This window comes from Calliphora vicina, chromosome 1 (assembly GCF_958450345.1).
Source record: "Calliphora vicina chromosome 1, idCalVici1.1, whole genome shotgun sequence".
Lineage (NCBI taxonomy): Eukaryota > Metazoa > Arthropoda > Insecta > Diptera > Calliphoridae > Calliphora > Calliphora vicina.
The window spans coordinates 114592358-114880715 of record NC_088780.1 but is presented as its reverse complement, the minus strand read 5'-3'; the positions used below and the strand labels follow the sequence as shown (position 1 = coordinate 114880715).

Here is a 288358-nt window from a genome sequence, read left to right as displayed (position 1 = left end):
CTTCTAGTAAGGACTCTTCTAGCTGAACTAATGTGTTACTTTTTATATGATGTACTCTCCTAGCTAATTCCTGGCAAAGATTCTCAATTACATTAAAGTCTGGAATCTGTGCAGGTGGTTCTATATGTTTGGAACTATTATGGATCAACCTTAGCTAAGCAACACCTGATGTGTGCATGGGATCATTGTCTTGATAGAAGGCAAAGTTGTTTGCGATACCAACTTTTTAGCACATTGCTTTATATTTTGTTTCAAAATGGTGCAAAATTGTGAGGAAATCAAATCTGTCCATGTTGCCTTCAAAAAAATACAAACTGGGTACTCCAACACTCGACATCCAGCCCCATTGAAAATTCACGCGATGATTATTTCTGTATATTTTGTTAGAGTAAAGTAAAAATGCAATGCATATAGACTGATGCAATACCATTTGCACAAGATTGTGAATTGGGCTAAAATGTATTAGTAAATACTTTTTATGAAACTCAACAACAACAGACTTTGTGACACTACATAGTTAATATCCATGAACATTATAAGATTTAGTGGTATAACTTGCCGCTCTTTATTCATTTATTCAAATCTGAAATAGTTTTTTTTCGAAAATTCCATTAAAATTACTATACAACTTTAAATTTAAAGCGTTAAGAAAACATCAAGTACTTACTTATATAAATAGCAACCAATTCTTTAGTCTAGTACAACCAATTAACTTTATTATTTATATCATTTCATTTAGCACTGATAATGCCGACATTAACTAAACATTTGTATAAAATAATTTTTTAAATACAACCATTAAACTGTTGTTTGGCGAATTAATAAGTCTTCGGACTTTTTTCGTTCTACATTTTACTTTTACACAAACATACAATTGCAAATTGTTCTTTAAACCATTCTTTTTTATATATTTCAGACATGAAACACGTAGAAAAAAACGTAAAGCAACGTATAATAAAAAAATGAGATTTACAATTCCATTAAAACTTTTAATTATATCAATCTACCTGGGCTTAAAACAAATTTAAATTGAGGCATTAATTTTTTTATATATTCTCTTATTTTATTATTTTTTTCTTGTTGCCATTGCGTCAGATGGTTTGTTATTGTTGTAATTTGAATTCAACCAAAAACTATGATGTTGATGGGTGTGTATTAGGGTGACCTTGATTTTGCACTTTTGAGATTCCTAATTAAATGTTAAAAAAAATCATTTAAAAATTGTTTTTCATTTATCCGTAGATATTTTAGTATAAAATGTAAACATTTTCAATTTGATACCCAAACAATATCATAAGATCTCAAATCCCAAAATTAACATTTGCAAAATTTTTTTCATCCTAAATTTAAAAAAAAATTATTCGATTCTAAGAAATGTTAAATGAGGATTAAAAATTAAAACAGTTGTACCTGTTTTGTGTTAGCGTGGAGACCGGGTATCATCATTTTTCTAAAGGTTTTTGCGTAAATAAAAAAAAAACGTCCTTTTCTTTTGGAAAATTTTCACTCCTTGTGGTGGTTCAACGCACCTAAAGAAGCGGATTTTGAGCACATTTGTCTGTAGATGAAAAACGGTTGAATATTTTTCAAATCTTCACCAGTCGATTCTGCATCAAAAATTAATACAATTGATGTTTTTTGAATCCCTAAAAATAGTTTAAAAAAACACAACAGGGGGCGCAAATCACATAAAAATAATAAAAAAAAGAATTCTAGTTTTTAAACATGCACGACAAAAAGTCTTATCAAAACGGTACCAATATTTCCTTTCTACCACAACCCGTTAAAAAATTATAATTTTCTAACTCACAAAAAACATACTAAAAAACGTTAGAAGCTAAAGTTTTTTCAGTTAATTTTAACTGACATTAACCCAGGTATGCCATACAACAGTCTTCATAGTTTTCCAAAATAGCTTTATTCTGACAGATTATATTACAAAACTGAATACAACTGTCCCATATGAAAATAGTTAAGCTCTCATAAATATTTTAGTTATATAGATATCGAACCCATGTTCAGAACAAATACTTGTTTTATGTAAGCCTAACTCCGACCAAAATTTTTGTGATCGGTCCATATCATAGCTGTTAAGTAATGATTATTAATCATAATAATTAGTACTTATATTACTTTTTTTCGAAAGGTGATGTAATGATTAAATTACCATTATATTCAATTTTGCACGATTACTATTTGATTACGATTACAAATAATCTAAAAATAATAAAGATTACTAACCATTACGAGAAAATAATCAAAAGTATTCAAAAAATAATTCGACTATGATTACTAACAGTAGTCGGCTTATTTTTGATTATTCTATCGTAATCGCAAGTAATGTTGATTTCTGTTAGATTATTTGTGATCGTAATCAATTAGTAACCATTAATTGTTTTAGAGAGAGTTATATAATCAATTAAATTATTTTTAAAATGTAATCGTTATCCATAATTAGCAACTATCCTCCATAATCATAACGAAATTCAACACATGCCACCTAAATTAGTCATAGCTAACAGCACCTGCTGTTGGGTTAGAAAAAATTTAGGAATGTTACCAAACCAAAAAATATACTATGGATCAAATGGTCCCTTAACCTATGATTCATAATTTTCCATTTTTTTCAGTCCTGTTTCAATTTGTTTTTTAAATTTAAAAAAAACAAGTAAGAAAGTATTGTCGGTCAAGCCCGACCATATAATACCCTACACTAAGTAAAGGAGCAAAAACATTTTTCTTTTAAAATTTCAATAATTTATATTTTTGATTGATTTTCGGAAGTGGGCCTTATATGGGAGCTATGACCAATTATGGACCGATCACCATGAAATTAGGTCGTGTGATTTATGTCTATAATTTTGTGTGTATACCAACATTTTTAAGAGACTTATGCACGTTAAAGTGATTTTCGGAAGCGGGTCTATATGGGAGCTATGACTAATTATGAACCGATCGTAACAAAATTTGGTGACATGAATTTTGTATCTATGAAACTTATTTGTAGCGAAATTTGTGTAGATACCTACATAAATTAAACATTTATGACCGAAATAATACCCTACACCAAGTAAATGAGTAAAAATATTTTTCTTTTAAAATATCAATAATTTATATTCGTGAGTGATTTTCGGAAGTGGGCCTTATATGGGAGCTATGACCAATTATGGACCGATCACCATATTACAAAATTAGGTCGTGTGATTTATGTCTATATGAAAGTTATTTATGTTGAATTTTGTGTATATATCAAAATTTTTAAGTGATTTAACCACGTAAAGTGATTTTCGGAAGCGGGTCTATATGGGAGCTATGACTAATTATGGACCGATCGTAACAAAATTTGGTGACATGAATTTTGTATATATGAAACTTATTTGGAGTGAAATTTGTGTAGATACCTACATAAATTAAACATTTATGACCGATAAAGTCCAATTTTCACCCAGTTTCAATAGGATTCGTCCTTGCGCCGAAAAAATAAAATGGGCTTAACGTAACAGCAGGGTTAAAGGAAAACTGTTTATAACCAACTTCTCTGTGTAGGGTATCATATGGTCGGGATTGACCGAATATACTGTCATACTTGTTTGGTATTGAAAATGGGCAATATCAGTCCATGATTTCTCCTAGCCCCCATACAAATGTCACCCGCAATACTGTTCGAGCAGTCATAAATATGTTATCAATCCTGATAGAATTTTTCACAGACTCTGTAATGCACACAGTACTCTGCAATGATAGTGTAAAGTATTGCGAAAATCGGGCAACATTTGTCCCTAGTCTCCATACAAGATTCCCCTCAGGAAATGTCTTGAACATTCATAATTGTTTTATAATAATTAATATCTTGATGAAATAGGACATAAACGAGTTTTATATGAACCTAAATTTATCTACCTCGTCTTGTGAAATCTGTCTACCTCTTTTTGTATATAAGAAAAATATTTTATTCCCAATAAATAATTTATATATGCGGCATTTTATGTCAAGTGAACCAACTTTTGAAATCGATGAAATGGGATAAAATTTGCACCAAGGTTAGTACTATTGGATAGTAATTCAGACACAATTTTTCAACAAGATCGGTCGAGAACTCTCCGAGTTAGAGGGGGCAAAGTTTGAAATTTTGGTCAAGCAGGTATTTTTTCTTATCCATGTAACTTATTACCTATTGTTCTTAGCAAAATATGTCCCAAATAGTTTAGATAGCTCTTTCTTCAATCTTTCGAAAAAGAAATTAAAAATTTTTTAATAATTTTTTCCGAAATCAAAAAAACTTTTTTGACTTTTTTTTAAAATAGGCCTTTTTTTCTTAAAATAAAGCTTAGATATTTTCCTTGAACACCTATTTGGTCGCTTAGTGGGATATCTATCAAAATAAATATTTTGTAACTCAATACATACAATTTTTGAAACTTTGTTGACTTTTTTTTTTCAAAATGGACCCTTTTTTATTTTTTTTTAGCTTAAACAAAAGCTTAGATATTTTCCTTGAAGACCCTTTTCGTCGCTTAGTAGGATGCGAGTGGGATATCTATCAAAATAAATATTTATTAACTCAAGACTTACAATTCTTGACTTTTTTGCAAATTCGAATTTTTTTTTAAATGGGCCCTTTTTTAAATTTTTTTTAGTCAAAATAAAGCTTAGGTTCCTTTAAGATATTGTTAGTCCCTTAGTGGGATGCGAGTGCTATATCTATCAAAATAAATAAATTTTTTGTAACTCAAGACATACAATTTTTGACCTTTTTTTGCAAAATCGATTTTTTTTCCAATATGGGCCATTTTTTTAAGTTACATGGATAAGAAAAAACACCTGCTTGACCAAAATGTCAAACTTTGACCCCCTCTAACTCGGAGAGTTCTCGACAGATCTTGTTAAAAATTGTGTCTGAATTACTATCCAATAGAACTAAATTTCATCCCGATCGGAAGACATCGATTTCAAAAGCTGGTTCACTTGACATGAAATGCCCCATATGTATAATGATATTTACTTAAATTTCAACATAACTCATTTAAAGTTTTAACAAGTTAATCACTCTATCAAACTCTGTACAGTTCGGACCATAACTCATTCAAGTCCCCATAGAAGGTCAAAACTACATATTGATACAGCTAATACAAGATTCCACATAGCCGAATATAAACTCATAATTGTTAATCTTAATTTTATTTACATTTAATTTTTTTGGAAAATATTGCTACTTTGACCCAAAACACAAATGCGTATCCGCTAAACGTTATCTGATTTTGCAAAATTTTTCAGTATCTGGTGTTTAGATAATGGATCCAATAGTTGCTAAGTAGGGACAACCCTAGTATATTTTCAGCAAAAGAGAAAAATGCTATATAATATGTTTTGTGAATTAAAATGTTTGTTGTTGTGGATTCTTTTTTATTTTTAACCTGGATAACACACTCTCTCAAAGAAGGGACATACAAACTGCCATTCATGGTATCCATAAAGCAGATTTGAAGTTATATTTTTCATAGGTGTTTTATTTATGTGTGTTTGTATATTCAGAAACAAAAACGATTTCAAAAGGAAATTCATACAAGAGTTTTTATAGCACCTAAAAAACGTGTGTTTTATTTGGCTGAAATTTTTAATGTTAATTTTTTTCTGTATCTTGTATCATGTACAAGATACAAATGCCATATAGAAACCCATACAAGTTAGATGCAATACAGTGCTGAAGACATTAGATTTTTAAGCAAGAAATATTAAATACCTCCATTGACGTGCGTTTACATTCAGCTAATTTTTTTACCGCAAGCTTGATTTCGAACACGGTACAGGAAACGGGAACTGATACGAATACAAACTTTCCTGTATTATGGGAACATATTTTGCTTAAATATAAACTTCTTAATAAGTAATCCATTTAAGCATTTCCATTTTACTTTGCCGTTGGCACCTCAACTTCATTTAAGCTTTTTGTAACCCTAAACATTTACCCATCACTGTGTAACTCCTCAACATAAGAAACAATTTATAAGAAGTAAACATAACATTTTCCATAATATTATATTTTAGTATTCCACAGGCATCAGAAACTGATTGGCGTATACATATTTTCAAACTGACAAATTATTACATACATTTTTATATGAATTTATGTGCATAAATGGATGTTTAAGAATACTGAGTACTGAATCAGTATGAATATGTGTGTATGTCTGTGCGTAGGTTAGAGAGTGTTGATGATTCAACAAGATTTTTGTTGTTTTCATTTTTGCTTCAGTGATTGCAATTCTAAGATACTTTTTCTTTTTTCATCTATTTTGTTTCAACTCCTTTAAAGTCAAACATTTGTTTTAGTTCTGAGCAAGGATTCTGAGGAGTATTCAGGACCTGTGTGTGTGTGTGTGTGTATGCATTTATATTCATGTATGTTTTTAAGAATGTGTGAGTTGAATTGAGTGAATGTCGCAAAATAACAATGTTCAAAAAACAATACAAACAAGTATGAACAAAAAGTGTAAAGAATATTCATAAAGCATGTGAATGAGTAAACATAAAAAGTTGATAATATATATACTGAGAAAAAAGAAAAAAAAAATAATGATAAAAATGTGTTTTATTAAGGAGCACAGTGTAATACATGACAAAAATAAATCGAATAATAGCTACTTTTCTAAATAACATTCTATGTCAGACTTCTAATCCTATCAATTCTTTTGCAGCTTGGTACAAAGATCTTGTCCATTAAATAAATTTTATGAGGACTTAAATTTTAATAAGGATAATATTCGAACCAATTCTCTGTTGAGAGTAGATGATTTAATTTGGAATAATCTACTTTCGTTAAGCCAAAGACGTTTGCTTCATTTAGAGCAAGTTTTTCCGGTATTTGACTTCTAAGAAACGCATCAGTTTCAAGAGTAGGGTGATAAAAATCATCTGGAGTCAATAGAGTATTGATGGGTTCTATGTTAAATTCACTAGGTTGATCAACAAACACTAAATTATTTATTTAAAAATTAAAAATCTGTAATGTTACTACGAACTTTTTCAATGTTGAGTTTATTTCATATATTAAAATATGTACTTGACGCAGGAGAAATGTACGAACATATTATGTACATTAGACCGTACTTAAAAAAAAAATTCCCCATACATCCCATAATATAAAGTAGTTCTGCAAGGCAGTTACAAAAATTTCTTTTTATTTATTTTTTTTGTCTAACGTATGGGTCGCCTTTTTAAATTTTTCGTTATATCTTTAGCATTTACAGTCGGATCTTAAAAAATGATATATCAATGTTGCGAATTTCTTAATAGGCTGAAATCTAAATATTTTTTTTACTCAATTCAATGAATTTTGTAATTAAAGCTCGGTTTAATTTTTTTCTGTGTATGAATATTAGGGTGGGTCGTTATAGCAATCGATATTGTGTCATCGATTTTTCGATAGCTTTTGGCATGAGGAAAAAAAATACGACATATCAAAAAAAACTAGGCTCCCAAAAGTTTTGAATTTTTCTGAAATTTGTGCGCTCCAAATTGATTTCTTTTAAATGTCGTAGTGGAAATTTTTTTCCCTCATGCCAAAATCGATGGCACAACATCGAAAAATGTTTGTCCATACAAATCGGCCACCCTAATGAATATAGTTTAACACTATACCTACGTACATGTGTAGTTTTTTTTCTTTTCTTTCTTGTTAACTCTGCAATGCAACAAGAGCCATTGTCGCGACAACAATTCGACAGCTTATAAAAATGTCTTCTACATGGAATTCGTTTTTGCTTTCTATGCAAAGACAATAACAAAATTCTAAAAATAAAGAAAACGAAGAGGAAACAATAAAAACGCAACAGCTCTGAGAGTTTATACTTACTTATGCTACAATATAACAAACAAAATCGTGTACAAATGTATTTATACACATTCATACGATTCTTGATTATTTTCAAGAGCTGTTTCATTTTTTGAGTTCCTTTTCACAACTAAATAATCACACACAACTAAAACTCTAAAACTAAAACATTCACACCCATGCGTACGTAATAACATTAATGGAATTTTCTTTATTTTCCTCAAAGGTGGGCACGTATTTTCTGAAGCTTTAAAAAACAAGCACTTACTTCATTTTTTCATTTCATCATAAACATTTGTTGTTGCTTTTCATGTTTTTTTTTCCAGCTAGCACTCATACATACACAGACGTGCAGAAAAACTGTATGTATCCTTAAAATTAATTACCAACATTCACATAGGAAACGTGCCTATAATGCTTTATTTTGACACAATATTATCACAGTAGATGATACACAACGACAAGAACAACATACACACACAGCAATCCAAGAAGTTTTTCTTTCATTTGCCGCAGCTGAAGGATACAAAATATTTAATATTCTCTCTAGTAACATTAAAAACTATACAAAGTATGTAAGCATAAACTGACTAACTGACATTCACAACAAGTACGTTTTCCTTTATTTATTATTTTTGTACACACCGCCAACAAGATGGAGGATACATTAGTTTGATAACTCCGTTTGTAACATATCGAAATAAAGTATATATAATCTGGGTCCTTATAAATTATATATATTATATCATTATAAAACGATCTAGCTATGGCCGGCTATGGCCGTCTAGAAAATATCATGAAATTTTGGACATATTTTTCATTTGATAAAACGACAAATTTCTTCTCGGAATAGGGCTCTATGGCACACAAGTGCATATAAAATAGCAGTATCTACACAAAATTCAGCAAAAATAATTTTCGTTAAGAATTAGTGAGCTGAATTCCGAATAATTGATAAATTCACTGAAATTTATTGTTGGGGGATAAGCTAGTTCCTATGCGCATTGCACTGGTTACTTAGGCCAGATCATCAGAAAACATTTTCCCAAAAGGCTTTAGAAAAACTAAAGATATTAAACAAATAAAACACTAGATTTTCATCTAATAAAAAATTAACAAACTTATTTCGCTTGAATCAGTCAATAAAGTTATCTTCTTAGAATCACTTATCACGCAAAAAACTCTTTGAAATATTGTCATCATTTTAAAATTACACATAAATAGTTCTAACATCTACGAAAATAGCCGTACCAAATTCTGTGGGTATCGGTCTATAATTGATCACAGCTCTCATATATGGACCACTTTCGGAAAACACAATAATAAAGTATCTTATAACACTATGCGACAAATAGTAGGGACAGTGATCGGCGGGGGTTCTGTCCAATGGTAAATGTTAGATCGGTAAAAAAAAGTTATACGTGTCCCGGCGTTTCGCTGGGTCAGGTCTAGGAATCGAGATATATCGATTTTAAATTAGTATATATATTATAGGAAAAATTGTAATTCTTTTGCCTTTTTCATGCATTTTGACCATCTAAATGTCCGAATATTGCAAAGTTATGTTCAGTAAAGTTGTTAAGCTCAATTTAATTAAAATCATATACATAGATCAACGCAAAATATCTTATGACAATCATCCCTAAATAGTAGGGTATTCAATTAATCGGGTTTCTGGTTTAATCGGTTAACCGAGCAAATAATTAATCGGGGTTTAGATTTATTCGGTTAATAATCGGTTAATTTAAAATTATTCGATTAACCGAATAATATTTATTTTAAATTTAAATTCAAAATACAACAACGAATTTTGTGTACAAAAACATAAAAACAAACAAAACATAACAATTCAACCAAAAAATAATAGCAAATATGGTATTTGAGATCCGTTTTGTATAAACATTCGATTTTTTTTAGGATTTTAGTAAGATCTTCTGAAATAATCTTTTAAAAAAAGAATATAATTTATTTTTTTTCCTTTTAAACGTTTTTTTTTTCTTTAGATTTAATAAAACTTGACTTGGAAAACACTCTCTCGCTGATTGTAGATGTTGGAGAAATCGAAAGCATGATAAAAAATATCCAATATCTCAGTTTTTTTTAGTTTTTTTTAAGCATATCAAATCTTTCGTTGTACCATTGGTGTCCTTTTTGGATTGTTTTAGATATTGTATACTTTTGATAGTTTCGTTTAGTTTTGTTAAGTTCTGTAAATTAAATATGTAAGTCAGTTGTTATTCTCACTAAAAATTTGTCTTATGTGTTCGAAAAAATATATATATATGTATGTAATTTTAATTTGAAATTTGTATTTGAATTGAAATTCTATTTCAATAAATACAAAATATGTATGTTAAAGTGCAAAGAAAAAAGGAATTTCGGTTAATCGGTTAATCGACACAAATTAATCGGTTTATTTGTTATTTGAAAATCGGCAATTTTAAATTATTCGAACAGTTAACCGTCCAAAATTAATCGGTTAACCGATTAACGGTTAATCGATTGAATACCCTACTAAATAGGTCATAGATCCCAATATTGACAGAAGCTAATAGATGTATCCAAAACAGGTTGAATTTAGATTAAAATATATGAAAATGTTTTGCGCTAAAACTTGACTTCGAAGAACATGAAATTTTTCTCACATCTATATCTCGGAAACCAATTGGAATTTCATTTTCTTGTATTCGGCACAATTATAGTAGAAAAAATCTAAAACAAACTAAATCGAAAAAAGGCCATCTAGTGCCTAAAAATTGATAAAATACCGAAAAATTTTAAATTTGTTTATATTTGTTCACCATTTTTGGCCCATTAAGTAAAGTAGTCTTCATAAAAAATATTCCTTATAATATAGTTCATAATTCATTATAATACTGAAAATGGTTTATTCACATTTTTCAGCTGTATTTTACATAAAAATTTTAGGCACTAGATGAATTTTTTTGATTTCTGCTAAAACAGAAATTGTAATTGAAAATATAAAACTATCCAAATCGGGTGTACCAGATATGCATATGCTTTTATAAAAAATGCAGAACAATCGATGGCCATATGCTATTGGTGGTGAGTATATAAGATTCGGCACAGCCGGATATAGTAATCTTACTTGCTTATACTTGTGTATAGGCAGATGAAGAGGAAAATTCTTTCTTATAATTTTTGCATTCAAGACCAGGTGTTGGAATCTAATAAAGTTTTATTTGATTAGCCTAGTCAGTTAGTGTACATTGTATTTATTAATTGTTAATTAGTTATATTAGAAAGAACAGGATTTGAATTAACTATATTTTAGAAATATTTTTACGAAATATATACATATATGAAATCAACATAACTCGTTATAAGCACATGACCTTTGGACACATATTTATTTTTTATGTGGATCGTAGTTTGTCATATATTACATAATTGAAATTTGTGTGGCGACATTTACATGTTGATTTAAAGTCGTGGGTTTTTTGTTTTAATTTGAAAAACCCTACGAAAATCCCCTTGCATTTATACGATGCCTTTATTTAAACCATGTTATCATAATCGTTATCTTCATCATCAACAACCAATCAGAAAAAAGCTCAAAGCAGAATATCTAAAAAATCATTGTGTTTGACGTTACAATTTGCCAGTACAAAAACAATCTTGGCCTTAAGTCATGACTTAAAGTCATAATGTAAATGATCCCTATGTCGGAGATTAAAAATAAGTACATAGTTTGAAAAATGTAATGTTAATTAGGAGAAAAAAATATATTTGTTATTCAAATGAGTAATATTTTTTCAATTTAGAATAAAAAGTTATTCGATCAATAATTGTCGAATAATCGAATATTTGAATAAATATATTTTCAAATTAAAATTAAAAAAAAATATTTTTTATAAACAAAAATTTGGAGAAAAATGTCTCAAAGAAACAAAACGACTAGAAAATGTTATTATAAACCATGACACAACAATATAAGGTAGGGGAGAGGGGGGCACGTTTGAACAGGGGCACCTTTGAACAATGTTAATAAAATCGCAGTTAATTTTTTCCTACCCTTAACCGAGTTTTTCACATGGCAACCTTGTTTTCTAGCAACGTCAACAACTTTCGCTAGTTTTTTCAGTCGTCTACCGAATGTAGTTGGGCGACGATGTTTTTGCAGTAAATTTTTTTAATTTTTTTATTTTTTTGCAATAGTGTTTTCTTTCGTGAAATAAATTTATTGTTTTTATTTTTAAATGTTAATGTTTATGGTTTTTCGTCATAAATAAATCGAATTTATTATATATAAAGAAAATAGAACTGTTTATGGTATTTTTGTACATAAACGCTACAAGATCAAAATTGCCGTTCAAATCTGCCCCGTATGGGGGACATTTGAACATAATGACTTCATCCATTAAACAAATAAAAAAATATATAAATCGAACTAAAAATAATTTACTTGTAGACTTAAACTAAATCTAATTTCTATACATATTAGTTAAATTATATAAAAAGTCAATAATTCAAAAACATAAGTTTTTATATGGCTTGAAAGCAAAAAGTGTTCTAAGGTGCCGCTCTCTCCCCTACACTCAGTAGAAAATAAATTCTCAATTATACAATTCTTGTCAATGTGGGTTATGTGTCTCAGTTCTATGGATACTACAATGGTATATATTTTGAAGATACCCATAGTACGTAATACACGTTCTACAACAAGAGGTCATCTACTGGTGGGCGATTGAACAGTGGATAGTAAAACACACTACAATGATATTTCGTTCTTTAGTTGATTTTGAATACCTTATTTTTTAATTCGCAGATAAAGAAATTTAAATTTTATTCTCTGGACGTAGTGAATACATTTGTCCAATTCACGACGTAGTTGTATGTTGTATGATACAACTATTGTAGTTGTGAACACAAATTTCGCCAAGTCATAAGTTTACCTTGTCAAGCATGTCAAATTCCAAAAGAGAATGATCAAAACAAACATTCAAAAGGCTATTAATATTAAAACTAAAAATGCAAGCGAACAATATCAAGCTAATGTCTGCATTGTGTGAAAAATTAAAACAATTGATAAATACATTCATATGTATTTAAAAAAAATAGTTTTTCATAAATTAAATAAAATATTATGATTTCAGTGTTATCGTTTGATTGTCCTTTTAAACTAAAATTAGCTAATTTTTTTGTTTATTTATAGATATGAACTTTTGCTAACACTTAAAATTTCATACAAAAAATTCCAAAAACATATGTAAAAACGTTGTAGGTGTTGTACAAAACATTTATATAGAAAGTATCAACAACATTTGTACAACTGTTGTAAATTCATAATTTGTATTTTCTATAGTAAATTTAAAGATAAATTAATGTTTGTACCGATATCTTAAAATTTATTTAGAAAACTTATCGATAGCATAATTTTTATCTAATCGAATGGAGAACAAATTATACCAGATCATAGAAAACATAATGTGGTACGTTTTTCAAAACATAACTAAATTATAAATAAAGTTTTTGCAAAAATGTTGTTAAACTATCCAATGAGTGTTACGGAGTCATTTTATATCCTATCATGTTTTTTTCTAAAATCTCTTACGTTTCGCAATTTGGGAGATTATTTCCAAAACCATTCAAAGTTTCTTAGTTGTGACACTCATGAGCGTATGTTGAATTTTCAACACTCATGCGTTGAGGTGTACTTAAATTCTTTTAAACATTAATTTTAATTTTTAAGCTATGGTACTCAGGAGCGTATGATGATTTTTTAACAAACATACGTTTAGGTTTACACAACAACATTTACGTTTTAAACTCAAATTTTAAACAAAAACTATTTACTTCTTTTAACTAATTTAAATGCTCTACTCACTACTGTGTTAGTATTTGTAAAGATTTATTTACAATAATTGGATTCACAAAAATTAAATAACTTAATTTTAGTCGTTATCCTGGATTAAGCTCAAATTAGCTTGTAGTTTTGGACAGTAATTAAAATATTTAAAGAGGTTCTCCTAATTTATTTATTTTTTTGCTTTTTCACTCACAAATCCTGTTGTAAACTTGTAAAAATCTTAATCCACTTAAAATAAAGTAAACGTATAATTAACAATTTTAAGTATATAAAATAATAGTACCTTTAAATAATAAAAACAAAACCCTTTAATAAATTAATTCCCTTCTTGTTTTTCTAATCCAAAGATTGAATCTTTTCAAAAATGTATAAACACAAACTACGCACGTGTAAATATAAACATTACAACTGTATTTACCAACCCAAACAGTGAAAGCCAAAAGGAAAGCAGATTAAGTAAATCATTGGGAAGGAATGCTTCTCCACCACATACTTTTATATTATAACATATATATGGGAGATTTCATGTCAGGTGTACCAACTTCTGAAATCTATGTCCTCCAATGGGATGAAATTTTACACCAAGGTTAGTCGTATTGCATAGTAATTCAGACACAATTTTTCAACAAGATCGGTCAAGATTTTATTTAGATAGCTTTTTTTCTAATCTTTCGAAAAATACAAAATTTTTTAGTCTTTGATATTTTTACAAATAAATCTAGCGTGTCTGTAATTCTCGTTCACTCTATAGTTTTGTTTGTATAATATCTTTAGTTTTTCTAAAACCTTTTGGGAAAAGGTTTCCTGATGATCTGGCCTGAGCAATCATTGAAATGTGCATAGCAACTAGCTTATCCCCCAACAACAAATTTTATAATTTATAAAATTGGGAATTTGTCAAATAAATCTTACTATAAAAAATTTAATTATTTTTTTCCAAAATCAAAAACATTTTTGACTTTTTTTCAAATCGACTTCTTAAAAGAAAGCTTAGGTCTTTTTGTTTTGGTCTCTTAATGGGATGCGAATGGGATATCTATCAAACTAAATATGTGTAAGACAAAATTAGCAAAATCAAAAACGTTGTTGACTTTTTTTTCAAAGTGGAACCTTTTTTCACTGAAAGAAAGCTTAGGTCTTACTCCATAAGAGCAAAATAATCATCATCATAATAAATGTTTTGTAATTAAAGAGTCAAGACATAACATTTTTGGAGAAATAATTGAACGATTCTTACCAAATTTAATAAGATTATCTTTAAAATTGCGACCTGTAGTTTGATTACATGGTTTACATGGACGGGCGAAAATTTCTCAATCGACTCATAAAGTGAACCTGAGCATATTGGTATATTGGGTGTTAGGAAAATATTTGTATGCACGTTACAAATATCAGCACTAATCCAATATTCCCTCTCCAGTATGGTGGTGTAATTTATAAAAATGCAACAAAAAATAACCTTGAGGTATGAAATATTCTTTACAAACTTATCTCATACCTACAAAATTTCATAAAAATCAAAAGTACTTGATTTAAATTTAATCTTGAAAACGGATTTATTTAATTAGTTTTAATTTGGTAGTTGCGGTTGCCATACAATTTACAATTTAGAATATAATTTTTAACTTTTTCTATATCTGCTTATTTTTAAAAAAGCTTTATATAATTTAGAAACATAATTTTTTTATTGCCATCTAACAAATCTAACAAATTGTAAGTGATTTTACACAACATTTATACAAAGCTGCAGAAAATTATATTAGAATTCCATCCCATGTAAGTACATTTTTAGATTAGCAAATAAAAATATATAAAAAGGTAAAAGCAGTTTAACTAAAAAGTCATTATTTAAAAAATGTATTTAAACATACCTGTGTCTACATATGTATACTTGTTTGTAACCGTATTCACTTAAACACATATTCATGTACTAAATGTGCCAAAAATAGGAACTTGCTCGATTATATGTAAGTAAAAAGTATTTAAAAATACCTCACCTGCTTCAGCAAAGAAGAGGTATCAAGAAATATATTTTCATAAAAAATTGTTTGTTTTTCTAAAAGTTAAACGATCTCTACAATACCTTTAATATGCTGGAATATTTATAAGTATGTATGTGAGTACATATTTATACTCATACACCTATAATGTTATTCTAAATTAAAGTGATTTCCGGCTTCAAAAAAAATTACCCAAAAAATAAAGAACGATTAGAAAATTAACTCTGACGTATGTGTTTATATACACATGTATATTAGGGCGGCCTCAAAATAAAGTTATGGAACTAAAAAACTAATTTATTATAGTATGTAAATATTTGATGAGCAAAGTATAAAAGAATCCTTTTTAAGATTTTTATAATTCTTTCATATTTTCGGCAAAGGAAACGTATTAGATTTTCACATCATCTTCTTTGATAGACTCATGCAATGTCGGATTTAACTGGTCTTATATACTCTGTATTTCCCGATTCGATTAGCTTTGCATTTTCTGTTACTATAAAATATCTATGGTATAATTACACACATTTCTAAAGGATAGTTTAGCTATGAGTTTTAATTATGTTAATGAGTATTTAATGAGTCAATTATGGGCCGATATTTATAAAATTTGGTACGGCGTTTTCCAAACATAATCAAATTTTTATCGATGTTCAACCCGATAGCGGTATTTATAAGCAAATTATTCGTATTTAAGTGATTTGGGAAACAAAATTTCGTTTTGCGAATTCTGTTTGAATCAACTATTTGCTTGCTGAATTTTGTATGGCTACTGGTATTTTCTATGCATTTATATACCACAGAAATTTGTATTTGGACTGGATGTAATAATGGGTCGATTATTGCCATTTTCAACACAAAAAGTGTGGAATGTATATTAGAGTGGGTCAATTTGTATGGAGCCAAAAAAATGCAACAAGCGGTTATCAAAATCGTAATCTACGATGAATTCTAAGAATGTTTGTCGAAGAAACCATGGGTCTAAAATCAAAACCGAGCATCACATTTTTAACGCGAAAATTTTCCTTTCGTATTTTATATTTTAGTTGTGTATTTTATATTTATGTTAGGGTTTTTCGAAAGGAAAGAAAGTCAAAAAAGATGAATCTTTGCAAATGGAGAAGATTAACAATAAATTTTGTAGGATGGCTACAAAATCTCATGTTGTGGTTGTTCGAGAACCTAAAACCGATCTTTTGGATCACAGTGGGGGAAATGAAAAATAAAAAAGGTGCAAATAAATTTGTAAGTTCCAAACCGATTATCCGATTTTAATAAAATTTCCAATGACTTTCAACATTAAGGTGGGCGGAGTCTTAAGAACCCAAATTGGGGTGTCTTGTCCGGTTTCAAAGATTTGTATATATATAAAATCTACTAGAAGAGAACTACAAAAAAACATTACTATAATTACATTTTATCTTTTATAGTTTACGAGATATTCACCATTGAAAATTTAAATTTTATGTTTTTTACTTACCTTGGTCTGTATTCGCATCTCTCCCGATTTTTTTCAAATATATATTTGTTAATTAACAACAAATTGATTAGTATTATAAGAAAAGAATTATTTCAAAATCTATACCAAGTCAAAAGTTTTTTTTTCGAAAAAATTACTTATATTAATCTTTAGTTATACAGAAAATAAAAACAAGATAGATAATGCGTCAACAAATGCTATAGAAGAAAAATAATTACAATATTTGTATAACTGCGTGGTCAAGAGCCTTCCGAAGTAGGCCTATTTTTTATGTAAATTTAAAATTTATGCAACACCTCCTCTAAAGTTGTGCGAAAATATCAACCGATTTCGCAACCGATTTCGCACCGATTTCAAACGACAAACTTAATATACCCCCATTTTTGTGTTGGTGGATATGAAAGTTAAAACTGTTTGTGTAAAAAGTTGCAAGTGTTTTAACTGAAATCATGATACCACAATATAAGGTACAGTCGGTAGAAAATAAATTCTCAATTATACAATTCTTGTAAAGTCAAACAAAAGAAAATATGAAAAAAATCAAAATCGAAGTTTGACGTATGTGCGTAAATATTGAAAACTCTCCCTAGTGATTCTACCTTCTGCAATTATTGTATCATGAGTGAAATGAAATTACTTTCGAAAACTTCAAAAAATATTTGAAACAAAATCATTTTCGAAAAACTGAAAAATTCTATAGCAATTGTAAAAAGGAACATTAACTTTCAAAATATTGAACAATCAACAAATAATTTTGATTGAGAATTTTTCCGCATAGTGTCACATTTAGCAAAATTATAAATAAATTGTGCAAAAAAAAAAATACATATGTTCGAATATTTTTGAATTTGCACAAAAATGTCTAATACAGAATTAAAGGCGCTTTGCGAAGACCAATAAAATTGCATATTTTTCCTTAGACCGAAATATGAAAAATTTGTAAGAACCTTAAAAAATAAAATTCTTGTTGTTTTATTCAGCCCACCAAATACTGACGACACGGCAAATCTTTTTAGAAATGATCTCCTCAAATTTATTTTAATTGGGAATATCAATACCTTTTAATTTACTCAATACAAAAATTACCACCCTAATGTATAAGCATGTTGGCGTGTGCCCTTATATGTTGAAACTTTATATTTTTTTATTTAAACATATTTGTGCAGATAGAAAAACTCATAAATTCCTTTTTTATTTTCTCTCACATTGAAAACAAGAAAGTAAAATTTACAACTTTACAACGTTATTTTATGTGTAGAAAAAAGGGTTTAATGTTGTGTTGAAATTTTCGAAAGTACAGAAACCTGATTTTGGTTGTTGGTTTTACTTTTATTGTTTTCTTGGCTTTTTCTAATGCTGCCATTTTGTAGAGAGCTGTTGTTGATATGTTTGACTTTAAGGTCATAACATTATAAAATACGATTTTTAGCTTAATTTTTTTCTGTTGCTACATATTTATGCCATAATCGTAAAGATACAGTGGGAAGGAAATTTATAAAATTTAAAAGACCAATCTTTTTTATAAGTAAATGTTCTTGAGATGTAGTCGATTTTGTGAAAAATGTAGAACAAAATTATATTTCACTAATATTACGACTATGTGATTTTTGCAAGGTTGGCAACCGAAACGAATAACGGTATCGGTAACGGTATCGATATTAATTTTATTATTATTTCGGTATCGGTAACGGTAATTAAATTATAACGGTATCGGTATGCCGGTATAAAACTAATATATCGGTATTTATACCGGTATTAAAATTAAATTCATCAAACCTAACAGAAAGGTTAAAAAAAACGAAATATATGTACATAATTCAATTTTTTTATTTAATAATTCCATTAAAAAAATAGACATTAATGCCCTCTTAATGTTTAGGAACACAAAAGTAATTACAAATATTTAATATTTAAATTAGAAAATATTTTGTTAATTAGTATTTATTTAATACCAATCGAGATAAAAATACAAGCATCTTCTGATTGTATTACAAAAAAAAGGTATTTTCAAAATAAAGAGTGAGTCAGAAAAACCATATACTTGTATTAAGTTAAATAAAACTTAAACCGTTCAATTTAAAAATTCTCAAAAATACGTAAATTTATTCAACTATTGTACAAATTCATTACATATTAATATATTGGCATATTACTCGGTATTTATAAATTTATCCACTTTTTCCGGAAATCCTCCCATTAAAGATTTTATAGTTGCTTCCGTTACCTTTTTGATGATGTGGTCCACTTACGATTAAAATCGGACATATCCTGTGATATCTTTCCTGTGTTCTTTTATTGTGTTTTACAAGAGCCCAATACTTTTCCACAGGCCGAAGTTCTGGACAGTTGGGTAGATTTACCTCTCGTGGTACAAAATTGACATTATTGATTTAATATCACTCAAGGGAAGGAACTCTGTGCTATTTTATGAAAGGTAAAAGCCGTTTTGGTAGATACTCCATAATCTATATGTGTTTCTGTGTTTATCACGAATAATTGACTTCTTTTGCCACAACTGCAAATGGCTTGCCACACAAGAAACTTCTTGTGGAATTTTGTGTGTTTTTTTGTCCGGTATTGTTCTTGAACAGTGCTTCGTTCATCAGCCACATAAAAATCATGACCCGGAAGTTGTGAAAAACATAAGTTTCATCACCAGGTGTATTTTTGAATAAAATTTGAGCTCAAGTTTTTCGTTCGTTCTTTTGCTTTTTTACCGCATTGCGATCTGGAACTTTCTAAACCTTATACAACTTCAACCCAGCATTTATTTTGGCTCTGCGCACAAAAGAATCAGAGCATTTAACTTTACTGATAGAAGTTTTTTTTTTAGAAGCTTTTCTGATAGAAGTGTTCGGTGCTCTTCGAAAGAGTTGTTCGAATTCTTTTGTTTTACCAATATCTGTTAAGACTTTTCTTTCTTCCTGATCGAGGTTTTCTTTCAATGTTCAAGTCTTCCTTACACATTTAATGGCTTTTTAACCTTCAACCTTCAAATCTGTTGCTATTTTTAGAAAATCCATATTGGATTTTATTTTTAAAAGTTTCAATTATTTTCTCACTCTTTAATACTGTTATCGGATATCGCATAGATGAATATTTCGGAATTACCAAAATAAACTTGGAATTTTAAAATTAAGAACATTAAATTTAAATATTTAAATATAAAAATTAAGTAAGCATTGTTAATACTGTTATAAAAAAAACACTGAAAATATTTTGACAGTATCAAATGAGTCTCGGATGTATCATACATAATAATTTTACCATCCCTTGCGTCAAGGTTCAAATACTATTTTCTACTGCGTATGTAATTTTAAAAATGTTTGCAAAATTTAATTATACTGCCGGTATGATATTGGTATTGAAACTGGTATGACAAAAAAAAAAATTTGAAATGATGTTACGTCATTTTGCTGTTTATGTGACTATATATTAATAATATACCTATTTGCGTTATAAATCAAAAAGGGGCACATCTTCCAACATTGATTAACTTGAAAACACAGTTATCAATTTTGTTACATTACCAACTTATGTTTTCGTTTATAGATCATGTATCCTCCCTCAAAGATGGACAGTGTAATTTTACAGATGATCGGAGACAGGCGTGATTAAATATTGTTTTTAAATTTCCGATAATATTTTCTTGTAAGTATGTTTTGGCATACTTTTTTATTTTTTATGATTAAAAAAATATATAGGTTGGAGGTTGAACATCAAGAATAGTGAATAAACAGTGACAATAATTGTTTTGATAAATTAATTACAAATGATAAAAAAATTATATTAATGCACAAACTCCTCCTGGGGCTCATAAGCCAATTGCCAGATGTGGGATGGTTTCGCTCGGTATTTTTCAATTAATCATCCAGGAATGTCCCGGTCAGCTATAAGTTATTTAATGAATTCAAATATAAAAACAATCAAATATGGTTGTATTTTAATATTTTTTTTTTATTTTCGACTATTCTGTCCCAGTATCGTCATTTTCGCCATATAAAAGTCAATAATAAATAAAGAAATATTTCTAAAAATTCTATTCCGTAAAAATTAAAAAAAAGTATTTCGGCGGGTGCTGGCGCTTACAATTTTTTTACAAAGACATTCCCCAGAAGTTTCTTTAAATGATGTATATAGTCATTGGACGGGGTTCGACAGTTTTTTTCTTTTGGCAAGCTATATAACATTCTTAGAAAAAACAAGTAAGAGAGCTATATTCGGCTGTGCCGAATTTTATATACCCTTCACCAAAATATACTTTAAAATAAAAATTTTAAATATTTTTAGGTAAACAAAATTAAATTTTATTTCCAGTTGTTTTTTCGAATTTGTTTTTTAAAATTTTTTTTTAATTTAAACAAATTTTTTTTGTTAATATTTAGTGAAAAAAAATTTTGGTGAAAAAAAAAATTCGGGTTAAAAAATATTTTTTCCGATTTTGACCCATTGTAGGTCCAACTTACTATAGTCTTATATACGTCCTTGCACAGGTCTTTGAAATATCTATCATTAGATATCCATATTGTCTATATTAATGATTTAGTAATTCAGATATGGGTCAAAAATAGGTAAAAAATCGAGGTTGCCCTGGTTTTTTCCTTATATCGCAGCCATTTGTGGACCGGAAGAATTTCGGAGATATTGATGTATCATTCGTGAATGTAAGTTATTTGGGGGCTTCAGAAACTTTATTTCAACACACAGACGGACAGACGGACATGGCTATATCGACTTCGCTATCTATAACGATTTAGAATATATATACTTTGTGGGGTCGCAAATGAAAAATGTAGAAATTACAAACGGAATGACAAACTTATATATACCCTTGCCACTCATGGTGAAGGGTATAAAAATAACAGTATATTTGAGTCCCAAGTTGAAAGGACTATAACAGGAAAATGCAGAGGCCCATAAATATAAGATATACACTTAATAAAAGCCTATATATGTGTATCTATGTTTTGAAGTATGAATTTCTATATGGTAAAACAATTGAGATATATCTAATTTAGTAAAGCAGTAAAATATTAAAAAAAATTTACGAAAATATGATTCAAAATTTGTTTAACTTCTGGCGCTTCTGTCGAGAAAATGAAATGTCCAGTTGAAAACCCCTTTGTATTGGAGGAGAGCAGATTGTCAGCTTCCGAAAAAACTTAGTTTTTCCAAATTCTGAAGATACCGATTTTCATAATTTTGTCCACCTAGATTTTGATTTGGAACCACAGTGAAACGCAAGCGTTTATAACCAATAACTATTATAACTTCAAGTATGATTGTTACAGAAGTCATAATACGTCGCTGTCTATAAATGCGACCTCCATTCCTTTATTTGTTATTGACAAATTTATTCGAATTAAGGAATTTAAGAGATATTTGGTCCTCAATTTTACACCTAATTGTGTAAGTGTTATGAAATTTATCGTAAACCACAGTTAAGCAGCTATAAATGTATTTAAAGGATAGAGCGGGTCAAACAAAAAAAAAAAACAAGTTCAATGATGTTTCCCCGAAGGTAGAGATCAGTTCCAGTTCCAACACTTTATGTACAAGGTAGAAAATTGAATAACAATAAAATATGGCAATTTAATAACATACTACAATTATAAATCTTATCAAAATATGGTGCATAATTATTTACCACAATGATGTAAATAATTAGTTTTACTGATCACAAGCAATGAGTATTTGAACTAATTTACTATATGAAAAATATTATTTTCAAATGCATAAATCATTAATTTTTTCCGTATTTCGAAAAAACTTGGGAATGCAAGAGATATTATAAATTTGGAAAATTTATAACAACAAATTTGTTAATGAAAAGTCATGGAGTTTTAGAAAATTGAATAACTATATAAAAAAACAATTCCAAGTAAATTCTTTTGAAAGCAATGATATTTTAAGCAATATACTATAAAATTGTTCACTATTTCTGTGGCCACTGTGCTCTGGACAACATTTTTTTCTTCTTTGAATGCACATCAATTCACATTAAGTACGTTTTTCTATTGGTTTACTTGCTATACGTTAAGCATTTCCTTTCTGGAAAATTTATATACTTTTATGTTTTATATTTTGTTTAAAACTTATCAACCAGAAAAAAACTAAAAATGTTTGTCTCAAACTAAATAAATGCTAAAATATTTATAAAAATGGAAGCAAAAGTAGAAAATACACATATAAAGTTGTAGTGGTGAAAAAATATTATATCTAAGCCTAGAACCAACAAATCTTAACATAGATAAATATATAGAAACATAAAGATTTGTAAATCAAAAAATATGTATCCGTTTATTTATGCGTGTATAAATGGATGTATGTACATTAGGGTGGCCCCAAAATTTAAGTTGCGGATGTTCCCACCTAAAATGAAAATTTGATTCATTCTAAGACTACGTTTTGAATTTTTTTCGTCCTGGGGTCAATATTTGGCGAGCTGGATCAAAGGATAAAAAGGTCCTTTTTTGAGGTTTTTTACATTTTTTCCATATTTCTTCCAAAGGAAGTATATGTAAATTTGGTATCATATGAAAGGTCTTTGAGAGACGCATTCAATTGGTTAAAAGAAATTTAAAAAAAAAAATTTTAATTAAAAAATTTTAAAAATTTTCGACAAAATTTTATTTTTTTTTAATTTTTTCATAGAATTTATTCAAATACATAGATGAAATTTCTTGATCATAAACATCATGCAATTTCACCGAAATGGTTTTTCTCGATTTTTAAAATTCAGTCCAGTTCAATGTTTATTCAAATTTGTTTAAACCCAATTTCATCCCTATCTGACAATCTCTGTATACTCAATTCATAGTATATGTAATGGGCATCAAAATAACTCAAATTTTATAAGCTTTCCATCGATGTATAATTTCGTATACTTTGTTTTTGTTACACTACGAATATTTAAATTTAAGCTAAAATATTTACTATACATCGCGCTATAATGATTATTTTAATGTTATTCCTTTGGAATGTTGTTGTTAATTTTAAGTAACATGTGAAAAACTGCTTATTACATATATTTTTACATTGTTTAGTATATTGTTTGCTAAATGAGAAATATTAATTAACAGTTAAAACTTAAAAATATAAATTCATAGAAAATATTTTAATATTAACATAATTTTTTCATATATATTTATTTACAAATTCGTTTACATGAGTTTATTCTATTAGCAATATAAGAAGGTCGATTTTTTTCGATTACTGATAGCATGGATTGACTGACAAAATGTACAAATCGTTCTGTATTTTGTGAATGACATAGAAAATCTGAAATTAGTAATATATTATTAAAATATCACGATTTTATACATAATAGCTTAACCAAAGATAAAATAATTTTCTAGTAAAAAGTTTAATTTTATTATCGCGATTTTTATGAGAATTTATAATGTTTTACCTGGAATATCTATAATGTTGCTTGAGTCGTTGTATTTCATTAATTGTTCTGTTGAGTAAAATTGAATGCAAGGGGGCTCTGAGAAGGCTACCTCTTTCCAATCTATTAAATCCGTGTAGGAATGACAATTAAAATTGAGTGTTGGAATTGTGAATTGACGAAGTATATAATAAATAATAAGTATATAATAAATATGTTAAATGTCACAAATATGTAAATTTATAATACTTATAGTTGTACTTAAAAGAGTACATCTATCAACGTTTTATTAAATTTGTTTATCAAATTTGCTTATTATCTGTATTAAGATAGATTGCAATTTAAATAAACGCAAAAAAAAAAAAAAATATGTAGTATGAAAACTATTTTTGTTATAAAAATGATTTGTTATTACATTTATTATCTCCCAACCTACACAATCATGTCTGATATGCCCTTTGAATTTTTCTTTAATAAAATTAAAATAAATAAAATTGGTATTGTTGACAACAGTGTTCTAAAATGTGCTATGTTGCAATGTATTATTTCCAATCAAAATGTAAAATTTTATTTTTTTGGTTGTTATGCCCTTTTGATTTTAAGGTGACAATATATAAGATTTTTTGTAAAAATTAAAAAAAAAAGAGAAAAAATTTTCTCTTAAAATTTTACTAGTTGTCAATGATTTTATACAAATTCTTCATTACTTTAAAAATAAACGACAAAAAACAACAACATTCAAAAGCAAATTATTATTATTATTATGGAATAATGTTTTAGCTTAAATTTAAATATTCGTAGTGTAACAAAAGAAAAGTATACGAATTTATACATCGATGGAAAGCTTATAAAATTTGAGTTATTTTGATGCCCATTACATATACTATGAATTGAGAACAGAGATTGTCAGATAGGGATGAAATTAGGTTTAAACAAATTTGAATAAACATTGAACTGGATTGAATTTTAAAAAACGAGAAAAACCATTTCGGTGAAATTACATGATGTTTATGATCAAGAAATTTCATCTATGTATTTGAATAAATTCTATGAAAAAATTAAAAAAAACTAAAATTTTGTCGAACATTTTTAAAATTTTTTAATTAAAATTTTTTTTTTTTAAATTTCTTTTAACCAATTGAATGCGTCTCTCAAAGACCTTTCATATGATACCAAATTTACATATACTTCCTTTGGAAGAAATATGGAAAAAATGTAAAAAACCTCAAAAAAGGACCTTTTTATCCTTTGATCCAGCTCGCCAAATATTGACCCCAGGACGAAAAAATTTCAAAACGTAGTCTTAGAATGAATCAAATTTTCATTTTAGGCGGGAACATCGATACCTTATTTTTTCTCCATACAAACGGGGCCACCCTAATGTACATATAAATACATTTCTGTGAATATACATAAAAACCAATTTCATGTAGTTTATACTTTTTTATATCTTATTGATAGCCATGATATTTTCTCTTACATTTTACCATTTTATGTATAGATAATAAATCGAAATCTGACTTAACTTGTAGTATGTGAACACTTTCTTTTTAAATATTTCAAATAAAAACACATGCGATTTTATGACATATACCAACCAACCTATACTATAAACAAGTAAGAAAGTATGGTCGGTCAAGCCCGACCATATAATACCCAATACAAAGTAAATGAGCAAAAACATTTTTCTATTAAAATATCAATAATTTATATCGTGAGATATTTTCGGAAGTGGGCCTTATATGGGAGCTATGACCAATTATTGACCGATCACCATGAAATTAGGTCGTGTGATTTATGTCTATATGAAAGTTATTTATGTTGAATTTTGTGTGCAAACCAACATTTTTAAGAGATTTATGCAAGTTAAAGTGATTTTTGGAAGCGGGTCTATATGGGAGCTATGAGTAATTATGGACCGATCGTAACAAAATGAAGTGACATAAATTTTGTATATACAAAACTTATTTGGAGCGAATTGATACATGTATAAATTAAACATTTATGACCGATAAATTACAATTTCGGGAGGACATTCGTATGGCGGCTAGGTGAAATAATGAACTGATTTTAGCTAGTTTCAATAGGCTTTGTCCTTGGTCCAATAAAATTATGTGTACCAAATTTAATCGAAATATCTTCAAAATTGCGACCTGTACTTTGCGCACAAGATTTACATGGACAGACAACCAGCCAGCTAGACGGACATAGTTTAGTCGACTCAGAAAGTGATTCTAAGTCGATCGGTATACTTTAAGGTGGCTGCTAGACTAATATTTTTTGAAATTACAAACATCTGCACAAATGCAGATGTAGTGTAGGGTATAAAAAGAATTATGATTTTTATGTCCTCTGTCTCCTAGAAAAATAAATAAAAGAGTACAAAAATTGTGAATATAAAATGGTTGAATTTTTATTATCAAAAAAATAAAAAAAAAATATTTAAAAAATTTCAACAAATAATTGGGTGATTATAAGAAAAGTTTAGGAATTTTGGTATTTGTTTTGCAATAAACAACACATATCTGAATAAGAATGGAAAGTAATCCATATTTAACATTTTTCATTTACATATAATGATGCATATAATAATATTTAATGTGTCCTTGGACGTAAGTAGAGGATTATCTTTAGTAAGCAAACAACACATCACAAACCATATGAATGAAATATACAATAGCAAGAAATCTTTCTTTATTTACTATCCAAAAATATAACAAATTTTAAAATATTTTTCATAGACACATTTATACATACTTACATATCGTCACCTCAAATGCAAAACAACGTATCATCAAAAAATTCAAAATTGATTTTATTATTGATTACGTTTCATTACATCATATTACATATGTGTACAAAATTTTATACTTTTACTATCAAAACCAAAATTGAAACTAAAGTATCATCAAGTATTTGATTTTCTTCAACAAAATAACGCATACACTTTGAGTAATTAATTAATAAATCGTTTTTACCTTATTTTAGGTAGTATCCTAATTTTTTTTTTAATAAATTTGTTGTAATTGAATATTTTTTGCAGTCTTAATGAAAATTTAATGAACAATCTTTTTAGTTTAAAAAAGTAGTTGTTAGTAATTTAAATAAAAAAAACATAATAAAATTAAGAATGTATATATAAACTGTTTTTATTTAAAATAAAAAAAAATATTTTTATTTAAGTTTTTATTTTGTCATAAAAATTTATATTGATGATACGTTTTTTTGTTTCATAAAATAACAATTCAAAAAACGTAAGCCACATATCTTAAAGTGTGCTTTGAAAAAATTAATTTTTTTTCATAAAATATATTGCTAGAGTCATTGTAATTCAGATTTGAAAATTTTGTTTCAATATCTCAAGTAGTTTTCATTTTGTATCGTTTTTTGCTCCTCCTATAAACATATGAAATGTGATGTTACGTTATTTAGCATTTTAGGTGACGATATGTATATAATTACATAAAATAAGCTTCAATTTAAAATCTTCCCCTGTTAAAGTATCCCAGCAAAAACTTTACTTACTTAGTAAGCCAGCAAGTAACATTGGAGCCAAGGCATAACTACTTATTATTTGACTGAAACACTACTTATCTTTGTTCGAGATTTTTAAAAAATTCATGGGTCAAGCTTACAAATATACTTACAATCAGTTAAGAAATAAGTAGTAAATTCACAACAAGAATACGTAGCTAAAAAAAAAACACAAAAAATATTGCCTTGTGTGGGAATCGAACAGTCTCATTATTTGCTTGTGTTTGATAGTCAAGCTGCTAACTCACTGCTTCATGTACGAGTTATTTTATTGTAAGTTAACAATAGTTTTAACATCAACATATAAATGAATATGATATGAACAAAAAAATTAATGGCTTTGACAGGTTGCGAACCTCTAACCTCCCGTTTTCCAGTCAAACACACTAGATAGCTGTGCTGGGTAACCACCACTCCTTACAAAAGAATGCATGAAATAACTAGTTGTCATTACAAAAATTCTCAACATTTTTGCTGGGATATAACAAATGTATACGAAAACAATACTCTATGTATAAACAATTTTATAGACAACCAGTTGATTTAGAAATTCATGGTCACATATAAACCTTAAGTAGGATTTTTTATGTTAAGAAGAACTAAAGAAAAAACGCTAAGAAAATGATACTGGTAAGGATGTGAAGTCTCAATAGAAAGATGCATAACAATGTCTGACATTTGGTTTCATTAGCTCTTTTATAGCAACTACAACTATTTGGAACCGTTTTTCATTGTAACGCTATGTGTCCATTAGCAGGACATTATACTGAGGATTATATAGTAATTGAGAATTTGAAAACTCATCCAGTACATCGGAGATTTCAGCTACGAAATTCTTTCTGAACGAAATAATTAATGAAAATACAAAAATGTACATATCGCACTGAATTAGCTCAAAATTTTTGAAATTTCACTTTTAGCAAGAAATCAACTAAAAACATCAATATCTATCTACTGTAAAAATTTCAACGTTAGTTTCTATGCGAATTTATACACTACATCGGTTATGGTCCAGGAATGCCGGAACTCATTTAATGTGATGCACAGTGGGAGAAAACCCTAATTTAGTGGAACTAAATTCGTATCTTTTAAACGCTTGGCCAAATTAATTTCATTTATATGGAAATATTACAGGCAAGGAGGTAAGCTAATAAAGTAATGCGAAATGGGTACTGCTACTTCAGTAGAATCAGCGGTAGTGGCTGCTAAACTACACTACCTCGGAAGAAATTCTATACTAGTTTCAATTGTAAGAAATTATTTTAATATATCTTTCAAAAAATTTAAATTATATAAGTAATTTTATTTATAGCAAGTAACTATTTAAATCTATAGATTTTGGACATTTACCCTATTGCCGGCATAGGTCGAAATATTCATATGAAATTAAACTTTTTATATTTTTATTAATAAGATTATTTTTAAAAACGAATAACAATTACACTGTGCAACAAACAAAATCGGAATGGAGGAAATCGAGAAATATTTGGACCCGCTGTTATCAAAAAACTGGAGTCTGATGAATCACTAGGAAGTAATGGATCCAACAAAAGATGCATAACAATTTTCGATAACGCTTACACTTTTTAATAGCTTACAGAAGAAGTTCTGGACAATGTGGATATAACACTGCGTTAAAACAAATATATTAATATTGACATAAAACGCTTTGCAAATGTTATATTTTTAATCTAAATAAAGCACTACCATATTTAAAAGGACTCATAATTTTATGTCAAATTTGGTATATTGGCATTTGTTATTAGCAACTTGTAAGTAGTTAGAATTACATAAATTTCATTTTTATATAACGTAATTACCAATAGCAATTCCTATATACAATCTTAAAAAAATAAGGAACAATTTAGTACGAGATTTTACATCGTCCAAACGATAATAATTTCTTAAAAAAATTATATAAATTCACCTCGCACTTTTTCGCAGCTAAATTTTTCACCATATGTAGTCTATAATATAGCCTTGATACTGGTATAAAAACTAGGACTGCATCTCACAGCATTAGTAACTGGCAACCTTCCGAAAATTCAAAAAGTAAAAAAAAAAAATTCTATAAGAATGTGGCCATTGGATATCACAAATAGCGGAAAATATATTTTTATTTTTCTGATTTACCAAGCCTCATATTCCATCTACATAAAAAAAAGTAAAAATACAACTTAAAGAAAACCTTGTACTATCCAGCTTAACAACAACTTTGAAACCAATTCTTCATAAAAAAATTTCTGAAAAATTTTTTATTTTTAAATAGTTGTCAAAACCAAACCATTGAAGTTATTAATAAATGTTAAATATTTTTAAGTACAGCAACAACTACAGATTGAAACTACATAACAATAAATCAAATATGCGAAAGTTTTTTTTTATTTTGCGCCACTAAATTGTTGATTTCTCCCACAGTGTGATGGTGAGATATTTGACAGTCGTAATGGTATGGGCGCATGGCATTGAAACATCACATGGCATGCAACCTTGCTAGGGGACTTCTGTTTTCTCATAATGACTACTACCTCGTATATTATCATCAGGCCCTAGAATATCTACACAGATAAAACAGATTCGTGTTGACAACCGATCAGTCAGTCAAGTAGATTATGATAATTGAATATATGTATGTCACATTAATTACACGGTGGGGCGTGGGTTACAGGTCTTGCTGAGTACACTACAAATTGTCTCTAAAAATTTCAGAAACATCCTCAAATTCAGAAGTTATTCTGAAAAAACCTTTTTCAGTGATGTTCGTCGACTTATCGACCTGTAGCTTAGTCAGTTTTTGTCCGACTTTAAATTTTTTAACGGGTTTGGAAAGGAAACTAATTACGCTTTAAAATGACGTGCATTTTTTGTTACATTTTTAAGTTATAAGTATTGTTTTTGTTAAGAATATCTAAAAGAAAAACAAAACTTATCAACTTTTTTGATTTTAGTCGCTTTTCATTGCTTATTTTTATATGAAAGTTTATAAAAATTTATACACACATATATAGAAAATTTAGTGCTTAACAAAACATGGTTTTAATTCTTCAAATCGATTGAAAATTCTAAAAGTTATTCAACTTTTAATTAACACCATTTTTAGTATTTTCTCCCCCAGCGCATATAAATAAAAATAAACAAAAAACTGTAGAAAAAAAAAATATTTGTAAAATTTTGAATTTACAAGTTAAATTTTTTCCAACTTTTTTCAAAAAAGTTTAATAAATTTTGCAAATATAAACCGATTTTAACAAGTAATATGTCATTTTTCCCCATATAAAGTTGTCTTTAAAACACTGTGCAAAAAAGAATAGGTTTTCATAGAAAAAAATTAAATTAACTATTGTTGAATGTGAAAAATTACGAAGAAAATAAAAAATAAAGCGAAACTTTTTATAAAATCTTATGCAATTTTTTTGATATACATTTTGTGCATACATTTAATTCTTTGTCTATCCATAATTGTTTATAATTTTGAAATCGGTCTAAAAATGTGTGAGTTAGAGGTACTAAAGTACTACGACCTACCCTAAAACAGTTTTTTCCAAATATCTCAAAATTTTGATGGTGTTTCAAAATCTTTGGAAACGGTTTTAGGTCGCTTTTCAAGTTCTGACAAAAAGTGTCATTTTGTAGCAGAGTGTTATTCTATTGCTGAATAAATGGTACAACTAACTAATAATAAAATATGAACCTGAATATGAAGTGGTAAGAACTGAAACTATTAGAATGATCAATTCATTTTATTTTCCATTTAAATGCCAAACAAATGTTTTCCTTCTTATTTAAAATGCACGAAAACTCGAAAAACATATATCGAATATCTGGTGAACTGTATTAGAGAAAGTCGTCAAAATTTTACAATGGTACGTAGTTGGCTGAAAATGTGCAGGATTGTATTATTTATTATCGAACATTTGGAGAACAATAATTGTGAAAGTCTCTAAGATTAGTACCTGTGTACCTGTGTTTAGCAAAAAATGTGCGAGATCGGAACAGAGAGTGCAGGACCCACATTACAAAGAAAATTGTAATTTCGAGAGTCTTAAGCTTTGTCTAAATCACTTTCTTATATGTTTGGCTGAAATTGGACGGGATTGGCTTAGTGGGAATGACTTCTTTCATATAAAGAAAATAGTTATAATTGAATATCTGGAGAATTATAATAGTTAAAGTAATCCTTCAAATAAGTTACATATAAATATTAGAATATCAAGTGAATATAATTGTGAGAGTCTTTAAATTTTTTGTGAATTACGTTGATGCCAGTGTCCTGTTATGCCAAAACTTAAGTAGCTCGGAAGAAGGGACGTACCATTTTCAATACAAATTAAATATTTATTATCGAATATTTGGATAATTGCAATTTCAATACTTTGCATTATTTTGGTACCATATTGCAAATGGGTGGTATGACATCATGTTAAATAAACAGTAATTTTAGAATATCTAAACAACTGTTGTAGCTAGAGTCTCCTAAATAGCTTTCGTATCATTGTAAAGGGTTTGACTTAAAATAGGCTCGATCGAAAATTGTCCACTGTAAAAACATACGAAATTATAGCGAAGCGAAGGTCTTAAAAAAAATATCAAGATTTTTTAAAATCGCTGGATATTTTTTATACTTTCAACGACATGGTATGCAATTAATCACAAACCAGAATTTATTTATTTTTTTATTTTTTATTTCACTACGACAGGTCATGCTAGTACTTATATAAATCATAATACACGAAATATAAAAGGGACCTTTTACAGATCTCTTGATGCAGCTTAAAACATGGATTTGACATTGTTAGCAGCTTATTCACCGATTATTTTTATGTTAATTTTGTAATCTTATTTACCATATAGCTAACATCAAATCGGGGAGAAAATTTCAAATAAATTTTAAAAACGGAAAATACCATTTCGGTGAGTTTAGATGATAATGTATTAATTTAAAAAATATAAAATTTTTGCCAAAAAAATACTAAACTTTGAATATTTTTAGACTTGGACGAGAATTTAGATACCTTTAAAAACCTTAAAAAAATAACTTTTTATCATGTGCTCCAGCTCAGCAAATAAATACCAACGCAGGACAAACATTCTGAGTAATTTGAACATCGACACCGTAATTTTCCTCCATACAAACGGAGCAATACGATTGTATCCTTGCGTATTTTTTTAACTTTTTTATTAGTTTTTTGAATCTGCATTAAAATATTTAAATCTTACAACTAAAATTAAAACTAATTGCTCTCTACCAATAGCATTGTTGAAAAATGTGCCTCATCTCAGCAAAGTGGCAGATCGGCATTACGAAGCCATAATTGCGTGTGTGAAAAGTCTATCAAGAGGGTATATCGAGTGACATTGTAATTTTATAGTATATTTATCACGGACAAATATACTTATCATGGACTTGAAAAATCTGTGTGTCTCCAGCATACTTTTTTAAGTTTTTTCACCATTTTCTGAGTTTGGAAACGTTTTTGCACATTTTTTTTATAATAAAGTATAAAAAAGTTATTTAACCCTTATGTCTATGACAGGGTACCCGGGTAACTTTATGCAATTTTCTATGTATGCAGAATTCATATGCTTGTAACTTTCTGAGAACTCATAAATTTTGTTTATATTTATTTTTTATAATGAACACTTTAGTGTCTCGACTTGGTAGGGAGTGGTAAATCATTTTACATTTTACACCCTTAACAAGGTGACAAGGTACCCGGGTAACACCAGCAAATTATATGAAAAATATTACTCATACGCCCACAACACAATATTGAATAGTCTTTCTACTTGCTGAGTTTATTTCAGTACTGTGTATATAAATGGGGGATTCCCCATATAATGTGCAATAATATGAAACTTCATATGTTCTATCACCCTGTTAAAGGTGTTTTTCGACACACCTACCAGAAAAATAGTAACACTTCCCAGCAGATGAAAAATCTAAATTAAACAAAAGAAATTTAAAAAAAATATTGTTTTCCATGTTGCAACGAATTTAACAGTTAATGTATTTTGAATATAAATATAACATTCGTATGTATAGTAGTTACTTATGTATGAAAGAAAAAACGTTTCAATAAAAACGCATAAACAAGATTAGTTCAGACATTATTTGAGTAAATCAACAAACAAGCACGAAATTATTTAAAATATGTATGTTTATGAGTTTTTCTTTCCATAAACATTTTGCTTCTTTTAAGATGCCATCAGCATTTTAGGCGACGAATTCTCTTTTCGTTATTTTTACACAAATAGATACAGGCATAAATACATATTTAAATAACCAGTATGCATGTTAACAAACATTTTATAACTACATGGAAAAAACTGATTTGTCGTTACAACAAAATTCGTCACCAATCACTTAATTCAGTTGGAATAACTGAATTTGAAACTGGTTCCAATTCTTATTATATAAACTATTTTAGTAACTTTCTAATAAATTTAGCTCCTCTTACTTTACAAAACTACTACACAGGGAATATGTCAGAGCACGGATGACAACTGTATAAGTAACGGGGGCCTAAAAACTTAAGTCTATTGTCAAAAGCCTAACTCACGAAAATTTATTGCCAAGAATCTGCAAAGGATTTTTAACAGATATATTGTGAATATTTCGAAACACTTATAATATTTTACTTTTATTGGGATACGTCATCATCAAGGATATTCATTGAATATTTCGGTAACGATTGACTGGATAACGACCGTAAGCTAATATGTAAATTAAAATAAAAAATATTGTTATTATATCTCCAATACTCTTCCAGTAGATATTATTGATGGTCACATCTTCTCAAAACCAACAATTGCGTTTTATTTCGGATATTTTTTTCAAAAGTTATCATCAACAACGGTTCAACAAAAAGCGACACGGCTGCAAAAAGCATTTGTATGATATTTATTAATCAAATTTGAAGATTTTTTAAATTTTTTCTATTATTATAAACATTTTGCGAACAAATAATTTTTTACATTTATATCGCTCATTTGCTGCAACGTGGCACAGTGGCACAGTGGAGCGATTTGAGTTTTTTCGTTGCAAAAATCATAACTTTTGAGCCCTTTGAGATAATTAAGTAATTTAAAAGGCATATGATAGATAATTCATCAACCTCTGAAATGAGTGTATGAAAAGGGTTCTATGCCTTTTAGGTGACTACTTATGGGTTAGCAAATTTGAAATTTGTGGAAAAATCTATTTTATGGGAAGTAAAATAAAATATTTTATTTTTGTCTGATTTAAAATTATTCCAGAAAAGATTTAATTTTTAATTTTTTTTATAATATTCCAGAACAGATTTAAAAAAAATTTAATTTATTTTTAATTTTTTTGTAAAATATTGCTCACATACCGTAAAAAATGATATATCTACTGAGTTTTTACGGTTATATGTATATCATAATTTGCTCAAAAATACATGCAACACATTTTTGGAACCAGGTCTTTCTAAAAAAAAGCTTGGATATTTTGCATTCAGACCTATTTGGTGGTTTAGTGGGATGCGAGTGGGGTATATTTCAAAATAAATGTTTTGTAACTCAAAACATGCAATTTTTAATTTTTTTTTTAAATCGAACTTTTTTTCCAAAATGGGCCCTTTTTTAATTTTTTTTTTTTGCTCAAAAGAAAGCTTGGGTCTATTCCTTTAAGAGCTTTTTGGTCTCGTAGTAGGATGCGAGTGGAATATCTATCCAAATAAATATTTTGTAAGTCAATAATTTTTCAATTATCAAATTGTTTATTGAAATCGAATTTATATATTTTCTATTTATGTCACGTACGATATTAAATTGTAGTTATTATTAAATCATCCAAAGATTGTTTTTACTTAAATATGACGGATTCTAAAAAAAAAATATTTGGTTTAGTGTAAGAAATTAAAAGAAAACATAACGCATATCACGATTCGCATATATCTACATGTACCTCAAAATTACTTCCGTTTTATATCACGATATACCCTTATTTCGCTCGATATTTTGGAGAAAAATGTTTCGAATGAACTTATTATTTTTTTTTGTGAACAAATGTTACATGGAATTGCCCTGCAATATTTTCCCGTTCACTTTATTATCACTGTGTTATGTTTAGTTTGTTTTTAATGTAGAAAATCTCTTGAATTTATAAATTTATGATAATTGATGTTAAATATTAGTTATTAAGTTTTGTTATTGTGATCGTTTTCAAACCAACCATTTTGGTGTGTGCATTTTTATACCCTACACCACCATAGTTGGGAGGGTATTATGCGTTTGTGCAGATGTTTGTAACGCCCAAAAATATTAGTCTAACACCCACCTTAAAGTATACCGGTCGACTCAGTATTACCTTCCGAGTCGATTAATCGCTGTACGTCCGTCCGTCTGGCTGGTTGGCTGTCCATGTAAAACTTGTACAGCTCTCAATTTTGAAGATATTTCGATAAAATTTGGCAGATATTTCGATAAAATTCTAACAACGAAGTCTATTGAATCTGACAGAAATCGGTCCATTATTTCACCTAGGCCCCATACAAATGTCCCTACGAAATTGGACTTTATCCGTCATAAATGGTTTAATCATATAGGTATCTACACAAATTTCGCTCCAAATAAGTTTTATATATATGGAAATCATGTCACCTAATTTTATGATGATCAGTCCATAATTAGTCATAGCTCCTATATAAGGCCCGCTGCCGAAAATCACTTTAACAACCATAAATTTCTTAAAAATGTTGGTAGCCAAATAAAATTCAACACAAACAATTTTGATATAGACATAAATAATGTGACCTATTTTGATGGTGATCAGTCCATAATTAGTCATAGCTCTCATATAAAGCCCGCTTCCGAAAATCGCTTTAGCGAGCATAAATCTCTTAAAAATGTTGGTATACACATAAAATTCAAGACAAATAACTTCCATATAGACATAAATCCCACGACCTAATTTCATGGTAATTGGTCCATAATTGGCCATAGCTCCCATATAAGGCCCATCACTCACGAATACAAATTATTGAAATTTTGAAAGAAAAATGATTTTGCTCATTTACTTAGTGTAGGGTATTATATAGTCCGGCTTGACCGACCATACTTTCTTACTTGTTTAATACGTGAAAAACTTAATATATAAACAATTTCTCAAAGCTTCAAATTGTAAAAAAAACACATTTATTCATATATACTCCCCTAAAGTTTGACTTGTTCAATACATTCATAATTAAATATCTCTACGAATAGTGTGCTGGCTACACACATAGGAAAAAGCATTAAATAATTCTTCCTTCGTTTATAGTAATATATCTTCTCTTGTTATGAAAATATACTCCTCGAAAGTTTGACACAAAGATTAATTTCAAGACATTCTTAATTAAATTTCACTACGAAATGTTTGCTGGGTAACCACATACATAAAAGCATAAAATCATGTTGCTTTATTTTTGTTTACAGTCAAAGTTATGTGTATTTATGTGTCTCATTTTTTCCAGCTTTTTATAAATCTGTGATATTGTAATGTTTGTATTACTCAAGTGCACAATTCAAGTGCACATTTCTATGCAAACAACACATTAGTGGTATTCAAAATCTTGTGCATTTGTATTGCAAATTTATGCAATGGTCTATTTCTGTATATTTTGTTAGTGTAATGTAAAAATGCATTGCATATACAATGATGCAAGACCATTTGCACAAGATTGTGAACTCCGCTATTAAATACAACACTATGAATTGCAAATGCTTGAGTATTTATGTTGATAAATATGTACGTATATGTGCGCACTCACTCAGAAGTACATACAAGTGCAAGCATATACACTAAAAATATTAAAATCAAAAGAATTTATTTTTATTTTTTTAATATAAAAAGAAATAAAAATGTAAAATGTATGTATTTATGTATATAAAAAAAAGTAAATAACCTTAAGGCATATGTAACTGAAGAAACTACATATTGTAAATGTCTTCAGTTTTTTTCTTCAAGATTTAAAGAGGCAAAAACTGTTGACACATAATGCTACATATACTGTTAGGGCGATAAATGAACACATTAATCAGGTACATATACACATGCTCATTCATCAGTTTTCGTTATTTTTACAGTAAATTAAGAATTATATAAAGTTTAAATAATTATTTTATAAAATATTTTAATACAATACTTAAGTTGGACACAATTGTATTTGCTGTAATAATTTACTTAATGATTTATGGTAAAATACAAGAACTGTAATACAAGAACTTTCTTTGAAGATCTGTTATTAGCTATGTCAATTTCGTTTGCATGAAAAACTTTCACAGAAGTACCTAAAAAATATGGCGTTTTACTTTAATTATTTTTTAATTTGTTCTTAGAACAAAAAAAGTATGTGCATATATTATGGGCCTTTATAAAATTCTAAGACGATCTACCTATATCCGCCTGTTTGCCTGTCTGTAAGGGAATGCAATTTTAAAGTTTTTAATATTCTTTGTTGATCAGCAATATGTTTAGAATCGGTACATGGTACATTCTTGCATCCCGCATACAAAGTTCATTCCCGAATATGGCTCTATGGTACATACATATAGGCACTTAGAATACCAATATCTATACAAAACAAGTAAGAAAGTATGGTCGTTCAAGCCCGACCATATATTATCCTACACTAAGTAAAACAGCAAAAACATTTTTCTTTTAAAATTTCAATAATTTATATTTTTGAGTGATTTTCGGTAGTGGGCCTTCTATGGGAGCTATGACAAATTACGGACTGATCACCATAAAATTGGGTGGTGTGATTTATGTCTATATGAAAGTTAACTATGTTGAATTTTGTGTGTATACCAACAAGCGATTTATGCACGTTAAAGTGATTTTCGGAAGCGGGTATAAAAAGAAAAGTGAGGGGGAGGGCAAATATTTTGCAACTACTTGCATCGAAGCAAATAATTTTCTTTTTTCTAGAAACATACTAAAATTTTTTATAATTGATTTTACCGAATCATGATACATACCTTAATTTTGCAAGTTTTATAACGATAGCGAATATCAAAGATATACACAATTGCTTACCCAAAATTTGTTTATAGCGGAGCCCCAAGAAAACGCCAAACAAACGAAGAAATGCTATTTGGATATGGATATAAATTCAAATTTTTTGGAAAATTGTTGTTGAGTTAGAGGGGGGGTTATAAGAAAAGTGAGGGGGGTTAATGTTAACTTTTTAAAATTGTATTTGTGGAAAGTGCTATGAGAATATAGATTGAACACACAGAAAAAATTATTACTATTTTTTCTCCAAACAAAACTTTTTTTGGTTTTAAATTGTATTTCATAAACAATTTTATTTGATTCAATAAACATTTTTCATTGTTTTTCCTATTTTCAAAAATAGTTCATAAAACAATTAAAAAAATAAATTTTGACAACAAAAAAGAAAATAACTAGAAATTACAAATTTTGTAAAATGAAAATAAAATATCGGTTTTCTCATATTGTCAACATATTTTGTGATTCTTCAAAGATTTTAGGAGTTTTAGTCGTTTTTCTGGAGGTAAGTTGTGTAAATTATTGTTGCAATATAAACTACATTATAATTTTATTTAAAGACATGGCCGTTCCAACATAACAAACCGGAATCTCTGGCAGAAATTCGACAACCAAAAGCAACTGGGACACAATGTGAGTATTTTTTTATTAATTAATTGAATTTTATCCAAATTTCTAATAAAAACTTTCGCAATTTCCAGATGGACTAATGTTAGGAATCTGCGAATGATATATTTTTGTAACATGATAAATGTATTGTAAGAAATTATGTGTCATTAAAAAAACATGTCATTTATAAATAATTGTTGTTTTTTTTTGTTTAAAGAAAGAAACCAAAATAAAAATAATTTTTTTATGGAAAAAAAATTTAAAACCAAACATTTTGTTCATTGTTTTTATAAAATTAATTGTTTGAAATTTTAATTATTTTGAAATAATCTCTTTCAATAATAGTACAAATAATTTAATAAAGAAAAAAAATTTTTTTGTTCAATAAATAAATTACGATTTGTTGTGTTTGATTTTACAATTTTTGTGATAGGTCCTATTTCAGTGAAAAATTTGTTTGGTTTTATAAATTTTGTGATTGAATACGAATTCTAATTTTTTCTGTGCATTTTTAAGAAAATGTTTGGTGAGTTGGTATGGGGGGTTTTTAAATGCTTATTTTACTAACATGGGTCTCTACACAAAGTTTTATAATGCTAGATCACTTGGAAATAATTTTTGCCGCAATTTTGGCTTTTGGTCACATAGAGCAATCGTTAAAAATTTTATATGAAAAACTTTGTTCGTACCATTATAGATATTCTGATAGCAATAACAATCAAATGCATTAAGCTTATAATATAAAATACACCAGAACCATTTTCTAGTAATAGAAACTATAAAACCAACCAATTCGGCTGAACTTCATAAATATGTTATAGAAAATACACAACAAACCGTGCCCGTATTATATTCGAATATTACATTTTTTGTTTTATTTATATTGGAAATTATAGACATTTTTGGTATGTATTTTTGGAATACGTGTTTAATATTTGAATATTTTAGCCTTAAAGTGATTAAATATATATAAAATACAATGTATTAAATATCATTTCGAGGAACAAGATACAGAGCCTGGTAAATGCTACAAAAAAATGTAAATGTGTTTGCAACATGATTGCGATTAAGGCGAAACGGAAGTTTCAAACTGATTTGAGTTTGAGATGCATATATTTATTAACCAGTTTATGCATAGTTAATTTCGTTGCCAATTATAATAATAATACATATAACACTGTAAGACAAAAAATACCTGATAAATAATACTATATCTCTTGTAGGTGTTAACGATTATAACAAGAATCTGTTTGTGAAATTAGCCAAACACGTATAAAATCTTGATTTACGGATAAAAAACCTTAATGCTTATAAGCCAGTAACTTAAATGAATAAAAACTGATTTAAGTTTCTCAGAGGACTTAGAAAGAAGAAACCTACGCCTTAGGAATGGTACGTATGATATTTAAGTAACCTTGAGAAATCAAATTTTTTAAATTTGAAATTTTTTAGGAAAAAAAAAACTTATGTTGGGTCGTTGTAAAGAGCGGAGTCGAATTAAATCAACTCTCCGAATCCCCATAATAACTTAAAAACTATGATCTATATTTCAATATATCCGCTATAGTCTAAATTATATTGCTATCTAAAATTGAGATAATTGACACATAATTGGCATATTGATACGTAGAATGTGAAAACAAAAGCTGTCAGTATCGAACACAACGACTGAAGAGGTGTCACGAGATAGAAGATAACCTAGTTTTATATTTGTCTCACCACTTGGGTTTTTAATAACTGAGATAGTTATTTTACGGAAGAGTTTCCGACATATGCATATTAATCTACGGTTTTGCAGACAAAAATCAGGGAATTATTTTTAAAATAAAATTCAAATGATTTTATTTTTTTTCAAATAAAATATAAAAATCATCATACGATTTTTATTTTTGAAATAAATTTTAGACTAAGTGTCACAATACACCATCCGGTATAATTTGAAATCAACAAAAAAATCAGCTGCCACCTAATATGCACATGGGCATTTCCTACGATTAGTCGACCTGGATCGAAAACTAAAATGTTGATAATCATCGTGTTTTATTGAAGATATAATTTGGTACATATAATTTTTTAGGACCAAAAACTATTGAAACTGGCTGAAATTGGTCTATTATTTCACCTAGCCCCCATACAAATGTCCTCCCGAAATTGGTCACAAACGTTTAATTTATGTGGGTATCTACACAAGTTTCGCTCCAAATAAATTTTATATATACCGAATTATGATTATTATGATCGGTCCATAATTAGTAATTGCTCCCATATAAGACCCGCTTCAGTAAATCACTTTTACGTTCATAAATCTCATAAAAATGTTGGTATACACATAAAAATCAACATAAATAACTTGCATATAGACATAAACTACGACCAAATTTCATGGTGATCGGTCAATAATTGGTCATAGCTCCCATATAAGGCCCACCTCAAAAATTACTCACGAATATAAATTATTGAATTTTTAAAAGAAAAATGTTACTTAATGTAGGGTATTACATGGTCGGGCTTGACCGACGATGATTTCTTAGTTGTTTGTTAAGGAAATTTGAAGATATTTATGGGAAAATGCATGGTGATAATAATAAAAAAAACATATGGAAAAATCGTACGTTTGCGACCCGTACGTTCGTGATCGGTACATACGCCAATTAAACAAAAACCAATAGAGATATTTTATTGTGTAAATACCGGATATAGACCTACATTAATACACTTTTAAAATGGTTTAATCGCTTTTAAATATTTCGTTCCATTTCGCAGATTTTTACACTTCACTACTGTCAGCCAAAGTAGACTTCTATTTTGCATACATTCGTTACCACATGTTTATAACTATCATTATGAAAACTTAAACTCGATGAAATCCATCTTTTGCACTAAACATAGAGCTACCAAAATGCTATCGAATCGCATAAAAAAATCCTAGGAAAAGTTTTGTTTTCTATACTCTTTGGACATCGAAAGCGTACGAACGTACGTTCGTGACCCCAGGAAATGCCCATATGCGTCTTTGGACATTGCTTGTAAAGAAGTGGCCACTTAAAATCCGGACGGATTAAAACGAGCATAACTTTTAAATGAAACAACGTATGTTAACATTGTATACATGAAATTAAAGGTAATTTATTAAGCTTTAAAAAAAATATAACTGCAGGTTTATATGTTTTTATTACGAATACATTTTCTGGCCTTTCTTTTTATGCTCCTATTAATAGCTGCACAACTTTACTTCCCACTTCTACCTTTATTCCACTTTGTTCTCATCAAAATCTGGTTATTTACTGTACCTGCACTCTTTTCCAATTTAAGTTTAACAATTCTCCAATATATCTCGATTGGACGAAGCTTTGGACAATTTGTTTAATTGATGTGTTTTGCTATAACATCAATATTATTCTTATTATACCACTTCATAGTTGTATTTGAGTAATGACAACTTGTCATTGAGTAACGACAACTTGACTAAAACTTTGTATCAGATGTGTGATGTCTTATAAATGACAACAATCTCTTTTGCAAACTATCTTTTTATTTATAATTCTGAAAATTCTTTAAAAAAATTTCTGAAAATCTTGACTCTTCTAACAGCAGCTGCGGATTGCCTGCCAAATTAATATTTTTGTTCAATTTTACGTATTCATATTTAAAGACCCCACAACCTCCAGCTGCCGTGATGTAAAATTTCTGGCCTGATATCTGCCAAAAATCAGATTTTGGGTTTCTTTTAACACGACAAAGTAGGATTTTCTAGATATTTGTGCACAATTTTATAACTAGCTTCTTTTTCCATTGTGTCTACACTTTTTATAACTAAACATAATGACTTGCAATTCATTGTAGAAAAGCGGTAGATTTGTTGTTAAAAACATATGTAAATCTTTTTCCATTTTGATAACTGGGAGCTTTGTTATGATTACTACAGTGCGTACGGATTTTAAGTGGCCACTTCTTTAATGACCGATATTTAAAATTTCTTTCTTTTTTTCAAATCTATGGTAATTGTATACACTAATCTCTTGTATCTGTATATTTAACGATAGCCACAGTCTAACTTGATAGATTTAATAACATAATTGTACCATTTAAATCTAATAATATTACGAGCAAGCATTATCCTATTTTAAAAAAAATTAACAATGACCAAATACTTTGTTTTTATGTTTTCATATTTTTAAACATACTTGCAAACACACACACATACATTGCTATGTTGTTTTTTTTAGGACAATTACAGAAATCGAGATAATTAGTAAAATAATTTTCAACTGACATTTAGTAAAATAATTTTAATAATAACTTTTAAAAGCTTTTTTGAACCGAAGCCAAAATATCAACCCAAAAAAACTGACCATCAGTTCCAAAAACAAGCAGTCATACTCGTGTGCAACACAAACAAACTGCCAACAAACCAATGAATACAACTCTTATGAGACTAATTAGACAACACTTCTAGTTGCTTGGACTAAGTAGAAAATAAAAGTATAGAAAATATGGAATATCCAGTAACAATAATAAGAAAAACAAATTATAACAGTTAAATTTAAAACCACAAATTAAACCCGAAATATATTTATGTATAAAAACCTCTGATGTTAAATTAAAATAAATATATTGTATTAAATTATCTTTAGTAATATTAAACACCGATATTCGTTTATTACATTTCCATGGAAAATAAGTTTTATAAAGTTTGTTAATTTTGAAAAATTTATTTGTAAATAACTAAGTAATTAAATATCTTGAAAATTTAAGAAAACTCAAAACTATACTAGGCAATACATTATTGTTTAATATTTTAAAGCCAATTTTAACTTTTTGATGCAAAAGTACCCAACTTTAAAATCAAGGTGGTCGACGTTGGTGCTTCATTGTGCATTCATTATGTATGAAGAGCTATTTTATTACATTTTAGTTTAAAAAGTGTACAAATTTGTTGCTGTTAAAAGTATCTTCTTCAAAACAAAACAACAACAAAAAATAGTTAATAACTTTATTTAAAACTTTTTCCTTTGCTGGTGGTTATTTCGTTTATTTTAGAAATGTTATTTTTTTTTATGTTTAAGTTGTTGTGCACTTGCTTCAGCAGACGCTAAAAAGACAGTCAGACCGCCGGCTTGTTTCCGGCTGTAAAGCACCCGCAATTTCCTGTTGTTTTCCAAACGAATTTCATTTTCTTAAAACTCTAAACTAAAGTTGGGCAAAAAACAAACAAAAAAAAACTCGCAACAACCCTCTAAAAAAATATAATAAAATAAAGACAACTAACCATCTACTTACTACCTTGATGAAAAAATAAAATAAAAATAATACAGTGAGCTTTGTTATTTTCGAAAACAGTTTATAAAGTTTTTCTTCTTACGAAAAAAAAAACGAATAGTTTAAGTTTGATTTACATTTTAAAGTTTTTGTTGGTTTCGTTTTTTTTTTGCTTAATAAGAGAAAGGCTAAAAAATATAATAAGCTAAATTTTAAATAAAGTGTTTACGAAAAGTTTGAGGCATATATCGTGCTCAACACTTTTGCCTTAAAGTTTAAATAGAAAGAGTTAAGACAACTGGTTAAGTTATTTCGTTTTGGAATTTAGACTAAATTTTGACAACTTTTCTTCTTACGTACATATGTAAATAGTTATTAACTCAATCTAAAGTTCTAAATCTCATTAAATTGAAATTGCTGAGTAAAATAGTTAAAACTTTATAGATTTCCCTATTGTGTTTTCAGTAAGCATATAAAAAACTTATTTCACATATCGATAGACCTTACCAAGAACATGTTTGTTCAATATTATAGTTATGATCATTTAAAAGATAAACAAATTATAATAGGCTTTGAAAATTAAAAGTTTTATTTAATTAAGTTGATGTTTGTACTAAAAGTTTTTAACTTACATATTCCACAGCACATAAATTAGAATTTAGTAATTTTGCTGTGAATCGAACCCAGGCAGCAAATACCATATCATGCTTAATGATAAAACACGCTAATAAATCCATTAGGGTATTCAATTAATCGGGTTTCTGGTTTAATCGGTTAACCCGGCAATTCCCAGTGTCACCTACAGGTGACAAAGATTAAAGGTAGCTTTAAACATAGAAAAAGATATCGCCGATAAATATTGGTATTATTTATATACAGACAAGATCCTGTTTTATATCTGATTTTATTTTGGAAACGCTAGAATTTTATTAACTAGGGGATTTTTAAAAATCTTTAAGCAGTGTTTTTGATTTTAACATACTGGTGTGTGTCTTATGATAAATAAGTTGTTATAAAAATGCCAAACGGGTAAGTATCACAATAATTTTTTTTAATAAATACTGCTAGATATTCAGGCTAACAATGTGAGCAAGTATTTTTAGAAAATTATTTTTTTTCTGCCCAGTGTCACCTATAGGTGACCCAGCTATAAAATCGAAACTAGCTATATTTTTTTTTATTTTAAACTTATTGATAGTGTAAACTAGACGTATTTTTACTATTTTTAATAACAACAAATTATTTCTCCCTTTGGCGAGGGTATGGGAATTGCCGGATTAATTTTAAATTATTCGATTAACCGAATAATTTCTATTTAAATGTTAAACTGAAACTAGATCACGAATTTTGTGTACTTATTGAAGTATTTTATTAATAAAATGGACAAAAACATAAAAAGTAAACAAAACATAACAATTCAACCAAAAGGTAAATAATTTTCTTTAGTTCTAATAAAACTCGACTTGGAAAAAACTCTCTCGCTGATTGTAGATGTTGGAGAAATCGAATGTAAGACATGATAAAGAATATCCAATTTGTCAGTTATTTTTTTTAGTTTTTTCTAAGCATATAAAATACTCCTTTTACTTTTAGATTTTAAACACTTTTAATAATTTCCATAATTTCTGATAAAAACTCGTTTCAGTAGTGTCTCCAGTTTCGTCTGTTATCATGTTCTTATCCGACAATTACATGTAAATTAAATATATCAGTTATTATACTCACAAAAAACATATTTCTTGAATGTTCGAAAAAATATGTAATTTTAATTTGACATTTGTATTTGAATTCAAATGGAAAATTAAAAACAAAAAAATATGTTAAAGTGCAAAAAAAAATGTCGGTTAATCGGTTACACACCGACACAAATTAATCGGTTTATTCGTTATTTGAAAATCGGCAAATTTGAATTATTCGAATAGTTAACCGACTAAAATTAATCGGTTAACCGATTGAATACCCTATTATCCATACATGAAGTAGAATTCAATAAATGTTATTATTTCAGCCAAAGACCCAACGTTTGCACACCAATCCTCCCAGAAAATGGAGTGTAATAGAGGAGAAGGCGCTAAATGAATTGTTGATGGCGCATAGAGATTAGTGTTTATAAAAAATCGGTTTTCAAATCATACCAAATGTTTGATGTACTGTGTTCATAATGCATATAAGAAAATGCACCAAAAGATGAAATTTATTAATTTTAGTCCTAAATTTTAAAAACCGGTTAACCGAGTGATATAAACCGAAAATCAACATTTTAAATTAACCGATTCGCAAAAAACCGAGACTTTGAAGAAACACTAATAGCTATAATTCTGGCACTTCTTAACTTAGGACACCTTGTGAATCCACTTAATATATGTGTTTAGCTCAGAAATTGGTGGTTGGAATGCTGGAGAGAAAATCACCTTGATCCGTAAATAAAATAAATGTAGGTATTTATTTTATTTACTCGAAATAAAACCCCAATAGGAAAAGATTGAAATAAAGAAACAAAAGGAATTAGGGTTTTGAATAAATTCAATATTTTTTATTGTTGCAGAAAAAAATTACCTCCTTTCAAGACTGGCGGAAGAACAAGAAGAAAATTAATTTTTTTTTAGAAGAAAACCGTATGCAGCCTTATGACATTTAGGCCAACTTGACATTTGGTTTTAGGTGTTAATAAACATTTAGCTATAAATAGCTATGTTTATAGCTATTTATCTGTTTGCTATGCAGCTTTGGTATACAATATACAAAAAAAAGTAGATTGTACTTATAGGGTTAATAACTGAAATGTTATCTGTTGGCGTAAACAATATGTATATTAATTCGGCTATCATTACGTGAAATTGAAACATTATTTTGAATTGCATTAAACTTTATATTAGCTTGAAAAAAATTAGCTTTTAGTTTAGTAGTTGTTTATATCTCGACCAAAATTTAATTTTTGCATTCAGAGAACCCCAATCCATATAAAACGCTACATTTGAGAATTTTGTATTGTAACTCAATAATTTTTTAATTTATTTTTATTTACTTACGTGGCTTTGAAAGCAATAAAATAGAATTGCATAGTGTAATTAATAAATACTTTAACATACAATGTAGATCCTAAAAAGTTCTATGAATTCGTATCATTAAGATTTATCTTAATAATTTTTCTCAAAAAGTTGAATTTTATGTTTATGTGTGTAACCTAACCAATGATGAATCATGTTGCAATAAACAGAGAGGAAACTAAAATGTTCGTGCATCTTACCTTAACTGTTCCAAATATGTTTATACACATTTTAACACTTTTAAAGATTGATGTTAAAAAGTTCTGATTCAATTGAAAATAAATTTTGATTACTCTTTATTTTTTTTTTTAAATGTTGGTCTTAATTTTTTTACTACTCATTAAAATGTACAAGTATGAAAACAAAAATAACTTTATTAATATACACATTTTTAACCTTCAACTTTAAAAATAATATATACTTATATATATTTAACTGTAAAAATCATTCAATCCATTAATAGTTATCTGCAAATATGTATTTATTTGTGTACTAATATATAGTTACAGTTTTTCGTATCTCAGAATTCTTTGCCTCTTCAAAATAATCATAATCCAATGTTGACATTGAAATATTTATTTGGTAGATAAAACAAAAACAACAAGCTACATTCACCATGTTTTTTTTTTTAAAAAATTGCACTGAAAAATGCACATATTCATTCAAACACTCAGACAAATATAAAAAATATAAATTTTGTGCAAAAACGAATCTTACAGTTTCATTGTTAGGAGCACTTTCAAAATAGAACGTTGTATTTTTGGCACAACGAAAAAATCCAAAGCAGAAAAAACTATACGAAACAATAAAAAAAAAAACACTTTTTAATATTATTTGTGGGGTTTTAAGTGTGTTTTTTTTGTTTGTCGATGTTATTGTTGCTATTGCCAGTTTTATTTGCTGTATATGGTCAGATTAAATGGAAACGAGCATTACAGAAAAATTGTTTAAATGAAATATGTGTATAGTTCGTACATATAATGCAATTATACTACAGCTTTGAGTCCTCTTTTAATGAAACTCTGAGTACATCGAACACCTAATCATCAGCTATGTTCGAAGTTCGCTTTTCTTTGCCACATCCTTTTTCTATTCAGCAGTCGCTATTGCATATATTTGTATATTTATTTGTTTATATATATTTTTGCTAGACGTGATTGATTGCAGCTTAAATGTTTTCAAGTGATAAATTATAGTCTGACAGCATAAATATAAATCACAGATTAGCTCGTTGCTTCATTTTTTTTTTATAAAAAAACAAAACCAAAAAAGCATTAGAAAACCAAAAATACAATATTCCTTTTAAAAACAACAATAAACCACTTAAACAAAAATTGTTATGCTACAATACATTTTGTTACAAATTTTAAATTAAGAAAATTCAATTTTTATGACTTGAAAAACAGAAAAGACTGATTGCATATACTGATTTGTAGTTCAGCTGGATTCAAAAATGTTGTTGCTATTGCCTTTCCAGCACAAAATGTCCTAAAATAATATTACTGTGTAGCTGCGCCGAACGCCTAAGCGCTTTCAGAATCAAATGTAGCTAATTTCTTTCTACACCATTTTTCATTGAAATTGAGAACATTATACATGATATTTAGAGAATTCCAAATGAAATTGAGAATTTCATTTTAAATTGAGAAAATTCCAAATGAAATTGAGAATTTCCATTTCAAATTGAGAAAATTCCAATTGAAATTGAGAATTTCCATTTTAAATTGAGAAAATTCTAAATGAAATTGAGAAATTCCATTTCAAATTGAGAAAATTCCAAATGAAATTGAGAAATTCCAGTTCAAATTGAGAAAATTCCAAATTAAATTGAGAATTTCCATTTCAAATTGAGAAAATTCCAATTGAAATTGAAAATTTCCATTTCAAATTGAGAAAATTCCAATTGAAATTGAGAATTTCCGTTTGAAATTGAGAAATTTCCAAATGAAATTGGGAAAATTCTAATTGAAATTAAGAACATTCCAAATGAAATTGAGAAAATTTTATTTTACTCTACATAAATAAATATAATATAAATTAAACAAAACACATATGTACACAGTCTTATTGCCCAACAGGCATATCTTGCAATTCCAAAGTGCTTTGGTGGAATGATGTTGTATGTTGTATAGCTTTACTTCAAAGGCATCTTTGACTTCACAATATTTTTGATTTTGGACCAAATTATTTCAATAGGGTTAAGCATTGGCGAATAGGGACTCAATGGTAAAAGTGTTGCTGGAGAGTTGTCGAAAATTTCACATAAACGATTGTGGCAAGGAGCATTGTCACATACCAAAACGAGTTCAGATAACTGATTACCCACCTCTTGCTATCAACAATTTTGACCCATTCGTTATATTTTGACCCATTTGAATAATGCCTGCGGTACCAATTGCACCTATCAGGTGGATGTCGAGGCCACGGGAAGTAGGTATCAAAAGAACTGTTCGGGATCCAACACAAGACCAACCATGTTTTCTACGACAAAATAAAGTGAAATTGGTCGCTCTACCCAGACCACCACATCTTTCCACATCTGATATAATCGTTAATTTTGTTCTTTTTAGTTGAAAATAATTTATATAATATTTCTCAATTTTATTTAGAATTTTCCCAATTTCATTTGGAATTTTCCCAATTTCATTTGGAATTTTCTCAATTTCAATTGGAATTTTCCCAATTTCATTTGTAATTTTCTAAATTTCAATTTGAATTTCTCAATTTCATTTGGAATTTTCTCAATTTAAAACTGAATATCTCAATTTCATTTGGAATTTTCTCAATTTCAAATGGAAATTCTCAATTTCATTTGGAATTTTCTCAATCTGAAATGGAAATTCTCAATTTCATTTGGAATTTTCTCAATTTAAAATGGAAATTCTCAATTTCATTTGGAATTTTCTCAATTTCAATTTGAAATTCTCAATTTCATTTGGAATTTTCTCAATTTCAATGAAAAATGGTGTAGTGGACTAACTAATTTAAAAAGTTGTTTCCAAGTACTATTCATATTTCGATTGTAGTTACTGATGCATATATCGTCACATAAATTGCAAAATAATGTAACATCACTTTTAATAAGTTTTCTGGAGAAGAAAAAAATATGTTAAATCGTAATTAGTTTTTTGTAGATAAACAAATTTAAACCTCTATTATTTTCGATAAATATGAATATCCTTAAAAGGTGTAATGTTAGGCACATTATAAATCCTTTAAGAATATAAAATTTCAATTTAATTCATTCTTAATTACCGAATTTTTCTACTGTGGCTTGAGTTGAGTGAAACAAATTCTGTTATTTCAACCATAATTCTTATTTGCCAACTGACTATCTGATGCTCGAACCGGAAAAATCTAGGTATATAATAGAATAATTAAATTAGCAACAAATTTGGCCAACGTAATGAATCTTAATATTGTAACTTTAAAAAGAAAACTTATAAACAAATTCCCGAAAATGTCCAAAAAATTTTCCCGCATAAGAATCCTAGTTCGTATTCAACCGTATACAGGACATACCTATATTCTGGTCCACTATCAATTCAGCCAAATACGTGAAAGAATTTACATGATTTGAATAGCGTTATACCATGATTTTTGCTTGAGATCCAATGTTGCCCATAATTATGCTAAGTGACCCCCACTGAAATGTTCCCGCAAAAAGTTTCGTAGAATATTTTAATCCTTAAATGTTCCGTTTAATCAATTCTCCATTTCTAGAAAAACTAAGCATGCAATTGGGATACGATTTGCCAAGACATTTCTGGCAGTAGTAATAAATGTAAAAACTAAACTTTAGCTTGGCTTTAAATATTCTAAAAGGTTTTCATATTTTATTAAAAACTTAATGTTTGCAAATTAAATCACTTTTAGTAGCATCAACTAGACCCCCTAGGAAATACGTATTTCATAAAATTGAGAAAAAAAATTGTGTATATAAGAATGTGGAAAAAAATTAACAAAAATTTAACATTTATAAAGAAAACCCCTCGCATACCAAATGTTAGGTAAATATAAAAAAATCAACTTTCGTTTAAAACACTTAACACAAATAAGTGTTAAGTATTTTTAACAATTTTCCGCAACGCTGGCTGCTTACAACAACTTACAGCAGCATTGCAATGCCGCAGTTCTGGTATGACGGTTGACAAACGCTCGAGTATGAAAATTCCTCTAAACAACACTGAATGCTACCACTCACTGTGAGTGCCACTGCCACATTGACTAGTAATACAAATGTACACAACCAAACAATGACACATACGAATATTAACATTGCATTTAATGACAATTCACCTGAAACATTCACACACCATGCATACATATACGCACTCACACTAACATATTTAACATGAATGTGTATGAGACAAAACCACTCAAACACACATAAATATAACCATATATGAATTAATATTATCCCGACACTAGAGCACACATACACACAGAGTTATACTCATATATATATTAGAGTGACAATCAGTTGTATGGAATAAAATTTTTGTTAAAATTTTGAAGAGTGCCGGGTGGAATATTGTGACACTAGGCCTAAATGTTAAGTGCTGAAAATTTGAGCCAAATCGGGCAACGATTTCTGGACGCGCATCGAGGTCAAAGTTCAGATATATGCAAAATTTTACTGTTAATATGGAATAAATAGGTGAAACTCGTTAACTTTCTGCATTGTTTTCTAGAAATGTGTAGATTTATTTATATTAATGAATATTACATTAAAAAATTTTTTTTGGAAATTAACCCTGTATCTCCTTTGGTTCAAAATGACCCAAAAACTGTATTATCGCCGAAATTAAAGAAAAATGCAAATTTTTCAGTTTTTGAAAAAATTTTGCTACTAAGTAAATATTTTTGCAATTGAATGCAAAAGAATCGAAATGTGTACGTAATTATCGTTGTAACGAGATATAAATGACAAAATTTGATTAAAAAATTTTAAAGTTATTACAAATTCGCCAGACCATTAACGTGTTTCAGGCCACTTGAACAAAAAATTTAGGAAAAAAATTAAGATATTTCGAGCAAAATTAAAATAAAAGCTCATTTTTACTTAAAATATGTCCATATTTACTTGTATATGAGTTTTTGTCTTCGTAGGATTACGTTAACCTATTCGCAGGTAAGGCCAAAAAAAATAATTTTTTTTAACGGCTGTTTCAAAACTCCATTTTCAAATTTTTAAAAATTTTGTTAAACAAATTTCAGATTTTTTCGATCATCACATTGGGGTTTATTGAGATCAAAATAGGGAATAAAAATATGAAAAAATTATGTAAATACCTCTTACAGTTTTTCCGTACCTGCGATTTAAATTTTGCGTTTTTCAAGAAAAAATAATTTTTTGTCCATATTTAGGCGAATGAGTCCAATTTCCTTACTGTTATAAATTTTAAGTAAAACCTATTCATAATATTATAGTCCTTGTAATTTTAAATATGTTCTGAAAGTTTTACTAAAATCGGAAAACGATAACCTTTAAATCGTGAAGGTCAAAAGTCAAATTTTTCAATATTTGGAATTTCTAATGAAAAGATAGCGAAATGTTATATATTTTTGGGCCGATTTTAATGCAACTTAAGGAAAATATAACATAAAGTCCAGAATTTAAAATAACAGCACAAAAATGGAAATTAACCCTTAGCAGCACTTGGGGTTCAAATTACCCTCAACTTTTAAAATCACGAAAAACACAACCATTTTGACCCCAAGTCCTCTTAAAGGATAAAATCCATTTTTGCACTGTTGTTGTAAATGCTAGACACCAATATATATTTTCCTCAAGTTTCATGAAAATCGGCCCAAAAATATATAACATTTCGCTATCTCTCCATGAAAAATTCCAAATATTGAAAAATTTGACCTTTGACCTTCACGATTCAAAGGTTATCGTTTTCCGATTTTAGTAAAACTTTCAGAACATATTTAAAATTACAAGGACTATAATATTATGAATAGGTTTTACTTAAAATTTATAACAGTAAGGAAATTGGACTCATTCGCCTAAATATGGACAAAAAATTATTTTTTCTTGAAAAACGCAAAATTTAAATCGCAGGTACGGAAAAACTGTAAGAGGTATTTACATAATTTTTTCATATTTTTATTCCCTATTTTGATCTCAATAAACCCCAATGTGATGATCGAAAAAATCTGAAATTTGTTTAACAAAATTTTTAAAAATTTGAAAATGGAGTTTTGAAACAGCCGTTAAAAAAAATTATTTTTTTTGGCCTTACCTGCGAATAGGTTAACGATATCCTACGAAGACAAAAACTCATATACAAGTAAATATGGACATATTTTAAGTAAAAATGAGCTTTTATTTTAATTTTGCTCGAAATATCTTAATTTTTTTCCTAAATTTTTTGTTCAATTGGCCTGAAACACGTTAATGGTCTGGCGAATTTGTAATAACTTTGAAATTTTTTAATCAAATTTTGTCATTTATATCTCATTACAACGATAATTACGTACATATTTCGATTCTTTTACATTCAATTGCAAAAGTATTTATTTAGTAGCAAAATTTTTTAAAAAACTGAAAAATTTGCATTTTTCTCTAATTTTGGCGATAATACAGTTTTTGGGTAATTTTGAACCAAAGGAGATACAGGGCTAATTTCCAAAAATTTTTTTTTAATGTAATATTCATTAATATAAATAAATCTACACATTTCTAGAAAACAATGCAGAAAGTTAACGAGTTTCACCTATTTATTCCATATTAACAGTAAAATTTTGCATATATCTGAACTTTGACCTCGATGCGCGTCCAGAAATCGTTGCCCGATTTGGCTCAAATTTTCAGCACTTAACATTTAGGCCTAGTGTCACAATATTCCACCCGGCACTCTTCAAAATCTAAAAAAAAAAAATCGGCTGTCACTCTAATATATATACACATACGTATGTATATTTAAGTTTTAATACATAAACATACTCGTACAGAAATTTATACCCCTGTTCCGTACCTCCGAAAATTCTATATAAATTTTTGGCAACAAAATTAACGAACTTTAACGTTTTCCAGAGTGTTTTCCGTTAAAGACATCCTGCATAAGACACTCAAGCGACATTTATTTATTGCCTGGATTTGTAAATGTTTGAATCACACACACACATAGGTATAAAAACATGTACAATATAGAAAATGACAACCTGTGAGAAGACATTTATAGAGAATGTTTCCTTCATTCTTTCGATTTGTTTGTACGACTGTATGTACGTACATACAGATATGGGCAAAAACACAATTTTATTTTTATTGAGTAAATTATTTTATGATTTTTTATCTAAGCGTTTTGTATAATTTAATAAAATTATAAATTAATTGCATCTAGGTGAAAAAATACGATACTTTTAAGAAATTATATTAAATTTCTTGCATTCTAAAAGTTTTAATCACGATATACACGATTTTAGAAGAGATGAACGAATTTAAAACGTATTTTTGAATTTGGCTGAGACTTGTTAGTCCGCTGCACAGAGGGTTGAAATGTACCAAAAGTGGCGATTAATTCAAAAGCTAAACTTATCTGTCACAGTCACGTTTGGGGGTTAAAGTGCACTAAATTCTACATCACTAACTGCTAAAGGTACAGTTGTGAGTAAATTACTTTATTGGCAGTGAGCGGTCAAAGACAAATAAATTTTACAAATTTTGCGAGCTGTGGTTAAAATTGAAAATTGTAATATTTCGAGAGCTGATTCTGCTTTAGTGACCGAATTTTACAGTTGTTGCTATAAAATTTTAGAAATGATAATAAAAGATTGGTTGCTTCAATCGAAATTCTTCTTTATCCACTGATTTTCTGTTACTAGAACCGAAAAATTCTATTTGTACAACCGAATCATTCGATTGGCAACAAATTCGGTTGCTATTACGAATCTGTTTTCTCTGTGTATTTTTTGTTAAGTCTATTAAAAGTAGAAAGATTAAAATGGAACCATCAACCTCAGGAATTTGAAAACATAAATAAATATTTTTTGTTTAGATAAATGTTTTGCAAATATTTTTAAATTTTTTTTTTTAGAATGCTCCATTATTGGGGTTTTTTCGATAAATAGATTGAGTTTAAAAAGTTCAGGGCGAGATCGGCTAAATTTCATTTAATGCTCTTAAAATATGACATTTCAGCTTATATATCCCAAAAACAAACCCGCACTATTGTTTTTGGGATATAAGCTCTCGAAATATTACAATTTTAAATTTTAACCACAGCTCCCAAAATTTGTAAAAATTATTTGACTTTGACCGCTCACTGCCAATAAAGTAATTTACTCACAACTGTACCTTTAGCAGTTATTGATGTAGAATTTAGTGCACTTTAACACATTACCAAACATGACTGTGACAGATAAAGTTCAACTTTTGAATTAATCGCCACTTATTGAGGTTTTTTACTTATTTAAGTTATAGTGAAAGAACACCTGTTGCTAAAAAAAATATATGATGGAACAAAACATGTTAAAAAATTTTTTCTTCCATTTTTTTTAAAGTTGAATTTTTATGTATTTATGATTATTCATTACTAAAAAATTATATTATTCTCTTTTGCGACTTTTTTTAAAAATATTTTTAAATTTATAAAATTTTGTGAAAAACAACAAATAGATTTTAAATTAAATTTATACTAATGTAAATACATACAATAAATTTATTATTTGAATTTTTTAATACAATATTAAGCTTGCTTTAATTTCCAATTTTATTCATTAATTTTTCGCTTTCCATTCCAAAGTTACAGCATGAATTCTGAGCTAAGGTATTTTTTTCCAAAAAACCAATAATGCGCTTAAGGGGTTAAACATTTTTTTTTACATTTTTTTTCTAAAATTATGTGTTTTTATGAGTTTATGATTATTCATTACTAAAAAATTATAATACTTTCTTTTGCGACTTTTATGAAAAAATTTGTACTTTTATAATATTTTTTGTAAAACAAAAATTGGATTTTAAATTACATTTGTTTTAATATATGCTTTAATTTCCAATTTTATTCATTAATTTATCACATTCCATTCCAAAGTTACAACATAAATTGTGTAAGGTCTTATTTTCCATAAAATTATTTTCAACCACTTAACGGGTTTAAAAAAAAATTAACTTTTTTTTCTAAAATACTATGTTTTTATGTGCTTATAATAACTCATCAATAAAAAACATATAATATTTTAAAACTAGGGCTTCTATGAATTAATCGCCACTTTAGGCACTTGAACCCACCGTGCGCTGTTGGGAATGGATTAAGCAACGCACGACAATGGCATTTATGGCCTTGTTCAAGTTAGCTCATTCCACGACCTAAGAAAGCATACCTGAATGCTAACGGGCGTTTCCACAGGTTGCCGATAAATGATACGCCATGACATACGCGGATAGTCAGCGGTTCCGAGTAAAGAGTCTAGGAGGGTTTTCGGGCTGGACTCCTAACAATTTCTGAGTGTCTACGATACTTGGAACCGCAAGGCGAGTGATTGGAGCCTAGAAATAACCAATAGCCAACCACTACTAGCAACTGTCCATCATGTATAAACGAAATAAAAGTTTTAAGCCAGTCCGCCTGGAGGACATGCTGGCAGCCCCAGTTCCAGGAGCGGATGCAGAAGCCCAATCAGCTACTCATCTAAAACCAACTGATTACTGAAAACTCAAGAAATTAAGAGGCCTTATGCTGCTTATAGGAACCAAAGGAATTAATTAATAATTAATATATATAATAATGTATATAAAAGCTTACTATTGTATTCAGCTTTGAAAACTTTCATAAAGGAGCTTCGATGTGCCGCAGAAAAATCTGTGGGATAAATGTATCTCGATTTCCGCTTACATTTAAATAATTATTAAACTCTATCACTTTAGTACAAGATTCGGCATTGCCGAATATAATATAAACTCTTACTTGTATTTTTTTTTTTATTTTATTTAATTATTTTTTTTTTAAATTACAATATAATTTAAATAAATATATTAAATTATGTTGATTTTTATATGTTTGTGAAAACCATTTGCAAGATTAACATGCAAAAATTATGAATGTTCGTGAGTTCGAGTTGTTGCTCAGCCAAAAAAAAAAAATGTTCTACGTACATAAATTGCTTACAAAATACGTGATTTCTGAATAAGTTCAGAAACTGGGACATCGTCTTTTCGTCAATTTCTCATTATTTCTAAGCTTATTATATAAGTAAAAAACTTTGCTGGAAATTAAGGTCGGTTTCATAGATTTTAAAAGAAAAGTGTTGTGCCCATATGTAGTATGTTGTAATATAAAATGTAATTCATATGCATGCACACATGTGTGCAATATACAGTGTGTCGGAGTTAAAAAGCCTGTGGCAGATAGTGCACAATGCACATAATCATAGAAGGCACTATATATTCTTAACCTATGAAGAAATTAATCCATATTAAGATTTTCGACTAAGAGCTCCGAAAAGTCCTTCATTTCCAAGCCGGCATGCAATCGTTATTATTTTTTGCCGAAGCTAAAGAAACTTCCAGAGCCAACAATGAGTAACTTCTAGCTTAAGTTGATCAGATGTTTTTTTTATTTACTTTCAATTGTTGTTCAATCATCACCACTGTGCAACATAAATACACACAAGTAAAAAGAAAACAAGACTTACAAACACCAGCACATGATATAAGTTTACCGTTTCTTACTCACCAAAAAATAAATACATACGTACGTATGTATGTATGCATGTGTGTTTGCAGTTATATTGTTGTATTTGTGGTGACAGGAGTAGCAGTGTCTTAACTTAGCTTGAAAACAAAAGAAGGAAATCTAGTGAAAAGAAGTAGTAGGAAAATTCATATACGGCAATGGCAGAACTTGCCAAATCCATACTTATTTACACTGAAAAGAAAAAAAGATAAAATATGTAACATGATAAATATTAAATTAATATGTTTTAGTTTACTTAGTACAGATTAGCTGGAATATAAAATGAGTACTCTTTTTGATGAGCCAGTTGAACTTACATCAGCTTTAATTTACAACACTTAAGGTAGTGTCACACATGACAAATATTTGACGAAAAAGACGTAACCACTAAATAAAAGACATTTGAGTTCTTTTATTTATTTCAAAAACTTATTTTACATAGAATGATTCAAAACAAAAAATTTAGTTTTGTTTTATTTGATGCTGTTTGATCTTACAAAACACTTGAAAGAGTAAATACGTCAAACAAATTTGTGCTAAAAAAAGTGGTTTCGCATTTTTGAGCAAATATTTGTCATGTGTGACCCTACCTTTAGATGTCATATACTTAGAACCGATTTGAATTCAGCATTTTTAGTCACTACAATGGTAACATAGTTGATAAATGGAGACGTCTACTTATAAACAATGTTTATTGTTCATTGTTGCACTGCACTAGTGGTACTTGACCATGCTGGAAATTGTTACAAGAATATTGACAGTGAGTTATCGAACAAGTCATAATATCGTAAAGAGTGCTTGAGTTAATAATACACCGTATTACCAGATCGTTTTTATAGTATTTGATATAAGCGTATGTATTAAGCGAGTGATTATTTAAACTGCTGTTGTGTAAATTAGAATAAATAAATTCCTATTAAAATTTTTAAACTACATTGCTATTTTTTCAGTTTATTTAAGGAAAATCTACCACCATTTTTTTTAAGTAAAAACGTAACAATTGGTATCAGGAGTGGGATTAGCAAAACAAGAAGCAGTCATGTAGTTTAAGGAGCTGAAAGTGCAACAACTCTAGAGAAAATTGGGTGGAGCTATGAACAGCAGGAATTGAAGAAGATGTTCATAGATGAATTCAAGAGGTTCATAGATGAATTCATAGATGAATTCAAGTAATGGAGGTCTGTAATCGTGCAAACAATAAGGAATGCAAATAAAATAGCAAGAAACCATCGGAATTCGGGAACAAACAACAAGAAACTTCTAGCTGAAGTTGAAAAATAATTTCAGAAACTTCAAGAGTCAACAAAAATAAACTGTTATTTCCAGAAAATTCTAAAGCTACAGAAGAAAAACTCAAAGAAATTTGTGTGGTTGTAAACAGCAGAATGGATTCCATTGACAAAAACGTGTCAGACTTTGAGAGCTGCCTAGAAATACAAGCTATCGGAATTAGCGTGACGTGTTGTAATACAAGTCGATACAAAACTGTACAACTTAGAGAATGATGTCGATAAAATGCAACAGTCTAATGCGTTGACTATTTCGGAACAGCTGTTAGACAGTATGTTTAAAATCTAAGTATTCTGTTAGAGATAGAACGAGCATTTGCTTTACAGAAGACGAGTTCCCACTTGAAAGTAAGTGTATGTTTTGCTCTGATTAAATTATAACTTTTGTTCTCAATTCCAGTTTATCACTAGTTTTCTTACTACTCCTAAGAAAACGAAAAAATGTTTTTTTTATTTAGAGCTTCGAAATGAAGCACATTTTTTACCGGGATTATAAATTCGAATTTGAGTCCGAAAAAGATATTTTGAAAGGTCCCTAAACAGAAGGGCACAGGACTAGCGACTCAGTATGATACGGACATGTTATAGTTCTAATACTTTATTAAAGTTAATATAATATGTACAGAGTGATTCATTTAGATTTATTTTTAATTTTAAATAAAACACTTATATACAATAGGATGTCGATATCTTCATGTTAAAGGTCCAATTTTTTATCACACTTTCCAGCATTGCTACACTAATTACTATTTTTGACTTCATGGGATTATTACTGGTCACCAAAATGTTTCCTCAATAAAGCCATTTAAAATTATTTATCACAGAATGCTAATTTTCGTTATAAAGCTGAATAATTAGTTGCAGTGTGAGTCTTTCCGTATTGTATTCTCAAACAATACTTGAATAAATAAGATGACTAAATTAATCACACATGTGGATCTTAATATTAATAGCTATTATAGTCCGAATAAAATATCAGCACAGCTCAATTTTAAAATAGCACCTATCTCCGATAGAAAAATGAATACAACAAATTTAATCTTGATCGCATCAGTTCGCAATATGAGTTGTGTTTCACATCTTTGACTTACGAAATTAGGGATTTAGTTTCTATTTTTGTAAAGTAGTATGTAGTTATAATTCTGTCATAGTTCTGTATTGTCTACCTTATGTAGGGTCATACAAAAACTTTACTATGAAAATTTCGGTCTGTACATTCTTGCGAATGATAAATATAAACACATGCACTCCCAGCTCTATTTACAGATATACACACAAACACTTTTACAAATACATTCAGAAATAGTAGTATTGTATATAACGTAGCAACGACAGGATGCTACTGTGTGAATCGTCACTAAATGTCACCAAGTAAAAGATACTTTTATAAGAAATAGGTGGAATATATTATCAACATTTTGGTGGCAATGTTAGTTAAACAACAACAACAGCTCCAACAAAACAAATAGAGAGAAACAAATAAAAAGAAAACTAGAAAGATTGCTATATTCGGCTGTGCCGAATCTTATGCACCCTTCACCAAGTCTAATTTAAAATACATACTAAAAACTATTTTTGGTGAAAAAAAATCTTGGTGGAAATGAAAATAGTAAAAAAATTAACAACAAATTGAGGTAGTGATCGTTTTTTTCTCGATTTTAAATATCAACCTATCCAGGATATATATACTTTATGGGGTTGCAAATGCAAAATGTTAAAATTACAAACGGATTGACAAACGTATGTATACACTTGCCACTCATGGTAAGGAGTATAAAAACAGCAACAACAATTCAAAAGAATTTTTCTTTTAAAAAAAATTTGTTTAGTATAAGCTGCTATACAAAATTTAGAAGGAAAAATTTGCAGAATAAAGGTATTTTTTCTATCCAACATATGGTAGAGAAACAAAACGCCAAAGAAAAACAAGTTAGATATTATGGTCGGTCAAGTCCGACCATATAATACCCGACACTAAGTAAATGAGCAAAAACATTTTTGTTTTAAAATTTAAATAATTTATATTCGTGAGTGATTTTCGGAAGAGGGCCTTATATGGGAGCTATGACCAATTATGGACCGATCACCATGAAATTAGGTCATGTGATTTATGTCTGTATGAAAGTTATTTATGTTGAATTGTTTGTGTATACCAACATTTTTAAGAGATTTATGCTCGCTAATGTGATTATCGGGAGCTATGACTAATATCGGGCATCGTTTAATCGACTCAGAAAGTGATTCTGAGTCGATCTGTATACTTTAAGGCGGGTGCTAGACTAATATTTTTGGACGTTACAAACATCTGCACAAATCCAATATACCCTCCCCACTATGGTGGTGTAGGGTATAAAAACACACAAATATACTACTCATCACACATAAAAGAAACTTTAACAAAACATGTAAGAAAGTATGGTCGGTCAAGCCCGACTTATTATATAGTCAGGCTACACTGAGTAAATGAACAAAAAACAACCAATGGATAGTAACATTTTTAAAAGATTTATGCTCGTTAACGCGATTTTAGGAAGTGGGCTTTAAATGGGAGCTATGACGACCGATCTTCATAAAATTAGCTTATTTGGAGCGAAATCGGTGCAGGTACCTTTATAATCGGTCCTTTTAAATAAAGGAAAGATTTCAGCGAGTTTCAATAAGCATCGTTTCTGAGATAAGAAAAAAGTAGATGTACAATTTTATCGTCAGCCAGACGAACGGACGGACAGACATAGTTCAATCTACTCAGAGAGTGATGCTGAGTCAATACGTTAAGGGCTAATATTTTTGGGCGTTACAAACATAATACCCTCCACACTATTGTGGTGTAGGGTATATAAAACATTCTGAGGATTGAACCTGATAAACTAGAGCAATGTATGAATATTGTGATAGACAAGCTTTTGTAAGTGTTTATTTGGTTTATTTGATCCCTTTGGTTAATTTCTGTTACTAGTCGACTAGAACTGCATCGTAATTAATGATTTGTGCAATAAATTGTAATTTATTTCACAGTTTTATTAATTTAAGGAAATAACGTTGGTAAGACATTCGCTTGTGGAGCAAGGCTGTAAATCGTTGAAAAATTTATTTTCTTTATTAAATATTGAAAATAAGGACTTCAGGAAGTTATTTACAAAATTGTAACTTTGTGGAGGACCTGCAAGGTACCGAAAGAGACCTGCAAGGATCCGAAAGGGACCTGGTACCATTGGAACAGCATCAGCCAAAAGATAAAAAAACTCGTAGATTTTTATTGAAATTTTATTAATATATTGATTAGTTTTGTTAATTTTATAAAATTTTCTATTACAAGTCTATTTTATGGTACTTTACGAAACATTATCTTCTGTTATTACAACATAAATAAACACCACAATCAGAACATGAAATAATTCACCGTTATTCTGGATAAGAGAGTTTGCCAATAGGCAAAAAAAAAAATATATTATTCCAAAGATGATAGTGTACTTCAAAGTACTTTTGGGCAAAAATGGTCAAAATATGTTTTGTTTTAATTTTTTATGCTTACTATTGCTATGGTACTTATAATCTTTCTTTTTGGATAATTAAAATACGAAATTTTGAGCAGTATTTGTAAATAATATTTCTAAGCTGATTTAACGTTATCTTGTCTGCGAGCAGTACACAAAGTTTTCGATTTAAAGTTCTAAAATAAAAACTGGCCCCAGAAGAAAAAATTAATTTTTTTCACAACATCAATACATAGCTTGCCCATTAGGCTGCATAAATTGTATTCCTAGTCCATCTTCCGTCACGTTTCATTACTAAAACCTCTTAAAATAACTCGGGGAATATTTCATCATACATTTTACTTGAAATAAAATAATTGCCAAACTCTGTATCTCTAATTTCGTCCAAATTCTTACAAATTTAAAAGGATTGTGACTGTGGGTTTATCTTCTCAATATTATTGAAGTGGACAGTAATCCTTTTAGCTACGGCAGAGTTATATTCGTATTAGATAGTAAATCAGGTACAATTTTTCAAAAGTTGATATCAAAAACTTTTTTCAAAATTAATTCCACCTTGTTGCAAATTTCATCTCGATCGGAAGACATCGATTTCAAAAGTTGACACACTCACCTTAAATGCAAACGGACGTATCTACGCTTTTCTTTTTTTTATACGAGAAGCAAAAAACGTCGTAAAATCGATAATAATAAAGTATTCTTGGCAATTTTTTGCGTTTGAATTTATTTAATAAAGTTGTAATTTTTGAAGACAGGGCTGTAAAAATTTGAGTTTGATAAAAAGAACCATAATCAATCAAAAACTTGATTTTAAATTTTTGTGTAGTTACATTCGTTTGTATTTAAGCTGACGATATATTGTTACCGCAAGTAGATAGTTATATTTACTATGCAATAAGAGCAATTTTGAGAGGAATTCGAAATTTTTAACGTAATGCTAGATTTAAAAAACCTCTCGATGGAACCATAACCTTAATAATTTATATTAGTATAAAGTAATTTCATATCACAACATCAGAAGACAATCCCAGTTGCAATTCCTCTGGCAAAACTCTTCTTAATTTTTAGATTATAGGTCGTATTTTTCTCAGGTTCCCTTCGAAACTTTCAAGATCTCATTTGTAAAAATTATACCTTAAAATCGTATTAAAAAGCAAATTATTTACGCGGAATTATATGGATGCAAACAAATGACTAAATAGTTAAATATAACTAATTTATTTAAAAAAGTTTATTTATTATCTACATATATAAGAAGTGTTAACTTAGTAGTTGGTTTAGTTATTTTAAGACACTTCTTACTGATCTCAGTCCTTATAGTTTCTTGATACTAAATGCGGCAACAGAATATTTGAAAAGAAGGTGGTAACTGTCAAACGCCTCATTCACCAACTGTGTTTGTATGTATGTATGTCTATTTGTACTTGTTTTTGTAAATGTGTGTATGTGTGTATATTGTAGCCATATCTATTGTTGTTGTTGCTACTGTTTTTATATGTTTGCAATGTGCCGTTGGTAATATTGTTGTGAAAGTAATGATTCCGTTAAGGGGAAATACGTTTTACGCGGAAACTGCATTGACAGTCAGAAAATTTCCGGTGATCCCGCATGATTTAAAATGCGGTAACTAAATTTGATACTATACACAGAGTCGTACATTTTATTTTCTTTAGTTAAGGCTTCAATGTTTATGTGTTTGTAATATAAACTCACATATAAACAGATAAAGTGTGAATATTTTGTTGAAAACTGTTGAAGCAAAATTTTCTTAGTTTTCTTAGTATAGAAATAAAGTTTTCCAGTTTTTTGCTGTGGTTAGTTTTCTTTCCATTATACTTTGGTAAAAAAAGTCTTAATATTTAAGGCATTTTAACCACGACAATCAACACTACTGACACTTTTGAGTTTTTAGCTTTATTTCTATCGTATTCATGGTTTTTTTTGTATTGTATTCTTCGCTTGGGTTTTCAACTTGGTCTTGGTCGTTTCAGTAGTTTCTTTCGACTTGTGTTGAAATTTTGTGAATTTTAAAATAGATTTGTGGTTTCTTTTCTTGATTTGTTTGATAGTTTTTAATATGTGTTCTTTTCGGATGCGTGCTCAAGCATATATATACAAAACATAGGTACATTAGAGTGTTCCGAAAAAATTTAATTGAAAATTTTGACCCTCCGCCCCACTAGAATTGTACTTTGGCTTGTAGAAACACGTTTTGTAAAATATTGGGAAAAAATAATTTGTTTCAGTTTCTGAAAAAAATTTTATATATTTTTTGGCCATACAATGTTGAAGCACTCTAATGTACATGTGTACAAGTATAATTGAGTGTGTTTGCATATTCAAACACATTCCTTTTTTGTGGTAATTTGACTGATACTCTTATTTAAACTTTCCTCTTGGAATATTTATCTGGTATTCATTGGTTTTATAAGTATCTTACGTGTGAGTTATACAATAAAGAAATCTTTATAGTTTATATTTTTTTTAACCACATGCATTAATAATGCTTAACAAAGAGACTTCAATTAATTATGCCCGTCATAAAAAATTAAATTTAATACTGCATATTTATCAGGTTGTTATTTTTTTATTTTAATTTTTTGTGTTTTTATTTAACAAGCGTTTAATGTCACCGTTATGGGCTGGAGAAAGGCTGAGAATAATTAATATGAATTATAGACTTTCGTTTTATACAGCTAAAGAAAATATTTAAACGTTTCCTTTAATCAGCTTTTGATGTGCTATTTTACATATAATTAATATGAAAAGGCATATGGGCAATAGGGATATAACTAATTCTGGCGAAATTTTTGGCATACCACTACGTGATGGCCAATGTTGTATAGGTAATGAAAATCACCTTTTTAGGTCATTTGGAATCAAAAACATCACGCACCAACACTAATTTCTGAAATGCACCAAATTTTTATTTTCTCTGAAAAATTATATAAATAATTTCATATTTTTTTTGCAAGTGTTAGGGATACTTCGCTTATTTAAAAATTGTCTTTTGAAGTATGTCCGCAGTTATTATTAAAATAAAATATATTTGGGGTATTCACACGGTCTACTATTTGGTCATAATGTCCTAATATATTTTGATAGTTTATTCAAATTTTTGTTGTGTTTCAAACAAAAAAGTTCTAAATTAATAAGTCTATTTGAACTATGTTTATTGTTTTGTCATAAAATAATATTTTTTTTGGTTTAAAACACAGCAACAACTATTATAGTACACTAGGACATTGAAGTGAATACCCCAATTGTGTGTATTTCAAAATAATTGAAAATATTTAATAAAAAACTTTATTGTGTTTGGTGCTTGAACTTTTTTAACAACCGCGAAAAAAATAATACCGTGGATTTTCATACTTTTTAACGCTCTATTCGACTATGATATGCCAATTTGCATATTTGCAAAAAAATATCAATAGTTATACCCCTAATCGGCAAGTTTAAATGAATCAAACTTGAAATTTTTAATTGTAATATTGTATTTTATTTATAAACAAAATGTATTTTGATGGTCATTCATACAAGAATGATTACCAAATTCAACACTAGTCAGATAATTTAATATTACACAAACAAATTTTAATTTTTTAAATGTTAACAATGTTAATTACTTAAATGTTAACAAGATGGTTCGATTGATATCTATATTTTTGACCATTCAATTTAAATACAAATTAATTTTGGGTAATTTCACTTTGAATGGAATTTTTCACAACTTCTCACCGAAAAGGAGATAATTTTCAAGAATCAGGACAATTTGTAACGAGCGTCACGTAACGTGCGTCACAAATTGTTCTCGGAATTTTATGAAAATGAGAAATGTTTATTCATGCAAATAAGTTATATTAGAATTCTGTTTCATTCATCTTTCATTTAGGAATAAAATTTTGTGTGCTTTATTATGCAAAAGTCGCTAAAATTACATTTAGCGACCATTTTTTGGAACGTGCGTCACAATAATTTGCGATCAATTATTTCGCAAGAAATGGCAATTAAAAGGTAATATCTTATGCCATTTGGAATTGCACTTAAATCTCACTATAACGTATGTTGGACGTATTTTATTTGAAAAACCAAAAAATGTTCATATTTAAATATGAAAATGTGTACGAATGAAACGTTCGTCACGCAGGATTTGCCCATATGGGGTGCAAACAAAATTCTTCTAAAAAATTTTTGAAACTTGGAACGAGTTCTCATTTGTAATACGAAATTTTAAGTTCCTTAAAATGTTTAAATTATCTATGGTTTGGTTTCTAACTAGGTTCAATGCTAAAATTTTATATAACAATGGCGTAAAATCGCTCAAATTCAATTGTATATAACTTTTAAACCGCTTATTAATTTTTTACAATATTTGCGTCATAGTAATGGTAATGTACACTAGTATTTGCTTACAAATCCTTTTCCCTTAAACATAAGCAAAAAACATTGTGCTTAACCAAAGTACACACAGTTACTAATATATACGTACGATCGACTTTTTGGGCCTTTTTTAAAAAATCTATATATATAAAAATACAAGGCCTGACTTATTCATTCACTCACTCGTGATTGATGAGTCAGTGAATGAGTGAGTGAGTAAATGAATGAGTTAGGCCTTGTATTTTTAAATATATAGATTTTTTAAAAAAGTCCCAAAAAAGTCGATCTTACGTGTACATTAGTAACTGTGTATACATCTCAAAAAATATAGGCCAGCGCTTTCAAAAAGAAATGGCACGTGTTTAAAAATTGATAGAGCCGCCCCTGGAGCATTTGTAGTAACTTAAACTCAAATACTCCTTGTTTACTTCCACGTCAGATTTTATCCCGATCGAACTAGACGTTTAGAAATGCCAGATTTATTTCCAAAAAATTTTGATTCAGCCCCACTGTGAACTGCTAGATTTGATCAATATCGGGTTATATTTTACCATAGCCGCCGTATTAATCGGAAGAACTCAGATTAAATACCTATCTTTTTTTCGTGTTCTTTGCTGAAATTCCTGATATTAAATAATCATTTACTTCTATACATATTCAACAAAAATAAATGATACTCTACCAGCAATATTGACAAGTTCTAAATTTTTGCACATATAGGATAAGTAGAAAAAAATAAGAATTTTTCAAGTTTTATGAAGTTTTAGTCGCCTCCTTTAAATTATCCAGGCTGCAAGTATCAACGTATTATTGTACATGAAAACGGGTTATATTGTTAATTGTTAGAAATGCTCCATAATTTATGCTACCAAACCTTAAATACCATATTATGGTCCCCACTATGCCTTCCTACTTGTTGTTAAACTTAGTTTAATACTTTGTATGTATCAGTTTCAATTCATTCTTTTGAAAATTTAGGGTTTCAGATAAAGATATATTTCTCTTTGTGTTCCAGCTCAGAACATTATATTAGTTTTGACTGCTTAGGAATGCTTTGATTAAATAGGTTTTACCTGTAAATGATGAAAACAAAACAAAAGAGCAACAAAGATAAGAGGGAATTTTTCAAAAACTTTGATTATATTGTGTTTGTAATTTCATAACACTTCTAGCGGAGGCCTTCATAAAGGCCTTATTTTGTAGACTCAATTTTACACGGAGTATCATTGGTAGTTAATGCCATGCATACTCACTTCAATTAGAGGGTTGATAGAAGTCCTACTTGAGAAGGTATATTAGAAGACCTGTGAAGAGACCTGCAGAGTAATGCCTCATAGAATCTCTGTTTAAAATCTTTTATTAAAGGGCCTGAGGTCGGTTAAACCCTACACTGAGTAAACGAAGAAAAAAATTGTTCTTTTAAATTTTCAATAATTTATTTTCGTGAATGATTTTCGGAAGTTGGCCTTATATGAGAGCTATGACTAATAATGATCGATCGGTATGAAATTAGGTCGTGTCATTTATGTCTATATGAAACTTATTTTTGTTGAATTTTATGAGGATACCAACATTTATGCTCGTTAATGTGATTTTCGGAATCGGGCCTTCTTGGAGCTATGACTAATTACTTATGCCTATATAATAAGGTAAAATAATGGACCGATTTCAGCAAGTTTCAATAGGCTTCGTCCTTATACTGGAACAAATGTATGTAACAAACTTGAATTCAATTGTTTTTTCAACGAAATTTACACTAAATATAAGTCAAGGATTGATTTTAACTGTATTAACACTGCAAGGTTTGAATTAATTCACGTTTCCTTTTCATTGGAAAATACTATTAAAATCTAATGTAATACGAGTGTTCAAGGGTTGAAGTTTGAATTCCAGCAAAAATGCTTATTGGAGTTAGTAATATTTTTTCATTTGCAAATACTATCCTTAAGCAATTTAGCTGGAATTCAATTTGAAAACATGTGTAATTCTAGCTTTGAGTACAGTATCAAGCAATTGAATTATAGTTGTATTATACTTTGTATCAATAGCATTCTACAGTAAAAAGGAAACATAAATTTAAGGTACATGTTCTTTGTTTGAAAAACAATATTTAATTTTTAAAAATATTTTTCAAGTTTAAAACAGAATTAAACTTTGGGTATATTGAGAAATATTCTGACAAAAAATTTATAAGGAAATATTTTAGAATTTAGATATTTTAGCTTGGACAAACGCTCTGGGTATAACCCCTTTTCAGGGATGGAAAAGTATATATGCTCGTACTTTTATTGGCTATTCATTTTATAGTTTCAAACAATTTTCTGTGTTTTATGTAACAGGGCTAATTTACACATAAAGAAAGATTTTATATCAAAAAGTTATACGGAAATACGAAATTAATTTGTTTGTTAAGAATTAGTCTGCTGAATTCCCAATTATTGATAAATTCACTGATTTTATGCTACAGCTATAGAATTTTCTATAGAAAAACTTGTGCGTAACAGCAATTTCTTTTTAAAACATTCTATACATATATAACACCCTGCGTATAAGAGTGTTTTCTATAAAAAATCTAGTGTATAACTGTATATTCTATAGAAAATCTTGTGTAAGATTATATTCTATTAAAATCTTCAGTATTTACATTAGAAAATCCACAGTTTTTTTCAAGAAAATATTATACTGAATATTATATGAAAATATCGAGTCATAGCAGCAAAAAAGACGTAAGCGCCAAAAAGAAAATTTTACAGGGGAAGGTTTTTTTAAATATCCTTGGTTGAAGTCTTGGTATTACCGTGAAATTGAGTATGTATGCACTGTAACTTCTTAACTTTACATTGTAAGCGCCACTCCATTGTACTTACGTCTAAATTGTTTTTGCTGTAAAATCATAACGGTACATTATACAGCGATGGTATTTTGTGAAATGATGCTAATGATCGAGAACTATCGATGTTTATCAAAAAACGAAAATTGATAATCATGTCGCTTTCGTCTTTTTGGCATTTATGGCTTGATATGTAAATTTAAAATTTCAATACTATGATGTTGAGGTATTTTAATACTATACTGATATCGAAAAAATTTAACTTTCCATTTCTTTCTCTATTTATGCAATACATTGTGTTGAAATAAGAAAAATGGGTTATGGAGGGAGGATTGATGGCACACAGAGGGATGGCTTCATACACTTTTTTTTCAAAAATTATAAGGAGTGGTCGTAGAGCGCTGAAATTTGGCACCGAGAATTATATGGACCAAACTAAGAAAAAACTAAAATTTTACCAAAATCGACCACGCCCACTCGCCATACAATCTAAATAGATTTTTTCGAACATCGTTTGATCTTAAATCGTGCCAATAGCAGGAGTATAAGTCAGGACCGTCTAAATTAAATTTTTTTTCGTCAGAGAAAATTACTTTTTTCAACTCATCTGTCCATTTCATATATTTTCTTGCGAATTTTAGACGGTTTTCTTTATGGTGCTTTTTAGCATTGGTTTACATTTCGGCTTTTTCCATTTTATGTTTTCATCGTTTCGTAAAATGTGTGCAACGTGTTTGGAAGTCACTGGAAGATTCAATTTATTCTTTATTTGTGTGGAATTCAATTTGTTGCTGGTTGTTTCTTGTTTTATTAGATTAAGTTGTCTTCTTGTTAGTTTTGTATTTCCCTTTGTAGGTTTGCGAACACCATAATTTTGACCTTTCTTCAAGAAATTTCGCACCACACTTTCCGAACGATCGATTTTACGTCCAATTTTTCTATTGGAACATCCTTGGTTGTGAAAAAATTTAATTTGAATCTTTTCTTGATCGGACAAAAAAGTTCCCTTGGACATCTTTAAAAGTGATGAAATTTATTGACTCAAATAGAAAAAGTTGCAGTAAATTGAGATGTTACTATTAGAAACGTACCTTTGCTTTAAAAAAAAACTAAAATTGATAATATTTTATTTTTGGTAACTTTTCTAAAAACAAATTACACGTGTGCGTTTATGCGAATCTTCCACTTAAAATAGCACCGAGAACATTTGATCGCATAATTAAGGCAAACAACAAGAATAATAAAAAAAACTTGTTTACTTTCAAAAAGTACCGTTAAGTTGTCTCTTATTAAAAAAGTTAAATTTTGCTTTTGGATGAGAACAACAGAGATATAACAAAAATACAGAAAAAAATGAAGTGCGTATATAGGAATATGCACCAGTGTATGTGGGCCATTATTGTTATCCACACTTTTATTCTTAAGAGATCAAAGAATAACATTTTTTTTTTTTGAATAATAAAATAAACTTTTATAAAAATTTTAAATGTTTTCTTCTTATTTGAGCAATGAATTACATTATATTTCCTAAAAATTAGAAATAACTCTATATCCGTTATTAGTATTATTGCTTCATTATGTCACAATTGTTAGTGCTTTTGTCAGAAAACCCTGACTTGAAAACTACATTAATTATTATGATAAAAATTTGTCATAATATAAATTAACATAAACAAAAACAAGTAAGAAAGTATGGTCGGTCAATAGGCTTCGTACTTGGGACGAAAAAATTAAAAGTACCTAATTTTATCGAAATATCTTCAAAATTGCGACCTGTACTTTGAACAGAAGATTCAAAGTACACCCAGACAGACGAAATGACGGACGGACATTGTTTATTCGACTCAGAAAGTGATTCTAAGTCGATCGGTACTCCTTAAGGTGGGTGTTAGACTAATATTTTTGGGCTTTATAAACATCTGCACACATCCAATATACCGACCCCACTATGGCGTTGTAGGGAGAAAAGTATTGCCGAAGCTTTGACATTTATCTCCTTTAAAATATTTTGGCAACAAATTAAAAACTAAAAAAACCCGAAAAAGCCTAATTTTGATGCTATATAATATGCTATATAATTTTTCTAACTTAAATAAGATTAAAGTATGGTAGTACTAATAAATGTCAAAAAATATCGATAGTTTTGCATAAAACTGGTGTTCAACCAAAACAAAAACTACCCAATAAAAAAATTTTTGCTGGATACTGTAAAAAAATACAGAACTACAATAGGGTCCAAAAAAACTTATTAACTTATTTTTGTATTTACTATTTAAATAGAAAGTTAAAAACTGGCTTTTGGAGACTTAAATTTAAGACCAGCTTTTCTTTAGATTGTCCTTTTACAAAATAGCTGTACAAAAATTTACATCTTCCCCCATTACTGCTTTTATCATGCACACAACATTTGCAGATTCGTTTTGATAAACCCAAAAGCGCAATACAGGACAAAAATACAAGCTTAAAAAAAAACACAAAAAGTTAAGAAAACCACCTCGAGCAATTTAACTAATTTATACCGGTGGTAGTCGTAGTTGTGTACCGTTGTCAACTATTACAACGAATAAACGACCTGACGTCTTTGTAATTACCAGCAAGTAAAACCAGGCATACGAAAATAAAAACATTCAAACAAAAAATAAATAATAAAAACAAAACAAAACGAAATGAAAAGTAACATAAAAATGCTATAAAAAACTACACAAATGAAGGAAAATGATATGAACGTGACAACCGCAAAGCATCTACCGTACAACAACTAACGCAAATACTAATAAAACAAAGGATACAAAAATTGTACGAGTATAAAAATATCCAAACAAAAGTTTCTTCTATTTTGGGGACAACGAATAAGTATGTATTGTGCACATCTACATATTTACAACACAAATAGCCAGCAGATGAAAAAGGTTATAGGTCAGATCTCATAATATAACAACAACAAAAATACAAACTACTCATACAAATATATAAAGAGTCTTAAAAATCAGATGGGTAAACATTGTTAAAACTCCAGACAGATACAAACAAAAATTATGACATGAAAGTTTCTGTGTTGTTTGAATATGTTCGAGGAAAGGTAAGTTAATTTTATACAAATTTGACAAAATGAGGGTAATCACTATTTTTCTTAAAAAAAACATGAAAGCATTATTACTCAAATAAATATTTTTTTTAAAGGAAAATCCTACATTGTTTTCATCAAATATTTTAATAATGTGAACGTACTTTATCTGTGGGAAAGAGATTTTTTGCTGTTACACGAAATCAACATAGATTTATACAAGAATCCTTTCATTTACCATTTATTCTTTTATTATACCCTACACCACCATAGTGGGGAGAGTATTATGCATTTGTGCAGATATTTGTAATGCCCAAAAATAGTAATCTAACACCCACCTTAAAGTATACAGATCGACTCAGAATCACTTTCTCATTTAATTTTTAAGATATTTCGTTAAAATTTGGTACATGCAATTATTTCGAAGCCTATTGAAATTAGCTGAAATCGGTTCATTACTTCACCTAGCCCCCATACAAATGTCCTCCCGAAATTGGACATTATCCGTGATAAATGTTTAGTTCGTATATGTACCTACACACATTTCGCTCCATATAATTTTTATATATACGGAAATCATGTCACCTAAATCTATAAATAAAATAGACATGGCACAGTAAAGAGCAAAATCAGTTTCCAATCTCCAGTATGATTCAACGAATCAACACAAAGGAGTAAGAAAGAAAAACACAAAAAACATACATAGCTGATATTGTCAACCAAAGGTTGACTACAGCAACAAGCACACTAATAAATAATAAATTTGTAATAATAAGAATACACATATGTATAAAATAAAAATAACTGAAATTTCGTCATAAATAATATAAATTTGAATTTGGCTTCCCATATTCTAATTCCTAATAATAGTAATTTAAATATATGATATTTACAATAGACCTAGACAATAAAGATTGTTGGTGACACTCTTGGCAGGGTAGAAAATACATTCCAGGTTGCCAATTGCCTAAAATTTTAATATTCAGTGATATTCTTAGAATTATTACAAATAATATATAATAAAAAAATTAACTTTATTAAATGAACTTATTAAAAAATTTACTTCCAAATTATATTATTTTGCTCATTTACTTAGTGTAGGGTATTATGTGGTCGGGTTTGACCGACCATACTTTCTTACTTGTTTCTCATTATCTATGTTGTCGGCTCTGACTGACGGCTAGATATTTTACGACTACAACAACAATGAACGCCACTGCCTTTCGATCTTTCTTTAGTCCAATGACTTTCATTATTTATTAAGCTCCTTTTAAAAAAATGAGCAATAAATTGTTTGTGAATTTCAGCACACACTTGCACGTACTTCAACCAATACGAAACATTAAGATGAAGAAATGCAAGATGAAGACTAAGCTGATAAAAGAATTTATTGTACCCTATACGAAATATTTATAAACAGGACAACCAAAAAATATACAATATCACATTTTTTTGCCGTGCTGGAATAAACAATTGAGATAGTTATTTATCCATTTCATAAAATTTTAAAAATAAGGCATAGCTTTGATAGTGCATATTTTAGCATATCTATATATTTATGGCTTATTTTTGCATATTCTCTTTTTTCATTATTTTGTTTTCTTAACATATTGCTTACATTGTAATTTTCCGTTTCTGTATATTACTATTTTGTTAAGGTCCAATGATACCACAGTGCAACAGTGGAAAAAACACACGGTCAGTGTAGTTTCGACTCTACTGCCAAAGGGTAGTAAAACCTTATACCCAGTTTGGGGATTTCGGTGACCAATTTTTTTATGGGCCTCCAAAAATTCTGATATTCAGTAGGGCCTCAAAAAAAGGTGTCGTCATTTTTTGGCCAACAGCAAATTCAGACTTGGTGATATCAATTAACTATATATGGCAATAATATAGCTAAGTGTTCACCAAACAAATTTTGTATAATTTTTTTTGGGAAAAAATAGCTCTTTCATGTTTTTTAAATATAGGAAGAAAATTTGTTTTCACCTTTTTTAGAATTACATTCTTTCAGGGACTCCTAATGTTTCACTAACAATATTTAGCAAAGTTGTAGCTACTGTAAAGCTAATCAACTCTTGTGAACATATCAATGCAATCTGAATATGTCTATGCACAATAGTACATAAAGATTACTTTCAAATATAAATATTTTCCTGTTTTACTATTTTTTGACGCTAACACAAAGATTTTTTGTTCAAATAGTATGTCCACACTTCTATGTTGTTTTATATCATTTACTTGGCTGAGGTGTTTTCGAGTTGATTTACAGTTGTTCAGCTTCGTACGCGAAATGGGAATCAGTCTCAAATCCGAATTAGCTGATATTTAGATAGTCCTTGAGAAGGTCTACAAAAAAATAAGCTTATAAGGTTATCTCTTTTAGTTCAAGAGATATTTACGTTTAGTTTTTTTTTAATTTTGCTCATTCTTTTTTTCGTTATTCACGTATTTTTTATTATAGAAACAAATTTCTTCAATTTGTATATGATCTGGAAAAAAACTTAATGCAAAGGCGTGTTAGGTAAAATAAGGCTCACTTAAGCTGCCAATCTAAACTTGGCCAATTTGGAAACAAACTTTTGAGTAAAAAATTCTAAAAACGCAAACCCAAAAAAGGTCAATGTTTGTATAGCACTATATACTGTTTAAATACCTACAAAGCTCTTTTAATATGAAAGTTATTTATCATGAATTTTGTATGTTTACCAACATTTTTAAGAGATTTATGCACTTTAAAGTTATTTTCGGAAGCGATTCTTATATATGGCTATGACTAATCATCGACCGATTATTATAAAATTTAGTGACATGAATTTTGTATATACAAAACTTATTTGGAGCGAAATTGGTGTGTATACATTTATAAATTAAACATTTATGACTGATAAAATCCAATTGCCCGATTTCAGCCAATTTCAACAGGCTTTGTCCTTGGACAGAACAAATTATATTCGCCAAATATCTTCTTAATTGCACTGTACCGATTAAGCTGGAAATTAAAAAAAATAAAAAATTTTTGACTTTTTTTCAAAATGGGCCATTTTTTTCTCTCAAAAGAAAGCTGAGATATTATACTTGAAGACCTATTTGGTCGCTTAGTAAGATGTGAGTGCGCTATTAATCAAAATAAATGTTTGGTTTTTTTCGCAAATAATTTTGTTTCACGAAAATCAGCTGATTTTATATTTGATACTCCAAAATATTTTGTGTTCACATTATAGAAAACAAAAATTTGTAGAAAATAATCAAATATTTGACCAATCTGAACGTATCTTAATACGTACATATAAATTCTTCCGGAAGTAAGTTAAGCAATAACAAAGAAGATGAAACAAATTAATACAAACGTAAGAAAATTTCAATAGTTTCAAACGATAGAACACCCATACAATAGATAAGAAGAAAAATGCGTGTAAAAATAGTTAGACGTGATAGAACAAGTACAAACGAAATATTTAATACATCAAACAAATAATGTTCAAAGATTTGAAGCGTAGCTTTTAATTCACCTCCATTTCATGTTACTTATGTGGGAGTTAACGTTTAATGCCAGTTGGGTAAATAAAGAAGAGCAAGACAAAAAAAAAACAAACTTCTATCGTCCAGTGTTAATATTTGGAGCAGGATGACATACAGACGTTCGGTTGCTAAACCCACCTGTTTTAATTAAACCTACGTGATGTCAAATGTTGAGAATTTTGTTGAAAAGACAAGTCATAGTTATACGTGTTGACAGTAGTTTTAAGCTTTTTGTTTCTTTTTATTTTTTGCTACTTTTCTTATGTAGTTTGTTTTCTTCCTCTTCCATGACACAAAAGCTCAATTGTCATTATGTTCTAATTGAAAACATTCTTAAATGGCAAAGACGTGTTAATGAGTGAAGATAAAAAGTAAAATTTCTAAGAAAAACAAACAGTTTTCCTTTGCTAGAAATTAAAGACGAACAAATATTTCGTTTACTTTTAAAATGGACCAAAAGGGTTAATATATACGCAGACTGGAAAACAAAACTTGTTTATGGAGACAATATTTCAGTCATTTCTCAGAATTCACAGCATTGCTGAGTATATGGGCAAATACACTTTTCTTTTAAAATCCATGAAACAAACTTTAATTATTTGTTAAGTGTTTGACGCTACTAGCAACAAACCTGAAAAATTTCAGAATCCAAGGTCTAGTTATAGTTTTCTAAAGTTAAACATTTTTGTTTTAGAGTTGTATAAATTAATTGCTCAGCAGATATTGAGAATCAATATTGTTATATGCGTTATTACTCAATCACCATCCAGTAAGAAGTTATAAGGTGCTAATTTTTTTTTTATTTTTTGCCCTGTTTATGTGTGCCTATTAACTAAGTTTGACGCCAACTAAAAAAAAACTGACGTTCCCTCATTAACATTAGTGTATGATCGCTTTAAAGGCAGCAGAAAGAATTAGGGTGTTTTGTTTTTAAAATACACATATAAATAATTATGAGTGAAATACCTTCAAACAAACCTTGTTTGAAACCAAATTTATATTTTGATTTGGTTTTTTTTTTTATTATATTTATTGATTTTAAATTTAAATTTTCTTACTTTAATATACTACAAATCAAGTACATACTACATCAAGTATATTTATAACATTTTGAAAATATTTTCTACATAACAAAATTTTTATTGATTTTTAATTGTAGTTTTTATTAATATGTGTTTATACTGCGTTAAAAATAAATAGTGTTTGAATATTTGCTCAAAACCAATTATTTGTTTTGACTTCGTGAATTTTGTCATAGGTTCTATTTCCGTAAAATATCTATTTGACTTTATAAATTTTGTGTTTGAATACGAAATTTTTTCTGTGCAGTTATAGACTGTATAGACTGGTTAATTGCTTGAATTGAGTTGTTTCATATATCAAATTTCAAACTGCGATAACTTCACGCCAATGGATGTATTTTACACGCTGAATTACTTTGATTTTCATATAAAAATCTTATTTTTTGTAACTTTCATTAAACTTAACTTCAGTTAATATTTTGCAGGTTAAGTACTTATTTTCAATTACAAAACAAATTTAGTTTTTCACATAATTTCCATATTTACGAGTATCTACTAAATTTATACTACAGCAAATATTTAATTATTAAACTTATTTTTATTTGGAAATTTCGACTGTAATTCCAATTCTCTTAAGTAAGTCGGACGTAAAGTGACATTTAAAAACTACTCGTTACAGAAAGCTCGAGATAAAAAAAACCTAACAAAACTATAAAAATCTAAATACTTATAGTTATGAGAGTGTATGTCTGTAACATGCAACACACAATTACCCAGCAGTTAAGTATGTGCTTTTTGTAGTGCAGAGAGAAGACAATTAGTTATTTTGCCCACCAGAAGCAATTATTGGAGAGTTGTCGGAGGAATGTTTGTTTACCAGCAATCGTTTATTGGACTGTCTATGAGATGTCTTTTTAACTGAATATTTGAGGTCAATTAGCACCCGTACAATTTTAAATAACTAGTTATGTAGTTGATCAAGTAACCAGTTAGGTAGCTATTAAAGTAGATGATGCAATGTAACCGATATGTGAATCTAATGCGTTGAATACTTTGGACCAGCTATTGACCCCCTGCTTAGGACATGCGCGTGTTTAAATAACTAGTCACGTAGCTATTGAATTAACTAGTTCCCAACCTAAATGATGAGTAAAATCACTAGTTCGGGACTTTATTCTAGAACTGCTGGGTTTATAACATGCAACACACAATTAATAACAAAACAAATGTATATATATGTGTTGCTAGTATTACTGAACATTTGTAGAGGAGAAACTTTTGATTGTATGTATGTATGTACACGAATTATAAGCATTTCGGTAAAATAATAATGTAAAAACGAAAATACAAAACGAAACTAAAGTCCTTTTCATAATTATGAACCCGAATCATAATTGTTGGTATTTACTGCTGACAGAGAACAAAATAGAAAAAAATGAGCTGAGAACAAAAAAAAAAACTACACGAACAACAAAAAACTCAACATTGAGTTTGTATTTCCCTTTGCGTTGTTTTTGTTGAAAGAATTGTATGTTCCATTTAGAGACAAACAAATAAACAAAACATACAAAAACAAAATATTTCAAAACTAAAACTGAAATCAACAACAACACAAATAAACATAAATAGAAGCACAACTATAAACAAGTGGAAACACTACTATACATTTGTACGCAAACACTTATACATACAATACGAGGTTGATCTGAAAGAAATTTTCTACCCGAAATCTCCGAAACCGGTAGATTTTTGTTAAAAGTGTGTTACTAAAAAAGATTTCATTGAAATTCTAAGCTTAATTGCTAGTGTATCATTGTACACTGCAAATACTCATGGAAATACTCAAATTAAACACAACCACGTTAATATGATTATAATGTTATTTTAACGGTTAAAATCATACAGTTATCAGTCTGGAAGTGTCACCGCCACATATATGGTTGCTACTTCTACTGGATAAGTTCAGAAATTCATTGCTAATTTTTGTCCAAAAATTCAATTTTCAACTTTCGCTTTAAGAAAAATAAATTTCACGGCTCTATTCCTAACACTTCGACGACATAAATTCCAAAAACTATTGCAAGTTGGCCACTCTTTTTCTATATAATCAACTGTAAAGGTTAACATTTTTTAAATGAAGTTTTCAAGCTGAAAATATTAAAAAAATTGCAGTAGGGAAAAAGTAATTTTTTTTTTAACTAAAATTTTACCAAAATGGATTACAATAAGGGAGGTGTGTGCTTAAAAAAAAATAAAATATTTTACTATATCGCTGGCTCAACATGCAAAGGCTCTAAGTCCACTTTTTTAGAAATTGAGATTTTAATGCAGTAATGTACAATAAGTAAAAATACATTGTTTACAAAGAAAAAAATTGGAGTTATCTCGCTTTTTGTTGTTGTTTTGTAGTGATGAGCAAAAGCGCTTAGTCCAATTTATCACAAGAAAAAGCTCTAAGGCCCTATAAAAAGTACAGTTTAACCATTTCTGTCAAATTGTTCAATGACATGTATTAAAACAAGTAAGAAAAAATGGTCGGTCAAATTATTTTTCTTTTAAAATTTCAATATTTTATTTTCGGCAGAGGCTCTTTGGGAGCTACACAGATATTGTTGCCAATCGAATAATTCGGTTGCACACATAGAATTTTTCAGTTCTAACAACAGAAAGTCAGTTAATAAAGAAGAATTTCAGTTGAGGGAAACAAACTTTAGGTACCCCTTCCAAAATATTGTAGCCACAACTGTAAAATTCGGTCATTAAGACAGAATCATTCGATTGGCAACAAATTCGGTTGCTATCACGAATCTGTTTTCTCTGTGTATGACTGATTATGGGCCGATCGTCATGAATGTTATTTGCGTTGAATTGTATGTGTATACTAACATTTTTAAGAGATTTATGCTCGTTAAAGTGATTTTTGGGCCTTACATGGGAGCTATGACTTATTAAAGACCGTTCGGCATGAAATTAGGCGACATGATTTCCATAGTATAAAGTATTTTGGGAGGACATTTGTAGCTAGAGGTAATAATATACCAATTTCAGCCATTTTCATTAGGCTTGTATGTACCACATACACTAATCGACTCATAAAGTGATTCTGAGTCTATCGGTATAATTTAAGGATGTTAGACTAATATTTTTGGGCGTTACAAACATCTACACAAACGCATTATAGCTATGTATATTCTTCTGTGCCGAATTTTATACACCCTTCACCAAATTGTACTTTAAAATACAATGTGAAATCAACCATTACAGATTTAACATTTTAAATTTTTTACAGATTTTTTTTTGCCAGGGAATTGAAATATCATCGTATAACTAAAAAAATATATATGGGGCATTTCATGTCAAGTGAACCAACTTTTGAAATCGATGTCTTCCGATCGGGATGAAATTTGCACCAAGGTTAGCTCTATTGGATAGTAACTCAGACACAATTTTTCAACAACATCGGTCGAGAACTCTCTGAGTTATAGGGGGTAAAATTTTGACAATTTGGTCAAACAGGGGTTTTTTCTTATCCATGTAACTTATTACCTATTGTTCTTAGCAAAATGTGTCCCAAATAGTATAGATAGCTATTTCTTCGATCTTTCGAAAAAAAATATTTAAAAAAAAAAATAAAAAATTTTTAATATTTTTTTTCCGAAATCAAAAACTTTTTTGACTTTTTTTTAAAATACGTACTTTTTTTTTTTTTTTTTCTTAAAATAAAGTTTAGATATTTTCCTTGAACACCTACTTGGTCGCTTAGTGGGATGCGAGTGGGATATCTATCAAAATAAATATTTTGTAACTCAAAACATAAAATTTTTGACTTTTTTTGCAAAATCAAAAACTTTGTTGACTTTTTTTTTCAAAATGGACCCTTTTTTAATTTTTTTTTTAGGTCAAACAAAAGCTTAGATATTATCCTTGAAGACCCTTTTGGTCGCTTAGTGGGATGCGAGTGGGATATCTATCAAAATAAATATTTTTGAACTCAAGACTTACAATTTTTGACTTTTTTTTTTGCAAATACTATTTTTTTTCCAAATGGAGTCAAAAGAAAGCTTAGGTCCATTCCTTTAAGATATTTTTAGTCCCTTAGTGGGATGCGAGTGGGATATCTATCAAAATAAATATTTTGTAACGCAAGACATACAATTTTTTAATTTTTTTTTGCAAAATCAAAAATTTTTTCCAATATGGGCCCTTTTTTAATTTTTTTTTTTTTGCTCAAAAGAAAGCCTAGGTCCATTCCTTTAAGATATTTTTAGTCCCTTAGTGGGATGCGAGTGGGATATCTATCAAAATAAATGTTTTAACACAAAAATTGTATGTCTTGAGTTACAAAACATTTATTTTGATATATATCCCACTCGCATCCCACTAAGCGATCAAAACCATCTTAAAGGAATAGGCCTAAGCTTTCTTTATAGCAAAAAAAAAAAATTACAAAAAGGGCCCATTTTAAAAAAAAGTCAAAAAAGTTTTTGATTTTGCCAAAAAATCAAAAATTGTATATCTTGAGTTACAAAATATTTATTTTGATAGATATCCCACTCGTATCCCACTAAGGGACCTAAAATATCTTAAAGGAATGGACCTAAGCTTTCTTTTGACTAAAAAAAATTTTTTAAAAAAGGGCCCATTTTGAAAAAAATTCGAATTTGCAAAAAAAAGTCAATAATTGAATGTCTTGAGTTACAACATTTTTATTTTAATAGATATCCTACTCACATCTTCCTAAGTGACAAAATAGGTCTTAAAGGAAAAGACCTAAGCTTTCTTTTGAGCAAAAAAAAATTTTTAAAAAAAAGTCCCATATTGGAAAAAAATTTCGATTTTGCAAAAAAAATTAAAAAATTGTTACAAAATATTTATTTTGATAGATATCCCACTCGCATCCCACTAAGGGACTAAAAATATCTTAAAGGAATGGACCTAGGCTTTCTTTTGAGCAAAAAAAAAAATTAAAAAAGGGCCCATATTGGAAAAAAATTTTGATTTTGCAAAAAAAAATTAAAAAATTGTATGTCTTGCGTTACAAAATATTTATTTTGATAGATATCCCACTCGCATCCCACTAAGGGACTAAAAATATCTTAAAGGAATGGACCTAAGCTTTCTTTTGACTACAAAAAAAATTTTAAAAAAAGGGCCCATTTGGAAAAAAAATCGTATTTGCAAAAAAAAAAAGTCAAAAATTGTAAGTCTTGAGTTAAAAAATATTTATTTTGATAGATATCCCACTCGCATCCCACTAAGCGACCAAAAGGGTCTTCAAGGATAATATCTAAGCTTTTGTTTGACCTAAAAAAAAAGATTAAAAAAGGGTCCATTTTGAAAAAAAAAAGTCAACAAAATTTTTGATTTTGCAAAAAAAGTCAAAAATTTGATGTTTTGAGTTACAAAATATTTATTTTGATAGATATCCCACTCGCATCCCACTAAGCGACCAAGTAGGTGTTCAAGGAAAATATCTAAACTTTATTTTAAGAAAAAAAAAAAAAAAATATTAAAAATTTTTTATTTTTTTTTTTAAATATTTTTTTTCGAAAGATCGAAGAAATAGCTATCTATACTATTTGGGACACATTTTGCTAAGAACAATAGGTAATAAGTTACATGGATAAGAAAAAACCCCTGTTTGACCAAATTGTCAAAATTTTACCCCCTATAACTCAGAGAGTTCTCGACCGATGTTGTTGAAAAATTGTGTCTGAGTTACTATCCAATAGAGCTAACCTTGGTGCAAATTTCATCCCGATCGGAAGACATCGATTTCAAAAGTTGGTTCACTTGACATGAAATGCCCCATATACATATATAGCATATTTCATGTCTACTGAACTAACTTTTGAAATCGATGTCTTCCGATTCGGGATGCAATAAGTTTAGTCCTATTGAATAGTAATTCAGACACAACTTTTCAAAAAGATTGTTCTTAGCAAAACTTGTCCCATATATCTTAGTTTAGATTTATTTAATCTTTCGAGAAAAAAAAATAAATAAAAAATAACAATTCTCTACTTTTTTTTCAAAATCAAAAACTTTGATGACTTTTTGTTTAAAATGGACAATTTTTTGTAATTTTTTTTGCTTAAAAGAAAGCTTATGTATATTCCTTTAAGAGGTTTTGGTCGCTAAGTGGGATATACATATATCAAAATAAGTATTTTGTAACTCAAGTTATAAAATTTTTAATTTTTTTTTTTGCAAAATCTAAAACTTTTTTGACCCTTTTTCTCAAAAGTAAGCTTAGATCTTTTCCTTGGAGAGCTTTTTAGTCGCTTAGTGGAATGCGAGTTGCATACCTATCAAAACAAATGTTTTGTAACTCAAGACATACAATTTTATAGAACTCTAGGGATGATCCATCTCAAAATGTTCATCTGCCGGATTTGTCGACTCTGACTGACCACAGTTTCCGTAGTTTCCACAAAAGTCTACATATTGCACATAACTTTTAAATACAATGCTCAACATTTAATTTGATTTTATTTGAAAGACAAATGTACGTCTGTAAAAATTTTATGAATATATGACATTTTTTAAAAAGTTCCTACGACAATTCTTGGGTTCTAAAATTCTTTAAATAAGTGTTGTTGAATGAACCCCATTCTATATTTGTAAAAGTATTAGCTTAGGATTTATACACCAAAATTACTATTTTGGTTCGTAAATAATTTGCTTAATAATTTGTATCAAAAAATTGTCTTTTGAGATTAACTGTAGTAACAAAAGCAGGCCCGGATCCAGTGGGGAAAGAGAAATCCCCCAAAAACTGAAAAATTTTAATAAAAAAATAGAAAAAAAGGAAAATGAAAAAACTAAACAAGTTTTTAACAGACAAAAAGTGAAAGTATTTTTCAGCCTATCGTCGTTTAAAACTGAAACTAAATTCAAATATACATACGCACAGATACACACATTTACAAACACATGTAGATAGCGTTCAAATTGACATAGTTTTCAGATTTTTGTAGAAATGAAAAAAAAGAAAAGCAATGAAATAAAATAAAAACAACATACAAATCTAAACATCTAAATCAAAGAGAATTTAGTTCTTTAAAAGAGTAACTCATATTATTTAAAACTACAAGAGCAACATACATAAAAGTTAAACTGTTATACGGGAGTAAGAGGAAAATGGATTTTCGAATGTGAAATAATTTCGAATAACGCCACATTATGGAAGCTCACAAGAGAGTATTTATTAACAAAATGTATATACAGCATTTTTTATAAAAATTCTCTCAAACACGAATTTTATATTTTCTCTCATTTTTAGGTGTGTTATGTTCGTTTTTAAATACTGTCCTTTCAGTGTGGTGCCATACGACTTTTATTTTCTTCTTCTACAATTAAACAGTTTGTTTTATAACAATTACTGTGTGGAAAACGAAGTTTTATCTTCGAATTGTATATGCATGATGGCTAAATAAGATTTTATGTGAGATTTTATTTTTTTATTTTGTTGCTGTTGTTGTTGTACTTTTTTGGAGGTGCAATTCGTAAACAACAGATTCAGTTTGCAAACATTTAGTAGATGCGTTTTGCTGGTCGGTTAAAACGGTCCAATAGTAAAGCACGACGACCACGTAAATGTGTCGTAAATGTACCAAACCGCTAATAAACACATACAAAAAAAATTTACTTAAAAAACGAATTTGCTAACTGAGTTAAATGAAAAAGTGTCACTAGTTAAAAAAACATTTTGTAGTTTCATAAAAAAAATAAGTGCAAAGAATTAAATATTACTTTTCAAAAAAAAATACAAAAATTTTTTAATACTAATAATAAAAGAAAAAAAATGTGTTTAAAAAAAACACACATAAATAGATATTGTTGCTTTAAGATAATATGCACATACAAATTACACAAATACCTATAAATTTATAATAGGAATATACTACATATGTATGTGAAAGTGCTTTTAACAGTGTTTTGTGTTCTTGTGCATATAAATCCTTTTTGGCATTCACAGCGGGTGAACACATCTTTAATTTTCTTCTTGGTATGTTTTCAAGTTTCCACTTCTTTTATGTTGTATTTTGTATACATGCAACATGAAAACTGTAACATACATCCATAGTCACATATAACTAAAATATATAAGCTTCTGTCTCGTATATTTTTTATATATAAAAAGTAATTAAAATAACCTTTATTTAGAATGTGAATACGTATTTGTGTGTTGTTCTAATTTACTAAAGGAACACATGGTACATTATGACCAGATGCAGACAGAGACTTGTAAATAATTTTAGAAGTAAAGAATTGCAATTTCGAGAAATTATTCAGATCACTAACGGATTAGTTTAATTTTTTGCGATAAATTATTTCAGATCACTAACGGATTAATTTAATTTTTTGCGATAAATTATTAATACAAATCAAACCCCCACCTATTATTTCATCATTTTAGAAATTATTAAATGTGGTTTAAACCGGGAACTGTTTTGTTTTGCGAATAAAGAAATTATCATTTTCTTTTCTGAAATAAAAAACTCTAAATAACCAGTGACTCCGAATAACATGTGTAATTTCCCATCGGGAAATTTTGAGCACTCGTTTTTCAGAGTGTATGTTTCCTTTTGAATACAGATTTTACTGATTTTAATTGGAAATTTTGTAATAATATAAGATTGGTCCCAAAAAATATGAAATAACTCCCAACAGAAGTGAAATAGTTCGGAAGCAATGCTTGCAAAAGTTATATTTCTTGCATTGACGGCCTACTGCCGAACCCAAAAATTTTCCCCTCTACACGCAGAGAAAAAATATAGTTGTGTATATTTCTATAACCATTTCAATACTGTTACAATTTTTTTAACAATATTATAGTCACAGTAACTATTTACATGATTGTGGTAACCATAATATGGTTAATTTACGATTCACATGATTGTATCAACAATATATATGGTTGTAGTAAACAAGTATATGTTTGTGACAACCATATTTACGATGAATAATTTTATCTTGTTCTCAGATTATGATATCCATAAGCCGAGAGCAACATAATAAGGTAAGTCCTTCATCATATAAATTGTTGCCGCAAACATATACTTGTTTACAGTAACCATATATATTGTTGTGAATCGTAAATTAACCATATGATGCTTTTTGGAAAGATTTATTTTTCTGCATAAATGCAGTAAAAGAAAGACAATACCAGAAATCTCTACTGAGCGGATAAAAACTTTGAGCTCGGCCGAAAACCGGCAATACAATAAATGCTTTCTTGACTGTACCACTTGACTAAGTGAAGCCGGTTTTTGAAACACAGGAAACCATTGAGCAATGCAATAATTTGTTGCTGAGAGAAACCGCTAAAGAAACCGCCTAAAGGCCGGCAATTTAATATTTGTTTTATTGTGTGAAGCTGTAGATAAAATAACTTCCTATATACATGAAATAACCTCCAAAAAATGAAAAAAAACCGAAAACAAAATTAAATTTTTTTTCATTTGTGACCAATTTCAGAATGAAATAATTATGAAATATGTCCGAAATCACTTTGGGATCATAATGAAATAAGTCCCAATTTGTATGATTAAACAAAATCGCTAACGTACCGCCGATTTTACAACTTCAATTTAATTATAGAAATTATACTAAACATAGAAAACGTCCAAAAGTGGACGTTTGGATCTTGGAATTTAAGTAAAAGACAAAATTTTTTATTATGTAGATATATGATATTGGTTTATTGTCTATAATAAAAAAAGTTTAGATTTTTAAAATGCAATTAAAAAAATTTCCCCTCTATGGTGGTAGGGTATAAAAAATTTAATGAAATAGTCATATTTTCTGAAACTTTTGTGACGAATTTGACGACTTGTTTTCTTTATTTTGATATTTTTTTCCAAAAAAGCCTTACAGTCGCTGATTACGCATTTTCGAAAATATGTATATTGACTTTTAAATGTTGTTTGTGGTATTTATAGATGACAATTCTGAGTATTTATATTTGTCAACAACTTATGTGTTATAATAAAATTTCGTCCTCTAAACAAAAATTTTATTAGATTTGCAAATAATACAAATGATTTTATTGATTTGATTTTTTTAAAACCATTTATGAATGTTTTATTTTCATATGTATTGGGTATGTATTAATAAATACAAATAAGGCAAACGATAAAGAAAATTGAAAACATTTAACAATCAAATATTTTGAACAAGAAATATATTTTTCAAAATGATTTCTTGACAAATATTTCAAAATGTAAAACATTAATGTCGTCTGCAAATTCCTTTAAAACCATACAAAAAGTATTGAAAAAAATATTCAAGATAATTTTGTTAAGGCGATTGTTATCCAAAAACGTATATTTTAAATACACTGTCGAACCAATTGAGACTTTTTACTTGGATTCGGATTATTATAAGAATTCTCTCAGACATTAACTTACAACATTTTTTTCAGTTAGTATAATGCTCCGTTCGATCGAAACATTAAAACTTCGACCCAAAACATTTAGACCAGCTGAACTATAAGTTTCGTCTACAAAAACGATCAACTCACCATGCCCTTTCAGAATTATAGAGTCGCTGTTCTGTTCCAATAATGCTGTTGGACAGTATTATTTTTAATTGAGAAAAAATTAAGTTTGTTATTATTAACCTGGAATTCCTTTTGGAAATTGTGATATTGGGATAATATGGAATTGATTACTTTGGATCAAGCGGAAAATCCATTTTAAAATGTTTTTGAAGTTTTGACAGACATTTATTTTAAAATAATTTTTTTATTTCATAAAAATATTTTCAGAAAAAAGAGCTATTTTATAACCCAGAATTATTTATAACATGTATTTTTCTCATAAAGAAATAAATAAAAACGGCCAACAAAAATCAAAATACAAATGGGACCACTTTAGTATACGTATGTGAAATTTTTAAAGTTACTAAGATTAATTATTACTCATACGCATGGTATAAATAAATTTTGGTTAAAGTGGAGTATTTGAGATAAGAAATCGTTGTTTTTTCACTGTTTTATAAATTTGTTTAAAATAATTCATTAAAATAAATTATTTTAAGGATTTCATTACTTTAATATATTCCAAAGTTTGTTCCATAATAAATCTAGGAATTTATCCAGAAAAAATGGAATATTTAACTTAGTGCTCTAACTTAATGAAATCCTTAAAATAATTTATTTCTTTTTCTAAAATCATTTTCAAATTAAATTTGTGCTTACTATATTGTAGGTCCAGAAGTTATTATATTATTTGTAGGCCATATAATTTCCAACATTAACTTTAAGTTACATTTTAAGTTAATTTTTGCAAACTAATAACCAGTTGCGAGGTTTATTCTGATGATCTGACATTTCATTATTTTATACTTCCCGTAATATAATGCACGTCCCATTATTTGCGATAGTATACTAACTAATTATTGCACAATTCATGTTAACATCTATTTTTGGTTCATATTAGGCTTCTCATCCATTTGAATTTTTTTAATTTGATTAAAAAACATAAACTTAGCCATAATTTTATGAATGTCACCGAATTACATTTAAATCTGATCACAAATTCACCTGGCACTGTGTTCAAAAGTTTATAACTACTCACAACTAATGGAAAAATTTCAACAAAATATATAGCTATATTATAAAATACATAGTATATAAATTAGGCTGGGTCGATTTCCATGGACGATCATAAAGTAAAAAATCGTATAGAGAAACACAATCTACGGAAAATTCTAAGAAATTTTCCCCAATAAACGATAGGTATAAAAGCAAATCCTATCTTGCGCATAATAATTTTGTTACCAATAAAAAATGTGTGTTTTTTTTTAATTTTAGTCTCCATTTATGCAATATTCAACCAATAAGAAAATATAGAATAACCAAATAAATTAAAACCGCGATATTTTAAAAACAAGTAAAAGAGCTATATTCGGCTGTGCCGAATCTTATATACCCTTCACCAAATTATACTTCAAAATACAAATTTTAAATATTTTTAGGTAAACAAAATTTTTTTTTTTTTTTTTCGAATTGTTGTTTTAATTTTTTTTTTAAATTTTAAAAAAAATTTTTTTAAATTTAAAAAAAAATTTTTTTGTTTTTAAATTTTTTTTTTTGGTGAAAAAAATAAATTCGGATTAAAAACTATTTTCCCAATTTTGACCCATTGTAGGCCCAACTTACTATGGTTTTATATACGTCGTTGCAAAGGTCTTTGAAATATCTATCATTAGATATCCATATTGTCTATATTAATGACTTAGTAATCCAGAGATAGGTCAAAAATCGAGGTTGTCCAGGTTTTTTCCTCATCTCAGCGATTTGTGGACTGATTTTAAATAGGACATTTCTGGAAAGCATGCCTGACAGAATTATTGAAGATTTGGATCCCAAAGATATTGGGTCTTCATCTGATATCTGAGCTTTCTGTTGAGAACAAAAAATATTAAAAAGAGGGCCTATTTCAAAAACAAGTCAACAAAGTTTTTGATTTTGCACAAAAAGGCAAAAATTCCATGTTTTGAGTTACAAAATACTTTTTGATAGATATCGAACTCGCATCCCACTAAGGACCCAATAGGTCCTCAAGGAAAATATCTAAGCTTTATTTTAAGAAAAAAGGTCTCATTTTGGAAAAAAAGTCAAAAAAGTTTTTGATTTCAGAAAAAAAATATTAAACATTTTTTATTTTTTTTTAAATTTTTTTTTTCGAAAGATTGAAGAAATACCTATCTAAACTATTTGGGACACATTGCTAAGAACAATAGGTAATAAGTTACATGGATGAGAAAAATCACATGTTTGGCCAAAATGTCAAATTTTGACCCCCTCTAACTCCGAGAGTTCTTGACCGATCTTGTCATCCGATCATCCCGATCGGAGGACATCGATTTTAAAAGTTATTTCACTTGACGTGAAATCTCCATATATTAAATATAATCTAATTAAATCAAAAAAGTTACATACAAACTATTGTCTTAAATATTTTGAAATTTAATTTTAATAAACAAAAAGTTATGTTACCCCTTCTGTACATAAATATATAGGTATATAAATATTTTTTTACTGTATAAGAAAATTTATTAAAAAAAACTTTTTACTCTTTCTTTCACTCAAACTAAAGAAGTTTTATGTAATTTCTTAAAACTAAAACTTGCTTAATATTTTGGTGCATTTAAGAAACAACAACAAGGACAAGAATCATTAAAAAAAAAACATAAAACTTTGTTTATGAAACATATTATCAACAAAATATTTGTATGAACTTTAATAAGAAAAAAATTACATAATAATTTGTTATAAAATATTCTGTTGCTTAAAGTCCTTAGGAGAAATAGTTGTAAAAGAAGAAAATAAACTTAATACTTTAACACTGTCCATTAGATTAAACGTGCTTTATGGCCTTATGGCAATTTGATTTTATTCTTATTCTTTCTTCCCAAAATATTTTGTAGCTAAAACTATGGTTACCGATTTTTGCAGGAAACATGTCGTTAAAAGCCATTTTACTTAGGGCCAACAATGTTACATTCAAAAGTATCAATACAACTGCTAATGCGAGAGTATGGAAAGAAGAGAGTTAGTTTTAAGGTATTTTTTAACATGTAATGCTGAAGCTATAAATGCTATTTTTAGAACAGAATTAGAATTTGTGTCGGGACAAAAAACAAATGTTAGTGACATAAATTTAAGGATGGTTGTTAGTAAAAGGGAGAAAAGGAGTTTAAAATATAATAGCCTATAACTACAATATTTCTGTTTGTTATTTTGATCATCATAATTGAATTATTCCATCAGGATATAAACCATTTTTTGATTAAAGATTTCGCGATGAAAATTAGCCTCATGCTAATTTTCATTAGCTCTCCTAAACATATTATACATGTTTAACGACTAAAATATATTGCATTTGAAATAAACAACTCATGGAATATATGATGGCCATTTTTTTATCAAGATATGTTAAATCACCCGCGGATTCAGCCAAAGAATATTTCATCCTTCAAGATAATTGAACTTATGATAGGATCAAAATAAAGTTTATTGAAATTAAATTTGTATTCGATTTTATTTTATGTTTACATGTATTTCATTCAAAACTATATATAGATTTTTCGAGATATTTGCATTTTTAAGTCTAAAAGCCATGTTTTTAGCAGTTTTACTTAAAGATAGTGGAGTTTAACTGAAAGTAAGTACAGATACTAGACAAGTTTTTATAAATATTTTGTATTGAAATTGGAAAAATATTGAAGATTTTAAAAACTATTATATAATATACGTCAAATATCTGGAAGATAATCTCCAAGTTCTCAAAGTAAATCTGTTTAAAACCAATACTTTTGTGAAAACATAAAAGTGTAGAAATTTCGAAAACCGACGGAAACTTTTAAAATGTTTGCAAAGTTGTGATAAGCGTGATAAAATTAGGAGGAACTCTTTTCGACTAATCTTAAGAATTATGAAATAAAACTTAAATTGAATTTCTTTTTGCGTTTTGAAAAATTTTACAAATTTATCAATAATTTGATCAGCGCCAATTTGTATCTCAATATATGAAAGTTTTGTTATGTTTTTTTGAAGAAGCTTGAGTATATCAAACACATTTAAAATATATTAAGAATAACGAATTTTTAAAACCTTAAATTCCGAGACCTACAATGAAATTTATGCCAGAATACAATAAAATTACTCGCAGTTTTGTATGGTGTGATTTTTCTGAAATCATGGCTTTACAAATGGAATTTTCAACGTCTCACAAATTTATTTGCACTATCAAAAATGCATATCGGCTTCTTCTCTTTTATTTAACAATGCTAACTTAAGTTATTTAATTATATTTGAAGCTTTATACAAATCCAAATCGCTTTTTTGCAAAATTACACTAAAAAATTACCAAAAAATAATCCAGCAATGATCAGCCAACTTTCAGGGGTTCCACTTGCCCTGACATCGTTTACCTTTTTTGCAATGTCTAAGTACAGGCGCTTCGCGTGATTATAGCTAAAAGTCCAAATAAGAATGTACAAATTTAATTAAGAAGACAAGTTTTTTACTATGATGATAAGATGTTTTCGATAGTCCAGCTTCCAGTTTTTTTCAAAATGTGTTTCTGTGAGCCTATGTATATTGACATTGAGGGTGTTGATGGTGAACTAAATATTTATTCATTTTCTTCTTTGTCGTTCTAAATCGTATGAAGATTACTATGCGATTTGCGGGATATATGTTTGGAAAAAAATATGGCTTATTTTTAGAAACATGTTTGCCTTATCCAATTGCATTGTAAAGACAAATATACGAAAAACCACTGAATTAGCATTACAAAAAAATATATTTTAGTGCTAAAATGCATCAGTTCAATCAGCGGAATTACATAGAATCTAACTTGTATTTTACTAACACAATAAACTTGTACACGTCTAAAGACATTTTAAAGATAATTTTTTACCATACATTTATTTCGCATAGAATAATAAAGCGTTTCAAAATAAAAAAAATACCTTTAATGTTTTATTTAACAACAATAGGTTCATACAGCATCGATCAAAAACTATAGGCAAAATTCGCGTTATATCTTTTTTTAATTTCAAAAAGAGTTCAGATTTTATTAAATTTAAATTTTCAGTATTAAATTTAAATTTAATGGTAATTTATTATTTTCTTTTTCATACAAAACCAGTTTTATCTAATGTGTTTTGTAGCTAGCTTATTGATGAATTTTCTTATTTTTTAAGTTGAAACTTTTTATATCATGTATTTTTGTTTTAAGAAATATGTTAATAAGTAGTATAGAATTAATTTTTGTACAGTATGTTTTGACCTACACTGTATGTAAGTTTCATTATAATTTCCATTTTTCAAGTTGTCCTTGCCATCTACTTGGTATTTAAAAGCATTAAACCATTTTAGTTACAAATACACATATTCAAAATTATACTAATTAGACACACACTTTATGTTATTTGTCATATTTTTGTTTTGTATTTCATTTTAATTATTTAAGTTGTTGCTTCTTAATGATGTACGTTTTCATAATTGTTAAAGACTAAGATCACATGTACATCACAAATCAAAAAACGCTTCAAAAAAAAGATGAAAGGGGGAAGCAAACTTATTGAAATATTTAGATTCCAAACAGCTTTGCTATTAAAATGTTTTAAAAACAACTAATCTTACACACAGTCACACATATGTGTATGTGCATATACATACATATTTGTGTAATTTCAATGTATAAGTTATGGAAATCACACAAAAATATGTAAATATTTTCATAATTTTTGACACCTGACATTTACATAAAAGAAGTGCGACCGAAAAAAATTTGTCTTACGTTTGTTGTAATAAAGTTTAAACTAATAAGATTTCTTATTATTACACCGTACTGCAAAAAGACCGGATATACGTATGATATACGTATGAAACCATAAATTCAATGGAGAAAAACTGCGTTTTCAGTTTTTCATTTCGTGATCATCTGTCATTTTTAAAGGACTTCAAAGTTTCAAAGAAGTACATTTTTCAAAAAATATTTAAAGACTTAACAACTCATTCATAAAAATTCTGCAACATACTTTTTTATGAATTTCTATGTTAGGTAAATTCTCTGCGTGTTGTTAAGTTTTTGCTAATTAATTTGCCACATAAAAAAACATAAGGGAGTCATATTATATGTTAATATATAGAGGATTTTGTCAACTTTTCAAAAATGTTTATAACTGTTGACAATTAAAAAATTTGTGGAATACTTTTTTTGAAAAATATGACAAAAAAAATTTTTTATTGAATTTTTGCATAGATACAAATATTTCAAATAGAAATTAACAGCCATATGCATAAAAATTTACGAAAGGTTTATAAACCAATTATAGGAAAATTTTCATAAAGTTGTATTAATAAACGATTAATAGCTAAAATACCTTTGATAAACAATTTTTAAATGTACAAATTTTAAGATATGTTCGACCCTACTTATACCTACTTTAAGGAATTCTTTTTACTTTTTATCTTAAAAAAGAGGAATTTAAAGATAAATTTGGAATAATCGACGATACTATTGCAATAGCTAAACTCAATTTTTACTCCGCTGGCGAATAAGTTCCATTTTAATAGTATATGATTTTGTTTGATATTCCTCCGGCAGTGAACTACATGAGGTTCACAAGTGAGTTTATTTGGCATTTTTGTCATTTACTTTTAACCTGGAACGCCATATAGTAATAAAATGTGTAAACGTTGTGGAAGAAGGTCCCCACAATCTAATATACACACTCCGGAATTAAAACTATGTGCTTACACATAGAAATTCATTAAATTTTGTTAAAATTTAACAAAATATAAATAAAAATAAATTAATAAAACAAATTATAAAACAGTGATGTTTATTTTATCACAAGATATTCGTCATTCGAATACTTTTAATAATAATTGAAATAAACTATATAAAAATGTTTGTACATTAATACATTTTAGCTTAATATAAATTTACTAGAATCAAATATATATTTTTTTATATAAAAATTAGTTGTTAACTTCAAAAATGTATTATTACTAAAAACAATCAATGAAAAAAAGAAAATTAACGAATATTTTATCATAATTGAAAGCAACACTAACAACGAAAAAGGGGAAATAAATTAGAAGTATTGCGAGCTTAGACAAAAATCAGTACATTAGTTATTGTGCCTCTAACAATCGTTTATTAATACAATACTTTTATAAATGGTTTTTAAAGCTAAAGTATTTGTTAACAAAATTGTGTTTTAAATCTACAATAAGGTTTTTTTATGCATATGGCTGTAAATTTTTATTTATGAATAGTTTTTGATGAAATTTCACGGTTATGTAGATCTTTCTATTGGAAATGGAAAAAGGAAAATAAATTTTGAAATTTATTATCAGCAATGCCGCAATACCCAAAAAAGTGTTGAAAAATCCCAAAAATGGTCATTTTTAGTTCTTTGGCTATAATATCCATGCCAGGTCGGGGTTATCGGAACCCTTTACAAAATAATTAAAAACATGTTGAGCCATCTAAAATTGGTTACTATATTTTGATATCGAATATGCGCTTTGAGAATTTTTGCCCTACAATTTAATTTTTTTAAATATGTGTTTTTTGAATGGATCTGGTCCACTCGATATCAACCATTTTAAAATATTTGATGATAAGTAAGCTTTTCAAAAATTATAAATTCCTTATACGATCTCTTAGAATTTTATTGCGATAACTTAAAAAGAACAAAAGTACTTTTTTCTCCAAAAATTAGCAAAAAAAATCGCCATTTTAAAATTTTGGAATAAAAATAATGGACTTAGAGCTAGTTTCTTACTTGTCAGTTAAACACGCTGTTATATTAATCCTGAAACATATTTTGCCGGAATTTAACCAATGATTGTGTTTCTCACTAGTGGATTAATTTTGTTAGCATTGCCATACTTTTCAGTCAAATCACATGTTTATTCTTCAAATTTTTTCATATAAATATGGTAATACCATACATTTTATAAGAAAAAGCAACCGCGTTACATAACTTTTTTTGTAAATTTGAACTTTCTAAAAGAAAAAGCGACATAAATGTATATAAAATGTATATTAAAAATTATATTGATGTTAATAAAGCAAATAAAAACAAAGAGCTGCTGTGCTGAATTGTTTATTTTATTTTCCATCTGTTTGTGCTTTGGCATTTTATACTTAGGTTTAACTCACCAATGATGCTCAGTTAAACCTAGATTATATAGCATATAAACAATAAGTGAGAAACACAATTTTTAGTTTAATTTAGGTTTAAGCGAAGAATGTAGATTATCTCTATCCCAGAAACTAGCTCTTAGTCATTATTTTTAAACAATTCTTTTTATATTTAACACATACTTGTGTTGTTAGTCCAATAAATGAAAATTTGAGAAAATCAGGAAATATTTGAATACCTTGTTATCAAAAAACTAGGGTGAAAATTTTTAAAATTTTATTTTCAAATGCGAATATTGCCTAAGCTGTTAGAGATAATTGATTGCTACTACAAGATTTTTTGTAGTGCTCTATGAGGACATTCTATATATTCTATATCGGAACACAAATAAGGAAATAGGATCGTTTTAAAAATGTAACATACCCGAGGTGTCCTACTTTGGGGACCTCTGGCCGCACTTCTGGTGGGCCCATGAGGTCCACGTTCAAAACATAAACTCGCCAATACTTTTTCTTTATGCATGTAGAATTTCATTCAAATCGGATTTACCGTTTAGAAGTTACATATTTATTTCCCTCTATTTATAACCTACACCACTATAGTGGGGAGGGTATAATGCGTTTGTGCAGATGTTTGTAACACCAAAAAATATTAGTCTAACACCCACCTCAAATTATACCGATAGACTTAGAATCACTTTCTGAGTCGATTAAACAATGTCCGTCCGTTCGTCCATCTGTCCATGTAAACCTTGTGCGCAACGTACAGGTCGCAATTTTAAAGATATTTCTATTGAATTCGGTACATGTAATTTTTTCGGCCCAAGGACCAAGCCTATTGAAACTGGCTAAAATCGGTACATTATTTCACATAGCCCCCATACAAATGTCCACACGAAGTTGGACTTCATCGGTCATAAACGTTTAATTTATATAGGTATCTCCACAAATTTCGCTCCAAAAAAGTTTTATGTATTCGAAATTCGTTTCACCAAATTTTGTTACGATCAGTCCATAATTAGTCATAGCTCCCATATAGACCCGCTTCCAAAAATCACTTTAAAGTGCATAAATCTCTTAAAATTGTTGTTTTACACACAAAATTCACCATAAATAACTTTAATGTAGACATAAATCACATGACCTAATTTCATTGTGATCGGTCCATAATTGGTCATAGCTCCCATATAAGGCCCACTTCCTCAAATCACTCACGAATATAAATTATTGAAATTTTAAAAGAAAAATGTTTTTGCTCATTTACTTGGTGTAGGGTATTATATGGTCGGGCTTGACCGACCATACTATCTTACTTGTTTTTTTTTCTATACCACTGTGCGTCGGCAAATTGAAATTTATTTATTGCAAAAACAGTGGTCGAGAACAATTATAACAAATGAAAGCCGGGTGAAGAGAGAAAAGTCTGGATAAATGAAAGAGATTATCGCTGAAATATGCTGGACATTATATGATAATGAAGTGGAATTGCCTAGAGCTAAAAATGTAATTAATGAATACTTCCTATCCAAATTGGATATCGAAGGTAAAATAATAGAGATATTAGTGATTTTCAGTTAAATTTGAACTATTTTTTTTCATGCTAATTTTTTGGGGTACTTTAAAATAAAATTCTTAATAAATGCGAAATTAACCCTAGGCTCTCTTTTGTTGTGTCTTATTTCTGACTTTCTGGTTGCATTTTCCGTTTTGGTGCATTCAGAGATTAATAGTAAAATTTCACGAATAATATTTTTGCGGAACATTTTAACCCCTTAATGCATGTGATAAAAAAAACACCTTTAACAGGGTGACAGGGCCCCGGGTACCAACATACAGAGCCCACGAAGTTACATATAATTGCGCAATATATACAAATGCTCCATATTATGAAATGTAAAACAAATTTTAAGTTTAGCATCAATTCAATAAATGGGGATTTCCATTTATATACACAGTACTCAAATAAATTCAGCAAGTAGAAAGACTGCTCAGTATTGTGTTGTGAGCGTATGAGTAATATTTCCATATAATTTGTATGTGGCTCCCGGGTGCCCTGTGACTTTGTTAAGGGTGTAAAATGTAAAATGATTTACCACTCCCTCCCAAGTCAAGACACAAAAGTGTCCATTATAAAAAATAAATATAACAAAAAGTTATGAGTTCTCAGAAAGTTTCAGGCGCTTTGGAATTCTGCATACAGAGAAAATGACAATTGAATTTCAAAAAGTTACCCGGGTACCCTATCACACACATAAGGATTAAATCCCAGTTTTAATTGTGTTTTTTGCTCCTTTTTAAAAGAAGGACAAAAGAGACCATTGAGGATTTAGAGGGTTAACATATTCTACAAAAATGTTCTCCGTAATATTTTACATAAATTAGCTGAACACATTTTATACCTAAAATGTAATGATCACATAGTTTCTTATGCCTATTAACAATAACAATGTGCCATAGTTAGGAAACTTAAACCCCCCTCAAATGAAATTCAGATGTAAACTTTCAAAAAACCGATACACTTGTCACTTTTTTTTTGTCTCCTCTTTCAAAATTTATTGGTCGGACATTGTAATTTTGGAAAAAATGATTTTGTTGTATAGTGTTATTTATTAAATTGTTTGATTTAGCACGACATTGCTGGCAGTAGTGACAAATTTAAAATCTAAAACGATACAAATTTCATTTGTGTGTGAACGTACGAACTATTTTTTTCGTGCGCACTTCTTAATACTACATACATTTTTACAATAATAATACAAACAACAGCACTTTAAAATATTGTTACAACTATTTATTTATTATGTTCACAATATTTGTATGTATGTGTGTTTGTTCAATATGTGTATTTAAATAGTTATGATACAAATACTTATAAGGATTAGGAGTGTGTGTGCACAAACATAAATAATCCTTAAACAGTATTGTTTTAGTTTACAATGTTTTTGAAATTTTAATTAGTTTAACAGCACAATCAAAAATTTTATAACAATAATAACAACACTAACAAATTCATACACACATAAATACTAATGTAAACTAAATTTAAATGTTTACGCTTGTGAAGGTATACACGTACGTGTGACTAATAAGGTGCCCGTCAAAATTATAAGGTTCGTACTGCTGTATAACAACTTGTTGCACAGATAAGAATCCTTTCATATTATTTGACAACTGTTATTTGTATTTATAAACCAAAATATAAAAAAATGTGCATTTTTAAGTATGTACCTTTATTTTGTTCAATTGAGAATTTGTATTAATTGTTTTATAAATGCTATTAGGCATATAATTTGTATAATGTTTTTAGGTTATATCCCGCTAATCATTAAACATTTTAATTCTGAGCTGTTCTTCCCGTCACACAGTGGGGAACTGAAAAAAAGTGTAAATAAATCTGTAAAATGTCTCAAGGCTATATAGAAGGACTAGTCGGGTGAAAGTTTTGAAGGGGGTACGGAAATGTTTGGTCTCGATCCGAAAGATTTGTAGATTTCTATATACATATATACTAGGAGACATCTACTATATCGCTATAACTCTTGAAGTTTACGAGATATTTGCATTTGAAAATTAATTTTTCAAAATTTGTTTAACCATTTTAGTATGTTTCGCTAATAGCGGATCCAAATCTATCCCTAATCTTTCCCAACACCACCATAGTGGGGAGGGTATATTGGGTTATTTCTAATGTTTATAACTTACAAAAATATTGTCCTAACACCCACCTTAAGGTATACCAATGTGCTCAGTATCACTTTCTGATTTTAATATGAATTGTTAGGGTATCTTGGTGAATATTAAATATTATTCACGATTTACTTCCAAAATGTTTTGAGAACACTTGCAATTTTGCACCACATGAACGATGAGATGTAAATTTTGCTATATCAGTTTATAAATATCAAATCAAATGAGATTAATGGATCCTTATCTGAACAAAGTTCGAGGAACAAGTATTTTAGTAAATATTACCAATCCATACTATTTGTATTTTTGGATAAACAGAACGAAAAGTATGTAGACCTTACCTTATCCTTTTGACGGGCACCATTCTACCACATACGTATAAATTTAATTGCTTATTAAATATTCAGACAGGCAGGCGCACACATCACTCACACGTTACATGTCTCAGAAATACTTGTGTGTTTTTTGCTTTGCTACTTTTTCTATAAAACTTTTTGATATTTTCTTATTAATTCCAAGTTTGTCTTATTATTTAACAAGACAATTATTACCAGGTTTATTTTGCTAGTGATTACAACAGTGATTTAAATAAATGGTATACAAAAAAGTAAATTGTATAGAGATTATATAGGTCAATTGACACTAATTTCACGCAGTTATTGCATACTATTTAGTAGATGCATATTCATGAAAAGTAATATTGCATTAAATGGAAAAAAAGTAGATTGTGATGTATTTCAATTGTTTGTCATTCTGAAAAACCAGTAACCGTAAAAAAGCTTATTTGTAGTACTAGATAAAGAGAATAAACGAACCATTGTAAGCAATTGTTTACAATTGTGATCGTTTATTCCCTTACACTACTGCTTCTAAGAGCCAGTTTTTGACTTCGTATTTAAATATGAATTATATTTAAGTTCTATTTAAATACGAAAATGAGTTTCTCAGTGCTTTTTTAAATGATACTTAAATGGCCAACGTTGGCCATTTAAATTCTATTTAAGTTTCATAAACTACCATATGTTTTTGACAGCTGACTTTTGTTGTTTGGTTTTTTTTCACTCTATTGTAGTAAAAAAAAAAAAAAACAACAGCGTCTTGCAAAAACTACAATTCCGATGCGGGGCAATTGGAGCTTCTTTTGTGCATTTTCCTACCAATAATTTTATTGTTTAATAAACTTTTATTTCTTATTGGGCAAAATGTATCAATTTTTGTTTTGGTTGAACAGCTGTTTTAAGCAAAACTATCGATAAATTTTTGATATTTAGTAGTGCTACCATACTTTTATCTTATTTAAATAAGACAAATTATGTAGCACTGAAAAACTCAAACTGTATTTAAATACAACTTAATTTTAAGTTAAAATTAACTAAATACGTATTTAAATAACAAGTCAAAAACTGGGCATAAGAAGCTACATTTCATTAGTATTTCGTGGAAAAGCTCAATTTTTTAGAGGAATAAATTTGTAAACAATCTCCGCTATGTATTCTATGATTCTAACACGAAATAAAAGACTAGCGAAAAAACAATATCCCTGAAGGATTTTGTAAAGTAAAGTTTTGAACTTTTTTATGAGAAAATTAAAAAAAATTGTTATTTGATAAGAGTTCAATTTATCGTTATACTGATGTCTAAACAGTGGTAAAAAATAAGGAAATCATTAAAATTGGTTGACACTTAAAATATCCAATTAAACGTTTGATTGAAATTAATCAAAATAAGTCTAAAATCAACTTAATATGTTGACAGATAAGAATCAGCTGGTTTATAGCAATAAAAAACATTTAAAGGCAAATGTCAACTTGAAAAGAGGGAAAATACATACATATGTCACACTCGTATATATTTATTTCGCTCTGCTAACCACAACTATTGAAAAATATTTGAAGAACGTGAAAACAACCATACATTCAAAATGTAGCATTTGTAGCACTGAAATAAATAGGTTTAAAAATTTTCATAAAATTTTACCACGATTACGTAGCCCATAGTTGTTATATTCGGCTAAACCGAATCATGTAATTTTCTAAGGGTACCACGGACAAATGCTGCCCGATTTCCGCCATACTTTACAGTATAAATTCAGAATACTTTTAACTAGTTTGTACAAAAGTTTCTAAGAATTGCCGAACAATCAATATTTTATAATTCTCAAACAGTATTCCGGGGACATTTGTATGGGCGTCAGGTGAAATCATCGACCGATATTGGTCAAATAATCCTTATGCACAGAGAGTATTTGTGCAAAATTTTAGCCAGCGAGATCCTTTCGTTTAGGTCATATATTGTCTTTAATTGACAGACAGGCGGATGGACATAGCTATATCGTTTTAGAATGTAAATGCATTTTGAATTCATTTGCTAAAATTTCCATTCATAGTCAAAAAAATTTTTTAATTATGTATATAAATTGATGACACAAATTCTCTGATGATACGATGTCTATGAGATAAAATTAAATTCTGGTATGTGCTAGATATTGACGATATCTACTACATTCAAAGAACCGTAGAATGAGTTTCTAAGTAATATTTGATAGTTCCAGTAATTAAATTCATCATATCAGCAATATATTGGTTTTATTGAACCTCCTAGTCTTCAAATCGAAACAGCTTCTACTAGGCTGAAATAACGACACCAATATTTCTTAAAATTCAAATATTGAACATATAGAATTCTCTCACGATCAATACATTAAAATGGATCACGATCCATATTCGATTAATAGTAATTAATACTACATTTTTGCTTTAAATATTAATAAAATAATTTTTTTTAAAAAACCATTAAAAAAGAGTACTGCTATATGTATAAGAACGCTAAGCGGACACTGCTTTACATAATTTTCATTAACAAAAACATTCATTTTAAAACAAATATTTAAAGTATTATTGTAACAGAAATTTAATTATAAATATGTTTTAAGTGTTTGCTTAATATTATTTTACATTTATTTATATGAACAATTACAATATCTGTGTATTTTAAGTTTCATTTCATTTGTTTACATTTGAATAATACAAGCATATGTTTCAAACATATGGGCAATTCCACGACATTGACAACCACGATTGAAAAATCAAAAACCTTTAAAGGTTTTTGTCAAGATGTATTGAATAGGACTAAAATGTTACTATGTGAAAGTATTTAGAGCTTATTACAACATTTTAAGGGCAAAAGTAATAATTTAAACCGACTATATTTAATTCTTTAATTTAATTGGTATGTTTAGTCTAAGATTGCTCTGTTTACTGAAACCGATTATATATCCTCTATTTATTTGTTTAAGTTTTTGTATACATATATTTGCAGAATATATATTATACTATAAGTCATGAACTATATTAAATTTGATTTATTATAAAATCATCCAAAGATGGTTTTTATTTAAATATTATGCATTGTAAAGGAAAAATATTTGATTTAGTGTAAGAAATTAAATGAAAACCTAACGCCTCTCACGGTTCGCAAATTTTCCCATATTTCTACAAATACAAATGTCACGTACGATGACATGGAATTGCTTATATGTTTCTATCTTGATATTTTATAAATTAAGGCAGAAACAAATATCATGTTCTCTATCTACGAACTGTCGCACAGTGCTTTGTTTTCATATAGGCAATGAACAAAAATAGAAGGAGTTATTGCAGACGAATAAAAATTAGTAGAATATTACCTTTTGGTTAGATTAAGAAAAAATATAATTCTTGAAAAAATCCGTGCAAGGACACGGGTACCTCCTACATATCCTGAACATATAATTTTGAATAAAATTCACAGTTATACTCCTAACATCTTAAAATTAAGTTATAATCATTTTAATAAAGTTATTGTTGTCTGTGAAAATTTGTATCGCAATCGCAGCAAGGATTCGGGTGGCTGCCATACATCCTTTTCCTTAAAAAACCTATAAACCTGTATAAAATTATTAATTTTGAGAAATTATTGTTCTCTTATAATACAGATGCCAAATTATGAAAATTTTATCGGAAGGATATTCATAATTCCAAGACATCAAGATAGAAATATCCTGTATAACATCTAATTTTTTTTAAAAATTTCGTAAAAATCGTTTCTTATTTTGGAACCAATTTGGTTATAATCATTTTAATAAAGTTATTGTTGTTTGTGAAAATTTTTATTACAATCGCAGCAAGGATTCGGGTGGCTGCCATACATCCTTTTCCTTAAAAAACCTATAAACCTGAATAAAATTATTAATTTTCAGAAATTATTGTTCTCTTATAATATTAGATTAATTTAGTTATTAACATTTCAATTCTATCAAGGATTTACATAACTGCCATATATCTTTTAAAAAAAAAAAATACTGAAAATATTGTATATATTTTCTAAATTCGGAAGGATGGATGGACGGACATTTTCAAATGGTTCAGCTGTAATACTATAAACTGGATGTTGTTCTTAATATCAGCAGAAGCTCATATTACTATCCCAACCTAAGGATATGTAGGTTATATTCAATTATTGAGTTACTTACATTTACGGTAAAAATGTATTATTTATGGGTGCCATCAAAAACTAATTTTTTTTTAAAGTTCTAGTCAAAACGGACAAATAATGATTTCACATTATAATAAATAAGAGATAGGCATTAGATAAAATTAAAGAAAAATTAAAATTTTTTAACATGTTTTTTCAAAATTAAATCAAACTTTAGAATTTTTTTTGATTTCAGCAAAAAAACATACAACATCAAGAACCAAATAAAGACCTATTAATACACTTTATGCCATTAATCTACTTTTGTTAAATAACGCAATATTTTTTAGATATTTAAAAGAAAAAACGGTATTATGTTATAAATAACAAAAAATCTGGAGCTATTTCCCCAAACCATCAAATTGAAAATTTACGAAATGGTAATTTATACATTTAAACAAAAACAAAATTTTAATAGTTTTCATACGAATGGATAACTAATGATTACATTTTCTTATAGATAATACTTAAGGCTATTCTATAGTAAAACATAATCAAAATAGATTAACATATATTTTACTAATATTCCAACAAAGTTTTAGAATTTCAGGCTTACAATAAAAAAAATGTTAATTACTAAAAATTGCGCAGATTAAACTGTTAAACCTTTTTTGACAAAAACACTAATTTTCCATAATTCCACATTCATGTTCTTTCATTTGCAGCCAAGTTTATATCTTTTAAAATGAACTTTTAACAATGATTTTAGTTAACCATAAAAAAAAATATATTTTTCTCCATAAAATTTATGTTGAAAATGTACTAACTTTAGCCACCTCTAGTGACGACAAAAAGAGATATTTATAAAAAAAGTCTTTTTTACACGAATGAGTTAATTAGTTGTCTATTGAAAAATATAAATTTCATTAACATCAAAGACATGATCTTGTTTTTGATTTTTGTCCATTGAACAAAGCACTGTGTCGCTTTTGACATTTTCTTGCTCTCTTGTAACAAGTTTTTAAAAGTAAACCAGCGTAATTTTGTACAAATTATTACAAATTATCAGGTACGCTAACAGGTCTATTTAAAAATTGTTTAATCTTTAGGCTTCAAAATTCTACTGAAAAAATTTAAAATATTAAGACTTATGTGTCAAACAAATGGAAAATGCTACTTAATGTATATATGTAATTAAATTAAGATTAAAGTCATTTAATTTGAACCATCAAATATATTAATCAAATAATTTTAAAACACAACACAATCGGTAATCTCATTTTCCCAATGAAACATTTAAAATTCAATTAAAAAGTGTCACTTGTTTAAAAAACAAAACAAAACAAAAAAACACATCTCAAATTTAAAAAAAGAGCGCCATATATTTACTGATTTTTTCACAGCCCCCAAATAAAGTGTAATTTAATCATTTATTTTAAATCTTTCAAGTTCGTGTGTATTTTATTTTTTTTTATTTCCTTAAAAAATTACACCATAAAATTACCTTGAAAAATGTATCATTCTTTATAAAACAGCACTACAACAAGATTAACAACAGCACGAAATAAACAAGAGTAGGAAAGAGGAAAACTTCAAACATTTTTCATAAATATTTTAACAAATTATATTACTTAAGCAAGTATTATATATATTATTTTCCTCTTTTACAATTTTCTTCATCATCAGTCGAGTCGTGGAAACGATAATAAACGTATTTTGTTGTATCTAAAGCTAAAATCCCCTAAAAGAATAAAATTTTATAACTTTAGCACCTTCAATATGTCAACATAATTTCTATATGGAAAAGCAGCAGTGACGAAAAAAATAAAATACAAATGATTTTCTCTTTTTTTTACAACTTACATTTATTCATGGATAGAAATTCAAGGCAAAGGAAACAGGACGAATGGAAAAAAATACGCAACCAAAGAACGTACATACATACAAGGAACGGGAAGAAAAAAAGTGATAAAACTTTCAAGTGACAGACACAAATCAAATTAATTTATGTAAATTTTTGCAACATGCAAACGAACAACATTTACTGATGGTGAACAAAAAAATATATAAAACGAATAAACAAAAAAAAAAAAAACAACTTGGAAAAAATGGTAATAAAAACCAAGATTTAAAAAAAGTTACTCTGTCTATGTTTAAACGAAAGCAACATGAAAGTGATGAAGAGAATATTGTTTGGTTAATGTTTACATTTGCACAATGGGCTACAAGTACAATAGTTGCAAGACTACAATACTATATATTAGTTAATACTTGTCAAACATTTCATTTTTCGACTTCATTGTCTAAACAGAAATTGCATTTTACAGTATTTAACTTGTTCACAGTATTAAAAACTATTTGCTTGTTGATTACACAAGGCAACAAAAGCTAAAGAATTTTAAACCTCTACACTATTTTGATCAATTGTGGTTCCAGTACAACAAATATGGTCCGAATTTTAAATTCTATGGAGAGTTTTTTTTAAAAAAAATGTTTTAGTAAAATTATAAATTTTTTAAGACGTTTCTCCACATAATTAATAATAACTCAAAAAGTGTTAGTCCGATATTATTAAAATAAACTCCGAAAAGGAGATTTACATAACCTTTAATCCATTTATATATCGCGTTTCAATAATAAAAAATATCACGCCTTTTATCAAAATTGCACAGATTACACAGATATGAATCAGCTGGTTCCAGTAATATGGCAATAGAAAACAAACAAAAGAAAATTTCAAAATTGTTGTGGTTTGGAAAGAGAGTCAAATATATATCACACTCATTGCATATTGAAAATTGTATTTTTTCCTTCGCTCTGCAAACCACAACAATTGGAATGTGGTTGTAGAGTGTCAAAATAACCACACGTTTCTTATCTGTAATAATATGTGCAAAATTGTATGGCACTAAATGAAAGAGTCACATTGTGATCTAAGTAAAGGTAGAACATTTATATAAAAAGTTTTACAAAATTTGGCAAAGACAGAGGTAATTGTAATAGGCTATGATATTATTCTAACTAGACAACATATAAATTTATACATGAACATAATTGAAGCAAAAAAAAAACTAATTTCCTGAAGATCGGCCACAATTAGTTATGCCTTTCATATAATACCGTTAAGATTCGACCATAGTTGGCAGTAGTTTTTATAAGGGCATCTTACGAAAATGACTTTAACTTTATTGTACGTGTTAGTTTTTGGGAGACGCTATTTCAATAACTGTATAAAGCTAATGGCGTTTTCTTTTCTGACATAAAATGTTGCCAACCTATTTTGTACCATTTATTAAAAGTTACCCATACCCTCATAATGTTTTACATTTTTAACGATTATAATAGAACAAAAACCATTACCATTTATGTAATTTTCTTTTATGTACGTTCCAAATGTTGTAAAACTATACATTTTGCTGTTTAAAAAGTGCTGCATTTCTAACCCTTTGATAAAATTGAGGGTGAAACGTGTAGCATATATTCGGTGTTTTAGGGCAACATTATTTTAAAAGAACACGTTATGCCCTTACCAAACTACATTTATTTTAGAAAAAATACAGAAAAGGGTTAAGGCAGAATAAAGGTATCATTTATGTCAGAAAAGAAAACGCCATTAGTTCTCTTTTAAATATTTCCTTCCCCATGGTACATATTGCTGTCGTCATTGTTATTATTGTTTGCTGTTACCGTTTAGCTTATCTGTTGAACAGGTGGAAATAAATAAAAATTTTCGTGAGTATTTATAACAAAAAATCCTCAGGGATATACAAATGACAAATTTTTACTTTATATCTCTCCATGATTTTGTTTCAATGGAACTTTATTTCCACTTGCCATTGAAACTGAAGAAAACATAACTTAATGACAGGCAATTCTGATACCAGCAACCAAACCAAGTTGTGATGTTGATGACAACACCAGCAGCAGCAGCAAAACCATCAAAAAATAGGAAAAGCAACAGCAACACTTCAAGTACAAAATCAGGTATCATAAATTTACTAAATATGCATTTGATTTTTTCTAAACAAAAAGCAGGAGTGGGTTTAAGTCTGAAATTAAATTTTTTAAAAAAAAATCAACAAAATAAACAAGAGAAACGGTAATAAAACTGGTAACATCATTTAGGGATATTAAAACCGGAAAACGGAAATAAACTTTAAACAAGACATTTGTTTATATTAGAGAATTATGAGATTTAAATACACACATAAACTTACATTAATATTTGTGTGTTTGTGAAATATTTAATTTATTTATTAATTGCGAAAACCGATTTTAACTATTGTTTTATGTTTTACATTTTGTATAATTTTGTACATTTATTTTTTAATAGTTTTAAGATTTATGACAGGATATTAGACAGTTTACTCAAATCGTTAAAACTGATTAAGAAAATTTATGAGGCAGAATGATTGACAGATTTAAGACACAAAATAAAGTTTAAATAAATATGTGCGTATATAGATAGAACTGTTTCAACAGTTGTATTTCTAATAGTTAATATTTGCGTGTGCAGCTTCAATACAATGTTGTTAAATATTCCAAGGCGTTAAGACTGGTTATAGTTTTAACACTATATGAAAGGGACAACATATTGTGACAGGTCAAAGGAACTTGTTCTATTTTGGATATGAATTATTAGGAGTATAAATTAAAAATGCGAGATTTTTACAAATATTTAGCTAACGTTCTACATCGATCGAAGCAAATAGAAGACGGGCATGGCAAGAACTAGACCATTAGGCGTTTGAGGCAAATCTTTCCAACCATTTAATTCTAAATAGTTTTCTAGCCTTGCCGTTATGGAATATGTTCGCTTCAAATGAATCTGTTGTATTCGGTACAGGTTCCTATAATAGTCTGACCAGATTTCATCAGCTCATAATAGGACCCTTTTAGTCCTTTTTTGCTAGCCTGGGAGATCTTTGTTTTCTGTTTGAAAATCACCACTTCTGAACCGCACAAACCATCTCTCGAACGTTGAAACTGATGGAACACATTCACCATAAGCTCCGGTGTAAATATGTATATGCATCACTATTGTAATGACTAATGTTGTATTTCGATGGCTTAATTTAGAAAGGTCATATCTCAACTTTTAGTTACTTTACAGGAGAAGGAAACAACGCAATAATATCAGAAAGTGAAATTGAGAAAAAAGCAACTACAAATTTGTAATATATCAAAAAATATTGTTAGTAAAGTTGTTTGTTTTAATATAAACCAAAAAATATGCATTCAACTTTAAATGAGTTAGGGGTTTTTCTTCCAAATGATTTTTTAAATGAGATAGGACTTTTTTATAATTACTGTAAATCTGTTATTCGTCAACATAGGCTACTGAATTTTTTCAGTATGTCTTTTTTCAGTATGTAAAAAACCTGATTTTTAAAAATCAGTAAAAAAAAGGTCGCGAAACTAGCTTTCTATATTAAGCCATCGATTTATAAGATTTTTGTTTTGTAATATTTGGATCATCCATAAATAAAATGAACGAATATTTTTTTGAGGATATATAAGAATGAAAAATGTAAAAAATTTCAATATCTACCATAGTACCTGCGATTTACCATTGTACCTGCGATTCATGTTTTGCGGATATTTTTGGAATATTTTGAAAAATAAGTCCAATTTCTATTTAGAATATTGTAGCCCAAATAACTTTAAATAACCCCGAATATATGTATTAAAGTCCAACATTCAGATTAATAGTGAACAATCGAATGTAACCCTTAAAGTACTAACGTAGTGTTACTTCCCATAGATTAAAAATACATGAATTAAATGCAATATTTTAGCTCAATATGCTCAACAATTTTATAGTCTTTAAATTGTACTCTATCTATTATGAGTTTAATATACAATTTCATTCATGATAAAAAATCATTTCAAGGCTGTAGCAAAAAATTCTTAGATACAGGAAAAAACAGTGAAATGAAGTTTTTCTTTTCAGGTTAAACAACTTGTTAACATTTTATTTCATTTACTTCTTTTACATGCGAATCAAAATAAAATTTAGGTAACCCGGTTTTACAATTCATACAAAATGTAAAATCTACAAAATACTCACATACATTAGAGTGTCCCTTAGCATTAAATGTTTGAAATATTGAAACGCTACCCGCTTAGGCCAAAAAAAATATATTATTTCAAAGATGGAAGTCAACATATGTTTTGTTTTGATTTTGTAAGCATATTATTGTTATGGAATTTATAAGTACCGTTGGTCGACAAAGGGTTAAGTAATTACTTTTGCAATTTAATTTAAAATATTCGAAATGTGTACGTCATTGTCGTCCTAATGAGATATAAAAGACAAAAATTGGTTAAAAAATGTTAATGTTATTAAAAATTCGCAAGGCCACTAGAACAAGAAATGTAGGAACAAAATTAACATACTTATATTGAGAAATGTTAAAATGAAAGCTCAGTTTTACTTAAAATATATCAATATTTACTTGTATATGAGTTTTTTTATTAGTAGGAAACCGCTAACCTATTCGCTGATATGACCAAAAAAAATAATTTTTTTAACGGCAGTTTCAAAACTCCATTTTCAAATTTTTAAAAATTTTGTTGAACAAATTTTAAAAGTTTTTGATCTTCACTTGGGGATTTATTGACAACATAATAGGGAATAAAAATGTAAAAAACGTATGACAAAACCTCCTATAGTTTTTGCAATTTTCGAGAAAAACCAATTTTTTTACTGTTATTAATTTTAAGTTAATTTTAATCTGTTCAGAATATTATAGTCCAGGTAGTTTTAAATATAGTCTGAAAGTTTTCCTAAAATCAGAAAGCGATAACCCTTAAATCGTGAATGTCAAATTGTTCAATATTTGCAATTTCTAATGGAAAGATAGCGAAATTTTATATATTTTTTTTGCCGATTTTGATGAAACTTAAGAAAAATATAACATGAAGTCTAGTATTTACAATAACAGCACAAAAATGGAAATTAACCCTTAAGAGCAAATAGAAAGATAAAATTTCATATTTAACTATAGTTTTATATATATAAAAAAATAGAAGGTACCCGTTTCAAAATTCCCAAAAAAAAAACGTTTGGCTTATAAGGGGCACTCTAATATACATGTAATAAAAAAATGGGAAAAGAACTGTATTCAGTGAAATCTTTTGTGTATTTGTACAAGTTCTTTATACAAAGAAAGCAAAAAAACGCATTCAATATAAATGTTACTTTTTTACTTTCGTCCTTAATGTTTAGGAAAAAGATAAGAAGCCAAGAAAAATGAAGGTTTGAAAAGAAATGTTTTGTATTCAACATAAAAAAAAATTCAACGTAATGTTGATTTTGCATGTTGGGACAAACAACAAAAAACTAAAAGCAAACCTCTTCGAATAGGAATACAAATTCTTAAGTAACTAAAAACTAAAAATAATGGCTGCTAAAATCAGAGAAATATTTAAAAAAAATAACGGCAAAGAAACAAACAAACATCAAATAAATAGTCTGAGATTGTATTGGCAAATAAAAATGGGGTCACAAAATATTCTTTTAAGCAAAACAGCTTTAAGGTACGTTAAGAGTAAATTTTCGAACTCAATTTGTTGCAGTGATTGTGCAAAATAAATGTTTTAAAAAATCAAATGTTTTTTAAGATTTTTACGAGTTTAAGACTTAAAGGTTTAAAACAACTTATTTGAGAAAATAGTCAATGTAAGTGTAAAGCTGGGAATATTTATGTGTTAAGTTAAGGACTCAAATTAATTAGAATTCACTTGCAATAAATACTGTTTAAAACTCTTGTCATAGATCCCTAATTTGACTGGTATGTGTCAATAATTTGTCATATTAAGTTTAAGATTTATTTAAATTAATTTATTAAAATTCCCATTTGTAGCATTGCTATTCCAAACCAGACATTTGTGCTAATAAAATTTGTCTAAATATTTCGTAATTTCTGTTAATTAAGTAGCTCTTATTTATAACATTATTAAATTACATTAAAAAGAATTTAAAAACCAATTTAATTAATTTATATCAGCCTACGAAAAATGTCTTCTCGTTAGATTTCAATAGACCTTTTCTCTATTTTTTTTTAATAAAAACAAAATAAAACAGAATAAGGGAAATATTTATTTAGTGAAAGAAAATTAGGTTGTCCTTAAAAGTTTTTTTTCGCTCTCTTGAGTATTTTTATAAATGCGAAATGAAATATTATGAAAAAATATTTACAGTAATTTTAAGGATTTCGTCTTCATTTTTTGTTGGTCTTAGCATGTATGCTTCAGAGTATGAAAAAACTTTCCACGCATTTATCTTACATTCTTGTATAGATGGATGCGGCCAAAATAAACAGACAAACAAAATTGATTGATGGCTGCTTTGCTGACCGAGTTTTTTTTAACCTACTCTACTCGTTTAAGATTTTTCGTGTGTTGTCTAGTTGGTTTCCATTTTCTGATGGCTTTAAGACTTTTTTTGATTAATTTTTTTTCTTACAAACGTAGGTATGTACGATGACAGTAAGATAAGTACATTTAAAACTGTAGAAAATTAACTTGTTTTAGAATTGGTTACTACAAATTATTCCACCTTAAATTATACAAATCTGCTCAGGATCACTTTCTGAGTCTATTATTATCCTGAGGACTATCCTATTAAATGCTAAGCTCATTGAATTTGGATCCATTATTTCTCCTAGGCCCCATACAACTGATATATCTTAAAATAGTTAAGCTCTCACAAATAATTTTTATATAAGCAGACCTTGCACTTTTATTACGATCGCATCATAATTAGTCATAGGTCCCATATAATGCCCACTTACTGAAAAAGAACACTAAGTAGCATTCCAAAACACGCCATTAAACAAAAATCAACCAAGATATGAATGTGTTTGCAAATTTTTGTGGCAACATGTTTTTCTACAAATGCTTGCATGTTAATTAAAAAAAAAACTCATAGCCGACAGTACTTTGTTTTAGTACTATGCTTTAGTCTTTAAACTGCCGTAACTCAGTCATTTTCCAACTGATTTCTACAAATATTATTCTGTTTAAAATAAATAACAATTTTAAAATTAGTTTCAAAATATGTCGAGAAAAACAAAATGTACTTCCGTACTCTATGTACTGCTACAAAATAGATTTGATACATGAAGAATGCCTGCATAATTATTTGGTCTTTATGTTCCATTCAGAAGGTACTATATTTTAAAAAAATAATAAGTTCTTTCGAAACACTGTTGTCCAAAATATCGAGCGAAATAAGGTTCATATATAAATATGCGAAAATTTGAGAATCGTGGCAGACGTTATGTTTTTTTTCTTTAATTTCTTACACTAAACAGAATATTTTTCCTTTAAAATCCGCCATATTTAAATAAAAACAATCTTTGGATGATTTCATAAAAAATAAATTTTAATATCGTACGTGACATAACGTACGTAACAGATTTTTCTCTTATAGTAAAAAAATATATATTCTGTAAATATGTATATGTATTAGGGTGGGTTAATTTTTTGGTCAAGCAAAAACCTATAGCAAAAACCTAATCTACGAACAATTTTAAGAAGTGAAATAAAATTTCAATAATTTATTTTCATGAATGATTTTAGGTTTAATAGGTCCATATTTTGAAATGACTTTTCGATTACCCTGCCACATAACAACCATATGTACGTATGAAAATGGTCTGGCTTATAATAATGTAGTTGTGGTTGTTTGGTTTATTCGTCTTGTTGATTTCTTTATTGTTTTTATTATACAATATAAATATTATTGTCTTGACTTTTTGACAGTTAACGTAGGTAAGTAACTTTGTATGTGTTATAAATACACAAACATACAAACTCCTATAATAACATTATTATTACATATATTTTTTCTTATTATTCTTGTTATCAACAAGGCCATAATTTCATTTGTTTGTGAGCGTCTCTCTCTAGCTCTGTAGGCCTCTGTTGTTGTCGTTGATGTCTATTCTATGTAAACATTTGTCATATTACACGTGCGTATCTTATTTTGGCACTTCATAAAGGATTTTTAATATTTTTCTTTTGTTTGTTTGTTATTCGACTAGATTTCTGGCGCACTGTTTGTTTTATGTGTTTTTTTTCTCTTTTGTTTTAAATGTCACATCAACAGGCTGAGCTTTTAGTTTTTTATTCTTTGTGAGTAACAATGTTAAATTTTATGATAAGATTTCGTTTTTGGTGAATTTTCTTTCATATACACAAATGTGTTAAAAATTTTGATTCTAAACGAAATCAAATATTTGTTTGATAAAAAATTTTAAGAGCATTTGTTATGTAGATTAAGCTATAAGCTGATATTTATCATAGACCTAAATAAAATTACTTGATTTCTGTTGTGAGTTACAGAAACACTAACAAGAACAAAACACTAAACTAAAAATGTATTACAAATGAGGATATTTTGTAAATCCAAAGACTTTTATAATATACTTCAGTATATTGGCCAGTAGTTATAAAAAAACAATTTTTTATTTTTGACAATGCGGAAAACAGTTGGATATAATAACTTAAAAACTACGAAAATTTAGCCAAGTAAATATGCATTAAATATTTATTAATAAAACTGTACTGATGGCTTTGAAGTCATAGCAAGACACTTTAATATGAACTACTACTAGTTTAAATAACAATATATTTCTCTATAACATCATACTGATGGCTTTGAAATCATAGTAAGATAGCTTAATATGAACGAATTCTTATGTATATTTAGCTAGAAATAAGGACGGAGATCGAATTTGTTGTTAATCTGATTAAAATGAGTGACAAGAAATGAGTGCGTACTAAAATTAATAAATATTTTCAACAAAATCCAACTTGGTCCTATAAAAAGTTGACCAAATAATCAAACTGATTCCAATGTTATAAAACATTATAGGGAGAACTTGTCCGTTGATATAAAACGTGGGTCATGTAGAAGGAATGGTCCACATGATGATTCTAAAGCCAATAAATAGTAAACATTTTCAAAAGAGCTTCCAGTCTGGTTAGCTCACTACTCGGACTATTGGGTACGAAAAGTTAAAGCAAAAACATTTTTCTTTTAAAATGTCAATAATTTATATTCGTGAGTGATTTTGGGAAGTGGACCGATTATAGGTGAAATAATGGACCAATTTCTGCCAGTTTCAATAGGCTTGGTCCTTGGGGCGAAAAAAATTATATGTACCAAATTTTATTGAAATATCTTCAAAATTGCGACCTGTACTCTGCGCACAAGGTTTACATTGACAGCCAGCCAACCAGCCAGACGGACGCACATCGCTTAATCAACTCAGAAAGTGATTCTAAGTCGATCTGTATACTTTAAGGTGGGTGTTAGACCAATATTTTTGGGCGTTACAAGCATCTGCACAAACGCATTATACCCTCCCCACTATGGTGGTGTAGGGTATAAAAACATACAAGGCTCAAAAAGTTCCTGACAGGCAAAAGATTGAGCATGGAAATTGAAGTCAAATTTTATAAAAAAAAATATATCTGCTGCATAATTGATGACGTATGTTCTGGACAATTTTTCGCAGCTTACAGGTCAATATTTTTATGTTGCTGATGCTCGAGGGAACGTTGTAGAAAAGTTTAGGACCCAAAAGCAGACCATTTTCAGAAAAAAAAAATTTTAGTATGGCAATGCAGTTGCGGCAAATGAAGCCAAACATTTGCTCTATAAATACCGAAATTTACATCAAGGAATGCTTACAAACGAGGATTCTTCCATTCATAAGACTTCTTAATGTGTCCACTTATTTTTGGCCTGACCACTATCGTAAACAAGGACTTGGGTGGTACAAGAACAATAATGTGTTACTTGTATCAAAAGAGGCAAATCCGCCAAACAGTCTGGAGCTAAGGCCAGTGGAGAGCTATTGGTATCTTGTTAAAAGAGCACAAAAAAATTTCCAAAAGTGTGATAGATTTTAAACGGAGGTGGACTAGCTGTTCGAACAAAGTGACAGAAAGCTCAATAAAAACCTTAATGGAAGGGTTTCCGGAAAAGGTTCATAAATTCATCACTATTGATTAGAACTATCAAAATAATATTTTTTGTAAATTGTAATACTAATTACTGTTACCGCCAAGCTACCGTTATGGAAATAACTGCAAATACTATTGCCGCTAAAATACCTTTACTATTATTCTATAAAGTATATGAATTTTAAAAATAAAAATTTTTAGTTTCAATAACTCTACAAAATTTTAAATATAAAAAAATACCACCTTTACATTACATTTAATTTTTGGAAACTTTATTAATCATTTAATTCAGGACAGTTATCATTAAAACACCTTTCGGAAATAACAGCAATTGCCGTTACCGAAATAATCCAAATTACCTTTTAAACGTATTCAAATGGTAGCCAATATTGTAAGTTGCTTTTTGGGAAATTCTTGAAATTAACCATTAGAGAAGAACAAACATGCATTTACTTTAGAACTGATGAAAATCTGATTCTTTAAAAATTACTTAAATTTTCTGGGAATTTCTTAAGCTAAGCAAAAGGTCAAGTATGTAAAAATTTACGTGAGTTTTTTTTTTCTATTCCATAATGAGTTTTTATAATTTTCTGTTGCATGGAAACATTTTTTCAACTTGTTCTCGCTTATACTCCCCTGATTGCAGTTAATTTCTAGGAATTTGTACATTTATATAAAAGTTAAACAAGTAAGAAAGTATAGTCGGTCTATCCTGACCAGATATCGATCATGGTTTCTCATGAGTATTTTTCGGAAATGGGTCTCCTATGTGAGCAATAACCAATATATGAAACTTATTTGTATTGAATTTTTTGTAGATACCAAAATTTTTATATGAGAGCTATGATCAATTATGGATTGATCCGCAACCAAATTTTAAATGTGATTTCTTTTGATACTATAAATGTTCTATTTCGGGAGGACATTTTTATGTGTGTTTGGTGTAATAATAAACCGATTTCTAGCAATAAGTACCAAATTTATCGAAATATCTCTCAAATTCCGACCGTTAATATAATAAGTGATAATTTAAACATCAGTTCTAACGCAATATACCCTCTCCACTATGGTGGCGTAGGGTATAAAAACAATGCAAATTTCGCAATATTTTTTTATATAAGTATTTGCCACTAATGTTTGAAGTAATTAATAAAACAGTAAATACTGGGGAATTTCTTGCATAAACCCTTTAACAGTAAATAAAACATCCTTGGACTTTATTTCCATGTAATCGTCGAAGTCATTATTAATAAAATAAACATATATAAATTCCATAAATTCAAGTGGAAAACCTTGAAAAAGTTAAAACAAACATTTTATTATTAAAACCGTGATGTGTACCTGTATTTAAGCTTTATTTTTTTACTGTAACATAAATTCAGAAAATGTTTCATGTGACTGGCGTACACAAGTTGGTTTTTTTTTAAATTTTTTTGTCAAGATGCAACGTTGCAAATTATGTCACCGTGGAAACACAACTACCACTACTACCACCGTAGAAACAACATATTTACATATACGACAGCATACCTTGCCAGCATTTGGAAGTTATATTTTCGATATATACACTAAATTGTTTCTACTTTGTATCGCAAAAATGTTACTCAGCATACAGCAAACATTTTACAATAACAAGTTACATTAAAATCAACTTTTTAACACCAAAACATGTCTTTATTTGACAGTTTAAATTTTAGAAGAAAGAAGAAGAACATGGCAATGCTCAGTAAATTTATGAATTTTAAAGTCATCGGTTGTCTTACATAAAAACTGTGTGTGTTGAACTAAATATAATTCATAAAATGTTAAATTTAAATTATATTTATAATTGAAATGTTTTTTTTTTAAACTGTGCCAGTAAATAAAGTTTTTTTTTCAAAGGTTTCGTGATTTTTTTAAAAAAAAAGGTAAATTAATTAGTGAAAGTTATTTTATAGAATTTTCTATATTCTCAATTTTAATTAATGGTTTATTAAGTTTTGTTATTTATTTTTTTTATATATTTGATGCAAGAAGCAGAATTGGAGATATGATCTTCTCTTTAGACACTTTGACACTTTTTAGATAATAATTTGACAATAAGATGAATCGAAATAGTTTCGTCTTGTATCTCATATGTGTGGAACGTTTTGTCCCGCACGTAGCCAATATATTGATAAGAAAAAGACATCATATTCGACTAGTTTCAACTTCAAGATGCTAGGTTTGGGAGACTCTTTCGATAGAAATTGTTGGCAGGGTAACTGCACACCTTTAAATTCAAGTGAATGTTTGTGTAATTTTTTGTGTTTAGAATCTATGTACCTTTGAGAATACAAAGACGAATTTAAGATCTACACACTTGTAATATCAGGCAAATATACATACAGAGAATAAAGATAAACGATTTTTATGCCACGTTGACTATGAATGTCGCTGTTATGTATAATAATTTTTCTCTTGCGTTTAGGTTTTTTTTTTCTGTTCGTTTGTATTTTTTTTTTTATTTTTTGCAGTGGCAGCTGCAGTAGTAGTTTCTTTTTTATTCTTGTCTTTGCTGCCATTCTACACATTTTTTACGTTTGCTGTATCACAGCAAATGTTTATGAATGAGTATAACTTTTACACACATCTATCTGCGCTAAGAAATGCACAGTGGGTGCTAAGAGAGACTGATTTGCAAGAGGAGGACCACATCGAGAAAATGTTATTTATACTTGAGAAAGTAGAGAGATATACCCCAGTATTCCAAACTTTATGACAATGAAATATTGATACCGTTTTGCTAAGCTTAAAATTTATTTTCATCGTGCATATTTAAAAAATCTAAAATAATTTATTTTATTCATTTTATGAGATTTGCGCCCCCTGTTGTGGGTTTTTCAACTATTTTAAGAATGCAAAAAACATTAATTGTATTAATATTTGATGCTGAATGGACTGGTGAAATCATATTTGCAATATCTTCAACCGTTTTTGTGTTGAACCACCACAAGGAGTGAACATTTTCCAAAAAAAGGACGCCATTATTTTTATTTACGCAAAAACCTTCAGAAAAATGATGATACCCACAAATCAAATTTTTTAAATTAACTCTAATGTACATGTTGTTGATTAAATATTTTAAATACCATAAACGGAAGAGCGGAAACTAGAAAAAAACTCAAACAAAAAAATTACTCAAAATAATCACACATAAGAGTGTTGTTTTTGTTCTCACATAGTTTTTTCTACTAATACATTCTCACCACTTAGGTTTCTGACAACTGAGTTTGACAGCAGAGTTTCTACTCTATGTCTATTCTCTATGATCATAAATTCCATAAGACATCATATACAAATTAACCTTGGGTCTCAAAGTTTTGAAGATATGCTTACTCTTTAGTGTCATTTGGACATTTCCATTTTTCTGGGTCAGGTAAGAATCAACCAAGAGTACCTTTCATTCTTCTAATGATACTTTTTGAATTTACTGTTAATACACATGATCCTGAAGCAGTTAGAATCCACGAAAGGATCTTAATGTTACTTTTTCTTTGTTCTTATGGTACTTTTTCAGTTTTCTTCGAAGTAGCAAATACTCATATAGTAAAAGCCCTTAAAATCGTTAGACCAATATTGGGCAACCAATTATATTGTATACTTCTTTTAAAATGCCAGCCAGCTAAAGTCATTCGAGACCACTTATTTTAATTTCTTTTGCGGTAATCAATATAATTTGAAACCTTTTGCTCATCGAATTTGTTCCACTGTAAACTTTTTGCATAGTACGGTAAAACAACATGTAGCTACAGCTTAAAAACAAGTCAGTCTACAAAGTACTAACAATTTTTAACGTATGCACACATTCATACATACACACGCAAATATTTATGGTGAAAATATACCCAGCAGTTTTACAAATAGTCAATGCATACATTTAGATGGTAATTTTCACTAATGTCTAATAACTTAGCTGATTCGAATTTATATATTTTTGGGTAAAGAGCACATTTGTAATCTTAAGTCAATTGGTTACTTTTTTCATACCAGCTAAGCTAGTGTATCTAGATTGTAGTCACTTTAAACTTTTTTTGACTGCAATTCAGCAAGTAGCCATTTTACACACCAGAAGTAATATATTTCAGAGTATATTATTGCTAACTGAACCTTTCTAAATTGAAGTGTAGTCTGTTAAAATTATTTATTTTCACCTAGCTTAAGTAATCAGACAATTATTCACTACAAAGTATGTATTGCTAGGTGTATTGTAATTTTGATGTCCCTGAATTTAAATTTAATTTGTAGCAGGTATCTAGTTGGGTTGAGTACCGTACCATTTCTTATTATATTTCAGAAAATTCCAATTTAATTTCAGAAATTTCCAATTATATTTCACAATTTTCTAATTGAATTTCAGAACTTTCCAATTATATTTTAAAATTTTCTAATTGAATTGAATTTCCAATTTTATTTCAGAAATTTCTAATTGTATTTCAGAAACTTCCATTTGTATTTCAGAATTTTCCAATTATATTTCACAAATTTCCGTTTGTATTTCAGATTTTTTAATTTATACTTAAAAACTTTACAATTGTACTTAAAAACATTACAATTGTATTTCAGAATTTTACAATTGTATTTTAGAAATTTCCATTTGTATTTGGGAAAATTCTAATAGCAATACAAATGGCAATTTCTGAAATACAAACAGAAATTTCTGAAACATAAACATAAAATGGTGTAGAATGTACCCTTTGAACTGACTATTGGGGGTCAAGTAGCTTCCAACTAGGACATGTACTTGTCATAAAGCCAGATTCTATGTAACTATGACTACCTTGGAACCCCTTTCAGACAGTCTTTTTGTAATATACATACGTACTAGGGTGATCGATTCTTCGACATTTTTTAGAAACCGGTTTTCGGTTTCTTCGAAAAATTGCAATTTAATATAAACCGGTTTCGTTTTCGGTTTTTTTATAATAACCGGTTAACCGGTTTTTTGGAAAAATATTAAAACGCCTAGTAATAAGTAGAAAAAAGTTTTATTTATTAAAATAATAGTGATTAAAACCATTTTAATTACTTCTTTTATCCTTCACAAGGTCTTCGGTTCAAACCTGACCCATTTTGAATTTAACATTTAATTTTTTCTAAAAGTTAGTGGTGGATATTTTTGATATTTTATGAATTTTATTTCATTTCAAATGTTTAAAAAAAAACAAATTGACAAAAAAAATATCTATAAACTTGTTTGGACTTTAGTTACATTTTTTCAGAGCTTTGGTAGCACTACAATATTTTGTAGCTCTAATATATAACTGTCTCTTTTCATCATACTTTAGGTCTTCGGGTAAAATGTTAGCCATTTTGAAATTAAAATTGAATTTTTTCTAAAAATGAGTGGTTGATATTTTTGATATTTTATGACTTTAATTTAATTTCAAATGTCAACAACTACGTTAGGTTTTTTTTAAAAAAAAAATCTATTTTCTATTTGTGTAAAATTTGACCCGAAGATTATTAACGTCAGTAAATTTGTAGGCCTTATGAAGGTCAAATAATCTCTTAGGAATAAGTAAATCACAGTTTAAATGCTTTGGAGTATATCGATTTTTTTTTGTTTTTATAAAACTAGACATTGAAAATTATCTTTTACTTGGTGTATTTGTAGGACATATAGAAAACAAAGCATTGAGTAAGTTTTCAGGCTTTCCATATCACTTGTGAGATTTTCTATATATAAAAAGTCTTCTAAAATAATTGAAGTATTTGTCTTAATTTTTTTTTTGGGACTTTGAATATTTTTTAAAGTTTTTAATACACTAAAACTCATAAAAACACACTTTTAGAAAAAACCGGCTATTCGAGGAGAAAACCCCGTTTTTATCGATATTCGAAATGTGAGCTTTTCAAAAAAAAACGAAACCGACTTTAGCAAAAAAAAACCGGTTATTAAAAACCGGGCCGATCACCCTAATACGTACGTTACATTGATCTTTGACTTCCACATGGTAAAATAACTAGTCACAGAGGTAATTCTGTAACCAGAGTTTACCCAAAATTATCACCCGAAACTGCTGGGTCATAGACGGTCACATATACAACTTACATTCATAAGGATTATTCTTACTTTTATATACAACTATAGTGCATTTTAATTAGACCAGCCCTTACAAAATTGATTTGCTTGGGATGGATCTTATTTTGTTCATTATTAACAAAAACTAACTGATGCAAACACTTTCTGAGAACTCATAACTATTTTTATATTTATTTTTTATAATGGACTCTGTCTCGAATTGGGAGGGAGTGGTAAATCACTTTATATTTTACACCCTTAATGGGCAAAAATTACAAGGAGTGGTCGGAGAGCATTGAAATTTGGCACCGATAATTATATGGACTAAATATAGAAAAAACTAAATTTTATCAAAATCGTCCACGCCCACTGCCCATACAATCCAAATCGATTTTTTCGCATAAAATTTTTTCTATCCAAGTAAATGTCTAGAAATTTGGTACATACATTTTCTGAAACAAAAAAAGAACGCATGCTAAGTTTTACAAAAATCGGCCATGCTCCCCGCATACCGCCCAGGCAATTAAAATCGATTTTTTCGCATAAAAGTTTTTTTATCCAAGCAAAACTGTAGACATTTTTACATTTTCTGAAACAAAAAAAGAATGCACGCCGAGTTTCAATAACATCGGTCACGCCCACCTCATATGATACCCATACATAGATAAGAAATTTTTTGGTATTTGGTTTATCATTTGACAAAAAATTTTAAGTTTTCATACTGTTTCGAAAATTTATGAGAACTGTTTTTTTTTAATCGAAACAATACATTCCCACCTTTGGGGCTACATTATTTTTTTTCCATGGAAAGTCAAAAATAAAATAATTTTTAGAGGCTTATAGATTTATTTTTAACGGTTTTAGATATCCTCATATTTTTACTTAAATTTTTTAAAAATAAAATAAAATTTTCCTAAAACTATAAGTGCATATTTCAACATTTCTCTACAAAACTGCATCATTTGATTTTTGAATTTGAGTGGTCAAAAAATATGGTTTTTGAAACCAAAATCCTTCTGGGCATCATACCCGGGTAATACAATACAAATTATATAAAAAATATTACTTATACGCACACAACACAATATTGAGTAGTCTTTCTAATTGTTGAATTTATTTCAGTATGGAAGAAGGGGTATCATTCGCCATAGGGGCACATCTGCCAACGCCGAATAACTTAAAAACCGAGTGATCGATTTTGTTACATTATCAAGTTATGTTTTCGTTTATCGATTAGTTATCATCCTTGAAAATTGTAAAGTTTAATTTTACATATGATGTGAGGCAGACGCTATTAATGGTTTTTCAACAAGCTTTGAACATATTTCAGCGTGTGAATTTTTTGTGATAGAATGTCAATAATAGTGAACAATAAGTGACAATAGTTATTTCGAGCATGTAATTTGAAGTACGAAAAAAATGTTAACCTCATACACCCCCTGGCAGCAAAATATGTTTATATGTTTATATTTTTTGATTTTTTTCTTTTATTTTACAAATGACAAATATGTCCCACCCCTTTGGTGTTTTTTCCCCATGGGTGGGGTGGTTTCGCCGTTTTTGGTCAGTCTAGAAATGTTAAAAAATATGTATATGAAGATGAGATAGGCAAGATTGAAATGATCAAAACAAGAAAAAAATTAAGAATATGTATTGTGGTTTTAATTTGAGATCGCCTTAAAAAAAGTGGCGTATAGTCCCCCTTCTACCCTACTGAATATATAAATGGGAATCCCCATTTATTGAATTGCCGATAGGCTAAACTAAAACATTTTTCTTGCATTTCATAAAATGGAGCATTTGCGTATATTTTGCAATAATATGAAACATCATTTGTTCTGTGTATGGTACCCGGGAACCCTGTTACCCTGTTAAAAGTCTTTTTTTGTCACGCACTTAACGGTTAAATAGAAACATTTTTATAAAAATCAAAATAAGTACTATTGTTTACCAGATTTCACAGCTTTCAAAAGATTTCCGACACGGGTTCTCATTACTCGATTGGATTAAAATTTTGCATCAGTTAGTTTTAGCTTCTAAAGAACAAAATAAATTCCATCAAAAGCAACTCCATTTTTAAGCGCAGCTCTAATAAATATATGTATATGTGAAGTTTATGAATGTTAGTAATAAAGTGCATTTGTTTAAGTTAATGTGTGTCTGTGTGTGGATGTGTGAAAATGTATATGTGAAAGTGTATGTTTTCTGGTATGAACATGTGTGTGTGTGTATGTCATGAGTTATTGACTTTTTGTGGCTGCCAGAGTATATTAAAGTTTCTGCTTTTCCTTATTCTGCCAGTTACCTTTTTTATGATCACTGAGTTAAGAAAAAACAAAAAATTGTGAAAAATGAAATCTATAAATGTACGTATGTACTCGTACTTGCATAAAAGGTTTTAATGCTTCAAAAAAAATAAAAAAAGAATTGCTTTCTATAAAGTTATTGATTGGTAGTGGTTTTTTAAAGGCATAATAAATTAAACTTTAGTTATTTTTTTCTCTGGTTTTGGTAAGACGCAAACATATTTTACTTGTTATGTGTATGTAGAAGTATTTCCAAAGGTACGAGCATAGACATACAAGTTAAAAAATGTTGGATTTTCTTTGGGGAAACACCTGCATTTATTCATAACGGACTAAAGTTGTTTATGTGAGTAAAAAGTACAAGTTTTTTGTATGTATGTACTTTAAAACTTTGTCATTTCCAAATTTGTTTATTAATTTAGCCAAGTTTGTTACATTTGCAAAAGAAAATGTAACAAAAATCAGAGACCGAAAATAACGGGTTCACTTTCATTTCAATGGTAAATTTTCATTCGCAGCCATTTAACTATTTTTTGTGACATATCGCTATGAAAGTGATTTATTCGAGAACATTTTAGGTTTGAGGTTGAGAGAAACAGAAATGAAACAAACACAAACAATCTGGACTTGTGACTTTTATTTGCGAACATGAAAAATAAATCGCAAAAATGCATTTTATGCAAATCAACGCTCAAATATATAAAATTTATCAAAAGATTAATAACTTTTAAAAAATTCTCATTTTTAGATTTTATGCGATTACTTTTAATAATTATCTATTCCCCTTTTTAATTTTAAACAAATTTTAATACAAAAATGTTATATTTAAATTAAGAAACCAATGTTAGCAAACTTTAACAGATAGAAGTCACAAAACATATCGAGCAAAAAATAATCAGATGGCTTTTTAATGTCACCTGTAATAAATTCGCTTTGTTTTACCGTATGCAGTAATACTTTTTAATTGACTTTTTGGTCAGAACTAAATGAGAGTTCATCAAACTGTAAAATTTAGAAGCTCAGTTTAAAATTAAAAGAAGTTCAAAATCTATATAAAAGAACTTATATTGCAACAACGAGCGACATAAAAACAAGATTTTAATTACTTGGAAAAATTTTCAAAAATATCAAATTAAATCTTTTATTCAATGCAATTTTAACAGTTAGTCCATGTTTCTTCTTTAATAAAAAATAATTTAAGGAAAAAAATACAATTAACTATTATTATTATATAAAATATCTATTAATATTATAATAATATACATCCTTTCTTTTGTTTTGATAAAAATAATAATTTAATATACCTCAATTCTTAAATTGACAGAAAAGACTAAAAACCGGTTATTCGAACCGGTTTTTGATAGAAAAAACCGAAAACCGGTTTTTAAAAATTAAGCTTTTTCGAATTATTCGAAAACCGGTTTTTAGAATATGTCGAATATATGACAACTCTATTACTATCTATATCATTTAGAAAAAGAGGTGTCTACCGGAATTATTTGCATGTTGTTGCACTTTTTTGTACTTCTAATCAGTTAAAATACTCAATGAAACTCAATGAAACTAAATTGTGAGTATTTTTTTTTTAAACCAAAAAATGGTTGTACAGTTGAGTTGAAATGTGGAAACATTTTATCAGGAAATAATTCGTATCTTGTAATAATTTGCATTATGTATTATGTTGTTGAGAGAATAATCTTTCAAGTTAGCTTTTAAAAATATGTCAGATTTTATCAGAATCGAATCATTTAACTTTATTAGCTGCTTTTCTGATAGAAGTATTCGGTGGTCTTCGAAAGAGTTGATCGACTTCTCTTGCCTTACCAGTATGGCTTAAAACAGTGACGATCAAATCGTTTGCTATTTTTTGAAAGTCCATATTGGAATTTTTTGAAAAGTTTTAATTATTTTTTCACTTACTGTTATTTTGGTGACTATTTTGACCGAACTAACAGTTGTAACAAATGATTTAGTAAATATATAATATCTGACATATTTTTAAAAGCTAACGTTACATTTTTCTTTACTCACTCTTTAATTACTCTGTAATAATTCAAAGTATATAACTGAAAATTAATTCCAGACAACTGGAATGCAATGGCCAAGGGCGTCGTTAACAATCTTTATTGCCAAGGTCTAAATATCATACATTTTACATACTACTTCATTTAGCTTTTATACAATAAAATGTATGTATATAAAATCATACTTAAAATTTTTATTTTATACAAAATACACCAATAGCGTCTGAATTTGGGATGACAGCCAAACCGGTTAGTGTTTGGGGACTCATCTGTTTAAATGAATGGTATTTTTTACAAGATTTTTATGTTGTTGATATTGATTTATCTGATTGCTGTAAAGAAAACTAATAACAACATCCATATACAAAATTTGCATAATGAATAATGTCAAAAAACCGAATATTATGACTATTCTCAACCGGTAATTATGTGATCTTTGGATTTTTTTGATTTTTAAACAAACTTAAACGGTGAATAAAATCGAAAGTTTTTAGAAATTTAAAAGTTCTAAAATAGAAATGTTTACCGAATATTATCAAAATCCGAAGACCCGAGGAACTTATGTTTTTCCGGGGTATAAATGTACCAGTTTGATTCATCCTTACCTCTTAAATATATCAATTTCCCAAAAATTCCAACTCATAAAAATGTTTCGTTTCCTACTGTAAATGGAAAAAATCGCATTAGAATGCAACAACTTATGTACCACTAAACGTTTGTTTGTACACATACCACTGCTGCAAATAAACAGAGCCATGTAAAACATACCGCACCATTGTATTGATACGGACAAACAATAAATGGCATAAACAGTTTATAATACACATTTCTTCCTTTTTTTTGTTTGCTATTTTGCAGTTTGGGTTTCCATTGTTTGTAGATATTTTAGGAAAAAGGATTGTTTTGTACTTTAATCAACAAACACAACGCAAACTGAGGAAAAAAATGAATTTTAAAAATGGGGCTTACATGTTAAACGAGCTTTGTGTAGAAAATCTCCTAAAAATGAATAGAATGAATATGGTATTTTAAAAACATATCGCTTAACAGACAGCTATTGGGTGTAAGACTTAAAAATGCGAGAATTTTTAAAATGTTCAGCTTTTATTTTGAAACATTTGTACATAATAAAATTATTCAAAGTATTAATCTTTTCCATCTTTCTGGCAGTATATGTATGGATTCCGTGCCATCCGAACTCATTTTCGGATACTCTGTTCTAAAGAGCAGCGAATCCCAGAGAGAGCGATCTGCATCGATCGAAACAAATAGTAGTCGGATGACGTATGGTCTGGATTATAAATACTTTTTAACAGGTATTGCAAAATTTGACCGAGCGTTGTCATGATGGGATATAATCATATCTGGCCGCATATTCTATCATATTTAAGTAGCTCATAATAGAAATGTCCTTTTGCTCCCACCAAATTAATTTAGAATTACCTTAGCACCATGGATATTTGGCTTTGGTGTCGATTCGGCTGGTTGAACGGGCTTCACATACAATCTCTTATGCTTTGAGTTATCGTAATTGATCCATTTTTCATAGCATGTAATAATTCGGTGCAAAAATTATTTCCAAAGTCTATTGGCTTCAATTCGTATGGTACCCAATTTCGCTGCTTGTAGATGAATCCTGCTGCTCGATAATATTTTTATATTGTAGCTTGAATAGTTCCCAATGATTTTTAAAGCTCTTGTTGAGTTTGACAACAATCTTCATGGAGTTATGCCTCCAATTCTTGGTCTTCAAACTTGTTTGGCCACTTTTAAACCGCACAAACCATTTCTCGCACCATTTACTGTATGATCCTCTATATCTGGAAAGAAAAATATGCTGCTTTTTATTTTTCACAAAGTAAATATTTGTTATGAAATATCTGGTGAACTATAATTGTGAAAGCCGCAAAACTTCATGGAATTTACCTCAGTGCCATTGTGTCATCATGACTCAAAATGTGCTGAATCTGATAAAAGGGCGTGGCACCACGCATTCCAAGTAAATATTTATATGCGAATATATGCAGAACTATACTTGTGACAGTCTACAAACTTTATATGAACCCATTTCATAAAGTCTTATCAAAAATGAGATGGATCGGTACAGGGGATGTGGCTTCTTCCATACAGAGTAAATAGTTATTTTCGAATATCTGGAGAACTATAATTATGGATGTTTTCAAATTTCGGGTGAATATCGGTCTTATTATTTAACATAGTTTTGGTGAAAATAGGCAGTATTTTATTAGTGATCGTGGCACCTATCTTATAAAGTAAATCAACTTTCATATATAGCGTCGGACAAAACTAAAGCACGGACTCCCCCGATCTGACTTCGCACCTTCATCATATAACAAAGTTGTAGCAGATATCTATAAGTACAGTGTCATGCTATGCCCTTGAAAAAAATAAATTTAAGGCAAATATTATAATCATGAATTCATCCTAAGACCAGGGGATATACAATGTTTCATGTTTTTTTATTTGGAGCGACAACAAGGGAGCAAGCCACATACAATTGATCGTGTGAAAAACATGAATTTTCCAAATGTAAACCAGCAGTAGTCAACGATTGGCTTTGTGCTTTGTTAATGATTACAGTAAAGGCAAGACAAAACGGGAACTGGAGCCGCTTGAATTCAAATGGTAGGTCGTTGGAAATCATTAGTATGCGTGGAATCAGTACGTCTTCGCCTTTGATTCTACCACCAATGAATATTCATTTGCATTTGGCAGAAGTTCGGCGGGAACGAAATCTCATTTGTGGCGGTATCAATTGAAATTTTTCCATTTCCAGAAGGGTCTTGCAGCTAATGCGCACGCATGTTAGTCGATGGCAAGATTTTTTCGAGTCGGTTCCAAAAGTATGAAGATTTCAAGCTTTGTTCAAATCATCTGCGGGCATTGATCGAGGAATAACGAACAAGAAGAATCAGAGTGCCTCCCATCGGTTGGTTGTGTCCTCGAAAATCAAGCAGGGTCCGGTTGAGCGCTTCGAGAAATTTATTATGTGCCATTGTTAGTGTTTATAAACCGGTTAACCGGTTAACCGAAAAACCGGTTTTTCTTCGAAATCTCGGTTTTTTGCGAACCGGTTAATTTAAAATGTTGATTTTCGGTTAACCGGTTTATCCGGTTTTTATCACTCGGTTAACCGGTTTTTAAACTTAAGGTCTAAAATTAGGAAATCTCATGGTTTTGTGCATTTTTTATATTCATTGTACACTAGAGTGCTCCAAGATTGTATGGACGAAAAAAACTTTCTAGGTACAGGCCGTCCCCCCCTCTAGAATTGTTCTATGTATTGTAGAAACACATTGTGTAAAATATTAGGATGATAGGATAACGTTAACTGGTGGCGCAACGACGCTGAAGTTTTGAGGTGCATTTACAATGGGAAAATATGCAATTTTTTCAGTTTTTGTAAAAATTTTGCCATTAAATAATGACTTTTACAATTTAATTTAAAAGAATCGAAATGTGTACGTAATTGTCGTTATAATAAGATATAAAAGACAAAAATTGGTGAAAAAATGTTAAAGTTATTAAAAAATCGCCAGGCCAATAACGTGTCTCAGGCCACTAGAACAAGAAATTTATGAACAAAATTAACATATTTTGAGAAATATTGAAATAAAAGCTTATTTCTACTTAAAATATATCCATATTTACTTGTATATGAGTTTTTTTCCTCGTAGGATACCGTTAACCTATTCGCAGGTATGAGCAAAAAAATTAAATTTTTTTAACGGCAGTTTCAAAACTCCAATTTCAAATTTTTAAAAATTTTGTTAAACAAATTTCAGAATTTTTTGATCATCACATGGGGATTTATTGACAACATAATAGGGAATAAAAATGTGAAAAAGGTATGTCAATACCTCCTATAGTTTTTCCGTACCTGCGATATAAATTTTGCGATTTTCGAGAAAAACAAATTTTTTGGCCATATTTTGGGGAATGACCAGACTTTCCTTACTGTAATGATTTTTAAGTAAAAGCTATTCAGAATAATATAGTCCAGGTAATTTTAAATATAGTCTGAAAGTTTTACTAAAATCGGAAAACTTTAACCCTTAAATCGTGAAGGTCAAAGGTCAATTTTTTCAATATTTGGAATTTCTCATGGAAAGATAGCGAAATATTATATATTTTTGGGCCGATTTTGATGAAACTTAATAAAAATATAAAATGAAGTCTAGTATTCACAATAAAAGTACAAAAATGGGAATTAACCCTTAATAGCACTTGGGGTCCAAATGACCCTCAACTTTTAAAATCACGAAAAACACATTAATTTTGACCGCAAGAACTATTAAGGGTTAATTTCCATTTTTGTACTGTTATTGTGAATACTAGACTTCATTTTATATTTTTCTTAAGTTTCATCAAAATCGGCCCAAAAATATATAATATTTCGCTATCTTTCCATGAGAAATTCCAAATATTGAAAAAATTGACCTTTGACCTTCACGATTTAAGGGTTAAAGTTTTCCGATTTTAGTAAAACTTTCAGACTATATTTAAAATTACCTGGACTATATTATTCTGAATAGCTTTTACTTAAAAATCATTACAGTAAGGAAAGTCTGGTCATTCCCCAAAATATGGCCAAAAAATTTGTTTTTCTCGAAAATCTCAAAATTTATATCGCAGGTACGGAAAAACTATAGGAGGTATTGACATACCTTTTTCACATTTTTATTCCCTATTATGTTGTCAATAAATCCCCATGTGATGATCAAAAAATTCTGAAATTTGTTTAACAAAATTTTTAAAAATTTGAAATTGGAGTTTTGAAACTGCCGTTAAAAAAATTTAATTTTTTTGCTCATACCTGCGAATAGGTTAACGGTATCCTACGAGGAAAAAAACTCATATACAAGTAAATATGGATATATTTTAAGTAGAAATAAGCTTTTATTTCAATATTTCTCAAAATATGTTAATTTTGTTCATAAATTTCTTGTTCTAGTGGCCTGAGACACGTTAATGGCCTGGCGATTTTTTAATAACTTTAACATTTTTTCACCAATTTTTGTCTTTTATATCTTATTATAACGACAATTACGTACACATTTCGAGTCTTTTAAATTAAATTGTAAAAGTCATTATTTAATGGCAAAATTTTTACAAAAACTGAAAAAATTGCATATTTTCCCCTTGTAAATGCACCTCAAAACTTCAGCGTCGTTGCGCCACCAGTTAACGTTATCCTATCATCCTAATATTTTACACAATGTGTTTCTACAATACATAGAACAATTCTAGAGGGGGGGACGGTCAAAATTCGCAATTTTATTTTTTTGGAGCACTCTATTGTACACACATTATTGGTCTGATTTGAAACCTAAACTGCTGATTTACAATACAAACCTATTTAGATTAATATTTTTATAAATTACAATGATTCAAAATAGTAGAGAATGATGAGTTTATTAAAACCTTTTTCAGAATAAATTGCACATAATGAAACTATTAAAAATTAAATTCCGCATAATTCTAGAAGTTAAGCTAAATCTTAATAATGATTCATTATAAACTTAGTGATGATTTTACCAAACGTTAATTTGAATTTGATGTGCATACCTTCCTTCAATCAATTCGTTAGCTTAGTGTACGAAGTCCTTTTCAGAAATATTACAGAAGAGACAAAAAAATGTTCTAAAATCCGTGATTTTAAATATTTATGAAATCTGATATGATATGATTCATAATGGCAAATAAGCACAGCTAAGAAGAAGTGCGTCTGCATCTTATAGGTCCTTTTTTGTGATTTGTAATATTTTCTGTTTCATATCAGAAAGTCGAGGTGATAATAAATTTCAAAATTGTCGAATATTTAATTAAAAAATTAATTTACATTTTTTGGTTGAAATTTAATGAATAAACCAATAATTAAAACAACTATTATATAGTTAGTAACATATTTATACTCAATTTCATTTGACTGAGATAATAATTTTGAAATTTTTACAAAATAAAATGGACTTAGCACTTTAGTATAATCATAGTTATTTAATATTAACCATTTCTGACTACAAAAAACTAAAAATTTTAAAGCCGCATGTACTTTATTGAACATTTTATGTTATCTACACATATATGACGGTTAACCGGTTTAACCGGTTTTTTCGATGTCGGTTAACCGAAAAACCGGTTTTCTTAAAAATGCCAATTTTCGGTTAACCGACAAACCGGTTTTGTAAAAAGTCGGTTTTTTATAAACACTAGCCATTGTGCATTCATCCGGCCATGCTGGAGTTTTTGCTGATTTTGCAAGTTGGTGATTCTGTCTGGTTCAAATTTAATGGGAGTTTAAGTGCGCATTACATCCACCGTCCAATAACGTCTTTGCAATTCCCGATAATGCCACTGCGAGTGCAATTCATTAGCAGTATAGTGTAAAAATTAGATTTTGCACACGCCAGAAAAAAATCTGACTTTACAGTGTTAGCCGCTAGGCTATTCTGAAGATTCCCTGGAAATTTCATCAAAATCGCTCCACCTGTTTTAGAGTCCATACGGCATATACATACACACAACCATATTTAAGACGCACATTCTTATATTTTTATGATGTTGCGCTGAAATTGGGCATGATCGGCTTAGTGGGAATGACTCCTCTCATATAAGGAAAATATTTAAAATTGAATATCTGGAGAATTATATTAATAAAGCTGGAAATAAGTTAGTTTATTATCATTGTACATAAAATATATAAAATTGGTTGGAATAAGAAGAGTGAAGTTATGTATCTCCTATACCAAGTATATAGGTTTTTTAGAATATCAAGTGAACTGTAATTGTGAGATTCGTTAGATGTTCCCTCCCATCCAAAGATAATATTCATTATCGAATGTTTTGGGAACTACTAGAAATAGAGTTTTCATACTTCGCCAGTATCCGTTGTTTGCCTTAAAGTGAGGGTTAATGAATATCTGGTTATCTGAAATAGTGTGATTCTCAGTAATGTGTATGTGTTATATTGGTACCATTGTGCGTATTGCAAATAGGTGATATCAGATCATACAAAGTAAATTGTAATTGTAGGTAGTTTGACTATAAATAGGCTGGATCGAAACTAGCCCATTATAAAAACATACGAAATTATAACAGATCGAAAGTCTTAAGAAAAATATAAAGAAAGATACTTTCAATGGCAAAATCATGATAAACAATTAAAAACTTACACAAATTAATTTTTTATAAAATTCTTTATTTTATTGTGAAGCGAAGTGCATAGGGTTAAGCCAGTAATTATATAATAATATCAAAAGATATACTGAAATTAAATTTCATTGTTATAATACTGAGGATGTACTTTTATTTTAGAATGCATTTGTAGTTTCTAAAATCTTTACTATCTTTGGAATTGGAGAAGCGAATTTCGTCCAATATGTTTTGACCAATACTGCACATTCATTACACAATTATAATACTCTTTTCCCAATTCCTTTACCAAAACATAGTAAAACTGAATAAAATTTTGAAATAAAAGTTACTGAGGGGTGGTGAAGGAGATTCATTTGAATGGGAGTTGTTTGGAATTTTATAAACCATGACATAGCGAATTTTTTTGTTTGTTGTTATTTTGTTGTCGCTGCTGTTCCGTTGTTGTTCTTTTTGTTGGATATTTGTTTTGCCAGATAAGAGAAAGAGATCATTGGGCGAGTGTATATTAGTGCATGTTTGTTTGTGTGGGATGGTGTATGTGCCTGGATATGTAAGCGTTTTATGAGACGACGCCTTGCATTCATGTGCAACGAAATAAACTAATTGCTTTACATTGTTTTTGTGTTACAACTCTGTTGCTGTCGTTGTTGTTACATGTTGTTGTGTTTTGTATGCTGTTATCGGATTTGGTTTGTTATTGGATTTTTCCCAGTTGTTTTACTATTTTCTATTTATAAAACAGACTTTTCTATAAGTACGTGCCTGTCCATACTGATATTTACATCAGTTGTCAGACAGTTCCAGCACAGGTTTCTATATGTATTTGTTTTGTTGTTTGGTTTATATCTATGTATATATTTATACATTGCTGACATTTCACTAAAAATGTTTGCCTTTTAATGAGACTGGTGAACAAAGAATTGCGAGTCCAAGAATTCCTGTTATTGTTATCCAGACAATTCTTTGTTTGAACATGTCTGTACTATTTCTTTATTCCTTACTATTGACAATCTAAACAATGGGGTGTGTTGCAAAAAGAAAACATCGAATGATAGTAATTATATTTAAAAATGTAGAAACAAAACATTATGTATGAGAAAATACTCTAATTTTAATTTAATATTATACCTTGTGTATACACAGAAAAAACTATTTCTTAAAACTAAAAAAAAAAAATTTCTGAGTACTTGAATACTTGATTCAATTATGAAATAATTGAAATCAGTTCAATATGTGATAAATGTTTGAATTGAAATATAGTTTTTTCTGTGTACAACAATTCGGGGTTTTTATCATAGCCCTTATGAAATATTTGAGGATTACAGAACCAAAGGCTACAGCCCCTTTATTAGTTTCTGTAACAAATAACTAAATCCTGTATCTCTTACACATACAAAAAATACTACAAATCAATTGACATATTAATTACCATATTCGTCAATATACAATTAATTTTTTAATTTAAAAGGCACCATCAACCGAATTTGTAAATATACCAAATAATTGTTTTATTAATATATTTAAAAGAAATATTAATAAAATTCATTAAAATAAACATAAGTTTATACAATAAGATTAATTTTTAAACACTTTATGATTCAGTTTGACATTGCGAAAAATGATTTTCTGTTAGGAATTCTTAACTTTTGAACCAATTCTATTGTAGTGTTACATAACAATACTATGAGCAAAAAACTTCTTTTCAACTTTGGTCTAAATTCATCAACCAGCATATGCATCGATTGTAGAAGATATTCCAGTTCATAATTTTTCCATTATTGTACTGGAATCCCTTCTATAATAGATGCAAATGTTGATGAATTTAGACCAAAGTTGAAAATAAGTTTTTTTGCTCATAGTAATATTTTAGTTACATATTCAAATTACCGTGTAAAACGTTATATTTTGTAAAAGAAAGCAATTTTTGAATGAAACAAGTGTATGTTTATATTTTTATTTAATTTTTGTTTTCTTGGCATATTTATTTTTCGTATACATATTTCCATTAAATTTTAACAACGGAAATTGGTGTCTAACAGAAATTGTTGATATGGAAATTAAAAAAAAAACATATTAAAAAAACAAATTATTGAAGATTTAAATCATATAAATGTTTAAAATGTCTCATATTTATTATATTTTATGTTTTGTTACTCAGAATTTTAGAATTAAATCAATAGAAGATTTTTGCTGTTTTTTGGACAAAAAGTTTGGGATTTTCGCTAATTTTTTTTGGAATTGCGGGATTCCCTTTGACCTTTTGATAAGTTTTTTTTACATTTTGGTATTTGAATAACCAACTTAAAAAACATTGAAAATTTCATTGAGTTTTGTTAATAAATAAAGATTTTATTAAATATTACATATTTATTGAGTTTCTAAAACTTAAATTTGTATCAAAATTTTTATAGGATTGCAAATATTAGGAAAAATGGAAAAATTTGATCCACATTTATTCCGAACAATTTTTTTTTGGTTAGATAAGTTAATTTTTGGTCTAAGTTAAGTCAGGATCTCAATTATATTCTAAAATATGCCACTTTTAAAACTCATTAAATATCTCAAACTGAAATTAAAATAAAGTTATATGAGCTATTATGTAGGATAGCTCCTTTTATGATTAAAAGTTTAGCTTTAATAAACTGGTTTTTATATTTTGTGTCGGCAAATCAAACGCCAAGCCAACGTTTACCACAAAAATTATACTATTTCACAAATCTATTGTACCATTTAAAATACGACCAATTCAAACTAATTATTACACATCTTCAAAGTTAACAAAATAAATCGCTTTACCCTGTCAATTTTGTTTCCGTTTTAGGAACAAAAAATATTTCCTTTTTATTCTTGTGGCTGATAATTTTTATTTTCCTATCTATACGTTAAAAAATAAAATGGTTTTATTTTCATTATCATACTAACACATTAATTCATAAAATCAAGCATTTATACAAATACACAAACACAGATACATAAATTCAACACAAAAAGAATAAAATAACAAACCCAAATTGTTTGGTTGGTTTTTGCGGTTGCATATCGTGTTTTTGTGTGTGAGTGAGACGGTGAGTGTGCTCTTAAATATTTCGTTATATAAGGATGTATTGTTCCCCAAAGTACTATGTTCTTTATAGTTTTGATATGAATAGTTTCCGGCACATTCATATTTGAACATGTTTCAATACTACAGAAACAGACACAAATACACACATGTATGCACACCCACAAATGTATAAAATAATAAAAATATACTTGGAATGTGTAAGAACATCAGTAGCTACAACAAACACAACCAACATAATCAGCATGACATAGTCATGTAGCACCTTAAAATACGCATTTTCTCAACATAATAATACATACGCACACACATACATATGTAAGTACGAACACATACAAACTTACATGAAAGGAACATGTTGGAAAAAAAGCCACAACAAATGACAAATTCAAAAATACCCAAGCACACACAGACTCATATATTTTAACCATCATATACATATATGAGGAAAATCAAAAAAAAATTGGAGAATCATTAAAACTGATTTCTGATGGCTTGTATTTCTTTTGTGTTTCGAAATGAAAAAACTCAGTGACGCTTGTCGGTAGACCATAGAATAAAATCCTATGAGTGCGAATTTTTACATTGCTAATCTTTCGCCTCATAAAGTTGTAATGTTAACAATTTCGAAATATGCTTTCAAACTTGCAAAGAGGTTTTCTGATTAATTTGATATCTGTGCTTACAGTATCTAACTTATTATTACTTCAAACATAAATTAGAGTCACTAGACGTTTGACACTATTATAGCATATAAATAAGAGCCGCACTACTTTTTGGCGGAATATTATATGGTAGTATACAAATGAAACCAAAAATAACATAACGCTCATTACTTAAATAAAATTTTGACGACAGCATTTAAATTATAAAACACACATCCATAGCATCCATTCTGATAGTCTTCAGAAGTAGAACAACATGTGAAGTGAATGAAAAAAAATTAGATGAAATAAAATAAAATCCCGTTCAGAAGGACAGACAAAAGTATTGACCGGAATGTTATGTAAAATAGCCAGTATATTCTTCTGATAGAGCCTAATAAATTTTATTGATAGCTACCATGGAATCTATCCTCTAGCCATTTTTTGTTTGAGACCCAATAATCTAGGACAGTATCACAAATGTTATTTTAATCTCTCCAGCTCATCAATATCTTCTTACAAAAGTCATACAAAAGTCCTATGTGCCACTATCCCATTAGTATTTTGGTTGCTTATCAATCCAACTTAATATTTGGTCAAATTTGGATGCAAAAGCAGACGTAGAAAACTTGCAATCTGTCCTACTATTCTTGGATTAGTTTGCAGATTCACGGAATTTTTCGAAGATCAACCTATAGTAGTTACATACTAATATGTTCCATTTCCGAACTTTCTCTGGCCAGTTCATCTGCTAGCCTAGCACCCAGTATATTACAGTGGTATCCAACACAACTTAATTGTGTATAGTTCTAGTAACTCCACTAGAGATCTTTTGCAGTTCATCACTATGGTAGAATGTACTATATGACATTTCAAAGCCCTCAGTGCCGCCTGACTACGTTCATAAATTGTAACAGTAGACCCCGCTTTTATGTTTTTCTTTACCAAGTCCATGACTTTGCAGATCACGATAATGCCTGGAAGACGTCGTATTGTGTATGACACTTTATTGTTAATATTTACTACATAAATTCCGGCCATGAAAAACTCACACCCTTCAAACAGTTGCACAGCTTACTTGAAAACACAATTAGAGGTGTAACACCAAAGTCTGCAGTCGTTATCGTATCCTGACCAATTAGCACTACCTCCAAAGAGATTTTACAGTAGCCTACCTGCCATCAAAGCATATTCAAAGAATCTTAACTAGTTCCTAGCCACAACACTTGCCGCACAGTTTTCAGCCAATGGATGCACATGCTTTGTTGAGTATCTTCCCATAATTAATTTTTCTCATTGCCTCCGACCACAGCGTATGGGTCTCACAGCTGATTTGTAAATTTAGTTTAACATGCCTGGTCATAGTGTAAAACTCTTAGTTAATGGCATGCTTGCATTTATAGTAAGCACTGATGCCTTTCTATAATATTTATCTTCCATAACTTGTTATCATGGAAGGTCCCTAGATACTTCGTTCTCTGTGATAAAATCAGCTCAACACCGTATATTTTCGGCAAATTGAAATTCTCTACCCTATATTTCCTGGCGAAGAGTACTTACTCTGTGTTAACACCAAACTTACTAACTCCTATAAGTCTTGGGTCAGGCTGAGAGATCACCTAGCGCCGCCTTCATTATTTCACAAGCAAAAAACTAGAAACAAAATTAAAACCAAAATTTTACTCAAAATAATCACACATACGAGTTTTGCTTTTGTTTTCAAATAGTTTTATTTACTAATACATCCTCACCACTTAGGTTTTTGACAACTGAGTTAGGTCTTTGACAGGACAGTTTCCGCTGAAATGTAGATGTGTTGGTGTATTTTTAATTTTCACCAGACACACAGAGTTTTATAAAAATGTTTATAGTTTAAATCAAAGTATACCAAGTAGTCCGACTCTCTATTTTTTAATATTACTCTCACATATACGGGTACCATGTGATTTCAAACACAGAAAACTATGATTTTCCGACTAAATCATTGTTAACCAAACTCTTACAACAATAGATTTGCTTCGTATTCTAGTGTTGCGATGTGTGTACACTGAACCAAATTTCTTATGAAAATATCCATCACTGGCAACACTTGTAAAACAACTCATGTTCGTTTTTTAATTTCGGTTTCACATGTAGAAGAAACTCACACAAAGACGGTGCCCGCGGGCGTACTGCTGAAGACCGAACCACTTTATTACACTTCTACACAATTGGGGTATTCACACGGTCTGCTATTAGTCATATTGTCATAATGTCCTAATATATTATAATAGTTGTTGTTGTGTTTTAAACAAAAAAAAAGTATTATTTTATGACAAAACAATAAACATAGTTCAAATAGACTTATTAGTTTAGAACTTTTATGTTTCAAGCACAACAATAATTTGATAAAACTATTCTAATATATTAGGATATTATGAAAATATGACCAAATAGTAGACCGTGTGAATGCCCCAAATATATGTAAAATTTTTTTAATACTTTGCAAGACACTTTTATTTCCCAAACACATATAATTATTATTTATTAGTTTTATTATGAGGTTTTTTAAAAATTGTTTCCTTTATTTAAAATATGTTAATTAAAAAGAATTAATCATTACATGTACATATAATTAAACTTAAGATGAAAAGCCAATAGAATGTGCTAAACTCTTAACTACTTTATATTATAATTATTGTAAACTATTTATATTAACTGAACAATAAAAATACAAATACAAATTAGTTTTATTATATGGGGGATTTCACGTCAAGTGAACCAACTTTTTTTTTCCAAAATGGGCCCTTTTTTACAATTTTTTTTTGCTCAAAAGAAAGCTTGGTTCTAGTCCTTTAAGATCTATTTGATCGCTTAGTGGGACGCGAGTGGGATATATAGCAAAATAAATGTTTTGTAACTCAAGATGTACAATTTTTGATTTTTTTTCGGCAAAATCGAACTTTTTTTTTCAAGAGGGGCCCTTTTTTCTAAATTTTTTTTTGCTCAAAAGAAAGCTTAGGGGTATTGCTTTAAGAGCTTTTTGGTCTCGTAGTGGGATGCGAGTGGAATATCTATCTAAATAAATATTTTGTAAGTCAAGACATACAATTTTTGTGTTAGAACATTTATTTTGATACTATCCCACTCGCATCCCACTACGAGACCAAAAAGCTCTTAAAGGAATAGACCTAAGCTTTCTTTTGAGCAAAAAAAAAAAATTAAAAAGAGGGACCCTTTTGAAAACAAGTTCGATTTTGCCGAAAAAAAATCAAAAATTGTATATCTTGAGTTACAAAACATTTATTTTGATATATATCCCACTCGCATCCCACTACGCGATAGATCTTAAAGGAATAGACCCAAGCTTTCTTTTGAGCAAAAAAAAAATTTAAAAAAAAGGCCCATTTTGGAAAAAAGTTCGATTTTGAAAAAGAAAAAAAAAATGAAAAATTGCATGTTTTAAGTTAGAAAACATTTATTTTGAAAGATATCCCACTCGCATCCCACTAAGCCACCAAATACGTCTGAAAGGAAAATATCCAAGCTTTCTTTTGAGCGAAAAAAAATTAAAAAAAGGGTCCATTTTGAAAAAAAAAGTCAACAAAGTCTTTGATTTTGTAAAAAAAAGTCAAAAATTGTATGTTTTGAGTTACAAAACTTTTTTTTTGATAGATATCAAACTCGCATCCCACTAAGCGACCAAATAGGTCTTCAAGGAAAATATCTAAGCTTTATGTTAAGAAAAAAAAAAAAAAAAAGGGCCCATTTTGAAAAAAAAATCAGTGATTTCGGAAAAAATATTAAAAATTTTTTCATAGATAGTTATATAGTTTCCTATATACAGGCTTTTAAGGTCAGTGATTTGATGTAAATAAAATATTATTTATATCATTTTCAATATAATCCGACGTTTCGTTGGTATTATTTCCAACTTCTTCAGGGATTGAATTTTATTTTAATATATAATCTTTTTTGTCAAGTTTACATCATTTATAAAATATATCACAGTTTTTTGTATAAGTGGACAACACAACACAAAACTTAAAAATATTAAAATAAATGTATGCAAAAATAAATAAAATATCACAGTAAATTTGTCTTATTCGATCACAGTTGTTGTTATTACTTTTTTTATTTTTTTTTTTAAATATTTTTTTTCGAAAGATTGAAGAAATAGCTATCTAAACTATTTGGAACACATTTTGCTAAGAACAATAGGTAATAAGTTACATGGATGAGAAAAATCACATGTTTGGCCAAAATGTCAAATTTTGACCCCCTCTAACTCAGAGAGTTCTGGACCGATCTTGTTGAAAAATTGTGTAAATTTCATCCCGATCGGAAGACATCGATTTTAAAAGTTGGTTCACTTGACGTGAAATCCCCCATATATTTAATTTAATTTAACAGAGTTTAAATTTGGTATTGAAAATAGAAGAAAATTTAAATAAATTAAAATTTAAACATTTTTATAGAACTCTGTGTGTCCGGTGAAAATTAAAAAGGCACCAACACATATACATTTTTTATTACTAACACATATTTAAACTTAGGTACTTTTTCACTAACACATGTGTATCAAAAATACAAGGTAGTTTTTTATATAAAAAAATACAAGGTAGTTTCATTTTCTCTTTATGTCAACCTTATCAAGCATTCGACAATAAAGGGCATTTGAAGTTTATGTATAAAATAAAGCTACTATATTCATTAAAATGAATCCCAGTTTTTCTTTTATTGAATTCAGACATAAATAAAATAAAAAAATATTTGAATTAAAATATTCTTGTGCGAGTGTTCTGTCGCGTTTCTGAAATAAGACGGCTTTTCAAGGGAATACTGGCAGTTACTTGTGACTAGCTCTCATCTTTGTTCTTCGTATTTTTTTGAAGCAATATTTTGGTAAGCTTTTTGTTACTGCAGTTGGACGTCCTGTTACTGAAATATCAAGTAAACAAAGAATAATTGGAAACAACATGAGCTCGAAGCAGCTTTCAAAAAAATTGAACATCAAGTTTTTTAAAATACCCACGCAGTCATATATGCGAAATTAGTAGTTAAAATATTGTACACTTTTCAAAGAAGGACATAAAAATAAATGAAAACAAGTAAGAAAGTATGGTCGGTCAAGTCCGACCATATAATTCACTAAGTAAAAGAGCAAAACCATTTTCCTTTTAAAATTTCAATAATTTATATATTTGAGTGATTTTGGGATCTATGACCAGTTTGTGATTTATGTCTATATTAAAGTTAACTATGTTGAATTTTGTGTGTATACCAACATTTTTAAGACATTTGTGCTCGATAAAGTGATTTTCGGAAGTGGGCCTTATATGAGAGCTATGACTACTTATGTGCTGAATTTGATTTGGATACTTACATATTTCAGAGATTTATGCACATTAATGAAATTTTTGAGGAATGTGTTTATAGATAGCTATGTCCATGGACATTATGTCATTTCGGTAGTGTCATAATGTCCATGTGTGATGTGTCGTAAAGTCCATGAACATAATGACACTTTTGGAGTGACATAATGTCCATGATATTTAAAAAATAATATAAGTATTTAAGTTTTAATTCGACTTCTGTCAAATTTACTGTTGTAAATTTAAAGTAGTAATAAGAACCTAGCTACGATTTTTAGTTATTATCAGAATTTTGTGGAGTTCAGACGTCACAATTTTAAAGTTCAAAAAAGTAAAAGTATTAAAGAAGTATAAATGCATAATGTAAAATATAAATATGAATTTAGGAATGTATTTGACAAAAAAAGAAAGTTCAATAAAAAATTTAAAAACTTTCACTCCAAAAAAATATTTTTTAATAATTTATTTACAAGAAAGACTTTATTTAGTCTTTCTTGCACTCAGTAGCATGGCGAGCAACTATTTGGTTTCGCAGAAAAGGTGCCGGCTGTGCTACATGAAGCTTTCTAATATATGAAAATATAAACTGTTAAAGGATCTTGATTTGTTCCAAAAATTTTATAAATAAAAAAAAATTGGACATTCACTTTCAAAAGTGTCATAATATCTATAAGCAAAGTGACATACTGTCCATGGACATTACGACACTACTGAAATGACACAATGCCCATGGACAATCTTTGGATGATTTTATAATAAATAAAATTTAATATTAAATCTTCTTGCAAAAAGTTTCATGGGTTTTTGTTTTTTCTGTCGAAAAAAAAGAAAACATAACACATCTCACGATTAGAAAATTTTCGCATATTTCTACATGTACCTCAAAATTAATTCCGTTTTATGTCACGTACGATTTCGCTCGATATTTTGGACAACACTGTTTCGAAAGACCTTTTTATTATTTTAGACTATAGTACCCTCTGAATGGAACATAAAGACCAAATTATTTTTCAGATAATCTTATTTTTGCAAAATCTATTCCACTCTATAGGCGTACAAATGTCACATACGATGATATTTACGATGAATTGCCCATATGATAAATATACAATCAGTGTAAAACATAAATTTTAGTTTAATCTAGGTTTAAAAAGAAAATGTAGATTATGTTTATCCCAAAAACTAGCTCTTAGCATGCCTAAATATCGGCGTATACAACTGCAAATATTTTTATAAACATTTTTGATTTTCCTCATATGTTTATACTGCCAACAACAATATATAAGATGGATGATAAGAGAAAAAACCAACAATATTCAGCATGAAAAAAATGCAGACATACAGCCATACATAGGGAAACACATGAAACATGTTTTAGAATAGTTTCATGAAAAACAACATACAATGACAACAGCAGAAGTGGTGAGGAAGAACTATGACTGTGATGATAATGACACTGACAAAAACGAAGAGAGAGAGTAGAAAAACATTAATGTACAGGACAGTCATAATGACGGTTATGTTTAGTAGACATCAACATGGTTATGTGTTTATGATAATGGTTTAACTGCAAAGAAATGGCAACAAAAAAATAATCCACAGCTAAAGGATGGGAAACAAAAAAACAGCCAGCCAATAGTGTAGAGGAAATACTCAACACTACAAATGTCCAGGTTTATACACGCGCTCACTCACTGACACATTTATAACACAATCTCACAGACATTTTAATGTTTACAAATAGATATTTTGATTTTTATAGAGTGTGGAGGATGTGTTTTCATGGCTGCTTAAAAACGACTGGTGTGTATTTTTGTAAAATGTTCATGCCACAAGAACAAAACTGTCAAGGAAAATTCTTTTTAAAGACAAATTTTTAGGCAGATTCATTCAAATCGATATGAAGCCATGGTGACTCAGACAATAAAATATAATTTTAATTAATTGTTTTATAAACGTTCGCTTTTTTACTTATATCAAATATTTTTAAAAACACTTCATTCGCTTTTATTCATAAAGTATTGCAAGTGATGTAATGTTCACATGTTTCTTCAAAATAACTACATTTTTAGAAACCTGGAAATTTTCTCAAAAGTATTTTTTAATTAAATATATGTATGTAGGTAATTCTCAAAAGTATTAATTCAATACTGGCAGTGGTATTTCACATAATTAAGGCATTGTTTAGAAAACGGAAGCAGGACTAAATAAATTAATTAAATTTGTTAAAATCTTTATTTTTAAATAATGTTTAATTACAGAAAAATAAAAAAAATACAAAATTGGAAGTTAACTGGAATTTAAAAATTAGCTGTAGTTTGATTTTTTATACACGCAGAGAAAAAATATAGTTGGGCATGGTTACTGTAACCATTTCAATATTGTTACAAGTTTTTTAACTATATTATAGTCACAGTAACCATTGACAACCAATCTGAGAACAACATATTATGATAAAATTATTCATCATAAATATGGTTGCCACAAACATATATTTATTTACTGTAACCATATATATGGTTGATACAATCATGTGAATCATAAATTAACCATATTATGGTTACCACAATCATGTAAATGGTTACTGTGACTATAATATTGTTAAAAATCTAATAACACTATTTAAATGGTTACAGTAACCATGCCCAATTATATTTTTTTTCTGTGTGTATATACAAAGCACGCATTGGCAAACTGCGTTATATTTTCACTGCATTACCAATTTCAGTAATCAGTAAATTTTTACTGATTACTAAATATTCTTCAGTAACCGCAAAAATTTACTCAATACTGACATTTGTTCAGTAACCGGTAAAAATTTACTGACACCTAACCAGGCTTCGAGTTAGTAGGGGGGGGGAGGACAGTTATAAAAGGTGTTTATTGCTATATTGAAAAAAATAAAACAGTGTTTTAGTAATTGTGTTGGATTTGTAGACAATTCAGTTGTCGAAGCAAATCTATAAAAAATTCAAACATTTTTGCTAAGATTTATTTTTTATTTTTTAAGAAATCTAATTAATAATAATTTTTAAAAATTTTCAAATGACAAACGTTTTTTAAAATAGTTAAAAAAGTTTGTGTATGCATCTCGACTCTGTTCATATTTGCGAAAAACGATGGTTTTTTCATGCGAAAAATTATGTATGCAAAAAATGGTCAGCTGTTGGTTTTATTTTCGTGCGAAAGAAGTGCTGCTTATGTTATTTCGTGTTGAAAAATAAGGTTGCCAGATGTATTTCGCAAATATTTCATTCCAATTATTTTATATGTAGTTTGACAGCTTTTCTCACGAAATTTTGAACAGAGCACTTAGCTTTAATGATGGATGATATTTTCTTATTTACCATCTTGGCACCTTGGTGTATACTTAATATTTAAAAAAAAAACTTACGATACTTATTAATCATTCGCCACGCCGAACCCTTAATAAAATTTAACAGCTTCAAGTACATAAATAAAAAAATTCAAAAAAAAATTAAAATTATTAATAAAGTAACCCAATAAGCACCAAAGCCCAAAAATTCAACAACTTCAACAAATGTAATTATGTTTTAACTTAAAAAAAATTAAATATTTTTAAAACAAAAAATATATGGTTTGAAATTATGTTTCCTTTTTACTGGAGAATGCTATTGAAATAAACTTTAATATAACTGTAATTCACTTCCTTGACTATAATTCAAGGCTTGAATTACACTTGCTTGCTTTTAGCTTGAATTCCAGTAAAAATGCTTATTGGGAAATAATTGAAACTATAAGATTTACTGAAACTATAAAATCTACAGCAAGGACAGAGGAGGAGTAAAATTTTCATAATATATGTTCGAAGTTTGTTGATAATTTGGCTTCAAAATTTAGCACCTTTTTACTTTTTACCGGATGGGATAAATGACGCATATATCAATATCGCTCCAGCATATCTGCTGAACATTTCGTGTGTGGTAAAAATATAAAATAAAAATAGAAAAAAGCTTGTTTGTTTATATTTTTAAATTTAGGAAAATATAATTAATAAATATTATGAAATTTTGCAATTTTGTTGCTTGTAGTGTCATAGACACAAAACTATTTGCTATTTTGTAGAAATAATGAAAAAAATAAATGTGGTTTCTTTTATGCTTCGATATGAAGTTTATTACACAAAGTCAAAGTTACTTCTTAAACAGCATCAGCTGAACCAGCAGCAAATATTGTTACAAGGTAAAGTCAACACTTCCAACAACTTGTATTTCACAGAAACTCCAACTGTATCTGAAGGTGTTTGCCAATAACTATTTATTTGTTTCTCCTGGTTAAGCTTCTAATGACTTCCGCACAAACAGCTACACACTCAAACCTCTCTTCTGAGAAATAAAGAACGAAATAAATAAATAAAAAGCCACATTCCAAGTATCTAAACACATGCTCATTATTTGCTGTTAAATATTTGTTGAACGTTTATTTCATTTTATTTCACTTTCTGATGCTTTTGTTTATTTGTCTGCGAATAACCGCAAATGTTGTTTTGGTATTTTTTGTCTTGTTGTTATTTTTCTTTATTCTTACAAATAAAACATTTCTTTGAACATGTTTAACATTTATTTACGATCTACAAGGCGTAAAAGAAAAATTGTTTTGTCTGTTTGTTTTTGTTGCTTTTAAGAGAATTTCCTGACATTTCGTTTGTGTTATGCCCTTGAGCAAATTGGTTAATGTCTGTATTTTGTAAATTAAAGTATTCATTCACACGTACATATGTGTGAGCTTATAATTGACTAGTTAGTATGTATTTAGAAAATCAATAGTGGTTTTTATACTGAACAATTAAATGAAATATGCCAAATATAAATAGTTAACCCCAGTTGATACTTACATATATCAACAAATTGAATAACCCGGTTTTTCTACGAAATTTCGGTTTTTTGCCAACCTGTTAATTTAAAATTTCGATTTTCGGTTATCTGGTTTATCCGACTTATATCACGCGGTTAACAGTTTTTTTAAAATTTGGCACTAAAATCAATAAATCTCATGTTTTAATGAATTTTTGTATTCATTGTACACACTAAGGTGGGTCGATTTTTTTTGCGAAAAATCGTATAGCAGAAACGCATTCTACGGAAAATTCTAAGAAATTTTCTCCAAGAATCCATAGATCTAAAATGATATTTCAGTATATACATATATATTTTTTTTAATAGTTTTTTCTTTATTGGATAAAAGACGAAATGCGCAAGATATAGTTTCTTGATGAAACTTTCTTAGAATTTTCCGTAGATTGCGTTTCTGCTATACGATTTTTTACTTTTTGATCGTCCATAAAAATCGACCCAGCCTAGCACACACATTAAACATTTGGTCTGATTTGAAACCTTAACTGCAAATCCCTTTCTATAAATTAATAACAATGATTCTAAATAGTGGAGGACAATGAGTTTTACTAAAAAGCTTTTCATTCAATTGCACATAATGAAACTTTTAACAATTAAATTCAGCATAATTCTAGAAATTTAGGCTAAATTTCGCTGATGATGCATTAAGAACTTAGTGATGATAGAACTTGATGCAAATACCTTCTTTCAATAAAGTTGACTTAGTGTATTTTGTTTTTAAAACTAAATTCCTTTTCAGAAATATTACACGATAGTTAAAAAATGGTCTAAAATACTTGATTTTAAATATTACTGAAATCTGTTAATTTAATTTTATTAATTATTTGGTATGATTTATAATTACTAATAATCACAGTTTAGAAGAAGTACGTTTGAATCTTATATGTGATTTTTTGGGATATGGAACATTTACTGTTTCCCAACAGGGAAAATTTCCATGACTCGTGTCCATAAATGAGGCTAAATGAATTTAAACGATGGCAAATTCAAGTTCTTTTTAGAGATGGTTTGTGGATTATTCGCATGGACCTGCGATTTAAGAAAACCCCATAAGAAAAGTTTAACGGGGTCAAATCGCATGATCTCGGTGGCCAGTTCAAATCAACTCCAAGCGTGCAGAATGACCAATGTGGCATTAGGTGTGTGGCATGTATCGCCTTCATGTTGAAGCAACATATCATTGGTGTCAATATCATCCAAATCAGGCCAAAAGAACTTGATAATCATCAACCTTGAGCGCTAGACCTTGAGCATGATGGCCTGGCCAATGTTGTTCTAAATGGAATATGGACCGCTGACGCCGCCAGCTCAAAATTCATACCAAACAGTGACCTTTCATGTTGATTGGTATCGTCCTAAATTCAACAATATTTTTTGATCCACCACACTGCGAATAATACTCTCGGTTGGGCGAATATCTTACCGAATATTGTCAAAATCCGAAGACCAAAGTAAAAAACTTTGAGTTTTTTCTTGGTCTTCGTTGGAATTCATGACATACAGGCCATTCCCAAGAATGATAAACTTAAGATTACGTCATGCGCATGATTTCCCGTTATATGACGTAAGTGTTCCTTTTTATGGGATGCCAAGTCTATCCATAGGTGAAAATTACAATTTCTTGCTAACAATTTCATGTATTGTGTGAGAGTTTGCAACCTTTGGATTAAACTGACTTGACTATTAGCCAATAGAAACACAGGTTGCGTGAAGTCAGATTTCCAAAATGCGCACACAATTTTACTTTGTGCACGTGATGGCTTAATCTTTAGCTTAGAGTTAGATTGTGCTCAACTATAATTGTTTGAAATTTTTTAGTTGAAGAGCTACACTAATACACCGAATGTTGTTTTGATTATGTTGGTTTTGATATCCAATCAAATCGACCATTATAATGCCTTTTTGTATTCCTGTGGCTCTGGTTTAAAAGAAATTCAATTACTTCATTGGAATATTTTTTTTCTCTGGTCAAGAAACCAACATTAAAATTACATTTCCACCATGGAAAAAACATCATTCTTGAGTGATCTAAACATTTTTGATAGCTTGCAATAATTGTCAATGTTAAAAATTGTATCCTTCGTTTGATTTTGTTCTCAACATTCGAGCATTAATTGATTTGAACATTCGCTATATAAAGTAGTTAATGTTAAAAATTTGGTCGTAATATAATTTTGCATTATTTTAGTTTAATAAACTAAAACTTGCAAAAATTGTTTTACAATTTAAATGTGCCCCTAATTATTTGGTTTCAGAAACTAAATCTTTCAAAGTTTATTAAAATTAAATTTTTTTCATAATTTCAAACACGTTATGTATGCATAATTTAAATCGTAAGCCCCTGTGACGCCATTACGTCAATCATTTCCTCTACGTGCTTTCAGTTTGTTATTATAATTGACCCAAAAATTGGCTTACAATCTATATTTTACTATACGATAAACATACAAAATAATGCGAACTAAATATGCAAAACGGATTTAAGTTAAGCATAAAACTCATACTTTTCAAATAAATATTATATATTTTCAACTTTATAAAAATGTAATTTCAAAAAATAACTACATAAAAATGTTTATAGAGTTTGGTAAAAGTTTTTTTTTTATATGCTGTACATACAGAAAATTATTACATGTTTAGTTCAATCATAATCAACATCATTATCAATGTTCTAAGCGAAAGACATCCATAACATTTGAATTGTTTTACAAAACTTTGTTGAAACTGAAACTCATTATGGTTTGAAAACTAAAAAAAAGCAAAAACAAAACAATAACTATACAATGAATGTATATAGAATCATGGAAACAAATTTATGTGTAATCACTTTCCACTTCTTGTGTATGTGAATGGATTTGTAAACTACAAAACGATTAACTATAAATAATAAATGACAACAACTTTTTCAATACAGAAAAAAATTACTCGTATTATGATAATTTTTTGTTTTGTTACTTTTGTTGCTTTACAAAAATGTTGATTATTATTATTATGGCTCAAAACACATACAAATATACTGGCGTAGTTAATAAATTCAATGACATTCACGCACTCAAAGACTTCTCCTCTTACCCTCCATTTTATGCTGGTTATATGTATTGAAAATATAGTGGATTTTTAAGGAAATTATTAGATTAATGTATTCATAGTTTTCACAAAAGTTCAACAAAATTAAGCTCACATTACAGGCTGCTTTTTTTACGATATTTATAAATCTGTAGATTTCGATGAATTTGTAGGGTTTCTCTTGAGAAATTAAATTTTTATGTTAAATAAAAGTCTATGTGGAAACAATCTAAATAATAACACAGGTCAGATTTGATTCACCATGGTTACCTAAGTACAAAAATGGTAAAATTTTTCAATTCTATGCATAGATTTTTTTTAAAATTTTTTTTTCTAAAATTGTGAATTTTTTTAGATGTCTCTCCACATAATTTATGATAACTGAAGTAAACTTAGAAAGGTTAAAATTTACATAACCTTTAACACGATTATATATTGCGTTTTAACCGGCTGAGTTATTTCGGAGTTATAATAACAAATTGAAGTTATTGTAACAAACATTTTAACAAAAACAAAGCACATGTAAAATGTACACTCAAAGTACACGCTTGTACGCACACACAATTTTCTGAAAATAAGCAAATTCACTTAATTGTGATTAAATTCGAAAGTAATCCATCGATTTTTATGATCAATATCTCATTTATTTCCTATTACATGTGGCTTTTCGATAATGCAATAAATCTGAAAAATTTCTGCCGATTTCGATTTTTCATGATTTTTATAAAACAAAAAAAAATCACATTTTTCACGTAAAAAATATATTTTTTGCTTCAATTTGTTATTATAACTCCGAAACTACTAAGCCGATTAAAACGCAATAAATATGTGAACATTTGTACATAGCAGGGCAAAATATTTTAAACATTCAGTCAATCGAAAGAAGAACATTAACTAAGAAGAACATTTATGTATGTATATCGAACAAAAATTTTAAATTTTGTGAAAATGAGGGAATTCATTTAATTGTGAATAAATTCGAAAAGAATCAATCGATTTTTACCTTCGATATCTCATTTTGTTGTCATTATATGCGGCTTTGCGACAAAGTAATAAACCTTAACAAGGTCAGCCGTTTTCGATTTTTCATGAGTTTTTTAAAACACAAAAATTTGCTACTTTCACGTGAAATCCTTTCACGTCAAAAATTCTCTGTTTTGAATTACAAAAAAATTATTTTGAAAGATATCGAACTCGCATCCAACTAAGCGACTAGAAAGGTCTTCAAGGAAAATATCCAAGCTTTCTTTTGAGAAAAAATGGCCCATTTTGAAAAAAAGTCAAAAAAGTTTTTGATTTCTAAAAAAAATTAAAAAAAATTTTTTTTAATTTTTTTTCGAAAGATTGAAGAAATAGCTTCATGGATGAGGAAAAACATCTGCTTGGCCAAAATATCAAGTTTTGACTCCCTCTAACTCAGAAAGTTCTCGACCGATCTTGTTGAAAAATTGTGTCTGAATTACTATCCAATACAACTAACCCGTTCGGAAGACATCGATTTCATGAAATACCCTACATTTACTTTCAAAAACCTATGTCTGTTGTCAAAAACCAAACTCTTGCAAAAACAAAATACATGTTAGTCAAAGTATTTTGTTGTTGACAACAACTTGTTGTATCAGACATATGAATTCTTCGTACAATTCTCTATGGTATCAAGCATGACAAAAGAGAGCTTAGGGTTAATTTCGCATTTATTAAGAATTTTATTTTAAAGTACCCCAAAAATTTAACATGCGCACCCATTGAAAAACGCTTATAGCTGAAATATGCTGGACATTGTATGGTAATGAAGTGGAATTGCCTAGAGCTAAAAAAACTTTTATTAATGAAAACTTCCTATCCAAATTCTTAAATTTTTTTGCAGTACAGTTTAACCCCTTAAATCCCTGTTTTAATGGTGGTTTTTGCACTTTTTTAAAAGAAGGACAAAAACGACCCATGCCTTGAGGACTTAGAGGGTTAACATATTCTACAAAAATATTCTCCGTAACATTTTACATAACTTTGCGGAACACATTTTATACCTAAAGTGTAAGGATCACATGGTTTCTTATGACGATTTACAATAAGAATGTGCCAGAGTTGGAAAACTTTAACCCAATACCGCCCACTGTAACATATACGTAACACTGACATTCATCAATATTTAACTAAATTGTCAACTTAATAAATAATATACAAATGTGTATTCATGTTTATTTTGTGTTTTAATGTTCCTTCTGCAGCAATAACTGATTATTTCGTTAGTTCTACTCTTCTTGTGGTTGTGTAAGGTTGTTTTGTAAAGTGTGTTTTTTGAAAGCTTGAAAAAAGTGAATTATGACGACACGAAGAAGGTAAGATAGTTAATTTTATATATATATATTATTTTATACATAATTATTATATGCATACTTAAAGAAAACATATCAAATTATATTATTTAAGTGTAAAAAAAAATATTTGAGTTATATAGTGTACGGTAGAAAGTGAAGAAAGCAGGTGTTACGTATTTGTAACACTGGGCAGCACTCAGTTATTTTTGGACCACTTTTTTTACGTTACAAATATGAACAAATATCAACATATTTGGCATTAGTTTTACTTTTAGAGTATTTTTTTTTTTAGATACGGGTATTTAACATTGGAAGAAGCCACACAATATCTTGAGGAGCTTTTGTCAGATGATAGCCAGGAAAATATTATTGAACAAGTGGTCATAGAGCCGCCGAGAGCTAACTATTTGCCGTCTGATGAAGACTCTGGAGATGAAGATGGTGGTGGACTCCCGCAAAATTTGCCCAAAGCTCTACTTATACAACCATGCGAAATTACAATTCGGAAGTCGGGATCATGTGGCGATGATGATCAGGAAAACGCGGAAGACATGGAAAATGTATTGCTAGAGCAGACATTGCAAGATGTTATAAATAACTCTTCTGATAATTTAAATATTGATTGCCTTAGATCTAATGCAACTACACCGTTGAGTGTAAAATCATCTGCAGAATCGCCTAAAAGAAAAGCAGTGGAAAATAAGATAAAGACCCCATCTAAGGTACCTCGTGTGCAGCATTTTGACTCTGCCTCAGGTTCTACAAAGAAACCAAGACCATCAAAATGTAAAAAATCAAAGTATGCCAAAAGATTACAAAGTGAAACTATTCAGTGGGTGGAAGATGAGGATGTATGGTGTCAACGTATATTCCCTGAACCCGACTTTTCTGATTGCACTGACTTACCACCCTACGTGCAATTTGAGAAGTTTTTTGACGATGAGTTGGTACAAATGCTATGCAATGAAAGTAACAGTTATGCAGTATATAGTGGACAAGAGAACCCAAAAATATCGATGAATGAAATGCGAGTTTTTCTTGGAATCCTGATTGTTACAGGTTATGCTTCAGTTCCTTCAAAGAGAGATTATTGGACAAATGAAAGCGATCTTAAAAATGAATTGGTTTCGGATTCTATGCGTAGAAATCGCTTTGATACAATATTTCGTAATATACATTTTATTGATAATGCAAAACAACAAGGAGACGATAAAATCTGGAAACTACGACCATATACAGATGCTTTAAAAACACGTTTCTTGAAGCACTTTCATCCTGAACAATGTCTATCTTATGATGAATCAATGATTGAATATTATGGTCGTCACAGCTGCAAACAATTCATAAGAGGAAAACCCCTTCGTTTCGGTTACAAAATGTGGAGTTTAAATACTCCGCTGGGATACTTAATAAATTTTGAAATGTATCAAGGATCAAATCCCCGTTTAAAGCCTGAATATTACACCAGGTATGGGAAAAATATAACTCCATTGTTTTGTATGCTGGATGAATTTGATGAAAATGTTAAGCAACTTGAATTTTCAATTCATTTTGACAATTTATTCACGACAGTTAACGCTTTGGTTGGTCTAAAGCAACGCGGTTACCATGGAACTGGAACAATCCGAGAAAATTGCATACCCAAATCATGTCCTTTACCTTTAAAAGATGTATTAAAAAAACAACAGCGTGGTCATATTGAAAGTATAAAAATGGTATCTCCTGCTATAAAAATTACCAAATGGGTTGACAATGCAGTTGTATCTGTAGCGTCCACTATTCATGGGAAGGTACCTATCACCAAAATAGCCAGATTTTCCCGAACGCATAAGAAAAGAATTATGGTTCCCTTACCACATGCTATAAACGAATATAATAAAAATATGGGTGGAACTGATAGAATGGATCAAAATGTAAATGCATATAGAATTGGGGCGCGAGGAAAGAAATGGTGGTTTTCAATATTTACATGGTTAGTAGATGTTTCAATACAAAATGCTTGGATTCTACATCGCAAGGCAGGTGGAAGCATGTCCCAGTTGAGTTTTCGCCGATCAATAGCAACTCGGTATTGCAAATCTTATGGCAGTAACAAACCACCTCAGAGTTATCGTCGTTTAGCTACAGATGAACAAGAGTATTCAACCAGATATGATGGGGTAAATCACTTTGTCGTCGAAACAAAGGACAAAAAAAGACGTCGTTGTGCAGGTTTGAACTGCTTGTCTCATCCAACTTCCATGTGCAAGAAATGTAATGTTGGTTTGTGTATCAAATGCTTTGAAAAATACCACTATTTTCTAACAACAAACTAAATAACATTAAAAAAATTTTATGAATTACTATATTTGTTTATTTATTTTTTATTATTTTCTGTATTTTTTATTATTTTTATTGTGTAAAACACATTAAATTAAAAAAAAATGTTTTATGTTATCTTTTATGTAATAAATGGAAGTTTTTGTTAAGTTTTGTTTATAATAAATATACGTTTTATTTTGAAAAATGCTAGGCCCAAAAATTGTATGTACTGCCCACTGTTACGTATATGTAACAGCCCCCAAAACCCAATCTAGGACAAATGGAAAAATTTTTTTTATTAAAATAGGTTCATTAAGCTAAGGTAAATTGCTGTTCAAAATTTCATTGATTTATATAGTCTAGATCGCTGTGGGCATTAAAGGGTTAACCCGCCCTCAAATGAAATTCATATGTAAACTTTCAAAACGCCGATACACGTGTCTTTTTTTTTTTATCCTCTATCAAAATTTATTGGTCGGACCTTGTAATATTGGAAAAAATTTGATTTTGTTGTATAGTGTAATTGTTAAAGAACAAAACTATACTTTATGCGTTCAGTGACTATATTTCAATTCAAAATTATAATTACTAAACTGTAAATAAATAAGCAGTTAAAAAATACAATTAAAATCATTTCTTATTTTCTTATTCAACAAATACATATTACACATTCCAAATAATAATGTGAGAGTGAAGTGTATTTTTGTATCATGTATTTGAAAAATGTTCAAACAAATATACACTGTGTCAATCAATTTGATTTTGAATTATAGATTATGAAACACTGATCATAATACAAAGTACTGTATTATTAAAATGGTGTTCAGTTTTTTTCTCTGTAAGTACCATTACAAGCGACAAGTCAAAACCAAAATTGGGATTCCCAGATTTTTACTTTCTGCTGTAATATATGATTAGTAATGAAAAATTAACTAGTAGATGCCAGATGGCGGAAAGTTCAAGAGATGCCAGAATAGTTGAGAAAATATGTGAGGGAAAAATGAGGTAAATGTGAGGTAAATTGAGCTAAAACTTTAACAATCGTATTTTTACACTAAATGGCACAATTCTAGACGGGAGCATCTATAAAAAATCGGATATCGATTTTATAAAACCACCCTAGTGAACATGTATGTATGTACATTAGGGCTATAACTTTTTTACATTTTCTGCAAATATCAAAATGGCCATAGCTTAATCGAATAGACCATTGAAAGTTATTTAAAAATGGGATTACTTTTACGCGGTTGTCAAAAAAGTACACCCACAAAACGCGGTAAAGTTTGGAGATAATTTTTTTATTTTTTATTCAAAAAAGGAAAATATTTTTTCGTTAAATAAATCCTCATAAATATTAATGTATTTATTTGATTTTTTGTAAATAGAAGCATTACAAAATTCAATAATTTGTAATTATACTGACATAACAGAAAACTCTTACTGACAGTTCATTTCACCGTATTGGTTTTATAAATATTTTGGTATGTTCAGTAACACAAATGAAATTACTCGCTAATGGTAATCGAACCGACATAATTCGATTGACGACATATTCGGTTACTACAACGAATCTGGTTTCTCTGTGTAGAAACTTATGGTTCACAAACTCCAAACTTTTTGTGTTTTTGGAACTACTTGATTTATTTGTGTAGATGTTAGATCGGTTAACCGATTAATTTTGGACGGTTAACTGTTCGAATAATTTGAAATTGCCGATTTTCAAATAACAAATAAACCGATTAATTTGCGTCGATTAACCGAAATTCCTTTTTTTGCACTTTAAAATTTTTTTTTTTATTTTTCTGTTTCAATTCAAATACAAATTTCAAATTAAAATTAGATATTTTTTGAACATCCAATAAACATGATTAGTAAGTATGTATAACAACTGACATATTTAATTTACATGTATTTGAAACTTTGTTTGTATCTACATACAGTACGAGACACAAATGTGTAAATAAATTTGGAAATATCTATAATTTGAATTTTTATGCTCAACATTTACCAATCTGACAATATTTTTTACACAATATGAAGATCATGATTAGTGAAGTATAGCAATACAAAAAAATTAATGTCAAGTAATGGCATTTAAATACCAGGATATCAAAAAGTTAAAAACTGAATTACACAATTTTGTCGCATTTTCTTTAAAGTTAAATAAACTTGTTATTATTATTTAGAAAAAGAACAATTTTAATCAATTTCATTAATGACAGTTAGTTAAAACATGTTACTAGTTAACAATTTAAAATTCTTTAAGGAATATTGAATATGAAGAAGATTATCTCCGAAGTTGCAAATTCTGTTACCGAGCAGCTGAAAAATGGGATATCCTATCGAAAAATATCCACCAAATTCAATATTTCTTTTAATCTGTTGAGAACATAGCGAATATATGTGGTTTGGCTTTTCCAGCACCAATTTGTGGACGGAATTCAATTCTATTGTTAAAAGATGGTCTCACTGTATAACGTCTAGTTGCATCAGGAGAAGAAAATAGTCCCCGTGAGGTACAACCAAAACTATCTTCATGCTACCAAATTAAGATTTCAAAACGTGCATCTCAGATAAATCAAAAGATGTGGTTTTTATGCAATAAAGATTGTTAAAAAACCTCGTTTAATTGAAAGACACAAGTCTCTTCGACTAACATTTGTAAATTTTTTTAAGAAATGGACCTTTGATGATTGGGAAAAAGTTATCTGTACAGATGAATCGAAAATTAACCATTTTGGAACTGATGGACCAAAATATGACTACCAAAAACGAAATGCGCCATTAAAAGACCGTGATTTTATGACGACTATGAAATATGGTGGTGGAATATTGCCATTTTGTGGTTTTTTTTCTGCGAAAGGTGTAGGAAAACTTCATAAAATTGGTAGTAATATGAATGCAGAAATGTATATAGACATTATCAAGACAACAGATGTGGATAGTCTGAATGATTGGCGTGGACAAATTGAAAACACTGTGATACTACAAGATAACGACAACAAACATAAGTCTAAAAAGACCCTTAATTTTTTAAAAACCGCCAAAATTACATTGCTAGATTGACTCCCACAATCTCAGAATTTAAATCCGATTGAGAATTTGGTGCGAATTCTAAAACGTCGCGTTTATAATTATCAAAATGCATTTAGAAAAACAACTCAGCTCTAGGAGCGCTCCCATGATATCTAGGGATCTATAATGCAAGAAGAGTGTCGCAAACTGGTGGAGAGTATGCCCTCCAGAATTCAGGCTGTCATTGACGCGAAAGCAGGTTATTCGAAGTACTAAAAAAGTTACTTTAGTAATCTGCGCCAAAAGTGTGTAAATGGGTTGCAGTTATTTTTTTTAGATTACTGGAGTATAATTAAGGAAATATTTTATTTATTTAGTCCTAAAATATCCTTAATAAATATTGTTTAAAAAAACACAAAACGTTTCTTTATAAACATTGCACTTTAAAAATGGTGTCACAAAGTGTAAATATATGACCATCATTTACACATTTTTGTCTCACACTGTATATGTATAGACGAAATTTTTTTTGAAATGAGTCTTTTATCATAACTAAACGAAACTATTAAATTAATCAAAATCTAAAACAATCCAAAAAGGAATATTCTTTATTCCTAGATGTTAATATCTTTCTAATCTGTATTTAACCAAATTTTTACTTATCAAATATACGAGAAAACATAAATTTTAATTCTGATGTTTACAACAAAAAAAAAAAACACTCTCACACAAAAAATAATTGACTTTTTTGAAAACTGATGAAACTATATTAAAGAACAGCGCTTGTTTTGTATTACTCAGTTCATAAAACATGGATTTTGAGTTATGACGTTGTTGCAGCATATAGGCGATATGTTTACAAAAATTATCTCAAATACCATATTTGCAGTTTTTATGTTTTTGTACACAAAATTCGTTATTGTATTTTCAATTTAAAATGAAAATAGAAATTATTCGGTTAATCGAATAGTTTTAAGTTAACCGATTATTAACCAAATAAATCTAAACCTCGATTAATTATTTGCTCGATTAACCGATTAAATCAGAAACCCGATTAATTGAATACCCTAATAGATGTGCCATATCAATTTAATTTGCACAGCGTTAACAAAGTCTACTTCTTCGGGTACTTTTTACAGAGTTAGAGGCATTCGAATTTAGTATAGTAATGTAAACTTCTCAGAAGAAAAAATATAAAAAAGTTATTCCTGAAATATATCACTATCAGTGCTTCATTAGCTGCACTTATTTTTCATTATATTTCTCAAAGATTTAAAAAAGACGGGTAATTTATTAGCTTTATTGTATTATACTTCTATCATGATATAAAACAAATAAAATTTAATAATACAAATTTTATATGTATGTTCTGCTATATATGAAAACATTGACATTTGAAACAATAATGGAAACCCTAACTCATAGCAAAAGGATTTTTAAACAAGTAGAAAATAACCTAACAACAAACATCATGGCTTTAGTTCAAATTTTATATTCTATAAAATAATGTAGTACGGAAAAATGACATAAAATAACAAATTTACATTTTTATCGAAAAACTTTTATATGTACAAAATAATTCAAAAACCATCTCTGTTACCAATGCTAAAGATCTTTCAACACCAAACTACAATCATCAAATCTATATATTTAGTTAGCTGTAACATACTACCCAACAATCAAGCAGCCAACCAGACATACATACATCCTTCCATTTGATAAGTATCATAGTTGCTTTAACAAACATTAAAGTCCTCTAAATGTGTGTGTGTGTATGTATGCTAGGGTGGGTCGATTTAGCAATAGATATTGTGCCATCGATTTTTCGATAGCTTTTAACATGAGAAAAAAAGTTCCACTACGATATATAAATTTTTTTTTTGGGTTTTTTCTGAAATTTCGAGGCGCCGAAAATGATTTTTTTGATATGTCAAAGTGGATTTTTTTCTCATGTCAAAAGCTATCGAAAAATCGATGGTAGAATATCAAAAAATGTTGTCCTTACAAATCGAACCACCTATGTATGTGTTAACATTGTAAGTAGTACATGACAATGATGATGAAGATGAGCACGAGATAATTTTTTTTATTTTTTTTGCGATTTTCTGAAAATCAGTTAAGTGTATTTGAAAAACATTAACCAGCATCAACTTTCTCTTTTTATCTCATCCCCCAAAGAAAAGGGAAAGATTGGGGAAATGTACGAGAAAAACCAACAAATGTAAAATTTAATAAAAAACAAGTAAGAAAGTATAGTCGGTCAATCCCGACCATATAATACCCTACACCGAGAAGATGATTATAAACAGTTTTATTTTAAAATGTGTATAAATTTGTTTACCATAAAAAGCCAAATATGTATCTATTGTAATTCTTAAAAAAAATTATTAAAGTATTACCAATCTTATCTGGATCAATTACTGGGTCGATTAGGCACAACATTTTTTATTGCCCCAAGGACGAATTCTATGGAAATTGGTCAGAATCATAAATATCTTAATTATAATCATATCCCTATACAAAATTCAGCACACCTCGGTCCATATTTTACCATATTCAAATAAAACTCAACTCAAATAATCATATATACGCAAATCGTGTCACCTAATTTCATGGTTGTCGGTCCATAATTAGTTATACATACTTAGCTCCTACTTTAACGAGCTTAAAACTCTTAAAAATGTTGGTATACAAATAAAATTCAACACAAATTAGTTTCATATATGTATACACAAGTTTTGCCACCTATTTTTATGGTCGAAATGTACTGACTACTTTCTTACTTGTAAAAGGTGTATTTATCAGACAGCATTTCTTATAAATATGAATATCATTGTTTTAAATCAGAACAATTTGTAGTGGTATAGAATTAAATATGTACTAATATCTACATCAAGAAAGTCATCATTTTTGATAGAATCAATCCTTAAACTAATGTTGATGTTGATAAATAATGTAGAATCAAACATTATTTTAACTCGCATTCAATTTAATCACACAGACTTACATTATAAATGAGACTACAACAGCAAAAATGAAAACGACAGCAAAAGCAAATGACATTTATTTCTTTTATTTGTTTGTTCTATTTTCAGAAAACATTTCATTCAAACTGTGATTGTCGTCGGTACGCGAATTTTGTAAGAACAACATGATTTTTATGCAAATTCGTTTATTTTAACGTTGGCATTAAGTTGTTTGCTCTTCCCCGCTTGCCGAATGCTGATGGTACTATTTTTCATAAGCGTAAGTACTTCATCTATTGTTCGCAAATTTTATTGTACATATTTCTCTGTAATTGTTGTTCAATATTTTTTATTTATTGAATATTAAATAAGGAGTGGAGTAGAATAACATCATGGTCATAGAGTTCGCAAGAACCGCGGTTTCGGTTTTAAAAAATTGAAAACCGATCGGTTTCGGTTTTATTTCGGTTTTGAGATAATTTGTTAAATATTAATGTTATAGAAACAAAATCAGTTAATCATATATGAAATGCTATACAAGTTTAAAATGCAAGAGAATAAAGGAAAATTGGTTCTCTTTCTTCTACCGGGCCAGCTAGTCCTCCATACTTTTATAAGATATTTGATAATAATAAGCAGTCATTTGAAGTTTAATTGTCAGGAAATACTCGTACGATCAATATTTTTAAATGAGTTTGTGTCATTATTTATTAACAGGTTGCCTTGCCTAGATTGCAAAAGGTAGCCTGCTACATCATCTGAAGCAATTATTGTAATATAATTTAAAAAAATTAAAGAAATCTTAAGATATTTTAACTGAGTTGCTTTTAGATAAATTAGTTGAATCATTGAATGAAAAAGTTAGTTTTTCATTTCTAATTTTTTAATTTTTCTACTGAAAATAAATTAAAAGTGAAAACCAAAGAAGAATTGTCGGTTTCGGTTTTAGGCCTTGAAAAATCGCGGTTTCGGTTAAAACCGAACACGAAACTCTACTTTACAGTATAATTTCATAGTACTTAGAACTAATTTGTGCACAATTTAATGAGGATTGCCGCATATTCAACATATTTATGAAGGCTCAAACAGTATCCATGCAAATGGGGCTAGTAATATTGGTCCGATATTTCTCATTTTCAGCACCAAACAAACCTTATCAACCTTTCTGTCACCTAGCTCCGTTCGTTTGGGCCCAATCGTGTTTTTAACAGGCAGATAGACGGACGGACATATCTAGATCGTTTTAGAATCTTATGGGGACCCAGAATATATATAATTTATGCTTCTATGACCAATATTTCGATATCTTACAAACGGAATGACAAAACTTTTCCAGAGTTTAAAAATCTTGCATGCCTGAAGTGCTCAACTTTGAGACCTCACAATGCCGCACAGTGGTATGAGAATGAAAAAAGAGGGAAATAAATCTGTAACTTCTAAACCCTTACGCCGATTTGAATGAAATTTCACATGCGCAAGTAGTCGAGTTTAAGTTTTGAATTTGGACGTCATGATCCCACCAGGAGCAGACCAGGGTTTCCCAAAGTAGGACACCTCGGGTATGTTCAATTTTTAAAATTATCCTATTTCTTCTTTTGTGTTCCGATTTAAAAAAAATTACACATACAGAATCTCCTCGGCGAGCACTACATAAAATTATCAATTATCTCTTATAGCTTAGGAGATATTCGCATTTGAAAATTTAATTTTCAACATTTTTACCCACCCTACTCCAGTTTTTGACCGCGGTTCCAAATATTCGCCGATTTTATACATTTTTCTTTTATAGGATTAACAATATATCTATATATCTAATAAAGAAAGAATTGTTTAAAAATCATGACTGAGTCCAAAATTACATGCATTAGAATATAAAAAAATTATTTTTTTTTGGGAAAAAAGTACTTTTATTCTTTTTAAGTTATCTAAAAAATTTCTAAGAGGATGTAGAATGTATTTGCACTTTTTGAAAAGCTAACTTTACGCCAAATATTTGAAATGAAAAAAACATTTACAATTTTTGATACAGACGGTAAAAATTCAACTTTATCAAAATATAGTAACCTATTTTAGATGGCCCAATAAGTTCTTAATTATTTTGTAAAGGGTTCCGATAACCGAAAAAATCACATTTTTGGGATTTTTCAAGATTTTTTTGGGAATTGCGGTATACTTGATACCAAATTTCAAAATTTGTTTCTATTTTTCCATTTTAAATAGAAAAATCTACATAACTGTGAAATTTCATTAAAAACTATTCATAAATAAAAATTTTATTTCAATTTGAAAAATTTGTATCTATGCAAAATTCAATAAAAAGCATTTTTTGTCATATTTTTCAAAAAAGTATTCCATGAATTTTTTAATTGTCAAAAGTTATATACATTTTTGAAAAGTAGACAAAATCCTCTATCCATTAATATATAACATGTCTACCTTATGTTTTTTATGTGTTAAATAAATTAGGGAAAACTTAACAACTCGCTGAGAATTTACCTAGCACTGTTATTTACATTCATAAAAATGTTATTATGTAGGCAACATATTTTTTATGAATTTCTATGTTAGGTAAATTCTCAGCGAGTTGTTTAGTTTTCCCTAATTTATTGGACACGTAGAAAAGGGTTTAGAAGTTACAGATTTATTTCCCTCTTTTTTTATTCTCATACCACTGTGCGTCGTTCAATAATTCGGGTTTTAAAATGAGTAAATGGTTCTATGGTGATGAATTATTCACTTTTTCTAAATTATTTAAAACGAATTGTTTTATAGTCTCAATCTCTAACAACGTTGCCGTAACTTTGCTTAATACAGTTGTCTACACAAATCTGTACAAGGTTTGATATCATTGCCAGTGAACGTGTCTAGTCACCTCGCATGATTGACGCATTTATAAATACGCAAAAATTTAACAAAAATTTAATCATACAAAGTAAATAGTTTTTTGCGAATATCTGAACTACTATAATCTTGAATGTCTTCAAGCTTTAGAAGAATAAATTTCATATCACGTTTGGTCAAAAATTGAAAGGATCGAACAGAGTCACCTCCCATACAAAGGAAATACATAGGTATTTCTATTGCGAAATTCTTCGAATAGGTCTCTTATCATTTTACATAGTTTGCTGAAAATTTTCTGGATTGGCTTAGTGAACGTGGTACGATTCAATTTCTTATCACTGCATGAGGTTTAATTCAAAAATTGTAAGTGTCGGAAAAAGGGGGTAAGTCCCCTACCGTACAAAGATAATAGTTTTTTCTAAATATCTTGAGAACTAACTTTGTTATTTTAGATATTTTGGCGAAAAATGATCTGTTTGGAATTAGTTGTATTCATTTATTTATTTTTTATAAAGACATTTCACATTTTTTTATTTTACTACCATAGGGGTAGCAAAGCGCACGGGTTAAGCTGGTATTATATAAAGCCTTAACCCTCTAACCGGTAAGCCTGCAATTAGGCGCGGTATGTTAAATGTATGTAATGCTGCTTTATTTGCTTATTTTTCCCGTTATAACGGTAAATATGTATGTATAAAGAGACAAACAATTTACTTATTGTGATAAACATGAATGTGCTCTTGTCTATTGTTTTTTTTATTCCAATGCATGATACAATAACTGTAGAAGGTAGAATCACTAGGAGAGTTTTCAGTATTTACCGCTATAACGTCAAACTTTGATTTTGATTTTTTTCATATTTTCTTTTGTTTGACGTTACAAGAAATGTATAATTGAAAATTTATTTTCTACTGAGTGTACCATATATTGTTGTGTCATGTTCCAACGTATTATTTTTATTTTCCAAACAATAAACTGGTATATTTTTTAGCTCAATTAAAAGTCCAGTGTGACATCTTGGCCCTGTCTTATATTGCATCTCGAACTCTATTTTAATATACAGTGTCGGGCAAAACTGAAACACTTATTATCAATAGCCAGATGACGGCGGATGAGGTGGTCATAGAACAAAGTTGTAGCATATATCTATAAATACAGTGTCATATGCCCTGATATGCCCTTGAAAAAACGAATGTATGTATTTAAAGCAAATGGGATATTATATTTATGAATTCATCTTAATGTTTTTTGTATTTGGAGTAAAAATATATAAATTATTTGGTGTGCCAACTCGGGAGCAAGCCACATACAATTAACCGTGTGAAAAACATGCATTTTCCAAATATAAGACAGCAATAGTCAACGTTTGCCTTGTGCTTTGTTAATGGTTATAGCAAAGGCAAGACTAAACGGGTGCTGGAGCAGCTTTAATTCAAATGATAAGTCGTTAGAAATCATCGGTATACGTGGAATCAGTACGTCTTCCTTTAAATCTGCCACCGATGATTGTTGGCTCAATTAAATTTAGTGAACGTTTTTTGATGGTCAATCTTGATCCGTTGCATAATTTTTGCTCATTGAATTGAATTTGCTAATTGAGCTTGTTGACATTACAACAAGACTTGGGACTACCTTGTCTACATCGGCTTGAATATTCATTTGTATTTGGCAGAAGTACGGCGGGAACGGAATCCTATTTGTTGCGGGATCAATTGGAATTTTTCCATTTCCGATGTTCAACAGTTATTTTGAAAAAGAGTCTTGCAGAAAATGCACACGAATGTTCATCGATAGCGAGATTTTTCGAATCGGTTCCAAAGGTATAAGATTTCAAGCATGCGTTCAACACATCTGCGGCCATTGATCTGGTAATAAAGGCCAACATCGCAATCGCATTGTTTCATCGGTCGGTTGGTTCCACGAAAATCGATGATAATTTTGCACGTTTTTAGGATTGTGGCCATACCGGAGATTTTGCTGATTTTGAAAGTTGGTGATTTTATCATGTTCAAATTCAATGGGAGGTTGAGTGCCTCCGCCGTGCAATAATCAAAATCGGTATAGCCGTTTTTAATCTATACGGAACATTTACGCACACATCCTTTTTTATATATGTACACAGATTATTCAAATGTATCACAATATAAATAGTATTTATTTTAAGTACATACATTCATTTAAAAAATGTATGTTACTAATTGGTGTTTTAGATTATTGAAAAATTTGTCATCAGTGTTATTAACAAAATTAAAAACCAATAGTAAATGTTAATAAAACCAATAAAAATAAAAAAAATTAACTTGTTTTAAAACGTAGGCATTAGGGATATAACTATTGACAATTTTTGCAAATATGCAAATTGGCATAGCATAGTCGAATAGAGCATTAAAAAATATAAAAAACCTCGGTATTATTTTTTCGCGGTTGTAGAAAAAGTTCACGCACCAAACGCAATAAAGCTTTTCATGAAATATTTTTAATTATTTTGAAATACAATATATTTTATTTTAATAATAACTGCGGACATACTTCAAAAGATAATTTTTAAATAAGGGAAGTATCCCCCACACTTGGAAAAAAAAATATGATATTATTTATATAATTTTTTTGAGAAAAAAAATGTTGGTTTATTTTAGAAATCGGTGTTGGTGCGTGATATTTTTGATTCCAAATGACCTAAAAAAATGATTTTCATTACTTATACAACATTGGCCATCACGTGGTGGTATGCCAAAAATTTCGCCAAAATTAGTTATATTCCTAGTGGGCATGTTTGAAAATATTTCAGTAATAACTTTTTCTGTGTGTACACATGAAAGTAATTATATTGATTTCATAAAAAGTATATTAATAAAAAAAACTATGTCGTTCCATATAATAACACCCCTAATTCAACGAAAACAGGAATAGCTAAACAATTTAATTTTAATAGCAGTTTCCTTTTTCAAAAATATAGAATAATTCAGTAATACTAAATTGTAAATGTTTAAAACCCAAAAGCGGAAAAAGGAAACGGAAACTGAAATGGCCTATCGGTCTTTGCAATTTCCACCAGAAAACAAAAACTACACCAAAAAAAAAATAATTTTGAAACGTGTTCTACCATGAATAATGAAATTTTATGGCTTAGAATCCAAAACAAATAAATTGCAATAATAAAACGAAAAGAAATGAAAAATAAAAACCTAAAACACAAAACACAAAAAATTTAAAAAAAAAAAAATTAAAATAATCACAACAAACATATCAATAATACGTTACAAAACACAACAATAGAAAAGATTTTTAAAACAAAAACAAAAAAATAAGAGTGTGTGCCGAAACGTGTTGTAGTTTTGGCTTTCTATGGGGATTTGAATCAGTTATGTTCCGAACTGTACAGAATTTGATAGAGTGATTAATTTCTAAAAACGTTAAATTATTGTATATAAATTATTTTTTGACAATAAAATATTTTTCTGAAGGTTAGGGTCAATTATGGGCCGATTCTCACAAAACTTGGTAGAAAGAATTGGGTTCATATAAAACTTGTTTATGTCCAATTAAATCACTATAATAATTATTATAAGATAATTGTGAATGTTCAAGTCATTTTCTGAAGGGGACTTCGTACGGGATTAAGGAAAAATTTTGCCCGATTTTCCCCATAATTTACTGTGTAATTTCTTAAAATTAATTTGTGCAAAATTTTATAAAGATTGCCGTATTATAAACATATTTATGACTGCTCAAACAGAACTCCCGGGGGACATTGTATGGGGGCTAGGTGAAATCATAAACAGCTATTGCCTATGTGCAATCCAAACAAACGTTATCAGCCAGCTAGCTCCTTTCGTCTTGTCTATATCGTATTTTCAACAGACAGACATACTACATCGTCTATGAATTTCATAAGGACACTGAACATATATATGCTTTTGTGTGTCTGCAATGAATATTTTGATATGTTGCAAACGGATTGACAAAATCAATATACCCCAACTTTTCTAATGGTGGTTATAACAATGTAATTTATATGCAATAAAACGAAAACTAAAACCATTAAAAGTCATGGCTATTAAAAATCGAACAAGATTTGTAAATAAACGCAAAAAAGGAAAAAAGTGTGAAAGTTAATACAATAGAAAAATTGTGTACACATACATATGTATGTATCCACAAATAATAAAAAAATAAATAAAATCTTTAGACACATTTCGAATCCGAGCATACAATAGGAATTAATGATAAATGAATACATGAAATATATTGGACTTAAATATCGAAAGTCATAGTGACAATAAAATATTATGATGTGCATCAAAATGGTGGTAGATTTTTAAAGTAAAAGCTAATAATTCGAAATAAATGAACAAAATACAATTTAACACCACACAATATTTAAACCCAATCCTAATGGAAATTTGTCCAACCAATTGAAAACTATAAACAGAGTAACTTGAAAATAGGGTCCCATTCTAAGAAAACCAATCACATTAACTTATAAGATGAAAGAAAAGCATGATGTTTTCTTTTATTTTTTGGAAATTAGTCTAAATGTGAATAAAATTGTATTAAAAATAAACCAACAAATAAATGAAGTCATAAAATACAATAAACATAAAAATAACTGTAAAACAAACACAGAACCACGTTCCCCAAAAAATATACAGACGTTAATGGTACATATTGACCAATAACAAAAAATATTTCAGCAGCAGCATTCACAACAAAAGCAATAATAACAATATAAAACCAAAGGCTAGAAAATTGTAATAAAATTATCGAATTGTTAGATACAAAGAGTTAGGGCCAGGAAAAAATGTAAATAAATTCAAAGTTATAGATTTATGGTATTTATATTTGCACATTAAAAAAAAAACAGTAATAAAATGCGTGTTTAAAATTTAAACAAAATCCTTAGTATAAGTCTATGTGTTTAAGTTTGTTTTATAACTTATACTTTGAACTTTTCGTCCATTAAAATTTTTTTACATATCATATCTAAAGTCCAGTTAATATCGTTAGAATTTCTATTTTTGTAAGAATTAACCTTTTATTGATTTACAAAATATCCTTTGGCTATTGTAAAATTGTAAAACCAAACACACACAATCATAGGCTTAAATAACGAAGCCATCTCCTTTTATGTTTTTGTATTTTAAAAATGTGGCTGTACATGTTTTGTTAAGAAAACTAATCCTTTATTTCTTTTGTTGCTTCACAATATGACGCTCTTTTGAATGTGTTTGTTTGTGTCAGTCTGCATGTTAACCCTTGTTTATTGTCAGTAGAATTTGTAAATGTTATAAGAAAGTCTATGTATATTTTTATGTTTATAGTACATTGTTTAATGTATCATATATTGGCCCACTAAGTATGAACTAGAACTGAACTAGAACTGAACTAGAACTGAACTAGAACTGAACTAGAACTGAACTAGAACTGAACTAGAACTGAACTAGAACTGAACTAGAACTGAACTAGAACTGAACTAGAACTGAACTAGAACTGAACTAGAACTGAACTAGAACTGAACTAGAACTGAACTAGAACTGAACTAGAACTGAACTAGAACTGAACTAGAACTGAACTAGAACTGAACTAGAACTGAACTAGAACTGAACTAGAACTGAACTAGAACTGAACTAGAACTGAACTAGAACTGAACTAGAACTGAACTAGAACTGAACTAGAACTGAACTAGAACTGAACTAGAACTGAACTAGAACTGAACTAGAACTGAACTAGAACTGAACTAGAACTGAACTAGAACTGAACTAGAACTGAACTAGAACTGAACTAGAACTGAACTAGAACTGAACTAGAACTGAACTAGAACTGAACTAGAACTGAACTAGAACTGAACTAGAACTGAACTAGAACTGAACTAGAACTGAACTAGAACTGAACTAGAACTGAACTAGAACTGAACTAGAACTGAACTAGAACTGAACTAGAACTGAACTAGAACTGAACTAGAACTGAACTAGAACTGAACTAGAACTGAACTAGAACTGAACTAGAACTGAACTAGAACTGAACTAGAACTGAACTAGAACTGAACTAGAACTGAACTAGAACTGAACTAGAACTGAACTAGAACTAGAACTAGAACTGAACTAGAACTGAACTAGAACTAAACTAGAACTGAACTAGAACTGAACTAGAACTCTAGCATTTTAGGCTCTAACGAGCCTTCAACGGACGGTCAGATCGACGGACATATCTAGATCGTATTAAATAGAATTTTATAAAGACCCAAAATACTTATGTATATTTGATTTTGTGGGAGTACGAGGAATATTTCGATGTGCTAAAAACGGAATAACAAAATCAATATAATTTTGGTGATGGCTATAAAAAGCAAACAAAAATAATTTTTTTAGTATTGCATAAATTTAACATAAAAATTCGTATTCAAAATTATGCTTCTGTTAAAATTTTTCATCCGTTTCATTTTTAGTATTTTTTATACAAATTCCTCTATTTGTGTTTACCATTTTCCACGAATCCCTCATACTGCAAGCAACATTACCTCCACATCTCTCCCGAGATATAATCTTCAATACATACGACAGCCACGTTCAAATAAAATAAAAGATTTCTTTGTTGCCGATGCCGTTTGCTAAGGGTTACAAAAGGTCTATGGATTTGTATTGTTTGTTAACAAATTTATCCATAATCTGTGACAATTTGGTAACTTATGGTTCATCATTTTAGGTTAATATGTATTTGATTACAATACTTTGAACGAGAAAATAACAACAACAACATTATCGTATACATGTTTATAAATCAATATCGATACACAGTAGAAGAAAGGAAAAAACTAAGAGGATTTCAGAATACCAAGCAAAATGAAAGAATTACCATACGAACATAATGGTTAAAATCCAAAAAGATTATTAAAAAAATCACTACGACAACATTGATGCGACTGTATGCATGAACACGTCTAAGTGTGTATTTGTAAAGACATTGATGGCTAATGAAAACGTCTGTAAGGCAATGTAATTTCGTGTGAGCATATGTGTGTATTTTATTCATAATTTCCAATTTATAGAAAAGGGTAGATTTATGAAAAGTAAGAACAGAGTATTTTATAGAATAAATTCCATGAGATTTATTTGGTTGGCAAATGGAATTCTCTATTATAATTTTAGCCACTAGATATTTTATATTAAATTTGAATTACATAGATACGATATTTGAATAATATAATTTAGTTAAAAAGCATAACGTATCATATCATACACAGTGAGTGACAATACAATGGACATTTTGGATTACCCCTTTTAATACATGTTAAAAGTAGCTTTTTTTAACTCCCAAATATATACAACAAATTTCATTTGGTAGATGGTATATGTCGTCCCCTTAATAAAACAATAGTGTATAAGCATCTACACCATTATTGCATAATAAGAATCTACATAGCTGATATGTGGTCAAAATTTGGTTAAATTCTACTTCCACAAAGTGGGTCAAAAGATCAATTGAATTATTACTTTTGTTCTAGATACTAAAATTTTAAACTCAATTATTTCGAAATGGCAAAAAAATTATACACTATTGTTTTATTAAGGGGACGATATAGAGGTGATCCAACAAACAAGTTTGACAAAATTCTTGAATTTAGTCACAAATCACAAATATTTCACTGTGATATTATAACCCTGTTTGGATCAAACAAAATTTAAAATTTGAATTTTGAACACTTGCACGCTTACACATAGTTGCTTAACCCAAAACTAGAGCAAGTTTAAAAAATAAATTCTAAAGGAGCGATACCAAAAAAATATTTTTTTTGGAATAGATAAAGAATCGAACTACTTAAAATAAATTTTTCGGTAATATTAGGTCAAGCCTTGGTGGGGAACTAGTGTGCCAAAGATGAGCAAAAGTAACAAAATTCGTGATTAAATCATATATAAAATTCAGAATGGGATCATGGGGGGTTCCCGAGATAATTGAAATTTAGGGATATTTTTGAAAAGATATACATATTTTCGTTTTTATGTATATTTTTATAAATAATTGTGCAATTTTTTTTAAACTTAGTCTCACAGTAATCCTTAAGAGTCTTTTTATTCTAATGTATTAATCAAAAAACATTATTTTAAAACCCATAATCATAGGGTCTTTGAAGAAGGATACCTCAAAATGTATAGACTTGATTTTCGAATTTTATTTTCATAAAAATTAGCTAGAAAATGAAATTCTAATACATAGAATATATTACAATATTTTCATACATTATAGTAAAGATACATATTATACATACATATATAATTTTTTATTAACTTTACCATTCATTATTATTTCATATCCCTTTTGCTAACTTAAAAGTTAAACATGAATAATGCTGTCTCTATAACGAGAAAAACAGAAAAAATTAGCTTTAAATTTTTAGTTAAAATTTCGCTTGAGTGAAATGACAGTTAAGCTGAAGTTTTCATTGTATTACAAAATATAAGTAAACTATAGTTAGTGTTCATGTCAGAAAAAAAATTGATTTTTCTCATTTGGTAGTATGAAATTCATTCAGACATTTTTCTACAAAATGTTGTCCTGTGCAGGCCTTTAGTATGAATATTATTTTAAAATTTTTTTTGGCGGTTTTTGGAAATACGCGCTATTCTTCTCAAATACATTTAATACCACATTGGAGAATTATGCCTTAAGGAGTAAAATAATTAAAACAAGTAAGAAAGTACACCTATCCCCCGATTTATACGATAGATTCGTTATTGAAAAAATCGTGTAAATCGAAATGAAAAATTTTTGTGTGAGAAATCGTGTAAATCGAAAAAATAACGAATTACGAATAAATTTAAAATTTTGTTTAGGAAATTCATTTATTTTGTATTACTTATTGGGATTCAAACAGTCTGCTATTACGTCACATGTTCACAATCACTTTATAAATTATGATTTAAACAAATTGTTGAATGCCTGAGTGCAGTATAAGTCAATGTAACATGCTTTACACAATTTAACATCGTAATTTGTTTGCATATGGGACAAATATATTATGAAACCAGCAATTTAAAAGAAACAGCTGTAACTTATGTTTACTAAAAACAAATAATACTATGAGACAAAAAAAACTAAAGTAGAAATACCTGGAAAGTAATACAATTTTTCTGATTGGCTTTATCGAGTACAATAAGAATATATTTTTGAAATTTGCAAAACACCCCCAAAATCTTGAATTACGGGTAAAAAACGGTTTTTCATACCTTTAAGCACTTATAAGCCATTAACTAAGCTGATTCTCAATCGATTTTAATTTTTTAAACGGATTTAAAAAGAAGAAACTGTGGCCTTTCCAATGGTATATATATTATTTAAGTACTTTGGCAAAATTTGTGTGCACTTCTTCAGCAAACATATTTTTGTTTTTATTTTTGTAAGTAAAGTATTTGTTGGGTCAGACAATCGAATGCAAATTTCAAAAAAAAATTTAAGTAAAAGAAAAATTTTACGAAAGCCAAATTTTTAAAACAATAAGTTGACTAAGTACATTTCTTTATGAAAATTGGAAATTTATTAATAAACACCGAATAAGAAATTTTAAATTTTATTAGCACGTGGTGCTAATAATTTTGGTGATAAACCTCCCTATATAATTAACATCAAGGTCGATGCTATTGTAATGCTTCTGCAGAATTTAAATAATAGTACAGGGCTCTGTAATGGCACCAGATTGCAGGTGATCAAACTTTCGAAAAACCTCATATGTGCAAATATCCTGACAGGCACAGCCGAAGGAAGTCCCACATTTATCCCGATTATTGAATTGGCTGGTATTAATCAAGACCTCCCATTAGTTTTGCGCAGAACACAATTTCCCATAAGGCTGGTATTTTCCATAACAATAAATAAAGCAAAAGGTCAGAAGTTGGAAAATGTTGGCCAAATGTATATTGCATTTTCTAGAGCAAAATCCCTATATAATGTTAGTGTGGTATGCTTCGTAAGGGCAGTTCCACAGTATTCTCAAAGAATATTGTTGTTAACTAATGAATATTATTCATATTTGGTTTAAATCGAAGTAACTAAAGAAAATTTAAGTCAATTTTAGTTATTGCTTTTTGTTGTATGATTCTGTCAAATAGGCTTATTTGTTTGTAAATTAAATTTTGTATTTCATTCTATAAAGAAATGAATTATTTAAAGAAATAATATTGTTCTTCCTTAAAAACCATTAAAAAATTATTTACAACTTTTACTTATTAAGGACCTGTTTGGATTTTTCGACTTTGATGATTTGCCTGGCATGGACAGGATTTTCAACTAGTTTCTACATAAAAATATTTATTCGAATTGGTCCTGTGGGTTACTTTTCAAATAATATACAAAATGAAATTTTAATTAAAAAGAACATGGCTAACATACATACATTTTATTTATTTTTTTATTGAAAATTAACAACAACTGAAATCATGTACGTAGACATAAAATGCGTATGTGCTTAATAAATAAAATAATTTTAGATTAATAATATCGTATTGTGTTAGCCTTTATAATTCATTACAAGGAATATTTCATCGGTTGACAGAAAATTCAACTGACAAATAATAAATATTTAAAACAATACAAATATGCATGCAGACGGATGCAAAGAATGACAAACATGCAAACATTTATTATCGATTTAAATTACTATTTAATAGGAAAACAAATTTCATTTACTATTTGGTATATTTTTATGCCAGTAATTAATTTCAACAAAGCCAACTAATTTTACCACGCCATTGATAATCAATAAGTTTCAATTTCGAAATGTTGTTTAACATGAGTGTAAAAGTAGCATTACTATTATTTATAGGATATATGCTAAATAAAATTCAAGTTTAATTTATTAAAGTACATATTTGAAGATTATCTGAATTTTACAGAATGTACTACTTATATGTATATCATTCGCTTTTATGACAATTCATAATTCACAAACAAACGGTACCATAAGTATTAAATACCATAAGCATATTGTAGATTTATTAAATCGGACGAAATTACGTTAAGAAAAATAAGAAAATAATGTCATCAGAAGAAAGAAAAGGTTTATGAGTCAGTATATACGTCACCCATTAACAAAACAGCCACGTGTATATTTGTTTAAAATTTCCAAAGTCCAAAAAAATTAGTCTAACACCTAACTCCTTAAAGTATACCGATCGACTTAGAATCACTTTCTGAGTCCATTAAACGATGTCCGTCAGTCCATGTAAACCTTGTGCGCAAAGTACAGGTCGAAATTTTGAAGATTTTCGTACACATAATTTTTTCGGACCAAGGACGAAGCCTATTGAGACTGGCTGAAATCGGTCCATTATTTAACCTAGCCCACATACAAATGTCCTCCCGAAATTGGACTTTATCGGTCATAAATGCTTAATTTATGCATGTATCTACACAAAATTCGCTCCAAATAAGTTTTATATATACGTAATTCATGTCACCAAATTTTGTGACGATGGTTCTGAAATACTCATAGATCCCATATAGACCCGCTTCCGAAAATCACTTTAACTTGCATAAATCTCTTAAAAATGTTGGTATTCACACAAAATTAAATATAAATAATTTTCATATAGTAAATCACACGACCTAATTTCATGGTGATCGGTCCATAATTGGTCATAGCTCCCATATAAGGCCTACTTCCGAAAATCACTCACGAATATAATTTATTATTATAATAAATAAAGAAACATGTTTTTGCTCATTTACTTAGTGCAGGGTATTATATGGTCTAGGGTAATTTTCCCAGAAAAGCCACTTCAAAATTTCGAACAATTAAGTTTGCACATATGTAATGTCCCGCATTTGCATGTAAATCATGGTTTTTATGTTTTATGAAACAGTAACATATGTTTTATTTTTTTTACTATTTTTAAAAATTAATTTAAAAAATGTCTATTTTTAGAAAATTTTTTTAATTTAATGTAATTGCAGAAATTTGCACCTAGCCACGAAGGGGAGGGCGATGGTCACGGCATGATATAGTTTTTTATTAGCTAAAAGATGTGACTTAACATTCATACCAACATTTTTCAGAAATTCTATCCTTTTCACATATAAACATTTTTTTGAAAAATTTTATTTTTACTGTTCGAAAAATCGAAAAGCGGAGCGAAATGGGTTAAGTCCCAGAGAATCTCAAGTTCCAAATCTTATGTATTCTATGTTTATGAAAATCAAAAATACTATAAGATGAATAACATTATAATTTATTCCGACTTAGATATCATACTAAAAAACAGAAGTTTTCTTAGTTTAATAAATAAACCTACATCAAGAAGTACAATACTTATATGCAAAATTGTTTAATATAAATAGCATTGAAAGCGAGTATGATTTATTCTGTGGGGATCTACATTCACTCGATTATTGAAAATTATTTTCGAAAAATCTTGAACGATTTTTGCTCTTTAAATAAGACATCATACCTTCAGTATTAGAATACTGAACAAGTAAGAGTACTATATTCGGCCGTGCCGCATCTTAAATACCCTCCACCTAAATATGATGATATAAGAATTGAAATAATATGACATTTGTTAGAAAGACTATAAATATATAGAATATATTTTATTTCAAATGTTATCTATTACACCAATTTATAATTGAAATAAATACAGATTCTTACCATTTTCAACAGAGTTTCTAATTTATTCCTATTATAATTTATGAAATTTTTCCTCAAGTAAACAAACATAGTATAAAAGAGGGTATACAAATATATTTAGATAAAGTTCAATATTTTGCATATGGAAATAAGTTATATCACAAAATTTTAATATATATTCGCGCTTAATGAATTTTCCGAATATGAGCCTTATATATGTACATAGGTGCTATATAATTATGAACCCATAGTTACATAATCAAGCAGTATGATTTCTGTCTTATTTTTGTTGAATTTTTTATCTATATCAATTTTTATATGCGTTAATGTATTTTTGGGTTGTGGGACTTATATGGGAGCTATTTTTATATATATTGAAATGTTTTTTTTCGAAGTTCCACTTGATAACCAAATTTTTAAGAAATTTATGAGGATTTTATTGATTTTCGGGAGTGGACCTTATATGGGAGCTATGGTCAAATATGCAGCGATATTTACAAAATCCGTTAATATGATTACTGGATACAAATTACTGATCTGTGTATAATTTTATTTTGATATCGATATGGTTTAAATATTTATTAAGATTAATAAATTTTTCGGAATGGTGCTTATATGGGAGCTATGACCAATTATGGGTCAATCTTCATAAAATTCGGTAAAGTTATTTCTATGTATATGAGTATTATTTGTGTCGAATTTTGCTGATTTTCAATACCAAACTGCATAGGACAATAATAAATATTTTTTTTTAAGTCTACTAAGTTTCTTTGTGTATTCTGGACAGACGGACATAGCTCAATCGACTTAGAATTTCATAAGGATCATTAATATATATTCTTTGTTGGGTCTTAGATGATTATTTCTTTATGTTTACTATGTTCACACATGCACCTTAATTGCGCAATTATTTGAGTAAAATTCGAAATACAACCCTTGTCGCAGGTATATTTATTGAGAAGAATGTTCAGTGAGAAGAAAAAATTATGTACAATGGAAAACCAAATGTCATAAAAATAAATAAGAAAATGAAAAAGTAAAAAATGACCGGCGAAGTTGTCCGTAAGTTCATTTAAATGTTTAAACACATTTAATTATTAATAAATACTTAAATAAAATCTATTACTTAGAGACTGGCGTAGAGTGAGTCTAGTGAAGCAGCCTGCTTAACTTGTGGCCAGGTCAAATGCTAATTGTGTAAACAAAATTGAGATGTGTGAACACTGAGAACGCATGTCTGAACATAGCATTACACACGGAATGAAAAACTTATATATACTTTCATTCACCACTTATGGTGGTGGAGGGTATAAAAAGTTATATTTATTAATTTTAGCCTTACATTATTTTTCGCCCATAACGATTGTACTTTTTTTTATTAACTATAGTTAGATTTGAATTCCACTAATTGGGAATTGGGTGAAACATTGTTTGAAAATAAAATTAGTATTTTAAGGACTTATTCATTAACAATTTTTAAATTTATCAAAGGTTTATATTAAAATTTTGTATTTTGTTTTATAAACCATTCACAAACTTAAAAACTATTTATGAATAAGGGGGTAGGTAGGGTTACCAGACGGCCTGGAATGGCCTGGATTGTCCATCTTTTTTGGACAAATAAAATTTGTCCAGTTAAAAAATATTTTTTTTAATGTTTAAAAATATGGGCCCATAATTTTTAATCCCAACCGCCACAAAAAAACCATGGAATGCGGTGTTTTTTTTTTGATTTATTTTTTCTTACTTTTTATAATAAACTAACCTTGATTAAAGAAAAAATGCTATTGTTTTGATTTTAAACTTACACACGAATATAACCTTGTGGTTTCGTTTTCTAATTTTTAATTTATATAAATAATATCAAATGTCCGATTTCACCTCCCAATTTCACACCCTTTTTTCACAGTGTGGAAATAATTTTCTAAAATTTTCATATTAATTATCAGTAAAAACTGCAATTAGAAAATAATAAGACTTGGTAATTTTATTGAAAAAATAAATTTTAATAAAAAAAAGTACCAAAAAATTTCACCATTTTTCCCTCTTGAAAATTCGAATTTCAAAAGAGTACCAAAAAGATTTCTACTCACTATTATTCCGGACGCGCCGAATTAAAAACTTTATTTCTATGTTTATAAATTTAGGAGATATAAAGGTTAACAAAGGGTTCTAAAGGTACTATTTTGACCCGTTTTGGCCACCTAGAATATCGAATTTCAAAAAAGTACCACCTGTCGGCTCTTTTTTTTGATTAACTGCGGACACATTTAAAATTTTATTTCTATGTTTATTTGTTTTGGAGAAATTGATACTGTTTTGTTAGCGTTCGAATTTCCAAAAATATCTTCTTAGTGGGTCTTGGTGATGTAGTAGGAATTTATTAGCCGAATTTCAAACAAAAACAAAAATTGCAGCCAGCTACCGCCTTTTGTTTGTGCTATATCATGCTTTCAACAGACAGGAAGAAGGACAGACGAACGGACATAGCTAGATCGTCTTAGAATCTTATATGGACCCAGGATATATATGTATACTATTCGATTCTACGACCAATATTTCGATATGTTACAAACGGAATGACAAAATCAATATACCACCATCGTTACTGGTGATTCGGCAAAGCACTCTTACTTGTTAAATGGAAATTGTTTTGTTATGCAATTATATAAAACTAATTACACTGTATTTAAATTTACTAATCCATCCGTATGAAAATATTTAGTTGGACAAATAAACGATTCATTTGTAAAACAAATAATAAGTTGGTTTGTTTTAATTGCAAATTGCATAAGCAAATTTAATCTGTGCAACAAAAACAAATTTTTGGAAAATTAAACAAACAATATATTTGTAAATTCCATAAAACAAAGCGATTTATTAATCATTAAAAAGTTAAAAGGAAAACTTAAAATTGTAACACATTTTTAGTTTACATTCCTTATGTCGCGAAATATAAAAAAAACTCAAATGAAGATTAGGCGATTCCTCTAAAAGAATTTAGAAATAATAATTATAACACATGTCAGTGATTTTATTGTGAACGATGCAAAACTATTATATTTTACATCGCTACTAATATTTTGAAAACTTTCACATTTTTCTTATCAAATTTTTGAGATGCCCTAGCTTCGTTTGTTCTTCGAGCACATTATTGCGACGTCTTTAAAACAATGCGTATTTATTTTACTTTTCAATTAGTCGATGGCAAGCCAAATTCAATGAAAAAAAAGTGCAAAATGTTAAAAAAAATATTTTTCTCAATTTTACCACTATATATAGTAGAAGATACAGTAGAATATAAAACTGTTCACGAGTAGTTGACATTTTAGTTTACACATTATTTCTTGCACACAAAAACTGGTCTGACAACATTTTCCTTTTGTTAATTTTATTTACTATTATCTGGTAACTCACTCTGAAACTAACGGAACTTTTATAGGTTTTTTGAATCACATCTGAATGAAGTTACATGTGAACAGTAAAGTCCGCCAATAGATTTTGTGAAAAATTAAATTCTGATATTACAAAAATAAAATTAATTAAATAATAATCCTTTTAATATCTTTATTAAAAAAAACACAAAGTGAAGCACTTCAATAAATCTTCAGTTGTTTTATAATGGATAAAGCTATAAGAAAAAAGTCCTAGAAGATACACAAAATTGCGTTTCGTACCGATTAGTTGCTAAAAAATACATAGTTTCTATCGGACTTTACAATAAAATACATAAACAAAATAATTAGTCAGTCCCACGAAGTTGTAGTGGTTGTCCACCGAAGCTATCTTCTTCTAATGCAAGGCGCTTAATCGTTTTATGAGCCAGAAATACTGCATTTTCCACTGCAATTAGATTAATTAAGTGCTTGGAGAGGCCCATGGAGTCAACGTCAGAGATAAAACAATTAAAGCAAGAGCGATTATAAAAAAAAAACATTTTTAAGTCAAAGCATCGTAAGACTGGTTTAAATTTCGCAAAATCGTACGGAAACTTCACAATTGACGATTGGTCTGATGAAACTAAAATGAATCGGCTGGTGTCAGATGGACGCAAATGGACATGGGTTGTTAAACGCGTTGAGGTACAAGATCGCAACATATCGAGCCCTAACCGCGAAAATAACGTAAGCGCCAAAAATCAAATTTTATAGGAGAGAGTTTTTTTCGTTTTTTTTTTCAGGTTGTGTGAAGGATTTCTTTAAAAATTTGAATGTAGTCTATTAATGGTATCATACATGCGATAAGTGCTTTTTAAGTTAATTTTGTGAGCAACAAATTTGTTTTGTAGCTTACGTTATTTTTACCGTCTCTATTACAGGCAGCTGAGACTAAATTGTGGCACATACAATAAATGCTTTACAAAGAAAAAATATTTTCTTAAGTTTCGAAAAAATATATTTTCTAAATTAAACATTTGTTATAAATCATAGTAAAGATTTAACATAATATAGTAGGTGCTTAGGAAATTAAGGCACATCTTCATCATATGTTTCGTTTAAGGCGTCTTTAATATTTTGGGAATGTTTTAGGCCAATATATTCGTTATGAAAACATTGAGGAATACTATTTTTATTGCGAAGGGTTTTTATATTATTGATTTTATGTGACGAAATTTTTAATTCTGTGTTGTATAGCGGAGGAGGTCCACGGACCGTAGAAGTATTTAAATCAATGTTAATGGTCTTTTCCTCGCTATTGTCTAAATAGATGTATTTAATTGTAATCTTTTTTTCTTTGGAAGAAGCAGATCAGAAAACATTTTCCAGTTTAGAAAATCAGAGTGCTTTAACGATATACACTCATAACCGTAAGGGTTTGTTCTTGCACTTCGAATAACTGTAGGCCACTTACTATGAACCCATACAGTTCGGTTTCGAGTAAATGATTTTATTGTGCTGTGAATAGAATCAACTCAGATTCACTAAACGATGTCCGTCCGTCTGGCTGTCCATGTAAAAGTTGTGCGCAGAGTACAGGTCGCAATTTTTTACATATAATTTTTTCGGCCCAAAATTGGACTTTATCGGACATAAATGTTTAATTTATATGGATATATCCACAAATTTCGTTCCAAATAAGTCTTATATATACGGAATTCATGTCACCAAATGTTATTTTGATCGGCCCATAATTAGTTATAGCTCCCATATAAGACCCGCTTCCAAAAATCACTTTAACGTGCATAAATCTCTTAAAAATGTTGGTATACACATAAAATTCAAGATAGTTAATTTTAATATAGACATAAATCTCAAATCTCTTTTTCTTAGTGTACGGTATTATATGGTCGGGCTTGACCAACCATACTTTCTTACTTGTTTTACTATGAGGCATATTCAAAACTTTTTGATGGTCGAAACTAGCACTTAAAAACAAAACATTTTCCCTTCCTTGTTTTTGTTCCTTCAAAAAAATTTTTTAAATTTAAATTCTTCTGTTTGGATGTGACTGCAGTCTAAATTTTTTCCTTGATCACATTTAGTACATCTATCTTTTTCTATTTCAATTTCTTTTGATTTTCTCTATAGTTCTTCGGCTACTCTTACTTTCATTTACTGACCCTTTTTTTCCTTGATCACATATAGTACATCTATCTTTTTCTATTTCAATTTCTTTTGATTTTCTCTCTAGTTCTTCGGCTACTCTTACTTTCATTTACCGCCCCTTTTTGCTTTTATGTCGCTTACGTTATTTTTGCGGTAAAGCAAAAAGGTGAGTGACGCTTACGATATAATTGAAATTGCGATATCTCTGTATATATAAACATTTGATTTTCATTAAAAAGTCAATTTTGAAAAAATGGCGCTTACGTTATTTTTGCGGTTAGGGCTCGATATGTCAAACTATGAAATTTTAGCGGTGGTGTACTTCGGCGTATCAAATGTATTATGAGTTCAACAGACTGTATTACCATATTGGAGGACTTTTATCTCCCGAGTCTAGATATATTCGGGTTTGAACGTGGTCAACAATAAATACTTATGCAGGATAGTGATCCTAAGAACACCGCGAAAATAACAAAAATGTGGTTTGTTAATAACGAAATCAAACAGCTCGAATGGCCTTCCCAGTCCACAGATTTAAACTCTATCGAGCACCTTTGGACAATTTTGAAATGGAAAATTTTTGCCAAAAAACTCTCCAAGACCCGTAGTTGATTTGTGGGAGCGAGCACTTCTGTGATGACAAAATATAAGCCCAAACATTTCGGAAAATATTTTAAATAGTATGCCAGAAAGAATCAAAGCTCTAAAAAAAATTACTCTGTTTTTGAAACAAGGGACAAAACTGTTCACACCGACCGACTTTTGTTTTAAAAGTAGTATATTGTATTTAATTAAATTTTTAAATTCAGTTTTTGTGTATTTTTTAAGTTAGTAAATTATTACTCTTTTAAAATTAATTAATATTTTTATTATACATAGTAAATAATAAAATTATACTGTAATACAAAAATGTCAAGACTTTTTGTGAACGGTTTTGTCTTCTACTGTATGTATGTTCCGAATGAACTCAAAAACGGCTCGACCAATTTTGATGAAATTTTCAGGGAATCTTTGGAATAGCCTTGCGGGTAACACTGTAAAGTTAGATTTTTGAATTTCGGTCTATATATATACAAAACTGCTGGACCCATTTTGATGAAATTTTCAGGGAATCTTCAGAGTAGCCCAGCGGGTAACATTTAGATTTTTGATATTCGGTCTGGGGGCGTGCAAAAATCCAATTTTTACATTATACCGCTAATGCCATATATTTCATAAAAATGGATGTTTATATGAGGAGCCGCAGAACAAAAGGTACTTTTTCGCATATTATCAAAAATTGGTTTTTAGGTAATTTTATAATATTTGGGTTGAAATCTTCTAGAAACAATCAAGTCAGCAAAATTTTTTAATTTTTTTTCTAAGAAAAAAAAAATTAATTTCAATGTGTGATCAGGATTAAAAATATTTATTTAAAATATTATCGTTAAAAAAACGCATAAAAAACATACTTTATAATTTTGTTTTTAACAAAACGTATTTATTTTAACAAAAGGTTATTTTTCCGATATCAAAATGCCAGTGGAAAATCAATTCTGTCCGACGACGTGTATAATTTTTAGAATATTTTTTTCTGCATTAATTGAGAGGCATATTTACCATATATTCACTTATCAAAATATTCTCCACCGATTTCGAAGTCATCACAAAAGATTACTTTATAAATAATTTGTCTTCATATAAACAATTTGCCTAGGGGCATTTTGCAGATCAGGTGATAAATACGAGGTTTTAAAAACATCAGCATATGATATATGTACGTGTGGCCACATTATTAGGTTATTTTAAAGTTAAGGATCAACAACAGGAATAAATATTCTTATTTTCTTCCATTTGAACGTGTGTTATATTATTTTTTTGTCTATTCGTCATAGCCAAATGTAACATTCTAAGTTGTTTTTTGTGTCAAATGTATATATTTTTTAATTGAAAATGTTAGCCCTTTTTTTAGCCTTTTTTTTTCTAAGAATTTAGCCCTTTTTGTTCACCAAGAATTAACAACACTGACTTGATGCTATATATGGGTTTTCATGATTTTAGATAAATCGAATAAAGTGGGCGTGGTCAATTTTTCATTTCGTAAGAACCTAATTTGGGCTATGACCAACATTTAAGAAAAAATTTTTCTAAATCGGTCCGGCCGTTCTCTACTGATACAATTAACAACGAACGACATTAGATTTTTATTTATATAGAATTAAGTAAAGTAAAGAGGAGTATGATTATTTGGTAATATTCATATTACGTATACGTTATAAAATACGTGTAAGAAAGAATAAACAAAATTTAGTTTACAACTTACAAAAGTCCGAACAAGTCAGCAGGCGCCACATGACAAGTTGCGTTACAGTTATGTTTGTATAAATTTTTTGGTTTTATGTTATGTTTGTGTATTGTGTAGGGTGTATGAATTATGAGTGATTGATTTCTATTTCAAGTTTAAAAATTGTTAATATTTCTAGAATTTTTGTTTTTGTTAATTTGCTTGCATTTTGAAATTTTGCATCAAAAAATTTACGTTATGAAAGTTAATTAATAAACAAAATCCAAATCTGGACAATTATTTAACTTAAAAAAAGTAGTGAAAACTTAGTTAGAAATATTTTGAACATATTATCGATAAGAGTTAAGTACAAACATTGAAAGGATCAAAACAATCTTGGGAGTTTTTCTTTTCTGGTCATCCCAGAAAAGATTGTAAAAAAAATTGACGATTCTACGAATAATATTTATATTCCTATTCAGATAAATGGTCGCTCTAATAGTCAATATGATAAAATATGTGTTTCCCTATCTACACACAGATAAAAAATATAGTTGTGCATGTTTACTTTAAACATTTCAACATTGTTACAATTTTTTTAACAATATCATAGTCACAGTAACTATTTACATGATTGTGGTAACCATAATATGGTTAATTTACGATTCACATGATCATATATATGGTTACAGTAAACAAGTGTATCGTCGCCTAAAATGCAAAACAACGTATCTTCAAAAAATTTGAAATTGATTTTATTATTGATAACGATTCCCTACATCATATTACATATGTGTACAAAATTTTAAACTTTTACTATTTAAAATAATCAAATTATAACCAAAATTGAAACTAAAGTATAATCAAGTATATGATTTTCTTGAACAAAATAACGTATACGCTTGAGTAATTAATTAATAAATCGTTTTTACCATATTTTAGGTAGTATCCTTATTTTTATACCCTTCACCTTCGTGAAAAGGGTATATATATATAAGTTTGTCATTCCGTTTGTAATTTCTACATTTTTCATTTTCGACCCTATAAAATATATATATTCTGGATCCTTATAGATAGCGGAGTCGATTAAGCCATGTCCTTCTGTCTGTCTGTTGAAGTCAATTTTCTGAAGACCCCAGATATCTTCGGGATTCAAATCTTCAATAATTCTGTCAGATATGCTTTCGAGAATTTTGCTATTTAAAATCAGCAAAATCGGTCCACAAATGGCTGAGATATGAGGAAAAAACCAAGACAACCTCGATTTTTGACCTATATCTGGATTACTAAGACATTAATATAGACAATATGGATATCTAATGATATATATTTCAAAGACATTTGCAACGACGTATATAAGACTATAGTAAGATGGATCTACAATGGGTCAAAATCGTAAAAAAAATTTTAACCCGAATTTTTTTTTCACAAAAAAAAATTGAAAAAACAAAAAAAAAATTGAAAAAACTAAAAAAAAATTATAAAAATTTAAAATAACAATCGAAAAATTTTTTTTCCAAAAAATGAAAAAAACTGGGAAAAAAATTAAATTTTGTTTTAAAATATTTAAAAGTTTGAAGTATAATTTGGTGAAGGGTATATAATATTCGGCACAGCCGAATATATCACTCTTACTTGTTTTTTAATAAATTTGTTGCAATTGAATATTTTTTGCAGTCTTAATGAAAATTTAATGAAGAACATTTTTTGGTTTAAAAAAGTAGTTGTGAGTAATTAAAATAAAAAAAAACATAAAAAAATTTAAAATGTATATATAAACCGCTTTTATTTTAAATAAAAAATATTTTTATTTAATTTTAAATTTTTTCATAAAAATTTATATTGATGATACGTTTTTTTGTTTCAGAAAATAACAATTCAAAAAAGTGTAAGCCACATATCTTAAAGAGTAGTTTTTGTTCATAAAATTTATTTCTAGAGATATTGTAATTCAGATTTGAAAATTTTGTTTCAATATCTCAAGTAGTTTTCATTTTATATATTTTTTTGCTTCTTCTTTCTATAAACTTATGAAAAGTAATGTTACGTTATTTTGTATTTTAGGAGACGATATGTATGGTTACAGTAAACAAGTATATGTTTGTGACAACCATCAACAGTTACTGTAACTATAATATTGTTAAAAAAACTCGTAACAATGTTGAAATGGTTACTGTAAATATGAACAACTATATTTTTTCTCTGGGTGTACTATAGTAAACTCGGATGCCCTCCAGGCGGATAGAGATCAAAATAATCGGGGCTTCCTATGTGCTGAGTGATGGCCACCTTAACCCATTATTGCCCAGCCGGTAATTTCACTTACCAGCTCTTTAAACAGCTCTAAAGCTAAAAGTGAACTTTTCTTTCAAAAACGTATAAATTTAGTGTGTTTTAAAAAAACAATTTGGAGGATATTTATTTTTTTTAATTTATGTGTCTTTGGCGAACGTTTTCGACAACCTCCAAAATTGGACATATTTTGAGATAAGTATACAAATTATATAAAATGTTAAATTGACTAACAGTAAACTGTTTATAAGCAATAATTTTTATCACTTTTATTACGTATAAAAAATAATTCAAATAAATTTACCTAAACACTTGAAATACTATCACTTATCCTTGTGGTAATTTTACTTACCAATGGGCAGAAATGCGTAGCAAATTCGGCAAAATTTATAAAATTCGCTTAATTCGTATTAAATTCTAAAAAAAGGAAAATTCCTTATATATCTTATGCTGACTAGTGAATTTAGTATCCAACAATGTCACGTTGTCTGTTGAGCCACATTATATAAAATTTTAGTTGTATTTTTGTTATTTATCGGCTTTCATGAATTACCGGAATGGAAAATATACTGGCCAAAGGATCCATATTTTGGCGTTTAAATTATTTATAAAGCTATATCATGAAATCGTGCAGAAATGATAAAACGATACATTAATTTATAGTTTAAAGGTTATTCGGGAATACAAAAAAAAATATTTGACAAGAGCAACATTGATCTAAAAGATATATTCGGTAAAGTAGTAGACTTAGTAGCATTTTTAGACTTATGAAACAAACGTTTCATACTGTTTGTAATATTTGCTCACAATTTAGCCATTGATGAGGAAATGATTCCATATTTCGGTAGGCATTCTTGTAAGAAGTTTATTAAAGGAAAGCCTAATCGTTTTGAATTGAAGACATGGTGTTTAACTGCATCAAACGGATATCTTTACAACGTGCAACTCTATGGCGGTTCATCATCAAATTATGAAGGTGCCCAACTCCCAGAGAAGATGACAAACGGCGATCGCTGGAGAGACAAATCACGGCAGAGTGGATCCAAAACCAAACACCATACTGGACTGGATATGGGTGGAGCGGATCTACATGACAATCCGTTAGCTAACTATAGAATTGATGTACAATCAAAAACATTTTGGTGGCCATTGTTTTTGAATTCGTGGAAACTGCATGTGTTAGTCTCAACAAAAGAGGGAATAAAACCATTTTCGCAACTACTATTTCGTGCAGCTGTTGTAAATGAACTGCTGACCAGTATAAGACCACCCGAAAGTTAAGAATTTTTACTACCAAGATACCATTAGTCGCAATTGGCAAACCTTAACAAAACAATACATTGTATTTCAAGACGTTTTGGAAATCGAAAACGGGTTGTCATACCCATACAACATATGAATGCCAAGTATGCAATGTCTGTTTACATCAAAAATGCTTTAGAAAAGCATATAAAAGTATAAAATTTTATTTTATATGGTAAATATAAACTTATTTCCAAAAAATGTATTAACTTTTTACTTTACTTCTACGAAAAAATCAATTTTATTGTTAACAAAATGTTTGTGAAATATTCCGAAAACCCTTAACATATCAGCCCACTGGTAAGTAAACTTACCATCTCATATCTCAAAAACCAATCGTTCCATTTTCTTGCAACTTTAATTATTCCTTAGTCAGACCTAAAAACCACTACGCACAAAGTTTCATTGAAATTGGTTAAAGCTTTCGGGTACCGGGCAATAATGGGTTAAAGTAGTTTTCATAAGCCGATGATATTTCTAATTTTCCGAAATCTATAAATTCTAAACATAAGAAAAGTCAAGTAAACAATTTAACAACTTTTCCAACGAAACTTTACCAATTGCATAAAATACAAGATGATTCTAACAATCCAATAATATTCAAATTGAAGATAAGCCTTTGGCCTTCTTGTTATTAAAACGAACAAAAATTATTTAAATTTGCAAATAAAATTATGGCAAACGTAATCATAATATTGAAAATTTATTTTCTTATGAAAATATTTTCCCAAATTTTTAAAACTTAGAAATAAACAAAATCAATGCCAACTAAATTAAAAACAAAATAATTTGACATAGTAGAAATTTTCAAAGTATATAAATATTTATATCAATAACTCGAAACAGAAAAATAAAACTAAATATGAATATGAATTTTTAATAGGTGCGTAGAAAACAGTCGCTATCACAAGACAAGATTTTTACACATATTGCCTATTAAATTAAATTAGATTCAATTAAAAACATATGTATTATAAAACGATAAAAAATGACACAAATAATATTAAAATATTATAAATTATACGTATGTATCCGTATTTTTGCTAAATGAAAATATTGTAATTTATTTTATATATTTTATTAGAAAATATGTACATAGTTTGCCAATGTAACTTTAATCTTATGACATCCTTAGAATTCCATTATCAATTTTGGCGCGTATGAACTGTTTTTATTAGAAATGGATTTCTATACAAAAACCTTTTAAATCTACGATCCATTAGCTTTAATATGATACCAAAAATGATAAAATCTAACTAATAGCGCTAAATACATAATTGTTCAATAAAAGATATGATATTTTAAATTCTAGAGAACCTTACATTTTGAATGGCTATTGGAAGCATATGTACATCAAATATTATCGAATTCAGAATAGTAAAGGATTAAAAATTATTTTTTTTTATCGAAATTTTTCGTATCCTCCCGAATGCAATAATGTGAAAATAATTTGTTTAAATCCGCTAGTTTAGAAGTTATTTGCTGATATAAGTCAGTTTCATTTAGGTATGTGAATATTTTCTGGGATTTTACCATATAGTTTTACGCCGACAACTTGGTGATGAATGTAACGATATCGGAAAAGAGCCACATTGCTCATGAGACATTCGAGACGCTGCAAAAGTAATCCTTTATGTTTTTTAGTAGGGTTATATATATAATTATGTATTTACAAAAATAAAAAATAAATAAGACGCAGCCACGAGTTGAACCAACAACTGTTAGTCAACTGTTGTACTCACTACATCACTGCTTAGTTATTTTATTGTGCGTGAAATAATGGTTTTCAATATATTGTTTTCTGGAATTGTACACTCAGGGAAAACCTGCAACTTAAATATAAGTACGCGTCAATTCAATAATGTTCGTTATAATAGATTATAATAGAAAAATTATGTATATTGAAATACATAAATCAATAATTTTCAAGATTAGATTAATATTTTATAAAAAATTTCAACATTAATAGACTTTCCTTAATGTTTCTTATTGATTCAATATGTTTTTTTATAATTTTAAGTTGTTTTTTCTGTGGGTGTAGATATTGCAAAGCAAAGCTAACGATAAGTTATAAGATAGTGGCTTAAGGCCAAGCTGTAAGTTATATTTATATCATTAGTTGTTTGTATAAGTATTTTTCTCTTTAGGCCTGAATTTAAAACAACAGAAATTCTTGTTTTACGTGACATTTTGTATGAATTTAAATGTCTACCAAATAATTTCCTGTTCATCCGAAATTCATCAAATGTACTCCTTTACCACAATGTAACGGTTTAAGCCTTATGTGTGTGGCAAAAAAAAAACACCTTTAAAGTCAATTCAATAAATGGGTATTCCAATTTATATACAGTACAGTACTCAACAGTACTCAAATAAATTCAGCAAGAAGAAAATACTCAATATTGTGTTGTGTGCCTTGTCACCCTGTTAAGGGTGTAAAATGTAAAATGATTTACCACTCCCTCCCAAGTCAAGACACAAAAATGTCCATTATAAAAAAAATAAATACAACAAAATGTTATGTGTTCTCAGGAAGTTTCAAGCGCCTGGGAATTCTACATACAGAGAAAATTGCAATTAGATTTCAAAAAGTTACCCGGATACCCTGTCACACACATAAGGGTTAAAAATATAATAAATCAGGCTTATGTCTGTATATTTATACTTAAATTGTCTTATTAAGGGTTTCACAATGTAGAGTACTTGGCCTAGTAAAAAAGCAGAAAAGCTAATTATTGACAAACACATAAATTTCTAATGTATTTTGTTTTTTTCTTCTGATATTGTGCTTTTTTACTACATTACCAGGTCAATTACTCTACATTATGAATACCGCTAATGTATTTTATTGAATTACTTCAAGATTATCATATTCATTAAAACTTTAAATATTTGCCAATGATTTATTATTATTATTTATAATCAACACGCACAATACGTTACCGCATATTATTATACAAAAATGCCCATTCAAGCATAATATATATATTAGAGTGGGTCAATTTTTTTTGATCAAGGGGTTATCAAAATCGTAATCTTTGACTACGAATACTAAGAATGTTTGCCGAAGAAACCATTGGTCTAAATTCAAAACCGGCTTCCCATTTTTTACGCGAAACTTTTCCTTTCGAATTTTATATTTCTGTTTAAATATACTAACATTTAATTGAGCCTTTTAAGAAACTTGACTATATTTGAGATTGTTCGAAAGGAAAGAAGGAAAAAGACGAATCTTTGCAAATGGAGAAGATTAACAATAAACTTCACTCGAGGTTTGTTAAATAAAACTCATATTGTGTTTGTGCGAGAACCTAAAAACGAGTTTTTGGGTCACAGTGGGCGAAATGAACTTCTAAACCGATATTTCGATTTAATAAAATTTCCTACGACTTTTGAGGAGGTGTTGAGCTTAAGTTTTGAATTTGGACTTTCAACACTAAGGTGGGGTAGAGACTCAAGAACCCAAATTGGGGTGTCTGGGTTATATTAAAAATTAAAAATGATGCCAAATTCTCGATTTGATTTGAAAAATTTGTATATATCTTTCTTTGGATATATCTACATACATACATGTAGAAAATTCTAGAGCTACAAAAAACATTACTATAACTATATTTTATCTTTTATAGTTTACGAGATATTCACCATTGAAAATTAAGATTTTATGTTTCTTACTTACCTAGGTCTGTATTTTTGCAAATAGCAGATTCAAATCCCTCCAGATACCAAGTCAAAAGTTATGTGCACTTAAATTAAAAAAAATTTAAAAAGGTTGTTTTTTCGCATATTTTGCAAGGGGAATTTATAGCCCGGATCTCGGTACCGTCAACAGAGTCAAATCTAAAAAAATACCATTTTTGGGATTTTTTAAAGTTTTTTGGGAATTGTTCTGAAATTCCTACGCTTATGAAAAAAATTCCTTTTTTCCCTACATCCACTTTTCATTTTCCCTGTACTAGTTTATTCAAATTTTTATTCAAAAATTATAGCGTAGCTAGTTCACTTTTGCATTTTAATAAAAAAATTCAATATAAGGATATATTCACTGTATTTTAAAGCCATTTACGAAACTAGTGGAAAATATTAGATATACATATTTGGGGAATTCAAACGGTCTGTTATTAGGTCGTATTGTCATAATGTCGTAAAATATTTTTTTAGTTTAAACAAATTTTTGTTGGGTTTCAAACTAAAAAGTTATAATTTTTGAACTATGTTTATTGGTTTGTCATAAAATAACACTTTTTTTCTTTGCAGCACAACAAGAATTTGTTTATACTAAAAAAATATTTTACGACATTATGACAATACGACATAATAACAGACTGTTTGAATCCCTCAATTATATATTAACATATACGAAATTTTGTATTCTTTTCAAAAATGTAAATAAAATATAAATTTGAAAAAATTGGTAGAGATTTGGATCCTCTATTTGCGAAAATACAGACCAAGGTAAGTAAAAAACGTTAAATTTTAATTTTCAATAGTGAAATGTTTCGCGTTAAAAATGGAAAGCTCGATTTTGATTACCGCTTGGTGCACTTTTTTAAATCCATACAAATTGACCCACTCTAATATATATGTATATACTTATTTTCTTGAATGCATAAAAAAAACAATGTCACAACCTCTTGACAAATTGTGGCCACGAAGTATTTTCTTGCCATCCCAATTAAAGCAGCAGCAATACCATTAATTTTGCACGTGGTTGAAATTCCAAAAACTACGCTGGTCAAATAATGAAATACAATACAACACAAAGCCAAGGAATAATGAATGCACATGTATCTATATATGTACATATGATTGAAATGAATATGAAGCAACGCAAACGCAAAAATACAATCAACCCAATAAACGACTAACATAATACAAAGCAATATGAACAAGGAAACAGTGCAAAAAGCCACAAGCCAATATGCATTCCTTTAGATAAAGTGAATTCATATATGAAAACATAGCCATGTAATATGTATATGCATACATCCCAGCAAACAGTGCATCCTAAGATGTAATTTATATTTTGTATGCAATACTAAGCCTACATTATAACATTAAACTAAACAAGAAACAAAATTGAATTTAAATAAACAAAAAACACATTATACAAATTGAAACCAAACAGACAAAAAGTGTTTCATTTAAAACAAACAATAAAAGAACCAGCCTAAAAACATACAACAACAAACAGTAATAAAATGGTTGACTATATTGAAAATTCATAACTTCCTTACCGTTATTATGTCCTTTCAGCACATGTCAAACTTTTAACTACCAAACATTAAAACATGGAGAAGCACTTGGGAGTATTGACTTAATGATCAATTCTCCAACTGGATCATTTTGATTTTCACATCACCAGAAATCATAGTTAAACATGGGAATGGAACGAGGGTTTGTCGATTAGTTAAATTTTGGTTATTATTTACAATAATTTATTCTTTATCCCAGGTCTACTGATAAATCATCGAAAATTGGCCAATTTTGTGATTTTATACAAATCTTGTGTAACAAAGACTTGATTCTTTGATTGTGTGACTGAATTTATTGAACTGAAAACTTCATTCCTCCCTGTGGAGTTCCTAGATTTAATATTTACCAAACGCAAATTTATGTTAACTAATCATAGGATTACACAGGGCAACGAAAAAATTTTAGAGGCTTTTTAAACCACTACACAATTTTGATGTATTATGGTTCCAGTAGCACAAATATGGTAAAAATTTTAAAATCTATGGAAAAGTTTTTTTTTTAATTTTTTTTTTTTTAAATTGTGAATTTTTTTAGATGTTTCTCCACATAATTCATGATAACTAAAAAAACGTTTGCCCGATATTAAACTTAGAAAAGTTCAAACTTACATATCCTTTAATCTGTTTATATATTACGTTTTAATCGGCTCAGTATTTTCGGCGTTATAATAACTAATTTCAGCAAAAAATATATTTTTATGTGAAAATAGCAAATTTTTGTGTTTTAAAAAACTCATGAAAAATCGAAAACGGCAGAACTTGTTCAGGTTTATTATTTTGTCGCAAAACCGCGTATAATAGCAACAAAATGGGATATCGAAGAAAAAAATTGATTGATTTTTTTCGTATTTATTTACAGTTAAGTGAATTAGCTCATTTTCACAAAATTTTACTTTTTTTTGATATACATAAAATTGAGTAGTTAATGTTCTTATTTCGATTGATTGAATATTGAAGAATTTTCCCCATTCTACATACAAATTTTCACATATATATTACGTTTTAATCGGCTGATTAGTTTCGGAGTTGCAATAACAAATTGAAGCAATAAATATTTTTTTTATGAGAAAATATCCAATTTTTTTGTTTTAAAAAAAATCTTAAAAAATCGAAACCATCAGAAATTGTTTAGAGTAAAGCCACATGTAATAGGAACAAAATGAGGTATCGATCATAAAAATCGATGGAATCGGAATAAGCGAACAAGTAACAATATGTTTTAACGGAAAGAAAGCCAATAAAATTATAAAAATGAATATCATTATCATTGGAAATATTTGTAAAAGTTGAACAACATGCATCTCTTAATAAATATAAGAAACGACCTACGATCGTTGGATGATATACCGAACTTCTAAGTTGGAGAACTGCATAAAATCCGAATGTTGTCAAAATTAAAAGGATAAAGAAAAGAGACCCTACAACCAGAATGTTTACAAACAGATAATCTTGTATTATATATTGCAACATTCAATACAAGTCAAATGCCAGCAAAAATACTGCTTGGTTATATGTCGACTGAAATAAAAACATTTATGCCTAATCCCTTACGATGCTTTATGTGTTATCAGTTTGGACATGTCTCAGATAATAGTTTCTCAAAGGAAAAAATCTGCCCACATTTCTGTAGTGAATAATGCGTTAATTGTCAGCAAGAACACAACAGTTTTTCTAGAGAGTGTAATATTTTTCAAAAAGAGATTTGCTATTCAAAAAATAAAAATAACCTACAAAAAAACGAAAAATAGCAAGCTTAAAGAATAACAGACAGAACAAACTCACAAAAACATAAGCTAATGCAACTTGAATTTTACATAAAAAATATGCGTTTTTTGGACTCATAAACTAGTGAATTTTAAACAATTCTTTTTTGGTTTGACATATATATTTTTTGTTATTCCAATAAAAGGAAATGGACTGTTATCAAAAAACTGGAGTACACAGAAAAAACTATTTCTTAAACCGTTTCAATTCAAATATATATCACATATTGAACTGGTTTCAATTATTTTATAATTGAATCAAGTATTCATGTGCTCAAAAACAAAATTTTCTGATTTTCTGATTTTTGTTATTTTTGTGTTTTCAATTACGAAAATTATCTATTCAATAATTTTTATATTTAAAGTTCAACCAATGTCGAATTCAATTGTCAAAATTATCAAATTCAAAACTCAAAATTCAATAGAAAATATCAGAAAATTTTGTTTTTGAGCACATGAATACGTGATTCAATTATGAAATAATTGAAACCAGTTCAATATGTGATAAATGTATGAATTGAAATATAATTTTTTCTGTGTAGGGTGGGTAAAAATTGTTAAAATTTAATTTTCAAATGTGAAAAATTATATGAGATAATCGATACCTATGGCAAGGTTTTTTGTAGTACTCGGCAAGGTGATTCTATGTGTGTAATTTTTTTGAAATCGAAAAACAGTCGAAGAAATAGAATTTAATATACCCAAGGTGTCCTATTTTGGGGAGCCTTAGCCGCACCCTTGGTAGACCCATGCGGTCAAAGTTAAAAACTTAAATTCGAAAAAACTTTATAATTGCGCATGTTAAATTTCATTTTAATCTGACTTAGGGTTTAGAAGTTACAGATTTATTTCCCTCTTTTTTTATTCCTATACCACTGTGGAACGTTAGAAGGTATTAGATTTATATTTCCATAAGCAGTGAAGGTGTAAAGTATAGAGTGAATCTAAAACACTATAATTTCCTTTGGTCTCGAAAGAACTTTTCTAGCAAACATGTATTTGGTAAATGGCATATTTTCCAAATTAAATTCACTCACTGTTATAGCAAGCATGTGTTATGAATGTTCACTTAATTACACGGATACATGTGCTCATTAGATATGCCCTTAAAAAATAAATTTGCTTTGGATGACTAATTTGCTCTAGAAGCTTAGGTTTATTGCAAATGTTTAAAAACCAGTATTTAAATAGGGAATTTTTTTAAGATATCGAAAAAAGTACCATTATTTACCCAATTTTACAACTTTCAAACGATTTCCGGCACGTGCACATAAATTTTGCAGTAGTAGTTAGTTTTAGTTACTAATGAACAAAATATGACCCATCCAAAGCAAATCTATTTTTAAGGGCATATCTAGTGCTCATTCATGTACATTCAAACAAAAGTCGATCATAGATACAAATTAAAAATCATAAGGCACGTTAACGCAATAAACGCATACTCTCATAGACAACCTTAAACAGCGAGTGAGACACTAAAAACAAACTAGAAAATGCGGAAGAAACAAAATGTTAATCTAACTATGGAAAAATCGCAGTTGAAGTTGAGGGTAAAAATGCGAAAGAAATCCAACGAAACAATAATGTGCAGAAAAGCGTACAAACATAAATTACACTTTAATTTTCACAAATTAGCTACGGCTTATAAATCAGTACATTTTTGGTCACCATTCTTTTAAGGAAATTAGTATTTTGTCACTGCACAGAAGTTTTGGTTTGTAATTTTAATGTTGTCAGTAGTACTCATTGCAGTCAAGTGACTTTCATTGCTGTCGTACCAGGTTCGACTATGAAATGCTTATGTATTAACAAACATTATTATTCAATTCAATGAAATTATTTCATGGAAGGAAAATGGAATTGTTTCAAAAATATGTTTTATATGTTTTATAAGCACAAAAATTTCGTCTTCCATAGCATAGGTCCTTAATGATTATCCCTAATAGAACTTTAAATATTGCTTATATAAACAATTTCAAATAATTATGATGCCACTAAAATATTTCTTGAATGCTACACACTACTATCCCATACGTTTCACAAGGGTAAATATTTAAAATAGCTTAAATTATTAACTAAATACAGCCAGCCCTTAAATACTTGATAATGTCTGTTTTGCAAAATATAAAAACAAAACGAAATATTGCATTTTAGAAAAAAGCACCTAAATGAAATAAAAATAAAATTTACATTAACAAATTGTTTGAGCTTGAGTAAATTTTTAATTTTTGGCAATTATAAAAGACTTAAGATAACAAACAAAGCAAAAAAAAAAAAAAACGTGGGATATAATGGTTTCCGTGGCTCTACAAAAAAATTTAAACATAAACGAAGCCAGCAGAGAGTAAAAAAAATCAGAGGGCAACTGTTGCAACGCAACGCTGACCAAACCAACGATCAAAAACGAAACGTGGTCAGAAAGTTTAAACTAATTTTGTTAAAAGCTTTTAATGAAAAACGGTTTTACTAAGGAGACAACGCAAACACTCTCTCTTTCGTACACGTGTTCATTTCTGAACATCCCAGCAGTTTTACTAGTAGTCAGTGCATCCTTTAGAGACAGCAATAGTCACTAATGTCTGATCACTTGCTTACTCCAATTTAAATAGTTTGGGTCATTTGAAACGTATGTGCTCTTTGTAGTGCAGAGTAACGTCAATTGAATACTTTATACATCATATGTAATTTAACGTGAAAACAACTGTCACTTAAGTGTCTCTAAGTAATCTAGAGTGTAGTCACTTTAAATGTTTATTTTGTACTGCACTTATTTGTGAGTAATTCGTACAAAATGATTTTATACATTAAAGGCCTTATTCATAATCAATTTTTAAATTTATTACAGGTTTATAAAACAAATTTTGTATGGAAATTCTGCTTTATAAACCTTTTATAAAATTAAAAATTGATTATGAATAAGGGGGTAAAAAGTTATTCGGGAATACAGAATTAATATTTTAGTAAGATCTAGTTTTCATATGCTAAATTCACAAATTTAATTATTGATAAATTCACTGACATTAATTGTTGGGGGATAACCTAGTTCATTATATAGATATAACTCTCATATCGTTTTTTTTTTTGCTTAAGTATACTGACATCTCATGTAATATAGCGTGAAGTGAATTGTCACTTTTGTGTCTCTAATTAACCTATAGTGTAGTCACTTTAAACGATTAGTTTGTACTGCACTTTAAAAAGTAGTTATTTTACCCACCAGAAGTAGTCTATTGGAGAGTTGACGGAAGAAGTTTTATTTACAACCAATTGGTTATTTTACTAGTTATGTAGCTGATCAAGTAACCAGCTAGGTAGCTAGTATGGTAACTAACTATATGTAACCGGTATGTGAATCCAATGCGTTGACTACTTTGGACCTGCTATCAGAAAGTCTCATTGTAATCCAAAAGGGACAATTGACCCTCTGCTTAGGACATGCATGTGTTAAAAATACTAGTCACGTAGCTAGTTATTGCTAGGGTTTTTAATTTACCGACCTTTTTTGATTCCCGGGAAATTTTTTTCTACATTCCCGGATACCCGGATATTCCCGAAATATATAATGATACTGTAAATTAGGAATATTATAGCCAAATTTCATATAAAATTTTAGTGTTATAATTATTAAATATCAGAGCTTCGAATTCATTAATAAAATTTGAGCTTAATTCACTAAAATCTTAATCCGTAATTAAAAAATGTCAGCCTTTCATTCCATAAATCCATTCCTAATATTTGATTTTTTAGATTCATTTCAAAGCCTTTGTTTAAACTGAATTCATTTTAAAGTTAACTAATAACAGAATTTATTCAAACTTTGAATGATTAACTTTTTATTAAATCAAATCATTTACAAAATTAATTGAAAAAATTGTCTTAAATCTTTTTGTACTAGATTTTAATTGAAGAAAACTTTAATCATTTAATAAATTTTTGAAGCTATTTTGTTATGGATTTGAAGAAGAAATTTAAAGAAATTATAATGATTCAATAAGAAATAAATTCTATAAATAATGAATTCTCTTTTTAAATTTTCAGACGAAAACCCCAAATAAATAATAATAAGCGGTCTATTATTGCCAAGATATAAGCAAAAAACTGTAAAAATATGTTCACTGTTTTTTGGTGAAAAAAAACAGAGTTCTAACTTGTTTTCCCGGGAATCGGGTAGTGAAAAATTGGCAAAATTCCCGGGAAATTTGTACCGAGAATTCCCGGGATAAAAACCCTAGTTATTGCCCTAAATGATAGCAGAACACACTAGTTCGGGACATTCTCCTAGAACTGCTGGGAAATTTACATTATCACACTAATACAATACAAATGTATGCTTCTATTGTACAGTGCACAGTGGTTTAGAAACGTTCTTTTTTGGAAATAGTTCGGTGTTTCGTGAACTATCGGATATATAGTAACAAAAATTTTAACGTTTTGTTCATATATTCCATGTATTCATATATTTCTTAAATAAGTTTTGCCATTCTTTTTTTCTTCATACCGAAAATACCTAAAACGGGGAAAATGTGTTACAAAAACTGTGTTTTTTTTTAGAAAAATGCCCACTGCGGAATTATTTACCGTGTGATAGTAAAAATTTATGTTATAAAATTTTGTACGTATTATATAACATATAGTGTTATACAAATATTGAGCTTTACCTAGGATCACTGCTTTGCATTTTTAGAATTTTTACTCAAACCAATTTTTATTTTAAATTGACCAAGTTTGGATAGATCTTACTATTTACTATACATGCTTTTGCAATAAGTTGTCCTTCCGGGTCATATTACAATTGTATTTAGTTCCGGAGAAATTTGTTCCTTTAAAAGACAAAATAAATACGGCTCTTTTTACATGTTCCAACTTTGGATGCGTGCAATTTTTTATAGAGACTGTTAGCAAGTTTATTTTATTCAGAATTTTATCACATGTATATCTAAAAAACGAAAAAAAGATCGAGTAAAATAAAAAACATAAATAAATAATCCTAACTAAAAGATATAACTTACAAATGTAAGCTAATTTTTTGGCGATTTTTTTTAAAAACATATGAAATCCGATATGAACAACTTTATGGTGCCAAAGGCCCCCATTTGGCCTACGAAGCTGAACAACTGTAAAGCAACTCGAAAACTCCTCAACTCTCACCTTGTGAAATTTCCAAAAAAAAAAAACGCATCTAAACCACTGTGCACTGACAAAATTTCTGCAATATGTATGTGTGTGAATTGAAGTGGAAGTCTAAACAACTGTATACAAAATAATGGTATTCCTTTTCATAATTTTTTATGGTCGTTGCTCTTTTTTTTACAAACATTAGACTAAATTGTTTGAGAGGTCAACGATAAGGCACAAAAGCGCTGAAATTTACCACAGAAAGTCAAGCTGTAACCACAGTCAAACCAACTCTCAATGGATACATCTTTCCTGGTAGAAACACGAAAAACAAACGACCCAACCAACAACAGAAAAATTTACAGACACTAAGAGCAACGCTTAACATTTACACTTTTGTATTTATTAGAGGTCCAAGTGTGAGAATTTAAAATAAACGCATTATAAATATGTATCTATATATGTATATGTATAAACAGTATACATTCTGGAGCACAAGCCAGAACTAACATGCTGAAACGAATGTTTTGACTTTGCTTGCAAAAAGAGAAAATTAAATGCCGCCTGGTTGGTTGGGGATGCTTAACTACAAAGTAATCACTAAGATTATCCAAAGCATTAATAATTCGGTGGTGAAAATTATTTAATTTCAGTGTAACTAAAAGTAGTAGAACAGGAAGTGTAACAAGGGTAGAACAAGTGAAATTTAAGCGGTGAATGCTTAAACACTTATTTATATGTGTGCACCTAAAACAAATTTAAATTATATTTGCAATAACGTTTATTAGGAAAGTCCTAAATAAAAAAGATGTCGACGTTTTCAACTAAAATTCAAGTATGTTTTCTTTTGATATACTGTCTTCCGGAACAGAGAATTAGCTGAGTTTAGTTCAGCGCAAATTAGTTTAATATGAAATAACTAGTGTTTATAAACCGGTTAATAGAAAACACAATTTTCGAACAATGTCGGCTTTTTGTAAACCGGTTAATATAAAATTTTTATTTCCTATTCGGTTGCATACTGCAGTAACGCCATGATTAGTGAAAACTATAAATGATATAACTACATGTTGTACTATTAGGGTATTATATTTATTCTATATGTATATGAAATGGTATTGTCGAAACTTGTCGGTTAACCGGATAAACCGATTTTTCAAAAAGGGCTAATTTTCGATTAACCGACAAAACGGTTTTTTAAAATTCGCTTTCTTATAAACAGTAAAAATACCCATCAAAATTTTGTGATAATCACTTAATAATAAGGCTTAGCTTCCAGCATAAGAAACGTATGTGGAAACAAATTGCGCTATAGGTTTTTCAGAACTCCGTTGGAATTACCGTATGTTCTGTCGTATTATTTTTAAAAACTATTTGAAAACTTTGTCTATTTCAATGTGTTAAGAAAAGAAGAACTAACTTAAAAAATATTTGTAATTTTTGCCATAATTCAGCAATTTCCATCGCTAATAATTTATCATATTTACCCCATGCTGCAACAAAAAGCGGATAAGTGCTTTGTTGGGATGTAAATAAACCAGGGACCGAAATTAATGGTTATTTTTGAATTTTTAATGAAAAAAATGAACATCATCAAGCATCAAGTTTACATTGACAGCCGCCTTGCTATATATCCATGTAAACCTTATGCGCAAAATACAGGTCGCAATTTTGATGATATTTCGATAAAATTCGGTACTTATAATATTTTTTTGGCCCAACGACCAATCATATTGAAACAGGCTGCAAACGGTCCATTATTTCACCTAGCCCCATACATATGTCCTCCCGAAATTGGACTTTATCGGTAATATATGTATGTTTAATTTATATAGGTATCTACACAAGTTTTTCTCCAAATAAGTTTTATATATACGGAATTCATGTCACTATATTTTATTATGATCGGTCCATAATTAGTCATAATAACCCTCTTCCAAAAATCACTTTAACGTGTATAAATCTCCTAAAAATATTGGTATACACATAAAATCCAACATAAATAATTTTTATATAGATTCTTGGAGACTTGCGGTACAATATATCTGAAGAGAATTTGGAGCAAATTAAATTCTGATAATTTGTATGACCACCACTGGGACAATCATGAAACTTTTTTATTATTTCGTTTATTTTAGAGGATTTGGCACCACAATTAGCTAGGGTTTCTCCGTTGTTGACTTGAACTTCAGCTAACAATTTCACGTTGTGGAAATTTTATTTTCTTCCTTAACTTCAGTAGGAAGTTTCTCTCTGTTGACTCTAAAATTTTCATAAACTTCAGTAGTCTAAAATTTTTAACAACGCTTTATATATTTAAATTTACACAACAATTTAAATGGTCACACTGTATTAAAACTCACAGTTATATTATAAACTTTATAAATAATGTCCAAGAATACACTGGTAATATAGTTAATGTGAATTCAAACAGCGCCTATAACTGACCGACTGCAACCCGCTGCTATTATTTATATACACCAGGGCTAAAACTTTTTTAAATTTTTTTCAAATATCAAAATGGACTAGCGTAGACCATTGAAAGTTATTTAAAAGAAAGGTATTACTTTTCGCGGTTCTCAAAAAGTTCGCCCACAAAACGCGGTTTGGAGACAAATTATTTTTTTTTTCCTTAACGGACATAACTCGAATGTTCCATTTCCAGCAGCTTTTTTAAAGATGCTTCACATTTAATGTAGCCATACTTATAAACAATAACAGCGTGTAACTATAATTATAAGTTACTAGCAATGGAAATGTTGACAAACATAATGAATATTTCAAGCAGCCGTTACAGACTGTTAAATTCGAAATTGATAATGCAATTAATTTAATTAAAATATTCAGACATTTTTAATGCTTTATGGCACGTTTTGTGATGTTAAGCAGTGCATTCTGTACTGTACAAAATATTGTGAGTCGATGTATAGTATTTTAGTATAATATACTAAAATAATATTATTATGAATATGTATATGGAGCTCAGATTAAGTTTGTCAATGCAAATAGAACTGCATACTGCAAATAGAAGAACCCGGGGCTGACCAGTTGAGAATACGGATCTAAATCTCATATAAAATCTAAATCTATACTTATGTTTTAAAAGCTCTTTCGGTACAAATTATCAAGCATTACAATAATTCTAAATATTAGCAGCAGATGATTTTACTTAAAATTGTTTATATCAATTAATTCTCTGATGTATAGAAATTCCATTTAATTCAATACTTACTAATGATTTATTCAAATCTTAATGAAGATTTAAATCATTTGGTCGATTCGCAATGTCATATTGTCACAATGCCCTAATATTTTACAATGCTTAGAAAATGTTGGTATTGCCTTTCAAGCAAAGAATGTACTAAAATATAACTACTCTGTACGCTATGTTTATTTGGTCGATTCACAAGGTCTCCTATCATGTCATATTGTCACAATGTCCTAATATTTCACGACTCGGCGGCTCGGCTTAACCGACTCTTAGGCGTTCGGCGCAGGTCTTAGGATAACACAATAAACATAACATACAGAGTAGTATTATTTTAGGAAATTTTTAGCTTGAAAGTAATTTTTTTAGTTTTTTGAAAATATTTGTTTATTAATTTTATTTTCAATATGTATTCGTACTAGTTTGCATGTTATCGGACTGTCAATCTGATAACTTCGGTTAATCTACAAACGGTTTTTTTGTAAGCTCTATTCACAAGTAATTGGACCCCACCTGTACATTAAAACATAATTTACCCATTCGGTAATCAAAATGGGTGAAAGTGGAGTTCTTTTAAATTCCAAACACCTATTCAAGTGAATATGACGGGTAATTTCCTATTGTGGACAAAATTAGTGGCTCAGACAATAGAAGTTCTTACCGTAATGAATGAATGCTTACAAAAAAATAATATCATACATCTAAAAACACACTCCTTCGCTTATGAGTATGTTGCTATGACTTGTTAAAATACTTTTGATTTTACTGTACGTTTTGTAAAACAAAACATTAACACACCTACAATGTAAGTCATACATTTGAGTCAGTATACATGTGTATTTGAACTCATTAAACTTTAGCAGTAAAGTTTAAGTATTTAAGAAGAAATAAAATAAAACTCTAAACAAATTAAAACTATATGCTTTAAATTTCTAACAACAATTTATTTAAATGCCATACAAAGCAACAGTTTCGAGATTTGTGTCGTTGTTGATGTTGTTTTTGGTATTTTTTTCTTTTTTTTCAAAACTTTCTGCAAAAACTTGTGTAGGCAACTTTGAAGAGCCTAATACCTAACCAAAGCATATGTGTTCGTTTGCAAATCAAAAAAAAAACTTTGTAAAAACTTTCTCTATTTCATTCGTATAATAAATTCACCCTACACCACAAGAAATATATTATTATTTTAACTTTGCTTTATCATTGCATTATAATATTGATACATTTTATAAATACTTTGTGTATTGTCATTATTACATCTTAGATATTCTAATTCTGTAATAACTATAAACAAATTCATTTAAGTTAGTTTAGAGAAATGTCTCAGAAAGCCTAAAGAGTGTTAATTTTTCACCCAATGCTATGCAAAAGAGACAAGATGTGTTTAAGACATAATCTTTAATCTTAAACCTAAATATCTCTTGAACTAAAAGGGATAACTTACATATATATGCATATTTTTTGTAGATCTCCCTAAGGACTATTTATATTTTCATTCGGATCATATTTGGATGGTGGCATGCAATTTTGCTAATTAAGCGTAAAGGGCTTTATTTAAAACTTTTGTATCTTTGGTGATACCCTTTTTGGCTCCCTTCGATCAAAAAATTAAAACTTTGACTCACTGTAAAAAATAATCAGACCAGCTGGACTATAAGTTTATTCTACAAATATAATGTACTCAACATGACCTTTCAGAATTATAGGGTCGCTTTTCTGTTCCAATAATGCTGTTGGCAAGTGTAATTTATATTCTTGAGTGATTTTCGGAAGTGGTCCTTGTATGAGAGATACATATATAGAAAATTAAAGACCGATCACCATGAAATTAGGTCGTGAGATTTATGTCTATAAGAAAGTATTTATGTTGAATTTTATGTGTATACCAACATTTTTAGGAGATTTCTGCACGTTAAAACTTGTATAGATACCTTTATAAATTAAACATTTCGGGAGGATATTTTTATGGGGGCTAGGTGAAATAATGGAACGATTTCAGCCAGTTTCAATAGGCTCCGTCATTGGGCTGAAAAATTGTATGTAACAAATTTTATCGAAGTATCTTCAAGATTGCGACCTGTAATTTACGCACAATGTTTACATGGACTGCCAGACGAACGGACATTGCTTAATCGACTCAGAAAGTGATTCTGAGTCTATTGGTATACTTTAAGGTGGGTGTTGGACTAATATTTTAGGGCATTGCAAACCTCTGCACCAACGCATCATACCCTCCCCTCTATGGTGGTGTAGGGTATAAAAAAAAAGTGAAAAATATCGGTAGACCAAAGCAAAAAAATCCGTGAGTGCGAAATTTGCACCTTTCACCTCTTAAAGCTACGATCATTTTCAAATGAAAAATATGCTTTGAACTTACAAGAAGTTTTTAATTAATTTGATGATATCTCTACTCATAGTTCTCAACTTACAGATGACATTCAAAATAAATTAGAGCCGCTAGACTGTCTTAATACAGTTTTAGCATGTTTAAGTCAAATTCTCCAAAGTTTTTGATTTGCCTCACTGATATATTTAAAGTTGATTCTTAAGTCAGTGTGAATCCATACAATGTTCTATAGAACTACAGGCAGTAAAAGCCATAGAAAATTACACAAAGGCTGGAAACTCTACTGCCAAAGACCTAACTGAGTTGTCAAAAAACTAACTGGTGAGAATGTGTTAGTAAAAAAAACTATGTGAAAACAAAACCAATACTCGTATGTGTGATTTTTTTGAGTAATTTTTTCCTAGTTTCCGCTCAATGTGTATTTCTCTATTTCTCTAACAATATGCATACACGCCTACAATACATGTACAAACAAGTACATTAAAAAGAATACATTTTTATGAATTGACGTAAACTAAAAACTAACACATGTGCCCGACAAAAAAATCTGAGCAACTATAAAAACAAAACAAAAACAGTGTTTTTAAACTAAAGTTTAAAACGAAGTAGCATACGAGTAGATGTTTTGAGAAACAGGAAATAAAAGTTCTCTGGAAATATTGAGACCAGCTAAAGGTAAATAGTTCATGTTTTGAAAATCAGAAAAGACTTCTGCTTGAAATAATTCATATGAATTATCAAATTCCAGTGGAATTTCCAAGAGGAGTTTAATTTTTGAAAGAAATTCAGTAGCAATTATGGTATACAAAATATAAGATTTTTAGTTTGTTCCAATAAAACTAATAATTAGAATAAACCAAAAAAGTACTTTAGTTATACAGAATAAATGAAAAATTTATTTACATTGTTGTGAAAGGCTACATTTTAAAAAATATTATAAATAATAATTTCAGTATTTGTATTACTGCGTGGTCTAAAGTCTTCTGTAGTAGACCTATTTTTAATATTAATTATAGCAGCTTTCATACAATTAAAGCCTGTTTTGTATTCCTTTTTAGCTGCGACCTTGGGATTTTTGAAAAGTTTGTTATTATTATATTATGGGATTATGAATAACAGTTTTTTTTCAAAAATTTCTATAAAACTGTAACATTTCATTAAAAAATATTCATAAGCAAAAATTGAATTTGCTACAATTTTTGCCCTTTTTTTGCAAAAAATCTTCTATGAATTTGTTAATTTATTAAAAACTTTAATCATTTTTGAAAGAAGACACAGTAAATATATCTTATTAGATTTTTTCCTACATTTCAGCTTAAAATAGCATAGCAGTTAATTTTTCAAGAACCTTAACTATCTTCAGCGACACATAAACCTATGCAAATTATTTCAAGCCACACACCCAGAGAAAAAATGAACACATCCGTGTACGATTTGACACCATTCGGTGTCAATAGTGTATCAACCCCGTATGTGCACAAATTGTACACGAACGGTGTCAATTTGACAACGAAAATATGACACCATTCCGTTGCGGAATTGACACCATCCGTTGTCGATTTGACACCGTTCGTGTACGATTATATAACAGACCGTTGACAATTTGTCACCGTTCGTGTACGATTTGACACCATAAGTTGTCGACTTGATACCGTTCGTGTACGATTTGACACCTGAAAATGTTTCCTTTCTATTTTTTTGGTAATTAATATAAATAACAATTTCTTTATTTTTTACATTTTTTTAATACAATACTTATAAATACTTAAATATAAAAACTATAAATATAAAAACTATTACCCTTTATTATTTATTAAAATATTTTAAATTGTTTAATGTAAATAAAATTAAAACACACTTATAAAAAGCAACTCACGTTGAAATGCGTCGCAAATAATTTAACAACATTGCGTTGTCGATTCGTACCCGTTTGTTTACAAATTGTAAACGTACGGTGTCGAAAAAAGTGACACTGTATGGTGTCAAAATGACACCAACCGTTGTCGATTTTGCAACGTCGTTTTTCCCTCAGTGCAGCTGTCCATATATGCATAGAATTACAAACTACCTATGTAAACTCTAGAAAACATATATGTATAAATATTTAACAAGATTTTCTCCCAGTGTTTTCACTTGGACATGCTAAAAAAAAAACACTGAAAAAAAACACATAATAGAAAATTTATATCAGTTTGTTTTCAGTTATTTTGTATATCTGCTATATTTTTTTATTATTTTATATGGTATTTTTTGTGTTTTAGTGGTTTAATGGGAGTAATTGCCTGTGGCATCAACTTTTGTAAAAAAGTTTCTATTTATATGTATGTGTGTATATGGTGAATATGGCTGCATTTATACATATTTGTTACTATAATTTGTATTTATTTAATAAAGAGCTTTGATTATTGCACACAAAAGTATAAAAAGTAAATTTGCTATGAAAAAATAAATAATATAGTTAAATATTATTTGATTGTGTGTAAGAATTTATTTATTTAATTTTTTGTTTTTTATATACTTAATTTAGTTGTGATTTCACGGAAGTTAAATTTTACTGGCATTTTTTATTTTTTAATTTAAATTTCCTATAATATTTAATAAATATTCGCATATATTTATTTAACATATTGATTTATTATGGACGATTAACTTTGGAAACATTTTGAGTGATTATTTTTCGGTTTTTTTATTTTCATAAAATTGTTTGCTTTTATACATAATTACCCTGTAGTTCTTGGTAGGATAAATACGAGACAGTCTGATAGGTAATATAGTAATAAGTAATTTGTAATGCACTTTCTTGTGGTTAAACTGATAGAAATAAATTTGTAGCTGTATGTTTGCAAGTGTCATTGCTAAGTTGGAAGTTTTGACTCTGCATATGTCCGCAAGAGCTCAACAACTTATTCAGCGAGTAAGAATTTCTCCTAAATCGAAGCGAAATTAATCAAGGTGGGTATTGAAAAGGCGACAAGTTTTTATAAACTGGTTAACCGAAAACCCAGTTTTTCTTCGAAATCTCGTTTTTTTCCGAACATAAAAATTTTTGGAAACATTTAATTACAATGATTCGAGATAGTAGTGGACGATGAGTGTAATTAAAAGCTTTTTCAGGATAAGTTGCACATAATGAAAATATTAAAAATTAAAATTTAATTCCGCATAATTCTATAAGTTTGGGCCAAATCTTACTAATTATTATTTAAAAACTTAGTGATGATTTTACCAAACGTTAAACTGATGTACATACCTTATTTCAATAAATTTGACTTCACTAAACTAAAATTTAATTAATCATTAAATCTAGCACTTTTTACTAACAAAACAACTTGTGTGTTGTGCATTGGGAATTTTTTTTTTTAATTAAAATGACAAATGACAATTAGTAAGGGAATACGTTTCTATAAAAAACTCATTTTCGAGAAAATATTTGATAGCACTATTTGAATATAAACCCTATATATATAGAATCTCCTCATCTCCTTATCTATTATAACTTAGGAGATATTCCAATTTAAAAATAAAATTTTCAATATTTTTACCCACTCTACTACTGGTTTTTGATAACAGCGGTTCAAAATGTTCTCCGATTTTCTCCATTTCTCCTTTATTGTAGTAACAACACATATATGTATCAAATAAAAAAATAACTGCTTAGCAATAATGATTGAGTGCCAACTTACATGCATTTTAATTTAAAAAATTTAAAATAAACGATTTTTCGCCAAATTATTGAGAAAAAAGTACTTTTTTTATGTCATCTCAAAAGATTTTCAAGAAGATGTATAAGGAATTTATGCTTTTTGAAAAACTAACTTTACCTCATATTTGAAATAAAAAATTGAAAAGTATTGATACTGAGGTGATCATGTCCATCCAAAAATTTCTATTTTTTATGTAAAATTCAAATTCAGAGCTACAATTCACAAGTCTATAAATATAAGCAAAAATAATGACGAGGCGTTAACTATATATAGACATCTATGGGTAAATTAAATAAAAGAAATTATCACTTGGATTTTTCTTTGATCCAAATCATAGCACTATGGCCGAAAAACCCCAAGTAGCGGCAAAAACTATTTCCCGACAAGCTAGACTCAACAAATTTGGTGTGCAGCCTTCTACTGTCAAAATATTCGATTTGAGTAAACGCCACGCCCCCTGTTTTTGTAGTGGGACTTTCTAAAACACCCCCTTTATTATTTGATAGACACATTTCTATAAACCTTAGTCAAAATTATAAAAGTCGTGTGTAATTTCTTCCATAGTGCATGGTTAAAATAGAATAATTTTAGTCCTGAGAAGCAACGAAAACTAAAAAGTCAACTAAATACACAACTAGCAAAATAAAAAATACAACTTTAATTATATAATTATTTAATTTTAATATGAATTAATAATAAAATAAAAAAAAATAACAATTAAACTTATTATTGAAGCAAAATGAAGTTTTCCTTGAATTCTGAATTTATCTTAATAAATTTCCTATTCTCATAAACAAAATATTTGTCTATCAATTTAAGCAAGGCAAATAGAAAGATACACATTTTTTAATGCTAAACATTTTAGTAAAACATTTTTAAAAATAGATTTTAAAGCTCTACCAGGGAAAATAAAAAAAATTATTTAAATTCATAAAACAAAACTGTTGCTTATTAAAAATACATTTACCCTCTGGCCGTTTTTAAATTATTTCGCTTTGTATTTAGCTAATATCAATAGCAAAATAAAATTAGTATATTTGTTTCCTTTTTAAATCTCTTTATTATATGCTTCATAAAATGACCTTTAAAATTCCAAGCATTCCATGGAATAGACAACAATGTTTATCAAAATAAACCCAAAACCAAAATAAATGTTTTAAAATGAATAAACATGAACCCTATATATACTGACAGATACCCGTGATTATAAATATTACTTAGCCTTGACTACAAATTCAAATATTTAATAAAACGAAACAAATAAGACAAATGCCATTGCAAATTTTCCTTAAAGTAGGATGTTTGTACTACATTTAAAATTAATACTACAGCGGTATTCACAATCTTGTGGGAATGGTCTAGCAAATCATTGCAAATGCAAAATTTTACAGTAATCCAATAAAAAAACAAGTACGAAAGTATGGTCGGTCAAGCCCGACCATATAATACCCTACACTAAGTAAATTTTCTTTTAAAATTTCAATAATTTATATTTTTGAGTGATTTTCTAAGCGGATCTATATGGGAGCTATGACTAATTATGGACCGATCGTAACAAAATTTGGTGACAGGAATCTTAATGAAATTTGTTCAATAAATTTAATAGTCATTTACGACTTTCACAATTTTTGAAATTTTTTAAAAAGAATTCTGAAATTTGCATATTTTCATTAGTAAAATTTGAGAAATCTTATCCGATACACACGTGCATAAGTTATTTGGATGCTTCGGCATGATTTTCATCAGACCTACAGACGGAAAGAAGAACATAGTTAATTTTTTGGTTTGACTGATACGTGTGGTCCTTTTCGCAGTTGTTAGGAATAAATCACAGCCACTTCTTTCTTATGGCTATATGGACTATTCCATTATTAGTTCTATTGTCAGTAGAGACCAACATAACCTTGTGCACATTCTTCTGTTACTTGGATATTATTTAGACACAAAAAGCCATGATGCCCCATTACTCGCTCATAACCACTATTATCACTGCCAAATTGAGTGACTTCAAAATGTATAATATCCTAATGTGGTTCCCATTTAATAAATGAGTCATGTGTCTTCATTGAAAGCAGACATCCTATGTCGTTGCGGTATTTTGATATATTTGCCTTTCCTGAAAACAACAGTTTGATAAACTTATTTATCTTCATTTCACCAGAGTCAAAACTTCTAATTTCTGCATTTCCAACATCAGAAGACTTTATTTTTTAAACTCCGCACACAGCAAAGCGCGATTGGCCAATTTTGTTTAATTTTTCAAAATAACGACTTTATGAAAAGTCTATATTTACATCAAGGTTTTCATATAATCATTTAATTAGCATATATAATGAATACAAATTGAACCGTAATTGTTCTTGTAAAATAGAAGATGATTTATAAACAGAGAATTCAAATTTAAAGCGCTTAAATTACTTGACTTTAATAATACAATGAATCAAAATAAAAAACATTTTTTAAGATTTTGAAAAAGAATTTTATAAGTTTCATACTTGACATAAAAAAATTTATAAATTTTATAAAAACAGGCTGTAAATTTCATGTTTTGGCTTTATTAACAGACAACTACTTCCACGATTTAATAATACATATTGTCATTGTTGTTTGCTCTATCGGATTCGAACTCTTCCTTACACAATTTTGATATAAGAATGATTAATTTTTGTCCAAAGAATCATTTTTTCGTATTAATTAAATAATTTAAAAATAAGACTTTATCTTAATAGATTTTTATATCTGTTCTAATACTAACAACTCCAACTGTAATTGATGGTTATAGCATGATACTATGTCCACATTTGAATCGATAAAACAATGTGTATACTCCTCCACATTAATTTGTGTGTCAACATATACGCCTATACATAAGTAAAAGAATGATAAGGTTTTTATTGTACATATAGTATACATAGATATATAGATGTATTTGGCCAGAGAAACAATGTGAAAATAGCATTGGCATCATTAACTACTACAACCACAACTGACAAACAACAAAACATTTATACAATTGTACAAACGTAAGTACATATTATTGTGTATATAATTTAAACTATACATATGTACATTAAACCTGGCTTTGAAAAATAAATTTACTTTGGTTGGGTCTTTTTTCTTCTTTGTTTGCTTATACTAACTGATGAAAATTTTGTGTCGAATGGGATATCAAGAACCACTGCCGAAAATTGATTGACAGTTTTGAAATCGGGTAAACAATGCACTATGGCCGAAAAATTCCATGTTGCGGCAAAAACTATTTTCCGACAAGCTAGTCTCACTAAATCTAGTATAAAGTCTTCTACTGTCAAAATATTCGATGTGAATAAAAATGGGCTGTTCACATCCCTTTTTTGTAGTGGGCCACCCATAAGGGGAATTTTCGCAAATTCCCCACGAGTTTGCAATTATTTGCAAACCTAAGTCATTAAACCTTAGTCTCCCACAAACAACTACGTGTAGGAAACTCCTTTATCGGTTGTTATCCACGGGAGTTCTACTCCACAAAAGACGATAACACTATTCACAATTTCACAAAAAAGGTTACCCAGTAAAACCGTCAAAATAAGTGCTAAATACAAACATTTACAAATATCTTTACAGCAGTCAAAAATGCACACCTCGAGTAATATAATCCATATTCAAAGGTTTATTTTGTTGAAAGTATATTTTGGAAAACAACGTTTTATTTACTAAAAATTATATTGATTCACAATTGAATTAGAATAAATTTATATATTACACCGTCCGACAAATAGAGAAAAAATTCGTTAGACACGAACCGGATGATATACGTCTGAAACTATAAATTTAATGGAGAAAAACTGTGTTTTCAGTTTTTCATTTCGTGATCCTGTGTCCTTTTTTAAGGACTTCAAATTTTCAAAGAAGTACATTTTTCAAAAAATAATTCAAAATACTCCTGCTATTCCAACAACGACAAATTGTATGTCAAAAGAACAAGAAGAGTTGTAAAATATTTTGTATTATCATTATTTTATCCTGTAAGGATCAAAAGATGTCAAAAATGTCCTTTCAAATGTTTATCCTTTAAGATTGCCAATAAATTGCTTTTAAAAAAATAGTGCGTTAAAGACCCAAATATTCTATACTAAATGTCAAAATTTCATCCTTTATATATATAAAGGTCAAATTAAAATATAAAAAAAATGTATTAGCATACAAAAAAGCTTTATTAAGAAAAGTGCATGCTTATAAACTACACCACCATAGTGGGGGAGTTATAATGGGTTAGGGCTGTTGTTTGCAACATACAAAAATATTGTCCCAACACCAACCTTAAAGTATACCAATCTGCTCAGGATCACTTTCTGAGTCGACTAGGCGATGTCCGTCCGTCTGTAAACCATGTAAACCTTGTAATCAAACTACACTTCGCAGGTTTAAAGATAATTCGACAAAATTTGGCACAAGCCTTTATATTGCCCCATGGACAAAGGCTATTGAATTTGGTTAGAATCAGCCCATTATTTATCCTAGCCCCCATACAATTGGCCTATTTGAAAATAGTTAAGCTCTCATAAATATCTTAACTATAAACATATTCAAACCAAATTCAGCACAATTAAGTTTTATGTAAGCCGAATTCTCATGACCAAATTTCGTGACGATGGGTCAACAATATTCCATAGCACCCATATAAGCAACATTCTCGAAAATGTCATTAATATGCATAAATCTCTGAAATATGTCAGTATCCAAACAAAATTCAACACAAATATATTTCATATATTTTTGGGCGTTACATCTGCACAAATCCATATACCCACCCCACTATGGTGATGACGGGTATAAAAAGTAGGTAAACAATGCAAAAAATGCATGGGAATTTAACTTGTTTATTTTTCCTTTGGTTTTAATTTGTTATTCTTTTTTGGATTGATAATTTTCTCTGAGTTAGTTTTAGCTACTAAAGAACAAAATAAGACCCATCCACAGTAAATCTATTATTTAAGGCAGGTCTAATGTACATACATTGTGAAATGCTCATGTCTATAGGTATACAACTATAATACTCTATGATGTAACGACTATTTCATTCATTGTAATTGCAACAGGAATTCTACGAGTATTGGGTATTACAACTAAAACTTATATAAGCATAGGCGGCATCTCCTATTTTTCAAATTTTGTAATATATGACAAAAACCTGTATTTCTGAAGGTATTCATATTTATTATATTACATTCAGGTCTCGTTTTATGCGATAGATGCGTTCCAAAAAAATTCGCACAAAACGATACTCGAGCTCCATATAAAAACTAATGATTCGTTCAAAAATTCTGAAACACCTCATAAATTCAGATTTTAATTAACAAAATCGCATAAAAAATTCATCAAAAATATTTTTATTTAATTTACTTCAACAATAAAAACAAAATACGTTTAAAAAAAATAAACAAAAATATAATATAAATTTATTAATTACAGAAAAGTGAAAATGATCCCAAAAAATGATCTAAAACATTTTTTAAGGAAATTCTGTAAATATATATGATTAATCTAAATCACTGAATAATAGTCAGCATCGTTTTGGAATTGGTTCAGCGTAACTTTCATCGCTAGATGATATAATCATATTGTCATCATATGGTAAAATATAATTTTCATCACTATTGTCCATTTTTTCTTTTCTTGCAAAATAATTTGTCATTAAACTTTGTGATTTTGAATGTTTAAGTTGCTTATGTATCTCTTGATATCCGGAAAACAGTTCAGTCAGTCCGCGATGAATCTTTAATGCTCTTCCCGTATCTGGATCCATATTAAGAATTTGATTTTGTAAAAAACAAACTATAAAGATTATATCAATGATGCATACTTGGTTTAATTCAAAAACGGTAAAAAGGCTTTAAAAAACATCTAAAATTTCAAAATCTTTTAAAATTCTAAAAAAAAAATTAATTTTAAAAATCGCATAAATTTGAATCTGCATAAAACGAGACCTGAGTGTATATGTTTTGATAATTAGTATTGTATAATAATATGAGATAAAGATATGAAACGTGTTTGAACAATTTTGATAAGAAATTGGGATATTGCTGTTATTTCTTTAACAAAATTTGTCATTTCTACGTTTGGTATAGTTTGATTTGCTTTAAAATTAATAACAGAAACAAAATTTTAATTTGAATTAAAAACATTTAATTGTAACAGAAGACCATATAAAAAAAGTTCAACAAATAATTAAAAATATTTTACTTTAGATAAATCTGGCCCATTTGGAATTGAAAACAAAAAGTTTTTGAAACTTTAAAAAAATGATTAGCAAAAATTTTATGAAATATCAAAATTTTGGTTTTATTTTGAAACATTTGGATTCCGAGCAAAAATAACTGCTCATCTTTTGAGGCCAAGAACAAATCAAGCCAATTTCGGATACTCTGTTCCAAAGTGAAGCGTATCCAAGAGAGAGCGTTCTGCACCGTTCGAAACAAATTGTGTTCGGACGGGACATGGTCTGGAGTATAAACTTCCCAATCACTTCATTATAAATATGTGTAATATGTGGCCGAGAGTTATCATGATGGAATATTACGGTTTCATGTCTGGCCACACTTCAAACGAATGCTCACTTCCATGTGATAGTATAGGCAGATTTCATAATAGATATGACCCTTTTACTCCCACCAAATACAATCCTTTACCTTAAAGCCATGGATATATGACTTTGGTGTCGATTCGGCTGGTTGGCTGGGCTTCACTTACGATCTCTTTCGCTTCGGGTTATCGTATTGGACCCATTTTTCATCGCAAGTAATGATGCGGTGCAAAAATTATTTTTTTTTTTTACCGTTCAAGCATCATTTCGGACATGCACAATCGTGTTTCAGGGTCTCTCGGCTTCAATTCATTTGTTACCCAACTTCGCTGCTTTTGAATGGATACTGCTGCTCGCAAACGTTTTGAAATTTCTGCTTGAGTAGCTCCCAATGATTTTACAAGCCCTTGTTGAGTTTTACAACAATATTCATGTATTTTTTTGGCTGGCCTGGGCGATCTTAGTCTTCCGTGTCCAAATCACCACTTCTGAACCTCTCGAACCATCTCTCGCACATTGAAACTGATGAAACACATTCACCATAAGCTTCGGTGAGTAATTGGTGTGCTTCAGCGCACTTTTTTCAAATTAAAGTAGAAAAGCAGAATTTGCCGCATTCTCTTTTGGCACAAAATTTTACATTTTCGAAAGAAAGAGAGAACGAACGAACGAACGAAAGAAAGAAAGAAAGAAAGAAAGAAAGAAAGAAAGAAAGAAAGAAAGAAAGAAAGACTGTTATGTTCAATAACTATGTGAGAATAAATGACATATATGTATCCTTTAAAATGACTTATTAGTTATTAAAGACAAAAACCGGGTTCAAAAGATACGTCATCTGTATCTCGCATTTTTAAATAATGCACCCAATATTTAAAACCTAGAACAAACAGCATTAGATTTGTTGGAAAACATTGTAAAATTTGTTTAAGGTAATAACCCATAAGCTTCTATACCCCTCAAATACACATATTTTTGTGTTCTACCCGAATTCGTACTGATAACCATAGGATATTTTTGTTTCTATTTCTCTTGGCACAAATTCAATCGTTGCTAAGTAGATATCAGCCTAATTGTTGTTGATTATTTACAATTGTATACAGTTTGTTTTTGGAGGCACGGAGCATTAAAGTAAATGCAACTCATTTGTAGTTTTTGTACTTGTTTTTTTTTTGTTTGTTGCAAATAGTAGTTTATAATTGTGGAAATTCTATTTTATTACTAGCATTGAATTTTTGCTGATCCTTCAAAAATATTACAGTAATTAAATGTAGCATGTTCTCATTATAGTTGCTGGTAGTTATACATACATATATAGGCACATACAGCATTGGATAAAACATATTGGAAAAAATCCCGTTATAACTTTTTTTTTAATTCCAACGAAAGTAAATGTTTTGGTACCAACTAATGCACTCTAAAATAAAATACATTCTCGGTATTATTAACAACGACATTTTGTTTCAGTATTTCTTATTAAAAAATTTAACAAAAATTAAGAAAATATAAAATATGTTAAGAAAAATTGGATAACGTACTAATATTTTGTTGCAAAACTGCAATTCTTCAAAACTATCGCAGATCTTTTAAGCACAGATTAATACTCTTGAAACTCTTTTATTATATGATTTTCCATACTTGTGCAATATTTAATTTCAGCCATTATTAGTCTAAAATTCACTAATTTTAGTATAAAATCACAAATAATTTAGTACTATAAATATCATCTATATTTTTTTTAAATATTTAAATTAATTAAGTTTTTGTAACACAAGATATATTTTATTTTTTTTCGAGAGATTGAAGAAATAGCTATCTAAGCTATAATTTGGGACACATTTTGCTAAGAACAATAGGTAATAAGTTACATGGTTGAGAAAAATCACATGTTTGGCCAAAATATAAAAGTTTAACCCTCTAACTCCGAGAGTTCTTGACCGATCTTGTTGAAAAATTGTGTCTGAATTCCTATCCAATAGGTCTAACCTTGGATAGTTTAGATGTCTCCCGATCGGGAGACATCGATTTTAAAAGTTGGTTTACTTGACGTGATTGTAACATTATTTTTTTTATTTTCTTTTGTTTTCCCTATAGAAATAGTATAGAAACAATTTTTTCTCAATGAGTTTCAACCGACACTGTACAAAGATATTAGAACTTGTGTTTATTATTTGGCAAAAACAAAATAAAAATAAACTATGAAGTAGTTGAATTGGCCAAGTAACTTTCAAGTGCCAAATAATGGGTTAATATGTTAACTCATTACTTTTACACGGCCATATTAAAAAAAGGTAATTAATGGGACTTATATAAGTAATTACTTTGATGACAATAAAATAACTAGCAGTTAAATATAAGGACCTTAATAAATTATTGTTTTTTACAATACCTCACATTTACAATATTAGTTTAACAAATCGGCAATTTTAACATTTACATTAATTAAAATTTGTCAAATAGACAGTATCTATATAAAAACGAATTAAATATAACCTCATTTAATCATTGCGACATTAAACGTGGTGCGTGACTTTTTGAATTTCCCGCCCCTGAACTGCTCATATCAACAGGCATCTGCCAGTACACAATATTTTCTATAGAAAATACTGTTGCACACAATACTTTCTATAGAAAATACTGTTATATATAATATTTTTGTATGGAAAAAACTGTTATACACAAAATTTTCTATGAAAAAAAAACTGTTGTACACAATATTTTCTATAGAAAAAACTGTTGTATATAATATTTTCCATAGAAACTACTGTAATACAGAATATTTTCTATGAAAGATATTCTTATACACAATATTTTCTATGGAAAATACTGTTATACACAATATTTTCTATAGAAGATACAGCATTACACAATATTTTCTGTAGAAAATACTGTCATACAAAATATGAATGAGTACTTTCCAGTGGGAATCCAAGTAATATGGATATTGTTCACCTGTCGGAAGATAAACCAAATTTCACATTCATCTTAATTTATAATCAATAGTAGTTACAATTTATTAAGTGTTCTCCCAAATTTGAGATGCAATGGGAAGCCATCAACATCTGCAGATATACCGGAGGTTTATATTTGATAATATTAAAAATATTGTTAAAACCAAACAAAATTTTAGTAAAGAAAATATTTTGATGTGTACAAGTGTTGTCTATTATTTATAATATTATCAAAATGTTTAACAAAATAAGAACTTACTTGAATTTAAGTACATTATTTTAAAAGATTTGCCAAACAAATAACCGATTTTGTTTATTAAAAAATTTATTTTTAAATAGTAATAAAATCAAATAAAATATAAATTTGATTTCAAACATGCATATATAATATATTTGAAAATATTTAAGTCATAATAATTTCTGTGTGTTTTGAATATTTATCTTAAAGTATAATTTATGCTATGTAGTAAGATTGCTATATTCAATAAAGCCGAATATAGCACTCTTACTTCTATTATTTATATGTATATATTTATCTTCAAACACATTTTGATATCAGACAACAGCAGTACCGGATATAAATTAAACAAGATTGCTATATTCGCCTTTGCCGACTCAAGCAAAAATTAAGCTTTCAAAATAAATAATGCGTTTATTATTTTCGCAAAGGTAACATTCTCGGAAAGTACTAAAAAAGAAAAATTATTTCAAAATTTGTGTAACTGCGAATTCCAGAACCTCGTTTATGTGTAAATTGCTACTTTATGCATAGCTGCATTTAAATATTTTGCAAAGGGAATTTATAGTCCTAGCCTTGGTATTGTCAACAGAGCCAAAAATCTTTTCGGTTTATTATTTCTCCTTGCCCTTATACGATTGCCCTATCTTAAAATAGTTATGCTCTTATAATTACCTTATTTATATAGATATCCAAACCAAATTCAGCACAAATATGTTTTATATAAGCCTAACTCGCATTACTAAATTTTAGCTCCCATATAATCCACTTCCGGAAATCACTTTAACTAGCATAAATCTCATAAAGAAGTTGGTGTTTGCACACAAGGAGAAAAAATAATGGTTTCCGTGTCATGTGGAAATATTTTTAGTCAGTTTTGAATTTTCTCATATAAAAACAAATTTCAACAAATATGTAAAAGGGCACTAGTTTCAGTGGCAATGTGCTAAATGTTATAGGCAACATAATTCTTGATGATCAAAACCTGAATATATAATTAGTATTGCACTGTGTACTTGGTTAAGCCATAGTCTGAAATTAAAGCCAAATATTTGAATTGCTGCAACTTTTGGTATATACACGTTTTTGATATAAATTTCATATATGTATATATCTATATTAGGGCGGCTCAATTTGTAGGGACGCCCAAAAAATCGCTCAAGTGACAAGGAAAATCGTATTCTATGGATCAAAATAAGAAACTTTGCCCAAGGAAGCATACCCCTAAAATTAACCCAATGGTCAAATTTGGAGAATTCGACTAAGAATATTTTTCCAAATTAGTTTATTATGACACGAACGTCATTTTGTGCTTGACAAATATTCCGCTACTTAAGCACGCTAAAACTATTCGTGTTAATCATTTCACTCATTGCGAGCAAAAGTTATGTTGGTTTAAAGCATTGGTAGGCTAAAAGAGGCATTTAATTTGTGTGATCTTTTGGGTAAAAAATAAAATATCCACAACAACATAAAGAAACTGAATGAAATGTGTGTATTTTTACGCTCTATTACGCTCTTTTGTTCACATTCGGGTTTGTTTGACGAAAATCATCGTAACCTGAACAATATGAACGCCTACCATGGGTTTAAAGTTTAAACTAAATCTGAAAAGGAAAGCTATACTGATTCTCATAGACGAATGATTAATATTATATATTACCTACATCACATTTATATTTATCATACGCCCTATAAACAAAATTTATATACAATACATACATCATGTAAAGTGACAAAAAATGGTGATTTTTTTAAATTTTTGTTTGGGGACCCCCCAGGGGGTTACAGGGGGTGTGCCACTAGCATGGGTTCCTCCAAAGTTACTGGGGGTATGTCATACATTTAGTCTCGATTGGGACACTTTAAATGGGTCAAAGTGGGATTTTTGATTGAAATTAGGAACATCAGAACTCATTTTAGAGGTATGGTTCCTTGGCAAAGTTTCTTATTTTCATCCCTGGAGTACGATATTCCTTGTTACTAGGGCGATTTTTAAATCGACCCGCCCTAATATATATGCTGCCATCAGTCTAACTTAACAAAACTAATTTATCAAAATTAAATCCAAATTTCTAATATTTTAAAAAAGTTTTAACAATGTATTTGATTGCAAACATTGTAAATTAAACAACTATATTTAGTTTTCTCCCTAATAATCTCATTACTAATTAAAATAATGAATTATGTGCAATAAAATGATAAACATTTTAATTCATTTTCTGGCTTTAGCAAAGAACAACAAAATTGCAAACATCTGTGTCTTAGAAAATTTATATCTTTCTAACAAGAATATTTTAGTATGTTGCTGACTGCTGTTGTACGAATACGAGTAGGATTATGCTGTTTTTGCCAAAAAGTGTTTGTGTGCGATTACATATTTCTCTACATTTTATGCAAATTTAGCATAAACTTATGTATACACAAATTATATATTCATATACAACAATTAAATGAGAAAAAGTTTTAACTGTAGTTAAGGCATTTTGCTTCTACTAACATAATTTAACTTGCATTAGGGTGATCCTTATTCTATTCGATGGTCCCAAGGCTGAGATTGTTCTCAGCAGAGATTATATACAGATTATACAAAATTTAAGAATCTTTTTTTGTGTTATATCAATGAGAGAGTGATTTATAGGCAGTGTGTTATTACACATATTAAGTGTAATTTTAACTTGGATAATTTTAATTTCGAATTTTATCCAAAACTCTCAAAAAGTTATCCCATTCTGCTAAAGTTTTGAGCATTTGGTTTGTAAATGTCGGATAACATTTTTAGGAGCATTAAAAAGTGCAAAATTAGGACCACCCTAATACACATACATATAAATAAATTTTTACACAAACATTAATAATGCGCCTAAAGTAATTATTATTTAGCACATCATATAGAAAAAACATTAACTTAATTACGGAATGTATGTGTAGTAGGGCTATAGCCAAATTATGGCCCTATCACTACGCGATGTCAAATATTTTGTTATTTACAATAAAATTTGTTCGGGTCATTTTGGAAAAAAAACCTCACCCACAAAATCGATTTTTAAAGTCATCATTTTTTTACTTTTTTATGTCTACAAAAGTCCATAGATTTTTTAGATCAGTTAATACAACTTACAGAAAAAAGTTATCTTGGGACATATAGAGAAAATTTTCAGAATTTAAAAAATCTTAGATAATAATTGTATTCTGGACTAATATCGTCACTTTCCATTTGATTAAAGAAATATATGATATCATACAAATATAGTTTATTTAAATTGCTACAGTACGTTCTACGCCCAACTAAATACTTAGTATTTGGCATTATTTAAAAAAACATTTGAAAATCACTTAGATGTCACCTAAAATCCTATTTTAGAGATTTTTCAATTATTAACTTGAACATATCAGTTTTTAATAATATAATAAATGTAAAACTATTCACTTATTAGTTTCAATTTTATTATGCACCAATTTTTACGTACGCACACCTTAAGACTTGATGCTATATACATATCTATACCTTTGCATGATGAAAGAAGAAAATACATATTTACCAAAACATTTGTTAATGCTAAATATTTTCTTATGCTCTTGATATATAAAACATGTACAGAAATACATGTAGAAACATATGTATGTACGAATGTGCACGTATAATTATTTGAAATAAAACAGAGAACATGAAAATAAGTTAGAAAAGAAGTTTTACAATTTAGCATGCAATCTACAAAAGTTACTAATAACTAAAATCTACAAAACACACGCTCACACCAACTTTCAAAATCCACATACATACTTGGGTATTCAGTCGAATAATGATCATCCGATTAATCAATTTCTTACGAATAATTATTCGAAGAATTTTAAAATTACTATTTTCGAATACGAATAATTCGAAAAATTTTATGAAAATTAATCGAATAAAACGAAATAATACATATATTTATTATTATGTATTATTTATCCTGCCCTATGATCCTTATTTATACAGGAATTAATATATTTTTCACAATTCAAAATTTGCAATAGTAGTAATAAAGTCTTACTTCTATGGCGTTCGCAATAACTCGTTCCACTCAAAACGAATGAATTTGACCCAAATCACGGTTTGATTTCAGGATTTCACATACAATATTTAGTAGCACCAAAATAAAGTTTTTCTCAAAAACTCCTAAAAATAAATGGTTTTGTGTCATCCTGGAATTTATTAAGAAACAGAAATTGTAGGGACCAGATATGAGGGCAGCAATGCGAAAAAAATATAGTGCTGAAATATTGACAAAATCGCAGTTAACGATTAACCATGCTATAAATATGGCCGCTAGTGATAGATTTTTTTGTGCGATATAATATAATTTCGTTCAAGCTATTTCTCTTTTTCAAAAATATTTGTAACTTTTGACAATTAAAAATTCATGGAATACTTTATAGAAAACTATGAAAAAAAATGTTTTTTATTGAATTTTTGCATAGATACAAATTTTTCGAATTGAAATTAAATTTTTATTTATAAATAGTTTTTAATGAAATTTCACAGTTATGTAAAATTTTCTATTCAAAATGGAAAAATAAAAACGAATTTTGAAATTTATTATCAGCAACCCCGCAATTCCCAAAAAAGTGTTGGGAAGGGTCCCGATAACCCCGACCCTGGTCGGGACCCTTTACAAGATAATTAGAAACAGATTGAGCCACCTATAATCGGTTACTATATTTTGATATCGGATACGCGATTTGAGAATTTTTGCCCTAAAGTTTTATTTTACATCAAAAATTGGTGTTTTTTGAAAGGACCTGGTCCCCTCGGTAACAATAATTTTGAAATTGGTTTCCCTTTAAAATATTTTACGAAAACTAAGCTTTCAGAAAGTAGAAATTCCTTATACATCCTCTTAGAAATTTTTTGCGATAACTTAAAAAGAAAAAAGATTTTTTCCCAAAAAAATAGCGAAAAATCGATTTTTAAAATTTTTTTAATTTCAAATGCATATAACTTTGGACTTAGTCATTATTTCTAAACAACTCTTTTTCCATTTGACACGTACATGTGTTTTTAGTCCAATAAAGGAAAACTAGTGAAAATCGGGAAATATTTGGATACGCTGTTATCAAAAAACTGGAGTAGGGTGGGTAAAAATGTTGAAAATTTAATTTTCAAATGCGAATATCTCCTAAGGTATAACAGATACGACGAGGTTTGTAGTGCTCGATGAGAAGATTCTACATGTATAATATTTTTGAAATCAGAACTCAAACCAAGAAATAATGTCGTTTTAAAAATGTAACATAACCGAGGTGTCCTACTTTGAGGCCCTTGGTCGTGCCCCTGGTGGGCCCATAGGGTCTATGTTCAAAACTTATACTCGACAACACTTCTTCTTTGCGCACGGGAAATTTCATTCAATCCAATTTAACCATTTAGAAGTTACAGATTTATTTCCCTCTTTTTTTTCTATACCACTGTGTGTCGCTTATGATAAAATTTGTTTATTGTAAAATATAAACATTAGGGTGGGTCAATTTGTTCGGGCCCAAAAAACGTGGTAGAGCGTATAGCAAATTCGTAATCTACGAAAAATTCTATGAACTTTTTCAGAAGAAACCATGGTTCTAAAATCAAAATCGAGCTTCCGGTTTTTTATATTGAATCTTCTCGTCGAGTACTACATATGTATAACATCTCGTAGCTATATATTCTTTATACATCTTCTTAGAAATTTTTTTAGATAACTTATAAAGAATAAAAGCACCTTTTTCCCAAAAAAATAACGAAAAATCGCCTTTTTTTAATTTTTTGAAATTTAAGCATAACTTTGGACTCAGTCATTATTTTTAATCAATTTTTTCTTTATGTTATATATACATTTCTTGTTAGTCCTATAAATTAAAAATAGAGAAAATGTATTATTCAAATGCCAATATCTCTTACGCTATAAGAGATAATTAATAGCTACGAGATGTTATATGTAGTACTCAACAAAAAGATTCTATATATATGTATATATTATTATTTTTAAAATTGAACATACCCGAGGTCTCCTAGCAAAAGAGCTCTTGAGCACCAAATCTTCTCGTAAAAAACCGGAAGCTCGATTTTGATTTTAGAACCATGGTTTCTTCTGGAAAAGTTCTTAGAATTTTCCGTAGATTAGGAATTTGCTATACGCTTAGTAGTCAAAAAAATTGACCCACCCTAATAAACATTGACTTACGATAAAATCTTACCCCCTATATTTTTGAAGTTATTAACAATTTTGATATTCTGAGAACGCTTAAACATCAGTCGGTCAATAAAATTTTAATTTCTGCAATAAAACAAAAATTTTAAAAATGTCGCTTGCGATAATTTGGCGCTGAGGGCTCAATATGTTCTTAATAGTTATACAATGATGGATTTATTAATATTTAACTTCATTTAAGCAAATTTTAATTATTCAAACTATGCGGTTATTTTAAACACGCAATCGAATTATTCGAATAATTTGGATGTCCTAATACGTACATATTTGTATGTGTACGTTGAAAACAAATATTTTGTATCTAAGAAATATGTATAAACATTCATCCAACTGAAAATGGAAAATAAAGAAACAAGAAGAACAACAATAATGTTAACAACAACAATATACTATGTGTACAGCACGTAAAACAACAACAACAATCAACAAAAACAACAGTATAATAAACAAATATGAAACTTGAAATAAACATAAAACTTTTGTTTGCATCCTTGTATGTGTATGAGTTACCTACCACCACCAATGCAAGCAATCGCACCCCTGTAGTTCAAGGGGACTGTCCCTAACTAGTGATTTTACCTATCAATTAAAGTCCAATAAACGATTGCATGTAAATAAACATTCCTCCGACAACTCTCCAATAGATTACTTCTGGTGGATAAAATACCTACTTTCTAAAGTGCAGTACAAAATAAACGTTTAAAGTGTCATCACTATAGATTACTAAGAGACACTAAAGTGACTATTGACGTCACGCAATGTTACATGGGATATCAGAATACTTCAGCAAAAATAAACTATATGAGAATTATAAAAACACATATATCAACACTTACAAAACCCAGCAGTTCTAGGAGACAGTCCCGTACTAGTGATTTTACACATCATTTCGTACAGATATACGAAACAGTGGTCCATTTTTTTTTTGATTTCTTTAAAAATGTAGGTATTTGAATAATATATTTTTAATATTTGAAATAAATTTTATCTTGTGGAGAAAATTATTGTTCTAACAAGGTATAAAACAGGAATGTCGAATAAAAAATATCAAATTTTATTTTATCAGATCATATCGCACAACCTGTTCAAAAGTGACTCAACTCAAAATTTATTTTTCGGGTTTATGTGCTTAAACTACGCACAATACACTTGTTTATCTATAAAAGAAATATCAGTGTATTTTGTTGTTTTTAACTGTTTCAATTGGTATACATTTTTTTCGATTTCTGAAAATTTTTAATTTTGAGTTGTGTCAATTTTGTACTGTGTGTGCGATATGTCTAGCAGAAACATGTAAGAAAGTATATTTGGTCAAGCCGGACAATATAATTTCCAACAATGAGTAAATGATTAAAACCTTTTTTCTTTTTAAATTTAATATATATTTCTATATTGAACTTATTTTTATTGAATGGACCGATCACCATGAATTTGGGTCTAGTGATTTACTTTTATATGAAACTTGTTTGTGTTGAATTTTTTCAGAGATTTATGATCGTGGTTCTTATATCGGAGCTATGGGCCATCATGAATCGATCCGTTTGATTTACTTGTATATTAAACTTATTTGTGGAAAATTTTGTATGGATATCTATATAAATCAAATATTTATTGTCGATAAATCCTATGTTATTTAGACAACTTTTGCTAAGCAATTCAAAAAATGCGAGTTTGGTTATTTTTCTCTAGATATTATTGTTTAATAACACTGTCCAACAAATTGAAACTTTTTGATTGGCACAGAACAGCGACCCTATAATTATGAAAGGGCATGTTGAGTAGATAATTTTTTTAGAATAAACTTATAGTCCAGCTGGTCTGAATTGTTTTTACAGTGGGTCAAAGTTTTATTCAAAAAAATTTTGTAAGTTAATATCTGAGACAATTCTTATTGTCAGACTTATATTGTGGAATTTTATGGGGATAATTTTTGTGGAAGATCTTAACCCCATATCTCCTATCTTTAGGGGTCAAATTGACCACTTTTTCGAGAAAATCTAAAAAAGTGCTTTCAAAAAGGACATTTAAGGATTAAAATATTCAACAAAAAATTTTTTGCGTTAAATTTCATTGGGGGTCACTAAAGACACAAAAGTTGTAAATAGAGCCCTTTACGCTTAATTAGCAAAATTACACGCCATATCGGGTCTCACATTTATTATAAATATCTCCAAAAATCCAAGTATGATCCGAATGAGCTGAAATTTAAAATGTAAATAGTCCATAAGGAGATCTACAAAATATATGTAAGTTATCTCTTTTAGTTCAAGAGATATTTAGATTTATTTATTTTTTTTAATTCTGCTCGATCTTTTTTTTGGCTTTTTAGATACGAAGTTTCGGAATTTTTTTAAATTGGACTATTTATATTTTAAATTTCAGCTTATTTGGATCATACTTGGATGTTTGGAGATATTTATAAAAAACTGTGATTGACTCCTAAAGAGAGGAGATAGGGGGTTAAGATCTTCCACAAAAATTATCCCCATAAAATTCCACAATATAACTCTGACAATAAGAATTCTCTCAGATATTACCTTACAAATTTTTTTTCAGTTAGTATAATGCTACCTTCGACCAAAAAATTATAACTTTGACCCACTGTAAAAAAAAAATTCAGACCAGCTGGACTATAAGTTTATTCTACAAAAATTATCTACTCAACCTGCCCTTTCAGAATTATAGGGTCGCTAGTCTGTTCCAAACATGTTGTTGGACAGTGTAATTAGTTTGAAAGAAAATTTTCTTAAACGATTGCAAAAGAATGTTAAAAAGCAAAATTTTTGAGGAAATCAAACATGTATTATTGTTTATCCATTTTTTCAATATTAAAATGACTTCCGGAGCGGGTTCTCGTTTCCCAGTATTTTTTTTGCTACTAAATAACCCATCCAAAACATACTATCTACTTTTAAGGTCTTGTCTAATGTGCATATGTGTTAGAGCTGTATGTGTGTGTGTTCTACAGGTATTAAATTGTGGTTTTTAGCTTTTGGCATTTTTATTATACAATATTTCTTTTGCTAAATTAGTAAAATGTAAAACATTTCCTTTGTCTTAATGCAATTTTGTATAATTTGTTCTAATTTTTAATTAAGACTTTTAAATTTTTAAATGTTTTTGATTTTATACGTTTTTTTCATCGCCACATACATATTTTATTATAAAATTCAGAACACAGATGACAACAAGTTACAATGTTATTTTCGACTGTACCGATTCATATATTCCCACCATCAATATGTTGTTTTCTATTGAGACTTGGATCAGTTATGGTCCCAAATATACCGAATTTAATAGAGTGATTAATTTGTTAAAACTTTAAATGACTTGCGTCTAAATGTATGTTTATATCATTCATTATATATAAATTATTTATTGACAATAAAATATCTTCTGATATAGGGGTTACATTGGGTCAATTATGGACGGATCCTCACAAAAGTTGATGGAAAGATTTAGGATCATATAAAACTCGTTTATATCCAATTTCATTATTATAAGACAGCAATGACTGCTCTAGTCATTTTCTGAGTCGGACCTTGTATGGGAGGGAACTAGAGACAAATATTTCCCGATATTCCCATATAATTTCAGAGTACTGAGAAGTAATTTGTGCAAAATTTTATCAGGACTGCCGCATATTTAACATACTTATGGCAACTCAAACATCATTCCGGTGGACATTTGTAAGGGGGCTAGGTGAAAGCATTTGTAAAAAAAGTAAGTCAGTCAGCTAGCTCCTTTCGTTTATATATGAATTCATATAAATAATAACAAAATTCATAAGAAAAATGTATGGTCATTTCAATAATAAAAACAAGTAAACATTTATATTAGGGTGGCCCCATTTAAATGGAGGAAAAATAAACTGTTGATGTTCCCACCTAAGTAAATGATTGTTTGTGTTTTGTTTAAGCTTTGATATTTTTACAAATATAGCTTGAGTGTCTGTAATTCTCATTCGCTCTATAGTTTTATTTGTATAATATCTCTAGTTTTTCTAAAGCCTTTTCGGAAAATGTTTCCTGATGATCTGGCCTAAGCAACCAGTGAAATGCGAATAGGAACTAGCTTATCGCCCAACAATATATTTCAGTGAATTTATCAATAATTGGGAATTCAGTACACTACTTCTTACCAAAATATTAATTTTGTATTCCCGTATAACTTTTTAATGATAAAATAAAAGTTTATTTTATTAGAGGATAGCATTTCTTAAATTTTGTGTTCTGACGTTAATATTTTGGTGAGCTGGATCAAAAGATAAAAAGGTTTTTATAATTTTTTTCATATCGCTCGCAAAGGAAACATATAAAATATAAGTATCATGTGAAAGGGAAAGAAATGGTATCTTGACCATCATTAACCTTTTTTGGGGCTACCATAATATAGGTACATACATATTTTCCAAGAATTTGCATTAACCCACAAAATCTTTTATTAAGAAATATTTCATTACAAACTACATACATTATCGGCATTAGAAAGAGAAAAGGTTGTTGGGGAAAAACTTTTTTTAAGAAATAAGAATACAATCAAGTAATAATTGAAATAAACCACATGATGTAAATAAATAGTTGTGAAAATCAGAAAAATTTCAATATGGAGTTAGTACCAAATGAAAGAAATTACAGTCAACTAATTAAAGAACAAACTTTAATTAGAAGTGTTAATGATAGGAAAATGATTGTATTAATATAGCTTAACCACAAAGGCTTTAAATTCGATTTTAAACCCATAAAGTCATCTATTATTTTAAATTTCGTACAATAAAGCAAATATGAAATAGAACTTAAAATGTTGTATTATTATGTTAAATTGTATGTACATTTTGTTTTTCCAATTGAAATTTCTTTTTATTACTTCCATTCATTGCAAAATATTTTCAATTATTTGAAAGTTTACGAAAAAGGCGTATCACTATTTTTGATAGAAAAACTGCCCGAATAATACTCTTGATGCGAAAAGTTTTAAGGCCAATAATACAGCTGCGAGCATAAAAAATGCAACGCTATTCTATGAGATTTTCAACAGCACTGATTTTGCTCAAAAAGGTATCAATTGTCCACATCTGCTGTTTTTATATTCTTATTGATCATAAGCAATTATTGTATGACATTTTGTCCAATATTTTTCTACGTAAGGATAATTATAAAATTTTTAGTAAAAACAGTGGTAAAATTGTACGAGCAAAAAAAATGCAACTCTACTGAAATTTACTTAATTTTTTTAAATTTTTATAAACATAATTATAAAAAATTGCTGAAGACTGTAACAATGTTGCATTACCATCATTTACTATTAATACAAACAAATTTAAGGACATTAAAATTCAAAAGGATAAACATTTTATTCAAAAGATGCAATGGACCTGTTTCGTTATAAAAATATAGATATAATTATGAATTGTGTTATGATTAGAGTGCCGAAATATTTTTATTGGCTAGTTTTGAAATGGATTTCATTGAAACAAAACTAAAAGGTTAGACATTGAAGTAATCAAAGCTGTGTTACCTGATCCATGGAAGGTAACATCATATATTTAATGCTACCCAAACGAAGACATGTGGACAATTATGACTATTGCAACCTCCAAAAGATAATTTAATGATGCAAATATAATAAGGATAAATCAATCCAATAAACCATATATTATTTACAAAAATAAATTAAGCGCCTATGCTTTTCGAAACATAGTTAAAATAGTGTAGTTGTATGACATGGAAGGTTAATTAACGTAATTTTAATTTATTCGTGTCTGATAGTTTAGATGTTACTCAAGCCGTCTGGTCAGAGATATTCCCTTAAATATTAAATTAAAATAGTAATATAACTTAGTAATCACGTAAGCTAAATATAGGATTCTATGAATTCGGAACACTGTCAAATTTAATATTATTTACAAATACCTCCCTTTGTGTTGGAATTCGTTTACTTACGAAAATAAATGGATATTTGAATATGATTTCATTATTTAATTTTTAAAGACCACATAATGTCATATGATTGTGAAAATATTTTTTTAGCATTAAATTTCAGCACCCTTCTAATATTAACTAGTCATATCCGTTTGATATTGAGCTCTTATGCACTCAGTTTTCGGCACACCACTACAATTATTTGATTTTCTTTTCATAGATAATATTTAAATTGGTAAAAAAAAATAAATACAAATTCTTAAAATTTTCGAACAATTCACCATATTGGACGAAAAATGCATCATTGGTTAATTCTGTTATGCTTTGTATATTTCATATGCTTGAATTTATTAAAATAACTGTTATTAAATTTGTTGAGAATGAAAAACTTAGGCATAAATCAATGAATAAATTTTAACTTTTTAAATAAGAGTCATTCATAATATATATTTTTTTCGATGTTCATAACTTTTTTTTTTTGATATTTCTTATAAAAGTTTTGTTACTGGTTCTTATTCTTTTTTGTTAATATATGTAAATACATTAATAATTAATTATTATTAATAGTAATAATTAATTATTATTAATAATAAAATTATTATATATAGTAATTATATGAACTTTTTATTTTTACATAATTTGAACGTAAATTTTTAATTTGGCTCAAGTTCATTTAATTCGAAGAATACCACTACATAGCTGGGGCCTATTTCACTAAACTACAATTCTACAAGTTTACAAGTTACAATCACAAGTCTAATTCTTACAAGTGCTGATGAATTGTGTTTCATTAAAATTTTCACAACACTTGTAGCTTTTTGCACTTGTAAACAGCGTTGCCGCTTTGGTCCAATTGGACCAAAATTGGTAGTTTTAAGTTAATAAATTGACTTTTGGTAGTTTGGTTGGTTTGTTCCGATTTTTGTCGTATTTTGGTAGGTTTTTTAATAAGAATTTTTAAGAACAAAATAATAAAAATCATAACAAAAAAACTATGTTACTCCAAAATAATAAAATTATTTATGAAAAATTGAATATGAAGACAGAATTATCTTAAATTTTTAGTTTAGTCAGGTAAATGTGTACGTATTTCGTAGAGTTCAGTTCAAAAAATGCCAAAGGGCTCGCAATACTTTTATTTTTCTTAAAATTTTTTGTTCTGCTGCTTCAAGATTTCTTGAACAATTTAATTTACATATTCTAAATCTTCCAAATTATAACAAATATTATTTAAATTGTGCGTAGTCATGTTAAAAGAAGTAATAAGTAATAGCCTGTGCTGAGCAAATACATTTTTCTTTTAAAATTTCAATAATTTATTTTCGTGAGTGATTTTGAGAAGAAGCTATGACCAATTATGTACCGATCGCCATGAAATTAAGACGCGTAATTTATTTCTGTATGAAACTAATTTGTGTTGAATTCTGTCGGGATACCAACACTTTTAGAAGTTAAAGTAATTTTTAGGTGTGGGCCCTATATGGGAGCTATGGTGAATAATGAAACGATTCACACTCAATTTTTAGGTGTGACATATTTATGATTGTAGTGTAATTAAATAATATTCATCCTCTGGGTAATGTTATAACAGCATTAATATTATTTTAATTTAACTATTAATTTTGAAACGAATCCAAATAGAATTTCTCAAATATTTAAAATTTGGTAGGTTGTGGTAGTTTTTGGTAGTTTTTAATCAGAAATTTGGTAGGAAAAATATTTTATGAGTGGTAACGCTGCTTGTAAACTACAATTTCTACAATCACAAGTTCTTGTACATACATATGTATATATTGTGATATTAATTTTACAATTCTTATTTATTATTACTCAAAATGCTAAAATATCCTATAAAAACCTATATTTCTTATATAAAAAATATTTTTTAACCCGAATTTTTTTTCATCCAAAAAAAAATTTAAAAAACCAAAAAAAATTTTTTAAATTTAAAAAACCAAAAATTTTTTTTTAAAAATTAAAAAAAAAATAATTAAAATAACAATTCGAAAAATATTTTTTTACAAAAAATGAAAAAAAAACAACTTTGGAAAAAAAAAATTTTGTTTACCTAAAAAAATTTAAAATTTGTCTTTTATATAAGATTTGGCATAGCCGAATATAGCTCTCTTACTTGTTTATACCCAATCTATCGAAAAGTGTGCGGGGACTGATAAAAATAAATACTTTTGCAATTTTATGTTCTAATTTAGAATTCTCTATATATTTTTAGATTTCCAAAGTGGCTATTCCCAAAGGCAAAAAAAAAACAAGTAAGAAAATATAGTCTGTGAAGCCCGACCATATGATACCCTACATCAATCACCTTAAAATTAGGTGGCATAACTTCTGAATATACGAAACCTATTTAATAGTAAACAAAATAAATAAATCGTTACTTTAATATAGAAAGCCCCTAATTCGTGTTTTTTATAAGCCCAGATTTTTGATTATTTCGATAAATGGTCCAATCATATATCATATTTAGCAAAAAAAATTCGGCTTAAAAAAAACACGAGTTAGGGCCTTTCTATATTAAGGTAACCAAATGCTAATTAATATTAAAAATTTTGGATTTTGTGTTTATTTTAATTAATTTTTATTAAAAAATAGTTAAAAATCAAATTTTATTTCAATTTATCATTCACTTGTAACTTGAAAAATTTTTCTGAGGGTCTCCGTCGACCCTAAGCTTTTTTTCTACAATTCTACAAGTTTACAAGTGCAAATTTAGTTTAGTGAAACAAAACCACTTGTAGAAGTATGACCTGTAGACTTGTGACTTGTAAAATTCACTTGTAGCTACAAACTTGTAATTTTATTTTGATGAAACGCAATTATTCACAAGTTCACAATTTTACAGGCAAAAACACTTGTAATTGTGAACTTGTAGCTTAGTGAAATAGGCCCCTGATATTGTCAGCCTAAGTTTGACTAAAACAGCAAGCACCTAGGTACCAAAAATGGTGAAAACGGGAAAATATATACATTTCTCCTAATGGTAATTTTTTAATTATTTTAAATAATTTAACTTAGAAGATATGTATCAGAGTGAAGTAAATATTAAGTTAGTAACAAAAAAGATTGTTGAAGGTTGGACAGTACTGGACACAACATTTTAAAACAAAAAATATTTTTTAAATTCAACTTATTACAGCCTGTAATTTGTATTGTACATCCTAGTCTTATACATTTATCAACCATACCCAGCAGTTCTACAAGTAGTCAATGTATCCCTTAGATACAGTAGTTGTCACTAATGGTTGATAAGTTGACTAAATCCAATATATCAGGGACCGTAACAGTTATAAGTGATATCAAAAAAGTTACTTTATAACAGTTATTTTGTGACTTTAAAAATAAAAATTCATCTAAAACAGTTATTTTTCAACGTAAAAATAAAAGTTCGCATGTAACTCTTAAAAAAGAGTTTTAAATAGCAGTCATAAAAAAAACTCATTTGAGGAGTTTTATTTTTCCCGTGTGAAAAAAACTGATTTGAGTTTTTTTTTTGTCATAAAATAAAAGTCATTTAAAAAGTTTTATTTTTTTCGTTAGAAAATAAAACTCATTTTATGTAAATTGACACCTAAAGCTTGCCACTGGTTAGATCATTACAATTTGTAAAGCCCCTTGCATTGCAATTGAATAATTGTACATTAAAATAAAATCAAGTGGGATTTTAATTTGTTATTGTTTGATTCATATTATCAAATTGTTGTTTTTTTCTTAAACAAATAAATTACAACAAATATTATATCAGATGGACTCAATAAAGAAAGATACTGAAAAAAAGTAGAAAATAAACGAAAAGAGTTTTCAGATTTTCAGACGGGAAAAATAAAACTCCTAAAATAACTTTTATTTTATGACGGAAAAAATAAAAGTCCTCAAATGAGTTTTTCTCTGGCGGAAGAAATAAAAGTCCTCAAATGAGTTTTTTTCTGGCGGAAGAAATAAAAGTCCTCAAATGAGTTTTTTTTGTGACGGCTATTTAAAACTCCTTTTTAAGTGTTTCATACGAACTTTTATTTTTACGTTGAAAAATAAGTGTTAAATGTGGAGTTAGGATAATTTTTTTAATATCAGCATAGATTCTGAAAGAGCAGAGTATATGCGTCCGTTGACTCTAACATAGAGATTTTTATATCCCAAACGTTATATTTCTATAATGTGTCTACATATAATGTACATATTTCTCATTAAAATAATCATAAAACTTTGAGGATGATGATAACCAACTACCACTAGACAAAATATATCTAGGCGGTAAAGTAATCGCAAGTCTTTCAAGTATGGATATTTCAACATACAAATTAGTATTAAAAACTGATCGTCATAAATCCCCAATTGTTCGAAACCAACATTTCTATAATTCCTTTAGTTTTGCATTTCCCAGAAGCTGTTGAAATGGATGAATTTAAATAAATAGATACGGAATTTATATTATAAGGCAAATAAATATAAGACTATCTTTGATATTCACGAAAATTACTTTTTGATAGTAAAATGTTCAGTAAAACAGTACTCATCTATGGTGTGAATTTCTTACAACCATATTGTCTTTTGCTGTTTTATTTGCATTTTTGTTATTTCTCTATGTTATACAATTAATTTTTTCCGAATGCTAAAGCCTCTATCTTTTCAAATAATTTTTTGGAATAATTTCTTCTTGCAATTCATGTTTTCTTACTAATTTTTGAATGCTGAACATGAATTTTACATTTTTCAATCATTTACAAAAATTAATTACCATGAAAATATTTGAACATTTTGTTTTTGGAAAATATAATTTCCATGGCATAAAAATAAATGGTTAAAGTTAGAGTTTGCTTAAAAAAGTGTCTACTTTTAAAGTTTTTTTGAGCCGTTTCTTAAATAAATTACGTTAAAAACTGACGATGGCATAAATGAAATCAAAATAATTTAATTCTATTAAAATGCAAAATCCTCTATCTTTTCATTTTAATATACACATTGAATATTTTGAGAAGAAATAAAGGGATTTTCATACCGAATTTTAATAACTCAAGTAATACGCGAAAAAAAGTTTTTTGGCTTTCCTGAAAAGTTGTCTTTTAAGATAGAGAGTTTTGGATATAGGCCCTCGATATATTGAATTATAAAAATAAACCTGTTTCAATAAGAAAATATTATTATTTTTGTACTAAACTTTGGATACGGTAATTTTACCTAAAAAACGGTAATTTTTTTATGGCTGTACGGTAATCGAAATTAAAAAGTTAACATCACTGAGTGAGATGTCAATTAGTTACTTTATACATTCCATTCAATTGTTCGTTTAGTGTCTCTAAGTAAAAGTACCGTCCCTCTGTAATCTTTTATAAAAATTTCAAACTTTTACTTACTCAGTAGGACCATATATGCTTAATTTCATATATCTAATTATATTGTTATAGAAAATTTAAAAAGTACCGTCAGAATAAATAAAAGGTTTCATAATGTCACTACTTATATATTCCACTCGCTTATGTCCATACAACCTTAATGTTTCTAGGTTCATTGATGAGGAAAATAGAACAAGTATCGTTCGACTAAAGAAAAAGTACCATGAAGTATCCCCTTGAATTTTCACTCACTTACCCACATACCCTTAATTTCATATTTTTATGTCTATTATTAGAGAAAATTCAACAAATATTGTACCATTAGAATATTGAAAAAATAAGTCGGGTGCTTAAAAGTATTATTTCATGTTTCTAAGTTCATTGGTGAAGAAATTACAAAAAGTACTATACGAGTAAAGAAAAAGTACCAAAAAGTATGTATCCATTATTAAAGAAAATTTAAAAGGTACCATCAGAAGAACGTAAAAGTACCCATAGCTCAGTTTTTACATTTTGATACCTAAATAGTATCCCCTATTCCTAACTCTTACTTCACTCTTATACATATCATAAAACTTTAATATCAATAAGTTAAATAATTCAAAATATTTAAAAAAGTACCATCAGAAGATGGCAAGTATGAAATTTGAAAATACTCAAGTTTGCTTATTTTGCTACTCAAACGATTCAAATATGTGTTAATGTGCTCAAGAAAAAATATATTTTAAACAAAGTTATACCAAACTGTCTACCCAGATTTGGCCAAATATACACCTTCACAGTGGGGCAGAATCGAAATTTTTTGGAAATAAATCTGGCATTTCTAAACGGTCCGATCGGAATAAAATTTGACGTGACCGTAGCCAAGGAGTATATGGGTTTAAGTTATTAATGTGGATCCTACAAATGTTCCAGAGGCGGTGCTATAGGGGCTCAAAGTAGGGTACCTTCGACATGTAAAATTTTTAAACACGTTCCATTTTTTTGTTTCCCATCCGATTTCAAAGAAAAAGCGCTCGGCTAGGTCTTGAAAAAACATGCTTGCGTGTGCTATTTATCTGTTCTAATTTTCGAGTTATAGGCATTTAAAAATTGAAATTTTAAAAATCGGCCATACCTTTGCCCCACTGTGACCTTGGCATTTGAGTTAATTTTTGTAAGAATCCAAAGTTACATATTTTATCAAAATAGTTACAAATAAAATGTATATTCCCGTTTTTACCCAAATTTTTGTACCTTTCTTATTCCAATTGCGGTGGTAACATTTTTCAAATTAATTTCTGTATCGTGTTGGGAGCTCATAATAAAATATTCATATGAAGAAAGTAACAAAAATAAACACAATTAATAAGGGTTCGAATTTTCAATTTTACCAAATTCATATTTGTTATTTTTTGATAAGTACCTTAAGAGTACGATATGAAATATGATTCTATGTTTATGGTTTAAAATATACATAGGATGAAAAAAATACCAAAATACAGTTTTCTTTCCTAAAAGGTTCGATAGTAAGGTAACTGGCACTATATAACCGGTATGTGAATCCCATGCGTTGACTACTTCGGACCTGTTCATGACAGTAACCTAAAACTGCAGGGTAGTAACTAAATCTAACACATTAAAAAGACATCATTACAAACACACTTCCACACATAATGTTACGAATCATTAAATACGGAAATTGACGCAACAAAGCGAGAAATGTCAAAATACATAAAACAAATACAAAAATAAGAGAACCTCAAAAAGTCCTACCAAACAAATGTAAAGAAACAAAACTTGACTCTAATTCTTAACCGATGTTATTACGAAATCCAAGCAAACTATTAATACTAAGAAGGTCACACAGTAAGACAATAACAAAAACACCAAAGAAATAGAAATACTACAAACTATTCGAATGAAGAAATAGGATAAAAGGATACTGTTTGGTATATAAACTTATAAACAAACAGAGATAAACAAAAAAGGCTACATTATTTTTTGCTGCCAAATAAAATGTTACACAGTGGGGCAAATATTAACCTTGCTGGCTTTGTTAAAAAATTGCCGCATTTGGGTTTTAGACCCTCATATGATGGTCGATCATTTGACTATACTTCTTCGAAAATGAGGCTGGTCAAGCAGTGACTAGTGCTTGATATCGCGATATGATAACCGAGTTATTTGTTCCTAAATGGTACTATATTCAATAATTTTCCTATGAACTGTGAGAATTTTTCCACCTAAGATAACGCCATAATGAAATAACAGATCTTTTGCCTAATAACGGTTAGTATTTGCAAGAAGAAGAAACTATTAATACTAAGAAGGTCACACAGTAAGACAATAACAAAAACACCAAAGAAATAGAAATACTACAAACTATTCGAAAGAAGAAATAGGATAAAAGGATACTGTTTGGTATATAAACTTATAAACAAACAGAGATAAACAAAAAAGGCTATATTATTTTTTTCTGCCAAATAAAATGTTACACAGTGGGGCAAATTTTAACCTGCTGGCTTTGTTAAAAAATTGACGCATTTGGGTTTCAGACCCTCATATGATGGTCGATCATTTGACTATACTTCTTCGAAAATGAGGCTGGTCAAGCAGTGACTAGTGCTTGATATAGCGATAAAATAACTGAGTTATTTGTGCCTAAATGGTACTATATTGATGTGGCCGACACATGCAGCCCGCGAAGCAATTCAATAATTTTCCTATGAACTGTGAGAATTTTCCCACCTAAGATAACGCCATAATGAAATAACAGATCTTTTGCCTAATAACGGTTAGTATTTGCACCAGTCCCTGTACAAGAAGAAGCAATGACTTGAGTTGTTTTGTCAGTTCATTTCCCTGTAATGACTTTAATTTTAAAATACCGACCTATAAAAGAAATTTTGTTAAATTTTGTATTAACAGTCGTTACTACTGTGTAAGTTAGACTGTATGTACAAAGTCAATAAACGTTGTTCGTATGAGTATTTATGTAAATAAAATATGTTTTTACATAGAACAAAAGTCACACATGATGTGGTAAATAATAAAATGTCTTTAGTTCCATTCAGTTTGTTTTTTCCCTTTTCCTTGATACTATTTATGTGTTGTTAGACAAATATAAAACTACATGTTGAATATCGGTCATGCGGAAAAAGGAAATGAAAAATACTACAACAAAGAAGAACAAAAGCATTGGAAGAACAAAAAAAAAACTAAAATAAACGAATGAAAGACCTTGAAAGATTCCTAGTCAGGAAGCGTAAATATCATATGTCGAATAGGAAACACTTTTCTGATATATGAGATATGTATATGTATGTAAAAGTGTGAGTAAACTGATGCCTTTGGCTAAAGTCATTGAACATGAAATTACAAAACTAAATTTTAGAAATATGTATGTTATTTTAAAATATAAAATTTAATTTCAATTCTTTAACCAAATTTTCTACACAATAATAACAATAATTAAAATGTTGTCACAATACAAATTTTTAAATCTACTTATGTTTTATTAGGCTTGACAATTGTTAAGACTTATGTATGATGTGATGATTCTAATTAAGAGTTTGTTTAAATCTACAAATACTTGTTTGAAAGAAAAAAAATACATGTAAGTAATTGCATATAAAGTCTAAATTTAAAAGATAAATGAGACAATAAATACCTTTTCATAAATATAGAAGGTTGTTTAATTGTATCTTAATGTCAACCTTGTTAATCATTTGACAATAAAGAAAATTTTATATACATATATCCGTAATCCATATAAATATATAAATGCCTTTGTAAGTTTCTGTGTTTGTTTGACAATCAGGGCTAAACGGCTGAACCGATTTTATTTAAGTTTGGAACGTAGATAAATCTTTACCTAGAAGTGTCAATAGGCTATCTCTTTTTTGAATATTTGGACCAGGAAGGGATAAACAGGGAGATAACCGGTAAAATTGGTGCCTTTAGTTCTTAAACAATCAATACTAAATGGCTGAACCGATATGATTGACGTTTCGTACGTAGATAGATTTTTACTTGGAAGCATCAATAAGCTATACCTTATCTCATTACTTGGACCATAAAGAAATAAAAAGGGGAAAACAAGAAAAATAGATACCTTTAGTTTTTAAACATTGAATATTTGTTTAAAAGGAAACTGTTTTTAATTAAACTCACTAAAGTCACAAAAATAGGTATTTAGAAAGTACATTTTCAAAAGGGTAAAACGGGTAAAATTAGGAATTTTGCGTTTATCCATATTATCCGTTTATTGGTTTGTTAGTACTAGAGTATCCAAAACCGAAACAGAAAACCGGTCATCCAGAAATAAAAATAAATGTATGGAGCCCTTTTTCATATTAAATAAAAATTTAATATAAACCGGTTAACCGGTTTTTTGAAGACAAACACCGAAACCGTTTAATCGGCTTTTTTAAAAGACAATAATCAAAACCGGTTTTTTCAAAAACACACTGTCCAAAGAACCGGCAAATTTTAATTTTTTTTTAATTTTAACAGAGTCTAGTTAGTACTTATGGAAGCTCAACCAATGGTCCAATCCTCTGGAAATGTTTACCGTATATTCCTTAGCTCAATTGTTTAGAGTGCTGGAAAGCTGGAGAGGAATTTGGGAAACCAATGTAGTTTTCTGAGCCAGTAAACAAAATAAAGTTAATTATTATGTTTTCTCAGAAATATGCAATTAAACCCCAATAGGAAATGGATGAAAAAAGAAAAACACAATTGACTTGCCAAAGTGAAAATAAAGAAAGAGATAGATAGTTATTTGCGATAACTATCTATCTTGCAACTATTAGCATTTGTATATAATAAATGCTATTAGGGAGGACCCAAAATTAAATCACTATACTGGTGACAAAACTTGTTAATGCGTTTGGCATTAACACCTATGTATATAGAAACGAAAAATAGGCTACTTTTTATTTTGAAATTTTAAGTAGGCGTGGCACCTCTCATACCATGTTAATAGTTATTATGGAATATCTGGTGATATATCATTGTGAAAGTTGCAAAACTTCGCGGGATTTACTTTAGTGCCATTCTGCACTGCTTGCCTCAAAATGGGCGGGATTGTATAAACGGGCGTGGCACAACCCAAACAAAGTAAATAGTTATTTTCTCATATCTGCAGAACTATAACTGTGACAATAATCAAACTTTATACGAATAAATTTCTTATCACTGTATTGATATTCCTTTCTCCTATAGTTCTATGTGTTTATTCTATGGTATAGATACTTCAAACGTAAATAAAATAACAAATATTATTATTAAAAATGTTCTTCCACATTTGTGAAATAACATTGCTGGTGATTTCTGGAGATTTTTTTTGAAAGATAAAACTGCTAATTTATTATCTGATTATTTGTCACAGATATTTTTAAAACAGACGTTAAAATGCTTATAATATTGGTCCTTAAATTTTCGAAATTTTTAAAAAACATATTCGGCTAAAAAAATGAAAAAATAAATTATCAAAATAAAATAATTAGTTAAATAACGGTTAGAATGATTTTTTTAACATCGTTTTCTTACATATACTTTTTTTAGTATTTTTTCTTGCAGAAGTTTAAAAGCTTACATTGGCACTTTCCTCAAATGTATTTTTGTTAAACTTTACTATATAAGAACTCTCAAAATTACTATATTTTAAATTTGGATTCATCTTAGAAATATACGTATGTACTTAGTACACAAAGTCTTTCATTAAGCGCTTCCTATTTTTAAATTAAAAAAAAATTTTATTCCTTTGAAAGGCATATGTCATGTCATCTGGCGCATAAATCTGAATCAATTTGACCGATGACATGGGTTGTGATGGTTTTGAAGGCCGCTTTTGAAGGCGGAATCATATCTCACGATCTCGGTGGTCAGTTCACATCACCTCCACGTGAGATGACCATGTCCTGAAATCGCTCGTGAAGAATGTTCAATGTGGGATGAGATGTGTGCCCCGTAGCGCCATCCTGTTGAAACCACATGTCGCTGACGTTCATATACTTAATCCAATTCAGGAAAAACCTATATAGCACTCGCCATTGTCGGTGATGGCCTGGCCAATGTCATTTCAAATAAATATGGACTGGTGAAGCCGCCAGAAGAAAATCCACACCAAACACTGACTTTTTCGAGTTGCATTGGACGCTCTTGGGTCTCATATGGATTGGTATCTTCCTAAATTCGACAATTTTGTTTGTTGATGTACCCATCCATATGGTGGTGGTCCTCATCACTGAAGATGATTTTTTGATGAAAATTAGTGTTAGAACAGAACATCCATTTCGATGAAACAATAGGGGGCATATTGATATTTTGCAATCAGTTTGTAACAGTTTGGTAAATATATTCTGGGTCCTCATAAAATTCTTAAAACACGATAGGGATCAAATGAAAGGGCTGAAATTTCTCACAAATACTCTCTGTATTTTGTGCTGCAATCCTGATAAAATTTTGCACAAACTAATACTGTAAAGTATAGTGAAAATCGGGAAACATTTCTTCCCAGTTCAAAAAATTACTTAAACATTCATACTTATAATAATTAATATCGTGGTGAAATTGGAATAAACAAGTTTTATATAAACCTAACACTTTCTACCATAACACTCTTACATGTTCTATTTCTGAAAAAGAAAATTAGCAGCTTGGGATTAAACGTTTCTTCATGAAAATTTGTCTCGTTCATATGATTTTTGCAACTTTAAATACAATTGTGATATCCTCTTGAGATATGCTTTAATAAGTGGTTTTAAATTACACTGTCCAACAAAATCAGACTTTTTGATTGGAACAGAATAGCGACCCTATACGTCTGAAAGGGTAGATCATTTTTGTAGAATACACTTTTTAAAGGACTTTTTTGGATTTTGTCAAAAAAAATGGTCAAATTGACCCCTAAAGAGAGGAAATAGGGTGTTAAGATCTTCCACAAAAATTATCCCCATAAAATTCCACAATATAACTCTGACAATAAGAATTTTGTCAGATATTAACTTACAACATTTTTTTCAGTTAGTATAATGATACCTTCGATCAAAAAATTAAAACTTTGATCCACTGTAAAAAAAATTCAGACCAGCTGGACTATAAGTTTATTCTACAAAAATTATCTACTCAACATGCGCTTTCAGAATTGTAGGGTCACTAGTCTGTTCCAAAAATGCTGTTGGACAGTGTTATTATTAAAAAATTTAATACAGATTATTTAGTACTGCTTCGGAAAATGAGCTAATAGATGGATTCACTTGAATTCATTAAACATTTAAAAGCAATTAACACTTTGGACAAATAATCAAAACATGCATACGAACACTAGACATAAAAAGGCGTTAACTTACAACAGCAAACACATCAACAAACATACAAAAATATTTTTATATATGTATTTATAAAAATTTAATTAAAAAATAATTATATAATATACATACAAAAAAAACTGACATTAAATCAGCCATTCCGTTAAAGCGTGTAAATGTATGTGAATATTTATTAAATCATGAACAAGGCCTGTCATTGTTATCAAAATAAAATGTAATTTCAAATGAGAAAAACAACAAAAAACAAACCTTCTACTACTACAACAAAAACTAAAAAAAAGTACACCACATTAAAATAAAACTACATTTAATACAGTGCACAGTGGAAATTTAAAAAGAAGGCAGTAAATTTAGAACTTCGTTCAGCATTACTTTTAAATTAAAACTTTCCATACACAATCCAGGTCCAACATGTTGCTCTAAGTTTTCGCCTTCAATAGTTATCGTTGTTTCCTATATTATTTTTATACTCACCACCAAAAAGTTGGGGGTATCAAAATATTGGTCGTAGAACCAAAAAGTATATACATTAGGCTGGGTAGGATTTGACCCAAGCTTTCTTTTGAGCAAAAAAAAAATTGAATAAAAGGGCCCATTTTAAAAAAAAGTTAGATTTTGCAAAAAAAAATCAAAAATTGCATATTTTGAGTTACAAAACAATTATTTTGATAGATATCCCACTCGCATCCACTAAGCGACTAAATAGGTCTTCAAGGAAAATATTAGAGCTTTCTGTTGAGCAAAAAAAAATTGAAAAGAGGGCTCATTTCGAACAAAAAGTCAACAAAATTTTTGATTTTGCAAAAAAAGTCAAAAATTGCATGTTTTGAGTTGCAAAACATTTTTTTTTAATAGATATCGAACTCGCATCCCACTAAGCGACCAAATAGGTCCTCTAGGAAAATATCTAAGCTTTCTTTTAAGAAAAAAAGACCCCATTTTGAAAAAATAGTCAAAAAAGTTTTTGATTTCGGAAAAAAAAAATATTAAAATTTTTTTATTTTTTTTAAATATTTTTTTCGAAAGATTAAAGAAATAGCTATCTAAACTATTTGGGACACATTTTGCTAAGAACAATAGGTAATAAGTTACATGGATGAGAAAAAACACATGTTTGGTCAAAACCCCCTATAACTCAGAGAGTTCTTGACCGATCTTGTTGAAAAATTGTGTCTTAATTACTATCTAATAGGTCTAGCCTTAGTGCAAATTTCATCCGATCGGGATGATGACATCCATTTTAAAAATTGCTCACTTGACATGAAATCGCTGTACTGAATTTTATGCAAATAAAGACCACTTTCGAAAAATACATTACAAATATCTATATCGAAACAAAATTTTACATAGATCAGTTGAATCTATGAAAATATTATACTGCCGGATTTTGTGACGATCAGTCCCTGATTACCCATAGCTCCCATATAGGATCCACTTAATTGGGTGAACCAGATAAAAGTTTTTATACAAAATGCACAAAAACCGGTGTCCGTATTATATTGGTGGTGGTTTGAAAGTTTCGGAAAACCCGAATATAACACTCTGACTAAGTTAAATAAAACAAGTAAGCAAGTAAGCCTTCTACCCTACACCGAGTATATAATTATAAACTGTTTTTTTTGATTAGAAACTTATTTTTATTGAATCTTATTTGATTACCAACTTTTTTAAGATATTTATGCTCGATAAAGTTTGTTGCGACGTATATAATGCCATAGTAATTCGGACCTACAAGGTGTAAAATCGGTAAAAATATTTTTAAGTCGAATTTTTTTTTACCATACAATTTTTTCAGCTAAAAATATTTTCAATTATAATCTTAAAGTGTACTCTGGTAAACGGTGTATAATACAAGTTTCATGCCTCTAATTTCGAGCATTTGGGATGTGCGATGATATTTCAGTCAGTCACTCAGTAACGTTACTCTTTCATATATATAGAATATAATAATAGACTTGCCAACTAATTAAACAAAAATATTTGCATAAAAAAATTATAAAATATTTTACATAGAAATAACAACCACAAATATAGTAAAATATAAGCAGTCGTTATGAAGAAAATAAAATCATATATAACAAGCAAGAGAGCTATATTCGGCTGTGCCGAATCTTATATACCCTTCACCAAATTATACTTTAAAATACAAATTTTAAATATTGTTAAGTAAACAAAATAATTTTTTTTTTTTCAAAGTTGTTTTTTTTTTCATTTCTTGGAAAAATTTTTTTTTCGAATTGTTATTTTATTTTTTTTAAATTTAAAAATTTTTTTTTTTGGTGAAAAAAAATCGGGTTCAAAAATATTTTTTCCGATTTTGCCCCATTGTAGGTCCAACTTACTATGGTCTTATATACGTCGTTGCAAAGTTCTTTGAAATATCTATCATTAGATATCCATATTGTTATATTAATGACTTAGTAATCCCGATATAGGTAAAAAATCGAGGTTGTCCTGGTTTTTTCCTCATATCTCCATTTGTGGACCGATTTTGCTGATTTTAAATAGGAAACTTACCAAAAGCTTGTCTGACAGAATTATTGAAGATTTGGATCCCGAAGATATCTGGGGTCTTCAGAAAATTGATTTAAACAGAAAGACAGACAGACGAACGACAGACAGACAGACGGACATGGCTTAGTCGACTCCGCTATCTATAAGGATCCAGGATATATATAGTTTATAGGGTCGGAAAATTGTATTGTGGAAATTACAAACGGAATGACAAACTTATATATACCCTTCTCACGAAGGTGAAGGGTATAAAAATAAAAACTCATGTCTTGATTATGAATGAAATCCTTTCATAACTAAATAAAAATGCACAAACTCACTGCCACACATCTATACATGCTTTTACATTATAAATGAACATTAATTTGTGGTACGTATGTTTTTAATTGTTGTAGTTGTATACCACAATACAATGCGCTAAAATGCTCAGCCTGTCAAGTTATCAAGAGGGTTAAATTGTAGACAAACGAACAAACAGCCAACAACAACCAGCAGAGCAAAATTTTATAAAAATAAACTTGAAAAAAAAACACATATGTGCCCAACTTTAATTGTTACAAGTGCCACAATGGGAGTAATTAAATGGTCATGTACCTCGTAAGTTTTACGAGAACAGTTGTTTAGGTTGAGTTGAATTAAAACTTTTAAATTTTCTTTCTAAGAGCTTCATTTTAACTTCTAGGTAAATAAGTTAATAATACAACAATGCCATTTCCTAAAAAATATGGATCCAATTGCAAACAAATATAAATAATATAATATTTAAACTAAATGTCCCATAGATAATTAACCCATTAATTGCCATTGCACAGTGGGGCAGAATCAAACATTTTTTGGAAATAAATCTGGCATTTTTAAACGGTTGCACGTCACAGAGTCCATTGACATAATGTCCAATGTAGGGGCGACATATTTGAAAAAGATATTGTAAAGATTCCTTACAGAAAAACATAAAATTGTTATATATTCTTAAGGAAAGTTTTTTTTAACAAAAAAAAAAGAGTTATTCATCTTTTCGCCCAAAAAACAGCAAAAATCAAAAGTTGTCTAACTAACAAAAAAATTTGAGTCCATTTTGTCCAAAATTACGTCCTATTTTTTTAAAAAAGCGGACCAAGGTAGGAAGTTTTTTTTTAAGTGCATATAACTCGGAAATTATAAGAGATAAATAGCACGCGATCTAGCTTTTCAGCGCTTTCCAAAAATATAAAAATCTTTAAAATCGTATAGGAAACATAAAACGGCACGTGTTTAAAAATTTTATATAAACATTCCGCCGCCCTGGATCATTTGTAGGGCCCATTTTAATAACTTATAACCAGCCGTTTAGAAACACCAGATTTATTTCCAAAAAATTTTGATTCTTCCCCACTGTGCATTGTTACAACTCTAATGGAAAACGACAGAAAAACACAAGCTTATTGTTTTGTGATGGATCGTGTAACATAGTGCCACCAAGTGATGGTAAACAATGTTTTTTTGGTCTTCTATTTGGACAGAAAATGAATAGTGCTGACGATGTACCGACTAGGAATCATTGGGAGTCTAGATTTAACCCACACAGTTTTAAAGATTGAGATTTATTTATCGTCATTGCGAATGAACTTTTTAAAGTTTAAGCGAAGGCTAAGTAATAAAATTGAGCAGTGAAAAGGAGGCAGTGTTGTTAGTTCTTCAATTTTCTCCAAACAATGAGAAGTGAAAAGGAGGTAATATATTAAAAACTAAAAATTTTCGAGTTTTATCAAATAAAAAAAAAATCAGCAAACTATATTTCTTTGTATATCCTGAACAAAACTTTATTGCCACCTTTTGAATGGAAGCCCAGATTACTCTTATTTGACGACCCATAATTTGTTCCATTGAACATGTCTGTTCTCATTCCATTTCTATACGTGCCCCAGCATTGATCCTCCTGCTACAAAATCATAAGTACCAGAAGAAAAAAGCTACTCATACATAAACTAAAGTAATGAACCATAACAGAAAGCTTACATACAACATAGAAAAATGGGTATATGTATGTATATGGGAGTCACATTATGTGAATACGAGCAGACATGCCTGTGTATGTATATATGTATGTAGTCGCCATTAAAAGACTCAGGAAAATGGCTTAAGTTTAATCAGACAATAAAGTCACTGTATTTATGTTAATGTGCAATTGTGCAACGGCTCATTTGCAGCACAATGATTTTGTTATGGCGGCATTTAAAAGGCCATTTTAAAATCAATTTGAGTTGTGCGGTTTTTTTATTTTAATTAAGACAAAAAAGTTTCCAACACTCGTTTTCTGTTAAACGCAAAATTATATTAAATTAATAAAGTGGCCTTATATACAGAGGCATACATACATACATGTTTAGTGAAATGGCAATAAAAACAAGTAAGAAAGTATGGTCGGTCAAGCCCGACCATATAATACCCTACACTAAGTAAAATAGCAAAAAATGTTTTCTTTTAAAATTTCAATAATTTATATTTTTGAGTGATTTTCGGAAGTGGGGTTATATGGGGGCTATGACCAATTATGGACCGATCACCATGGAATTAGGTCATGTGATTTATGTCTATATTAAAGTTAACTGTGTTGAATTTTGTGTGTTTACCAACATTTTTAAGCGATTTATGCACGTTAAAGTGATTTTCGGAAGCGGGTCTATATGGGAGCTATGACTAATTATGGACCGATCGTAACAAAATTTGGTGACATGAATTTTGTGTACATAAAACTTATTTGGAGCGGAATTTGTGGAGATACATATATAAATTAAACATTTATAACCGATAAAGTCCAATTTCGGGAGGACATTCGTATGGGGGCTAGGTGAAATAGTGGCTCGATTTTAGCCAGTTTCAATAGGCTTGGTCCTTGAGCCGAAAAAATAATATGTACCAAATTTGATCGAAATATCTTCAAAATTGCGACCTGTACTCTGCGCACAAGGTTTACATGGACAGCCAGCCAGCCAACCAGACGGACGGACGGACGGACGGACGGACGGACATGGCTTAATCGACTCAGAAAGTGATTCTAAGTCGATCGGTATACTTTAAGGTGGGTGTTAGACTAATACTTTTGGGCGTTACAAACATCTGCACAAACGCATAATACCCTCCCCACTATGGTGGTGTAGGGTATAAATACAAGGCAAAGATAAAGAAGACGTAAATAGTATATGTTGCATGTACATACATATATTTTTTTAAATGAAATAATGTTTATGCCATTAACATCATAAATCATTGGCTTTGTTTGAAATTGTCTCTCTTTTATTGTATTTTCATTCATCATTTGACAATTCTATTGAATACTGTCATTGAATTTTTAATAATTCCTAAGAGAATCTTATTTATTTTTATTATGTATTTATGGTTTTTTTTTTTTTTTTTTTTGTATTTTATCTTCTCTGTACAGTTTTAAACTTGCAGCATTTGGTGTTATACTCTAAAGTCTTTTTAAATTCAATTTGAAAAATAAATATTGTCTATATATGGAGAAGATGATATTGTAAACACTTCAACAAGACCTCCGTGAAAATCTCTCAACATATGTGTGTTATTGTCGTTGTCTTTAGTTGGATATTGTGGTTGTTGTTGTTGGTTTTGTAAGGTATTAAAAATCGTGCTATAAAATATATTTCCCTGGTTGGCTTTTTGTCTTAAATCCCACTTAAATACAATATTGTAACTAAGTATTACATACATACATACGTACGAATATACGTAAGTTTATGCATTTCAGTATTAGTTGTTTTATGCATCTGTATGTATAAAGGTTGCCCTTATTTGTCATTTTTTGATTTTCGAATGTCCCAAGCTCTAAAATTGTTATCCGTCATCTAAAAATTTAATTTTACATTTAACTTAATGTTTCGAACTTTGTGTCAAAGTACCAATATTTTCGAAAAATATTCAAATAAAATAGTTTTTGTATTTCATTTATCCATAGATATTTAAATACAAAAATTTTCTGACGTCATGTAATTTGAGATGAAAAAATTTATAAAATTTAATACATGAAAATTATAAATTGTTTTCATTTCCAATAAATGCTAAGTAAAGATAAGAAATTAAAATTTTAACGGTTTTAAATATTATGGGTTAACATGAGGGCCAATTTGAAATTGGAGAATTTAGTGGAAATTTCGTTTTTGTTTACAAATTAAAAAAAAAACATTTCGTAGCCTGTTTACTTATATTTAATTTTAGATTTTATGTTTGGCTTGCTTATTTACGATTTTGTACTTTTAAATTTATAGGATATTATTATCCATTTTATATCTGGGATACTTAATTTTTAAAATAATAAATTTTTTTATCCATGATAACCAAAAGTAAAAACTACAGTTTTTAAAGCGGTTTCATACATCAATTAGAACAACAATAATGTTAAACTACAAAATTGAAAACCAGAATAAAAGTTGAAACTAAGAAGCATTTACATGAATAAAAATTCCATGTAAAAAAAAACAGGTTAATTTTTGTAAAACGCCATACATACTTCTAAAACGTATTATTAAAAATTTGTTGGATCTTAATGTAGTCATAATCACATAATTTTATAATATATCGCTCACTTGATGCAACAACGTTATAATTCAAAAAAAGTCGTTTCGGGAAAAACGGCTTTGAATGTTTTATGACATTTTACTATTTCTTAAATAAATTTTCAACAGATCATGTGATTTCAGAAATAAAACCTGATTTAAATAGTAGATGTTAATATCTTTCTAATCTTATATAACTCAAATCTTTACTTGTCAAATATACGAGAAAACTTGAATTTTAATTTTGACGTTTACAACAAAAAACACTCAAAAAATAATTGACCTTTTTGAAAACTGATAAAACTATATGAAAGACTAATGAACGGGGTATATTTTGTATTACTCAGTTCAAAACATCCAGATTTTGAGTTATGACGTTGTTGCAGCAAATGAGCGATATGTTTATATGTACAGTGTACTCTCTCATAAACGGACACCTAAGGGACTGACAAATTTGTCCGGATTTGAGAGGTGCCCGCTATTGAGAGTAGAAAATAATTCAAAAGAATTTCTTTGGGACTGAAAAAAGTGTCCGTTTATGGTACGTGTCCGCTTTAGAGAGGTGTCGCAAAGAGAGAGTACACTGTAAATATATAATTTATATGTATTCGAAATAGCTATGAACAGTATTTATACCTTACACCACCATTTTGTAGAGGGTATAATGCGTTTGTGCAGATGTTAGTAACGCACAAAAAAATTTGGCCTGGCACCCACCTTAAAGTAGACGGACATCCTTTAATCGACACAGAATCACTTTCTGAGTCGATTAAACAATGTCCGTCTGACTGGCTGGATCTCAATGTAAACATTTTTGCGCAAAGTACAGGTCGCAATTTTGAAGATATTTCGTTAAACTTTGGTACATACAATTTGTTCGGTTAGAGGACAAATCCTTTTAAAACTGGCTGAAATCGGTCCATTATTTTACCTAGCATCCATACAAATGTCCTCACAAAATTGAACTTTATCGGTCATAAATGTTTAATTTATACATGTATCTACACAAAATTTGCTCCAAATAAGTTTTATATATACAAAATTCATGTCACCAAATTTTATAACGATCGGTTCATAATTAGTCATAGCTCTCATATAAATCTCCTAAAAATTTAGGTATACACATAAAATGCAACATAAATAACTTTCATATAGGCATAAATCACACGACCTAATTTCATGGTAATCCGTCCCTAATTGGTCATAGCCCACTTCCGAAAGTGGGTCAAAAAAAAAAAGTCAAAAATTGTATTTCTTGAGTTATAAAATATTTATTTTGATAGATATCCCACTCGCATCCCACTAAGGAACTAAAAATATCTTAAAGGAATGGACCTAAGCTTTCTTTTGACTAAACATACATTTTTTAAAAAAAGGGCGCATTTTGAAAAAAAAAATCGTATTTGCAAAAAAAAAGTCAAAAATTTTAAGTCTTGAGTTAAAAAATATTTATTTTGATAGATATCCCACTCGCATCCCACTAAGCGACCAAAAGGGTCTTCAAGGATAATATCTAAGCTTTTGTTTGAGCTAAAAAAAATTAAAAAAGGGTCCATTTTAAAAAAAAAAGTCAACAAAGTTTTTGATTTTGCAAAAAAAGTCAAAAATTGTATGTTTTGAGTTACAAAATATTTATTTTGATAGATATCCCACTCGCATCCCACTAAGCGACCAAATAGGTGTTCATGTAAAATATCTAAGCTTTATTTTAAGAAAAAAAAGAAAATAGGGCCCATTTTAAAAAAAAAGTCAAAAAAGTTTTTGATTTCGAAAAAAAAATATTAAAAATTTTTTATTTTTTTTTTAATATTTTTTTTCGAAAGATTGAAGAAAGAGCTATCTAAACTATTTGGGACACATTTTGCTAAGAACAATAGGTAATAAGTTACATGGATAAGAAAAAACCCCTGTTTGACCAAAGTGTCAAAATTTGATCCCCTATAACTCAGAGAGTTCTCGACCGATCTTGTTGAAAAATTTTGTCTGAGTTACTATCCAATAGAACTAACCTTGGTGCAAATTTCATCCCGATCGGAAGACATCGATTTCAAAAGATGGTTCACTTGACATGAAATGCTCCATATGTATAAATTTTATGATTTTTTTGGTATCTACATAATTCGATGTCATAAAATCTATGAGTACATAAAATACAACAACTATTTGTAATTGAAATTTAACTTCAACATATATTTTTTTACCTAAAACTCGAAATTTCAAATAAAATATGCAACCTCTAAACGTTATCCGATTTTGCTAAAATTTTGAGCAAATTTTTAGGTTTTTAAATTGTAGAATTTGCGACCACAAATTCAAAAAGTCCAAAAGGGCCACCCTAATATATATTCATATACATACATACGTATACGTATATAACATTTCACTTCATACTAGTCTCGTATTAAAGGTTACTTACTTATGTCCCTGGAGGGATTTTCCTTTCATCAAAGACATCATTTTCTTCATTAAAGTACAAATCATTAATGCTGCAGTCAAGTAATAGTTTTGACACTGTTAATTCAATCTCACATACACGCACATAAATATATGTACATCCCAGCAGTTAAGCAAGTAGTCAATATATCCCTTAAAGACAGTAATTGTCACAAATGTCTTATCACTTGGCTGACTCCAATTTATATATTTTGGTCATTTGACACGTTTGTGCATTTTGTAGTGCAGAGTGAAGACAATTGGTTACTTTATACATCCCAAGTAATCTAGCGTGAAGACAATTGGCACTTTGTCTCTAAGTAATCTGGAGTGAAGTCACTTTAAACGTTTTGTAAGTAATTCGTTTTTTTTTTTGCTTAAATATACTGATATCCCATGTAATATAGCATGAAGTCAATAGTCACTTCAGTGTCTTTTAGTAACCTATGGTGAAGTCACTTATAACTTTTTTTCTACTGCACTTTATTTTACACACCAGAAGCAATCTATTGGAGAGTTGTCGGAGGAAGGTTTGTTTACAAGAAATCGATTTGACTGTCTCTGATATGTGTTTTTAGCTTACTATTTGGGGTCATTAGCACCCGTACATGTTAAAATAACTAGTTATGTAGCTGATAAAGTAACCATTTTGGTAGATAGTAAGGTAATTGAAGCTATATAACCAGTATGTGAATCCAATGCGTTGACTACTTTCGACCAGTTATCAGACAGTCTGGCTGTCTCGGGACGTCTGTCTACTAGAACTGCTGGGAAGTGTGAAAAAACCCATACAGATACAACTTTGTGGATGATTCCCGCAGTTCTAGGAGGCAGTCCCGAACTATTATGAGATTTATATCAAAACAATTTGTATAAAACCAGTTTGTATGAATTACTCACAAAACGTTTAAAGTGACTACACTCCAGATAACTTAGAGACACTTAAGTGGCAATTGTCTTCACGCTAGATTACTTGGGATGTATAATGTAACCAATTGTCTTCTCTCTGCACTACAAAGAGCACATGCGTATCAGATGACCAAAATATATAAATTTGAGTCAGCCAAGTGATAAGACATTTGTGATAATTACTGTCTTTAAGAGATACATTGACTGCTTACTTAAGTGCTGGGTTGTGCTGTAGCTGTTGCTAATTACAGCAGTATATTTGCAAGTTCTGGCTTGATGTTTACTTGTGTGTCTAAAATTAAACTAAAGGCAGAGTAGAGATTTGTAGCCACATTTTTATTTTTCTTAAATTAGCTTTATGTTAAAATAATATTAAAGAAATATTTACTAATTGAAAAGTCAAAGTAAATGTTATGCTAATTATTAAATGATAATAATTAATATGGTGAGTATTTCATAATTTGTATGCTGTCCATTGTGCTCACAAATAATGATCCTACAATCAACATAAGGTATTCCAAACGACTCAAGTAATTGTCAATTCAGCAATACCCGCTGTCTGTTATCTGGATTGATCAATAATTGATAACAGCTCCCACTATTGAGATAAAATGTAGCACAAATTTTCAAATGTTCACACATTTAGGCTCTGTTTATAAAACTATATTAAATTGTAAATAATCGGTGTATCGTTTTAACTATATCCCCAGCAGTTTGAAAAGTGCCAATTGGAAACCTTGCACTAGCTATATTACTACTTGTACAACTAACTAGTTCGATGTGGCTGCTAAAGTGGTAGTTAAATGGTTATCATTTGCACTACATTTCACCAGCATATTCAGTAATAAGCAATAGTCAGCTATGTGTCATAAGTTTTTGAAAATAAATTCAATAAAAATAAAATCCTCTAAAATATACCACTTCGATGGCCACATGTAATGCTGAATGTGGTCGTTTGTGTTTTCGTTCTCAGTGATGATGTAGAAAATGCAAAAATAGAGAGTAGACTCACATGTTATTCTTAATAACAATTAGAGAGCAGTACAAATAAGAGCTCTGTGGTATAATGGTTAGAGCATTTGACTAGAAAACGTTATGTGTTCAACCTAGCTCTCAGAAAAATTTATTTTTTCTTTTTCTCAAATGCTGGATTATTTTCACTATTGAATTTAATAGTGAAGTGTTATGCAGAGTGTGCCAATCGGCCACCCGCAATGACATCCCCGTATTAAATTCACCAGTCAATAACATTGCGAGTGGGTTGAAAATTCACTAGTAGTAGTTCTCAGTGGCTAACTAATTCGACGTAGCGGAACTAGTGCAATGAACTGCAGGGTCTCTAGTGAAGATATGGTTCACTACGGAAACTTACTTTAAAGCTCATTAAACTTTGAATGTTAACGGGAACAAAATATTTCAACAGAAAATATATGAAGAAAATTACATCACCCTAGGTCCGTCCCTTTCAGAAAGACGAACAGATGGACGAACATTGCTAGGTCGTCTTAGAATTTTATAGGGACCCTGAATATATATACCTTTGTTTTTGTATTATAATCTAGTAAAAAAAAACGGAAATCTAACTTTGTGTATCCATAGAATCTATGGCGATCATGTTTGGTATTTTCTTTAATATTCGTTTTTTGTTTTAAAAAAAATACAGAAATAAGTTTTTAAAAATTTGTTGTTTTTATTCTTAAAGATGGATTTTACCAAAAATATATTTAAATATAAGACTGAAACAAACATAATTAATTTCAGTGCTGTGAAACTTTAAAAATAAACCATAGCAAATATAATATTTTCCCTTTAAAAATTCTTCTTAATGTCATCATTAATACAAGCTAATTACTGCAGCATGAAATAATTTAGGAGGATGGGAAGAGTGAAAAAATTTCATTACTAATGTTTCGTATAACAAGGCAGCACCAGGCGACATAGAAAACATGCAGGGAAATGCAAAACTAAATTGTATACAAATAGGCCGGCTCATATGGCTGGTGTATTGAATACAAAAAGTACTAAACATATGTTAGTATGCGGCTTAGGGATGTCCTTATTTTGGGTTTTTAATCCTTACTTAACAACTTTTTTAACCCATTAACGCCGGATGGGTAGAAAAATACCCTAAAATAGAGCATTTTCAGAAAAATTCTAACTGGGGCAAGGGTCATCTCAACTTGGTTTGAAAACGATGCAAGGTTATGTATCGAGCCCTTAGCGCCAAATTATCGTAAGCGACATTTTTAAAATTTTTGTTTTATTGCTGAAATTAAAATTTTATGGACCGACTGATGTTTTAGCGTTCTCAGAATATCAAAATTGTTAATAACATCAAAAATATAGGGGGTAAGATTTTATCGTACCCAACCTACTCTAGTTATTTGATAACAGCGTATCCAAATATTTCCCGATTTTCTCCACTTTTCCTTTATTGGACTAACAATACATGTATGTATCAAATGGAATAAGAGCAGTTTAAAAATAATGACTAAGACCAAAGGTATATGCATTTGTAATTAAAAAAATTATATAAAGCTGTTTTTCGCTATTTTTTTGGGAAAATAGAACTTTTTTTCTTTTTAAGTTATCGCAAAAAGTTTCTAAGAGGATGTATAAGGAATTTCTACTTTCTGAAAGCTTAGTTTTCATAAAATATTTTAAAGGAATATCAATTTCAAAATTGTTGTTACCGTGGGGACCAGGTCCTTTCAAAAAACGCCTATTTTTTATGTAAAATAAAACTTTAGAGCAAAAATTCTCAAATCGCGTATCCGATATCAAAATATAGTAACCGATTATAGGTGGCTCAATATGTTTCTAATTATTTTGTAAAGGGTCCCGATAATTCCGACCCTGGTATTGATATTATATCCAAAAAACTAAAAATGACCATTTTTGGAATTTTTCAACACTTTTTTGGGAATTGCGGGATTGCTGATAATAAATTTCAAAATTCGTTTTTATTTTTCCATTTTAAACAGAAAATCTACATAACTGTGAAATTTCATTAAAAACTATTTATAAATAAATTTTTTTTTTTAATTTCAATTCGAAAAATTTTTATCTATGCAAAAATTCAATTAAAAACATTTTTTGTCATTTTTTTCTATAAAGTATTCCATGAATTTTTAATTGTCAAAAGTTATAAATATTTTTGAAAAAGAGACAAATAGCTTGAACGAAATTATGTTATATCTCATCATAACATTTGTAATTCTATGTATAAATTTCAAAATAATCAAAAAAACCTTCTCCTGTAAAATTTGTGTAGAAGAATCGCAATTAATTTCAATTTTAAAATTTCAACTACAAAGTTTTATTTTACTAAGTTTTATTAAGTTTATTTCTTCTCCTGTTAAGTAAGGAAAAAGTTAGTTAGGAATATTGAAAATTTAAAATTTGGAATTCATGAAATTGACTTTTTTAGTATCCAATAGACTTTTGATAAGATAATTTTTATATTTAAACGTTTTTTTTACTAATTTTTTCAACATTTAATTTGCTTTGAAAATATTGCTACTTTGGGATTTGAACTATGCATGACATTGTATAACTTTTCTTGGTATCCAATTATAATGGGTTAGTGATGTTACAAAATTTTTATATTTTAACATCTATGTAGTATATTTTTATTAATTTGATTTCAAACGAAACTGGAAACAAAATGTGAAACCTCTAAACGTTATCCGATATTTTCTAAATATTCAGCATTTGTTTTTTAGGTGATGAAGAACAGTTATAAACCTTTTTGATCATCGAAAATTAGAAAAGTGCTAAATAAGGGCCACTCTATTGCATAAACATTTGTAAAAATATAAATATGTATGTGCATATGTTTTTATATACTCGTGCAAGTGTTAAGAGTGTGACACTTTCGTTTTGCATCACGTGCTATAACATCACCCAGTATCAACCAGCACTGCCACACCATCAGCAGCATCCGCATCACCACAACTTATTGTGGCGTATGCAGTAAAACCGTGCAATACACAACAAAATAATCTTCATACACCACACCATTAAGACAGACAGACATACACATGTGGTTGCTTACAAATATATTTATACAAGTACTTGCTAAAGTACATATGTACTATATTTGTTTGATTTTTATAATACTTCTCTGCGTGTTGTAAAGAGGATCAACATATTCTTCACACTTTCTTATTTTTTTTTTTCACTACAATTGCCACTAGCTACCACAAGTACGAAGGCTGTGATTTAAATGCTGAATGTAGTATTGGGCAAATATGTACATGATAAATCTATTTTATTGAATTTTGCCATCTGCATGTTGTTTCTGTAAATTTCCACTAAAAGCAAATATTTTAAATGCATTTATATTTCTTAAAAATTGAACACCAAACACTTTTACTAATACCCTCGAAATTATCTGCAATAATATTGCTGCTACTCTTACTTACTACTTACTACAGCATTATTAGTTTCATACAAAAATAATCACAGAAATATAAAAAAAAAAAAAAAATACTCACACACCGAAGGGCACTAGAATCATTAAGAGATTCCAAAAATAAGTAACATCATCATTATAGAAGCAACCGCACCATCAGTATAATTATCATTATAAACGTCATGATTAAAGTTGCTGAGAATGATGAGCATATTGCTGATGAAGTTAAACTGCACTGAGCCCGGTGCTCGGGCATGTTTGTCATCTGTATGTAAATCTGTAAGTGTTAGTGGATTATTATGATTGTATGCATTCTGTCAGGCAACCAAGTCAAAAATGTCAAGTGAAGAGTGACTGATATGGCGAATAACGAGCTCCAGAGTGTCATTATATGCCAAGTGTGGCATTAAGTACCAACAATCACAGCCTCCATGCGTTAAGAGTTGAGTTTGTTTTTAGCTTCTTGACATGTTATATTCTATTCGTTTACTTCTTCATTTCATTTCGTTTCTTTTTTTTTGACTAGTTTGTAGTGAATTTTTAAGGGGCGTTTTGCTTAGTTTTTCCATCGTGTCAGATAGAAGGAACATCACTTTGTCACCATTTTATATTTTGCTTAAAGTCAATCTAAAAATAAACCAAAAATAAAGATGTGTTTGTTTTTAGTTTTAAATTTTGTTTAACCTTAAATATTGGCAATATCATTTTCAAAGGGCATACTTGTACAATATGTTAAAACATTTATATGTATGAGGAATATTTGTGGAGATTAATTCATTTCCATTTAAAATACATATTTTAAATGTATTTGGCATGATATACCTCCTAAAACCGGAAAAACTATGAAATTTATAGAAATTTTTTAATTTATCATTCCAAACTTATTAAGCAAAACCTGAGACTGTGTTTCAATATTTAGAATTTACATAAGTATAAGTGCCTGCATAGATTGACATGAAATTTAAGCTTAAGTATAAATCGGCTTTAGAGAAGAGCTAAACATATATCTATACTGCTAGTAATGTTCCTCACTCAGAAAGCGATCTTAAAACGTGGATTACAGATAAGAGAAACTAATAAAATCTTAAACTAGATTCCTGTCATATTTGGCGATACTGGATATATAAAATAGAAAGCATATATTTTCCTTGTTGATTGAAGAGCATGGATCGCCGAATTTTAAATATCCAATTTGTTGAAAGCTCAAAATCCAAAGTCGTATATATCAGTTAGATATTTTGTTTGAAGAAGCGCTTCTTAATTTACACTAGCAAATATCGAGCATCTCCCACTGGATTTTGGTGCTGATATCAGATAGTTCGAATACTTCCAATTTTGAATGCAACAACTTTCTAAATGCAATGTTTTGTAGCCATAATCGTCATCGTAACACTAAATCTAAACAAGTTGAGTTGCACTCCCAACTGCCGCACAGTGGGTTTGATGGTACCCAAAGTGGCGATTAATTCATAGAAGCCGTAGTTTTAAAATATAATATTTTTTTATTGATGAGTTATTATAAGCACATAAAAGCACAGCATTTAAAAAAAAAAATTAAAAAATTTTTTTTTTGGAAATTATAGCATACTTAATGTGCTATTAAAAAATTCAAATTATAAATTTATTGTATGTATTTATATTAGTATAAATTTAATTTAAAATCCAATTTTTTTTTTACACAAAATTGTATAAATTTAAAAATTTTTTCAATAAAGTCACAAAAGAGAATATTATAATTTTTTATTAGTGAATAACAGAGACCGAAAATAACAGGTTCACTTTCATTTCAATGATAAATTCTCATTCGCAGCCATTTAAAAATAATTTTTTGGAATATATCACTGAGAGAGTGATTTATTCGAGAACATTTTATGGTTGGGGTTGAGAGAAACAGAAAAGAAACAAACACAAATAATCTGCATGAGTGATTTATAATTTATTTTTTTCGTAAAGGTCAGTTTGTGACATTTATTTGCTAATATGAAAAATAAATCGCAAAAATGCATTTGATGCAAATCAACGCTTAAATATATAAAATTTATCAAAATATTAATAACAATTTAAAAAAAAATTCTCATTTCTGTTACTTAGACTTCATTACTTCATACTTATCATGTTATTTCCATAATTTGTTAAAAATTACTAATAATATGTTATTGTATGTAAATAAAAGAGAAAGTAACAGTTATTAAGAACAATAACAAATTAATTGTTTATCTCACACCAAACCATTAAAAAACAACAAAAACGAATAAAGATCATACCAAACCATTTAAATAAAAATCATTTTATAACTGTTATTTTCTGTGATTTATTTTAATCACAAAACTATAAATCACAATTTGGATTTTTTGGTATATGGACGAGTTATTTTCGATATCTGCTGAATAATTATAAATACATAAAAACACAACATATTAGAAAAAAAAAAAAAAAATTTTAACCCATTAAGTGCTTTATTGTTTTTTTGAAAAAAAGACCTTAGTTCACAATATATGCTGTAACTTTGGAATCGAAAGCGATAAATTAATGAATAAAATTGGAATTTAAGAAAACTTAAAACTTTAAATAATAAATTCAAAAAATAAATATATATTAGTATAAATTTTATTTAAAATCCAATCCGAATTTCCAATTTTTTCACTTTTTTTAAAAACAGCAATAATTTTCTAACTTTGACCGCTCACTGAAAAGAATGTAAACAACTGTTGATTTATTTTGCAGCTAGTGATGTAGAATTTTATCAATTTTTACCCTATACCAAAATTTATTATAAAAACTTTATTTGTAAATTTCAATTAATCGACACTTTTATACAACCCAACGTGTGCCGCAGGAATTTTTTTTAAATGTTTATTTTTAAAAACGCTTAACAAAATAACTTGGACGTGGTGTATTGAGTAAAACGCTAAACTAAAAAATACGAATGGTACACAGAAACAATTATATTTCAATTCAAACATTTATCACATATTGAACTGGTTTCAATTATTTCATAATTAAATCAAGTATTCATGTGCTCAGAAACAAAATTTTCTGATATTTGCTATTGAATTTTGAGTTTTGAATTTGATAATTTTGACAATTGAATACACAATTTTCGTTATTGGTTGAACTTTAAATACAAAAATTATTGAATAGATAATTTTCGTAATTGAAAATTATCTATTCAATAAATAATCTTTGTTATTTTTTGTGTTTTCAATTACGAAAATTTTCTATTCAATAATTTTTGTATTTAAAGTTCAACAAATAACGAAAATTGTGTATTCAATTGTCAAAATTATCAAATTCAAAACTCAAAATTCAATAGCAAATATCAGAAAATTTTGTTTTTGAGCACATGAATACTTGATTTAATTATGAAATAATTGAAACCAGTTCAATATGTGATAAATGTTTGAATTGAAATATAATTGTTTCTGTGTACCATTCGTAATATACAATTTCAATTGTCAAAATTATCAAATTCAAAACTCAAAATTCAATAGCAAATATGAGAAAATTTTGTTTTTGAGCACATGAATACTTGATTCAATTATGAAATAATTAAAACCAGTTCAATATGTGATAAATGTTTGACTTGAAATATAAAATTACTTTTCATTACTGTGGAGTTCATTTGGTAAATGAAATATTTCTTAGATAGATGTTTGATTCTGAAACCTAGAATCTGAACTAAAAGTAGTGTTTAGTTTGCGCTTTCTAGAAAATCGGGATTTCAGTAAACCCTGTTCTATAAAACCGGTTAACCGTAGTTTCAACAATATATTACAATATGTACAGAATCCATAGAATCAAGCAGTTTTACAAGTCGTCAACAGGCTGACTTCAATTTACATATTTCGGGTCATTATGTGCTCTTTGTAATGCAGAGAGAAATCAGTATTGACTGCTTTAGACCGGCTAATCTTCTAAGGACATGCACGTGTTCAAATCTCCAGTCATGTAGCTATGATAGATAGAATAACTAGATTCGAGTACGATTAATTTTCTATAGTTTCATTATGTTTAATCGATTCATTAAAAGTTTGTAAGTAAAATTATCGGTGTCTACTATTTAATAATTTTGTAATACTTAAAAAATTGTATCAAAATATTTTTCAAATCGACAGCTTAGATTTTAAGCCAGAGCCAATGAATATAAATAAAAATTTCACCAAACATAAAATTATTCTCAAAAGATAACTTTGGGAATACAAAGTAGGATTTAGTTTTAATGAATTAAATTCCCAATTTAATTATTGATTACTCATTTGACTGTCAAAATTGGAAAACCGATTAACCGAGTAATAAAAACTTGTAACGTGGTTTTGTCTTCGGCTGAAGTAACTTAGTCGTGTCCAGGGTTTACTTACGGGTCCACAAACCTTAAGTAATAAGACGATTATTTTCCCTTTCTGGGGGTCAAAATAAGTAAATCTCTTGATTGAATTTTATTCTTGGTTTAAAATACAATTATAAAAATATACTACGAAAATAGATACGATAAGATACGTCGGTCGTGTCGGCAACCAGGATCTCGTTTTCAGGTTCTGGATTCGGTTTTCGGGTGGTTCGGGTTTTGGCTCTCGGCTAAATTAGATTTCGGCAGGTTCGGGTTTTAGTCCTCGGTTAATAAGATTTCGGCAATAGTGAGATCGGATTCGGCTTTAGATTCAGGATCGGCTTAACGCAGATTCGGCGTTCTGTATTCAGGTTCGGGTTCTTGTTGATCGTGATGGTTTTTAGAATACTACAATATTTAATTCTTAATGTCTAAAATCTAAATAATACAATGATTGCTTATGCTACGAGAACAGGCGACCGAAGTCACGGTAAGAACAGGCGACCGAAGTCACGGTAAGAACAGGTGACCGAAGTCACGGTAAGAACCGGCGACCGAAGTCACGGTAAGAACAGGTGACCGAAGTCACGGTAAGAACCGGCGACCGAAGTCACGGTAAGAACAGGTGACCGAAGTCACGGTAAGAACAGGTGACCGAAGTCACGGTAAGAACAGGCGACCGAAGTCACGGTAAGAACAGGTGACCGAAGTCACGGTAAGAACCGGTGACCGAAGTCACGGTAAGAACAGGTGACCGAAGTCACGGTAAGAACAGGTGACCGAAGTCACGGTAAGAACAGGCGACCGAAGTCACGGTAAGAACAGGTGACCGAAGTCACGGTAAGAACAGGTGACCGAAGTCACGGTAAGAACCGGCGACCGAAGTCACGGTAAGAACCGGCGACCGAAGTCACGGTAAGAACAGGTGACCGAAGTCACGGTAAGAACAGGCGACCGAAGTCACGGTAAGAACCGACGACCGAAGTCCCGGTTATTTATTAATGATAAAACTCAACCCAAGGCCGAGTATTATCTTAGAAAATACAACTAATTTCACGAAAGTAAAATTAGTCGGCTCTTCAGTTATATTTCTATAATTTCCGAGACTTGAGGTGCAGATTCTCGTCTTGTGTGAACCGCCCCTAATGTAACAAAACCTTCTCTACTTATACTTATTTCCAAATAAACTACATGGATATTATATGACTGCTTGTTGTCTTTTGTTTAATAAGCAATGCAGTTGGTTGTTTATTAGTGTGATGTGTGTGGGTATGAACACAACATGTTGGTATGAAATGTTTATGTTTGATTGAATATGTTGAATACAATAGGGGTGTTCAAACGGGATATAATAAAGAAATTAATATAAAATATATTATATTTTATACATATAAAAATATTAATAAAGAGAAATAATTAATAAAGGAATAAATACATACGATGTAAAGAGTACTTTATGTACATGTATGTAGAATTAGTCAAGGGACTAATTCTACGTTACAAACTGTTAAACTGGTTAACCGAAAATCAACATTTTAAATTAACCAGTTCGAAAAAAACACCTAACTGGTTTATAAACACTGAATCAAAATTCACACATATTTTAGCTTTTCCATTTAGCAGTTTAGATATTAATTTAATATTTTACTTTTTCAAAAAGAATAAAAGAAAAATTTGTTAACAAAAAAATTCCTGCAAGCATACAAAATTACACAGAGTTTTAAAATTACAACCAACCGCCCCTCCTTAGTTGTTTAAATTGTTTTTCAAACAACAATAAAAATTCAAACAGAATTCCTTTATTAATTTAAAAACACATTTAATTCATTAAATACAATTTATTTATAGTTTTTCCAAAACTATTTGAAATGTTGTATAAATGATGCAACGACAAGGAATTTGTGTGCGATGTCTGAAACATTATTTCTTGTGTATGATTTCTTTTTTTTTGACATACAACGTGAGAAAACTTCAAATCTCTATAAAATAAATGAACAGAAGAACAGAATTGTTTGTCTAAATACTTTCTACATGCCAAGTAATAAGTCTAAGCAACTTCCTAAATACAAACATCAAGACATAAAGAAAAGGAGAAAAATGTATTTTATATTTCGGTGACACTGAGGTCTTAGTGATTTATGGATGTCACCGAAAATGTGCGTTAAATTGCTTACGTATCGGAAATTAAATGAAAATGTCTCGATTTATCTTAAACCATAAACTAAATGAATTAAGATATATTTCATGGATATGGATATTAAAACAATCTGTGGAGCATTATACAGATACACGAACACAAACATGCTCGCACATACAAATTCAAATGAATATGAGGATGAATAGACATATGCCAATGAAAATAATTATGATGATAATTGTGGCGGGGTATGTTTGGATTGTTTTAGCTATGTAGGTGTATTTTGGAGGTAGGGATCTACGCCCTATTGTTTTATAAACATATGCATGTTCGCATGTACATATGTACATATTTATGTACAAAACTTATAGCCCAATTTTATGATACAAATTAGTAGCATCGTATTTTTTGCTTTTACTTTCCCCTGTTTTATATTCGACCATTGAATGCTACGCTCTATAAAAGAAAGATTAGTTTTGATTTGAAAATTTACTTGCAATAAATTTTCTTCTTAAACGAATGGAATTGAAATGCAAATAAATCAGCGTTAAGAATGGAGGAGTGATTATCAGGCTACAGGTTCAAATTATGCTGATAATTAGATGGGTGGAGGAAAGTTATTAGAGAGAATAAAAATAATCACAAAATTCAAATAAATTACATGACCGTAAAATGTTGTTGGGTGTGTTCTCACCTTGTGTATTTTAAGTGGCATAAACATTTTCAGTGTAATAAATTGCATTAATTTATGTGAAATTGAAATTAATTGGCTTGAGAAACCAAGCGATTATAATTTTTAGTAAAAACTTAATTTATGTTTTAAATATTTTAAGAAAAATATTATATGTTTTTCTAACTTTAATTCAAAATATTAATTGTAAAATTGTGTAGATTTTGCGCTATTAGAAAATTTAAATACCTGTGACAAAAATTACTGAAAACAAATAAAAAAAAATTAGAATTTTGCAATTAATTGCATAATCCTTCGAACATTCATAAATATAAAACTAAAAACTGGTACTCAATTATAAGCTCAACTTCAGTAGATTTTAAAACCAGATAGAGCTTTTATCATTTTCAATTAAATTTCATGCTTATGAAATATAACTGTTGAAAAACACAGATTTTAGTGAAAACTTAAAGGTGGAAATATCTCGAAAACTGACCGTATGATTTTAAAATATTTGTATTCAGCTTGTCAAATTTATATTAATAAGATCTTTTTGTTGAGTAGTGTTATTTTTTTAACCAAAGTATAACAAGTAGTCCAACTCTTTGACTGCAGTACCTAACTCTAAACACGTGTTAGTAAAAAAACGTATATGTGTTTATGGATTTTTAATTTTCACCAGACCTACAGAGTTTTATAAAATTGTGTTAAGTTTCAATTTGTTTGATTTTCAATACCCAAAATTTAAACTCTATTCTATAATTGAAATTCTATCACAAATAAAATTAAGTGTCAAAATTTAATTAAAAATGTTTTTTTCATTTGTGCAAATATTGTGAAGAATATTTAGTCGGAAAATCGTAGCTAAAATTTCAAGTATTTTTTATGTTTAATTCTCTCACAAGTACCCGTATATGTGAGAGAGTAATTTTAAAATATTGAGAGTCGGACTACTTGGTATACTTTGATTTTAACCATATAGTAACCCAGCAAAAATTTTGTGAATTTTGGTAATGGCAACTATATTATATGGTCGGTCAAGCCCGACCATATAATTCACTAAGTAAAAGAGCAAAAACATTTTTCTTTTCAAATTTCAATAATTTATATTTTTGAGTGATTTTCGGAATTGGGCCTTATATGACCAATTATGGACCGATCACCATGAATTTAGGTCGTGCGATTTAAGTCTATATGAAAGTTTACTATGTTGAATTTTGTGAGTATATCAACATTTTTAAGCGATTTATGCACGTTAAAGTGATTTTCGGAAGCGGGTCTATATGGGAGCTATGACTAATTATGAACCGATCGTAACAAAATTTGGCGACATGAATTTTGTATATATAAAACTTATTTGGAGCGCAATTTGTGGAGATACATTTATAAATTAAACATTTATGACCGATAAATTCCAATTTCGGAAGGACATTTGTATGGGGGCTATGTGAAATAATGAACCGATTATAGCCAGTTTCAATAGCATTGGTCCTTGGGCCGAAATAATATGTACCGAATTTGATCGAAATATCTTCAAAATTGCGACATGTACTCTGCGCACAAGGTTTACAAGGTTTAATACACTCAGAAAATGATTCTAAGTCGATCGGTATACTTTAAGGTGGGTTTTAGACTAATATTTTTGGGCGTTACAAACATCTGCACAAACGCATAATACCCTCCCCACTATGGTGGTGTAGGCTATAATAATAGTAATAGCTAGTAATCACCATTTAGTAATACTTGGAATTCGGCTCAAGATCATGATCATAAACCGTTGCTCAGTTTTCAACAAGATCGGACGAGAACTCTCTTAGTTAGTGCGACTCAGAATCTCACATTTTGGCCAAGCAGGTGTTTTTTCTCATCCATGTAACTTATTACCTATTGTTAGCAAAATGTGTCTCAAATAGTTTAGATAGCTATTTCTTCAATCTTTCGAAGGAAACAAATTAAAATTAAAAAACAACCGGGATAGTTTGTTACCGGGATAGTTTGCTGACTTATCTAACTCTCTTAAAGACTCATTTAGCTAGTTGCAACATTGAATTGTACTGGAATAATGTGGGTTCAGCTTTAATTGATGTCAGTAAGTACATTATTTATACATATGGGGGATTTCACGTCAAGTGAACCAACTTTTAAAATCGATGTCTTCCGATCGATGTCTTCTGCACCAAGGTTAGATCTATTGGATAGTAACTCAGACACAATTTTTCAACAAGATCGGTCAATAACTCTCGGAGTTAGAGGGGGTCAAAATTAGACATTTTGGCCATACATGTGATTTTTCTCATCCGTGTAACTTATTACCTATTGTTCTCAGCAAAATGTGTCCCAACTAGTTTAGATAGATATTTCTTCATTCTTTCGAAAAAAAAAAATATTTAAATAAAAAAATAAAAAAATTTTAATATTTTTTCCCAAAATCAAAAACTTTTTTGACTTTTTTTCCCAAATGAGCCCTTTTTTTCTTAAAATAAAGCTTAGATATTTTCCTTGTGGACCTTTCAGTTGCTTAGTGGGATGCGAGTTCGACATCTATCAAAAAATAATGTTTTGTAACTCAAAACATGAAATTTTTGACTTTTTTTGCAAAATCAAAGACTTTGTTGACTTTTTTTCGAAATGGTCCCTCTTTTTAATTGTTTTTTTTTTTTGCTCAACAGAAAGCTCAGACATTTTCCTTGAAGACCTATTTAGTCGCTTAGTGGGATGCGAGTGGGATATCTATCAAAATAAATGTTTTGTAACTCAAAATATGCAATTTTTGACTTTTTTTGCTAAATCTAACTTTTTTTTTAAATGGTCCTTTTTTTAATTTTTTTTTGTTACAAAGCGACTAAATAGGTCCACAAGGAAAATATCTAAGCTTTATTTTAAGAAAAAAAGGGCCCATTTTGAAAAAAAAATCAAAAAAGTTTTTGATTTCGGAAAAATAATATTAAAAATGTTTTATTTTTTTTTTTAAATATTTTTTTTCGAAAGAATGAAGAAATAGCTATATAAACTATTTGGAAAAACATTTTGCTAAGAACAATAGGTAATAAGTTCCATGGATGAGAAAAATCACATGTATGGCCAAAATGTCAAATTAAGACCCCCTCTAACTCCGATAGTTATTGACTAATCTTGTTGAAAAATTGTGTCTATCGAATAGATCTAACCTTGGTGCAAATTTCATCCCGATCGGAAGACATCGATTTTAAAAGTTGGTTCACTTGACGTGAAATCCCCCATATACATATATATAATATTATAAAATAGTAGCCCTTAACACCAGATATGGTGATAAAAGTTACTCCCTCCCCGCATTTTTTTTTAAATTTTATAAAAGAGGCTTATGAAATAAAGTGCCTTTTTTGATGAACTGAATAATTTTGTTTTCCTTTTTTAAATTAAACATGTTGTATTAACGAAAATATGTTTTTCTAAGTAAAATAATTTTCTTAAATTAAGAGGTGTAAAATTTACACCACTTCAGTGACTATGTCAAACATTCCCACCTCATACGTCAAAGGCTAAATTAATTGCGCTCTTTTTTGCTGCATAAATACTTCTTAAAAACGCAAGTACATAGTAATATTTAAAAAAGAAACTACATAATTATTAGCCAAATATTACCCCCCAAATAATATATCCCTAAAGTAGACAAACAAGAACCATACAAAAACAATTTACTTCACCAAAAGGGATTTCAATTATTTTCATGGTAATTGATATCTAATTAAAACACTTAATATTTGTTTAAAATTAAATTGTCAAACAATACGTTTGTAATTAACCTGGGAAATAATAATGATATAAAAAATATCAATATAATTCACAGAAACACAAACTCACATACGCACATTCATAAACAAATAGTCATAAATATTCAATAATAAAATATGTAATAAATAAATCATTTAATTTAAAATTCATAACATAATTAAGTTAATGTTTTGTTTTTTTTCAGTCGTTGATATTATTATTTTTTTTAATTTTTTTCTTGTTTGATTTATTTATTTACTTATTTATGTATGTATGTAACCGAGTAAAAAATTGATTTTTAATATGTGACTCATGAATAAAATCATCAATAATAATTATTTTATTAAAAATAGACAACAAATAAATATAAATGAAACAGATCTACATTATGGTGGCGCAAAAGTTTTGAATGTTCCCAACTAAAATTACAGTTTCATTAATTTTATGGTACCGTTTCTAAAAGTTTTTCTCCTGGGTGCGCTTTTAATGCCGTATCTAAAATACATTTTTTTTTAAATTAATACGTAATATGTTTTTAAAATTCAATATAGTTCGACTTTTATTTGAATTTTTGAAATAACATATCTAGAAATTCGTAAAACAATAAACCAAGGAATAACAAGAAGTAAAACGCTGTCATAAAAAACCTAAGTCTACTGTCAGTAAAAACTTAACTTTAAAAATGTATTAGTAAAATTGATGTTCAAACTACACTTTCACCACACTTCTAAAATAGCTCTAAAAAATTATAACAAAATTCTATATATTTAGATATCTAAATTCAAACTATTTTTAATGTACGTATATTTGATATGTAAAGATTTTTTAAAGGTATTTTTCTGCATTTTGTTTCATATTTTCTTATAAGAAATCAAATTTATTAGAATTTTATTTTTCATTTTCAATACAAACAAGTAAGAAAGCATAATACCCTACACCAAGTAAAAGAGCAAAAACATTTTTCTTTTAAAATATCAATAATTTATATTCGTGGGTGATTTCCGGAAGTGGGCCTTATGTGGGAGCTATGACCAATTATGGACCGATCACCAATTAGGTCATGTGCTTTATGTCTACATGAAAGTGATTTATGGTGAATTTTGTGTGATTTAAAGTGATTTTTGGAAGCGGGTCTATATGGGAGCTATGACTAATTATGGACCGATCGTAACAAAATTTGGTGACACGAATTTCGAATATATAAAACTCATGTGGAGCGAAATTTGTGGAGATAAATATATGCGAGTGGGATAGTATCAAAATAAATGTTCTAACACAAAAATTGTATGTCTTGACTTACCAGACCAAAAAACTCTTAAAGGAATAGACCAAAGCTTTCTTTTGAGCAACAAAAAAATTAAAAGAAAGGGCCCCTTTTGAAAAAAAGTTCGATTTTGCCAAAATCGAATATAAATTTCATCCCGATCGGAAGACATGGATTTTAAAATTTGGTTCACTTGACGTGAAATCCCCCATATATAAATTTAACATTTATGTCCGATAAAGTCCTACTTCGGGAGGACATTTGTATGGGGGCTATGTGAAATAATGGACCGATTATAGTCAGTTTAGGCTTGGTCTTTAGGCCGAAAGAATTATATGTACCAAATTTTATCGAAATATCTTCAAAATTGCGACCTGTACTTTGCGCACAAAGTTTACATGGACAGACGGACGGACATCGTTTAATCGACTCAGAATGTGATTCTATGTCGATCGGTATAATTTAAGGTGGGTGTTAGACTAATATTTTTGGGCGTTACAAACATCAGCACAAACGCATTATAGCCTCCCCACTATGGTGGTGTAGGCTTTAAAAATTACAACTTTGCAATGAATTTTGTATGAAAAACACTTACTTTTTAAAATTCTTTCGAATAGTTTTCGTACAAATTTGTTCGAATTATTTGTCTTTCGACATCGTAAAACAGACCTTTAATGTCTCGCTTATTAATGTGTGCAAAAAAAATTTACAACTATTGTGTGTTTGTGAAATAATTTTTAAGAATTGGTATTTCGTCTTCCGGGGGCTTAAGTGCTCTATGTGCCATTTTGACAATTTTGAGTTAAGGATGCCCAACATTTTTCAAATCTGCAATCGGTTTTCGACTATCTCGTCTCATTGCTTAGATAAATCGTGTCCATTTTGCTCTGTATCTTTCAAAACAGAACTTGTTTGTGCCGTTTTGGAAAAATATATAAGAACGATATTTAACAGTTGAAATATGTGAAAGAACGACATAAAATGTTACTGTTACTTACTACAGCTTTTTCAGTGATTTTTTCAAAAACTTTACCAGTGAATGTTGAAAAATATTATATAACGACATTTAACAGTAAATTGAAAAATATAAAAGAACGATTTAAATGTACTAGCATAACCCGGTGCACTTCGCTACCCCTACCCTAGTAAAATTAAAAAAATATGAATGGAAATACGAAAATAACACATATAAAATTTGAGAATCTTTCAACTACAATTCATTTGATAGTCGAAAATAACTAACTAATTATGGGAGATACCACTCCACTGCTCTGATCCCACACATTTTTAAACCTTTTATATAAATATCAAGCTTTACTTTAACTTTCCTTTATAAAGGAGGGGTCATTCCTACTAAGCCGATCATGCTTAGCTAATCTTCGAACAGGGATCAGGAATAAATTCGTTTTTAGCTAACCTCCTTAGAATGGTAATAAATTGTTTTATTCTTTTATAATTATAGTTCTCCAGATATTCAAAATTAATTATTTACTTTGCGCCATAACCACTAATGCAATCCCGACCATTTTCAGCCAATCTGTGTAAAATTATAAGAGAGCTATGCGGACAAAGTTTGAAGAACCTTCCAATTATTACTTTGTATGGGAGGTGACTCACATCCTTTTGCGACCTCTCCCATTTTGGGTGATATGCCCTCTAATCTAATTCAGTCTATATTCAGCTAAACTCCGCACAGTAATAAGAAATTAATTCGCTATAAGTTTAAACACTTTTACAATACAGTTCTACTGATATTCGAAATTAATTATATACTTTGTATAGGGTGTGCCACGCCCACTATTCCAATCCCGAACAATTTCAGCGAAATTATGAAAATTTATAAAAGAGCCATTTAGACTAAGTTTGAAGAATCTTGCAATTATATTTCACAAAATATTTAGAAATAACTATTTACTTTGTATGGGAGGCTCACCATTTCTTCCGACCCGTCCCAATTTTGATTAAACTTCATGCAGTGATAAACCGTTGAAAATCGTCACAATTATAAAATAACTATTTACTTATCTACAATTATATATTTACCCCCATATGCATAAACAGTTTTTTTAAATTTGTCAAAGGTTTATAAAATAAATTTTGTTTTATAAACCTTTGATAAATTTAAAAATTGTTTATGCATATGGGAGTTAGAAAATAAAAAAAACACCTTCAAAATATATTTATTAAAGCGAATTTAAATTACTAAATTCTTCTTCTTTGTTTTCTATAACAACTCTCACTTAAAACAGAGCGAAATCAATACTGTTTAATTGTTTCTCCTATTTATTTACAACAACAAATTGAACAAACACGCAATGTTATGTTTACTTTTTAGCTTAGGTTCACATGTACACGTTTTTGCATATGTGTTAGTAGCATCTTTAAATGCTTATAACTCCTAAAAAAACTGAACCGATTTTAATAAAATATATATTCTGCACTTCTGTGAATAAATCCCTTTAAAATGGTATATTTCTTGCCCAAATTAAATGTATAATGTGAGAGTAAAAGGGGTCTAAAGAAATCGACTTGCCTATTAATATTATGATATGTTACTTGCTATATTCAGTAACAGTTGTTACCAATGATTTTTGATGAATTTATATGAGATTTATAACTTATTGGTTTAAACTAAGTATGTACATTAAAAAATTCTATGTCAAAATTACTGATCGGTGCCGTTTCGTTCCCAATTTTCGTTGCCGATTTCTGAAACGAACTTTTTTTCGGTGCAAATGTATGGAATTTCGTTTTCGCTGTATGCGGAAACGTAGCTTTAGTTGTGAACATCAATACCTTATTTATACAAACGGGGCCACCCTAATGTATATATGTGGAAAATATAAAAATTCGTTGAGAAAATAAATTGTAAGGAAAATAAAAAAAAAAACAAAGAGAAAAAATTGTCATCAATACAATAAAACATTTATCATTTACAAAACAGCCAGAACAAATAAAACAAACAAAATACATGTGTATATTCCTTTCCAATAACAATAAATACCACATGTTTGCACAGCAATCCATATGTGTGAGTGTCTGTATTGTTGCTACATTTAAGTGGCAACTTATAAAAGAGCAACAACAAAAAATTATGAGTTAAAGAGTGATGATTATGATGATGACAAAAAATAACCTTTACAAATTTAAATATTAAAATAATTCATCAACTACCAATACGATCTTGTATAAATAAAAAAATTTCCCAAACATCCGTGCCCACATTCAGTAAAGTAGCCAGATCAGAGCCGGCACACACATTTATATAAATACAATACAAATTCCACATAATTGTTGTTTACAAAAAAATTATACAATAAATTTATTATTTGTTTAGGCATAGTGCATACTAAAAAAAATTACAAAGGAAGTTGATATTTGTTTGAGTGTGCCTGAGTGAGTGAAAAAAGTACCCATATGCAAACACATTTTTATCAATAAACATTAAACAACAAATAAAACAAAACAAAAACATGACAAACAAATTAATAAAGTGCATCATTGGCGAATAGCAAAAAAAATCTCAACAACAAAATCGATATTTTGAACTGTGCACACACTCATACTGACTGTAGCCCAAGGAAGAGTGCACCTACCACATGCAACACACAGCATACTAACAGACACATGTGGGCAAGCAGTCGAAAAACAAATAATATACAAAATAATTCACATGCCTTCATCCATGCTCAAATTTCAGTATTCTGTGCTGATTATGTTAACAAAAAGCGAAATACTTTTTCCATATGTTTTACATTTTTTTTTTCACTTAATTTATTAAAAAAATTATGCACACTACAGTTGATAATACCGAGTTGTGGCTTTTGTAACGGGCGTTGTTAAAATGTAATAATGTTGAATGAAGCTCTTCACACGAAAAATAGCTAAACGGAATTGAAATTGTTTGTGCCTACAGCAGTTCAGTTTTCTTTTGTTGAAAACACATGTTTGACCACAATCGGAAAAAGTTTAGAGGTTGCATGTTTTATTTAACGTCTTGTGTTTTGAGTCAAAGTAGCAATATTAAAAAAAAAAAAAAAAAAAAAAAAAAAACCAAAAATAATGTTGAACAAAAATTTCAATTAAAAATTATTTTTGTATTTCACTTATGCAGCTATAGATGTTTAAATACATATAAACATTTTCTGACATCTTTAACCCATTATAACTAGATGCTGAAAAAATCATAAAATTGCATGCATAATTCTAATAATTTTTTAATTCATTTTTAAACTATTTTTTAAACGAAATTTTAACAAATTAAAAAAATAATGTGGATGCATATTTTAACAAATGTACCTAATTTGCATTAGGGATTCAAGTTGAAATTTAATAAATTTATTTCTATAAAAAACATTTCGTAGCCTATTTTCTAATCTTTAATTTCAGATTTTATTTTGCGGTTGCTAATTTACGATTTTCTAGAACAATGTTAACCTTTTTATAACTTTGATGAAAACTGTCCAACACTGCAAAATTATACCTTTACAGTAAAATATATTATAAATTAAAAATAGTTGAAATTTATTTATTAAGTTAAATGTTTGTACTCTTGAATTAATGACTCTCACAGAAATAATATAATTTTGTACATGGACACTAGCGTGACCAGATCTCATATGGGGGGAAACAAATGTCGGAATCTTGTTCGTTAGACCCCACAAAATGATTCCCCTTTTCAGATATTGAGATAACCGAAATTTGAGCTTGATTAAATGACGTTAACCAGAGCCGCTCGTCACTCAAAGTTTTGAGGAAATATGCAATTTTTTCAGTTTTTGTAAAAATGTTGCCAATTAAAAATTACTTTTCGCAATTTTCGTTCTAATGAGATATAAAAGAATAAAATTGGTTAAAAAATGTGAAAGTTATTAAAAGTTCCCCAGGCCATTAACGTGTCTCAGGCCACTAGAACATGAAATGTAGGAACAAAATTAACATATTTCAAGAAATATTAAAATAAAAGCTCATTTTTGCTTAACATACATATATCCATATTTACTTGTATATGATTTTTTGTCTTCGTAGGATACCGTTAACCTATTCTCAGGTATGACCAAAAAAATTTTATATTTTTAACAGAAGTTTCGAATATCAATTTTCAAATTTTTAAAAATTTTGTTAAACAACTATCAAAATTTTCTGATTTTCACATTGGGATTTATTGACAATATAACAAGGGAAAAATATATGAAAAAAGTATGACAATACCTCCTATAGTTTTTCCGTACCTTCGATTTAAATTTTGCGATTTTCGAGAAAAACTAATTTTATTTACCATATTTTGGCGAATGGCGAATTTAAATTCAGTCGGAAAGTTTTACTAAAATCGGTAAACGTTAACCCTTAAATCATGAAGGTCAAAAGTAAATTTTTTAAATTTTTTCAATATTTGGAATTTTTCATGGAAATATAGCGAAATGTTATATATTTTTGGGCCGATTTTGATGAAACTTAAGAAAAATATAACACAAAGTCTAGTATTTACAATAACAGCACAAAAACACTTAATAGAACTTGGGGTTAAAATGACCCTCAACTTTTAAAATTACGAAAAACCCATTCAATATGAATGGTGCTAATTTTAATATTTTTTCTGAATTTAATAAGTTATTTTTTAAATGTAATAAATCCAAAGTATACTAACATTTTATTCTTCAAAAATCCCCAATAAAATACTAATTACATTATTAAGGGAAAAAATCAGGTATAAACACAATATTTCGCCGTTTAAGAAATGTGTGGTCAAAATTGATAAAAATTGGTAACTTTATTCAAAATAGCTTAGTAATTCTATTTTCTAATACACAATACAATATTTTAAAGTTTGTTTCCTTTAAAAAACTAATTTTGATCAGCACCATTTTAAACAAAAGTCAAGAAAACCTGTTTAAAGCTATTTCCAATGCATATAATTAGATTATAAATGTAGTTAAAAAATCAGGGTAATTGTATAGCAGATGAATTGGAAAAAAAAGGGTGCGATGATGATTTATAAGGCGATCGACACCTTTTCTGCTATTTACCTTGTTAGATGAATGATGGCTGTTCGGCAGAAACTATATCAGACTGCACAAAATAGGTGGACCAACCAGCATTCCTGTGTTATAACGAGGTCTACTTGACCCGTATATGAGCCAGCTGGTCAAATCTACTTATGGAATTCCGCCGTGAGCAAATAAGGCTAATTGTTTCCTTCATTACAGGAAACTGTATAGTTGGGACACATGCGTGAAGGCTGGGCCTACAGTACAATGACTACTGTAGGAGCTGTCATAATGAGGAGGAGGGGACGGTGTATCACCTATTCTGCCAATGCCCAGATCTGATAAACCTGAGGGAACGCATCCTCGGAATTCCGTTCCTATCATGCCTGGATGAGCTAGCAGGTTATCTCTATTATTTGAACAGATATTTAGGTTTACTGATTTATTTTTTTTAATTTTGCTCTATCTTTTTATGGTGTTTTAGATATGGCGGGCTTTGGGAAGGTCAACAATTATTTTTAAACATATGTGTACTTATATGTACATTAGAGTTCATTTGTGACCAGGCCACTTCATTTGTTTTACGAGTATCATAATTTTTCTAAAGGTTTTAGCGTAAATAAAAATAATGGCGTCCTTTTTTGGAAAATTTTCACTCCTTGTGGTGGTTCAACGCACCTAAAGACGCGGATTTTGAGCACATTTTTCTGTAAAGCAAAAACGGTTGAATATATTGCAAATCTGATTTCACCAATGGATTCTGCATCAAAAATTAATACAATGGATGTTTTTTGAATCCTTATAAATAGTTCCACAAACCCACAACAGGGGGCGCAAATCTCATAAAAATATAAAAAAAATAATTTTATTTTTTTTAAACATGCACGATAAAAAGGCATTTTAAGCTTAGCAAAACGGCACCAATATTTCCTTTCTATCACTAACCATTAAAAAGTTATGAGGGTTCAAATTTATTTATTTAACAAGAAAATAAAATTTAGTCCCCCTGTTGTAGATTAGTGGAACTATTTTTAAAGAATTCAAAAAACATCAATAGTATTAATTTTTGATGCAGAATCCATTGGGGAAATCAGATTTGCAATACATTCAACCGTTTTTGCTCTACAGAAAAATATGCTCAAAATCCGCGACTTTAGGTGCGTTGAACCACCACAAGGAGTGAAAATTTTCCAAAAAAAAGGACACCATTCTTTTTATTTACGTAAAAACCTTCAGAAAAATTATGATACTCGCAAATCAAATTTTTGAAATTAACTCTAATGTATGTACATAAAACGTAACTTATGAATTCAAACATATGCTGACTTAAAAAAAAGGTTGGTGTAACAAAATTTGGATGCAATATATATGGGAAGGGTTTGTGGATCTTCTGAAGAGTATGTATTTAAGCATTTGATATTTTTGAAAACCTTAGGACTTGAATATTAATATTTTAATAAAACTTAATAATTCTATAAATTTTTGGGACGCCATTCACCTTAAAAACTAAAAACAATCTTATATATATAAAATTTGAATTAATTAGTAAAATTTAAACGCTTCAATGTCCTTAAATCAACGGCATTATAATTTTTACATTTTTTTTTTTCAAATACCGAAATTCCTAAAACCAGGAAAATGGGTTCTAAAACTGAGTTTTTCTTTGTAAAGTGCCTACTGTGACGTTATATACCGTGTGATAGTATAAAAACTATGTAAGTATTTAAGAAACATATTGGGTTATACAAATGTGGAGGTTTTTCGAGGATTACTCAAACCGTTTTTGTTTTTAAATTGACCAAGTTTGGATAGGTCTGGGGGTGTTATGTCTGATTAAGTGAGATAGGTTTTACTACACGCTTTTGCATTAAGTTATCTTTCCGGATCATATAAAAATTGTATATAGTCAAGAAGAAAAATTGTTTCTACAAAAGAAAAAATATATGGACTTTTTTGGGAAAAAATTTAAAAAATACGGCGCGAGATAACATATGGACGAGATAACTGCTAGCCAGTTTTGTTTTATTTAGAATTTTATCGCCAAAATATATTTTGACTCTACGTAGGCTCTCCATATCTATAAAACAATAAAAAAGATCGAGCAAAATTAAAAAAAATCAATAAACCTAAATCTCTGTTCAACTAATAGATATATCCTACATATCGCACTGTTTCCTCTAAAGAGCGTGAACTCAAAATTTTAAAATGTTCAGTAGAAACAAACAAATATTTTTTTTTCAACACATTACAATGAAACAACTGTACGGATACAACTGTATTTTTTGGCGATAGAGTAGAGAAAATGATAGCAGGGTTTTACAGTGGGTAGATATGACCACTGCATATCGATTTCTTGAAAAAAGTGTAAATTGAAAAATTTTGAGTTGACGCTCTTTAGAGGAACCAGTGCGATATGTAAGCGTAGATCAACCCAAGGACTATTTATATTTTAAATTTCAGCTCATTCGGATTAAAAATGGATTTTTGGCGATATTTTTAAAAAATTTGAGACCCGTGGTGACCAATTTTGAGGGGCTACGCACTGGCCCCCATTAGCGCTAGGAAGCTGAACAAAAATAAATACACTCGAAAACACCTCAGCTCGAAGCGTGTACAATTATCTCCAACAGTTTCTAAATTACAGTGCCTTATTTTGTATTTTAGTTTTCCAAACAAAAATAATGTTTAATAATAAAATTAAGCCAATACAGCTTATTCGCAATTTTTTAACAAATTTAAACTGAATTGAAATTGTAGTGTATAACTATATTGGTTTATATTCATATTTATTATCTGTTCTCGAACAAATTGTTAATTACGAATGTTTTGATTCTTGCCACCGAATTGCAGTTTGTACCCACACATGTGTACATTTAAATGTGTGTTTATATGTATGTATGAACCCTGCTGTTCATTGAAATAGTTTCGCCACGTCAAATTAGTTAGCCACTGAAAACTACTACTAGTGAATTTTTAACCCATTTTATTGACTCGTGAATTTCACACGGCGATGTGATTCTCTATTAATTGCAATAGTACTAATACTCCAGTATTTGAGAAAAAAAAATTTAAGAGAGCGGTTTTAAACTCATTTATAGTCAAATGCGCTAATCACTAAACCATAGAGCTCCTATTTGTTATAAAGAATTGCACGTGAGTCTACTCTCAATTTTTGTATTGTTTGCATCATCAAAATACCAACAGTCACATTCAGCATTGCATGCGGTCATGGAAGTGGTATATTTTAGAGGATTTTATTTCACTTGAAAAACTTAAGGCGTATGTATATCTCTCTATTTTGTATTACTGAATATGCTGACGAAATGTAGTGCAAATGATAACCATTTAATTGCCACTATAGCAGCCACAAAGAACTAGTTTGCTGCACAAGTAGTAATAAGGCACTTTTCAAACTGCTGGGAATTCATGTGCATACATAAATATTAATCGGAGTTTTTTCTAAAGAAAATTTGTTTTTATTGGAAAAAACAAAGAGTGTCTTTTGTTTGTTTTAATCAAAATTTCCAAAAAAAAATATGACAAAAATGGACAAATACATACAACATTTTTTAACTAATTGGTTATGAAGGGCCATAAAATATTGTTTTTCGAATGACTACAGTGAGTATAGAAACAATAAATTTATGCTGTTGCAACGAGTTTTGTTGTGATGTTGTTGCATGTGTTTAAATTTATAATAAATTATTGTTCTAGTCAATTAAAAAGCAAATGGTGCGTTGATTTTTATAGAAATACGTTTTTTTGTTTGTTTATTAATATGATTAAGAAAAAGTATAAAACAAATTTGTTTTTTTCTGGTCGCTTTATTGATTCTTGGAATTTTTATAAAATGAATATTTATTATAAAATTTTTTATATTTAAAAAACATGAGTTTTTTTTAATAGGTAAAATACAAATCAAATATAATCACTTAAATAATTATAAAATCAATGTAATTTCACTATAATATATAGAAACAGTAAAAGTAGTTCTACACTAATATCCTTGGTGACATTTTTGTATACATTATTAGGATCTTTGGTAGATGAGGTCTTTCAAAGAGGTGTACTTATTCGTAAAGCTCTCTGTCTGCCACCCACTAGGGGTGCTAAGAACCTCACTACTTCCGGTTTAATAGGTTGTATCTCCAGGAAATGTCGCCCTGGCTCTCGTCTGGGGTAGATGAAATGAGAAAGCGTTCAATGAAACTCAATTATTTCTAACCTGCCTAGAGGTGTTTGGCTGTCCAACACTAGGATCTGTGAAGGTGGCCCAATTAGTCGCTTTATCCTAAACATACATTATTAACGAAACCACAACTAATACTGTTCAAATATAATCTCAAACTCATTTACTCCGGCAACCCACGTGATTAGGTATCGGTTTCTGCTATCGAAACAAACTTTCGATGCAATGGTCGCTGGAAGCCGTATGGAGACAGAATTATATCAGCAAGATTTCGCACAAGATCCCGAAATCTTATCTGTGTGCAATGCTATGCACTCATTGGCTTTATTAATTAGGTAATTTTATGGCATTAATGTTCAACCCTTTTCGAACGGATCAAGTACATCTATACCTTTTTCGCATTTAACATGCAATGAATTTTTTTCCATACATCATAGATATCTAAAGTTCAGTGAAATCTCAAAACTTTAAGTTACGACAACCTGTTTAATAGGATATACATATGTAGTTGTCTTGACATCAATACCTTCATATATTTCGTATGCAATTTGATTATTGGTACTAAATAATGGCATCGTATTTGCTAATTACCTCTTATTTCAGAGTTTTTGGGAATAATAATTTTCACACACCCTTCATTTGATGTTGTTCAGTGATGAATAGTGTTTATAAACCGGATAACCGGTTAATTTAAAATGTTGATTTTCGGTTAACCGGTTTATCCAGTTTATATCACTCGGTTAACCGGTTTTAAAAATTTGGGACTAAAATTAATAAATTTCATGTTTTGGTGCAGTTTTATATTCATTGTGTATACATTATATCAAACACTTGGTCTGATTTCAAACCTAAACTGCTGACTTACAATATAAACCTCTTTAGATAAAACTTTGTAAGAATTCAACGATTCTAAATAGTAGATGATGATGAGTTTACTCAAAAACTTTTTCAGGATAAATTTCACATAACGAAACTATTAAAAATTAAGATTAAATTCCGCATAATTCTAGAAGTTAAACTAAATTTTACTAATGATTCCTTATAAACTTATGGATGATTTTACCAAACTTTAAATTGAATTTGATATACATTCTTTCTTTCAATAAATTTGACATCATTAGTGTATTTTGTTCTTAGAATTTAATGTTATTAATCATTTAGTTAGCTTAGTGTACAAAGTTCCTTTTCAGAAATAAACGGTTTCTGAGGTTTTATTAATTATTTGGTAAGATTTATAATGAAAAATAATCACAGTCAAGAAGAAGTACGTTTGCATCTTATATGTCCTTTTTGAGACTTGGAGCATTTTCCGTTTCATATCAGAAAGTTGAGGGGATAATAAATTTTTAAAATAATACAATATGTATTTTATTAAAAAAATTGTGATTTACATATTTTGGTTGAAATTTATTGAATAAACCAATAATTAAAACAAGTATTATATATTTAATAACATATTTATACTAAATTCCATTTACTGAGATAATAATTTTGAAATTTTTACGAAATAAAATGGACTTAGCAATTTTGCATATTTATAGTTATTTAATATTAACCATTCCTGACTACTAAAAACCAAAAATTTTAAAGCTGTGTATACTTTATTGGACATTTTATATTTTATTCACATAGATCTCGGTTAAACGGTTTTTTCAAAGTCGGTTAACCAAAAAACCGGTTTTCTAAAAAATGACAATTTTCGGTTAACCGACAAACCGGTTTTCTAATAAACACTAGTGATGAAGCACATCTTGGTTTAATGCCGCATTTGGAGCGATGATAATCCTCAAGCCATTGTCGAAAAACTATTACATCCAGAAAAACTCATTGGCCCATAATCATAGTCAAATACTAAAGTGGGTTCTTTTTAAAAAGAACTTTAAAATAAAAACCTGCTTTCAATTATTTTGCAACTATAGTCAAAATAAAAGTATGTTTTAAATTGAACCGACTTTAACTGGGTGCCACCGCAAATGTAGAAAATGTTTTCATACAATATACAACAAAAAACAGACAAGTGGCAACGCTGAACAGCTGACATACAAAATTAAAAAAAAATCCAAAAAACGTAAACAATAAAAGTAACCGGGACATCTAAAGAAAGAAATTTGTTTGTTGTGGAAAAGTGGAAAATATAAGATTAATATCATAATTACGATATTTTGGTACTAATTTTATTGATAACTGTTCAATAATTGCAAAATCTCTACCAATATCTTGTAACTTAAACATTTTTTACTTGAGTTAAAAACAACTTCAGCTAGTTTTATATTTAGAGTCGACTTCATCGTCAGAATTATACTTTAACTTGTCTATGATAGACCTAAAGTCCACTCTTAAGTAAAGTCGAGTTTAATTCTCTTAAAATGTACTTTATTTTTGACTATGATTATGGGCCATTGTTTTTATTGGTATGGGCCGCAAATAGCGTTCAAAAGTTTTTTTTTTTGGCCGCCAATTTTTAATTTTAACTACACATATTAAAATTAATACCTGAGAACCTCAGAAGCCAAAAATTCAGGTCTCTATGATAACATTTTCCCTACAAACAGGGTGACTAAATATTCACATTTTTTTATCTGACTGAAAAGTAGGATCATGTAATAAATTGAAAATTCATTCACTTCAAATTCATTGGGAAAAAACTCCCGGGGAGCAAACTCCCTCGGAATTTTTTATTCATAATTGGGATGATTATTTTTTAAAATATGTTAAATTTTACATAAAGATTTGATGGAATAGAACCGAAAATCACTTTAACGAGCATAAATCTCTTAAAAATGTTGGTAGCTACACAATATTTAACGCAAATAATTTTCATGTAGACATATCTACATTCCGCCACAACCTAATATACAAATTATTATATACCAAAATAAGGGTAAAAAGTCACCTATCAAATAAAAAAACGCATTAAAAAAAATTCGACTGTGTCAAGAGTTAAAGAGTTTTGGCCGCTATTTTTAAATTTGCCACACTGTGGGTCGGGTGGAATCCTTGGTACATATATTTTCACAAATAACGATGATCAGAACGTTACTGTCAACGGAGAGATTTATAGAAACATGCTTACTAACTTTTTCGTGCCTCAATTGGAAGGCATTAGTATTGCAGATATGTTACAATCAATTTAGTGAGAGAAACATTTGGCGAACGTATAATTTCAAGAAATGGACTTGTTCACTGGCCACGCCATTTAGCTATTATCTGGGCATATGTAAAGTCCCAGGACTGTATACACTCTAAAAAATGCATGTAAATTTACTACTATAATCTAAGCAAATTTTCATGTAAAATTACAGAAAATGTGTAAATTTGAGCACAATATGTCTATCCAATTTTTTTACATACTTTTATCTGCAAAAGTACGTACAAAATATAGTACTTTTAATGTTTTGAAACATGTTTATAATATATTACACATATTAACTTTAAAATTACATATAATGTGTTTAGATATAAATTTTACATACAAAGTGTGTAATCGTACTTTCTTAAAACGAGTAATATATTAATTGTCAAAAGTGTTGTTTCTAAAAAATAAAAATAAAGAAAATCGATACAAAATATTTGTTATAAAAAAGAAGGCAAATAATAAAAATTAATAATTTAAATAGTTCGAGAAACAATATAATGGAATGTAAGTCATATAAAGCAGCATCCATACGCACTCTAATATCAGTTCTATATCCTTGCACCAGTTGTACAATAGCTTGGGTGCGATTTTTGTAAAGTGGCCGCATAAGAATCAATAACACTGCCGATTTGATGCGAAGGGAATTGTGCCAAAATACAGGTAATGTTTATTTGGCCGCCGAGATGTTTATTTGGCCGGAAATCGAGGTGATAAAATTTTTTCTAATTCAAATTATCCTTTTTTCCAAAATTTTAGTTAAAAAACATGACCATTTTAACAGCTCAATTGACATAAGAGGAACAATCGTGCTGACTAAGTTCTCAAGAATAAGCATCACGTCCCCTCAAGAAGCTACTACGCTGATATTTTAAACATGTATTTATAAGCGGTCGCTGGATGTGAATATCCTAGAAACAGTATAATTTGTTCTTGCAAATGTTTAATAAAATCATCTTGAATTTAATAAAACAAAATAACTGTTATGTTTTTATATGTATTTTGAATGGAAAGGAGAATGATATGAATTGTTTAATATAAAACATTTTTGATGTATATATGCATATTTTACGTGTAGTTTTAAACATTTTCACTGTAACTTTACATATTAACAATGTCTTTTTAGACACAAAAAAATTTAATTCATATGAAATCGATATGTTGCTAAATATTTTTAATCACATAAATATGTAAATTCACACTCTTTTTGTTTAATTTTTTACATACAATATGCTTAAATATTTGAATTTACACACAACGTGTATTTTTACCCTATTTGTAGTAGGAGAAAAGTTACATACTATAAATTGAGTAAATTTACATGAAAATTTATTAGGGTGTAGATAAACCAAAATCTATCCAGTATTTGGAAGAATATTCGACGCGTTATTTCCGAAAGACGGCCTGATTACTGCGAACGGTGTGTGAAAATTGGACTTCCAGGTTACGCCATAAATCATAAGTAAATATTAGTTCCATAAAATTATCTAGTTAATAAAGCCAATTGAATGGATATTAAAAACAGTTTTCTGTGTTTTATTTCAATTAAAATTCCCCCACATCTATAAAAAAACACCCTTTATTTTTAAACACTTAGTCTAAGATCAAAAAACAAATTATAAAATATTTTCCAGTCAAAATAACTAAATTTAGTCTAATTATTCTCCAGATGTCCAACGTGGCTTAACATTTTTCACAGAATCATTATTACAATTATGTCTCTTGTTTCGATTTGTTATGGCAACATAAACTAATAAATATTTAATGTATATTTCTTTCTATTTCCAGCCTATTTAGACTTCAAAACAGGCCAGCAATTTTAATGTCTAACAATTCGCAGAAATACAATACAAACAAAATGGAAATAAAATCTAATTAAACTAACAGACTGATGTTACAGCAACTTAAATCAAAATAGAAAAAATCATCATAACAACTGGTAGTAAATCACAAAAATCAACAACAAAAAAATTCCCATAAATATATTAAAAACAAATGAGCAGCAGAAACGTTAGAAAATCTATATAGTTTAAAAAAGAAAACAAAAACAAATCATTAAAAATACATGTAACTAAATATAAATTAAAGTTGAAGAAACATTTTTAATAGCAACATTTCCAGTCAACATTGTTGTAGAGCAACATGTTGCTCTAAATCGTAAAAAAAGAAAAACAAATTCCAATATGAAATTTCTTCTTTTTTTTGTCAGCTGTATACAAAAGATTCCGCAACACACGGAAAAACTCATAAACTCATTGAGGCAAGAACACACACTCACACATAAGCAAGTGTGTGGAATGAAAAAGTGAGCAAGAAATGTGTGTGTTTGTAGTAGGCATGAAACGACTACAGACATATGGGAGCTTTTGTTGTTGTGTTGTGCCAAAGATTAGTTGCACATGTAACGGTTCCGGGATGAGTTGGTAAAACGGAAGTGTAACGAACCTAAAAAACACAAAGGCCAAACAAACAAACAAAAAAAAAATAAAAAATTTGACGTGAGTTCGTGAAGTTATAAAATAATAAGAATAAACACGTAAAATCAAAAAAGAGATAAATGAAAAATAAATAAATAATATAATAAATTAGTGTGATTTTCAAAAAGTTTAATTTGATAAAAATAAAAAAATACTGGATACAAATACTATTTGAGAAAATATATGTTTTAATTTTGAAATTTTAATATTGCGCCTGTAAGAATTAATAATATTAATGACACTTAATATGTCTAATAAAATGGCAACAAATTGCTGGACGACTTTTACATATTTCGATTTATTTATATATCTCCCTGCTTTTTATTTTAAATGTATTTTGTAATTATGTGTTTTTATTATTAGGCAGCATAGCCGGATCAACGAAGTTATTATTTATGACCCCAGAAAATCGCCTTTTTGATACTTAAAACAACAAAATATGTCTTGACAATGTTCCTCAACTTTAGGTCTTTTTAGGTCTACCAAATCCAAATAAGAGGTGATTTCTTAACATTTTTTACAACAATTGTTGAAACAGTAAAATTATTTCA

At 28.9% G+C, this 288358-nt stretch overlaps 1 long non-coding RNA gene across 1 annotated transcript; it reads left to right on the top strand.

The window, feature by feature from the left end:
• The first annotated feature begins 86179 nt into the window (after positions 1-86179).
• LOC135955862 (uncharacterized) lies at positions 86180-287554 on the top strand. The gene is made up of 3 exons (XR_010576312.1): positions 86180-86294; positions 162365-162515; positions 287119-287554. It is a non-coding gene; the product is annotated as an uncharacterized LOC135955862 (long non-coding RNA).
• The last annotated feature ends 804 nt before the right edge of the window (positions 287555-288358 follow it).